The 288,358-nt window shown below is 42.3% G+C and overlaps 1 protein-coding gene across 3 annotated transcripts; it reads left to right on the forward strand.

Moving 5' to 3' along the window:
* The first annotated feature begins 19,566 nt into the window (after positions 1-19,566).
* On the forward strand, positions 19,567-219,602 carry TGFBR3 (transforming growth factor beta receptor 3). 3 transcript variants are annotated; one of them, XM_040408413.1, is made up of 17 exons: positions 19,567-19,691; positions 19,982-20,136; positions 83,558-83,742; positions 129,862-129,999; positions 156,893-157,076; positions 157,829-157,994; positions 160,489-160,636; positions 166,460-166,646; positions 167,604-167,830; positions 169,547-169,696; positions 172,915-173,061; positions 175,152-175,322; positions 178,191-178,490; positions 188,146-188,263; positions 189,938-189,976; positions 195,564-195,671; positions 219,268-219,602. In XM_040408413.1, exons 2-17 carry the CDS (start codon positions 20,076-20,078, stop codon positions 219,384-219,386), a joined length of 2,448 nt encoding a protein of 815 aa, XP_040264347.1. In that variant the 5' UTR covers positions 19,567-19,691; positions 19,982-20,075; the 3' UTR covers positions 219,387-219,602. The 3 variants fall into 3 exon arrangements, with proteins under 3 accessions (XP_040264347.1, XP_040264348.1, XP_040264349.1); XM_040408414.1 differs by lacking the exon at positions 172,915-173,061; XM_040408415.1 differs by lacking the exons at positions 169,547-169,696; positions 172,915-173,061.
* Positions 219,603-288,358: the final 68,756 nt, after the last annotated feature.

A 288,358-nucleotide genomic window follows, 5' to 3' on the forward strand; every position in this document is an offset into this window, starting at 1 on the left:
GATTTTTTCACAAATAAAGATGAAATATATTGACTTAAATGTATCACTATCATGAAGTACAATGTGTCACGAGAAAACAATCTCAGAATGGCTTGGATAAGTAAAAATGTTCCAAAGCTATTACCACATAAAATGACACATGTCAGATTTGCAAAAAATGGCCTGGGCAGAAGAGCGAAAACTGGCCCGGGGTAGAAGGGGTTAATAGTAATCTTAGGCCTCTTTCACACGGGTGTCATGTTTTATGGCCGGATAAGATGCGGGTGCATCGCGGGAAATTGCAAGATTTTTCTGTGCGAGTGCAAAACATTTTAATGCGTGGCATGTTTGGTACCCAAACCCGAACTTCTTCACAGTTTGGGATCGGTGTTGTGTAGATTGTATTATTTTCCCTTATAACATGTTTATAAGGGAAAATAATAGCATTCTTAATACAGAATGCATAGTAAATTAGGGCTGGAGGGGTTAAAAAAATATAAAAAATAATTTAACTCACCTTAATCCACTTGTTCGCGCAGCCCGCCTTCTCTTCTTTCTTATTTCTTCAGGAGCTGGGTAAAAGACCTTTGATGATGTCACTGCGCTCATCACATGGGCCGTCACATGATCCATCGCCATGGTGATGGATCATGTGACGGACCATGTGATGAGCGCAGTGACATCACCACAGGTCCTTTTCCTCACAGATGAAGACAGAAGAGAAGCCGGGCTGCGCAAACAAGTGGATTAAGGTGAGTTAAATTATTATTTATTTATTTTTAACCCCTCCAGCCCTATTTTACTAAGCATTCTGTTTTAAGAATGCTATTATTTTACCTGATAACTATGTTATAAGGGAAAATAATAATGATCGGGTCACCATTCCGATCGTCTTCTAGCAACCGTACGTGAAAATCGCACCGCATCCGCTTGCGGATGCTTGCGATTTTCACGCATTCCCATTCACTTCTATGGGGCCTGCGTTGCATGAAAAACGCACAAAATAGAGTGTGCTGCGATTTTCACGCAACGCACAAGTGATGCATGAAAATCACCGCTCGTGTGCACAGCCCCATAGAAATGAATGGGTCTGGATTCAGAGTCGGTGCAATGCGTTCACCTAACGCATTGCACCCTCGCGGAAAACTCGCCCGTGTGAAAGGGGCCTTAGTGTATGTAAACTTTTGACATTGCAGAAAGTAATAAAATGTCTTAAAACATTATCTCTCTCATTATTCTGGCATTTGGCAAATAATGATAATTATGGTAATCCTAATTGACCAAAAACAGGAAAGGTTTATTCTGATTTCATGTCATATATTGAGAAAAACATGCACGTGTCTTTTTATATAGTGTAAGTAAACTTCTGGTTTCAACTGTACATGCTCCCTATGGGCTGGGGGAGGCAGAGCAGGCTTCAGCATGCATTGAGTGGGCAGAGCAGTGCTGCTCCGGCGGCTGGGGCTGCTGGGAGGGAGCAGAAAGGTGCGGGCAACCGCTGAAGAGAGAGCAGGAGAAGACAGGTGAGAGCTTTGGCTGCCATCCCTAGCAGGGCTTACAATCTAAATTGTATGTCTTTGGAGTGTAAGAGGAAACCGGAGTACCCAGAGCAAACCCACAGAAACACGGGAGACCTACAGACCACTGAGCCACTATGCTGTCCAGAAAAAAGAGCCCCCTCATATATAAAACATGTAAAAATTAAAAAGTAAATGAACCCTTAAATGACCCTTTTATTTTCCATTTTTTTATTTTTGTTTTTTTTTTACCCCCAGCCCTCCCAAAGCCATAACTTTTTTTAAATTTTGCAATCACATAGCAATATGGGGGCTTGTTTTCTGTGGGACAAGATGCATGGCACCATATACAGTTGCATAAAATGTGTTGGGAAGCGGGGAAAAAATCCAAATGGGGTGGAATTAGAAAAAAACACCATTCTGCCACAGTTTTATGGGGGAGGGGGGGGGGTTTACACCATTTTCTGTGCAGTATAACTGACCTGTTACTTTTATTCTCCAGGTCAGTACAATTATGGCTATACCACTAGTTTTCTTGCGCTTTAATATTGGAACAAAAAAAATATATATAAACTTTGAAAAAATGTTTTTTTTTTTCCTTTTCATAGCCAAACTGACCCCTCTAACTTTTTTGCAGTTATGTGTATGGAGCTTTTTTTTTAGGAAAATTTTTTGCGGGGCAATCAGTACTTTTCAATTATACCATTTTGGGGTGTGTATGACTTTTTGATCACTTTTTATAATTTTTTTTTTTATCAGAGGTGAAAAAACCCAAAGAAACTGCAAATCGGCCATTTAGACTTTTTTTCTGTTTTGACGTTTACCATATGGGAAAAATATTTTTAGATTTTAATAGTATGGGCGTTTTCACACACGCCGATGCCGATCATGAGTTTTTTCTTTATTGTTTAATTATTTTTATTTACATTTCGGGGGTGATTTGAATTTTTATATTAAAATTTATTTATTTTTAAACCATTTTTTTTAACCATTTTTTTAAATAGTTCCCATAGAGAATTATAACAGATTGCTTGTGTCATAGGCTCCAATGCATGCATTAGCATTGGTGTCAATGAGAATTTTGCTATGTTCCTGTGGAGCCCTGCCACAGGCAGGAGCTCCATAGAAACTAATATTCAGCAGCCTCCTGTCACACAGGCAAGTAAGGACTGGGAACTTAAAGTGGCCCTGGAAAAAAAACTAAAAGTGGCCCCATTTTGTAGTTGGTTCCAAATTGACAGAAGGCAGGGCCAACACAAGTAGGCGGGGCCAGCAATACCATATTGCGGCACATTATACCACCTAAATAGAGCCAAATACCACAGTGCATCACAAAGTACTGCCCCAGTGGCGCAAAATGCATCCCCTAAAACAGGCACTGGCTGGCTGTGAGGAGGGCTCAGGTGGCCTCCTGGGCATTGGCCCACAGGGAAATTTCCCTGTAGGGTCTATGGCCAATCCACCCCTGCACACAAGAGAACAGGGGCTCCTGCATACACACTCCGGCTCCCCCAATCACTGCCAGGGGGAGCTGTAGCACACCCAGAAGTGCGCGCTTCCGATTTTTAGAGCGGCCGGATGCCATGGTCACATTTCACCACGGCATCTGCAGGGTTTAAAAGTCTGCGACCGGCATTACTGGACATAAGTGCCAGGTGTCTGCTGTTTAAAACAGCAGACACTTGCTGGCCATGGCGCCTGCTGCTCGTGCAAGCGGGGGCCATTTTTAAATGGCTTTTTTTTTTTAAAGCATTTTCTGCTGATGACTGACAGTCTTTTCCTTACTTTGCTTCCTAGAAGAGAACTGCCAGTCATCAGCAGATGGACGGGGAGAGCAGCAGCCTTTGAATAACTGACTCTTCTCAGGTATTGACTCTTTTCAAGCCCTGTGCTGCAATAATTATGAGGCTGGTTCTCAGCAACCACTTACTCTTAGCTCATGAGTGACGCACCCCTGAAATCAGCAGTGTCCTCGATGAGTTCAGCATAAAATTGATGACAGGTTCCCTTTAAGACAAATGTTGCTTATTATCGTAAAAGAATGTGTTTTTCTTCCTTCAAGTTGATGAAACTCAGCATAAATCACAAGACAACAGACTTGCAAGACAGCAGTAACTTTACATAAAGACATGGCATACATATGTACCTCATCTTAAAGGGGTCGTCTCACTTCACCAAATGGCATTTATCATGTAGACAAAGTTAATATACAATGTACCGGCTTGGTGAAGAATTACAAAATCTATTGGCAATTGCTGTAGAGCCTGAAATCAAGAATTTTTTTTAAATTAAATGTGGAAAAATTATAGTTTTTTAAGTTTAATGAGTTAAAGGGGTTGTCTCATTTCAGCAAATGGCATTCATCGTGTTAATACAAGGCACTTACTAATGTATTGTGATTGTCCATATTGCCTCTTTTGCTGGCTGGATTCATTCTTCCATCACATTCATGGGTGGATTGGCCATAGATCTTACAAGGAAATTTCCCTGTGGGCCGATGCCTAGGGGGCCTCCTGGGCCCTCCTCATGGCCGGCCAGTGGAAGTTTTTGGAGATGTATTTTGTGCTGCTGGCAGTATTTTATGATGGCCTGTAGTATTTGGCTCTGTTGGGGTGGTATAATGTGCCACAATATGGTATTGCTGGCTCTGCCTTCCATCAATTTGGACCCGACTACAAAACGGGGCCAGTTTTAGTATTTTTTTCAGGGCCACTTTAAGTTCCCGGTCCGCCCCTGCTCACATTACACACGGCTCATTTCCATCGGTTATGACCACCCTGCAATCTAGCAGCGGTGGCCGTGCTTGCACACCATAGGAAAAAGCCTGTGCACTGCAGTGATCTTCTCCTATAGTGTACCAGCACGACCACCTCTGCTGGATTACAGGGTGGTCATAACCGATGGAAATGAGCAGTGTACAATGTGATGGAAAAATGAATCAAGCCAGCAAAGGAGGCAATATGGACAATCACAATACATTAGTAAGTGCCTTGTATCTTTCCCCACTCAGCCCCTCTGACATGAGCATCGGAGCATTTCATGCTCCAGGTTTTTTCTAGAGATTCGGTGACGTACCAGGCTTGCCATGGGTAAAGCTAGGCAGAGACTTCAGCCTAGCAGTGAGCCCAAAAACATCACGGCACTAATGGGCAAGCTTTAGTGCTGCCCTAGCCTGTAAAATGGCTAGGGCAGCCTTAAAGCCCACCCATCAGTGCTGGTGAGGAAACCGGGAACTCAGCCCCTCTGACATGAGCATCGGAGCATTTCATGCTCCAGGTTTTTTCTAGAGATTCGGTGACGTACCAGGCTTGCCATGGGTAAAGCTAGGCAGAAGCCTCCGCCTAGCAGTGTAAAAATGTAAAGAAAAAAGCCCTTGCCCTGCACGATTCAGCGCAGGGCAAGAAAGAGCATTGGCACATGACGGGCTGAGTGGGGGAAGAAGGGGATATGTCCAGGTTCAGCTCTGAACCCGGACAACCCCTTTAACTTTATCTACATGATAAATGCCATTTGCTGAAGTGAGACAACCCCTAAACTGTGTTCTATTGATACTTTTAAAAAATAACTCATCTTTTTCCCCCATTTCATTTGAATATACACATTCTTCTTGATTTCAGACTCTACAGCGTTTGCCAGTAGATTTTGTAATTCTTCAGCAAGCCAGTACATTGTATATTAGCCAAAGTTCAAGGTAACAACACAGGCGTTATTAAACTTGTTATTCTAACAAGGGTAGTTACACATAAAATCCACTTCAGCCAGTAAGCTTCCACCCATCCAGCTTTTTTTATGTATTTATTTTCTTAATTCTTGAAGGACTTTTTTTAGGAGATGGATGTCATCTAATCCTATGCACAGTATGTAAACCATGTGAAGCCGGTTACAAGCCTCTAATGAGAAGACACTGCACTAGCTAGTTGTAGAAATATTACGACCAGTAATGTACATTTAGCGGAGAATCTGAAAAACACTAATAAAACATTCACAAAAAATAAGTGCAATACCATAGATTTATGTTAAAGGGGTTGTCTATCTTTTTAGACTTTTAATAACTTTCAACCCCAGCCTTTTGTTCCTGTTTAAAAACCATACCACTGCTCTGCTCCTGCTCCCTTCACCGGTTTTCCAGGCCCCATCCTGTGAACTTCTAGACAGACAGGGTCATGTGCACCACTGCTGCTAATGAATGGCCTCAGCAGCGACGTGTACCTAAGCGGCACGTCACTGCTATGTCACCTGCTGCTTGGGGACAAGTCACTGCTGAAGACAGTCATTGGCTGCAGCTGCGCACATGATTATGTCCGTGTCACGGATGTAGTAGGGGAGAACCCCAAAAGACAATCAAGAAGATAGGGGAAAGACACTAGGCCTCACCGCTAGGGAAGGAAAAGGGTCACCACCTATAAAACCCTGCTCCTGGCCCTAACTCCTATCCGTATGGGCACCTCTCGATGGTAGAGATACCCATACACGGGAACCTAGAAAACCCTGGTGACCCTCAGATGCCCTAAAGATAATGACAGGGCAGAGACTACCCGTTCCTTCCCTGGTGAAGGAACTAGCGTCTCACTGAGGCCTAGTAAACAACCCAAGGGGGGGGGGGGAATACAAAACACGACAAGCGGAACACTTAACTTCAGAGGATGAAGGATGAACAGGACTTCAACACGAACCACACTCCAGCTCTTCCAAGACCAAATGAAGCTATCCAAAGCAAGGAGTGATGAGAAAAGTCAGACTAAATAGGGCGAGGTAAAGGTCACATGATCCACACCTGAACAGGAGGTGTGGACATACCAGCAACACACAGACAAAGTGAAACCAAAAGAGGCTGTCAGATCACTAATGGGTATATAATCTTTCAGACCTTCTGAGAACTGTCACAGATGTGACAGTCCGTCCAGATATTTACAGGACAGGCCTGAAAGAATGCTAAAGGAACCTAAGGAACCGGAACAAAGCAGCAAGACGTAGATAAGTATGTATTTTTTTTTTAACTGGTACCACAGTCTGGGGTTTACAGTCAAAAAAGTCCACAAAGCTGGACAACCCTTTTAAGGTTTCTGGACATATGCAGATGGATCATATGTAGGAAGCATTAGGCGTGGTAAGGGAACGGTGCAGTGGTATGTCAATTTTCCAAGCTCACATACTTACCAACCACCCTTGTGAATGCCCTAACCCAAAGGTGAAGCCCGCTTATGGGTGGAGTTACTATTAGACCTGTCCGTTTTTGGCCCAGAAAAGCCCAAATATGAGGGAACTGCCTCAGTTGCCAACTATAAGCTCAACTGTTATTTTTATGACTTGTCTGGAATTAATATGATAACTGTAAGGCCACCTGCACATGTTGTGGAGGTCACATGGTTTTTCTGTGCAGATTTTTGTGCAGAAAAAACACAACGTGATGCAGTACCATTAAAGTGAATGGGATTTGACAAATCTCAATTACAGTTTGTGTATTTGTGTAAGTGCAGAAATTGACCTGCCGTGTCGATTATCAAATCCACAGCATGTCAATTGTCTGTGCGATTCCGCACCTTATGTAGAGTGGTTTTCCCCACAGACTTTAATGGGGTTGTTAATATAAACAAAAAATCCACAGCAAAAAACAGCCCACACCAAAAACAAAACACACCAAAACTGTGATAAATAGTGCAGATTTATGTGAGGTTTGTTTTGCTGTTTTGGTGCAGATTTGATGCAGATTTTCTGCACACAAATACGCAGCCTGTGCAGGTAGCCTGAAGGACTGGTCTTCAGCACGCCCGGCCCTGCAGGTGAGGGGATATCCTGCAGTGGTTAAAAATAAGGTGAGTCAATGGATGATGAAAGGTAGGGAGGAGAGTGGTTAGTGAATATAGGAAAGGACTCAATAGAGGACCACGATGGCCATTTCCTAAACTCGTTTGCTACTGGCCATGGTCATGGTAGAAGGGGGATGTCCTTTTCAAGGTTTGTTATAAAAAATCATGGATACTTGTTCCAACACTGTGACTGTGTTTGGTATTGCAGCTCATTCACATTCGAGTGACTGGAGCTAAACTGCAATAGTAGACACAATGAACAGTCGTGGTGCAGCTTCTGGCAAAAACAGCCGACCCCTTTACTCTAGTCCCTTTTATCGTCTATTCTGCAGAAGTACTGATAGTACAACAATGACCAGCACTGTGAGTCCTACACATATGCTATACCTGATGACTAGTAATGGTCTGAAATGAGCTGTAAACCTGCACTCCACTACAATAAAGTGCTACCAGTGATGTCCATCCTCCTGGAAGAAAGCAGCAAAAAAGTATACAGAGCATTATTATAAGTAATAAAAAAAAACATACATCTTAGGGTATGGCCAAAAGGAGCATCTATGATACAGTCGGGTTGTGGCTGTGCTGTGGTCAAGAACCGCGTGGCCAATTAGCTGCAGCAGCTGCCTTTCATTTAACTAATGAAGACCATACTGTATAGCGGACTATAGAGTGTGTCTTCATTAGTTAAATGAAAGGCAGCAGCGACTAATGGGCCGCACGGTTCTTGACCTCAGCATGGCTGCAACCTGACCGCATCACAGCCCATCTGTCTGGTCGTACCTTAAAAGGGGTTTTCGGGGAGTAAAATATTGATGACCTCTCTTTCGGATAAGCCATCAGTATCAGATCAACATCCCCACCGACACTCGGCACCTCCACTAATCAACTGTTTGAAGAGACACCTTGCTGTTGATCTTCGATCCCTCCAGGTCAGTGACATCACCTTCATTGGTCACTTGGCCTATGTGCAACGCAGTGTGTTTGATAAAGCAAATACTAATGAGCGCTTCCATTATGGAAGCACACATTAGTAAACAGTAGGAACAGGGAGTGGTGAATATAGCTCTCCTGCTGCTCGCCATTCCCACGTCTCCTTTCTGCCTTCGCTACGCTCTGCTATGTCCCAACTGCGTATAGCGTCAGGACAAAGTGCATGTAACCACGCACTATGACCTGACGCAGTGCGACGTCAGGTCACAGTGCAGCACTGCAGGAAGAGCGTTTGATCCTCCAAGCGGTGGTGCCGTCCAGAGCAGGAGAGGTGAGTTGATTTATAATTTTCTTTTTGTCTGATTAATATTAGGGGGGGGGAGGGTCTGATCTTAGGTCTGATGAAAAATTTATTTTTGTTTCCTCTAAAACCTAGGTGCATCTTATGCTTCAGTGTCTTATAAAGTGAAAAACATGGTAAATGGGCCTGGGCTGCAATACCTAGTACAACCACTACACAATGTATGGTGCTGTACTTGGTAAGCTGTAAGAAGGCTGCAGTGCGTGGTTGAGCACAGTGTCCCTTTAAGGGTTGCCGGGAGTTGGACATTGAAGGGATATTCATCAGTTAAGACAATCAAAGTGTGGCCAGCGGGGGTAGATTCTGTACTCCAGGACAGGTTTAAAGACACGGACTTGAGCATGTTTGCCTCTCAGGCCACCTGTGGTTCTCACACTAACATCGACTCTTACACGTACTCAATACTGGAGTACATCAACACCACAATTGACAATGTTACCACAGAAAAGCAGATTACAATGTACCCAAATCAGAAACCATGGATGAACAAGGAAGTGCGGCTTCTACTAAAGGCATGTAACATTGCCTGCAGATCAGGTGATGCTCAGGCCTATAGTATGTCCAGGGCAGGCCTGAAGAGGGGCATCAAGAAGGCCAAGCACAGCTACAAGCTGAAGGTGGAGGAACACTTTGTCAACTCTGACCCACGACGCATGTGGCTGGGCATTCAGGCCATCTCTGACTATAAGCCCAGCAATTCCACACAGACAGCCATGAATGTGTCCTCCCTCAATGAGCTAAATGACTTCTACGCTCATTTTGACAAGGACAACAAGGAAAGTTTTGTCAAAACCCTACCCTCTGATGACTGCCATACCTTCACTCTCACTATTACAGATGTCCATAATGCACTGAACAGCATCAACGCTCGCAAGGCTGCTGGCCCTGACGGCATTCCTGGACTTGTGCTTCGAGCATGTGTTGAGCAGCTTGCAGGGGTCTTTACTGACATCTTCAACCTGCCGCTTGCCCAGGCAGTAGTACTATCGTGTTTCAAGACCACCTCCATTGTGCCAATGCCAAAACACTCATCACCAGCGTGCCTGAATGACTACCGCCCTGTAGCACTCACGCTTATAGTTATGAAGTGCTTTGAGCGACTGGTCCTGGCACACCTCAAGTTATGCTTGCCCCCCAAACTAGATCCTCACCAATTTGCCTATGGAAGTAATAGGAGTACAGAGGATGCTGTATGTACAGCACTTCACTGTGTACTCTCACACCTGGACAACAAGAATACTTTTGCAAGAATGCTGTTTGTTGACTTCAGCTCAGCATTCAATACAGTCATTCCCTCCAAGTTGATCACTAAACTTGTGGATCTTAGAATCAGCAACCCTATCTGTAACTGGATCATGGACTTTCTGACCAACAAACCCCAGCATGTTAGGTCAGGAAATAACTGCTCCACCACCATCACACTCAACATTGGCACTCCACAGGGCTGTGTGCTGAGCCCGTTCCTCTACTCCCTTTTTGCCTATGATTGCAGGCATAGGTATGGATCCAACTCCATCATCAAGTTTGCAGATGACACCACGGGGATTGGTCTCATCAGTGACAACGATGAGTCTGACTATAGAGAAGAGGTAAAGCACCTAGCTGTGTGGTGCGCTGACAATAACCTGCTCCTGAATACCAACAAGACAAAAGAGCTCATTGTCGACTTCAGGAAGGAGCAGAGGAACACCCATGACTCCATCCACATAAGGCCTCATGCACACGGACGTTTTTTTTTGCGTTCCGCAAAAACGGTATCCGTTGTACCGTGATCCGTGTCCGTTTTTTCATCCGTGGGTCTTCCTTGATTTTTGGAGGATCCACAGACATGAAAAGTGAAAAAAAAAACTAAGTCAAGTTTGCATTGAAAATGATAGGAAAAATGGATCACGGACGCGGATGACTATCTTGTGTGCATCCGTGATTTTTCACGGACCCATTGACTTGAATGGGTCCGTGAACCGTTGTCCGTGAAAAAAATAGGACAGGTGATATTTTTTTCACGGACTGGAAAAACGGATCACGGACAAGGAGGCCAAACGGTGCATTTTCCAATTTTTCCACGGACCCATTGAAAGTCAATGGGTCCGCGAAAAAAAACTGAAAACGGAACAACGGCCGCGGATGCACACAACGGTCGTGTGCATGAGGCCTCAATGGCACGGCTGTTGAACGGGTTTCCAGCTTCAAGTTCCTGGGGACCCACATGTCTGAGAATCTGTCCTGGTTAACCAACATCTCCAGCCTGGTCAAGAAGGCACATCAGCGCCTCTTTTTCTTGAGGACACAGAAGAAAAACCACCTGTCTGCTGACATACTGGATAACTTCTATCGCTGTGCAATAGAGAACATCCTGACCAACTGTGTCACAGTTTGGTATGGGAATTGCTCTGTTGCTGACCGCAAGGCACTGTAGTGGGTGGTGAAAACCGCCCAACGCATCACAGGGACTCCACTTCCTGCCATTGAGTATATTCACAAGAAGAGATGTCTACGCCGGGCACGCATCATTCTCATCCTGCCAATAAACCTTTCCAGCTCCTCCCCTCCAGAAGGCGCTACAGGACCCTTCAGACTAAAACCAGCAGGTTTAGGAACAGCCTCTTCCTCACAACTGTCACCCTACTGAACTCAGTCCCCTGCTGAACCTTCCCATCCACACTCACTTAGCCCTCTACAGTCCTCCTCCCCTCCATCTCTCCATGATCACTGGACCATGATCATGACTGTCATTCATTCTCAACATTCACTGTAAGTTCACATTGGTTACTGCTATAGTTTGGGACACTTGCTATGGTTGGGATACTTGTTCATAGTACATCTGTATACTTGTTCATAGTACATCTGTATATTTGCCCATTTGTATAGCAATATAGAACAGTTCATCTGTATATACGTATACATCAGCACATCTGCATATCTGTATATATGTACGCATCAGCACATCTGTATATTTGTCCATAGTACATCTGTATATTTGCTCTCTGTATAGCAATATAGACACCTGTATATTTCACTTATTTGTACATAATCTGTACATGTGTAATGACAGTAAAGTTGAATCAATTAATCAAGATTCCAGTAATTGCAAGTAATAAATATCAATAAGAGATCTGATGTACTGTAGGTCATAATATCCGAGTTGGACCTGGCAGTGAAGAGTGGACCTGCATGTTTCTTTTAGGGTAAATTCACACGACCGTATGAATGGGTCCGCATCCGTTCCACAATTTTACGGAACGGGTATGGACCCATTCATTTCAATTGGACCACAAAAGATGCGGACAGAACACCGGGTGCTGTCCACATCTGTAGTTCCGCAGCCCCGCGAAAAATATAGAGCATGTCCTATTAGCCAATTCCGTTACACACATGGTCGACACCCGTGTTTTGCGGTTCCGCAATTTCCTGACCGCAAGACACCCTGCAGTTGTCCGAATACGCCTTTATACTGTGAAATAGTTACTGATTACAAACTAGAACTTTGCCTTCTTAAAGACAGTCATTTTATTGAAATACATAGATTGGGTATGTTATTATGACGCGCCATGTCTGAGAGTTACTTCTGGACAATTCCTTCATCATGCTTGGTCGTCTCAGGACCACTCGCCTACTCTGTTAGTTCCATATTCACATATGATCTATCAATGTTTTATTAAAACCTCTCCATTCCTCTACTTAGATATTGCACCGTGATGAGAGGAGCGCCTTCTTCATACATTATCACCAGATGTTATGTGGTTGAACTTCTGAAATAACCCACCTTGGTGCTTTGCCTTTATAAATACAGCTTGTCATAATATACTGTACCTCTCCCTGCCTCGTCATAAGAAATTGCAACCAGATCCGATTTAATGAGTAATCTCCCCCGAGAAATGACCACATGGGGTGAAGAAAAACGTATGCAGCACTGTCACAGATAACATGAAAACTACTGCATGCTAAGAAGACACAGCTCTGTCCACTTAACCTATTATGTGATTTTTCTATTCATTCATCCAGTAAACATGTGATGTTTGTATTGGATTGGTATTAGGAATTTGCAGATGCGTGTGAATCTATAAGACATCTTGATCTTTCTGAGGTGTGGTCCAGATCTGGAGAACATTTACATTCTGCGATGATGTGGAAGTGCACATATGTTATCCCAAGAACCACAAATTGCAGACTGGGGTGTTCCCTGCACCCACATTATCTAAGCATGGAGGACATGGCGTGTAAATCGAGGGGTACACCACAATGCATACATTGGGAAGAATAGAAGTACCCATCTACCCAATGTGCCCATCTAGGACTACTGTATGTAGGGGAATGGTGCTATTCAGGCAAAAAAATGATATATCTGAGGGTGAAAAAGTGTTATATTTTTTAGTCTTGAACCTTTGTCTTGATCAGTGCCTTCTTCTCCTCCCTAATGTTTTATGTTCTGTATTAGTGTTTTATAAGGCATTTTTCACACATTAACAAGTCACAGATATGTGCCGTCCGTGGTCTCCACAGACAACACACATATCCACTGATGTTAAAGGGGTTCTCTGGGCTTTTACTATTGATGACCTATCCTCAGGATAGGTCATCAATATCAGATCGGCGGGGGTCCGATACCCGGGACGTCGGCCGATCATGTGTATGAGGAGACGGCGCATGCAGTGTGCACGTGCCGTCTCCCTTTTCTCTTCCTGTCCTCTGCTGTCTATGGTCTTTGCCAAAGGCAACAGTGGTGAACGGGGAAAGATACGGAAGACGGCACGTGCGCACTGCACGCACCGTCTCCTCATACAGCTGATCGGCAGTGTTGCTGGGTGGCTGACCCCCGCCGATCTGATATTGATGACCTATTTTGAGGATAGATAATAGAAAAATCCACAGCACTGCTTAATTCAGGTGAAGAAAACGGTTACTTTACTAGTAACAGCAGCATACAGATAGCAACGTTTCAACCATCTCTGGTCTTTCTCAAGCTATGAAATCATATAGTGGAATGTGCCTTTAAATAGCGGGTCAGTGGGTGTGTCCCTTGTGGGACGTTACCCCACATGATCTAAATTCTACATCTGTAGTGACTTAAGTGAAGTTAATTACATCATTAATCCATTGCTTATACTTAAAATGGAATAATACTTACTGGAGGAGGGCACATGTGAAAACCAGCGCCACATTGAAACGTTGCTATCTGTATGCTGCTGTTACTAATAAAGTAACCGTTTTTTTCACCTGAATCGAAGAGTGCTGTGGATTTTTCTATTATCTGTTACTTGACGGGATCCCCATCCGCGGGCACCATCTCACCAATTTTTCTATTTGCATTTGTCCCCAAATCGGAACCTGGAGTGCTGCTTACCCCATTTTTTTTTGGTCTATTCTGAGGATACGTCATCAATAGTAAAAGCCCGGATAACCCATTTAAAGGGGTTCTGCAGTTTGTTTAAACTGATGATCTATCCTCTGGATAGATCATCAGCATCTGATCGGCAGAGGTCTGACACCCGGGACACCCGCCGATCAGCTGTTTGAGAAGGCAGCGGCGCTGGCAGTAGTGCCGCGGCCTTCTCACTGTTTACCGCAGGCCCAGTGACATCACGACTTGTATTACTGGCCTGGGCACGGATAAGCTCTGTTCACTTGAATGGAACTTAGCCCCGCCCAGGCCAGTTGATACTAGTCGTGACGTCACTGGGCCTGCGGTAAACAGTTTTTATAAGGATAGTCTATGGTGTCGCAGTGCGACATGCTGCGACTGCGACACGACAGTAGCAAAAAATCCATCCAAGATGGATTTTTCTGCGTCTGTCGTGTCGCAGTCTCAGCATGTCGCAGTGCGACACCATAGACTATCCTTATAAAAATTGTCGCTCGACATTGGTGCGACATCAATGTTGTGCGACACATGTTGCAGAGTAGTTGTGTCCTATGTGACGTGCGACTTATTGTCAAACGACACATGTCGTCGTGTAGCCCTAGCCTAAGGGCGCCTTTACTCATATGTTGTAGCTGTTGTTGTGTTTTTCTGCACTTTAGCATTTTTTTGTTTTGTGGTGGTTTTGGAACCTGTGATGTTTGGTGCTTTATGTAAAAACGCCAGCTCCAGATGTTAGCTGAAGGTCTATGGAAAATATGAAAAGCAGGACACACAAGTGTTAACGCAGCAATCTGTTTCACACGGGCGTCCCAGATTTCCTCTGGATGCGTCGTGTGTGCATTGCGGGAAACCCGCACGAGTAGGCACGCAATTGCAGTCAGTTTTCACTGCGATTGCGTTCTGATGTTCAGTTTTTTCCTCGCAAGAGCAATGCATTTTGCACGCGCGTGAAAAAAAACGGAATATGGTACCCAGACCCGAACCCGGATTTCTTCACTGAAGTTCGAGTTTGGGTTCGGTGTTCTATTGATTTTATTATTTTCCCTTCTAACATGGTTAGAAGGGAAAATAATGGCATTCTTAATACAGAATGCTTACTAAAATTTGGAATGAGGGGTTAAAAAATTAAATAAAAAATTAACTCACGTCATCCACTTGTTCGCTCAGCCAGCATCGTCTTCTTTCTTCTTCTTTCAGGACCTGCAAAAGGACCTTTGATGACTTAATCCTACTATCTTCATTCAGCAGGACCTGCGCTGACATCACTGCGCTCACCACGTGGTGAGCGCGATTACGTCATCAAAGGTCCTTTTGCAGGTCCTGAAAGAAGAAGAAATAAGACGATGCCGGGCTGCGCGAACAAGTGGATGAGGTGAGTTATGTTTTTATAATTTTTTAACCCCTCAAGGCACATTTTACTAAGCATTCTGTATTAAGAATGCTATTATTTTCCTTTATAACCATGTTATAAGGGAAAATAATACAGTAAATTGACATCAATTTACTAACATCATCTCCTAGCAACCATGCATGAAAATCGCACCGCATCCGCACTTGCTTGTGGATGCTTGCGATTTTCACGCAGTCCCATTCATTTCTATGGGGCCTGCGTTGTGTGAAAAATGCATAATATAGAACCTGCTGCGATTTTCACGCAACGCCAGGGCCGGACTGGCCTGCCGGGATACCGGAAAATTCCCCACTAGGCCGGCAGCCCTGAGTGCCGCAAGGCCGCAGCCCTGGTGCCAAGTGGGGGCCGCCGGCGGCAGGGCACAGCAGCAGGAAATGAGCGCTTCCATTGTGGAAGCGCTCATCTCCATAGTCATCTGTATCTCCGTCATCAGGACGGCGATACAGATGTCTATGCTGCGGCAGGGGAGGGAGAGGTGTGTCCCCTCCTGTTCCTCTGATAGGCTGCCAGCCTAGTGCTGGCAGCCTATCAGAGGCCGGTGCAGGCGGCGCGATGACGTCATCGCGCCGCCTGAGCCGTATAGCGAGGGACACAGCCTGGAAGAGGCCTGCATCGCATCGCCGGAGGTAAGTATAAGTGTCTTTTGCTTTTTTATATATAGGTACAATACTGGCACATAATAAGGGGGGACTACTGGGACATAAGAGGGGGTACTGGCACATAAGGGGGGCTACTGGCACATGATGGAGGGTACTGGCACACGATAAGGGGGACTACTGACACATAAGGGGGCTATTGGCACATAAGGGGGACTACTGGCACATGATAAAGGGGGCTACTGGCACATGATAAAGGGGGCTACTGACACATGATATGGGGGCTACTGGCACCTGATAAGGGGGATACTGGCACATGATAAGGGGGCTACTGGCAAATGATAAGGGGCGGCTACTGGCACATAAGGGGCGGCTACTGGCACATAAGGGGTGGCTACTGGCACATAAGGGGGACTACTGGCACATAAGGGGGGGCTACTGGCACATAAGGGGGGCTACTGGCACATGATAAGGGGGGGCTACTGGCACACGATAAGTGGGGGCTACTGGCACATGATAAGGGGGGCTACTGGCACATAAGGGGGGCTACTGGCACATAAGGGGGGGCTACTGGCACATAAGGGGGGCTACTGGCACATGCGGGGCGACTACTGGCACATGATAAGGGGCGGCTACTGGCACATAAGGGGGGTTACTGGCAGATGATAGGGGGGGCACTCTGGCAACTGGCACATGATATGGGGGGCTCTGGCTACTGGCACATGATGGTGGGGGGGCTCTTATTACTGGCACATGATTGGGGGCATCTATGGGGGCACATCTTACTGGCACATGATTGGGGGCATCTATTGGGGCACTTATTACTGGCAGATTATTGGGTGGCATTATAGGGGCATCTACTGAGGCTAAAAATAAGGGGTATTTTATATGGGGGGCTCTGTATAGGGGCATTTTATACTGGGACACATTATGGTGGGTACTATGGGGAAGGGGGGGGGGGGAGCACTATTGGGGTCATCCACGGGGGCACTGAGAAGGGGTATTTTATATTGGCACATTATGGGAACATTAGCTCAACTGGGGGCATTACAAAGGGGTATGTTTTGCACATTATAAGGAGAATTATTACTACTGGGGGGGGGGGCATTATGGTGGGCTTTAATACTCCCCCATGGTATGACCCCCTAGCACCAGCCTCAGCCTCTCCCTGCTCTGCTATCCCTCTGCCCCTTAATCCTTATTATGAAATCTTTCTCATTAGGATAAAACACAACATCAGCTCCGCCGAGCCCCCGGCCAAAGTGTGGAAGTGGTGTCCGAGATCCCCAAGGGCCAAGGCAAGTAATTGTAAGTTTTCATGTGAAATATGTTTATGTTTGTAGTTGATCTTTATTATCGATTTTACATTGCAGATTTTTTTTTGCAGCATATGGGTGAGATTTTATAAATATTTGTATTATTTGGTCAAAAGGCTCATGGGGGGGGGGGGAGGGGGATTGTAACAGGACTGCCGTAGAATATCTAAAATAGCTGGTCAAGTAAAATGTTGCATGCAACAATCATTAAATAGGTGGCCAACAAAAAAGGGGCGGCTCAAAGGGCGTGGTAAAACACTGTCTGAGCATGCTGAGAGTTGTAGTTTTGCAACAGTTGGAGGCATCCTGGTTGGGAAAACACTGTGATAATATGAACAATGGGGGTTCTACAAAAGAGCTATCGTGGGGCAAAGTTCATATTCGTGTTTACACACGTTTTAAAATGAATGTTTTCTCCTATTATAAACAAGTAAATAATGACGCAATGCTGTGGGGCTGGTGTGCAACTTTTTCCAGGGCTGGTTTTTATCCCCAGTCCGGCCCTGCGCAACGCACAAGTGATGCGTGAAAATCACCGCTCATCTGCACAGCCCCATAGAAATGAATGGGTCCGGATTCAGTGCTGGTGCAATGTCTTCAGTTCAGTAATTTTGACTGATCAGGCAAAAGAGAAAACCGTAGCATGCTACGGTTTTATCTCCGGCGAAATAAACTGAAGACTTGCCTGAATGCCGGATCCGGCATTTTTTTCCTTAGGAATGTATTAGTGCTGGATCCATCTTTCTGGTCTGCGCATGAGCAGATCGAAAAAAAGGTTAAAAAAATGCCGGATCCGTTTTGCCGGATGACACGAAAAGACGGATCCGGCATTTCAATGCATTTTTTTAAACTCTTTCACTATAAGAGAAAAAAGCCAGAAAATAACACAGTTCACACAGATATTTGGTATCCCGAAAAACACACAAACATATTCTTCAGTTTTAGGGCTCATGCACACAAACTTATTTCCTTTCCGTGTCCGTTCCGTTTTTTTTGTGGACCGTATGCGGAACTATTCACTTCAATGGGTCTGCAAAAAAAATGGAAGTTACTCCGTGTGCATGCCGTTTCCGTATGTCCGTATTTCCGTTCCGCAAAAAAATAGAACATGTCCTATTATTGTCCGCATTACGGACAAGGATAGTACTGTTCTATTAGGGGCCGGCTGTTCCGTTCCGCAAAATACGGAATGCACACAGACGTCATCTGTATTTTTTGCGGACCACAAAATACATACGGTCGTGTGCATGAGCCCTTAAATGGTAAAAAAGCACCATTGCCAAATTCAGTATATAAGGACCATAAATCTCCTATTTTTCAGGATTCATTCCAAGTTCTGTTCACATCTGCATTAGTATTTCTCTTTTTGTGTTCCTTCATAGGAAAATCGTGACAGACACATGACAGACATCACCTGAAGGACACCAGTGACTGAGGGTACGTTCACACTAGCGTTTTTCTTTTCTGGCACTGATTTCCGTCAAAAAGGCTCAATTCTGGAAAAGAACGGATCAGGTATATCCTCATGCATTCTGAATAGAGAGCAATCCGTTCAGGATGTCTTCAGTTCAGTCATTTTGACTGATCAGGCAAAAGAGAAAACCTGAATGCCATAGGAATGTATTAGTGCCGGATCCATCCCTCCGGTCTGCGCACGCGCAGATTGAAAAAAAGGTAAAAAAAAAAAAAAATGGCGGATTAGTTTTGTCGGATGACACCGGAAAGACGGATCCGGCATTCCAATGCATTTTTTTGACTGATCAGGCATTTTTAAGACTGATCAGGATCCTGTTCAGTCTTACTAATGCCATCAGTTGGCATCCGTTTTGCTGGCGATGGAACTGCTTGCCGGATCACTCTGCCGCACGTGTGAAAGTAGCCTAAAATGGCTATGTAGTCTGTTATTTAAGATCCTGCAATGGAGACTACAATGCCAGATGTGAACAGAGCAAAAAAAAAAAAGTAATGTTACACTGACCCTTGGCAAATCTCAGAATATCCTACATTAATTTCAGCGCAAGTTGTAAAATTAGCCAATTGTATTGTAATAATTCATTCACTTGAGTATATAAATGCAGTTAGTAAAATGCTTTCAAGTATGTATCATTATTACTGCAATAATCGCCTATAAAATCACAGCACTGTGTGTTTAGCGCAATATTCAATATGTCCACAAGATGGCGATACCGGTCCTGCAGCCATTCTTATGACAGCCAGCACATAAACAGCAGCTGTACAGTACAGGACAGTACTGGCTTCTCTTAGGCCACGCCCCCAGGAGAACTAGGACCCCGCCCCTTTCTTTTCTTCTCTGCAGCTTGGAGTGTCCCAGAGCCGGAGATGCCTGAAACTTCAGCCCAGTGGGAACTGACAAGAGGCAGCAGGAGCTGGACAGCCTGTGCCTGAGAGCTGAGGGTGAGTGTGCCCCTGGTGCAGTAGTGTCAGGGATCCCCCACCATCTGGCTGCTGCAGCTCACTCCCTCTGCGCTGCTGTGGATCCTGTTGCATGCTCCATAGGGTTTACAATCTGCAGATCCAAAGTTCTGTGTGATCCAAAGTGAATGTGGCGTGTGTCCAGTGTGTCCTCCTTGTAAGCGCTCCTATCCTATCCCCGCTCTGTCCTTCTAGGAACTGGGGGTGGAGGGATGTCAGCAGGATGTTTTCATCAAGTGCAGATTCAAAGTTTTCTTCTCTTTCCTTCCCAGGCTGCAGAAGGCTCTGGCGGATACAAATAAGATAACCAACTTGGGGTGGGGGGGAACTTATCCGCGGACTGCGAGAAAATCCCACCAGGACAAGATGAGGACTCTGGGGTTCCTACGTGTGTGTCTTCTCCTCTGCTGGCACTCCTCCTCTGCAGGTAAGGTCCCTTGCAAGGAATCAAAACCGGACGCTTTCAAGTTTTTCGCATGTAAACCACGTGCCGCAATCATGTCTACGAGTGCGTGCCCCGCGGAGATGTGAGCGACAGCTGACATTGTTATTAAACTGTGCCTTTTGTGCAGCGGTCATTTGGAACCTTCCATAACGTGTTGCAAAAGGATTGGACAAACTCAGCTCTGCTACATCAGTATACACATAGAAAAGAAGAGATTTTAAGGTGTTTGCATATAAAGTTACAAACGTTGTCATTTGACTAGATATGGATATTTCGTTCCCCAATGTGTCTCTCGGTAATCCCAGCTGCAGCGGGCACAGTACCTGTCCAGGTGCGCACATGGTATATGGATATACTGTGTGGGCGTGAGTGAGAAATGCATCCTGAGATCCATTCCTGGGGGACGCTGTTTTAACATATATTACCGTTAGTGCAATGTTGTCTGAGCAGGGATCGGCAACCTCCGACACTCCGGGTGCGGGGGAAACTACAACTCCCAGCATGCACACCTGCATGGCTGTTCTCAGGACTCCTATAGCAGAGAATGGAGCTTGCTGGGAGCGGAAGTGCCAGAGGTCGCTGATCCCTGACTTAGGGCTCATGCACACAACCGTATGTATTTTGCGGTCCACAAAAAATACGAATGACGTCCGTGTACATTCCGTATTTTGCGGAACGGAACAGCTGGCCCCTAATAGAAGAGTCCTATCCTTGTCCGTAATGCTGACAATAATTGGGCATGTTCTATTTTTTTGCGGAACGGACATAGGGAAACGGAGTGCACATGCAGTAACTTCCGTATACAAAACCTGAGAGGACACAGAAAGAAAATACGTTTGTGTGCATGAGCCCTTAGGACATTCCCTATACGGGCCGTTCTATGCGTTCTGCATACGGTCCATATACGGAACCATTCTTTTCAATGGGTCCGCAAAAGATGCAGACAGCACTCTGTGTGCTGTCCGCATCCGTTGCTCCGTTCCGTGGCCCTGCAAAAAAGTTATTTTTTGCGGACAAGAATAGGCATTTCTAAAATTGTCCCTTTTGGTCCGTTCCGCACACGGGCATCCGTTTTTTGCAGATCTGTAATTTGCCAACCGCAAAAAACGGCACGGTCGTGTGAATGAGCCCTTATAGAGATGACTGTATGGGGTTGTCCACACGGGGTATGGACGCTGCAGCTTTTCTGCTGCAGATTTGCAGGTGCAAAAACTGAACTGTTTTACAGTAGCAGGAAAAAGGACGAGATGCAAACAAATCTTATCTACAGTCTGTAAATCTGCGGAATTGGCAGTTGTGCAGATTGAAAATCCGCCGCATGTCAATTCATGTTGCAGATTTCCATTGCAGATTGCACCCTCTGCAGAGCATAGGAAGAAATGAAATCTGCAGCAGATCTTGACACGGATCGGCTGCAAAATCCTCGGCAGATATTTTCCCGGCAGTTTAAAGGGACATGTTCACACGCAGCAGATTTCCTGTGACTGCCTTTAGGCTAGGTCTACACGACGACATTTGTCGCGCGACAGATAGGGCACAACTACACTGCAACATTTGTAGCGCAACATTTTGTTGCACCGATGTCGCACAACAATTTTTATAATGGCAGTCTATGGTGTCGCACTGCAACATGCAACATGCTGCGACTGCGACGCAACAGTCGCAGAAAAATCCATCTCGAATGGATTTTCTGCGACTGTTACGTCGCAGTCGCAGCATGTTGCATGTTGCAGTGCGACACCATAGACTGCCATTATAAAAATTGTTGTGCGACATCGGTGCAACAAAATGTCGCGCGACAAATGTCGTCGTGTAGACCTAACCTTAGGCTACAGGGATACCCAACCTGCGTCCCTCCAGCTGTTAGAAAACTACAACTCCCACCATGCCCTGCAGTAGGCTGACTGGGCATTTGAGGAGTTGTAGTTTTACAACATCTGGAGGGGCTCAGGGTGGGCATCCCTGGGCTACCTCATTCAGATGAATAGGACAGTCGGAGAAATTTCTGTAACTGATGCGTGTGAATTCACTTTAATATCCCCTAGTGCAGGGATCAGCACTGCAGCTGTTGTGAAACTACAACTCCCAGCATGCATGCACTGCTCTTCTAAGGACTTTCATAGAAGTGTATAAAGCATGCTGGGAGTTGTAGTTTCACAACAGTTTGACTGCTGGAGGTTGCTGAACCCTGCGTTAGTTCAACACAAGTGATACCCAGCCAGCTAAACATGCGGCACAGATTGGCCATCTCTGGTCCTACCACATGTATGGGTGGCTGTCGGTACTTTCACACTAGCGTTTTTGTTTTCCGGTATTGAGTTCTGTCACAGGAGCTCAATACCAGAAAAAAACTGATCAGTTTTATCCCCATGCATTCTGAATGGAGAGCAATCCGTTCAGGATGCATCAGTTCAGTCCCTCTTACGTTTTTTGGACGGAGAAAATACCGCAGCATGCTGCAGTTTTCTCTCCGGCCAAAAATACTGAACCCTTGCCGGAATGCCGGATCCGGCATTAATTTAAACTAGTATTAGTACCGGATCCGGCATTAAGTGTTCCGGCAAAACGGATCCGGATTTCCGGTCTGCGCGTGCGCAGACCTTTAAAAATGCAAAAAAAAATAATACCGGATCTGTTTTTCCAGATGACACCTGAGAGACGGATCCGGCCTTTCAATGCGTTTGTCAAATGGATCCACATCCAGATCCGTCTGACAAATGCCATCAGTTTGCGTCCGGATTGCCGGAATCCTCTGCCGCAAGTGTGAAAGTAATAGGCTAGTGAATTGACTGGTGAAGCAGGTGTTCTTCTGGCAGGGCATGCTGGAACATGTGGTTCTGCTGAGTTTCTCACTGCTGGTGTAAAACAAGTTCACTTTAGCACTTTGAAAGTTTTGTGAAAAAAGGTACATGAGCGGCATTCAAGTGGTTAAATGGCCATATGGTGTGATGTAATGAAGGCTGCTTGGTTTATACTAATTACTGCACACCGCAATACATAGAACTGGCCCAATACCGCCCTGATGGGAATACCCGTGTGGTTGTGGTTGTGCCTTGCAGGCTAATAGTTGGTCTGTGAGGACGGTCTTCTGGTTTATTGCTTTATCCCAATAAAGTTATTGGAAAGTTGGATATAAATCTCACGTCATTTACAATCAAATAAATCCTCCTCCATGTATCACCTGTTTCACATAAAACGTGCGTTTCCTGCTACAGGCGGCGCGCACCGTCCCTCCTGTTCTCTGCCACGTTCCGCAGCTGTTCTCAATAGCACCGTCTCCCAGACATCACTTCTGCCTCGTATCTCACTGAAGTACAATGCAAGGTTTCCGTCTTGTAACAGTTCCCAAGAGACGCTCTGGACGCTGATCTCCAGGTTGTGGTCGGTGTAATTGGTGGGCTGCATGTGCCCCCCCAGTACTTTACCTGTGCGCCTGGAATAGCAAATCCAGATATAAATAAGGCTGCTGTCACACTCGCGTTTCGGCTTTCCGTTTGCGAGATCCGTTCAGGGCGCTCACAAGCGGTCCAAAACGGATCAGTTTTGCCCCAATGCATTCTGAATAGAAAAGGATCCGCTCAGAATGCATCAGTTTGGCTCCAATCCGCTCTGGAGGCGGACACCAAAACGCAGCTTGTAGCGTTTTCGTGTCCGCCTGACGAAGCGGAGCCAAACGGATCCCTCCTGGCACACAATGTAAGTCAATGGGGAGGGATTTGTTTTCTCTGACACAATAGAAAACGGATCCGGCCCCCATTGACTTTCAATGGTGTTCATGACGCATCCGTCATGACTATAGAAGACATAATACAACCGGATCCGTTCATGACGGATGCATGCGGTTGTATTATGGTCACAGAAGCGTTTTTGCAGATCTATGACGGTCGTGTGAAAGTAGCCACAGAGATCACTATTGTGCTTTATTATAAATATTTTGACAACTAATAACACAGGATTGGTAACAAAGCTTATATTTTATTACTACTCTTGCACACGACGATAACCTGTCCATTTTTAACAGACTTTTTTTCACTGATGCCTTTCTGAGAAACGGATAATTAAAAACGGACCCATGCAATTGTATGGGGGCAGTCTGTCAGTGAAAAACGGACAAGATAGAGCATGTTCTATATTTTGATGTCTCTTTTTCACTGACAGTCAAATAAACTGCCGTGTGACTAACCCCATGGACTACCATTGGTCTTAAAATGGACGTGTGATGGCCATTAAAAAAAATTGACATCCCATGTCCGTTTTTCACTGTCGTGTGCATGTAGCCTTACTAGTATTACTGCTATTATAGATCTGTATAAAGACTTTGGTGGACATTTATCATCGTCGGTGTGTTGGAGCTCGGTGTTTAGATTGGAGTTGCTGTGTCATTTATGCAGATGGCGCACGGTAATAATACATTTGGTGCCTGTGCCATGCGGTTGCACTTATTTCAGGAAAAGTACGCCTGGGAGTGTGGAGCTGCGACTTTTTTTTTTCCGTTCTTCATAGATGTTTAACAAAACTGATCTGCTCGTAAAGTCTGATAACATTTTTCACTCCAAATCTGTAGGTAGTGCTGGAAGGTGTAGACTCACCGTTTTTGTGCAAGAGACCCCAAAAAGTTGCAAAGTCCCTACTACCCCCTTTTGAACCTGCTTGCAGCACTTTGGAGGTTTGAGGGACGGTATGGGGCAGCTGAACCCTTTTCACTGTACGGTTTGGCTGTTTTTTTGGGGTCAGCACCGTTTAGCTTTCCGTTCTTCTGATCCTTTAGAAGAATAGAAAAAAGTAAAAAAAATTGATCCGTTATTTTGAGCATCAGTTATGATCATTTGGCATCCGTTTGTGTCACTTCCGTCAGAGATCCGTTATTTTTCACAGGAGAAACAGGACAAAAAACAGGATTCTGAACGGACTCCGTTGTATTCAATGGAGCCCGCTCAGTTCTGCTCCGTTATGTGTCCTAGCTCACACCTCTGTTATTTCCAATGTTTTGTCCTCCAACAAAGCAGAACAATGGAAAAAACAGCGGTGACATGAACCCGACCCAAAGCTTCTGTAGCGGCACAGGGGTGCGGGTCTCAAGGCAGAAAATCTGCAATGTTTTTACTGTGGATTTCTGTGCGTGTTACTTACGTTTTTTGGTGTGGATTGCAGAAAGAACTGACACGCTGCAGATTTCACAATCCACACGGCAGGACAATTTCTGCACAGAAAAAAAAGCGAAGTGTATGTGAGATTTGTCTAATCTCATACACTTTGGTGGTACTGTATTCCGCTGTGCTTTTTCTGCACATTAGGCCTCATGCACACGACCGTTCTGTGTTTTGTGGTCCGCAAACTGGGGATCCGTAAAACACGGATGGCGTCCGTGTGCATTCCGCAATTTGCGGAACAGCACGGACAGCCATTAATATAACTGCCTATTCTTGTCCGCAAAACGGACAAGAATAGGACAGGTTATATTTTTTTGGCGGACCACGGAATGGAGCAACGGATGCAGACAGCATACTGTGACCGGCAGGCGAAGCACTGGTCTTTAGTAAATGACCCCCTTAGTGCCCCTGAGTATAAGCAAGAACACATGACAGGTGACCGAGCTGAGATCTGTGTGGTGCTCACAGAGTAGCCGTTGACCTCTGGTCTAATGGGTGTCATTACCCTAATAATATCAGGCACATTAGTGCGGTGTTTATTTGTTGAATTGTTAGTGACGTCTCGTGGTGATCTGTCACTGCTGTCAAATGGAGCGTCCCTTCTCCAACAATAGGTTGTGCAAATGATATGCCATAGTAACATACTGCTTCGTATTGTATTTTGATAGGTCACATTGTGGGACTTTTTAGACCCTGTTTATGCTTTTGCTTTATTTAGCCTCAATCTTCATTCACTTTTTACTTAGAATGTATTCATATTAAAGCCTCCTGCACACGACTATATCCGTTTTTCCTGTCCACAAATTGCGAATCTGCAAAATACGGATGCAGTATGTGTGCATCTCGCAGTTTCCGCAGGACCCGCTGTAAAAAAGCCTATTCTAGCCCGCAAAATGGACATGAATAGGACAGGTTCTATAATTTGTGGACATCATCCATGCTCTGTTCGTTTTATTATAATTTTTTTGCAGACCCGTAGAAACTAATGGGTCGGTCTGTGATCTGCAAAAAAATGCGGAACGGATACAAACCAAAAATACGGTGGTGTGCATGGGGCCTTAAGGCCCCTTTCACACGGGCGAGTATTCCGCGCGGATGCGATGCGTGAGTTGAACGCATTGCACCCGCACTGAATACCGACCCATTGACTTCTATGGGGCTGTTCAGATGAGCGGTGATTTTCACGCATCACTTGTGCGTTGCGTGAAAATCGCAGCATGCTCTATATTCTGCGTTTTTCACGCAACGCAGGCCCCATAGAAGTGAATGGGGTTGCGTGAAAATCGCAAGCATCCGCAAGCAAGTGCGGATGCGGTGCGATTTTCACGCACGGTTGCTAGGAGACGATCGGGATGGAGACCCGATCATTATTTTTTTCCCTTATAACATGGTTAGAAGGGAAAATAATAGCATTCTGAATACAGAATGCATAGTACAATAGCGCTGGAGGGGTTAAAAAAAAAATAAAAAAATTTAACTCACCTTAGTCCACTTGATCGCGATGCCGGCATCTCCTTCTGTCTCCTTTACCAGGACCTGTGGTGAGCATTCATTACAGGTCAAGGACCTGTGGTGACGTCACTCCGGTCATCACATGATCCATCACATGATCTTTTACCATGGTGATGGATCATGTGATGACCGGAGTGACGTCACCACAGGTCCTTGACCTGTAATGAATGCTCACCACAGGTCCTGTTCAGTAAAGGAGACAGAAGGAGATGCCGGGCCGCGATCAAGTGGACTAAGGTGAGTTAAATTTTGTTTTATTTTTTTTAACCCCTCCAGCGCTATTTTACTATGTATTCTGTATTCAGAATGCTATTATTTTCCCTTATAACCATGTTATAAGGGAAAATAATACAATCTACAGAACACCGATCCCAAGCCCGAACTTCTGTGAAGAAGTTCGGGTTTGGGTACCAAACATGCGCGATTTTTCTCACGCGAGTGCAAAACGCATTACAATGGTTTGCACTCGCGCTGAAAAATCGCGGGTGTTCCCCACAACGCACCCGCACATTTTCCTGCAACGCCCGTGTGAAAGAGGCCTAAAGGGATTGTCTAATTGAACAACCTCCTATCTTTTAATTGGGGGGGGGGGGGGGAATAGCTAGCGGGTATTATACTTGAAATACTTTCCCTTTATCGTACTCCTGTTAGGGCTGTATTACACCAACAGATTATCTGACCAATATCTGTCCAATCAGACCAATAGTTGTCCATATTGCTTCCTTTGCTGGCTGGATTCATTTTTCCTTCTCATTATACACTGCTCGTTTCCAGGGGTTACGACCACCCTGAAATCCATCCAGTGGTGGTCATGCTTGCACACTATAGGAAAAAGCAATAGCTTATAGGCACTCCCACTGCCAGCCCTTTTCCTGTAGTGACCACCACTGATGGATTACAGTGTATAATGTGATGCAAAACTGAATCCAGCCAGCAAAGAAAACAATATGGACAATCACAATACATTAGTAAGTGCCTTGTATTGACTTTCTCTACATACTAAATGCCACTTGCTGAAGTTAGACAACCCCTTTAATTGACCATGAGTCAATTGTCGCTCTTATTTTTCTACTCTGTTGTATTCTATAAAATGACTAGTATTTCCTATATAGTATAGTATGTGAATAGTATTTCCTATATAGTATAGTATGTGAATAGTATTTCCTATATAGTATAGTATGTGAATAGTATTTCCTATATAGTATAGTATGTGAATAGTATTTCCTATATAGTATAGTATGTGAATAGTACTTCCTATATAGTATAGTATGTGAATAGTACTTCCTATATAGTATAGTATGTGAATAGTACTTCCTATATAGTATAGTATGTGAATAGTATTTCCTATATAGTATAGTATGTGAATAGTATTTCCTATATAGTATAGTATGTGAATAGTATTTCCTATATAGTATAGTATGTGACTAGTACTTCCTATATAGTATAGTATGTGACTAGTACTTCCTATATAGTATAGTATGTGAATAGTACTTCCTATATAGTATAGTATGTGAATAGTATTTCCTATATAGTATAGTATGTGAATAGTATTTCCTATATAGTATAGTATGTGAATAGTACTTCCTATATAGTATAGTATGTGACTAGTACTTCCTATATAGTATAGTATGTGACTAGTACTTCCTATATAGTATAGTATGTGACTAGTACTTCCTATATAGTATAGTATGTGAATAGTACTTCCTATATAGTATAGTATGTGAATATTACTTCCTATATAGTATAGTATGTGAATAGTACTTCCTATATAGTATAGTATGTAAATAGTACTTCCTATATAGTATAGTATGTGACTAGTACTTCCTATATAGTATAGTATGTGACTAGTACTTCCTATATAGTATATTATGTGACTAGTACTTCCTATATAGTATAGTATGTGACTAGTACTTCCTATATAGTATAGTATGTGAATAGTACTTCCTATATAGTATAGTATGTGACTAGTACTTCCTATATAGTATAGTATGTGACTAGTACTTCCTATATAGTATAGTATGTGACTAGTACTTCCTATATAGTATAGTATGTGACTAGTACTTCCTATATAGTATAGTATGTGACTAGTACTTCCTATATAGTATAGTATGTGACTAGTACTTCCTATATAGTATAGTATGTGACTAGTACTTCCTATATAGTATAGTATGTGACTAGTACTTCCTATATAGTATAGTATGTGACTAGTACTTCCTATATAGTATAGTATGTGACTAGTACTTCCTATATAGTATAGTATGTGAATAGTACTTCCTATATAGTATAGTATGTGAATATTACTTCCTATATAGTATAGTATGTGAATAGTACTTCCTATATAGTATAGTATGTAAATAGTACTTCCTATATAGTATAGTATGTGACTAGTACTTCCTATATAGTATAGTATGTGACTAGTACTTCCTATATAGTATAGTATGTGACTAGTATTTCCTATATAGTATAGTATGTGAATAGTACTTCCTATATAGTATAGTATGTGACTAGTACTTCCTATATAGTATAGTATGTGACTAGTACTTCCTATATAGTATATTATGTGACTAGTACTTCCTATATAGTATAGTATGTGACTAGTACTTCCTATATAGTATAGTATGTGAATAGTACTTCCTATATAGTATAGTATGTAAATAGTACTTCCTATATAGTATAGTATGTGAATAGTACTTCCTATATAGTATAGTATGTGACTAGTACTTCCTATATAGTATAGTATGTGACTAGTACTTCCTATATAGTATAGTATGTGACTAGTACTTCCTATATAGTATAGTATGTGACTAGTACTTCCTATATAGTATAGTATGTGACTAGTACTTCCTATATAGTATAGTATGTGAATAGTACTTCCTATATAGTATAGTATGTGAATATTACTTCCTATATAGTATAGTATGTGAATAGTACTTCCTATATAGTATAGTATGTAAATAGTACTTCCTATATAGTATAGTATGTGACTAGTACTTCCTATATAGTATAGTATGTGACTAGTACTTCCTATATAGTATATTATGTGACTAGTACTTCCTATATAGTATAGTATGTGACTAGTACTTCCTATATAGTATAGTATGTGAATAGTACTTCCTATATAGTATAGTATGTGACTAGTACTTCCTATATAGTATAGTATGTGACTAGTACTTCCTATATAGTATAGTATGTGACTAGTACTTCCTATATAGTATAGTATGTGACTAGTACTTCCTATATAGTATAGTATGTGACTAGTACTTCCTATATAGTATAGTATGTGACTAGTACTTCCTATATAGTATAGTATGTGACTAGTACTTCCTATATAGTATAGTATGTGACTAGTACTTCCTATATAGTATAGTATGTGACTAGTACTTCCTATATAGTATAGTATGTGACTAGTACTTCCTATATAGTATAGTATGTGACTAGTACTTCCTATATAGTATAGTATGTGATGCAGGGCGTTCTTTCGGACGTTATGTATATTGGTAGTCCGTTGGCCGCTTGGTCTTGTGACGGTGACATAGTGCGCCGCCGCCTATTACATCTGATTACATTGTAATAGACCCAGTCATTCAGCGCTGACATCAGGAGTAAAGTGAATCTTCTTCTCAATCACAGAAATTCCATGTTCAATGCCTTCAGCGTATTTTACGGATCGCGCTGCCTTTTAATGTATTCCATGGTTGTAAAGTTTTGGTTACGGTGCTTTTATTCTATCCAACTACTCAGTGCTTCAGGCGGTAGAAAATCTCACAGAATCAGTTTGATATATGACAAATCCGAGGCCTACAAGAGGTAGGTGAGGCTGATTCATACAGTGTGGTTAAAAGTAGGAAAGCAACTTAAAGGGGTTGTGCACCTTTGGGTGGGTGGGGGGCTGGCAAACACCCGCTCCTGGGCAGACCTGGGAGGGATACTTACCTACTTCCTGGGGCTAGCTCCCGTCCTAACATTCTGCCTGAAGATTGCATGGCATTTCGTGGTGACGGGTCCTCTTTAAAGGGGTATTCTAGGATTTTACTCTCCTGAGGATAGGCCGGGGTCCGATACCCCACACCTCCCAAAATCAGCTTTCAGTGTGTGTAGCACCGGAAATACACATTGTGTAGCGGATACAGCCGGTTACTGCAGCGCTGCTCCTATTGAAGTCTGCCCTGAATCAGCTTGTAAAGCAGGGGTGCCGGTTGTCTGACCCCCGCTATTCAGACATTGATGACCTATCCTGAGGATAGGCCATCGATAACGAAATCATTAAATACCGCTTTAATAAACAGTACCTGTCAGCAGGATCAACCTTATTAAAGCAGACATGCTGTCTGGTAGGGACGATCCTTCAGATTAAAATGATACCTGTCTTGTGAATATCGTTTGCTGCATTCCTGATAAAACAGACTTTTATTCTTTATGCAAATGAGGGCTTCAGTGCACCAAGGGGCGGGGCTAAGACTAGCAAGCCGAGGATCTTCAGTACACTGAAGGGATAGGCTCCACCCCTGCGCTGAAGTCTCAATTTGCATAAAGAATACGGTACTAGTATATTTTTTTCTCTCGCAAATGCTGCAACTGATTTACGTAAGACAGGTGTCATTTTATTTAGCAGGGTCAACCCTACTAGGAAATATCTCCGGGTTAATAGGGTTGATCCTGCTGACATATATATATATTTTTTTTATGCTTTAGTGTGAACAGGGCAATAGATGATTGGCCATAATAGAGAAAAGGAAAGAACAAGGTGGCGCCTGCTCTATGCTTTATCTGGGAGAACATGGCGTGCTGCGTAGTGATGTGGCAGGGCTGGTGAATTTCCAGGGGCCATTTACCAGTATGTTGGTGGCCAAATAATAATACGTCATAATCAGATTTCTGATTACCAGTATTAAGGCGCCTGCGCACATTACAGCACTTATTTCGTCTGGACCAGCCGACTAGTTTACAGGGGCGTGATGACTCCAGCAGCAGATGTAGGAGGGAAGCAGGATCGGGCATGTTGGAGTTCAACATGCGCCATCATGTCGGGCCTCATTTAGAGACTAGTCAGTCATGCCTGGCTGAGGATGGTAATCCTGAGTAAAGAATAAGGATCAGGAAAGGTTGCTGTTTGCAGACTTCATTCCATGTGGCACACTGCTGAGCAGCTGGCGCATACCCATGCCTTCAGACGTCGGGAACATCTTTGCAAATTTCATGCCTAGCTCTCAGTCTATCAGTGGAGTATTATATTCTGAAAGGTGGCAGACGGTGTGTATGTGTGTCAATAGGCTTTTTATTAAGAGCTTCCCGTCTGCCAATATGTATGCCTTATTCCTGGCAGCTGGCATTAGTACCCTGGCAGTGTAATGCATTCCTGTTTCTAATGTATTCTTTGGGAAAATAAAGGATTCTTGAGATCCATAGGCAATGCAGGAGCAGAAAGATAATGCTTTGGTTACGTGGAGCTGTCCCGTATAGACGTAGCACCTGTGATCCTGAAGGATGACAGCTCGAAGTGAGACAGAAATTACACAATAGACAACATTGCATTCCGGGCATCAGTTACTAAAGTGAGTCATACCGGAGTATGGGCCATAAGGTGCGGTAACCCAGGCTGCCAAAGGGTCCGACGGCAGATGACAACCAAATGCCCGTTTCTAAAGCCACAGACGGAGACATCGCGCCTGACGTTTCAGCTGTGTCTTTCCAAAACTTCTTCTAAACCGTTACACAATACTTGGCTGTTTCGGAAAACGTGATGTGCTTGGCACCATGCGCTTTACAAATATGTTACGTTTCCCAAAGAGCTCACATTCAGTACCCTTTATAATGGGCGTGCTGTTTTTTGCACTTGAGGACTTTATGTTTGGTACAGTAGTAGGCACACACAGTCTTGGCGGAAGTTTTTTTATTTTCTTCTTGTAGATGTTTAGTTCCGCCAAAAGGCTTTTTTTTGGTGCGGAAATCCCCACGATTTTGCAGCAGATTTGCCGAAATGTCACCCTTTGCATTGCAAGAATAAATAATAAATTTACATGCTGCGAATTTAAAGGTCTTGTCTAGGTTTAAAAAAAAAGAAAAAACACCTCTGTAGCCGAGCTGCAATACCAGACAGAAAGCAGCCGGTGTTGAACGAATCAAAGCCAAACAAATTGACTTTTATCTGAATTTCAGGAAAAATTTGGTTCAGTGAAGCCGAATTTCCTCGCTCTTTGTGGTAACGAATCTATTTTTCCTGAAATGGCGGCAAAAAAAACCCACCCAAAAACATACTCAACTCATCTATTTGATTGATCTCTAATTACTTCACCACAACCGGCCAGCATGATTTAACGTCATCACATTACTGCACAAAATTAAGATGGCCGCGACGGCCTGTCCGCGAGCAAATGGATAAGGTGAATATGTTTATTTTTTACTGGACTAACCCCTGAAAGGCCTTAACTTTAATCTCAGAACGTGGCATCTGAGGGGTTCAATGACGGCGGGCGGCGTGATCCCGTACCCCATCATAGCGCCCACTACATGAAAAGGAATGCTTTTTGTGACAAAGTAATTCATCGCAATTCTAATTTCTTTGTGAAATTCAGCGAAGCAGCCGAAACAAATTTTTCATTTTCTTTGCTCATTACAAAAAGCAGCCTCGTTTTTCCCAATCTTGGACAACCCCTTTAAAGGCTATGAACGCCTTCAGGGTATTTTTTTTTTTTGTCCCTGCATTTTACTCATTTTGGGCTAGAAATCATTGTTTTAATTGGTCTTTATTGAAAGTTTTCAACCATTTGCAGACTATTGCTTTCTGTAACTGCAGACTATTGCTTTCTGTTTTACTCTGATTTCATCAGGGAGCTGCTCTGATGGCTCAATGTGTAGCCCTCATCTCTGAAGTCCTGACAGCTCATACACAGTCACCATAGCTACATTTTTATCAAACTGATAAGCAATGGGCTTAATGAGTGTTTATCAGCTGTTCTCTGTCTGGATCCACTCTGATCCATGTCTAGCCTAGCAGTGCTCTAACTGCATCTGATAGCCTTGCAGTGCCTACTGCTTCTGATCTAGTCTGTTCAATCGGAAAATACAAATGTGATAGCACTCTGCATCCAGCATTCTGCCCTGCCTCCATGCTGGATGAGGCATTGGTGTACATTTTGGCCAAAGCGTAATAAGCCACTCACCACGTCAAGGTCGCCTCTATTGAGTGGTCTCTAACACTAGTTCCTACCTGTTTATGGGCCATGACAGCCACACAAAGTCCAGGGAATGCAGGTCAGCATGCAAGCCAAGCACACTCTGCTTTTAACCCCTGTCCGGTGCCATTACAGCTTTCATCGGATCCAGGGATGCAAGTACCAACATGCATGCTGAGCCCACTATATACTTCTCCTGGAGCCAAATGGCTACTGGTAGGTTCTATATAAGCAGACTCAGTTTTATACTGACTTTAAAACCAGCCTCCAGGACAGATTGACTGGTCAGGTGTGCATGACTCAAAGGAGATCGCCACGCCTTCAATATATACTACAAAGAAAAAATGTGGGGGATTGGGTCAGCACAACCTGTATGTAGGTGCACATCACTATGGCAAAATACATATACAAACGGAAAATGCAAATGTGATCGCACTCTACATCCAGCATTCTGCCCTGCCTCCATGCTGGATGAGACATTGGTGTACATTTTGGCCAAAGCGTAAGAAGCCACTCACCACGTCAAGGTCGCCTCATTTGAGTGGTCCCTAACACTAGTTCCTACCTGTTTATGGGCCATGACAGCCACACAAAGTCCAGGGAATGCAGGTCAGCGTGCACGCCAAGCACACTCTGCTTTTAACCCCGTCCGGTGCCATTACAGCTTTCATCGGATCCAGGGATGCAAGTATCAACATGCACGCTGAGCCCACCATATACTTCTCCTGGAGCCAAATGGCCACTGGTAGGCTCTATACAAGCAGACTCAGTTTTATACTGACTTTAAAACCAGCATTCCCTGGACTTTGTGTGGCTGTCATGGCCCATAAACAGGTAGGAACTAGTGTTAGGGACCACTCAAATGAGACGACCTTGACGTGGTGAGTGGCTTATTACGCTTTGGCCAAAATGTACACCAATGCCTCATCCAGCATGGAGGCAGGGCAGAATGCTGGATGCAGAGTGCTATCACATTTGTATTTTCTGTTTGTATATGTATTTCGCCATAGTGATGTGCACCTACATACAGGTTGTGCTGACTCAATCCCCCACATTTTTCTTTCTAGTCTGTTCCATGTCTGTCCTGCAGTGCCTACTGCTTCTGTTCCTGTGTTTGTCCTGCCTTCGTGAGAGGGTCCCTGTGTTCTGCAGAGGGAGGATCTCTAGTCTGTGTGCAGCTCTGGCTGAGACCGCCATGTTACCATTCTGCTTGGGGTCCAGGCATCTGCTTCTGTGCTGGTTCCCGTTTGTCTTGTTGTCTGTTCCATGTCCTTTGTTTGCTTGGGTTCCAGTTCTGTTGTCTGTTCCGCTGGTGGTTTCACCAGTGTGGTTCTCTGCAGGTAGGGGCCAAGTGTGCCGGAAGCTTCCTGGAGGTGTGACCAGTGAGACCTCGGCCCAGTTCATCCCCACCACCAGGGGCTCTGTGAAAAACGGGGCTCACTGGCTCTTCGCCCTCTGGGTTTTGCCTCTGGTCTGCCGGTGCACTTGGTCCTGTGGTAGTTCTACCATTATTGCCTAACCTGCATATCTTACTGTCATGTTTCTTTTATTACATTTGTAATAAAGTTGTCTGTTGGGCCTTGGTATGTCTTGCCTGTGTCCTGTTTGTAAGACGTCCCGTAGGTCTGCCTTGGACATCTGCCACGTGACAACAGGTATTGGATGGTGCCGTTGACCATGCGTTTTAATACAGTTGCGACTGGAGGGATCCCAGAATATCAAGGACAGATATATACAGTACCAGAAGGACATATACATTAACAGTATGCCACATGTGCTGTGAACTGTATTCCATGCAATGCCCTGATTGGGGGAGGGGGTGTATAAAAACGTGAGAAATCCTGGCTTCTACTCTAAGATCCACATAATATCCAACCCATGAAATTCCTCAGTATATCCCTTACTGCGTGCTGTGGCCTCATTGTCTCTACAGGGTTACTGTCCATCCATGAACATGATTTAAGTCCTCGGGGTTCACAGGGACATTGTCACTGACACAAGGACATGGGTGTGTCTTTGAGAAAAGGTGGATTTTGCTATACTTTCCCAGCTGGATTTAGATATTTTTCCATTGCTAATTAAGTGCACAGTTTTACATGTTGACCCCTTATTCTTAAAATAGGAATGCCAAATATATCTTAAGCATCGGAGTGACCCAGTACTGATTTTATGACTGTCATCCCGTGCTGAACATTGAGAGACTATCATATTTAATTGGAGCAAAAATTACTTTGTAGGCTTCTAGGTTGACTTGCACTCTTACGTAGAAATGGTACAAGATCTGAAAGAACTTCTCCAATGTCTCATATTCTAACAGTGCCTATAGGCATTAGCCAAAACGTGGCCGTACCCTCTAATTTTGGTATGATTGGTCGACGTTCTAATGTTTGTGGGGGTCTCCCAGCTGTAGATGGCAGGGGGAATAGGATGTTCTGTTTGCCCGATCCTTTCTTCCCACTGGAGATAAGCTACTACAAGGAGGTTCTGGCAGCAGCTTGGCCGATTGTGCGTGTTCATAGTGGAGACAGGAGGAACAGCTGTAGGCTTACTTTTTTCGTGGTGGAAAATTCTGCCAGAAAATCTGCAGGAATGTTGTGAAATTTTTGGTGTGAAGTATAGTGCAGATTTTTTGTTGTGGATTTTCTGGCAGAATTTTCCGCAACGTGTGAAGGCACCCTTAACCGAATGATCTTCCTTCCACAGGGCATTAGAAAGAACTGTTTTCATAAATAGTTCTGAGAACCCCTTCAAATATTAAAGACTTTTATGTGGGCCGATGATTGGGAAGAAACATTTGTTGGCTGATCATCAGTACATCTAAACGCTCCACTGAGCAGCCGAGAAACAAGCAAACTAATGTTATCGGCTGATTGGGTCTCTTATGCAGCCAGTAAAAAAATCGATCCTGGGTCTCGGACCCCCACCGATCAGATAATGATGACCTATCCAGAGGATCGGTCATCAGTAGGCTTGAGTGAATCAACCTTCAGATCATAGATCCAAAGTCGATTTGTTCAAAAACTTTGATGTTAAGCCCACTTCGAAATTCTATTTTAAATTGTTCTTAAATACGCATATATTACAGTAGTAATTCACCGAAGCCTCGCGAGATGAAATTTGGCTCCACGGAACCAATACATTTTAATGCTGTAAGGAAACAGCATTAACATCAAAGTTTTTGAACGAATCGACTTTGGATGTATGATCCGAAAGCCGATTCGCTCAAACCTAGTCATCAGTATAAAAATCTTGGAAAACCCTTGTAAGTATTTTCATTTTTATTAATTCCTGGAGAACCCCTGTAATGTTCACCCCCATGCAGTTTGCATCAGCCAATGTAAAAGCCAGTAAACTGAGTAAACCTAGACCTCAGTGGATGAGTAGAGATTAGAAATAAATGTAAATTTTTTTTCAAAGTTCAAATGCATGTTACGCCCAGACTGGAAATCACGTATAACTCAAATGAGACCTGGGCTGCTTGCTGTTAATTTTAGTGAAACCCATTGATATGCCACCAGAAGACGTTAATGATTGACCAGGGCACGGTAAAGCTCAGACATAATGAGCGGCCTGCAAACTCCACTTTGTTTAACCAACCAATTGACCAGCCCAGACTATCAGCAGCCAGATCTAGGAGAACATAGCATCAAAGGGCTTTATCAAAGCTAAGTGTTAACCATTAGAGTGTGAAAGCAATGTTGACCTGTCAGAGGAGAAGGGCATGCCTGGTGATGAATGGGCAGGTCCATCAATGGGCGGTTTTGTGGCTTGAAGGTTACAGAGAATTTTCAGACATCTGGGTGGTTGAGAGATTATTTGAAGAATCTGGGGAAGCTAGCACCGTGAAGCGGGAAACAGTCAGCATTTGTATTGCTTGTACACTGAAGAATCATTATTTATTACAGTAGAGCTTTCTATCTAGGTTTCAAAGTTGTTACAGACAGTACGGAAAGTAAAATATGAAATATAAGTAAGATATGTGCAGTGTTACTATATTATTATATCTTATAAAAAATATATTATATATAAACATCCCAAACCATAATAGAATGTGCAACCAGAATTTGGAAAAGGTAAAACATGATCAAAAATGTGAAGGATTTTTCCATGGGGGGTGGGGGAGGAAGAGAGATGTGGGGGAGGGATTGTGAGTTTTTTTCCTATTATTTTTAATCTGTATAAGGCTACTTTCACACTAGCGTTCGGAGCGGATCCGTCTGATGTTTCATCAGACGGATCCGCTCCGATAATGCAGACGTTTGCATCCGTTCAGAACGGATCCGTCTGCATTATAACTTAGAAAATTTTCTAAGTGTGAAAGTAGCCTGAGCGGATCCGTTCAGACTTTACATTGAAAGTCAATGGGGGACGGATCCGTTTGAAGATTGAGCCATATAGTGTCATCTTCAAGCGGATCCGTCCCCATTGACTTACATTGTAAGTGTGGACGGATCCGCTCGCCTCCGCACGGCCAGGCGGACACCCGAACGCTGCAAGCAGCGTTCAGGTGTCCGCTCACTGAGCGGAGCGGAGGCTGAGCGCTGGCAGGCGGATGCATTCTGAGCGGATCCGCCTCCACTGAGAATGCATTGGGGCCAGACGGATGCGTTCGGGGCCGCTCGTGAGCCCCTTCAAACGGTGCGCACGAGCGGACACCCGAACGCTAGTGTGAAAGTAGCCTTATACATAGCTAAATAAACCTGTCAAAATCCTCAGAAAAAAAAACCCTGTTTTAATTAGTGGTTTTTAATTTACTTTTAAGTTTAGAAATTGTGAATTGAGATCTTTATTTTGGTGGTCAGATCTGCATTGCGAACCTTTGCTGTCCCTGATAGGCTAGATTCAAATGTTGCAATTTCCTGTTCTGGGAATTGCCAGATCGGGCATATTATTATTATTATTATTATTATTATTATTATTATTATTATTATTATTAATATCGCTGTACATCCAGCCGGGGATACACAATTATAAAAATACAATAAACAAGAAACTATTAACAGACGGCTACAAAGGGGTAGAGGACCCTGCCCGCTAGAGCTTACAATCTATAAATGCCAGACACCACTGGCACCTGACGCATCCCAGTGACTGTAATAGGGTCCGTTGGGTTTCCGGCATGGATACAGGTAATTTGACGAACAAAGTACAGTTGCATGCTTTTTTTTTTCTGGAACCTCTGCTGCAGATATGAACCCAGTCTTACTCAGGTCTCCGCAGATGTTCTAGTATACCGGTAATCCACAGCAAAGATCCTGCAAGTCCTAAAAAAGTCTTAAGAAAAAAGATTGCTCTGAAATGTGTCCTTGTGTCGTCATCTGGGAAGCGTCTTCTGAAGACCTGTGCTTCTCATCTTCTGCAGTCAGATTGAGAGCGCTTAGTGCTAAGTGAATAAACACGAGTGTGAGGAAGGGGAAGCAGGTGGCATAGCAGGAGGTGGGTGGAAATTTTTTCTGCCAGTTCCCGCATGTGTGTTTCAGCAGAAACACGACCTAAACAAATATTTTTAGCAGACTGCGATAGGATGTTCTGAAATCTCTACCTAGATGTTATAACAGCTTTGTTTGCTGATAAAATAGATTGCAATTTTTGGGGCTCTTTGCTGACTCAAGTCACCGACTAGAGGTTGTGTGAGATGAAGGCCTCATGCCCACAGCTGTATCCGTTCTGCAGTACTCAAATTGTGGACCCACAAAATACGGATGCAGTCCATTCGCATTCTCGCACTTTTCACGGGCCCCCATTGTAGAAATGCCTATCCTTGTCTGCAAAACGGACAGGCAGAGGACGTGTTCTGTGATTTGCAGCTTGGTCGCAGCACACAGATTTGCATTTAGTAATGTCTGTCAGAAATCTGTCTCTTTTATTCCTAGTGATATCGTTCTCAGGTACGGCCGACACTGGGCCGATTTTCTGCAGCTAAATTTCCACTTCTGATTTTGTTGTGGATTTTGCAGAGGATTATAAGGGTTTATACACATAGAGTGTTTTCTGTGCAAAAAAAAATGTGGAATGTGCGTCAGTTTTTTTTGGATGCATTTTTTTTCTGATGCGTTTTTTAATGTAGTATTTGATGCGGTTTTAGCTAGGATTTCCATTCCTGCTCATTTTTCTATTTATTATCTATTTATCTATCTATCTATCTATTATACATCTATCATCTATCTCATATACACTCACCTAAAGAATTATTAGGAACACCATGCTAATACGGTGTTGGACCCCCTTTTGCCTTCAGAGCTGCCTTAATTCTACGTGGCATTGATTTCAACAAGGTGCTGATAGCATTCTTTAGAAATGTTGGCCCATATTGATAGGATAGCATCTTGCAGTTGATGGAGATTTGAGGGATGCACATCCAGGGCACGAAGCTCCCATTCCACCACATCCCAAAGATGCTCTATTGGGTTGAGATCTGGTGACTGTGGGGGCCATTTTAGTACAGTGAACTCATTGTCATGTTCAAGAAACCAATTTGAAATGATTCAAGCTTTGTGACATGGTGCTGGAAGTAGCCATCAGAGGATGGATACATGTTCTCATTCTGTTTACGCCAAATTCGGACTCTACCATTTGAATGTCTCAACAGAAATCGAGACTCATCAGACCAGGCAACATTTTTCCAGTCTTCAACAGTCCAATTTTGGTGAGCTCGTGCAAATTGTAGCCTCTTTTTCCTATTTGTAGTGGAGATGAGTGGTACCCGGTGGGGTCTTCTGATGTTGTAGCCCATCCGCCTTAAGGTTGTGCGTGTTGTGGCTTCACAAATGCTTTGCTGCATACCTCGGTTGTAACGAGTGGTTATTTCAGTCAACGTTGCTCTTCTATCAGCTTGAATCAGTCGGCCCATTCTCCTCTGACCTCTAGCATCCACAAGGCATTTTTGCCCACAGGACTGACGCATACTGGATGTTTTTCCCTTTTCACACCATTCTTTGTAAACCCTAGAAATGGTTGTGCGTGAAAATCCCAGTAACTGAGCAGATTGTGAAATACTCAGACCGGCCCGTCTGGCACCAACAACCATGCCACGCTCAAAATTGCTTAAATCACCTTTCTTTCCCATTCTGACATTCAGTTTGGAGTTCAGGAGATTGTCTTGACCAGGAGCACCCCCCTAAATACATTGAAGCAACTGCCATGTGATTGGTTGACTAGATAATTGCATTAATGAGAAATAGAACAGGTGTTCCTAATAATTCTTTAGGTGAGTGTATATATATCTATTTATTATCTATCATCTATCTAATCCAGGCATCCTCAAACTGCGGCCCTCCAGCTGTTGTAAAACTACAACTCCCACAATGCCCTGCTGTAGCCTGATACCTGTAGGTTGTTCGGGCATGCTGGGAGTTGTAGTTTTGCAACAGCTGGAGGGCCGCAGTTTGAGGATGCCGATCTAATCTATCTATCTAATTATCTTTTATCTATCTATCTATCTATCTATCTATCTATCTATCTATGTATTATCTATCTATCTATCTATGTATTATCTATCTATCTATCTATCTATCTAATTATCTATCTGTCTATCTATCTATCTGTCTGTCTGTCTGTCTGTCTGTCTGTCTATCTATCTATCTATCTATCTGTCTATCTATCTCTGTCCTTGATTCTCTCAGTCTGCTGTACTTCAGCTTGCCCTTAGAAGCATCTAAATCTAAAAAGTATATGGCATTTATCCACGTGAGGAAAAAATAAACCCAGTTGCCAAAATAAGTCAGTACATAGGAAGCAGCAAGGTTTGGTACTAAAATGCAGAATACAGGAAATCCTGAGACAACACAGGGATTTCAGCCGGAAATGTGTGCCTCAGAAGGGTAGCCTGAAGTGTAAGTGTGATCAGAGGTAAACGGATCGCTCTGCGTTCAGAGACTTTACTGGCGCTGACTGAGTACAGCACGATTCTGGGAACTAGAGAGCTAAGGAAGCAGTGCCTCATACCGGTCAGATGTCCCTCCCCAGCATATAGCGTCACTGGTGCAGTGATTTGGTCTGGCTGTGTGCATTTCCCCACCACAGTAGTCAGAGGGTTTCTCTAGCCGTTGTCTTATCCCCCAGTGCAATCAGCTTTGTGTTTAATCGATTTCGGCAGGATCAGGTTGACCAGATTCTATTGTATATGGCGGCCTCTCTTCTCTCCACCAATACCTGATGTCAAGGGGGAGATAAGGACCAGTTGTCTAATACTTTTTTTTTCTTGGGCTTTCTCTCCGCTCCCCATGTACTGTACTATACATGCATGCATGGCCAAGCTGAGCATGCATGTGTATGGGGGGATTAGGTGAGAAAGCTTTTGTCAGCAGCAGATCCCTTCCTGTAAGCAGGGGATTTATTTACAGACAATAATTGGAAGTGTATGAAAGGTGGGAATGAGCAAATGATCGTTGATATGAACCCCCCCCCCCCCCCCCCACCATGACTGCAATAAATGTAGCAAACAAGCGCTGATTAATTTGCAGTATCATTGGCTGGTGTTTACTACTGACAATTTATCTCCCTTAGGGTCCTCTTACATGGCCTAGTAACAGCCACTAATCATTGATATTCCGGGTGGTCTTAGAGGGCAGAGTCGGGGGTATTGGTGGAGGAAAGACATAAGTTAAGTTGTAAGACTCAGTGGAAACCAGTGGATAATCTCGCGATGCGCAGTGCCGGCATAGTGTTCCTTCTCTGTGCTGGCATCAGCCTCAGGGAAGGAACTGCGCATGCGCAAGCTTCGCATCGCGAGATTACGGCGATCTAACTTTGTAAGAAAGGAGGAGATTCGGAGGACGCAGGCGGTGCTGGGCTCCTTCACAGGGGGCGAGGCTGGGCACCAGGAAGGTTAGTGCAGCCCCTTGGGCTCCTTACCAGGCTCATTTACATATCTCTAAAATAATTTTTTAAACACAATAAAAGGACACAGCGCTATGGGACAGGTATATTGCGGGCATGCTAGCGGCGATCTAGCCGTGCATGTACGCAGCTCTATAGGCTAAAACAAGGTGACAGAATCCCTTTAAACATGCTTTTTGCCATCTAATCACGATCTGCTGCCGGCAGACAACTAATCAGTATGGAGAAGAGCGATGGCATAACGATTGCTCCTTCCCATACTGTGGAGGAGATCACTGTGTGTAATAGCAGTGGTCTCCTCCACTATCGAGCAGGCAATTGCCGGGAAGGATCACTTCCCTCCCGACAATCGTCAGTCGCATCTTTAATCTAATACAGCCCTTAGAGATGTGGATGAAATGGCCCTGAAATTTAGTGAAAGAACCGGGTCCATACATCCAACGTTGCTGACCATACTCTCCAGTACCCTTGAGGCAACCTAATGGTCAGGTGTCTCCAGCAGGTATGCAGATCAGGTCATCTCTGTCACATCTTCAACATGTGCATAGAATGTATGTACCATTTGGAAGGTTGTTTTTTTGGGCTTTTTGGATTTTCCATTGACTATTAATAGAGTAAGCAAAAATAAAAAAAAGTGTAATTTGCCCACACAAATCGTCATCATGTGGTCTGTGTGACATTTCCTGGCAGAACATCCATTCTGTAGGAATAAATTATTCTGTTTCATCTGTGTAGGAAGCGGTGCTTTGACATGTGCATTTTGCATGCTTTAGAAGTTGTGCCATGGAGTCGGTTTCTGAAGAACATCTTTTGTGTCAATGCTCTTGTTACATTGCATAAATTATATCTTCTGATTAATGAGCCTCTATAGAAACCCCATTACGGTTCCCTGTACTTGCTGTTATGGGCTCCGTTGTGACATGGATATCATGAACTGATCTCATTAATGTTAATGTGTTTTATTGTTTTATGGGCATTTTTGCCTCCAAAACTGCATGTAGAACTTTGACCAGGTGGCCGTACCCTAAATGGGTTCTTCATGATTGAACAACTGATTACCCATCCCTAAGAAAGTTCATCAATATCAGATAGGAGCAGGTCCAACACCCTGCCCATCAGCTTTTAGGAAGTAGGTCCATAATAGAAATGCTCTAGAACTCCACAGTTCAACCGATGACCCTGGAGAAACCCTAGAGAACACTTTTATTAGATTTTTCCAGGTCTTATACATTTTTGGCCTATACTAAGGATAGGTCATCAATATCTGATCAGTGGGGGTCCAACTCCCTACACCCCCACTGATCAGCTGTTTGAAGAGTAGTAGCACTCTGGTGAGCGCCACAACCTCTTCCTAAACCAGTGACGTCATGTTCATCGGTCACATGGCCTAAACACAGCTCAGTCCCATTCCAGTGGGACTGAGTTGCAATACCAAGGATAGCAGCTATATTTTTTATATAATGGATATCGCTGTGCTTGATATGCTGTAATGAGGCCTAAACATTCACTGGAGCGCTGTGGCCTCTTCAATCAGCTTGGCGGGGGTGCGAGAAGTTGGACCCCCACATATTGAGGACCTTTCCTGAGGATAGGTCATCAATCTAGAAGACCCGAAAAAAATCCTTCAGGTGGCCATACACATTAGACTTACATCGGCTGAACTCAGCGACCATCGGCTGATATTCATCATGCATAGAAGAACCCAGTCATAAGTGTAGATGCCTGTATTACATGGGTAATGCAAGTAGTTACCAAAGAAGCCATGACAGGAGAGGCTACAGGTCCTCTTTAAATCCACGGCATTTCATTTTATCCTGAGGGTTTCCACTGTGGATTTCACCTTTAGCAATGCATAAGGTGAAATCTTCAGCAAATTCACAGCAGAATCTGAAAAATCAATATGTAATTCGTTGGGACGTTGGTTAAGATTTGCTGCAGATTTTTCTGCAATTTTTTTTCATCTTATATGGTTGTGCCCTCAGAGAGTAAAACCAGGCAGAACTTACAATCCTAAAAGCGTGTGACGTGTGCTTTATTACCTCCTCCATTTCCATTGGTCTAATGTGGACATTTGACCTGCACTTGAGCTGGGATTTTCCTTAAACTGGCCTTAGGGACAGACAGAGTCTAAAATATGAGGGTACAAGCTTTTAGGGCTCAGGCATAAGGCTGAGCCAAGCACAGAGCCTTTACGGCGGCACACAGATGCCATAGGGCTTCTTTTTAGTCCAAATAAATGAACAAATGAACAAATCATTGGGGTTTTTTGGCCACTAAAAAAAGCCATAGAAATGCATGTATCTTTTCCTTGTCATATGTGGTCTTTTATGTGGAATTTATTTCTTCACATGCGTAAAATGCATTTATTTTTACGCTTTTTTTCCCTATAGAGAAGAGTATGGAAAAACAACCATTGCTTCAATATGTTGCGATTTTAAAAAAAGTCCAGAATAATTGCCATAACAAACATGCCTAAGGCTACTTTCACACTTGCGGCAGTGTGATCCGGCGGGCAGTTCCGTCGTCGAAACCGCCTGCCGGATCCGCCGATCTGGATGTGACTGAAAGCATTTGTGAGACGCATCCGGATGCGGATCCGTCTCACAAATGCATTGCAAGAACGGATCCGTCTCTCCGCTTGTCATGCGGACAGACGGATCCGTCTTGTATCTTTTTTCACATTTTTACCGGTCTGCGCATACGGATCCAGCATTCCGGTATTTTGAACACTAATACAATCCTATGGGGAAAAATGCTGGATCCGGCGTTCAGGCAAGTCTTCAGGTTTTTTTGCCCGGAGATAAAACCGTAGCATGCTACGGTTTTATCTTTTTTCCTGATCAGTCAAAATGACTGAACTGAAGACATCCTGATGCATCCTGAACGGATTACTCTCCATTCAGAATGCATGGGGATATGCCTGATCAGTTCTTTTCCGGTATAGAGCCCCTGTGACGGAACTCTATGCCGGAAAAGAAAAACGCTAGTGTGAAAGTACCCTAACAAAGTTGGTGTTTTTGTTTAAAAACACACTATAAAATGCATGTCCGAAATATGTAGCATCATTTGGCAAAAGCACCATAAAAAACTGTGTGAAGCCCAGTCTTACGGAGCTGCATGGCCTCCATATGCTGCCGTACAGACTCCCTAAGGTGCCTTCACACGTAGAAGATTTTGTTGCAGAAAGTTCTGAATGGGGCTTTCAAAAATCCAAGTGCTTCCAACCTAAACAACACTATTCAGACGGACCATAGCTATGCCTCATCTCTTTCCTTTTTCTGCATTTTAATATTTTTCGTCTGGCAGGTACAAATATCTACAAATTTACACTCTTTATTCCCTGACTTTACTTCATGATAAAAAAAAAGAAAAAAAATCCACCTCCCACCATCCGCAGCCAATGGGAAAGTGTCAGTATATTATGAGCGTTGTGGTCAAGCAGCAGCTGCTGTGTGGGTGGACGCCCTCCCCAGTCTGCAGACGCTGCCTTACGTGCTCTCGGCTGGAGGAATTGTCCCAAGAAAGGATTTAGCAGCCCTTAAAATGATGCGTCTTCTGAAATCAGGCAGGCGAATCGTAATTAGTTTTTGACAGGAACAAAATGTTTAATGACGATTGCTCCGTGTGCTCTGAGAGGCGGTATTTATCAGCTTGTAAAGTAAAAATAATCATGGATGACCTCATTATGGATGGCACTTTTCTCCATAGTAGACCTTTCCACTGATGTTCGGTTTCACAAATTTTCTGCCAAAACTGTTGTCTGTGCGCGACTCCTCAGGTGAATGCTCCTCTGAAGGGACTGTCTGGGATTTTGATATTGATGGCCTGTCCTCAGCATAGCCAACAAATATCTGATTGGAAGACTCCTGGCAATCATGCCAATAAGCTGTTTGAAGAGGCAACAGCGTTCCGGTCTCTTCCTAGGACAGTGACGTCATGTGCATTGGTCATTTGGCCTAGGTGCAGCTCCGTCCCATTCAAGTAAATGGGACTGAGCTGCAATACCAAGCACAGCCACTATCCAATGTACGGCACTGTGCTTGGTAAGCCGGGAGGAGGCTGTAGTACTCACAGAGTGCCGCGGTTGGGAGTTGGACCTCCATCAATCTGATATTGATGACCTATGCTGAGGATAGGTCATCATTATTATACTTTTGGAGAGTGCTAACTATAGTACATGGCAAATCGTTTTGCTTCAGATCAGTGACTTTGGACTATCTTCATTCGGCAGGACCTGCGCTGACGTCACCACGCTCACTACATGGTGAACGCGATTATGTCATCAAAGGTCCTTTGGCAGGTCCTGAAAGAAGAAGAAAGAAGACGATGCCGGCTGCGCGAACAAGTGGATGAGGAGAGTTAATTTTTAAAAAAATTTAACCCCTCAATCGACATTTTAGTAATCATTCTGTATTCAGAATGCTATTATTTCCCCTTATAACCATGTTATAAGGGAAAATAATAACATTTACAGAACACCGAACCCAAACCTGAACTTCAGTGAAAAAGTCCGGGTTCGGGTCTGGGTACCACATTGAGTTTTCTATCACGCGCGTCCAAAACGCATTGCACCTGCGCGATAAAAACTGCAGAACGCAATCGCAGTCAAAACTGACTGAAATTGAGTGCGCACTCGCGCTGGTTTCCCGCAATTCTCACGCGATGCATCCGGAGCAAATCCGGGACGCCCGTGTGAAAGAGGCCTTATAGTTAAATGCATCTCATAAGTGTCTTTTCGAGATTTTTTTTTTCCGTTAAGCAGTGTGAGCTCATCTTTGGGGTTGCTTTCCCAATTGCTACAATATTTCACTGACCTACTGTCAGAAATGGTTATTTCCTGTAATATAGAGATCTGATCACCTATCATTTATAAATAAAGAAATAATATATAAATTACAGAAATAAATACATAAATATGTAAATAAATAAATGTTTGTTTCTAGTAAATGCGCTTCTCGTTTCTTCCTGTGTGTTCTCTGAGCCGTCAGATTGCCTTCCCTGATCTTCCTTCTCCCCCTTCCCCTGATGCTGAAGTGAAACACTGAGAAACTGCAGCTGCATCCCCCTCTTTCCTGCCTTCTATTCACTGTCCTACACTGGACACATTTTTGGGGACTGGAATGCTTTTTGGACATGTTTAAGGAGGAAAGGAAACTAAAAATTGCTGGAAGATGCCAGGTTTTTACATGTACTACTGATGTAGGCAAAAAGTGACTGATATAGATATTGATTAGCATACCTCCAATAGAGACCATTGATTGTTAAGGAACTGAATTGCTTCTTTTCTTCCTGCCATGGAAACACTGCATTTTCATACAGCCACCACTAGGGGGAGCTTAATGAAAAGAGATTATTACAGCTCCCATGGGAATTGTGTAAATTCTTATGCACTCAGCTCCCCCTAGTGGTGGCTTCAGACAACCAGCTATGTAATAGAAGGGAAGCAGGAACTTTTTCAGTGTATAAATGCCAGTTTTTTAGTGTCAATACATTAAATGAGCTCCATATGCATGAAGTGCCTGTTCCACTTTTTCCAACACAAAAGTCAGATAAAATGGGTGAGGCGTAGGGCAACTTCTTCCTCTTAATAAAAAAAAATAAATCCCTCCGAAATCTAGAGCAGTGTTTCCCAACCAGTGTGCCTCCAGCTGTTGCAAAACTACAACTCCCAGCATGTCCGGACAGCCTTTGGCTGTGCGGGCATGCTGGGAGTTGTAGTTTTGCAACAGCTGGAGGCACACTGGTTGGGAAACACTGATCTAGAGCATTGCACTTTGCGTTCTGCATTTGCTTCAAGTGACTTTCGAAAATTATTATTTTTTCCATAAAAAAAAAAATCTCAGGTGGAAATGGATAAAACGGATGCCAAATGTGCATAACGGATGCTTTAAACACAGGATATTTTTTTTTCTTCTGACTGATCAGAAGAACGGAAAAATAAACGTTGATGTGAACCCGGTCTACATGCAGCATATTATTGATAGAGCCTTGTGTCTTGCCAGTGAATATACTTTAAGGCAGGGAAGACCTGTACACAGATCAGTGTAAGTGCATTTGCTGCCTTAGGGCTCGTTCACACGAACGTTTTTTGCGTTCCGTATACAGGCCGTTTTTTGAGTTCCGTATACGGTCCGTATACGGAACTATTCATTTCAATGGTTCTGCAAAAAAAATGGAATGTACTCTGTGTGCATTCCGTTTCCGTATTTCCTTTTTCCGTTCAAAGATAGAACATGTACTATTATTGCCCGAAAATCACGTTCCGTTGCATCCATTCAAGTCAACGGGTCCGAAAAAAAAACGGAACACATACGGAATGTACTCCGTATGTCTTCCGTATCTGTCAGTTTTTGCAGAACCATCTATTGAAAATGTTATGCCCAGCCCAATTTTTTCTTACTGTATACTGTATATGCCATGCGGAAAAACGGAACGGAACCGGAAACATTACTGAAACAAAAAACGGAAAAACGGATCCGTTAAAAACGGCCTGCAAAATACTGAAAAAGCCATACGGTCGTGTTAACAAGCCCTTAGGGTTTGACTTGCAGTTAGACAGCTTTTTATATCCTGAAGGCCTGCAAAGCATTTCGTGGCTTCAGCCCTTGCTGGCACTTAAGGATTTAAGTATATCCCTGCAACAACCTTTAGTGTCAAAGTGAGTTATTTCCTGTTACCCTCTTAGGCTTTGCTATTGACAGCTTGGTTTTCCAAGGCATTAGTATGCCCTCTCCTTTTTCCAGCAAGGTGAGCTGTAATTTATGCCGCTCTATTTGAGGCAGCAGTTAGAGGGGGGTAGTTGTGTTGCTTTTCACTCTCACTTGAAACTCTGGACCGCGTCTTTACAAAGTTAATTACGTTAATGTCCGTTAGCTTTCATCTTGGTGTAATTCATTCTAACCCAAATAAAAATATTTTTAAAAAAGCAAAAAAAAAAGTCTTTCCTCTGCTGTGTTCCATCAGTCAGTATTGCAGCTTAGGCTTCATGCACACTACCGTGTCCGTATTTCAGTCTGCAAAATACGAATCAGAAAATACGGATACCTTCCCTTTTCAGTGCAGATTTTTCTCACTCCCATCAATACAAAGGGCTATTGTCGTCCAGAATAAAGACAAGAATATCACATAATATGACTATAATTTGCAGAACAACCACCCAGATCTGCAAACAAAATTCAGTTGTGTACATGGCCTCGTAAAAATCACTGTGCGAAAAAATGCGAATAACACAGAGATGATACGGCTGTGTGCCTTAGGCTCCATTCACACGTCCGCAATTCTGTTCCGCATTTTGCTAAACGGAATTGTGGACCCATTCATTTGCGAATCCGCACTTCCGGGTCCGCAATTCCGTTCCCGAAAAAAATAGAACATGTCCTATTCTTGTCCGCAATTGCGGACAAGATTAGACATTTTCTATTAGGTGCCGGCGATGTGAGGTCCGCAAAATGCAGAACGCACATTGCCGTTGTCCGTGTTTTGCGCATCCGTGGATCCGCAAAACACACACAGACGTGTGAATAGAGCCTTAGGGCTCATGCACACGGCCGATCTATGCATTGGGGACCGCAATTTGCAGTCCTCGATGCACAGAGAACATCCGTGATGCAATGCAAAAACGGCCGGGGCACTACCTTTTTACGGTGCAGAGGCATGGACAGGAACGGAGTGCTTCTGTGGGGTTCAGTGCATTCATTCCGCACCAGATGTTCTGGATTGCGGACCCATTCAAGGGAACGGGTCCACATCTGTGATGAGGTGCAAAAACGTCCGGGGCCCATATATTGTGGACCCGCTGTTTGCGGGCGGCAATATGGGCCCGGCCGGCACAGAAGATGTCACCCAGCTTTCCTGTATGGCAAATCCTTCTAGATAGGGAGGGATGAACGCCTACTTAGTTGAATAACCCATTCTTGCACAACCCATTTAAGGGGAGACTGTGAAAAAAAATCTAATGCTGTTTGAATAGTAGTTGAGAAGAAAGTTATTTTAGTCTCCTGTATTCATGAGTCCTCCCGCCCCCCTCCAGCCTCTTGTGGACTTGTGCACATGGGCATCCATCAATCATGGCAGGGGGATGGATGGACTGTAAAGGTTAATGAATAAAGGAGACCCATGAACATAAGTCTTCTGCATTCTTTCTTTCTTGATTATTTTCACAATTGCAGAAAATATAAAAAATTGCCACTGTACATCGGCTGTGACATATTTGTTGCTCCTCAAAGCGTTACCTGCAGTTTGTTCATTTTTTAGGGATTAGTTTCTTGTTTATTTCAGAAGGTTAATTAAGTAGTAACCAGAGTCAACAATTAAATCCCGGCTTGCCAAAAGCGCAGTGCCAGGATAAGAAATTAAATTGAGCTTTAAATTGCTTGAGTGCAAAGCTGAACAGCTGAAGTATTGTGTTTTTGAGTGTATTGTCAGGAGCCCCGCACTGAGGCTTGGAGGGGGGCCAGGAGGAGGCTTGTTTTCCTACATCTCCCTGTGCCTGTGGCATATTGTGCAAACCTCCTTCCATAACTTCAGGCACCGCTGTTTGATCTTTTGGATACACGGCATCTCTTCTTGTTTTCATGAGCAAGAATCTTCTGTCCTTAAATTATTTCTTTTGCATTGATTATTTATAGTCTTTTTCTGACACAGATCCATCTAAAATAAAAAAATAAAAAATATATTTCTATTCAACACTTTTATTAATATAAAGAGATTCTTTCCCCAGGAAATTCACTGTTAAAGGAGTTATGTCACAAAACATTTTCTACACTTTTTAAACCAGCACCTGGATCTGAATACTTTCGTAGTTGCATGTTATTAAAAATGTAGTATAGCCAGTGAGTTATTCAATAAAATGTACCTGTATAGCGCCACCTGCTGTTTTTTCTTTTCCTTCTTTTTTGTCCATCTCACTGAGGTGGTCGCACATGCTCAGTTTAAATCTTCAACTGCCATCAGCCAAATGTTCTGTTAGAAGCTGTGTCAGTTACGAGGAGAGCTGCCAGGCTAAAGATAATCTAGCAGATCAATTGGAGCAGTGAATGGGGAGATCTCTGGATCCATCTGAGGCACAGGACTGGTTCTAGCTTTGTTAGAAAGAGATTGTCATGCACGATATGATGTCTGATTTTCATTTTGACATTAATGATGACATAACCCCTTTAAACCAGACACAATTGGGGAATTTTGAATCTCTCTGTTCCAGTTTTCTGGCATAAAATAGGTGTAAACACATTTTGCAACTTTTTAAATGCCATTTGCACAAAAAGTTTTGCGCAAGTGGCATTTCTCCGTTACCTTCCACACTTTCCCAAAGAGTTTGATGAGTGCAGGGAGGGGGTGGGACAGCGGCCCTGGCATGGTTATCTTCTCTTACGCCAGTTTTCTGATGTAAACGAAGACTGAAATCTACTCCAGCCTCTTGCTTTCAGTTTAGGTACATGGGCTGCCAGGGATGCACCTAGTTTATGACGAAGCTGGTCTATGATAAATTTTCCTCCAACGTCTTGTGGGGCTAGTTCAGCCTAATATATTGCTACCTTTTACTCCTCCATTTGTAACTTCACTCTGGAGAAAAAGTACTTTTAATCCATATGCAAATGAGCATTTAAGTGCACCGAGGGCGGGTCCAAACCACTCTGTGCACCTTTGCTTATCCACCTTCCTCTGCCTGCCCCTCCTTCTCCTTCTTACATGACGGGGCCAGGTTCCTTTACAGTCATCTCGCCTGGTCCTGTCAATCAGGAAGGAGAGGGAGGGGCTGGCAGAGGAAGTAGGAGGAGTAAGGATGCACAGAGTGGCCTGGGTGCAGTTAACTGCTCATTTACATATGGATTAAAAAGACTTTTTCTCTAGAATAAAGTAACGGATCGCTAAGTAAAAAGCGCCATTACATTTAGCTGAGATAGCTCTGCAAGACATTTTGCCTGGTTTAACAGTGAATTTCCTGGTGACAGACCCCTTTTGAATGGGGATTTTTTGCTTTTTTTTAATCCAGTGAACTACTAGTGAATTATATTTCAGATTGTGGGTGTAATATCATTCCCCTGTCTTGGTGGGAATATGGAACTGACAACTTGATTTTTCATTCTCTTGGAGAATGGTGGCTGCAAGGCGCCTTATCCCTCCCCTTTAAAAGAAAAAACTTCTGTGAGAAAGCCGGTAATGGAGAACTCTTGAGTTACAGCTGTCAGTAGACGATCATTCATTTGACCCATGTCTAACATCATTTGTGAGAATCTATAGACCATAAATCTTCATGCACTGCTCAATGTTTTACAGCAACTTGATTTGATTGCCAAATGTCTGCATCTAATCAGTGTACCAATCAATGTCTGTCTGGTCAAACTTGACAAAGATCCAGTTGTTTGACTATCAAAGTCTAGGGCTGAGTAGATGTCCAAAGAAAGAAAAACATTGCCGGCAGTTTTCTGCCTGCCAAGCCTAAAAATTTAAAATTAAGGCAACTTCAAACCTCTGTGTGATGCTTCAGCTTGTAGGTAATTCCTCTCACCTTTACACACAGTTGTACCCAAACAGTCCTCATTTTACATGTATATCTATACTTTTTTGACATCAGGGCTGTTTGTGAGTTGTAAACTATAGTTATGCTAGGTTAGGGGTAGGCAACCTTAGATAGTTGAAAATCTACTGTTGTAACTTAGGAGGGTCTTGAGATCTATGCAGTACTGAGCTGTGACAGGACCATGGGGGGGACTGGTGTATAAGTTATCAGGGACATTGCTGAGGTCTCAAAAGCCACTGTCCCAGGATTGATATCAGTTTTGCATTTAAAGAGGTCTTCCGGTACTTAGATATGTGTAAACTGTCCTCAGGATAGGTCATCAAAGGTCTAAAACCAGTAATGATTAGATGTTTTGGGCAGCCACTGGTACTGGAAACTTTACAGTGGATGGAAGGCCCGACCACTGTGTAGTTTCTGGCTGTGGCGTACTGCATCTACATAGTGGGCAGAGTCTTCTGCTTCTGGCTCCATTTATTGCAGAGTCTCCAGAGCTGGCGAGACTCATTTAAGTTCAGTACTACAGAAAATACAGGAGAATAAGCACTAAATAACATTTACAACCAGTGACTCAAAGGTGATGTGTCACGGATGTAGTAGGGGAGAACACCAAAACACAATCAAGAAGGAAGGGGAAAGACACTAGGCCTCATCGCTAGGGAAGGAAAAGGGTCACCACCTATAAAACCCTGCTCCTGGCCCTAACTCTTATCCGTATGGGCACCTCTCGATGGTAGAGATACCCATACACGGGAACCTAGAAAACCCTGGTGACCCTCAGATGCCCTAAAGATAATGACAGGGCAGAGACCACCTGTTCCTTCCCTGGTGAAGGAACTAGTGTCTCACTGAGGCCTAGTAAACAACCGGGGGGGGGGGGGGGGGGGGGAATACAAAACACGACAAGCGGAACACTTAACTTCAGAGGATGAAGGATGAACAGGACTTCAACACGAACCACACTCCAGCTCTTCCAAGACCAAATGAAGCTATCTCAAGCAAGGAGAGATGGGAAAAGTCAGACTAAATAGGGTGTAGTAGAGGTCACATGATCCACACCTGACCAGGAGGTGTGGACATACCAGCAACACACATACAAAGTAAAACCAAAAGAGGCTGTCAGATCACTAATGGGTAGATAATCTTTCAGACCTTCTGGGACCTGTCACAGATGTGACATGATGCCTTCTGTGATTGTAGATATTCTCTTTCTGCATCTTCCCCATATAGCCCAGACCACCATTATCAACCAATCTTCCAGTCACGACTCATCTGCAGATATTTTGCCCCTACAGCTTTCCTGTCTGACCCTCACAACAGTCTGTTTTTAGGTTCACAAGGTAACAAAGAGAAATTATCCCTACCTACCTGCCTATGATATCAAAATATTCCCAAAGGAAGTTCCCCCCCCCCCCATAATAGTAGTATATTGTGCAATTGTTTTTAAGTTATTGTTTGATATATATCCTTAGTTTCCCTATTCGTTTTGCATGCGTGCTTGTGTTTGCTTCCAGATCTGTGCGAAAGGAAGTACTTATGTGTGAGGAGGCCAGAAGGAGAACAAAGAGAGGGACAATTAGTACATTGATTTTGTCCATGAAAACAATATAGTTTAAACTGTGACCCGCTTTCACTGATCACTTCAAACATTGCGCCTGTGAACAGTCCAGTCCATGAAAAGTTAGGATTTTGAAAATATGTGCAGGTTGATGTCTATTTTTCCATTCTGGAAAAAAATCCATAACATAATAAAATGAATGATGTCCGTAGTAACAGTGATTGTTTGACTGTTGGTTTGGTTATGGTTTTACTAGAGTTTATTATTAGTATGTTAACTATTGTGTGTGCATCATTTCTGACATACCACGCATTTGCTTTGCCTCTGTCTGGAGTGAGCCTGGAACTTGGAACTGTTGTACGAGCGCTGCTTTGCGTAGGTGATTCAGAAGAAAGGAATTATAATGAAGCTGTTTTGTGTGTTGGCCTTTTCCTTGTTAAATATTTATGTGTATTGGAAGAACAGAGTAGAATGAGTAAGAAATGAGTACATTTTTGTTTTTCTGTTAAAACGTGACCGTTTTAGGGTTTAGGAAGGAGATTCGTATCATTTACAATTTGTGGCGTGCCTTGGCTTTCTGAATAAAGAATTGTAAACTTAGTGTGCTATTATGACTTAAATGTAAGGGCAGTGGTGTACTATAATTCATAGGGCCCCATAGCAATATACGATGGGGCCCCCACCACCTAGTGTAACCAAATTTAAACAGCAGCATAAGCAGCAATTATTAAAGGCTTTTAAAGCACCATATATCAGAAAACCCACATTATAGCAAAAAGCCGCTATGTTGTTATTCCACAAAAAAAGATACAATGTTCTTGCACCTGATTGGGCCCCCTCAGCCTCTGGGCCCCATAGAAAGTCCAATAATTGCGTTGGCTATAGTTACTCCTATGTGTAAGGGCTAGTTTAAAGGGGTTATCTGGTTGAGAAGACTCGTTTTAATGTTCCTTGTTCAGGATGGAGAGCAGCTAGTAAGAGCATCTCTCACTCTGGAGGAACCAATATATCCAAGCATTACAAGGCCTTTCAATTGATTCTTAATCACAACTGTGTCATTTTTAATTTCCTTGTCATGGTTGTATGGGATATTGAATGCTTGCTGCCTGGTTTCCCTACATATTACAGCTGGAGGCCCCATCTGGGCAGTATTATCATCTGCTTATCAATAAGTGACCTGACATAAAAACACTTTCCAATGTGGAAAATCCCTTTAATCTCCATTTCTGTTTACTTTTTACAATTGTTTGCTGCTACATCCACTTCTATTCTTGTCCCCATGGGCGTAGCTATAGGGGGTGCAGAGGTAGCAGTCGCTACCGGGCCCAGGAGCCTGAGGGGGTCCAAAGACCCTTGTGCCACATAAGAAGACACACAACGCACTTGGGGGGGGGGGGGCCCAAGCTAAACTCATGCACCAGGGCCCATGAGCCGTTAGCTACGCCCCTGCAAAGTTGTCCCCCATAGATTTTGAAGATTTTTCACTCTAGAGTTAGGCAGAAGCCACCGTTTAGGTTTTTGAGATGCCTCCCTGAGATCAACTCTTGCTGTTTGAACGTTAAGGAGGATATGTCACCAGATTTCCCAATACAAACTTTATACACTATCAAAGGGGTTTTCCAGGCTCCCGATATTGATGACCTATTTTCAGAATGGCTGGCTGTAATCCATTTTGAAAATGTTCTAGTTTATGCTAATTTTATTATCAGGTGGGAAAACTTTCAAAAAGTATTATACAGCCATTCTGACATACATTTTCATAGTAAGTACACCAGGCTCATCAGATGTCTATTTAAAGGGGTTTTCTAGGTTCCCATATTGATGACCTATCTTAAGGATAGGTCATTAATATCCAATAGGTGAGGGTCCGACACCCCACACCCTCACAGATCAGCTGTTTCCTGCAGCCTCCACAGTGCTAGAGGCTGTAGGAGACATTTGATCAGTGGGGGTGTTGGATTCTCACCAATTTGATATTAACGACCTATCCTGAACATAGGTCATCAATACAGATGTATCCGTTCTTAATCGGTCTCTGTGAGCCAGTGTAGTGCGTAGTCAACAAAAGCCATTGAAAAGCCTTGGAAAGAGGATGTTTAATGCACCACTGTTAGGCAGAAAGTCCATCAAGAGACCGAATATGAATGGATGCATCTGTATTGGGAGCCTTAAAAAACTCTTTTAAAGAATCACTTAGACCTGATGAGACTGAGACTGGTGTACTTACTATGAAAATATATATCAGAATGGCTGTATAATACTTTTTGAAAGTTTTCCCACCTGATAGTAAAATTTGCATTAGTTAGATGGAAACATGTTCAAAATGGCTAACACAATCAGCCATTCTGAAGTGGATTTTAAAGTAAGTACACTAGTCTCATCAGATCTAAGAGGGCTATGTAATAATGAATGCAATTTTATTGTGAAATCTGGTGACAGATCTTCTTCAAGTATAATTGTTGTTCAGTCCAGATATAGATGTTCTAGAAAAACATCTTTAATACATTTTTGGTAGAAACTGAACGCCTTGTTTCTGTATTTTTTTCTTCTGCTAACCTCTATACTATTTTCTTTCACAATTCATTATTAGTAGATAAAGATGTTGTGTTAGATCCTCAGGATGTTTCTCCATGTGGCATTGTCAGAACTTATCCGGTGACTAATTTCAAAATTCCTTCCTAAGTTGACGCCTATAGAAATCTGGCTGAAAGGGTTTTTCTTTTCTTCCCTTTCAGTGAAAGTTCATACATGACATCCTTAGGATTGCAACACTTTTTTGTGGTGTCTGATGGTGGCACACTTCCATCTCTTATTTCAGAAAGAATAAATCCTCCTGGAGTTGGCTAGAACTTTTCAACCCTTGGGGTGAGCAATGTCTGAGAATCTTGTTGCTTGGAACAACAGACAGTACAAGGCAAATCTATTAGTACATAGCCAACAGGCAATGCAGGGGTAAAACAGGTTGTGAAAATTTGTCCGAGAGCTGAAGAAAGTTGGCCTTGAGACTGCATTCAATTAACTGTCTGTATATTAAAAAAAAGTTGGCAGAAAAAAGGAAATAGATCACGTCGTGTACTCTGCTGTCACACATTAGACATGAACCAATCTTGTCTGTAGTTTCATGTAAAAGTATAAAAATGGCAATAGTGAGTAATACAAATGTGTTTCATGCTGAACATCTGCTAGCTCCACGCCAGCAATCATGTCTCTGTATTTGTAAAAACAATGTTTCTAGGCGGGGTGTTTTGTGATAATTCTGACATTGTACAGATTGTTGTTACTTTTTCTTAAATGTAATAGGCATTCATGGAGCCAGCATATTGTATTTTGACCTTATATCAAGAAAAGACAGGCGATTTATCCTCTACGGATTACAGTATTTCACATTGGGAGGAAACGTCTTGAAAGGGAATGTATAATCAGAAAACATCCTAATTTTTATTTGTTGAATTTTTTGGTGATTTTTGTTTTAATTTTCAATGTCACAATTTATATTTAAAAGATACCTAAATGTGTGCAGTTTCCAGACCTAAGAATAGGTTAAAGGGTTTCTATCACTTCGTTTCACCTATTTAGCTTTCAGACACTAGCGATCCGCTAGTGTCTGCTTTATCTAACCATCCTAATATAAGAGCTTATTGTCCTGCCGTTTAGCTAAAAAAATAACTTATATAGATATGCAAATGAGCCTCTAGGTGCTATGGGGGCGTGATTAGCACCTAGAGGCTCCGTCTACCTTAACAAACTGCCGCCGCCCAGCGCGTCCCTCCAGCCCGCCCATCTCCAGCTGAAGCGATCCTCTCCGTGCGCGTCTCTGTTTTGCGCATGCGCAGTGAATGTCTGATGCTTCCCTGCTCAGACATCTCCACTGCGCCTGTTCCTCGGAGCACTATGACGTCATCGGCGCAGGCGCAGTGGAGATGTCTGAGCAGGGAAGCGATCAGACATTCACTGCGCATGCGCCGAATACGAGGAGCATCGCATTCCGGAGGAGATGGGCGGGCTGGAGGGACGCGCTGGGCGGCGGCAGTTTGTTAAGGTAGACGGAGCCTCTAGGTGCTAATCACGCCCCCATAGCACCTAGAGGCTCATTTGCATATCTATATAAGTTATTTTTTTAGCTAAACGGCAGGACAATAAGCTCTTATATTAGGATGGTTAGATAAAGCAGACACTAGCGGATTGCTAGTGTCTGAAAGCTAAATAGGTGAAACAAAGTGATAGAAACCCTTTAAAGAGGATCTCCGATTATTACACTATGAACTAACTATACAGACATGTAGAGCGGCGCCCGGGGATCTCACTGCACTTACTATTATCCCTGGGTGCCGCTCCGTTCTCCTGCTATGTCCTCCGGTATCTCCGTTCCCTAAGTTATGGTAGGCGGAGTCTGCCCTTGTTCTTCTGTAGCACTGGCCAATCGCATTGCAGAGCTCACAGCTTGGGAGAAAATAACCTCCCAGGCTGTGAGCTCTGTGCTGCGATTGGCCAGCGCTAGAGCAGAACAAGGGCAGACTCCGCCTACCATTACTTAGTGACTGGAATCTCCGCCTACTATAACTTAGTGAGCGGAGATACCGGAGGGCATAGCGGCAGAACGGAGCGGCGCCCGGGGATAATAGTAAGTTCAGTGAGATCCCCGGGCGCCGCTTTACATGTCTGTATAGTTAGTTCATAGTGTAATAATCGGTGAAAGGTCCTCTTTAAGACTGCCTATTCTTTACAGTTATTTTTTTCAGTAGCTATCCCATTATCATCACAGGCAGGATTACAATTACAGTTATTATCTCTGTATAGATGACACAGGATTCATCATTCACAATAGGTGATATCACAGCTTATCTGCTCTCCTGCCTCAGGCACACGGCTGGGCCCATAAACAACGAGTCTGCAATATACGGGCCCTGGCCGCGTGCACACCGCATCATGGGTGTGGACTGATTCACTTGAATGGGTCTGCAATCCGGAAGGAGGCATGGAACCCCACCCACGTAAGCACTACAGAGTTCTTCCGTGGGCTTTCTCTCCATGCCTCTGTGCCACGAAAAAATAGAACCTGTTCTGTGGCAGCCGCACGGATGGTGCCCTTGCGTTATGGACCTTAAATTGTGGTCCCCAATGCACGGAACGGCTGATCCTAACTGTGGGGGAATGGGGGGCAGTGGGAAATTTAAAAATGGCGGTCTGGACTCATTATGTGTAGTACAGGACACTTTTAAGGAAAAATCTAATATTATGCGTGACTCGTTTTTCACCTCCTGTTTGGTATCCTCTCCCTTAATGGAACAATCAAGCCTTGAAGAGACTGTCGGCACAGAACCACCCCGTCTACTGTAAGCAGTGTATAGTGTAAAGGACACATTTATGATTCTGTCTTTTCTGTCTTTATACTTACTGGCATTCTGCCTCTGTGCTCCCACAAACAGCATCAGACTGAAGTTCCTTGGGCCCACCAGTGGAAATGATTCTGAGGGCCCATCTCTGGGTATACAGGACATATGCACGTCCACATAAATTTTCGTTATTGTTCTACATGCAGGACATATCATCAGTGAGATTTAATAGGATATTTGGTTCAGAGCTCAGTAAAACCTATGAAAATATTTAACAGAATTTTACATGCAATGAAATAGGAATTAGATGGTAGTGGGTCCCCTGTACCGTTGCACATACTGCCCATATGATATCTGCGGTCAGCTCATTATTGTATGGGCTTGGGCCCATCAGTGGATCCTTTGGTACTCTGGTGGGACAGTCTGACCCTGGCCACAAACCAGCCATGCAGTGCATAGCGAGGACTCCTCAGTGCATGGACATAATGGAGAGGACTCCAGGCCGCATCTGTGCCTTGCCTGCCCAATTTTGCAATACACAGACGCATCCAGTTCTCTCCATTATGTTAGAGAATTGTTGTCCTTTACACTGTACACTTCTTACTGAAAGTTGGGGGCTGTTTACGAGCAGACGCATTCCCTTTAAAGGGAATCTGTCTCCAGTGACTTCCCTATCCAGCTATTTCCATAGACACATAGTTGTGGTCCACCTGATTAAAATGCTGTTTTTCTTTTGTTGATCCGAGTCTAATATGCAAATTAGGGCTTTGGTGCAATGAGGGCACCACCTTTGCTCTCATTGCACCAAGATCAGCCCCTTCCTCACTGCTTTGCAACTATTTCATATGTACAGTGCTATGGAATGAATGGCGCTTCAATAATAAATAATAATAATAATAATAATAATCTGGCCCTGTCAGTCAAAGCAATGAGGGAAGGGCTTGCCACAGAAAGAATCAGCACTTAGGTGCAAAGCTCTGCAGTCAGCAGAACAAAGAAAAGGTGGAACTTGCTGGTAAAAGCTGGTATTTTCAGTATAATATTTTCGCCTCTGAAAGTATTAAAAAATAATAGTAATTTCCTGACAGCAAGCAGAGATCTTGGAAAGGGGAGAAATTGAAACAGCAAGGATATAAGAAAGTTGCAGAACATTTTAGTTAGTTTTAACAACAAATTTTTCAAGGTCTTGTCCAGTAATTGTTAAAAAAGGCAAGAATACTGTCAATAAATAAAACAGTTGATACCAATCTTCTGCCGCTCCTGTTCGACTGCTTTCTGCTCTCTATGTACTCCCATGGTTCCTCTCGACCACTCAGCCTATCACTGGCTGCTCCACTGACGCACCTCAGTCATTGGTTGGCTGAGCGGTTATTTCCTGTTGAGAGAGAGAGATAAGCGGGGATCACAAATGGCAGGGGATCCGTGAGATGTGTCTGACAACTACTTTAAGAAGTCACAAATAAGTACAGAATTGATATAAGTTGAAGCAAATTAGTCATTGGCATCCTCATAAATATGATATCCAACCCTTCTGAAGTCAATTTAAATAAGTTCTGCGTGTCTCTTACCCTGTGATCACGTTCTTTGTAACCAGGAACAATGAGCCTCATGTAGTTTTATAGCCAAACAGTTTTTAATGCTGTGGGTATTTTACAGGCCTCTTCCTTCTGAAATATAACATATTATAGGTTTTATGAGTACAGTCACTTATTTCATGTCCATTTTTGGTATTGTCTTTTTATGATGTGTTACTAGTATTTGAAATCTTGGCTTTTGCTGCGCATAGTCCAAATTATGTGGACAAAAAAGCCCATTATAAGACCTACTTTTACTACCGCATGTTTTAGCAGTTTCATATGTTTGCATGACATCACTTTCTATTGTCTATTGAGCCCGTGCTCGTTCTGTGTCATTGGAGTTGACCTTTGCCTTCCATGCTTCCCTTGTAACGGTCATACATTTTGCATTCATAATAAATTTCTGCCTTCCCTTTATGGACAAGCCAATGAAAAAAAATTCAAGCGAAACTTGCTAAGGGCAATTTTCCAGCATCAAACAAAGACATTTTCTCTTGTTCTGAGATGTAGTTCATTTGTTGAATCTGTGAAAAGATCTTTTCTCTTTTACATATTCTAGTTAATAAAATATAATTGTCCTCTTGGAATACAAGTTAGCTTTTTCCATTTTGGGTATGCCTGTTTTTACCCAGTACACTCTGAAGGCATTAAAGGTGACCATGCACATTAGATAGATGGTTGATGGTCAAACAGAAATTGAATAATCGATCATCTGCTGAACGATCATTTTGCATACGCGGCCATACACATTTTAGTCTATGTTGGCCCTTACATTTGTTAAAGTTATCCATACATGTTCAATGAAACAGGGTGATGGATGAAAGATCTTTCTGGGAATTTACTTTGAAAGAAAGATCTTTTGTCCAGTAATTGTCCGACTTCTTTTCAGGCAATTATTATCTAAAATGATTGTTCGTTTTAGTTGAAATCGTCCATTGAAATTGTCAACTTTAGACTAATGTGGGTGCCCACTTTTAGATATCATGAAGACCTTATCTACTCAATATGTTTAACTCATAATTCCCTCCCTTCTACCACTGTTCATACTTACTTTATAATCCTTGGTCTAGTGTTGGGGGCCGACATCCATCTTCAACTGCAATGTCAGTGGCAGAAGTACCGGTTAGACACTCAGTACTGGCAGATCTTCAACAGAGATGGGAGCCAAGTTAATCTCCCCAAATTGTGCTAATCCAGTGTGGTCACTTTGGCTTTTTTGTTGAGGGGGTTGGTTCATCTCAGACATTGATGGCATATCACTCGGATATACCATTATTGCCAGATAGGTGTGGGTCCCACCTCTGGGACCTGCTCCTATCTCCCAAATAGGGTCCCCAAAGTGAACGGAGAGCAGCCACGCATGCGCGGCCACCCTTTGTTCACAGCTACTGGTGTTCCCAAAAACAGCAGATGCTTGCACTGTGTTTTTCATCTACCGTTATGGGGTTTCCAAAAACAGCTGAGCCTGCTTGCTCGGCTATTTTCTGAACTCTCATAGCGACAAATGCAGAGCATGCCATGCTCGTCTTCACTTTAGGGGCCCAGTTTTGCCATCAATGTGAAGCATTCCCTTTAAGCAGCTGCCTAAATAAGTTAAGGCTCTGTTTAACCAGCCTTATTCATGCAGAGATGATTCCTTATGGAAAATGGAGGACTCCTCATTAAAGAGGTTGTCTCATCTCAGAAAATGGGGGAGTATTGCTAGGATATGCCGCCATTGTATGATAGATGCGGGTCCCACTGCTGGAACCCGCACCTATATTGAGAACATAGCCCTGCAAAGTTGTGGCTGGAGGACTCTGGTCCAGCCACCACCAAGCGCTCTCCCCATAGAAGAGAATGGAGGCACACCACACATGACCGGCCACCGCTCCCATTCACTTCTAAGCACGCAACGGAAATAGCCGAGCCAGTGCTCGGCTATTTTCAGTGGCCCCATAGAAATGAATGGAGGGCGGCTGCACATGTGCAGACCGCCTTCTCTACTTTGGGAGCTCCTTTTTCGATATAGGTGCGGGGACCAGCACCTATCAGACAATGGGGGCATATCTTAGCGATATGTCCCACATTGTCTGAGATGAGACTGTAAGTCATTACAGTAGGAGAATAGATTTATGCGTTAGAATGAAATATGGATAATCATTATTATCAGTATTTGTAAGCTGTCATATAAATGCTGTATTATCACCGTAGTAAATACAGAATTCTCTCATTGTCAGATATGTTAATATTGTGCATAATGTCAGTCATAGAATAATTGCCCCTCTGTTTGTATTCCCTTTGAAACTTGAGTCTGTATGCCAGGCCCGAGAGACAAGAAAATACCACACAATGCTTTACATATTGTATTCATTAAAAGCTAGTTAAGCCTTGTTTCTGATGACAGAATGCTACAGTAACTCTAGGGTTTCAGATGTCTTAGCAGGAATGTGCTTTCAATTAGAGGCTTGTCATACATTCAACTGGTATATCACCTTTGGCTAAAAAAGGTGGTAGGGACAGAGTATTAGGGTAGAGCTACAGGGCAGCTTATGCTAGACATAGCCCCAGGTGCTTTATCATCATGGGTGATAGTTTGCTCTTCAGGCAACTCTCAAAAAACATGTGGGTTGCGTTTTGACCAAAACGGCTATGTAGACATCCTGACAGGTTACAAAGACAGTAGACATGGTAGACTGTTTGTTATAACTGTAGTTCGAAGGCCCCAGTGCAAATCAAACCATGATTGGTGGAAAGACCGGCTAACATTATAATGTACATGGGGAGTTCCCAACTCTCCTACAATGGTGCTTGGGGAAGAGAAGGATTGGGCCTGATGAATTTCTATACTTGGTCCTTTTGGTCTTCCAGGAGAATGTGTCTGACTGCAGATTTCTCCTCTCTCCCCATTGAAATCACATACACGATTGGACTAACCGAGCATGTATGTGAATTGGTGAGTCAGGGGACAGCTATAGAAGATGAATGAGTACATTTAGCAATGACTAAATTGTCACCTTATGCTTTCAATGTTACTTTCTCCTTGGTTGGTTGAGTTGTGGACATTTTGTAGAGTTGCAGTAGAAACATGCAAAGTGCACTATATAAATGATAGTAATTATTGATCCCTGAAGAGGAGAAATGATTCTTGTTTTAGATAACCATTGTTACTCTGTTGGTCTGTGTCCACCATTCCTCTTGCTATGTATTTGCCTGGTGTGTGTGTGTGAACAGGAGCTTTGTTCAGTGTATCTCACCTCTCGTTCAGCACTGCAGAGGTTACACCTTTTTTACTCCTTGCTCTCTGCGTTGCTGTCCAGTTGCTGACTTCATCGGCTCTTCTATATACACCTGCTTGTCTCTCTCTTTACCTGATCAATACAGGTCCTGCTAGGTTTGCTAGTCTGCTTTACTTTGCTATAATCCATTTACCTGTCAGTATATTGGCAGTTGCCTTTTTTGACTTTGACCTCAGCCCGTTCCTGAGTTTCTCTGGTACTCCGCTCTGATATACCTGATCCCCATGGGTCAGCAGCCTACCACTCCTGGGTGGTTGGCACAGTGGATCCACCTCCGCAGATAATAACAATCACATTTATTGTTATACCTGGTTCTGGATTCATGTAATAAAATGTAATGTCTTTCCCAGCAGCAGCTAAGCCCTTGTAGGTAGGTGGAATGGCCGTCTGTATGTTATTATAATTGACATTTATTGCCATCTGCTAATGACATACTTACACCACATGTTACCCTCTTGGCGTTGAATGGAAACCTCTGCTTGATCTGCATAGAGCTTCTTCCATCAATCTTACTGTTTTTTTGTCTACTGGAGTCTAAGATACTTTAACAGTTACCTATGGAATTAGGCTTTTATTTTTCTCTCAGTGCTCATAGTCTGTCTGAGAAGCTTATTACATCCGACCTATCGTTCCTGATTACTGACCCTCTTCAGACAAGCCGCCTTGATCTTTTGTGCCGAGTGATTCCTTTGCGTAACAAACATTTTTGTGAAGTGATAATTCATTCAATTAGCAGCATGACACTTTGTATTAGATAAAGATATCTTCTCAACAAATGTAAAACCTGAACATTCCTTTTTAGGTCTTAAAATTGTTGATTGGAAAATAGTTTTTCAGCTTGTAGACACAAGTCCAAAGTATGTTCTTCTTAAGCCAAGTTTGTGCAATAATTTACCCAAAAAATGATATAGATTGTTAAAAGTTATGATGTAAGAGTAAAGATTTGCTATGTGTTGGAAGGGTTGTTTTCAGATCTGGTATTGGGTATTGCAAGTGGCATTGCCATGTTGGTCGATGGCATGGAGCAGAGATAGGCAAATCCAATTTGTATCTTTTCAGTCCATATTTTGAGGGTATTTAGCTTAGCATTGAGAATTCAGAGGGTAACTGGTTTAGGGCATGTTCACACCAATGCTAGTCATCTTCATTGTTCTGCTGCTTTACAGGAGCAGATAAAATAAAGGAATTGCTTGATTGGCACATAACTGAACAGATTAGATTTGGGAATCCACTTTTTCAGCAGAAAGAAAACTGCACGCAGGACTTTTTTTGTCTGCTCCTTTTAGCAAAATCTGAGACTAAGGAGCCAAATGGAGATATAAAAAAAAGCCCTGTCTGTACCAGACAAAATGGTCTGCTTGTGGAAGGAATCCTATGTGTCCTTTGGGTGGAACGGTATGTATAATCTGCATGTCTTTAAGAATCTTGGATCTGCATGTGGTTAACATATGCACATAAGCTACCACATCAAGTTCATGTGCATGTGGCTGAATATTTGTTTCCGTCTAGAAATGATAAAGAAATGTGAAAAATTTCCATTTTGCGTTAAAGACTCGGTTGAAAATACAAAATCTTTGATATTTCAGTAGAGTACATATTAATTAAAAAAAGCCATTGTTTGATGGGTGTTTCACCTTCAACTCCCCTGACAGCCAAGTGCATGAAGTTTCCGGGGACTGAGCTGCAGCACAATTATCGGGAACAAGATTTCTGATATTTGGCCCGATACTTGGCTTATGTAAAAGACCTTATTTTACCCCAAAACTCCAAAATCATACGACCTCCCAACACGGCTTGTCCAGACAGCTAGATTGCTGATACCTCTTCATTGGCTCAGTGTTATCCCTCCTTCTCTTGACCAATGGCGGGAGAGGTTGGATCAGATATCCCTCATGGAGGAACTGACTAGCTGGGCAAACAGATCTCATTCTAAGTTCCAGAGGCTATGGTCTCCATGGAAAGCCTTTAGAAACAATGTTATGAACACATAGGGGATTGTGTCACCCCACCACCACACATACAGACTTTGATCATTTGAAGAAATTCTCTGATGATTGCTTCCACTGTAACTGATCATGGGAGCAAAATGATACTTAACACTGAATACCAGAATTTCTAGATCCAGCATATGCTGAACACCATCGGCGCCAAATGGATCCCATTCACTGTACGCAGTATTTTGTCTGGCAGAATGCCAGCACTCATGCCCTAGACCCAGCGGACCCCATTACAGTGAATGGGATCTGACACCTAATGAACAGCTCAAAAGTACATAAGTGCCATGCACAATCACATACAATCAACCACACTAATTAAATGTGCACAGCATAGATAGTAAAATATTGTCTTTATTAGTGCAAATCAAAATCTTTACATAAAGGAACAGCGGATAAAATACACAGGAACAAACAGGACCATATAACTGGATCACAAGTAAAGGTTAACTACATTCCAAGGTGTATACTGATGATGGAACTATTTAGTAATACCAATATAAAACTCTGAGCTAGGATACAATATACCATAAGTATATACCAGCAAGTAAATATATATACAGTATATAAAGTGCATAGTGCCAAAACAATCAATAGACAACAAAGGAGACTAGGTAATAATAAATAATACAGACCAGTATGGTTCCCAAAAACCGTGACGCGCGTTTCGCGTGTAGCTTCCTCAGGGGATGGTGTGAGTGAATGGGATCTGTCGGGCCTATGCCAGAACAAAATGCCGGAATTTAAAATGGCAATTTGAACTTATCCTAAAGGTAGAATTAATACTTTATTTAGTTAAAATAATCTCATGCATTGGTGCGGTTTATCATATTTCCTGAACAGGATTGTTTTAGGGTTACCATCAAACAATCACTCAAAATGGCTGGGTAATAAGTATTTCTCTGACACCACCATAAACAAAAGGCCCTGTAGACCTCTTATCATGTCAGCCGTAATAAAAGGCAGGAGTTGGACATTGAGAAGATTTATGGTGGAAATAGCGATACTTTAGATGAGGGTAAAGACAGCTGATTTATGGATGATGTATCCTATCTTAGGAGACATTATCTGGGCAGAGATAAGAAAAATTCTGATCACATACACTCCAAATTAAAGAAAAACACAAAATCCATACATTGATAACATTTTATAGTCTGAGTAGAAAACTAAGTTTCAAGGGACTGTAAATTAATAGAGATGAGGAGTCCCTCGTTCAGGGCGTCCATTAAAGTTGTTTTCCACTTATCCCCTATTTACAGGATTTGTAATAAGAATCTGCTTGCGGGGGCTGATTGTTGGGACTCCCACCGATCATGGGTCCTGGGTCTCCTTGTGTGATTGAATTGGCAGCTGAGCATTTTATTCCATTCATCTCTATGCGCTGTATTTTGTTACTCTTTGGCAGTCCCATAACGATGAGTGGAGTGCCTGTTAACATGCTTGACTGCTGCTCCATTCATATAAGAGACCCAGAACCCGCATTCTCATGATCGGTGGGATTTTCAACGATTGGGGTCCCACTGATCAGACTTCTAACTCTTTCCTAAGAATAAAACTTGGCACAACCCCTTCAACTATCTCTCCTGGACCAAACACCTCCAGCAATATCAACTGCTCCCTGTTTTCTTTGGCCACCATTTAATACTTTTTATGCCCTGAGGTGGTGCTGCTAGGGAGTTGAGCATCCTGTGAACAGTTTTTATTTTGTACATTCTAATAAAAAACGGTTGTTCGATGTGAACACAAGTGTGATACGGATCAAGGAGTGTAAACTCACTATGCCAACTAACCAGTTTGGCTTTGGGCTAAATTGTAAGGACGTTATTCTGGCACTCCCCTTGTATTAACCCTTTATCCCTTATGCAGGGATCTGGACTTTGCTGCGGGGAAGTAACTGGACCTCTACCTCCTGGGATAGTCCCAGTGTAGTTAGCCGCAGACCCACTGGGGTCAAATATTCTGATGTAAGCACGAGAAGCTCAGGGTACAGAAAACAGACAAAATTTTTTGAAAAACCAAGACTAGAATGCTGGTTTTTACAGATCCAGGCAGCACCCAGTTAATACAGACACAAGCATGATTTGCGGGTGGAGTAATAATGAGGCAGACACAAGGCAGGCAGGCTGGGGACTAGACTGGAGCACAGACAGAATGGACAGACTGGGATAACTTAGACATGAACAAAAATTGGACTTGAAAGTGCAGGAACACACAGGCGAGATGGAAATAACCCAGGATAAACACAGGTAAATTGCAATAGCACTAGACTATCAAACACCTTTTCTGGTTACCTGGGAACCCGCCTGCTGGCGAGGGTGCCTTAAATACCCAGGGACCCTCAGCCATTGACTAGGGAAGAAGTGTTGCCCTAAGGGAGAATCAGGCAGAAGCATGGAGATGATGTCGGCGACCAGGATGCCGAATGGCATGGTATATGGAGCAGCATCTGTACCCGCAGGGGACAGCAGGAGGGCCTTTTGCATAGACCACAGACCTAAGAAAGTGCACATCAGGCCTTTATTCCAGTATTCTGTTAAAGCATAGGAACAGAAAACTGGAATCACCAGATCAAGTATATACCAGACACTGCCGGTGCCCTCAGATCCCAATCAATATAATGGGCTCCATCGGGTTTCCAGAGTAAATACTAGCATTTTATTCATTTTTTGCTGGAATAGGTGACAGTCTCCTGCCGGAACCTCGGCTGCACATGTGAACCTAGCCTTAGGTGGTCTTAGGCATAATTATCAGCTTTGATTTAAAGTACTTAAGATTCTCCATAACATGTATATAATATGTGTATAAACATTTCATTCTTGAGCCCAAAACTACTGTCTTTGCCATACAACTATATATTGTATTTGTGGTCATGTAAAAAGTTACTGTAACTAAAGAGTCTGATCAAGCGCACTAACATAGTGGCGGATAGTATATAAAATACAGCTGGTAATCATTATGTCTAATAGACACAATGGTTTCAGTGCCCTCTGAATGGGTACCTAGAACATTTGAATAGTCTCCAAGAATTAAAAGTGCCTTTAAAAAAATAAAATAAAAGATTTATCACTTGGGGAAATGTGTGTGAGCCTCGGAGTCCAGAATGTAAGATTTTCTACAACCCCCACCCTTAGCCCTTGCAGTTTCTCTCCTGCGGAATCTTTTGTTTATTACATTTGAGAGGCCTCTTCTGTTACTGCGAGCTGGAAAAACAGAGGTTTGATTAATGGGAGCCGCCTGCAAGTAAAGAAGATGACAGACGGCAAATGCTGATGTCACTTTACCCAAACAATTGTGTACGTGGTCACCGATGACCAAACTATAACGGCCATATTATTGGCTATTTATTGCAATTATAAAATCCGATGTCATTCTGAGTGGTGAGGTAAACCTCATGTCTCCATCTGGTCTTTCTTATGTTTTATGGTCTTGGAAGGAGGAATTTCAATACTGACTTGGTTCTGTTCGCAGTTTTCACATAGTAAGAGGCTTATATATACACAAATCACTGAATTGAAAACCCCCTATTAAAATATAACTTTTACTAATTATCTTTAAAAACCCAACATTATAAATATTTCTTATATTTTTTCACATATGTCTGGTATCAGTATTTAGATAAGTCACCTTTGGGATCAGAAAATTAGGTGGGCCATGGGTACCCATCCCATCATTACTCACGGTTTCACTTTATTTGATACCCTTAAGCCATCACAACAGTATCAGTATTGTCTGTGTTTAGCCTACTGTATCTAAAGTCCCTTGATAAACTAGACATCATAGGCACTGGAGAAACGTGTTGGGATCGGACAATGACATTGGAGGCCTGGTATCGAATTTAGGGTCATGATAAAGATCTCTAAGGGTTTAGCCACCAACAAGTTGGGCCGCCCCTTTCGGTCCGAGTGCTCCGCTTGTAGGTAGGGGTAGCTGGAGGGAGTAATTAGGGATAGATAACCTGGCTCCAAATGCAAGGATATAACCCAACTCTCGGGAGGCACCCTAAAAAGGATCATGGGATTTAGGATGGAGAAATAGGAATCCTATGAACATTGTTTATATCCTTTTTATCCCGGACCGTCACTGATACAGGAATATTGAGGAAGGTGAAACCGTGAGTAATGATGGGGTAGGTATAAGCCATACCCATGTCCTACCTAATTTTCTGAAACCAAAGGTGACTTATCTAAACACTGATACCAGACATATGTGAAAAAATATAAGAAATATTTATAATGTTGGGTTTTTAAAGTTAATTAGTGAAAGTTATTTTTTATTTACTGACTTGGTTCTGTTGAGTTGGGGGTAGAGTGGGAAACATACATATTAAAGGGGTTGTCTGAGATAATTAAAAAGGTTTTCCAGGAGGGAAATATTGACCAATTTATTGTTATTGATTTGTAAGTTTTAAGTTCTTTACTGGTGCCAGAGAAAGAGGTAAGTATAACATTATTTAAATTAGACCATTCGGGGGCTAGTCCAAGATTTTAAAAGAGGTTTTCCGGGAGTTTAATATTGATGGCCTATCCTCAGAATAGGTCATCAATATCTGATCGTGGGGTCCAACTCCCGACACCCCCAGCTATTCGAAAAGGCTGTGGCACTCCGGTGAGCACTGCAGCCCCCTCACAGCATAGTGCCATAAAATGTATAGTGGTTGTGCTTGGTATTGCAGCCCAGGCCTGTTCACTTGGATGGCACTGAGCTGCACATAGGCTATATGACTGATGAACGTGACCTTACTGGCCAAGAAAGAGGCCGCTGCACTCACCGGTGCACCGTGGCCTCTTCAAACCACTGATGCATGGGGGTGTCGGGAGTTGGACTCCCACCGATCAGATATTTATGACATCATAAGGATAGGCCATCAATATTAAACTTCTAAAAAAAATACTCTATTAAAAATCTTGGACGGGTGGTCGAATGGTCTAAAAAAATTAGGTTATACTTAACTCGTTCTCCAAAGCTGGTGGAGAACTTGAAACTTACAAATCAATAGCAGTAGGGAAATAAAGTGCAGAATAAGCAAAGTAATGTTATTAAAATCCCATTGCGTTGGCTTGTAATTCAATTCCTCCTTGCTGTAAAGCAAACAAAAGCCTATACGTTTGGCATGGACGTTTGTGCTTGAAACCGGAGCTGTCATTAGGGATCTAACACGCACGTTAGGCTTTAACTAGATGCTTTCCGTGTTTTTTTCTTAGCATGAGTGTTTCTGGTGGTGACACTTGCAATAATATAGAGACCCCGTTTTTTTGTTTGTAGACCCGTGTGTGGAATTTGTTGTGTCGATGGGTTTAATCAGACCTCATTATTGAGTGACACATATGTCTAAGTCACCCTCTCCTTTAGTGAAGTGTCTGTCAAGTATTCTTTAACATAAATGACATCTGCACTTACACCCATTGGCACTTACTCTGCGGTGTATCTTTGGTCACGTTCCCGGGGTGAGTGCTTCCAGCTCAGTTAGAAAATTTGTAAAAGTTTAGAAATGCTACTTGCAGATAAATTAGGGAGCTCTTATACTGCGTGAGATGCTCAAGAGCATGATGGTTTTACTAAAGGAATCTGGATACATAATTAGGGCTACTGTAAATTTTTAGTCCTAAGTATACCTGTCAAGCATTTTTTTAATTCTTAACATAGTCCAGACCTTGTAAAGTCAGGCATTTCATCTTTCTGGAAGAGATTTTTTTTTTTTTCTACAGGCTATTTGTAATTTGCTATCAAGTGTTTTTAACCAAGTAATGTAGAAAAATATATATATACAGTATTATTAAAACCTTGTAATTGTAGCCTATACACAGTCAAATCACATTATTATTATTATTATTATTATTATTATTAAAGCGCCATTCATTAATGGCGCTGTACATATGAAATTATTATAACCACCTCCTATTTTCGAGTCGACGTCGGCATCGTGTAGCTCATGAAGGAAGACAAGTGTGGAGAGCTGGCATGGTGGGTATATAAGGTGTGTGATAGGCTGTCTGCTCACATATCCCTCCTTGCTGTCATGGGTGGGGAAATTTATCAAACTTGAAAAAAGGGATGATTACTGGCAGTTTGTGAACTGTTCTTGTGCTGATGTGGTAAAAGTGTATCGTGAGCAGACAAATGGCACCATCATGAATAAGCGACTGTGGAGCACCATGTGCCACTGATGTGGGAGGTGAACGTCGGCTGCGAAGGGGCGCGAGGGTGGACCGACATGCTACATTGGAGCAGCTGACCACCAAAATAAACCAGGGGGTTACCAGGTGTGCCTAAAACAACAGTTCAGGGAACCCTACTGCATATGGAGCTCTGAAGCAGACGGATGGTTCCTACACCTCTGATATCGAAGCTGCTTCAGCAGAAAAGGCTTCAATTTTCACAGCAGTATCGGAATTGGACCTCTGCTGGCAAAGGGTTGTCTTCTCCGATGAGTTATGTTTTCTGCTTCATCGAATAGATAGAATTTGGCATGTCAGGCAATAAACATCAGAGAACAGACACCCTGGAACCATTGTTGGAAGAACACAAGCTGGTGGTGGCAGTCTTATGGGCTGGGGAATGTTTTGTGTGGAAGGCACTCCCAACCGATTTTGGGTATGAAAATTAAATACAAAATATTGTCCTTCTATATCATTCAGCCAAGAGAGAGAGAGATAAAGCTACTATATAAGTAGGTAATCTATTGTCAGTTTATCGCTGCTGTACGTGGAATATGGTATCTGCTAGTATAATAGTAAATGTAGAATTGGGATGGCAGTATGACGACTCCATTGTTCTCTTGATAGGCCTAGATAAAGTTGCCTACAGAAGAGCATTACGCTTATCAGTGTAATGTGTGATGCTCTAATCCACTTCCCTCTCTGGTCAGAGTGAATGGTCTAAGGCTCCATTCACACGTCCGTGGTGTATTGCGGATCCGCAATACACCCGGCCGGCACCCCCTTAGAAATGTCTATTCTTGTCCGCAGTTGCGGACAAGAATAGGACATGTTGTATTTTTTTCCGGAGCCGCGGACCAGAAGATCGGGGCTGCGCTCCGGAAATGCGGATGCGGAGAGCACATAGTGTGCTCTCCGCATCTCTTCCAGCCCCGTTGAAATTGAATGGGTCTGCACCCGTTCCGGATATTGTGGAACGGATGCGGACCCATCCCACGGATGTGTGAATGGACCCTTACTGAGGAAGGCAAGCAAAGGAGAAAGAAAGTCTAAACAAAGAAGAAAGTTAAAGAGATAGACAGGAAGTAAAATACATGGAGTGACTTCAAAAAATGATATCCAGAAAACTATCCACCTGTTTTTTGTTAATAAAATTGCATAGAATATCCACATATAGGTTGATAACATGTGATCAATGATTTGTGATTATAGTGTCTCTTTAAGGAAACTGTGGGTTTCCAATGCTTTGCTGAATTTGTAATTATCTGTAGATCTCTGTTTTTAAATGCATTCGCCACACCCTTGTTTCCGCGTGGACTATTTTATGTTGTGCATAACAGCTTTTTGCTAGATAAATGAAGATAATACTTACGGAAAAATGTAGTTTGGTTCCACTCTGTTTCCTTCAGGACATTTCATAATAAAACACTTGATGGACTAAAGTCAAACAAAATGTCACCTAACACATTTTTTATTATAAATGATGGACCTGGACCCTGTTCTCCATACGGTACAAACTTATTTTCCTTCCCTTAAGCAAACTGGGCTATTCCCTATGATATCAGTGTGGATTAAAATGCTCTCCTAAGCTGCATTAGTCATGCAGTAACTATACATTTACTCAATATTGACTTGGCATATATTTGAACAGAGAAAAAAAAAATCGAATTTTGGCATGGGAGATGCTAAATTGAAGTGAAGCAGCCAGGAATAAGGAAAGGTTCTGACACCATTTCTGGATGTACTATGAAATTTAAAGGGGGTGCTGCATCCCTTAGAAAACCCATTTCAGATAGCCTGTTTAGGAGGTACTAGATGGGGATTCCTAATCAGGACCTTGATTTATTAGTCACACGGTAGATTGGTAACTCAGAACACCCTTGGAGGACACAAGCTTGTCTGTGAATTACACACATCCCATGTAATGCTTTATTTCACCTGTGGAGGCACTGCAGAGAAATGTATTACTTTTGCTGGACTCTGCCACTGATTATCCCAGTTGGTTCCAGGAGCCTGTTATCAGCTTATTATCAGGAAACCCTTCTAATTAAAAGGCATTGTCCAAAGCAGGTAACCTTTTAAATATAAAGACTGAGTTCTCTAATTTTAAAAAGGTTGTGAAGGAACTTTGTCATGGGGACAAACATATACCTGCACTTTCTGGCAGTGCCCCTTTTAAAGTACAGTCAGGTTCCCAGTGACTGGAATGATTGCTTAATTGGATAAGCACTGCTACAAGGCTGATGTGCATCTGCTCTGTGACTTAAACAGATTTGGCTTGGGGCTACCACTAACGGTGTTATTTAAGTGGCCTCCCTGGTCTTCATCCGTAAAGGATGGAAAAGTTGGAGAGTTGCCTTTGAAGTGACTGCTGACCTGCGGGGGTCAAAAGACAATGGTGCAGAGCACCGAGGGAACAGGCAAAACTGTAGTCAGGGACAGGCCAAAGTAAGGGCAGGCAGGGTATGCGCAATCTGATAAACAGTCAGAGGTGACGGCAGGCAGCACAGAGCCAGTATGGAGAACAGGCAGAGGTGAGGTCAGGCAGCGAGAGGTCAGATCTGGAAATCAGGCAAACAAACTAACGGCACATCTTTGCAGAAACTAGAGCACTACTGGAGAAGGCGCCATAAATACCCCAGGGTGGTCAGCCATTGGCTAGGGAAGATTAGGGTGTGCATATGCTGGCCCTTTAAGTGTTGATGTTGTGCACGCATGTGCCCTACAGGCACAACATCAGCCTGTATGACAGTGGACGGAGCAGCGCTCCTCCAGTGGCTGTGTGGAAGGGAGATGCTGGTGGGTCTGGGCTGCTGGAGACCATGAGCTACAGAGCGGGTGAGCAGAGCAGCTGTTCTCAACAAAAGAGTGGAGCGGTGGTGGGCACGGACTGACCGCCATTACAAATACATTGCATTCAGCATGACGGTGCATGTAGACTGAGCCAGTACATGTCAATTAGTTGCACTTCAACTGCCCGATCCTTTTGTTCTGACTGCAGCTCTCTCACCTCTCTCCAAATTCAGGACACATGCATGCTCCGCCGAGCTGAGTCCGTATCTGTAGAGTTAGCTGTCGACTGAACAGGCATGTGTATGGCCGGCCTCACTTTTGCCTAATGTTTTGGTAAATGAGGCCAATCTGAGTTGGGGCGCCAACACCATTGAGGTGTGTATAGCCTTCCCTGGATACCTGTAGGGTTCAGTTACCTATTGAAATCAGTGAGGTAATCTTGTGCCTAGTTTTATCTCTGCGCTTAACGAAATATTGACACTTGTGTTTTCGGAGATCTGGTGAAAGGTTTTGTTGGAAGTCTGGAGACAGACTGGTTTTTTCATTGACCACTGTAGACTTACACAAATAAAACAAATCTCTTACCGAGAATGTAGAGTTGTAGTTTACTTTGGGCCTGATACAGGTATGCTATCAGTATAACAGATCACTGCTTAATGTGAAATAGACTTTATAAATAGGCTTTTTGTTTGCTCTTTGATAAGCTCGCACTTGCAGTAATTGGCCGTGTTGCAGGGCTTTAGATTTAAAGGGGTCGACTGCCATTCATTTCCACACATCCTGGAAACAGCACATAAAGCCACTTAGGCTAATTTTACATGTGCAAAAGAAATGCGGCAGGCTGTACCAGCAGACAATAGCCTGCCGGAGTTCTCTGGATCGGGCATAGCAAGATACTGCCGCATGCCCACCGGACCACATTTACTATAATGGGATGTGGCGGGGATCCGGCTTCTCCATCGCGTGTGTCCGGGGAGTGACCGGATCCCCGCTGCATCACATTACAGACAATGGGGTCCGGCAAACACATGGCACTATCCGGCTATGCCAGAATTGAAGAACTCCGGCAGGCTCTTCCGGCAGATATTTCTATGACGCTTGTGTGAAAGTAGCCTTACAGATATAGGGGGAGGTTATCATGAAAGGGATATTTGAAGTCAGTTTTGCAGTAGTCTGCGTTGGGGTACTTTATGCCACATTTATCAAACGTCTCTTGTTGTAACCTAACATTTCTGTCTAGAAAAGATACTCCACCCTACCCCACCCTTCTCCTGGAGTGAGATTTTAGTTTTTTCAGCGACTTAAAAAAAAAGTCTCATTGATAAATCTGGTGTGAAACTCATTAGCATAGCTAACAAAACCCAATTTTCCATACACATTACAAAACTGGAGTGGTGGCAGGATTCTAAAAGTTGCAACATTTGTGCGCAAAAGCTCTACTTTTTAAAGCCAGAATTCTGGAGTGAAGGCATGATAAATCAGCGCCATAATGTCTGTACATATCTGTGCCAGTGTCCTCATTAGCATAACCTTGTTTACTGCAACCTGCTCTGGTCCTGGTGGCCCGCATTGGATAATACTGCGCATGTACCGGGGAACTAGCGCATGCGTAGTCTGTCTGCAGTGTTATTCAAAGAAGGCCGCTAATAGGTGGGTGTACAAGTCCCATTGTTACATCTATTGTTAGGCCTAGTGACCAGTGTGAAAACCCCAGGACATTATGATTTTTTTTTTTAAATATAGATAAGGTAATGGAAAATAAAAATAAGTTTAACATAAAAAAACGTGATTTAAACAATTGGTCATTTTCTTCTGGCACATTCCCTTAAATATAACCAGACCTAAAGAAATTATTATATATATAAATATATATTATATATATTGTACCCTCTTACTGGGTCTGATTCGTTAAGTTGGGTGTAATAAATGAGACACAAGAGTGAAATTATAAAATACGTATAATGTACAGTGAGGAAATGTAATTACAATTATTATTATCGATGAGTAAATATGAAAGTATGAAGGAACAAAAATGAATATATATCACATACAGAGAGACTTGTACACAATAATAGTTACAAGACCGTTTGGTAACTAAACAACTAAGGCTACTTTCACACTCGCGTTTGGTGCGGATCCGTCTTGTATCTGCACAGAGGGATCCGCACCGATAATGCAAACGCTTGTATCCGCTCAGAACGGATCGGTTTGCATTATTCTTTCAAAAAAAAGTCTAAGTCAAAACGGATCCGTCCTGACTTACATTAAAAGTCAATGGGGGACGGATCTGTTTTCAATTGGACCATATTGTGTCAGTGAAAACATGCATTGGGGCTGAACTGATCCGTTTGGGGCCGCTTGTGAGATCCCTGAAACGGATCTCACAAGTGGACCCAGAAACGCCAGTGTTAAAGTAGCCTAAATCACTCTTACTCTACAGTAATAACCATACATGGGTCTGTCTAGGTCTCTCAATCATTCCTTCTTTTGCCCCTTCCAGTTTCTATGTCCTCCTTCTCTGTCTGTGCTTTCTTCTTTTCTTCTCTCTTCCTTCCTTGCTGTCCAGTCCCCGTCCTCCTTTCTGTCCAGTCTTCGTCCTCCTTGCTGTCCAGTCTCCGTCCTCCTTGCTGTCCAGTCCTCGTCCTCCTTGCTGTACAGTCCCCGTCCTCCTTGCTGTCCAGTCCCCTTCCTCCTTGCTGTCCAGTCCCCGTCCTCCTTGCTGTCCAGTCTCCGTCCTCCTTTATGTCCAGTCTCCGTCCTCCTTGCTGTCCAGTCCCCGTCCTCCTTGCTGTCCAGTCCCCGTCCTCCTTGCTGTCCAGTCCCCGTCCTCCTTGCTGTCCAGTCCCCGTCCTCCTTGCTGTCCAGTCCCCGTCCTCCTTGCTGTCCAGTCCCTGTCCTCCTTTGGGTCTCACCCTCTGGCCTTTTATTTGATTAACAGCCAGTTCTAGAATCTTCTAGAACATGGCCTGGACACATCTGATTGGTTGCTCCCTATGATTTTCTAGCACTTTCTGGTTAACTCTGGTTAAGATTAATAGAAGTAGCTGGGATGTTCAGCATTTTCCTTCCCCACTAGCCATTGTCCCACCTACAGGACAACTATCACACATTCGTTAGGCAGTTGACAACTTGCTGCTTTTGATATGTTAATGTTCCTTTGTCCAGATAGACAGTACCTGCTCATACGCGCTTTGAGAGGACACTAATTAACAGAAAGTTGCTGAAAACCTTACATACGTCCAGGGTGCCAATACAATATATGGCTTATATTATTTTCCTAAAAATTTATAAAAGTCTGTATTTCTTACAGATAAAAAGTGAAGGAAGAGAGTTTGGACAGCAGTTTAGATTACATTGGTTTACAATATGGTGACTTGATGGTATTAGACCTTTTACCTACATATCTGTTAATATTATTAAAGGGCTATGGACATAAAGTATAATTTATTTTTGTGGTTTTCCTTTTCTTAGTACATCTTGATTTTAAATTAGGATGTTGTTGAGCATTGATTGGCCAAAATTAACCACCGTATCCATAGCAGCCTAAAAAAAAAATCTGTTTTCTTTTTTTTTCTAATTCTGAATTAAAATGTAAAATAATTAATAAATGATGACGTTTTTGAATTGATATTTAGTATTTCCAGACCGTAAAATTTCTTACATGTCAATATGAATCTTAATAGTTTGGAAAACATTGTACAGGTTTTTGTTTTTTTTCATACATTTCCTGTAATTTTCCTGGAATATGTCTGTAGGGCCTTGTGATTTATCCATCTAGACATAGCGGTGGAAGAGAACTTGAGTATCCCCTATGCATTTTCTCTTGCACATACATCAGTCTTGTCCACATCTTTTCCTGTAATTTTGAGGCAGTCAGAGTCGCTGATGGATCTCCGCATGAGACCCATTCCTTCTCAAAACCAAAGAACATATTTTCCCAGATGACTGCTTAAGCAATGCGATCTGAATTTTTTTTTTCCTTACCCAATGTTAGGAATCTATGGTTAGTGACTGCCATTGCTCTAAACACAATGGAGTAGATTTAACAATGTGTGTATTCCCTTTTCATATTAAAACATTGAAAAACATGGAGACCTGCATTTCATAGGTCAGTCTTAATAAAAATGTGGTCGGAAAAACAAAGCACTCTGTGAAATCGGAGGTGTTGGCTCCCGATCCAGATTCATATGTAGTAAAAATCACCCAAGACTCTATAATCACAGTAAGGCCCACCTAAGATGAATAACCTCCATAATTCCTACCTCTCACTCCCGTCTTCAAGACTTTTCTTGAGCTGCACCTACTCTCTGGAATACTCTACCGCGGAATACTAGGTCAATTCACAACTTCTCCACCTTCAAACGTGCCTAAAAAACACATCTTTTCAGGCAGGCTTATCAAGCTACCTAAAAAGACTTTTCCCAGACTAAGCCTTTCCAACTCCTCCAGCCTAAACCCGATCCTCTAGTAGTCCCAAACCCGAAGCAGATCGACAGGCACCACTCCTGTCAGTTCAATAATGGCTCAAATCCTACTTATCACAGTCAACTACCTTATGTGTCACCCCCAATTCCTCATAGATTGTAAGCTCTTGCGAGCAGGGCCCTGACTCCTAGTCTTTCGGTTGCATATTAGCCAGTTACTTTTGTTTTGTACATGAACCCTATGAATTTGTAAAGCGTTGCGGAATATGGTGGCGCTATATAAATAAATTTTATTATTATTATTTCACATAGTCAGTGTATGTTCAGTGTTTGATCAGTGACTTCCATCAGTGATTGTGAGCCAGAACCAAGAGTGGAGCCTATATAGTGATTGGCTGCAGCGGCGTACATTACGTAACTCTTGCAGCCACAACAATATGTTGCTGCCTGTGAGAGGGCAGAGCAGCACCGCTGGATCATAGGGGCCTGGAAAGGTGTGTTTAAAGGAGGTTTCCCAGATTTAGATATTCATGATAGGATAGGCTGTCAGTATCAGCTCAGCGGGGGTTCACAACCTGGGGCTCTCGCTGATCAGCTGTGACGTCATGTTCCTTGTTTATGTGACCTTGATGGAGTCTAGTCCTATTCAAGTAAGTAGGGATAAGCTGCAATACCAACCACGGCCGCTATCCAATGGACAGCGCTGTGCTTGGTAAGCTGTGAGGAGGCCGCTGTGCTCACCGGAGGGCCGCATCCTCCTTAAAATGCTGATCAGTGGCGGTCCCAGGTGCCAGACCCCGCCATTCTGATATTGATTACCTATCCTGAGGATAGGTCATCAATATTTAAATCTTGGAAAAGCTGTTTACTTTTTCATTCTCTATGAACCATTAGGAAATGCATTGGGAGGATTTAGGGTTAATTAGAGCACTGTAAGGTACATTAGGCACAGTGAGGGTAGGTTCCTGTGCGGGATTCATCCACTATTAGGGTGTTTTCCTGCAGCTAGGGGTAGTCAGGGTCTGGTAGGGCCAGTCTCCCCTCCCCCACCACAGTGGGGTCTTAATAAATTCCCCTCACGGCATTTGGGCATGTGAAGCCCCTGTAGCAGATTGTACACTGGCACATTTTTTGTACCGTGCACCATCTCGCCTATACCTGTAAATTCTAGGCTCTGACGGTCACAATCTTCTCCTTTTATATCATTGATTTTACTTTAGAAAAAGAGGAACAAATTCCAGCTTCCCAATAAAAACAACGGTCTTTATTAAACAAGCCATAAAAACTCCTATAGAAAAAACACTTTTATCTATGCGTTTCAGATTAAAAGATTAGAATCCTTACTCATGACTTAGGATTCTAATGTTTTAATCCGAAACGAGTAGATGAAAGTGTTTTTTCTATAGGAGTTTTTATGCTTGTTTAATAAAGACCATCGTTTTTATTGGGAAGCTGGAATTTGTTCCTCTTTTTTGGATTTACCTTTGGCGCTGTGTTCCTAGCACCTCCGTGCCTTCCAAACGGTGAGCAGGTGAGCGCTGTGCCTATATTGTATATTGATTTTACTTTGTTTTCATCATTTTTATGTTTTTCCTGATTGTAGAGGCCTATGTTGGTGCTATGTAAATTATAGATGACTATATTGGTATATTATTCGTACTATGTATGCCACATGTAGTTTGTGTTTCCTACTGAAAAATGTTTTTAAATCACTGGTTGTTACAATGCATTAAAGGGTTGTGCCAAGTTTTGAAGTTATCCCCTAACCACAGGAGAGCTGATAACTTACTCATCAGTAGGGGTCCAATTGTTGGCACCCCCACCGACCCTGAGAATGGGGGTCCCGTTTCACTCATCTCCCTGTGGCTCCATTCTTTATCTACAGGACCTCAGGAAATTGCCAAGCTCAGCTCAGCAGTCCCATAGAGAATGAATAGAGCTGCAGGACACATGCTCTACCTGCCGCTCCATCAGATAGGAAAAACATGACCCCCTTATCAAGATCGTAGGAGTCCCAGAGGACGGATCCCAATGGATCAGTTACTTATCCACAGGATAGGGATTCATTTCAAACTTAGCACCATCCCATTAAGGGTTCAACATATTCTAACACATTTATTTTATCCATCATGGCACAAACGACACTTTTTTGCATATTTTGTGGCTCACCCACGATTTTCTTGGTAACTACTGAATACCTTCAGCCTTATAGCATTGGAGTCCAGGGCTCGAAACCCAGACTGGAAGAGGCTTAACCAGCTTTACTTCTGTTGCCTTCTTGCTCCTAGCAGTTCACAATAGCTGGTTGCAGCGGATGGGCTGCAGTGCATCTACAACTGAGTTTCAGTTCTTGTCCAGTTCAAGCTGAAATACTCTGTATTTAAAAGGGTTGTCCTACAAAAAAATATTCTACACTTTTTAAACCAGCTACTTTATTTGAATTTTTTTGTAATTACATTTAATGAAAAGTTTTGTATAGCCATTGAGTTATTCACTGAAAACCATCTGTATAGCGCCACCTGCTGTTTGCTTTTTTTTTAAAATTTCTGTCCTGCTCACTGAGGTTGACATACAGTAAATGCAGTGTCGGTCTGGGGTTCCTTGGGCCCACCAAAGTAAATTATTCTTGGGGCCCAGTCCCTATATCACCAATAACGTTGAATAGGTTTTGAATCAAAGAAATAGATCCTACTGGCAGGTGATTATCTCCAAAGGCAGTTCCAAATGTTTTTTTCTTTGGTCCTTTGGAGCCCACTATGGCATTAAAGCCTGGGCCCACTAGAGGATCCTCTGGTTATCTGGTGGGCCACTCCGACCCTACTTACATGCTCAGTGCCATCCTTCAACTGCCGCCGGCTGCAGCAAAAAGGACACGCTCCCTGAGCTGTCAGCTTGAAATAAATCTAGCACAGCAATTAGAATGAGGAGATCTCTGGATCCATGTGAGGAACAGGGCTGGTTCTAAGTTTGTTAGAAAGAGACTGTCACGTACTATATGATGTCTGATTTTTCCATTACTCATGGGATAACCCCTTTAAGTTATCAAATGATAAAATGTTATATAATCGCATTGTACTTAATGTTTCCTCTCTGTGTATAATAGGTCCTATCCCTAAAGCTACATGTCTGCTGTCACCTGTTACTGAAGATCACCCTGTCCAAGCTTTTCTGGAAAGCTACAATATTTTATCTGGCTGCGCAAGTAAAGGAACAATAAGTCAACCCCAAGAGATTCATATCGTAAATCTAAAATGTGTGGAGGAAGACCCCTGTCAAAGTGAACACGAGGTATGTATGATTTACAGTGCAGTGTAATCTGCCCGCCAGCGTTTCCTGGAAACACAATATTATACGCTTGTCTATTGTTTTACTGGGCCATTACTATCACTGCGGCTGATCCTGTTACCGATAGAACATCCTGCGGTGTTTACAGGGCGGCTCATTACAGAGAACAGTCCTCATGGAGTAGGGTCATAGGAACTGCTACTATTCCATGTCTTCAGTATTATTCCTAAGGCTACTTTCACGCTGGCGTTTTGGTTTTCCGTTTGTGAGATCCGTTCAGGGCTCTCACAAGCGGTCCAAAACGGATCCGTTTTTACCTAATGCATTCTGAATGGAAAATGATCCGCGCAGAATGCATCAGTTTGCCTCCGTTCCGTCTCCATTCCGCTTTGGAGGTGGACACCAAAATACTGCCTGCAGCGTTTTGGTGTCCGTCTGACGAAAATGAGCCAAACGGATCCGTTCTGATACACAATGTAAGTTAATGTTTTCTATGACACAATCTGGCACAATAGAAAACGGATCCGTCCTCCATTGACTTTCAATGGTGTTCAAGACGGATCCGTCTTGGCTATGTTAAAGATAATACAAACGGATCCATTCTGAATGGATGCAGACGGTTGTATTATCTGAACGGATCCGTCTGTGCAGATCCATGACGGATCCGCACGAAACGCAAGTGTGAAAGTAGCCTAATTTACATAGTTCTCATCTACTCATTATTTTTATATATATCTTGCTGGCATGTAAAATATACTATTTTCTTGCTTATGACTTTGTTGGAAACTTCCCTTTAAGGGGTTTTCCAGTTAGCATCAACAGCCTAAAAATAAAATACCGATTTATGAAGGTAGCTGTGATGTTGTAATGTATTTAACTTTTACCTTTATTACTCCTATTTACCGTTCTGGGCTGTGGTCACATGTCCAAGCAGCTCTTTCCATTTTCCAGTGATGTCATGTCCATGTGCATCACATCGGGTCACAGGGGAGTTTTGGTGGCTCGATGGAGGTTGGGAGTGGTCATGGTGGGTAGTCTTCAAGGTGGCCATACGTGCAGTGATAGGAGGGCATAGCCTTTATTCCCCTGGACTTTCTGGGGTTCCAGCATGGTGGTGGCTGGGGTGCCCTTGATGTTAGGTAGATGGGTGCAAGGCAGGAGGGCAGACAGAAGGGCTTCCATTGGGCACATTGTCTAGTGACAACAGTTGGAAAAATGTAATTTGGGACATAGGAGGACATTTATCATCCCCAGTGAACCAGAATACCGGTGCCAAAAAGTTGCCAGAGTTTGGCACATGCTGTACTTGTGCAAAAGTTTGCTACTTTTTAGGGGATTCAGACAAGGCTCTCCACTTTCAAAGTGGCGGGCTTTGTGGGGTGTCTTAGCTGGCGTTGTGGGGTGTCTTAGCTGGCGTTGTGTGATGTCTTAGCTGGTGTTGTGGGGTGTCTTAGCTGGCGTTGTGTGATGTCTTAGCTGGCGTTGTGTGATGTCTTAGCCGGTGTTGTGGGATGTCTTAGCTGGCGTTGTGTGATGTCTTAGCTGGCGTTGTGGGGAGTCTTAGCTGGCGTTGTGAGGTGTCTTAGCTGGTGTTGTGGGATGTCTTAGCTGGCGTAGTGTGATGTCTTAGCTGGCGTTGTGGGGTCTTAGCTGGTGTTGTGAGGTGTCTTAGCTGGCGTTGTGGAATGTCTTAGCTGGCGTTGTGTGATGTCTTAGCTGGCATTGTGGGGTCTTAGCTGGTGTTGTGAGGTGTCTTAGCTGGCATTGTGGGATGTCTTAGCTGGCGTTGTGAGGTGTCTTAGCTGGTGTTGTGGGATGTCTTAGCTGGCGTTGTGTGATGTCTTAGCTGGCGTTGTGGGGTCTTAGCTGGTGTTGTGAAGTGTCTTAGCTGGCGTTGTGGGATGTCTTAGCTGGTGTTGTGAGGTGTCTTAGCTGGCGTTGTGGGATGTCTTAGCTGGCGTTGTGAGGTGTCTTAGCTGGTGTTGTGGGATGTCTTAGCTGGCGTTGTGTGATGTCTTAGTTGGCGTTGTGGGGTCTTAGCTGGTGTTGTGAGGTGTCTTAGCTGGCGTTTTGGGATGTCTTAGCTGGCGTTGTGTGATGTCTTAGCTGGTGTTGTGGGATGTTTTAGCTGGCGTTGTGTGATGTTTTAGCTGGCATTGTGGGGTGTCTTAGCTGGTGTTGTGAGGTGTCTTAGCTGGCGTTGTGGGATGTCTTAGCTGGCCCATAACATTTATTATAATCTACGACAGGAACGTGGCATAGATTATAGGGTAAACTTGCACCAGCTTGCATGCTGGTTGATTATCAAGGCCAGGCAACGAGACTGTGCAAGAACCTGGCCTGTCGATAAAGGAGAGGGAGGGACTGGCAGAGGAAGCAGGAGGGGCAAAGGTTCACAGAGTGGCATGGACTTAAGGTGCACTTAACTGCTCATTTGCATATATATTAAAAGTACTTTTTATCCAGAATGAAGCAACGGATTACTAAGTGAAAGGTATCATTAAATTCAGCTGACCTAGCCCTACAAGGCACTATGTCTGGTGACAGATTTCCTATAAAAGATTTCTTTCTGCACTAACATATTTTGGGTGCTGGTCCTCTTTAAAGGGAACCTGTCACCGGGATTTTGTGTATAGAGCTGAGGACATGGGTTGCTAGATGGCCGCTAGCACATCCGCAATACCCAGTCCCCATAGCTGTGTGTGCTTTTATTGCGTAAAAAAACCCAGATTTAATACATATGCAAATTAACCTGAGATGAGTCCTGTCCCTGGCTCATCTCAGAGACAGGACATATCTCAGGTTAATTTGCATATGTATTAAATTAGTTTGTTTTTTTACACAATAAAAGCACACAGAGCTATGGGTACTGGGTATTGCAGATGTTCTAGCGGCCATCTAGCAACCCATGTCCTCAACTCTATACACAAAATCCCGGTGACAGGTTCCCTTTAAGAGGCCATGTTCATGTTCGAAGAATGGTTTAACTAAATGTGTTGCAGATTATGGTTTAATGCTCCAGGCTACATGCCATGATTGCTATAAACAAATATTTAAGTTCAAATTCTTTCACCCTTGTGAAGCATAGTCAGGTTATATCTTATGTAGGTTGCATTTTTGTCTCTGGTTCTTTTGCTGACTGCAGCGTTTTGTATGTGGAGAATAATTGCTCATTTGAACAGGGTTCACAGGGGGAGGGCAGTAAAGAATTTTATTATGACGGCCGCAGACTGTTGACTGCTAATTCTCCTCTTTCCCCTTTTAATCTTAATTGTCTTTACAAATGATCTGAATAACATTGTAAATCAGTTTAATATGTGTTAACATTGAAGTCCCGCAGATAAATGATCTCTATTGGTATAACCTTCATATAGGTGAGACCTCAAGGATATGCTGTGCAAGCACTTAGGATCCGTTTTCCATATTAGTCATTGAATCCATACATTTATTCCCTTAAAGGGGCTGTGACAAGACAGACATTGATGGCTGGTCTATCCCAATCCTTATATCTTGAAGGGGTTGTCTCACTTCAGCAAATGGCATTTATCATCTAGACAAAGCCAATACAAGGCACTTACTAATGTATTGTGATTGTCCATATTCCCTCCTTTGCTGGCGTAATTTTTTCCCCCACCGCATTATGCACTTATTTTTCCCATGGTTACGACCACCCTGCAATCCAGCAGCGGTGGACGTGCTCCCACACTATAGGAAAAAGCACCAGAGAGGCCGGTGTCTTTTTCTATAGTGTGAAGCACGGCCACCACTGCTGGATTTCATGGTGGTCATAACCCCTGGATAAGAGCAGTGTATACTGTGATGGAAAAATGAATCAAATCAGCATAAGAGCCCTGATGAGTGATAACACTTCCATCGGTGCTCGTTTGTACCAGCCTGATTACACAGTCCGATGCAAGCTGAATGTGGGAGGAACAAATATACTCCCACCCTCATTCCCTTCTGTAGATGATCCAATTTGCTTGCATTTAGTTGGTTTTCTTACTGGAAACCACATTAATAGTCGTCTCTTTAATTTTCAGACGAGGAGCATGGTTTACAAACCCTACAAGACTTTTGTTTTCTTATGCCTTTCTTGTATTGAACTCTCTCATCTGTCATTACACTCTCCCGTTTCCTGTTCAACAATCTACCTTTCCAGAAAGCCTTACAAGAATAGACTTTTGTTGCAAGAGGTTCGTGTCCAGAATTACCCCTTCCTGCGTTCATCTTTTTTTTTCTGCTGTATAGAAGCATTCATTAAGCACCATAAACCCCCAACCTCTTCCCTTTCCTTGTAATACAATACTCTGAAAAAGATTGCTAAATAGTCCAGGAAGCCCCAGAGATCTACTGGCGGCAGCAATGAAAAAAAAGATGACAAACAACCAGAGCAGGACCACAACTGTACTTTGGGGATAGGCCATTTTAAAGCAAATCCAAGGTTATCTTTCTAATCCTTGCTAAAGTTAGTGACCTCCATGACCTTTTGGCTTGGACAGAAATCAATCCCACTGCATGTTGAAAACAGATAAGTGGTTTCCTGATGTCTGCTGGCTCTAGCAACCTTGGACGTGCGTGTATTTACAGCAGAATACCTTGATCTGTTTGTAGACTGAAAATAGACTTGGTGTGTTCTGGTCACAGGATATTTTGCTTGTTTGCAAGGTGCCAGTTGACATAAAAATCCAATCTTGTTCAAACAAGATAAACTATTTTGAGTACTCAACATTTTCTTTATAGAGTTAGGTTTTTTCAGACTTTGTTCACCATGTCCAGTAGTGTTCAAAAATAGCAAGGAGCTTAAAAATACAAATGCATCAAAATCATTATAATTACTTTTATTTCCTTAAATTCAAATACACTGGAAATATTCCATGTTCAATTCCAAACCAAAACAGTAGCAACATTTATCCAGTTTGTGTTAATACTTTACAGAAAGTGAAGAAAAAGAAATATTAGGCTGCTCAAAAAATAGCTGCACCAGCATATATTTTTTTAAACTCAAAAATGTAATGTTTTAACTGAAAAAAAAAAAATCTTTTGAGATTACACTTTCCTATGAATTTCTGAAGCAATATTTAGAGGTATAACTATTGTTTCTGAGAACTGCAAGACATCTGTGTTGCATGGAGTCAATCAGCTTCTGGCACCTCTGTACAGGTATTCCAGTCCAGGACGATTGGACTATATCTCACAATTCTTCAGCATTTTTGGGTTTTGACTCATATACAGTATTTTTTATGTCACCCCATAAATTCCCTATGGGATTGAGGTCAGGGGATTGGGTGGCTGCTCCATTCCCTCCAGTCCTGTTTGTCTGTAACCAAGATGTTGTTCCCTTACTGCTGTGTTTCGGGTCATTGTCGTGTTAAAACGCCCATTGCAAGGGCATTTCTTCTTCAGCATAGGGCAACATGATCTTGTCAAGTATTTTGATATATTCAAACTGATCCATGATCCCTCGTATGCGATAAATAGGCCCAAAATAATGATATTAGAAACATCTCCATATCATTATTTTTGCGCCACTGTGCGTTACTGTCTTCACAGTGTACTGTGGCTTGAATTCAGTGTTTGGCGGTTGTCTAAAATACTGGCTGCGGCCACTAGATCCAAAAAGAACGATTTTGCTTTCTTCAGTCCACAAAATGTTGCATCTTTTCTCATTGGGACAGTCAATGTGTTCCTTGGCAAATTGTAACCGATTCAGGACTTTTTTTTTTTTTTTTGCAGGAAGTTCTTGCTGGTAGCTTAGCTTCTCTTAATCGTCTTCTGATTGTAGTAGAAGTCACTGATAACTTCATATCTTCTTTGATCTTCTTGGAGGGGATCATTGGCTGAGCTTTTGCCATTTTGGCTTTTCTTTGATCCATTCGAACAGTAGTTCCCTGCTTTCTTCCTCATCTTTCAGGTGTGGTTACCACTTCAAGGAATTTCAGATCATTTTAGCTGGCAGCCTATAATTTGCTGCATTTCTCTATATGTTTTCCCTCTCCAGTCAACTTTGTAATCAAAGTATGTTCTTTGTCCAAAACAATGTCTGGAATGACCCATTTTCCCCAGTATTTTAAAAGGAAATGCAGTATAACCAACATGTGCAACATGTGTAACATGTGCAAGTCAAGTGAATGACTTCACCAATTTAACGCCTCATTACTTATCTTGAGCATGCCCCTCTCAATCAATGATTGAGTTACTCAGAATAAGCAGCATGCATGTCCTAATTGTTGGATCTGTTTTTTTTTCTATTACTCTACTACAATTACAAGTAAATGATTTGCTGTGTAGAAATATCACTTCTTAAAAAAACTGTGATGTATCAAGTTAATGATGTTGACGACTATTTTTTGACACTACTGTAGTGAATAATTTGTCACATTCCAGAAATCAGTAAAGAAGTAGGATTGCTGGAGAATCTTTGTGGCCAACAGATGATAGGCAAAATTCTGCAACCTTTCAGATACAGGGGGAAATTGGTTTTAGTTAGGTTTAGTTTGCTTAGGTTTACAAATGCATTTTCAGGGTGATATCTGTATATTCCAGAATGAATTGATCCATGGTATTGGGACCGTCAGCCTGAAAAGCTGTTAGAAACTTAAAAGTTATAGTTATTTTGGAGGAGCACTGGTTCTCATTGAAGATATTGAGCTGATATATCGAATATTACATACAAGCAATAGTCCCCTCCAGATGGAAGAAAACTTTCATGACAAGCCAGTGACTCTTCCCAAAGAAAGAGACACTCATTTGTAGACAGCTGTTTCAGAGTTCTTACCCCTGGTCAGTGCAGGGCAGTTTACTGGTTGGCTGGATAGGATGCCATGCTTTGGGGAAGAAGGGGATTGGATTCTCATTGAAGAAATCAGTTTTGATTCTTTACCACATGCTGGGTCTTATGGGCCAGACCTAAGAGAAAACGGGTGTCTGTTGCACATAGTAGTTCACAATGGAGTTTAGATATTGCTATCTGATCTCTATGGGAAGCAAGATTAAAAAAAAAAATTTTCTAAAGGGATGCTTTCTTTTATGAAGCCCACTGTGAGTAGAGTTCATGTTTTTGTTATCCTTTATGTGCCCTTTATTCCACCTACTACCCCACCAATCTATCATTGCAGTATCCAAATAGTTTACATGCCACAGCAGCTGCTGTTTTATGGCCCATGGTGATGGGTCCAGCTCAGGTTCCACATGATGATGTGAACCTGAGTAGGATTCTTCTGCCCTTAATGCCCCAAAACAAGTGAGTAAGAAAATGGCCCAAAGGTTCAACCCGTTGATGGGAGTAAAGAAGGAGGAACCATCATGGCCTTGTGCTATCAGCCAGTGGCAGGAAAGTGCATACTTTCTCTATGCTGTCCTCATTTCTGAATAGTTGAATACAGATTTTGTAAGATGCTTAAAGAATCACTCTGGATTTTTTATTATTAGGCTCCCCATTTGTAACATCGGTAAGGGTTAGGGTAGTACTGTGAAAGCCTGTACTAGCCTCTTTATTCTGCATAAAAATACTCCGTTCCTGGTGCTGCATGATCATGTGACCTGCAGTCTGACCACCAGACTTACCATATACAGGATTTGTTTTGTCTGTGAAATGTAAGATTCTCCAGGTAGATCTATGAGAACACATAGAACACACATAGATACAGGGGAATCTGCTCCCTAACTCTCACTCAGAATCACCCAGAAGCACCATACAGGACATCATAGAGAATTTTGTCTCCACACTGCTTCTCCTCCCCATCCTCTCTCCATAGACTGAATACTAGAGTGAGCAGACCTCTTGCTTTTGTTTTAATAAAATATATTACATAGTTCCTTATAGTCACCTGTACTATTGATGTATGCAAAGTTGTGTAAACAATTAGTAACTATTTAATAAATGTGGTGTAAAGCATGCCCCCAGTTGTATTAATATTTTGATTAAGAAAGCTTTCATTTTGCCTTAGATGGGTGCACAGTGTTTATGTGGTAGCCGTTTTTAAAATTTTTGATTGACAAATTTTTTTGGTTTTGTTCCATAAAGAATAATTTGCTTAAAATATATTTTATGAGATGATGTGCCACTATTTTTTTTCTTTACCTTCTTCTAACTAAATGTTCTTTTGGCACATGACCATATCACTTCAGGGTTCTAGACACGTCCAAGAAAATTTGGTTTAGATTATTGCTATTGTTTAAATGAATACAATGCCATTATTATTCCAGCATGATGCAATACATTGATGCATACACAGCATGATGCAATACATTGATGCAGATATTGGGGTTATTTAAATTAGTAGATAATCGACAAGTGAGAAAATATACTTATACTTTTCCTTTTTTAGACTTTCTAAATAACTTGGATGCACTGTTTTTATCTGTTTTAACTTTGAAAGTATTGTAATGTTTAATTTGGAGTAAAGGTAAATTCAGATGTGGCAGTATTATCTCACTACAGATTTTTTTTGCAGATCCTTGTCATAATCCCCATGTGTAAAACCCAGTTCACTTGCGTTGTATTGTCATTTGATGTCAGTTTCGATGTGGAAGCTAAAAAATCCATTGCATCTCAACATACCGGAAACTTTAAAGATCAGTGGTCCCCATGACTTTGGGGTAAAGTTACACCTGTGGCAAGCTGCCTCCCATTTAGAAGTGAATCAGCCCAAGATACCCCCTTCACAGCTTTTGACACAAGATTTCACTAAAAGGGAATAGAAAAATAAAAACTTATGGTAAATACATAGAATATTAGAATGCTTTTGGGGGAATATCAAGAATGTGCAATATTTTTAGCGCAGACATTATTTTAACCGTTTTTGTAACAGTGAAAGTGGAAATTATTAGTAATTGCTAAGTAGTGGACTAGCTTAGATGACCTTAAATTGGAAATAAATACCACCTAATAAATATCACTAGTAAAGTAGTTCAATGAGCTGTAGTTCAGTTTTATGTAGTCTTTATTGGCTTTAACTGGAGCTGCTAGGAAAATGACCACGAAAGCTTTCAGTAGTCTTAATGATAAATCATTGCCTTCCATATAGTGCTAAAGAATATCAGTGTTCATAGTTGACTTGCTCTCCTGAAGGACCTTCCCAGATGCTCTGGAATGAATTTAATGTCCTATTATCACTCAGTGTAGAAACTTGTTTTTTAACTGCCTCGTGAACTTGATCTGTTTTTAATTTCACTGCATAGAGTGCGATAGGCGTCAACGTTGCATTTCCTGGTAATTCCATCTGGTTTGTATTGCCCTGATACTCAGCAGAACATACCTTTCCATATGGAGCCACTTGCATTGCCAAATCCTTGTTTCAAAAAACGTAGTTAGACCATTTAAACTTCCAATTGCCCCAAATGGTTGTGGTGACATTTACATAAGGTTGTATACCAAAAAGCTGTTCTTCGTCACAGATTTGTGTATGGTTCCTGAGGGCCCTTTTACATTAAAATGCTAATTCCCAATCATTGCCCAGTGTAAACACACCAACGATCAGCCGACAAAAGACCAAACAGATGTCTTACAGGCATAAAAATGCTTGTTGGTCATCAGGATTTGGGGAATTACTATTATCACCTAATGGAGAGCATCTAAACAGCTTCAGGAGTCTAATAGGCCAGGCAACGCTCCTCTGGAATTCTGGGAAGCAGGTATGCAAATGTGCTCTTAGTGAGCTTTGCATCTAATGCTACGAGATGTAAGATAGCTTTACTATAAGTTAATGTTAGACCTTTTAAAACGTGACTTGGACAATAATTTAGCCAGAACCTCACCTGCAGACAGCTGTTTCAGAGTGATTGCTCCTCATCATGCAGAGGCCTACTGGGTGAGAGGCCTAGATCAGGATTTAAGGGATACTATATCTCCTTATGGCGAGCGCCTAAACAGTGTGAGCGGCCTTATAGTCCAGGCAACACAGCTCTAGAATACTGGGAAGAAGGCCTTGAAATAATGACTTGGGTAGTAAATAAGCCAGCACTTTATCTGCAGATAGCTGTTTCGGGGTGATTGCCCCTCATCAGTTAAGCCAATACCCTCTGCTCTGCACTGATGAGGGGCAATCACCCTGAAACAGCTGTCTGCAGATGAGATGCTGGCTTAATTATTATCCAAGTCATGCTTCAAGGCCTTTTTTTAAGATTGAACATTGACTTATAGGATAGCCACCTTACATCTGGTAGCATTAGAGGCAGAGCTTTTTAAGAGTTCATTTGCATACAGTCTTCTGTTGGTCATTAGGACATCTCCCCGTTGCTTACAGTACGCAAACTAAATGGAGACAAACAATAGTACTAGACTTGTTATATTGTTGATCGGCACTAATTTCAGACTGGCCATCAGCCTATGTAAAAGCACCCTAAGTATCCAGTGAACAAGTCCTGCCAGATTATAAAAGCATTATTGTACATTCTCAACTTGTGAAAGAGATGTCGGAGAAGTTAAACCATGTGTAACTCTATATGGAATGCTCATGACACCCCTGACACTTGCTACTGGGGACAGCTGATCTGGTTAAAGGCTTCTCATAATGGTGAAACCTTAGACCATTGCAGAGCAGCACGTCTTCTCGCCATTAGGTCTTGTCATGAATCAAGTTAGAACAATTCCCTGATCATAGAGGACAGGTCTGGAATTTTGTTTTCCGTCTTGTCTGATCATGAATAAATCCCTTTGAATTGGTTCACCCTTCATCAGCTTCAATCTGTATCTCCGAGGCATTGACTTATGGACTTGGTTCACATCGAAGTGCTGCTCTGCAGAAATCAAGCTCCGAATGTGCTGACCAGACAGTGTTAAGATATTAATTGAAACAATTTCATGCAGCATAATGTGGTTTTGGCCAGATCGTTGAGATTCGTTGCTATGCAGATGTCCTGGTCCTTTAAAATTGATACAAGAAAACATTGCTACCATGTCATTTAATCATTTTCTCAAAGTTGACATTGACTTATGCTTGAGAAACTGCAAGCCATGAGTCTGTTAAAAGGAATAAACTGTAATTGCATAAAGCTCAGATCATTTGTCAAGTTCTGTCTAAGCAAAGTCGCTTAACAAATGAAATGGATATGATGACATCAGACGCTACATAAACATACTTTGTTCTTGCCTTTACGTTTTTATTTGCCTTTTTACTTTACTCGCAGCTGTAAAGTGTCCCAAGTGTCAATAATGTTGGGAAAAGTTAATCATGGTACCAAGTATGATTTAACGATGCACTCCTTATTTGGAAACACTAACGGGAAAGTCTTTCAGTAGGGAATTGACTCTCAAAATGGTAGACCTTGAAAACATTTGGAAAATGACGTCTTTCTTGGGGGCCTCTCTATAACCCTGACTGCAAAGGTTGTGTTTCCTTGAAGCGATTCAGCTGCTTGTGTAGTGCAGTTTTGTTTTCAGTCCAATTTTATTGTCAAACCGATGGAGGTCATTGAGGCCACACCTTGAGAATGAAGGTATTACACTTCATGGATTTTGTCTGAAGTCACGATTGTTTGTGAAAGTCGGAATTATTCAGAAAACTGCAAAAATAATGATGTCTTGGAAAGATCATATTTCATACTTTAATCTTTCTTTTGTGTCGTGAATGATAAAAGCAGGCACAACAACCATGGTCAGATACTGTATGAGGTGCAACTTTTTTAAAGTATGGAATGCAACAGAAATCTAGTCTAACTTCAGGATGTTAAAAAGGATCTGTCCCCTCTCCTGACATGTCTGTTTTACTAACTATTTGCATCCCTCATGTAATAACAATTCTGGAGCATCTATTCTTATGACTCTATGGTGTGACATTCATTTATTATTCCTACTAGAAGTTATGAATGAATTACTGGCAACATTAACAATATAGAGTCATAAGAATACATGCCCCAGAACATTTATTACAAGGGGGATGCAATAAGTTACTAAAGCAGACATGTCAGCAGAGGTGACAGGTCCTGTTTAAGGGGGTTGTCTTACTCTTTTAGAGTGAAGCTCTGGTTTCCCACACCCTCGGAAAACAGATGATTTTGCCAGGGGTTGCTGTTGGCTATACCTTGTAGTATTACATACAACTGAATCGCCTACCATGTAATACTGTACATTCAAAGAGCTAGAGCCAGAGCTAGAGTCGCTGTTTGCTAGTGACTCTCAACTCTGGCTCATAGAAGGTGGGCACGAATAAGGAAACCCCCTCCCCATTAGGGCATTTGCTTAGGAGATATGTCTGTGAGATGACCCCTTTAAAGGAAATGAGTCCTGATATTCATGAACTTCTGGCTTTCTCTGCCCGCCTGCAACCTATTAACAGCTTTTAGCCAACAGAATTAGCAGCAGGAGGTTGAGAAACTCAGGAGTTCATGAATAGTGTTGAGCGAAATTACGGAAAATTCGATTTGGCTGCTTCGCGGAATTTTACAAAAAAAATTTGCTTTGTGATGAATTACTATATCACGAAGCGCATTTCTTTGTAAATAGTGGGTGCCATAATAGGGAACAGCGATTGCACCGCTCCCCTCATTGTACACCTCAGATTCCGTGTTTATCGCTGATCGTGGCATCTGACTTTAATATTTAAGTCTGTAATGAATTTTTTTTTTAATCATACTTACCTCATCCATTTGAGCATGAAGAGCCCACAGCCGCCATTTTGATTAAAGATCCACCACAAAATCTTTCACGGCCCGTGATGACATCATCACGTCGGCCAACGTGGCGACGTCACACGTCATCGCGTACGGGATTTTGCGTGGGATCTTCAATCAAGATGGCATCAGCTTGTTCTTTGCGCTCAAATGGATGAGGTGAGTATGAATTTATTTATTTTTGTACCCCATTTCAGGGAAAATCGATAGGTTACAACGAAGCATGAGGAAATTCGGCTTCACAGCGAATCTAATTTTCCCTGAAATCTAGATTAAAGTCCACTTCGAACTTCGATTCGCTCAACACTACTCATAAAAATTCAGGACTCATCGGCATGCGCTGGAGCTGTTCAGTACAAGATTTTATCAAAATGACAATGAGTCAATTGAAGAAAGTGACCCAGTCGTTAGTTTATACTGCCCACAGTTAGGATATCATAAAACTGGTGACATATTCTATTTAGTATTCTGGGACAGTAGATGAATAAAGAACTGGAAGATCCTGTATTTTGTTGAGCAAGGACCTTGGCCAAACCCACATGAAAGACCTGGAAAAGTCCATGAGAAATCCTTTAGATTTTTTTATATGAAAAATATGTTCTATTGAATTATGAAATATTGACTTTATAAGACGCACCTGTTGATTAGACGCACCCCAGGTTTTAAAGGATGAAAATAAGATTTATTTTTTTCCATCAGACCCCCATATCAGAGCCTCAGATCAGATACCTATACCCCAAGACATTACATCAGACCCCCATATCAGGATATTACATCAGACCCCCATAACAGGATATGACATCAGACACTCATATCAGGATATTACATTAGACATGAGAACTTCATATCAGACCCTCATCAGAACCCCATCAGACCTTCATCAGACCTCATATCAGCCCTCTATTTCAGACCCCCATACTAGACCACCATCAGACCTTAAAATAAAAAAACTTCTGTTACCTCTCCTGCGCCGGGGCTCCGCTCCAGTTCCAGAGGTCTCTTTAGAAGTTGCGCTCACCTGTCTTCTCCGGCTCGCGCTGCACAGTCACCTGACTGCGTCCAGCGTCGTGTCATAGTGTGCGCACTACGTCCTGATGCTGTACGTGGTCAGGACTGTGCGCACACGGCCCCAGGAAGGAAGACCAGGGAGGGTGAGTACAGGAAGCGCTCGCAGCGCTTCACGCCCCTCTCCCAGCACCTAATACATACTATTGAGCGCTTCCATAATTGAAGCGCTCACTAGTATTCACTTTATAAAACGCACGCCCATTCCCCCCCACCACTTTTTTGGGAAAAATGTGCGTCTTATAAAGCGAAAAATACGGTACCTAAATACCATATTTACGACAACACCATGTGTATCTAATTCACTAAAGAGTACAGAAGCAGGAACATTTTCTACCCGTCTCTTCCAAATTGTATGTTGCTGTTAAGTTCTGTCCTGAAGAAACTTGACCCAGTTAATTCTAGACTAGTCAAAACCCAGGTCAAGAAGTGCTCACAGGTACCACATCCTCAGAATGAACCTTGGAGACTCAGCCCTGAAATCTGGAGTGTTATATAGTTGTTGTGGGCTGTTAGCAGACAGTGTGTCCCAGCCAGTTGGAACTCAACTTCAGACGTTTTATATGTTCTTCCAGAAAATGAAAAATAATTATGTGTGGGCGGGGCCTCGTCCTGTCTATGATACTCAGAAATATTCTAATAAAAAACACAAAGATTAAATAGTTTTCCAATTCTTCCTGCATAATTCACTTCACACGCAATGCATTTTAAGGACTGTTCATTTTTTATATGTCAGCTAGGGAAAAGTAACAGCCCTTCCAGGAAAGCCTGTATGCATGCGTGATGCTGAAAACAAACTCCAGACATGGACCCTGTGATGTTTTTATTGATAACATTTTACAGAGTATTATTACTGTCCGCCAAGTATAGTAATGTTTCTGCTCTGTTCCTGCAAACGTATTTAGAATCGAATAACATGTAACAAAAGTACATAACCAGCAGAGTAGCAGGGTATATATATGTACGTCCTAGGATGTTCATCCAGCTACCCAAATTTATGTCAGGTGTGTTGAGACTTCATTTCTCTCCAGTATTTCTCATTATTTTCTGCTTTAAAAAAAATATATAATTAATTCATTTATTAGTAAATTCTGAGTTAATAGAAAGCAGAAGCTGCACCCCCCCCCCCCCTCCTTTCCCATTCAGGGCCCTCATCTATTATCCAGTGTGAAGAACAGCTGCAAAGAGAATCTTTAGCTTTGGAGGACCCAGCAAGTCCATGCATTGTGTGGACGGACCAGTAATTTCAGTAGGCAGCATGTAATGCTTCATTTACCCCATGGTGGCGCTGCAGGGGAACTGAACAGTTGCCAGGTTCCCTGTTGAATACAGCACAATGTCTGACCAGCAGGACCATATCTGGCTGGCTTATCATTGGATGTACAGCACATAATTCACTGTGCATCTAATGATGGCCCACTTGGCCAGAACTTTTAAGGGAAGCCTTACTTACCTGTTTCCCAGCAATGGATCCTCACTCCTTCTCCTCCCAGCCTGGCATGCTGTGCTCCCTCGCTGAAAACATCCGGTTCGAGGCCGCCTACAGCCAATAGCCAATTACGTTTATGACGTGAGGGGAGCCGTTCACTGCCACGGCCAGCAATTGACTGCAGGCATCGTCAAATCGGATGTTTTCAGTTAGAGAGAGCAGTGAAGCAGGCCAGGCCAAGAGGAGAAGGAGTGGGGAGCCAGCGCCAGAGAGCAGGTAAGTAAGCTTCCCTTTACAGATCTAGCTAAGTAGGGGATTTGTCAAGTTCTTTCTTGCACAACCTCTTTAAAGCGAACCTTTCACCAGGATTTCACTTAATAAACTATTACCAGTACCTTATAGATTATCCTCATTGTGTTTCAATGCATTCTTGTCCCGCTTTCCTGGGATGTATATTAATGAAAAAAACAACTTATAAAGTCCTCGTTTCCAGCTACTGAAGTCACGCTAGAAGTCAAGGGGGTAGCCCTTCCCTCACTCCATGCTGTAACTCCCCTGCCCTAACTCCTCCTCTAAGCAGTGTAACTGACACCCGGCTCAGTCGCCGGGACCGCGCTTGTACAGGCGGCGCATGCGCCGTCGGACTCAAGCGCGATCCTGTAACTGAATCGCGCGTGAGGAAGAGAAGACAGGCAGGCACCGGGGACGGCGCATGCGCGATTCAGTTACAGGATCGCGCTCGAGTCCGACGGCGCATGCGCCGCCTGTACAAGCGCGGTCCCGGCGACTGAGCCGGGTGTCAGTTACACTGCTTAGAGGAGGGGTTAGGGCAGGGGAGTTACAGCCCGGAGTGAGGGAAGGGCTACCCCCTTGACTTTTAGCGTGACTTCAGGAGCTGGAGACGAGGACTTTATAAGTCGTTTTTTTCATTAATATACATCCCAGGAAAGCGGCACAAGAATGCATTGAAACACAATGAGGATAATCTATAAGGTACTGGTAATAGTTTATTAAGTGAAATCCTGGTGAAAGGTTCGCTTTAAGGTCTGCATGGCCTTCTCTTAGAGGTAACTTCGATTACATTGTTTCATCAACATCATGATTGCATAGTATTGTCTCAGCAAGCTGTCCATAGATAGGTTTCAATGAAGATGAGTTTTTGTTGGGTAGGTCACCTGAGGTAATTAAAATGGCACTTAATTAACTGAATCTGAATGTAAATCTTGTCTCCTAGTGGTCTCAGTGTGAATAAGGGGCATCTAGGCAAGCCTGTACCCATTTTCTGAAAGAGTAGTAGAAGTCCTTCAACAGACTTCAAATCTTTCATCTATATTGTTACAATACTCAGGATGTGACCATAAAAGAAGACAGTACATGCAAAGCTAATACGTAGAAATGTAATGGCTCATGTTATATCTGAAATGGAACAAATATTTAGACGTAAATTGACTTACAACAGCTGCCTCATAAAAAGCCAACTCATAACTTGGAAGCAGACATTTGAGATTCCAGAGTCCGCTCAGGCTTCTAGATACTGTGTCACATCTATATTTTTTTAAGACTAGCCTTCATGCATTTAGAGGTGATTTCCATGGGTTATTAAATGACTTAGAAGTACTCTGTGATTTGTGTAGCAGCCAGGCCAGATGAAGCACTACATGAAGTAAAACGCTTATTCAAGTGAAACAATTCATCTCATTCTTGAGCTCCACTTGCGTGCACTGTATTTCAGTATATTACGTTTGACATTTCATTCCCATGTACCTAAAAGCCAAGTTCATACAATCTGAAAAGACATCCAGAAACATTTTGAAATATGCTTTTTAGTGTTATTGTTTGTAGGTCTTAGGAAATGTTGCCTTGGTTGGCTGAGGGTTATCTTTACTAAACTTTATGCCTTCATAAAAGATCCCTCTGAACCTACATGTTAGTTTTTCATGAACATATGCACGGATAGAACAAAAGTCTGGTATGTAAAGAACAATGGGGGGAAAAACACAAATTCTTGATATCTTCTTGCTCACTCATTGATGTGAGATTTTAATATTTATGTTCGTTTATCTCTCAGAGTATAAGAAATAGTGGCTTCTCTGTCCAATTTAGCCTATACTTTTAACCTGCCACATACAAATTAGATATGCAATTATTGTATTTTAATGTCTTTTTAGTGTTCTTTTTATGCTCATGATTTGCACATATTTACCTTTTCAGGGTGTTTCTGTGACTTTTTAGACTCCTGTTCCAATGTATAGCTGCGGCTTCTTTTCTCCGCCTGTGGGAGGATCAGCTTTCTTGGCTGCCTGTGTCTAACCCTTGAGAACCCTGTGCAAGTTGTACTCTAAACATGAGCAGAATCTTCACTAGGAAATTCCCTTTTAGTGAAGCACAGCAGCAGCACCAATAACGTCCCTGTACACACTGACAGGTTAGAAACATAGAATGTGTCGGCAGATAAGAACCATTTGGCCCATCTAGTTCTAACAAGTTGTAGCTGTTGTAGAAGGACTTGGCCTGTATGGTTGCCCAGCTTATGAATATAATTAAGAATGTATCCATTCTAGGGATGAGCAAATCAATTGTAGCAAATTGATTTGTCCCATCAGCAAGAGTTCTTCACCTTAGACTCTGTCCCCGCAGATAAGGCTACTTTCACACTAGCGTTTTGGCTTTCCGTTTCTGAGATCCGTCATGGGCTCTCAAAAGCGGCCCAAAACGGATCTAATGCATAAGTTAAAAGAGGAAAGACAAGAAATGAATCGCACATCCAGCTGCTATGCATTGATCTCATCCCTGCTACTTTTGCAGAAAACAGCGCTGAGTAGCGCATGTGTACCGCCTCCTATGCTATATGCTAAATGAGGCATTAGTGTGCATTTTGATCAAAAGGCATAAGCCCACTCACCACGCCAAGGTTGCCTCTATGAGTGGGTCCTACTCTAAAATTGCACGGCGACCACCACACTGTGGCGCCAATCCGGCAGGCGGCAGAACCCAGCAGTCAAGCAGCACCCCTGCTGCCCGACTATGCCATACCTAGCACTGGGCCCCACCAACCCGCCAGAAAAACAGCACAGTGGCCCCCGTGCAGCACCGCACCATGTGAACAGTTGTCAAAGCTCACCTTACCTGAAGCTCTCAGGAACTCTAAGGGCTCTTTCACACTTGCGTTGTCCGGATCCGTCGTGTACTCCATTTGCCGGAGGTGCCCGCCGGATCCGGAAAAACGCAAGTGAACTGAAAGCATTTGAAGACTGATCCGTCTTCAAAATGCGTTCAGTGTTACTATGGCAGCCAGGATGCTATTAAAGTCCTGGTTGCCATAGTAGGAGCGGGGGAGCAGTATACTTACAGTCCGTGCGGCTCCCGGGGCGCTCCAGAATGACGTCAGAGCGCCCCATGCGCATGGATGACGTGATCCATGCGATCACGTCATCCATGCGCATGGGGCGCCCTGACGTCGGATCCGGTAATGCGCCGAAACGATGTTTAGCTTAAGGCCGGATCCGGATTAATGCCTTTCAATGGGCATTAATTCCGGATCCGGCCTTGCGGCAAGTGTTCAGGATTTTTGGCCGGAGCAAAAAGCGCAGCATGCTGCGGTATTTTCTCCGGCCAAAAAACGTTCCGGTCCGGAACTGAAGTCATCCTGATGCATCCTGAACGGATTTCTCTCCATTCAGAATGCATTGGGATAATCCTGATCAGGATTTTTCCGGCATAGAGCCCCGACGACGGAACTCTATGCCGGAAGAAAAGAACGCAGGTGTGAAAGAGCCCTTACTGAGAGCATGGTAGGTTAATTTAACCCCTCCTTCAAAATATCTTGCTAATTAAAATCACCTGGCTGAATGGAAGGAGTGCTGATTCAGGGACTCTATGTATAAGTTAAAGAGGCCCTAATGCATTCTCTATGGAAAAGGATCCGCTCAGAATGCTTCAGTTTGCCTCCGATCAGTCTCCATTCCGCTCTGGAGGACACCAAAACGCTGGTCCGCCTGACGAAGCGGAGCCAAACGGATCCGTTCTGGCACACAATGTAAATCAATGGGGATGGATCTGTTTTCTCTGACACAATATGGCACAATAGAAAACAGATCCGTCTCCCATTGACTTTTCTCAATCAGTTATAGAAATCCTTTAAAAAATGGTTTTAACAAATTGTTTCAAGACAGGTTTGGTTGCTTTCCTTATAAGTTAAAACAGTTTTTAATTAAAAGATACCAGTTCAATACTGATCTGTTCTAATTGTCCTTAAGGCTAGAGCTACAGACTAGGGCAGTGGTGGCGAACCTATGGCACGGGTGCCAGAGATGGCACTCAGAGCCCTCCCTGTAAGCACCCACGCCCTGGAAAAAGTCTAATATGCCTTAGACTTTTCCTGCCATTCATCAGAGCAGGGCGCACTATGAACAGCACAGGCAGCGCACTGAATGTAGCTATTATAGCTAAGTGATAAAGTACATGGAAGATGCACTATATTGGACTGTAGTATTCAGGGTAAATTGCCGTGTTGGCACCTTGTGATAAATAAGTGCGTTTTGGGTTGCAGTTTGGGCACTCGGTCTCTAAAAGGTTCGCTATCACTGGACTAGGGCATCTTTTGTCACATAACATCAACATGTATTTGTGATTTACCATCACATTGTAGTCGCACCACTATTTTAGGCTCTGCAAGTCATGTAGAACATAGGATTTGCAATACCCTTTTGGCCTCTTTCACACGGGCGTTGCGGAAAAATGTGCGGGTGCGTTGCGGGAACACGCGCGATTTTTCCGTGCGAGTGCAAAACATTGTAATGCGTTTTGCACTCGCGTGAGAAAAATCGCGCATGTTTGGTACCCAAACACGAACTTCTTCACAGAAGTTCGGGCTTGGGATCGGTGTTCTGTAGATTGTATTATTTTCCCTTATAACATGGTTATAAGGGAAAATAATAGCATTCTGAATACAGAATGCATAGTAAAATAGCGCTGGAGGGGTTAAAAAAAATATAATAATAATTTAACTCACCTTAATCCACTTGATCGCGGAGTCGGCATCTCCTTCTGTCTTCATCTTAGCTGTGTGGAGGAACAGGACCTGTGGTGACGTCACGGCGGTAATCACATGATCCATCACATGATCTTTTACCATGGTGATGGATCATGTGATGACCGGAGTGACGTCACCACAGGTCCTGTTCCTACAATCAGCAAAGGAGACAGAAGGAGATGCCGGGCTCCGCGATCAAGTGGATAAGGGGAGTTAAATAATTTTTTATTTTTTTTTAACCCCTCCAGAGCTATTTTACTATGCATTCTGTATTCAGAATGCTATTATTTTCCCTTATAACCATGTTATAAGGGAAAATAATAATGATCGGCTCTCAATCCCGATCGCCTCCTAGCAACCGTGTGTGAAAATCGCACCGCATCCGCACTTACTTGCGGATGCTTGCGATTTTCACGCAACCCCATTCACTTCTATGGGGCCTGCGTTGCGTGAAAAACGCAGAATATAGAGCATGCTGCGATTTTCACGCAACGCACAAGTGATGCGTGAAAATCACCGCTCATGTGAACAGCCCCATAGAAATTAATGGGTCGGGATTCAGTGCGGGTGCAATGCGTTCAACTCACGCATCGCATCTGCGCGGAATACTCGCCCGTGTGAAAGGGGCCTTAGACACACACAAAAAAAAATAATCTGACATGTGAGTCGCAGTCACATACAACCTACACGTCTATGCTGGACAAGTGACGTGTGACTTTCCATATGTGAACAAAAATCCAGCAGGCTTGGAATTTTTGTGACTGTGGCATTGCAAGGCAAACACATTCACAATCATTGCTTCGAATGCGGCCTTACGTCCTAGTGGTCTTGCGATCTTCCTGTGTAGCCTTAGCCTAAGGGTTAGGAAGAAACCTTTCTTGCTAGAGCCATAATATCTTTGTTATCTGTCTTTGGCTAAACCAGATGAATATGCATCTTTTCTTCAGAGAGCTATGTAATACCCTGTAATATATTCTCTATTATAGCTCAGGCCTCAGGCGTTGATGTTGGAGAACACAGCTGTGAGAAAGGGATGATGGTGGGGGAGAGGATAGTCCTTGCTTGTCAATGGATGAGACAATTTCTTTTTTATTTGAACTGTAAGCCTGTTGACTGCAGGACATAGGGCACATTAGGATTTTCTTCTTTGTGCGATCTGTAGGATAATATACTGTAGCACCGTATCAAGCTATGCTCAGATTATGATCATACTGGTCGTTTTATGCCTCCTGCGATGATAGATTATAATGTTGGTGTATATGCTTTGAGATCGAAATTCCTGGGGAAACTAACAAAGGGTCCCCTCTGGCCTGGAAACACGGAAAAGTTCATCTGATAAACCGGTATCCTGAAAATCCATGACAACTAACGGAATTCAGGATCAGTTCTCAGACCCTAAACAATTCCGAGGGAATTCTCCTTCCTGCTAAACCAAAACACAAGCAGGAAGTCCTTTAATCAGTCCTAATGGAGGAGGGTAAGAGGGTGCCATAGAAGGGAAGCAGCAAGCAGGTTCTGAATACATAAATGCCCGTAAACGGCATGGGTTAGATCTTCATAGTCTTTCATCTTGACATTTTACTGATGTCAAGCAAGTAATGGCTTTATTCATCTTAAAGGAGTAGCTATTAGATATGCAGAGAATGCGCGTCGTCAGTGTACTATCAGGGTATGTGGACAGTCTAATGGAAAAATATGTATTTATGTGTATGATATATGATACTTTTACTAAATGATCTTCTTTACTGTGAAGCACTATACATTAAAACTTTAAAGGGATTGGGCCAAAATGGTCTGATTTTTCAGTGGTAGTAAGGTAAAAAAAAAAGAAGAATACTGGGACAGATGTAGAAAAATGCTTATAGGGGTTATCCCATGATTAAAGGGGTTGCGATTAATGTAAAAAAATGAAAATCACACATCACATAGTACATGACAATCTCTTTCTAACAAAGCTAGAACCAGAGCTCTCCAAATTAATTGTTCCCGTTGCTCAGCTATATTTACATCAAACTGGAAGCTCAGGATTGTGTCCTTTTTGCTGCAGATCAGAGGGCATGTACTTTCTGCTGAAACTCTGCCCCTATCACACTTCAGGAGGCAGTTGAAGGATGGAACTGAGCATGTAAGACCACCTCATTGCGGTGGACAGAGAAATCAAAAAACGAACAAACAGCAGGTGGCGCTATACAGATACATGTTATTGAATAACTCAGTGGCTATGCTAAATTTTTAATTATTACATGCAATTGCAAAAGTATTCAGATCCAGGTGCTGTTTTGATCTACAGAATACTTTTTGTAGGACAACCAGTTTAAATAAAGATGACCTAAAGCTAGAGAAGCTAGGCTGAAGATGTCCCAAGTAGAGATGAGAAATCGTTAAAAAATCATCCTCCTTGTCTGTTCCTTCCACCTTGTTTGACAGGGCCAGTTAATCTCACTCCTGCACAGTTGCTCCAAGTAGCAGCGCAAGTGCAGAGGCTCTGGTGATACCTGAGCAGCGTAGATGCACCCAGATGTGAGCTGTGCATGCTCAGGTAGCATCAGAGCCTCTAATGTCTGGCTCTGTCAACTAAGGAGTCCCTTGAGCAGTGGGGCCAGACAAGATGTTTTTTTTAACAAATTCATGAAAAAATTGATTCATGCAAACCGATTCGCTCATCACTAGCCCCAAATCACAGAGGTACACGCTGTTTAATAGATTTGGTACATCTTTGGTGCATTTTAGAATCACTTTTCTTTTTATGCCCCGTTTTTGAGTTATATGCTTCAGACCGGCACCGAGAAACTGTCTCATGCAGTTGATAAATTTGGTGCATATTACAAAAAACATTCCCATATACTTCCAATACAACATAACATGCTGAGTGTGTCAAAAAAAATTACCGGTAGTCTTTTTGATTTGATAAATGCATAAAATACAAAATGTACTAAATTTTTTTTTAAAATCTATTCACTGTATTCTATGAGTGATAATTATCTAACTCCACATCCAAAAGTACAAGCTCCTGATACTACATTTGCTTGGAAATTTCAGTCCCTTAGCTGAGAGAGTTTACTTTATGCAGATCTTCCTATACAGACATGTATACTCAGACACAGAACTGTCTTGCAGTTGAGGTCCCAGATTTTTTAGCCAAGAGATCAAGTTTTCAAAATGTGTATCTTCTGCATTGTCCAGCCTTATACAGGGAGTGCAGAATTATTAGGCAAGTTGTATTTTTGATTAATTTTATTATTGAACAACAACCATGTTCTCAATGAACCCAAAAAACTCAATATCAAAGCTGAATATTTTTGGAAGTAGTTTTTAGTTTGTTTTTAGTTTTAGCTATTTTAGGGGGATATCTGTGTGTGCAGGTGACTATTACTGTGCATAATTATCAGGCAACTTAACAAAAAACAAATATATACCCATTTCAATTATTTATTTTTAGCAGTGAAACCAATATAACATCTCAACATTCACAAATATACATTTCTGACATTCAAAAACAAAACAAAAACAAATCAGTGACCAATATAGCCACCTTTCTTTGCAAGGACACTCAAAAGCCTGCCATCCATGGATTCTGTCAGTGTTTTGATCTGTTCACCATCAACATTGCGTGCAGCAGCAACCACAGCCTCCCAGACACTGTTCAGAGAGGTGTACTGTTTTCCCTCCTTGTAAATCTCACATTTGATGATTGACCACAGGTTCTCAATGGGGTTCAGATCAGGTGAACAAGGAGGCCATGTCATTAGATTTTCTTCTTTTATACCCTTTCTTGCCAGCCACGCTGTGGAGTACTTGGACGCGTGTGATGGAGCATTGTCCTGCATGAAAATCATGTTTTTCTTGAAGGATGCAGACTTCTTCCTGTACCACTGCTTGAAGAAGGTGTCTTCCAGAAACTGGCAGTAGGACTGGGAGTTGAGCTTGACTCCATCCTCAACCCGAAAAGGCCCCACAAGCTCATCTTTGATGATACCAGCCCAAACCAGTACTCCACCTCCACCTTGCTGGCGTCTGAGTCGGACTGGAGCTCTCTGCCCTTTACCAATCCAGCCACGGGCCCATCCATCTGGCCCATCAAGACTCACTCTCATTTCATCAGTCCATAAAACCTTAGAAAAATCAGTCTTGAGATATTTCTTGGCCCAGTCTTGACGTTTCAGCTTGTGTGTCTTGTTCAGTGGTGGTCGTCTTTCAGCCTTTCTTACCTTGGCCATGTCTCTGAGTATTGCACACCTTGTGCTTTTGGGCACTCCAGTGATGTTGCAGCTCTGAAATATGGCCAAACTGGTGGCAAGTGGCATCTTGGCAGCTGCACGCTTGACTTTTCTCAGTTCATGGGCAGTTATTTTGCGCCTTGGTTTTTCCACACGCTTCTTGCGACCCTGTTGACTATTTAGAATGAAACGCTTGATTGTTCGATGATCACGCTTCAGAAGCTTTGCAATTTTAAGAGTGCTGCATCCCTCTGCAAGATATCTCACTATTTTTGACTTTTCTGAGCCTGTCAAGTCCTTCTTTTGACCCATTTTGCCAAAGGAAAGGAAGTTGCCTAATAATTATGCACACCTAATATAGGGTGTTGATGTCATTAGACCACACCCCTTCTAATTACAGAGATGCACATCACCTAATATGCTTAATTGGTAGTAGGCTTTCAAGCCTATACAGCTTGGAGTAAGACAACATGCATACAGAGGATGATGTGGTCAAAATACTCATTTGCCTAATAATTCTGCACGCAGTGTATGTATATATATATATATATATATATATATATATATATACCTTTATCACTACATAATGAAAAGTGGTATAGTTTGCACTTTAATTTATTTATATTTTCAACATTTCAGCTTTTTGTCAGTAAACAAAAAACAAACAAAAAACCTATAGTTTACATCTAGATGCTGAGAATCTTCCAGACCTATAGTAGCAGGTAACTCGACTGCTACCGAGGGGTCCCTGCCCTGAGCTGCTTCTCCTGTTTCTGACATAGATTCACTGCATTTTGCAGCAGCCACCACTAGGAGAAGCTCAGTGCGAAGAAATTGTTTACAGCTTCGGTTTATATCAATAGTAACTGTATAACATTGTATGCACTAAGCTCCCCCTAGTGGTGGCTGCAGGCAGCCAGTCTTATAGTATACTGTTGGAATGGAATCTGGAGTTTTATCATTGTATTTATGCCAGTCATCTTGTGGAAATACATTGATAAATATGGCTCTCAGAGTGAGCATCTTATGTATGAAGCACCTGTTCCACTTTAAAAAAAATACAAGTCAGATAAAGTGGGATAGGTAGAGGGCAGCTTTTTTATTACATTTTTTAAATAAAATATCCTCCACTTAAGTTGTAAATTTGCCTGAAATCTGAGGAGTCGAGCTTTGTCTTGAATATTGAGAGTTTAACACACTGAGAAACTGGGTGGAGCAGCAAGGGTCAATGCTAAGTTTTGCTGTGGGGCCAGGGGCGTAGCTATAGGGGAAGCAGGGGAAGCGGCTGCTTTGGGGACCCAAACTCAGAAGGGGCCCAACCAGGAGGAGGACTAAAAGATTTTGTTGTCAGGGCCCTCTCAACAGTATTATACAATGCCATTATATAGAGTGACACTGTAGGAAATGGACAGAGCAGCTGCTGGGCCTTGTCTGAGAGAGTGATTTTGACTAGCCACAGGATTGGCGATTGCACGGGAGGAGGGGGTTGCAAAGAAGTTGCTTAGGGGGGCCCCATTCATAAATTCACTGTGGGGCCCAGTCATTTCTAGCTAAGCCATTGTGTGGGGCCCTATGAGATCTGTATGCACCCCTGCTGGAAGTTTTCTATAATATTGTAACAGCGACCTCTGTGTGGCGCTGTTCCCCAACTCGTCACCGTGGTCCCGGGCGCCGTTCTCCTCTGTGATTTCTACTTCCAGCCTTTGTTGCAGCTCTGGACTCTGCCTGTGCGGTTGGTATTACCTATGTGGATTCCGCTCCACAACTTCCTTTTAACCTGGACACTGCTTGTACTCAGCTTGTAGGGGGGGCCGTGGGCCCCTCTGGCCCCCCCTGGCGACGCCACTGCTCAGCTGCTGATGTGGCTGTACGCATCACTCCCTGGGCGGGGCTGAGTCATGTCATGTGATCTCGTTAACCTACCCTGCTTCTTCTGCAAGTATTTAAGTGGCTCAGCCCTTTACCCAGATGCCTCAGAGTCAAGGTCCTAATCTTGTGCTAAGAACTTGCTTAACACTCATGTTCCTGACTTCATACTTCATTCCTGGACTTCGTTTATCGTCTGATCCCTGCCTGCTCGCATCGCCTCTCCCATTGCCGACTCGGATTGTCTGACCTTGTTCCTGTGCCGCCTGCCCTTACCCATTGCTTGTTCTGACTACGTCTCTGCCTCTTCCTCCGGTTCCTGTCTTGTTGCTCCTGGTAACGACCCTTCCTGTCTGACCACATCTGTACTGTCGGTACCTTCGCAAGTACCTCCTGGTCTGCCTGGACCGGCTGCCACTGACTGGTTTACGCTCTGGAGTAGCCCCTGGCAATTACCGACGGTCAAGCCTATCCTCGCCATCTGAGGCTCTAGTGAAATCCGGGTAGTTGCTTAGTTACTCCCCTCCAGAGTATTGCTAGTCAGTGGCACAGTGGGTTCACATCCGCTGATCCGTGACAAATATATCCAGTCTTGGCTATCTTCCTTGACCTAAACATATTAACATTACACAACTCTATGCTGAGGGTTTGCGCAAATGTTTAGACCTACAACACCCCACAATAACAACACATCAGTCCTCAGAAAAAAGCAACATAAGGCAAACACCAAAAAATGAGGATACTGTTTTAATTTTATTACAGGGGAGGGAGGGGGGGTGGAAAGTAGGGGGGGCGGGGGGGAAGGGGAAAGGACAAGACATCATATCACGTATCCCAGGTACAGTCACCTGAGACCAACCAGGTTTGAAAACGAGAGGAGCTCCTAAATTGATTCCAAGGTTCCCAGGTTAGTGCAAATGTTTGGACTTGGTTACAGGCCTCAGCTTCCATTTCTTCCATCCTGAATAAGGCATCCAGGGCACGTATCCACGTAATTCTCTGCAAACTGTCTGAGGATCTCCACTGGCGTGGTATGATCTGTCTCATAGAAAGGACAAATGTTTTAAGTACTCCCTTTTTGACATGTTTGATCCTACCCGGGAATATAGAGAGCAGGGCAATCAAAGGGGAGGGAGATATAGTAGACCGGTAAAGTGCATTATACAGAGAAAAAACATCTTGCCACAAAGGGGCGACCCCAGGGCAGTCCCACCAGATATGTAGCATGGAACCAACCTCTGAATGGCACCGCCAACAGGTGTTGGGGACCGATGGATAAAAATGATGCAACTTAACCGGCGTCCTATACCAACGAGTAAGGATCTTATAGTTCAACTCCTGTAAACGACAGGACCTGGATGATTTATGCGTAAATAAGAGGGAACGATTCCATTGCTCAGAGGACAGGGAGAACGTCAGTTCACTCTCCCAACCAGAGGCAAACCCAACACCTCTCATCTGTTCAACGAGTGATAGGTCCCCATCTCCACCGGCACCCAGCAAGCCATATATCAAAGAAATACCATGATCTGGGCCTGTGTTGGCAACACAGAGCTTTTCAAAATTTGTCAGAGGGGCAGACAGCTGCGATCCGGGAGCCAGAGAGCCCAAGAAGCTACGAAGTTGAAAGTAGTGGAACCAGCGGCTCGGGGAGTTTTGGAATATGTGTGATAGATCCACGAGAGGTAGGAGCCCTGAGCTGTTAAAGATGTCCCTAATTAGGATCCGGGGCGGGGGAATTGTGCGGAAGAAGGGGAGATTCTTGATCTGTGAGGGGAGGCCAGGATGAGCCACAATATGCGTCAAAGGACCCGGTGCGGAGATTAACTTGATTTTGGAGGCAAATCTACTCCATAGTTTGATCAGGATCTGAAGTAGGGGAGAACAAAGAGTATGTAGAAGGCTATTTAGTGTTGCTATAGGGAGCCAAAATATCCCAGGTACCATATGGGGCTCGAGGGTGTGTTCTATGTCTACCCAAAGTTTCAGAGATCGTTTGTGTATAAGGTCTAGAACACAATTAGAAATGGAAGCTCTAAAATATGCCTGGAAGTCAGGAAGGCCAGCTCCCCCCACACTCTTCGCTCTGGATAAAACTCTGTAACTCACCCTGGCCTTAGTGCCATTCCAGATAAACCTAGAAGCTAATGACCGCAATTGGGCAAAAAAACTATTTGGTATAATACACGGGGCAGTCTGGAACAGGTAGAGGAATTTGGGTAAGATATCCATCTTTAGGGCATTTATTCTACCAAACCAAGAAATCTGCAGGGGGGACCACTTCTGGAGAGAAGCCTCTACCTTCCTAAATAAGGGTTTGTAGTTCATTTGAAAGAGGAGATTGGGGTTTGCTGGGAGGTTAATGCCTAAGTGGCGAATCGAGTCCGAGGCTACTTTAAACGAGAAGCTTTCTTTAACATGAGAAATTTCCCTGCGTGGTAACGAAATATTCAAGATTTCAGATTTCTGGATATTAACTTTGAAGTTACTAAGCCTCCCAAATCTCTCAAATTCCCGCAGGACCGAAGGAAGGCCTATTCTGGGGTCCGAGAGATAGAGAAGCAAATCATCGGCAAAAAGGGAAAGTTTATGCTCCTTAGTTCCAACTCTCACCCCCTTTATATCTTGATTATTGCGCAGCGCATTAGCTAAGGATTCCATGGTCAGAATATATAGGAAGGGGGATAAGGGGCAACCCTGGCGTGTACCATTCTTGATAGCAAAAGGTGTGGATAAAAGGCCATTAGCCCTTACCTGAGCTGAGGGAGAAGAGTAGAGAGCCATAATACGTTTAATCATTTTAGAACCGAGTCCTAAATGCTCCAGGGTTAAGGTTAAGAAGCCCCAATTGACCCTGTCAAAGGCCTTCTCTGCATCCACTGAAAGTAAACACAGAGGAGACCTAGTATTCCTAGCTCTAGCTATGATGCCCAAGGTCTTCAAGGTACTATCTCGAGCTTCCCTGCCCGGGACAAAGCCCACCTGTTCCTGATGGATATACTTCGGGATGAGGGGGTGTAATCGTAAGGCTAGTAATTTAGCGTACACCTTTAGGTCCACGTTTAAAAGAGAAATAGGCCTATAATTGGAGCAATAAGAGGGATCTTTATCAGGTTTAGGTATAACCGTTATATGGGCCTGTAAAGTTTGGGGAGGGAAGGGGGTTCCCACTGCTATGGAATTAAAAGATTCGAGTAATAAGGGGGATAGCTCATCTATAAGAAGCTTATAAAAGCGTGGGGTAAGGCCATCTGGGCCTGGGCTTTTCCCATTTTTGAGATCTCTTATAACTCCCGCAATTTCTGGGGATGAAAAGTCATCTTCCAGCGCCAAAGAATCTACGCTAGGAATCTTTTCAGGGCCGAATTGGTCTAGATAATCTTTAGTATCCTGTGTAAAGGAAGCAGACGCTGAGTCCCTCCCTGTGTTCAAGTCATAAAGAGAGCTATAATAGGTGCGGAATTCTGATGAGATTTCGGATGGAGCATAAACAATTCCCTTGTCGGATGTGTTAAGTGAGGATATCTGGGTCTGGGGTAACCTAGGATGTAGAGCTCTGGCAAGCCACTTCCCACTTTTATCGCCATATTCAAAAAATCCAAATTTTACCTTATCACGCAAACATAGTGATCTTTGGTCTAGAATTTGAATTACTTGTTGGCGGAGCAGCGAGATATCAGCTTTCAACTGATCAGAGGGGGTCAATTTATTTGAGGTCTCTTTCCCGTCGAGTTGTGAAAGTAGGGAGGAGAGTTTAGCGGACTTCTCCTTTTTGAGTCTAGCGCCATGAGATATGAAAATCCCCCTGAGCACACACTTAAGGGCTTCCCATTTAATCGGCGGGGGAGAGGGGTCTGTTTGGTGGTTAACTGTAAACTCAGAGATGGCCTTCCTAATGTCTGACATGCACACCAGGTCGTTAAGAAGATTGTCATTCAATCTCCACGTGAAGGGACGGGAAGGCGTCTGCTGAAATCTCAGTAGGCCATACACTGGAGTGTGGTCAGACCAAAGGAAGCCATCCATTGAGCTAAGTGGATCCTCCTCAAGCAAAGATTGTGAAATAAATAAATGGTCTAGTCTGGCATAGCTATTGTGGGCTAAAGAATGAAAACTGAAATCTCTGATTCCCGGATGCAGCACCCTCCAGAGATCTACAAGGCGGAGAGAGGACAGGATTTCCCTAAAGGAACGCTGGGATGTCGGAGAGATAGCTGACCTACCAGACGAAGAATCCAGATCCGGGTCCATCACCATATTCAGATCACCGCCCAGGATGATAGAGGATCCATCTGCAAAGCGAGCCAGTTTCCTGAGAATCTTGGAGCCATATGGAATCTGCCCCTGGTTGGGAAAATAGACATTAGCAACCGTGTATACACGTGGACCATCAGACAGCTTGAGGAATACATAGCGCCCCCTACTATCAATATCTGTAGCCAAAATCGTAGGCCGAAAAGATTTATGGAATGCAATAGATACACCTCCTGCTTTTTTGACGGGGTTGGGACTATGGAACCAAGTCGTGTAATACCCACGGTCACACCTGGGAACCGAGGCAAGCTTAAAGTGGGTCTCCTGGAACATAATAAGCATGACCCGCTTCCGGTGAAAGCGATATAGAATCTGGCTACGTTTTTCTGGTTTATTTAGGCCCCTGGCATTATACGTACAAAAAGAGAGAGGGGACATCTTACCGACCTCTGAGAGGAAACTGGATTAAGTGGGGGAGGGAACACGAGGATCCAAACAAAAGGAAAGAGACAAGGACTAACAAGCAACACGCAGATAAAACAACAAAGAAAAAGAAAAGAAAAAAAACAAAACAAAAGAAAAACCTCCTATAAGAGAGAGCCAAAAACTATGGCTCCGAGGTAGACTAGTAAGTGACTATAGTCACGTTCGACACCAGGTGTCGATACCCCTAACGAGGGGAGGAGAGGTCAAGGGCAAGGCAGCAGCCCCACTGACCCCCGGCATATAAAAAGGAATATCAAAGATATATAACATATAGCATAAAACATTAGAACATGAATACTATACACTGAACCAGCGCATTGGGATAATATGTGAAGTCCCACGAAAGCCAATTAGGCTCAAACAGGTGGTCTGGAATGGCGTCTGGGATGCCTCTGCGGTTTCGGGATCGCCTCTTGCCATTCTTCACGATCACTAACGGGCGGCACCATGAGGGGTCTGGGCCAGTCAGGCAGCTCCACCGCGGGGAGATCTAGTGTAGCCAGAAATCTGGGGAGGTCTTCAAGAGATTTGAACGTAGCAGACTTCCCGTTTCTCTTGGCCGAGAGCTGGAAGGGATACCCCCATCTATACAGGATCTCATTGTCCCTGAGTGTGGATAGAAGCGGTTTCAAGGCCTTCCTAAGTTGTAAGGTGCGGCGTGCTAGGTCCGGGAGGATCTGGATGGTATTCGGGCCCGATTCAGGGCCAGCCGCAGCTCGAGCAGCTTTGAGGATGGACTCCTTCTCCTTGTAAAAGTGAATACGGCAAATAATGTCCCTGGGACGTTTCAGGTCCGTTGATTTTGGGCCCAGCGCCCGATGGATCCGATCTATCTCAATGATCCTGTCCGGATTAATTTCCAAAAGTGAGGCAAAATGGCGTTGCGCCCAGGATGGCAGATCTTCTACAGATTCAGGGACCCCCCTTATTCGGAGGTTGTTTCTCCTATTGCGGTTTTCAATATCGTCCATGTGGGTTAGAATGTCCTGCATTTGAGCAGCGTGCTCATTAATGACTGCACGGTGACAATCCAGAGTATTAAAGATCTGCTCCTGTTTGTTCTCCACCTCCTCTACCCTCTGCCCCACATGCCTGATATCCTGATGCAAGGCCGCAATATCTTGCTTGTGGGAAGCTTCCATCCTGCTGAGCAAAGCATCTACCTCAGCAGTAGTGGGAAGGGATTTTAAATGGAGCTTCCAGTCCCAGTCATCCTCATGGGAGAGGGCAGTGGGCGATCTACTGGAGGCAGCCGACAAGGCAGGGGAGCTGTGGTGGGAGAGCTGTGGGCCTGAATAGGCCTCTGAACCCCTGGAGGCTGGCGATGAAGGGACGGACCCCAAGGTAGGACTCACCGCTGCTGCCACTGCTGCATATGAAACCGGAGGTCCTCCGGTGCTATGTTCCCCCTGGTTCCTGGAGGTGAGGGCCGCAGTTTTCCCTCTAGTCAGAGGAGTAGAGGCGCTCGTTTCCCGCGCCTGCTCCGCCATCCTGGAGGTTGTGGCGCCGGATCTCAGGTTATTAAATTACATCAGACAATAAATATCACTTATAGTCAAAAGGGATGGGATATAGAGAAACGAGCCTCTAAAAAATGGGCTCAACAATGCGGAGAATCGCACCGGAGGAAGATCGCACCTTGATGCAGCCACGGTTCACAAAATAGTAAAGATTCACCCGACTCTTTAGTATTTTGTGAACCGTGGCTGCATCAAGGTGCGATCTTCCTCCGATGCGATTCTCCGGTTTGCACAAATGTGTCAGTTTATGCTACAGCTGTTTAATGTAAGGTATGTTTTGAGTGTGCATGAGTCTTTTTAGGATATTATCATTGTTCTGATATCTGTGCTCATTAATTTTCTATTCCAAACATATAGTCTGGATTATTTTTCTTGCAATGGTAGGTTTATATAGTGGTCCATGTAGAAAACACATCTTTCAGCAGCATTTCATGTCTGCTATACGTTTGCTATATTCCCCATGGACAGATCTTTGGTTTTCCTAGAAGTACTGTGAACAGCTGCCTCATTCTGGGGAGCGTTCTCCAGTATCACATCTTGTTTTTTCACTGCTCGGCTTTAATATGTGGATAAACCTGAACAACTTCATACAGCGAAAACGTGTTTCACAACTGAACACATTCTGTCCTCTATTTTCTTTGCCGCAGCATAGTTGTTATTAATGACATCAAATCTTCATTCATTTTCATAGTCTTACATTCTCTGAAGGGCCTTGAAAGGGTTATTCTTCCACGTGTGAATTAGATCTGTCAATTCTTTCCTTAAGACCAGAAAACATGGACTTGTTGAACTTTACGGTATTGCCTAATTTACTATGCAAAATGCAAATAATTCTTGCAAATTTACAACTGAATCATACGACGGGGATGTCAAACTCGTGGCCCTCTAACTGTTGCAAAACTACAACTCCCCGCATGCCCAAAAATCAACATTGTAAAAATGAATGTCTGTTCTCTGTAGTTATCCAAACACCTGAATCTTTTGACCCCACATTTGGCACATAGGTAAATTGGGTGCCTAAAGGTCTCGACCTTACCGGACGTCATCGGGCTGCAGTAGGAGCAACAAAAGGGCTATCTCCAGTCACAGTTACAATGTCTCCATCTTCTAATATCTTTTCATAGGCAGCCAACCATATTTGATCAGGTACAGTTTATTCCTAGTACAGATATAGTCATCTTGAAAGGGGCTGTCTAATTATCTGATTTTCTATGCTCTTTCAGGACATGTTAAATTGATAGAGGGATTCAAATCCACCATTCCCTTTCAGTGAGCTGGACCATTGTCTGGGGTGATTTCCTGCTTTTGGTGTAATGCACCATTTTCTCATGATTTCGGGGGTCCTAAGTAATGCGGTCCGATGTGATCTAATGGTTTCGAGTAGATCTCCAAGAACTTTCATGTCTATTGTAGTGGCTTAGTGGTCCGCAGTGGTTCAAAGATCCATATTCTTTTTTCTTTGGGTGCAGTAATATATTAGTCAGTGGAATCAATCTTAAATTTTACCTTTAATTTTAAACATGGCCAACTTCTTTCGGGACGATAACAGTCTGTGATCAGTCCATCAAAATGATTGTTCTCTTACATTTCACCTGAAGAACAATTGATTAAAATTGTCTATTTTGATTAACTTTCAACTGCTAACCAAACGGAATAGTCTAGAAAGGGACAACCAGTCTTCTCAGCTGGAAGCAGGAGAGATGTCTCTTCCTCAACGCCTTCACCGGTCATAAACTCTGCTTCCTATACAAAGTGTAACTGACAGCTATGTTGCCTGATGCCTTCACAAACACAGGTTCTTGGGTCGACTGAGTGTACAGGTTTGTTTCCTTCTGAGAGAACAAAAGAGCAAATTAGTTTTTTCTTGAAGAGCTACATTGGGTGACTAGCAGGCTTTGCTCATACGCATTAGGCCTCATGCACACGACCGTTGTTGGGTTCCGTGTCCGTTGTTCCGTTTTCCGTGATTTTCTGCGGACCCATTGACTTTTAATGGGTCCGTTGAAAATACGGAAAATGCACCGTTTGTCATCCGCGTCCGTGATCCGTGTTTCCAGTCCGTCCAAAAAATAAGACCTGTCCTATTTTTTTCACGGACAACGGTTCGCGGACTCATTCAAGTCAATGGGTCCGTGAAAAAACACGGAGGCACACAAGATTGTCATCCGCGTCCGTGATCCGTGTCCGTTTTTTTCCTATCATTTTCAAGGCAAACTTGACTTAGATTTTTTTTTCACTTTTCATGTCTGGTGATCCTCCAAAAATCAAGGCAGACACACGGAAAAAAAAACGGACACGGATCACGGAACAACGGAACCCCGTTTTGCGGACCGTGAAAAAATACTATCGTGTGCATGAGGCCTTTGGCTACTAGCATTTTTTGCGGATCCGTCATGGATCTGCAAAAAATGCTTACGTTACAATAATACAACCGCCTGCATCCGTCATGAACAGATCCGATTGTATTATGTATTATATAGCCAAGACGGATCCGTCATGAACTCCATTAAAAGTCAATTGGGAACGGATCTGTTTTCTATTGTGTCAGAGGAAACGGATCCGTCCCTATTGACTTACATTGTGTGTCAGGACGTCTCGCTCCGCATCCCAGGACAGACAGAAAAACGCTGCAGGCAGTGTTTTGGTGTCCGCCTCCATAGCGGAATGGAGACGGAACGGAGGCAAACTGATGCATTCTGAGCGGATCCTTTTCCATTCAGAATGTATTAGGTCAAAACTGATCCGTTTTGGACCGCTTGTGAGAGCCCTGAACGGAGCTCACAAATGGAAAGCTAAAACACTAGTGTGAAAGTAGCCTTAGATTGTCTATGGATCTTGTTAAAACTGATGGATTCACTGAGAAATGTGTGAAAGGACATTAGGATTGAACTTCAGAGTAATAAGGGTCCATTCACACGTCAGTTTTTTCTTTCCTGATCTGTTCCGTTTTTTGCTGAACAGATCTGGACCAGATCTGGACCCATTCATTTTCAATGGGTCCTGATAAAAAACGGACAGCTCAATGTCTTATTTTTTTCAGGACCCATTGAAAATGAATGGGTCCAGATCTGGTCCAGATCTGTTCAGCAAAAAACGGAACAGATCAGGAGAGAAAAAACGGACGTGTGAATGGACCCTTAGGCTTGCTTCACACTAGCGCTTGAGGTCTGGCCAGCTGTTCCGGCAGATTCGTGGCATATTTGCATGAATGTGGCCGGATCTCTGCCGGCCATCATTATAGCTAATGGGGCCAGACTTACAAACTTCCATCAGGGAACAACCGGCCGTATCTCAAGCACTAGTGTGAAGCTAGCCTTAGATAAAGGTGTCTGGAAGTCTAGGTGAAGCCGTGAACTCTGTCACAGTACTAGGAGAGAATATATTATGAAGTTAGGACACTGCACAGGCTCCATGACCTAGTAATATTTATTCTCCTTCTAGTGGCAGGATTCACAGGTTTGCCAAATCTCTGTAGAAAAATACTTTCGACAAGTAGGTAGCCTTTTTACGTCAGGTCTTTTTATTGCAGCATCTGATTTCAGAGAAATGTCTGAAGATGTTTCCATCTCTTTCCCGCTGTTCTAAAGTAACCTTGAAGATATATGGCACTAGACTGTAACATTTCATAACAAGTCTTCCAGTGTATGCGTCTGTGCCTGGAAGTCCGCAAGTCAAAAAACGTACATAGGGAACAATGTTTATTTGGAAGACTTTTTATTTTTTTTTAACTCTGCCCAGATTTTTTGCCCTGTCTACAAATTACTTTCGCAGAGTAATGGAGCGGGAGTCCATTGATTGTTTGTCTGGTTACCATGGAATTATCCAGCCGTCCATGAACTGAGCTATCTCAAGGGACAGCACAAAAAACTCTGCAGCTGTTTTAACCCTGATGACATTAAAGGGTTGTAATTGCAGCTTCCAATATTTGGATACCATAAATGAAGCTACCATCTAGAAGTAAGGAAAAATAATAAAGTGGTGGTACTTCCTCTAGAATGAGATCACCCATCCACATCAGTTCTGTGGCTGCCAAAACTTTCATCTTCGTGATACATCCTTAATAACGCTGTGTCTTGTATTTCAATGTTATCACATTTTTAACATCACATCACATTATCTTGCTCTGCTAGTGAAATGCTATTTCTGTCCTGGTAGCACCATTTTCACCCCTGGGCTACTCTAAGCCCTTGTTCTTGAAGTGCAGTTTGGTGCAGTATTTCTTCGCTTTTTCTAAGGGTACTTTCACACTAGCGTTTTTCTTTTCCGGCACTGAGTTCCGTCAAAAGGGCTCAATGCATTTTTTTTCCATAGTTATGTATTAGTGCCAGATCCGTATTATGTATTAGTGCGCAGACCGAAAAAAAAAAGGTGAACAAAAAGAAATGCCGGATCCGTTTTGCCGGATGACACCAGAAAGACGGATCCGGCATTTCAATGCATTTTTCTGACTGATCAGGCATTTTTAAGACTGATCAGGATCCTGATCAGTCTTACAAATGCCATCAGTTGGCATACGTTTGGCCAGATCCGGCAGGCAGTTCCGGCGACGAAACTGCTTGTCGTATCACTCTGCCGCAAGTGTGAAAGTAGCCTAAAAGGCACTAAAATGGCACAATAGCTGCTATTGTGTAAACTAGGCCAAAAACATAACTTCTGAAGGATGTAACTAAATAGACCATGGGGCAGATTTACTAATCATGTCTAACGTGTAGACAGCCTAAACTTAGGCCAGCTGTGTTCTGTATGATAAATTTGAAGTCTACTCCATCTATGGTGCATGTGATTGCATTTTAAGACAAAACTAACATCCCTTTTCTTTTAAGACACTCGCTTTGGTTTTCAAGGCAGGAAAACGGGGCCAAGACTGGGTTCATGTCACGTTTTTGCCATCTGTTTAAGACTACTTTCACACTAGCGGCAGGACGGATCCGACAGGCTGTTCAACCTGTCGGATCCGTCCTGCCGCTATTTCACCGTGCCGCCGGACCACCGCTCCGTCCCCATTGACTATAATAGGGACGGGGCGGAGCTCCAGCGCAGCACGGCAGTTCGCAGTGAGAGGCCGCCGGACTAAAAAGTCGGACATGCAGTACTTTTAGTCCGGCGGCCTAAAAGCTCCGCCCCAGTCCCTATTGACTATAGCGGCGGTCCGGCGGCACAGCGAAATAGCGGCATGACGGATCCGACAGGGTGAACAGCCTGTCGGATCTGTCCTTCCACTAGTGTGAAAGTAGCCTAACGTATGCAAAAAAATGTATACTTACAGTGGCATCCGTCACCATAGAGTTCTATTATTAAAATAAGGAATACGTTAACATATATGTTTTTTCACCGGACTCTGCAGGATGGAAAAGCGTTGTGTGCTACATTTTTGCATCCTTTTTTCCCAACGTATACATTCAATGGATGGCAAAAACGTTATGTGAACCCAACTTAAAGCAAACTGACCATTTTTCCCCCTACTCCTGTTTACTGGAGTTGTATGGTCAGTCAAGTCTCGTTAAAGGGTCATCAATTTTTCTAAAAACTTTTGATATGTCATAGAGACATATCAAACGTTTTGACCGGTGGGGCCTGAGTGCTGAGACCCCCACTGATTTCTTAAAAAGAGACAAGCAAAATGCTTACATATCACGCTCTCTCTCCTCGCTGCAGAGGGTGGAATTGAGATCGGCCTATTGACTACTACTGAGCCTGTCTCCTGTTTTTGAACACTCAGTGACCCTTTAAGGGGCTAGAAATTTGCCCAGGTTATAGGACCCTTGGGTACCAATGTGTTATATTATTCTGCAGCAAAGATGGGCATCTTTTAGATCAGCCAAAAAAAAAGCTTGCTATTGTATTGGTTATGATTAAAGAGGACGTGTCACCAAAAAATGCAGTGCAAATCTGCAGACAGCATCTTATAGAGCAGGAAGAGCTGAGCAGATTGATATCTATTTTCTGTGGGAAAAGATTCCGTAAAAATGTCTAGAATATTTTTGACTTTAGTTTTACATGGGGGAGGTGTCTGTGAGTATTCTCCGCTCCTCCTGCTCTATAACATGCTGCCTGCAGATGACATTGCATTTCCTGGTGACAGGTCCTCTTAATGCTTTACATAGCATACAAAAGGAAACCAAATTAAGAACGGAGCAAGAAGAGCTTTTCAAACGTAATTAGCTGGAATTGGTGATGTGATTTTGATTTCGGTCTCTGGCCCTTTGGTTCTTGACTTAGGGCTGGGTTTCCCCATGAACATTGATGTAACCCACTGAACCTATGTCAAGGGTTGCATCCGCATTAAATCATTAATTAGGTGCAATTCCGACCAAGGACAACATCTGCATGGAGTTTGCATGTTCTCCCCGTGTTTGCGTGGGTTTCCTCCGGGTTCTCCGGTTTCTTCCCACACTCCAAAGACATACTGATAGGGACCTTAGATTGTGAGCCCCATTGGGGACAGCCTGATGCTAATGTCTGTAAAGCGTTGAGGAATATAGTAGCACTATATAAATGCATAAAATAAATTACATTAAATTAATAAATTTGCATTCTTAGAATACAGGACATACATGATCTACATTCAGTGAGGACCTGTCACCACAAAATGCAATGTGATCTGAATGCACCATGTAAGGCTGCTTTCACACCAGCGTTTTTGCTGGGTCCGTCATGGATCAGCAAAAACGCATCCGTCATAATAATAATACAACCGTCTGCATCAGTCCTGAATGGATCCGGTTGTATTTTCTCTAAAATAGCCAAGACGGATCCGTCTGTAAAACCATTGTAAGTCAATGGGGGACAGTTCCCTTTTTTTGTGTCCGAGAAAACGGATCCACCACTATTAACTTACACTGTGTATCATGACTGATCTGTCTTGCTCCACACCACATCGCGGACAGAAAAACACTTATACTGTCCGCGATGGGGATGCAGCCAAACGGAACGGAATGCTTTCTGGCGCACTCTGCTTCGTACAGTTTAGTTTTGTTCCCATTGACAATGAACAGGGACAAAACTGAAGCGTTTCCCTTTCCCCCTCAATGACAGATCTCAATAGCGGAAAAGGGAAAGCACAGATGTGAAAGTAGCCTTATACAGGTGAAACTCGAAACAATTTGAATATCGTGCAAAAGTCCATTTATTTCAGCAATGCAAATTAAAAGGAATTGCATTAATGTAACTTAAAATTTAAATTTTGTGAAAAGGTTCAATATTCTAGGCTCAAAGTGTCACACTCTAGTCAGCTAATTAATCCATACCCCCTGAGCAAAGGGTCCCTTAAAATTGTGACTTTGGGGTTTCATAAGCTGTAAGCCATAATCATCCAAATTATAACAAATAAAGGCTTGAAATATCTCGCTTTGCATGTAATGAGTCTCATGTGTTAGTTTCACCTTTTAAGTTGCATTACTGAAATAAATGAACTTTGCACAATATTCAAATTTTTTGAGTTTCACCTGTAGAGCAGGTGAATCCAAGCATATTAATATATATATATTTGTGGGCAAAGATTCAATAAAGCCTGTATTTTATACATTTATATCTTTACTTTTTCCACCTCCTGTGAACAGCTATCGGTACAGGGAAGAGGAGTTATCAGTGCATGCAGTGCTATCAATCACTGATAACACCTCCTCCCTGTACCGATAGCTGTGCACAGGAGGTGGACAAAGCAAAGATATAAATGTGTAAATTTCAGATTTTATTTAATCTTTTCCCTTGAAAATGTATCAATCTACTCAGCTCCTCCTGCTCAATAACATGGTTCTTTCAGATTGCATTGCATTTTGTCCTCTTTATCATGTGTTCTGCAACCGAATATGCGATAAAATAGTTTAATAGCAAGATATCTTGAGTTAACACAGCAGCACCTTCAAGACTGCTGTGATATATCTAAGAGCAACTGTGAAAAAATGATATTCCTTTATGGTATGCATGTTACGGTATAGTATACTGCACAATGTCAGTTCATGTAAATGATTAAAAAGTGAACGGAAAAAAATCTAATGTAAAACATCTAAGCATCATTTAATCTTTCTAAACTTGCTGATGCTTCAACCTTGTAAGAGGTAATGTGATGCTGTGTATATGAAAGATGTCATTCTTGCTAGCAGTGGTTTGCAGTCTCCCGAGGGCTAATGATAGTCCTCTTACTGTAGAGCGTAGGTCCTCAATGTATTTAGAGCGGAAGCTGGTGTGTCATGCTTGACACTCTCCAGTTCTCCACAATGGACCCATTCACTTGCCTTGACATTGTAACCCTCAATTATCCAAGCATTAAGTTTTATTGAATGAAAGCATTTTGAGGACTTGAAAAAGATGCATTAACATCTTCACAATTTTGTGGTTTATGTGCTAGCGCGTTCCAAGGCATGACCGCACACTGGTCAAAGAGGTCACTGATGGGTGGTGGAGCATTTCCGAGGGGCTATCTGAAATGTGCTGATGCTGTGTTTTGTTGAGATGTGTTGTTGTCAAAGTTCCGGCTTGAACATCCTGGACCTGGTGGAGCCATGTCATCACCGGGATGGTAATGTACCTCCATGCATGATGACGTCACATGATATATGATTTATCTATACTATCTGAGGTTTAATTAGACTCATTTCAAGCATTTATCCTTCTTTTGTATACATTTCCATGTTTGTAGAAACTTAGACGGGTTCAATATATGGTAAGGTTCAAATTCAACACAGACGTGAACGGTTGATATCAAACTAAAGGTTTTGAGAATAGGGCTGTAGGGCCATGTGAGGTCATGTCTTGGACCTAATCTTATCACATGACCTTGAAAGTAGACAGAACCAAGAACCAACAAGAATCTGAGGGATTGATGGATCAAGAATAAAGAGCAGGTTGCAGTTTTTAATTCTTATATTATCCCAGAAAAACCCTTTAAGTGGCATGGTGATAAAAATTTCAGACAAGCCTTTTCCTTAAAGGGGCTGTCTATTTTAGACAATCAGTTTTTGTTGAATGGATCTCCTGAAATTTAGTTGATAAATGGGGTACCCACTGCTGAGAACCCATTGATGACCTTTGTTCTGCGAGGATACCAGATAAGTGGTAATTCTGCTACATCACCACAAGCAAAATTTAAGAATGTAATGAAACCCAGTGGAACGCATGAACATGCTGTGTCCCCAACCTTTGTAGCCATTCTCCACTCTGGTTGATGAAAGCCTCAAAAAAGTGACTCCTTTCTATTAAAGGGGTTTCTTGGGAATTATTTCAAATGGCCGCAAAGCATCTTGTCCTTGAGTGTGAGTAGGGCACCACTTCCAGAGCTTCCTAGAGAGGTGAGGGGGTAGAACCTCACTACACACTACACTGCTCTATAATAGATGGCAATGATATGATCCTGTCTGTGATATGCAATAATGGCTGAGCAGCCTAACAGGAAAACGGACCAGTATGCAGAATATGCAAGTGCCAGAGCATCTCCTCACCTCCCTAGACAGTGGAGGAAACCAGTCCTGCTCAGGAGAACCCCTGTAACTCTGAATGCTCTATTAGACTATTTTCTAACCCAGATATCCCCTATTAAGATAGGATTCTGAAAGAGCTCTAGAGAGATTAAAGAGGGCCTGTCACCTCTTCTGACATATACGTTGCATTCCCCATGTAATAGCAATTCTGGAACATCTACTCTTATGACTCCATGATGTGTCATTGCTTTATTATTCCTCCAAGAAGTTATGAATGCAATGCAATGAAGGTCCAGATGGGTGTTTCCATTTAGGGGAGCGTCCCCGAACATTCTGACACTATCCATTCAGGGCTGCCAATGTCAGATTGTGCAGGGACACACTGCCAAATGGTAACACCCATCTGGACCTTCAGTGCAAATTGCTAGCAATTCATTCACAACTTCTAGCAGAAATAATAAAGGAGTCATAGAGTTATAAGAATAGATGAACCAGAATTGTTATTACATGGGAGATGCAAGTAGTTACTAAAACAGACATGAATTGGTACTGGAAATCTGACACAACATTTCGAGTGCACTGCTATTGATATAGAGTAGCTCTTAGGTTAGAAGGTTGCTTTCCATTTCCACACATCCATAATAGAAATTCTAGGTATTTTCTTATAACATTCTAGTTATATTCTAGATACCTTAAAGAGGACCTTTCATGGTTTTATATTACTGTAATTGAGATAAATACCTTTACTTGCGGGGTACCCCCAGCTGATGCTGCCACCCTGCCTGTTTTTCTTTTAAATATCGTTCCTGCGCCTCGCTGTGCCGTGATCCAATCACAGCGGAGAGCATCACACCCAGGGAGAAGGAGACGCCCATTGAGAAACCCTGGCGTCTCCTCCTCCCTGTACCAATGCTCAGTATTAGCATACTGAGCGCCAAAAATACAGGGGGGCACAGCGGGGTGCAAGAACGATATTTAAAAAAATCAGGCAGGGTGGCAGCAAGTAAAGGTATTTATCTCAATTAATATAAAACCATGAAAGGTCCTCTTTAAGTAATTTACTATGAATACTACTAGAGAATTCAAAGCCTTTAAATCTAAGACACAAGAAAAGGTTAAACCTGCTGGTGTAAAGGAAGCGAGTAATATTTGGTTGGTGCCTATACTCTTCCAAGTACATCCAGAGCAAAAAAACATATATTATTTTCAAATTCAGCCTTTAAACTGTGTAAATCTGTACTTAACTCTTATATATGAGGCTGCCCAAGACTCCCCATTCAGATTTCTTTTCATACTGTTTTATTGAGTTTTTTCCTATTTTGTATGGTATGGTATGAAAAACAGTATGACCTCTGCCAAGATTAACAGGAACGTGACTTGATTTATTGACAGTATTTCTTCATGTGCTCTTCTTGTGTCACCTAAACATAGTACAACTACATCCTTTAAGACGAGGGAAACCTTAGACCATTGAATGCCGATTGCCAGAACCACACTGGAAGTCCCACAATAGCACAGCTGTCTTTTTGATGTGCTCTTTCTGCTGCCTATGCCCACGCTTGGCATGTATCACGGAGCCACAGTTACACGCTGTCTACCGTTTGCCATGTGCCTCTAACATTTTTGAGAGTTGTACTGCTTAGCATGACAAGAATCTGCGGCAGCACCTTGATCTAACGGTGATGACTATTGCTGTAGGATCTGATGCTTCTGTGAACCCTGATGGTGGTTTTGTAATGGTTACTATTATTACTGAAATACAACTCCATGTGGAGCTTACCTCAGCATCCGCTATGGGAAACATAGGTCATAGCACATGGCTGTGTCATGGTATTTTCTTATATTTTTTTTTTCTATTTTTTTTTCTTTTTTGTTACCCTAAGGCCCCTTGCATCACTTAGCAATCATCTGTGAAAAATGCATCGCATCCGCACTTTCTTGCGGATGCGATGCGATTTTCACGCAGCCCCATTCACTTCTATGGGGCCAGCATTGCGTGAAAATCGCAGAATATAGAACGTGCTGCGATTTTCACGCAACACACAAGTGAAATGAATGGGTCCGGATTCCGTGCGGGCACATTGCGTTCGCATCACGCATTGCGCCCGCGCGGAATACTCGCTCGTGTGAAAGGGGCCTTAATGGAATGATCAGTTAAGTACTAGACTAAAGATCAGTTCTAGTCATTAGTGATTAGCATTGATAGCATCTGTCAGCAGATTTGTACCTATGACACTGGCTGACCTGTTACATGTGCGTTTGGCAGCTGAAGACCTCTGTGTTGGTCTCATGTTCATATGTGCCCGCACTGCTGAGAAAAATTAGGTTTTAGTATATGCAAATGAGCCACCACTAACAACGGGGGTGTTGCCATTACACCTAGAGGCTCTTCTCTCTCTACAATTGCCATGCCTTCTGCACTTTGACAGGGCCAGGCAGTGAAATTGTCATCACACCTGGCCCTGTCCATCAAAGTGCAGAGGGTGTGGCAGTTGCAGAGAAAGCAAAGCCTCTAGGTGTAACGGCAACACCCCCATTGCTCCTAAAGGATAATTTGCGTAAATTAAAACATATTATTTCTCAGCAATGCGGGCACACTTGAACATGGGACCTACACAGATGCCTTCAACTGCCAAGCGCACATGCAAAAGGTCATCCAGTTTCATAGGTACAAATCTGCTGATGCCCTTTAATTGTAGAGTCATAGCTACCAGAATAGAAGCATTGAAGTGGCTGCTACAAGATTTACTTTTTCTTATTAAAAGAGTGCTGAAACTGAGGTTCAATGACGTTTATGATCGAAGATGGCACACATCTTAACCAAATCACTCCCTTCCCCAATCACACATACACACAGACTGATTATCCCAAATGGTCTTCGTTCAGACCGGAAAGGACAATACTGTTTTGAAGGAACACCATTCAGAGCCTTAGGGCTGCAGGAGGGGGGCTGCTTCTGAGGACTATATCTTAGGCTGTGATTGGAATGCAGACACGGTCTTATGTTAAACCTGAAAATCAAAGCTGTAAAACAAGATGAAAATTGCATCACTAGCCACAATGCATGGTAAATTACACCCTTAAAAAAGGGTTCCAGTGATAGCTGCAACACTTGCAGGTTTCAATTCTGACCTGATTTCTAAAGGCTTTATCTCTCTATGTCACACAAAATATGTTTAAAAGCTTAGATTGTAAGCTTTCAAACAAGACCAGGATCAAATCTATAGCTAATACATAGCCCGAGATATGAAGGGTTAAATCAGCCTTCCCTTCCTTCAGCTGGCTGAGATGTTAGCGTGAAGGAGTAGAGGGGTGGCCAGTGGGGGAAGTGCTTACAAGCTGCACACAGGAGAGAAATGGAATGTTTCTCCCTGTGTAACTGTGCCTATTCTCAGGGGTAGGATAACATGGACTTCTGTGCATGTTATCTATCCGTGTCTCCAATCTCCCATCAATCAGAGAGCATACTTGCTTGATATATGGGTGTATTTCTTTTGTAGAAAAGCAGTGAGAAGATGAGCTCTTTTGCAAATCACTCTGGTTTGTTTCCATCCTGTATATAGCACTTCCTGCTGCTGTATTCAACCAAACCCATGGGGCACTTCTTCTTCCTCTACCATAGCTCCAGGACTGCCCCTAACAATGCCCAGCTAGTTTATAGCCCCTCCCACCCAGCTAGTTAGACACAGTCCACTGCTTTGACACGCCCTGGGATATGACATCACAGGAAATAAGAAAGAACTGCATGGACATGGTCATGTGACTACAGGCCAGAACGGAAAATAGGAACAATAATGGTAAAAGAAATACATTTCAAATGATAGCTACCTTCATAAATGATTATATTAAAGGATATTGATGCAAACTGGAAAGTTGTAATTTTGCTTAATAGCTCTACCAAATTATCTCTGGCACATCAGGTTCCGTATTCTCTTATTACATGGCCAATATTTTAATACTTTCTCTTTATCTCTATATCATAAGCATAATTAATGTATTACACAGAAACTTACAGTCTTTAATGAAAAGTGGTCTATAACATCATACGGAGGCATTTGTGGACCTATGTCACTTTCTTTCAGTAGATGACGAACCTACTTTATGTTGGGTTTGGTTGCTCACGCCAGCTATGTCCAGTGCTCTTTATTTTTTTGCAATATCAGCAGTACAATATGTGTAGGTCTTCATAGTGCATGTCTTAATCTGGTTTCCTTTTGTATATTTACAGGTCACTTTGCATTTGACCCCAATCTCAACAGTCTTGGTTCATAGCAAACCTCTGGTGTTCATCTTGAACTCCCCGCAGCCTGTGACGTGGGAGCTGAAGACTGAGAGACTAGAAGCAGACATTCCAAGATTTTTCTTTGTGAGTATATACTGTATGGGGTTGCGTAATTAACAGAGGTGCGGCTGCATACAGAATAAATATATTAGGTTATTTTGTCGTGTCGTTGTAGAGGCCTATGCACCCGTTTTAGTAAGAATACTCCACGCACTGGGTTTTAGGAAGAATCACGAAGATCATTTAGTTTTGGCAACAGTTTTGATAAAATAGATGTAGACTCTTTAATAAAAGAGTGCGCGTTTTCGGTTAAGACTGCAATTTCTTCCTTCACTGATGGTTTGCTGCATTAGTCATGTGATTAGTCAGACATTAGAAAGGGCGAGGCTTTTATACGTAGGTACTGAGAGATCATGTACTGCATTTCACATATTTCTGTAATGCTGCATCTTTAAAAGAGTTGGCCCATCAATAATATTTCTAAATCAGTGGTCAAAGAAAGTCCAAGAACCGGGGTCCCCAGGTCTGCTTTGAATGGAGCAGTAGTGTGAATGCATGATTACGGCTCCATTCACAGTCTGTGGAGCTTCTGAGTACTGCGCTAGGCCACCTCCAGCAATCCTGTAGAAATGGATGAAGTTGTGGTCACAAATGCCCACTGCTGCTTCATTCACACAGCCGATTTGGGGAGGATCTCATGATCAGTGGGGTCCCAACATTTGGGCTTCGAGCAATCAAACATTTATCACCTGTCTTGTTGGCCCTCCCTTTAAAAAAGACCTATCGGTTCTGAGAAATGTGACAGTGGATGAAAATACCTCAATCCAGGAGCCTAAACTTTTTACTTCATACACAATAATGTTATTTATAAGTCATTTGATAAGATTTCCCTGTGTATTATGCTGGCTAGCTAGGAGGATACAGCTGCATCTAAAGAATTCATCTGCTAGAGTAGGAGGATGCGTCTGCCTTTGAAGGGTTAATCAGCTAGAGGTGGTGATGTGTCCTCTATGCGTCATGTCACCGGGTGGTGTGATGCATGGAGAACACGTCGCGGCTGAGGCCAGGCATTGGCTTCAGCAGCCATGTGTCCCATGTCATAACGGATGTTAATAAAGGGAAATCCAAGATCTGCAGCAGTGACGGGAGAGTGAAGTAGCAGGAACCAAGTAAGTATGATTTCCTGAACAGATCCAGCCACGCTGGGGATTCTGCCTAAAAGCCCCCCCAGTGGTGAACAACCTCTTTAAAGGATCACCTAATTGTGGCAGTTATCTGCTGATCTGTTTTTTACCAGTGATGAAAGGTGTTTTCCATGACCTTAAAAAAATTGAGCTGAAGCCCGAGAATGTTCCAATGAAACAATAAAAGGACGCAATAGTCACCCTCTCAAGCCCCTGCCCTTCCAGTGTCTTTGCTCTGGTGGTTGCAGTTATTTTTGTTTTTATTTTAAAGTGCAGTATCTATGATGTGCCCGACTACTCCGCGTGACCACCACAGCCAGTCACTGGCCTCAGGGGTCTCATGGAGTGGTTGGCTTCATCTTAGCTGCAACCCCAGTCCGTGGGGCCATAGTACAGTGATATCCATTGTGCAACACTCTGTCCTGCAGGGTGCCATTTTATCCAGTTTCAGCTACATTCCTGTGGCCATAGTCAACAACCTCAATTGTTTGAATGTGTCCTGCATGGGTTACCTTACTACAACCCTCATCCTTATCATCAAACCTCCCCATTCTTGACAACAAACGGCTAGTGCTGCTGGGTTAACATAATGTGACCCAGAAGTATTGCATTAGCGTTAGCAATCATCAGTTTTATTAATTTAATGTAGTTATTGTGTTATTGATTGTAATACTTCCTAAAACGATTAATATGACTTTCCGTCTGTCATGGGAAGATTGGTCACCATTGTACCAGGTAACCTGAGCAGTATGTCACCCGTTTTTAGAGAACATAGGATTAGCACACAAGGTCTTGATCTTTCGGAAACTAAAGGCTTTTTAATTATAAGTTCAAGGTAAAGGGGATTTCATTGTGTGGACACTGGCGGCTGAGTGAAGGTTTTAATTAAATATCCATCGTAACTCCCTGGCGATGATAACTTGGAGTGAACTGGTCAGAGTAATGTGCATTTCACTCATAAACCTGTCAGTGCATTTATAACATTTAAGCAGGCCTGTTTTATTAAAAAAGGATTTTGTTCCAGCTTTTCAGCCGTTTGACATTATCTTGCGCCTTCTAACCTTGACGTATCTTTCAATCAACGTATGTGTAATACAATCTGCATAGAAGTACAGGTGAAACTCGAAAAAATAGAGTATCGTGCAAAGTTCATTTATTTCAGTAATGCAACTTAAAAGGTAAAACTAACACATGAGACTCATTACATGCAAAGCGAGATATTTCAAGCCTTTATTTGTTATAATTTGGATGATTATGGCTGACAGCTTATGAAAACCCCAAAGTCACAATTTTAAGATACCCTTTGCTCTGGGGGTATGGATTATTTAGCTGACTAGAGTGGGACACTTTGAGCCTAGAATATTGAACCTTTTCACAATATTCTAATTTCAAGTTGAATTAATGCAGCTCCTTTTAAGTTGCATTACTGAAATAAATGGAATTTTGCACGATATTCTAATTTTTCGAGTTTCACCTGTATATTCTGCTGAGATTAATTTATTATTACAGCTAGTTTTAGGAAAGCATGAGAGGGTGCAGGGATTATGGTTATCTGCTATCACTCAAGACACTGCGAGATGGTAAAAACTTCTTACGTTTCACACTCGTATTGTAATCACAGCTAAGAGAAACGTTGTGTTAGTGAATTAAAACTTCAATGTTTTATTAAATATGCACTGCCAACCTTGGAGGAAACATGTGCAAATCCCTCAGTGAACACATGCACACAAACACATATTAGGTCACTAAACCTCCAACAAGATACAGCTCAGACCCAGCACTAAATGCGGCTTCAAATATCTGGTGGGAGGACACAGACTGTATTCAGTAGTGACCCACAGTAAATACGCACAAAGTGCTATGTGTGAGATGGTATCCTGTAGCTAAATTATTGTAAATCTACCATCTCCATGTATATCTAGACTCAATTCAGCTAAGGGGATGGGACCTGGCCGCACAATATGGGTAACTGTCAAATCTCGCCCCCACTAATATATTGCTGTTCCCTGTATATCCCCTAGGTCACCAGCTAAATGGTCCAGATTCACATGTTGAACGGCTATCAGCCCTATCACAAAAACAATATGACAAACAGACATATAACGCCGTACACCTCAGGTGGTGAGGCGACGGCATCGGCTACCCCAGCTCCTGATGAGCCTCGTTTGTTGGCGAAACGTAGAGTGCATAATAGGGTCTCGAGTGCAGACTTAGCGCATCCTGATGATTTTGTGATAGGGCTGATATTCGTTCAACATGTGAATCTGGACTATTTAGCTGGTGACCTAGGGGATATACAGGGAACAGCAATATATTAGTGAGATTTGACAGTTACCCACATTGTGCGGCCAGGTCCCATCCCCTTAGCTGAATTGAGTCTAGATATACATGGAGATGGTAGATTTACAATCCCTATAGCGTAAAACCGTCCTGTTTATATATTGCGCTACAGCATTTCGTACAGGAAATAATTTAGCTACAAGGTGCACTTTGTGTGTATTTACTGTGGGTCACTACTGAATACAGTCTGTGTCCTCCCACCAGATATTTGAAGCCGCATTTAGTGGTGGGTCTGGGGTGTATCTTGTTGGAGGTTTAGTGACCTAATATGTGTTTGTGTGTATGTGTTCACTGAGGGATTTGCACATGTTTCCTCCCCGGTTTTTAGTGCATATTTAATAAAATATTGAAGTTTTAATTTACTAACACAACATTTCTCAGCTGTGATTATCTGCTATTACAATCCAGTTTTACAAATAGTTTCTTTAAAATATAAAATACATTTCCGGTAATTTCTCCAAATAAACTGCCATGTTTGTGTACATGAGGAGTAACACTATTTCTAGCCATTATCCAATTTATTTTGGCATTTTGTAGCATGTGTCCAGTGCGAAAAACATGCTCCGCGTGGGAACGTGATTTCTAGTTAGGGACACTGCTCGTATCACAGGACCGCTTGGCATTATAATGATTTCTAATGCTGTGTGTCTCTGCCTGTCCTTGCATCTAGTGAATGGGCCAAGGGCTATTCATAGTATTCAGTATATTGGGCAGACTAGATGGGCCAAATGGTTCTGGATAGGGCCAAGGGCTATTCATAGTATTCAGTATATTGGGCAGACTAGATGGGCCAAATGGTGCTTATCTGCCGACACATTCTATGTTTCTATGAATTATACTGACGTAATGGCGTCAGTGTAATTCAATAAATACAGGTCTAGCAGGGTCACAGCATTATAAATCCTTATAATGCCTTGTGGTTCTGTGAGCGTGTTTTCTGTCTTGGACATGCTCGTCTGAAAGAGGCCTAAGTCTTAACTTTTTTAGAACTGCTGGGTGGAGACTAGCAGATCATCATGTCGGCCTATACAGAGGACATGGATAAAGAGGAATACCTGCTCACTACCTCCCTGAAGTACACCCTCAGAAGAAGCAGCAGTGTAGAACATTACACAGCAGAACCTAGCAGTTTTGACGTGAATCCAGCAGTGAAAGAAGACAATAAATCACTCACAAGTCTCTCCTCAGTCTCCCTGCCTCTGCCTGTCTTCAGCAGCTCCTCCCTGCTCCTCCTCCCCTCTCCCTAGACTTCTGTGTAATCTGATCCTTTAGTGAGCTGGCAGCACTTTGTTGATGGTCTTCACTGAAGATTTATCTAAGCAGTGAATTGACATTTAGAGAAGAGGAAGGGGAGCAGGAGAGGAGTCTGATAAGGGGAAAAGGAACCATATTTCTCTGATGTGATATATTACAGTTTCTTGTACCGTATTTGCCTGTACTATACATTCCTGAATAAAAAGAAGAAGCAATAGCTAGTCTTTAGGTAAATTATATATTATTTTGGATACTCTGGATACTTTAATTCCTTCTAAAAGGCTCACATGAGGTTAGATCTTTTTATTTACTGAAACAGCACCACTCTTGCCTATTGGACTGTGATTGTTATTACAGTTCTTTGCCATTCACTTGAAGAGGCAAAATTGTAGTTTCAGACACAGCACATGGACAAGCGTAACACTGTAGATAAAATAAAGAGACTAAGGCCTTATGCCCATGGCCATATTTTTGTCTGCATCCGATCCATCATTTCTTTGCAGATCGGATGCAAACCTATTCTTTTTTGTGCAGTCGCAAGAGATGCGGACAGCACACCATGTGGATCGCGAAACAGATACGGTCATGTGCATGAGGCCTTATTTTATTTATGAAGGTTGATTGAATCCCATTGGCTATTACAATCTAATTTTCCATCCCCAAAAAATCCAAGACGATTTTTATATTTTTTGGATGAGAAACTACACAAGTCCAGAAAAACAAAAATGCATAACGGGAGATGAAAAAAGTATAAAACCCAAACTTGAAGCTGATTTCTTGTGTACCTCTATTTATATCTATCCTAAGTGAAAGAACTGATGGTTTTCAGTAACTTTGCTTGCAGATTCCTGTGGTATTTTAAAAGAATAGGATTCTTAAGTCGAGACGTTGAGCTCCACCCTCGCTCCCAAATGAATTAGAGTATAGTGTAGCGTAGGGAACTTAGCCATCCCAGGCTGGTCTGCTCATTGTGGCTTAAGCTTCTAATATGAGTTAATAAGGTTCACTCTATGGTATGAATTATGCCGTCTGCAGGCCACATGCAGATGATATACAAGGCACGCAGCAACAAGAATTAGCCAGTACATTTTGTGGGCTTAGCTCCAAAACACAACTGAATTTGGATCTTATTTGGAAGGTCTTTATAAACATTGCCGAAACTGCAGAAGGTTTTCATAGTTTTTGTTGATTTCCTTTTTTTTTTTTACCTTAAAGTTTTTTACTGTCTAAAAAAAACACGTTCAAGTTTCCTGATTCAGTCTTGGAAGCCAAAACAAGGAGTAAATTCAGAAAACAGGAGAAGTTGTTTCTGTCCTTAATCCTTTCTCTCCTTTTATGATCCACTCCCAGGAGAAGGTTAGCTGTAGACCCCACAGGGAATTCCTGGTGGGACGATGCCCCAGGTGGCCACTCAAGTCTTCCTCTCTGCTGCTGACTGGGTACATAATGAGCTCTCAACAGTAATGAACACATTGAGAATCAGGTACTCCTGTACCCAGCCAGCGGCTGCACATGCCCTCCTGAATTCAACTGCTGTGGCCCGCACCTCACCTCCTAAGCTCCCTGCTTCATAGACAACTAGAGGGGGACAGAAGATGGTAGCTATTGATGGCCACCAGAGAGGGACAGCTTTTGGGGCAGTATATAGTTGTACACTGTGTTTTTTTGATTCTGCTGGAATGGTATTTTGCGCTATGATATTGTTGACCCCGCCTACTTGTGTTGCCCTACCTTCTGTTAGTTTGGACCTGCCTACAGACTGGGGCCACTTTTAGTTTTTTTTTCCAGGGCCACTTTAAGTTCCCAGTCCACTCCTGCCCACTCCTGATTTTGGCTTCAAAAAATGTATCAAGAAACCTGAATGTCAGGTCAAACCACAGGTCAATTTCCACTGCAGAATTTTCCCTCAGTGTGTGTATTAGATTTGGTAAAATTTCATCTATTTTGCCAGCATTGTGACATTGAAGATTTTCCACAAACAAATCCGTGGTGGAAATTCGGAAGTGTATCCACCACATATGAACATACCCTAGGGGTGCTTTCAAACATAGGTTTCTGCTGCCATTTTTCTTAACTTTTTCATTTTTAGTGGTGTTTTTTTGCACCTGTGTTTTTTGCTGTAAAATTTCCAGCCAAAAGTCTATGGAAAATGTGAAAAGCAGAAAACATAAGTGTTTTTTTTGCTACTGCCATTTTTGTTAATTAGCTGGCGTTTTTGGCTTTCTTGCGTCTTTTCAAAAACATGGAGCAGCAAAAAACTCATGTGGATGCTGTTGTTCTGGCATTTTTTTAGTGGGCAAAATTTGTCTGTATAGGGACCTTAAACTACTTCTCTATGTTGTCCTAAATACCCATCTAGAATAGCATGAAAATATGTCCAATTGAGGTTGAGGTGAACAAAGCCAGGAGCAGCCTGGTTAATATATTCGCCACAAACTCTTCGTATTGTAGCAAAAACATCTATCTAGAATTGTTTAGTGCCTACATAATTCCTCCGGCAATGGATTGAATCACCCAACTCCTCATATCTTTTCCAGCAACAGTTAGGCTGTCCATACACATTCAATAGCTGTCCGATCGTTTGGCTGTCAGCGATCTCTCTTGACCAGTGGCGTACATAGAAAAGTAAGGGCCCCATAGCAATGATCAAACCAGGCCCCCCACACAGGACAGAAGGGTTTCCGCCTAAACACCTTTCAATGACCCTTGGGCCATTTTTTACACTGCCTCATTTGCTAAAAGTTGTTCCTTTAGAGGGTATAGTCCTGGCTAAGTTTCCCTTCCCCTCCTCAACAGTAGAAGAGGGGATGATCCCAACAGGGCCCGCTCTTGCCCTGGGCCCCATAGCAGTCGCAAGGTCTGCCGCTATGGTAGTTACGCTCCTGCTCCTGACTCCCTCTCGGCTTCCCTATACACGTACACTTTCGCCTTTTTGGTCTATGGGGAGAGCGGAGAAAGAGGCTGCCAAACATTTATATTGATTTTGCCCGATCCTTGTCTCATCATCTGTAGGGGGAGAGTTGAGTGCTCCTCACACACATTAGTGTGCCATCCAAACCCGGGTTCAGCTGACAAAAGACTAATGGGTATGGCCAGCTTTACATTGCTCTTCTAGTAGGATAGTGATGCCATCTTGATTTTGTTTTCCTTTTATCTTAATATGGTTAGTGCAGTATATATTTGTTTTTGGTGACTGCTGATCAGAACGCAGATAACACTTCCCTCCTAGAGAGTTTTGTGATTAATTAGTACAGATAACCCCAAGACATGGGAAAAAGTTCAGGCACAGGATTTAGAGTAACAAATATGTTCTTCTCTTTCTCAGTAAAGTTGGCTGAAAGTACACAGAATGTTCACCTTAAAGGCTTACCGTTATGACTTATGTAGTGACCCTAACTACGGTAAAAAGATTTGTCTCCTTCCTGATGACACTATTGTTACATAGTTGCCCTTCTGAATAACTTTCATACTTTGTATAAGATATCATATTATACAAAGAGAACCCAAGAAAACACAGTTTCTGAATTATTACACCACTTTAAATTAATCAGTCAACCGGCAGATTGAATTTAAAGTGAAACTCAAGAAAAATGTTCACAATCAGTATATATAGACTTGAGGCCCCTTTACGCTGCCCAAGCATTGGTCAGATCATTGCTAACAAGCGTTCGTACGGATGTTCATTGGCGATAATCTGCCGGTGTAAAGGTGCCACCAATTCTCTGATAAACAAGTTAAATGCTCATTGATTGGATATTAATATAGTTTGTGTAGACACCTAAATGTGCTGTGTAAACAGCGTCTGCTGCTGGCAAACAGCGATTATGTAAAGGGGCGAGCGATGGCATTAACGATCACTCCTCCCCATACTGTGGAGGAGATCGCTTGCATGTAAATACGGTGGTCTCCTTCACTGACGAGCAGGCGATTGCCGGGATGGAACTCCTTCTTCTCGACAATCGTCTTCTCAGTTGAGCAGTATAAAGGGGCCTTAAGGGTCCTTTTACATTGATTGATGATCTGGCAGATTATTGAGAGCGAAGCAGACGTTCCTGATAATTGCCTGATCTGCAGCAGAGATGGGGGCTGCATTTCCATGCAGCAATCTCCTCCACTGTATGGGGACAAGCAGTCTATACATAGAAAAGCATTGTTTCTGCGCAGCAGATCGATGTTTAGACAGCACAATCTGCTGCATAGGAACAATGATTTTTTTGTGCCGGCAGAAAAGATTACTTGATGAGCAAGCATTTAACTCATTGGGTGACCGCCGGCACCACAGGCTAATTATCGGGAACCAATATTCATACAAACCCTCCTCCCTGATAATCTGCCACATCATCCGTCTGTGGAAAGGACCTTTAGGCTAGGTCTACACGACGACATAATGATAGTCTATGGTGTCGCAATGCGACATACTGCGACACAACGAATGGATTTTTTGCGACTGTCACGTCGCAGTCGCAGCATGTCGCATGTTGCAGTGCAACACCATAGACTATCATTATAAAAACTGTCGCGTGACATTGGTGCGACAAAATGTCGCGCGACAAATATCGTCGCGTAGACCTAGCCTTAGGCTGCTTTCACACTTCAGGTGCGAGCCAAAACCACAGAACAGGTGCAGATCTTATCATTACACCTGATCTCTGTGTAGGCTTCACTTCTGGTTTTGGCTCAAAAATCACTGATGAAAATCACTGATCAAACACTGAAGTGTGAACAAGGCCTTAGTTATTTGGTCAGTTATTTCCATCAGCGATTTTGTGGAGTCTACACAGAAATAAAGTATAATAGAAAGATTTGTACCTGTTCTGTGTTTTGGACCCTTATCAGGTTTTGGCTCACAGTCACTGATGAAAATACCTGATCAAACACTGATTGTGTGACTGCGGCCTTACTAGGGTCGTGTAACATACCATGGATGTTAATTCTTTCAAGTGAAATTTTGCAAGGTGCAGTGTGTATTATAGGACACCAGCATGTTGCCAGGCTGTACAGCAGAAGTTGTCCTTATGACATTCTTTTCTTATATCATAGTAGAGGATGGAGCCAGGAAGTCATCAGGATTCTGAATATCGTGACCACTGCTAGATTACATCCTATGGATCTAGGGCATTATTTTCAATGTCATGATAGTGCCATTATAAAGTGATAGGCCCTAATTGTCATGTTGTTATGGACCAGTCATCTTATTGCGGGATAGCGGTGTGTATGAATCCAAGGGCATGCTCCTCCATCCAGCAATCACACACGCTGGAGAAGTTTTTACACCCCAGTACAGAGGATAGTAATTAGCTTTCCATTTTGTTGGCTCGCAGAAATATTTTGCAGTACTAGATTCGAAAAGTTTAGCTTTTGTAATCAAACTGGAAAAAAAACAAAAGGACACGTGAGTAAGACAATGTCAGCCCTTGCACACTCTTTGTCTTTTTCCTTGGCTTAGGATAAAACAATGGTCGACGCTGTTAATAAATATACAATCACAGGCATCTGCCTCCTGATATCTGGCGGTATGCTTGCAGCACTGACAGCAGGCACATCTTATTTTAAGAGGTTTTATTTTATTTTTTTACAGAAAAAAAAAAGAAAATAGCTGGCTCACAGTCAATTTGCATACAATTTACTAAATTAATACATATACGTTCTTTTAAAAATGATAAGAATGATAAGTATCTCCATTATGAAGTTATTCAAAACACATTCTCGGTTCCTTTAGGTATTTATAATGCGGAGCTCAAGCATAAAACCTTTAAATATTACAAAATGTGGCCTTATGATCTTTATAGTTCCTTGTCTCTATGTATCTAATGTGCACTTACTTGTATCTTAGTATCCACTTTTGAATGTTCGATAATCCAGCGCTTCTGCGCTCTGGCAGAGACTTGTTGTTCTAACAGGCTGTAAAGGAATTGTCCCACTTTTGAATAAATATTTAATAATCTAGCGCTCCTGCGCTCAAGCCGAGACCTGTATCACTAGCGGGCTGTATAAATAATGCCCTGCTATGTCCCCAAATGTCCGATCAATATATGAGTTGTATAGTGACTCGTTCTGTGTTAGTGCTGATTGATTACTCACGGGACCCACAGCGCTGTGGCCGTATTGCTGACTCGTCTCAGCTATGCGTTATTCTGTGTGCCGGCTCAGACGGTCTTCTCGCGCATGCGCCCTTGTATTGCAGGGACCCCGAAACCTCGTTGGATCTCCACGTGTGGATTAGTTTAAGCTGTTACGACTCGTATTGTTTCAGGCCGTGTATGCCAAAGTACCAGACGCGTTTCGGAACAGAGACGTTCCTTCCTCAGTGGTAACAAATAATGATCAATCATTATCGCCATGTGGTGCGGAGCAAGACTGATCCATCATGACACACAATGTAAGTCAATGGTGGCGGATCAGTTTTCTTTTGTGTCCCCCATTCAACGGTTTTAGAGATGGATCCGTCTTGGCTATTGTATTACAACCGGATCCGTTCAGAACGGATGCAGACGGTTGTAATTTTATGACGGAAACGGTTTTGCTGATCCATGACGGATCCAGCTAAGATGCTGGTGTGAAAGTCGCCTTATGTTGTCTTGGCATTAACAAGTTTGAAAGGGGTTGGATATAGTCTTAGGCCTTATTCACACGTCAGTGTTCGGTCAGTGATTTCTATCAGTTATTGTGAGCCAAAACCAGGTGCGGCTCTAAACACAGAACAGGGGCAGATCTTTCCCTTATACCTTATGTCTGCGGAGGCTCTAATTCTGGTTTTGGCTCACAATCACTGATGGAAATCACTGACCAAAACACTGAGCAATCTCAGGCACTTTTAATTTGGGTTAGATTTATTTGTACACAAATCAAATCTGCCCATCGATTCAGAATGGGACTGGCACCGGCTGACCTGTTGCATGTTGGCTTGGGAGCTGAAGACATCTGTGTTGGTCCCATGTTCATACAGTATGTGCCCGCACTGTAACACTAAATGCAATCTCTGCCAACCATGAATGCCCATGGAGAAAAAAAAATGTCGGCTGACTGCTCATCATGTAGATGACGTGCTTTGAAGGTGCTTCCGTAACTTGCAGTACCGCTTTTGGCCACTGCAGGCAGCAAATAGTTATTCTGGATACGAGTTCTACGCCGCCAGCTATTATCTGGCTGAGATCTGATTCCGTCAAAACACAGATAATTGAACTGCAGTAAATTGTTAGTATTTGTACTGGCAAGAACAGCACGGCACTCGATGTATTGTCTCTTCTAATATATTATATCTTGATTGGGCAACCTTTAAATCTAAGCATGGCTCGCTCCTCTACTCTGCTTATGTGAATGGCGCACAGCCATCACAACCACACCGTTAAACTATTTGGATGATACATCAGATCCGTCCTGTATTTTACCATCTGGAAATGGTTGCTATGTTTTGTTGTTTCTCTTTGCACACATGGTACGTGATTATTTTGCTCCTTTATGCTATTCAAGAAGGCACTTTTTGGCAAGGAACGCTCTGTTCTTCTGCTGCGCATCTGCTGGAAAATGGTTAACCTGATCCCTTTACCAGCCACTTCTAGTCAGGCAAATGGCCTGGTCTGCTTTTGGATCGCTGTCAAAACTGTCTGAAAAACAAGTGCCATTTGTTTTCCTGTGCGCAGCGTTTAACGGGAAGTCAGGAGGATATATTTCCAGAATCGTATTTTAAATAGAACCAGATGTGAGCCTCGAGCCCCACTAGGAATGGAGTGAGGCGTAAGAGGAAATGCTCGGCCAGTGTTAAAACTCATAGGAACTGCAGTTATTAATGTTTCCACACACACGGAGAGGTGGGCCGAATATGAACGTGCTGAAAGTGACTGGAAGACGTAGAGGTGCAAATTGCTTATAAAACAGGAACCAAGTCATTTAGAATCGCCGCCTTCATTGGCTACGACGCGGTGAAAGTGATAGATGTCCTAAGGAGCGGTAACAACAAATATCATTTTATAAGTAAGATGGATGGTTCTGAAAATGAGATTTATGTTGGGAGTTTAGTTAGTAACCACATGGGATTACTCAACTTATAATTGTGCTAACTCCTGCAACATCGTTTGCATTCATCGTTGATTGCTTGAGATATTGCACATTCAACGTGACAAAAGGAAACTAAATGTGCAGAACATAAATGTATTCATTTACCTACCCAGATGAAGTGTATATGTGTATATGTTATTTTATGCACTGATATAGCGCTGCTACAGTATATTCTGCAGCACTTTACAGACATTAGCATCAAGCTGTCCTCATTGGGTCTCACAATCAAAGTTCCTTATCAATATGTCTTTGAAGTGTGGGAGGAAACCGGAGAACCCGGAGGAAACCCACGCAAATACTGGTAGAACATACAAACTCCATGCAGATGTTGTCCTTGGTCAGATTCAAACCTAGAACCCAGTGCTAACCACTGAGCCACCATGCTGCTATAAGGGTTTTAAGAGATTGATCACCGGTGCAGCAAAGAAAAAAAGTGTTCTTGAATCCCAATAAAGACTTTAAAGTAGTTGTGCCAGAATGACGTTGGGGGGTTGGCAAATCCTCCCGGACCTGTAAAGGAAAGATTACTTACCTTAGCTCCCCGCTCCTTCGTCTCCCAGCCCGCGATGCTCCACTGGGCTCCCTCGCTGTAAACATCTGGTTTGACATTGACGCAGCCAATCACAGGCCACGGTGGTGACCGGCTCCCCTTACATCATGACAAATGGTCACATGACACAAGGGGATCCGGTCTCCGTCGCGGCCTGTGATTGTGCCAATATCAATCTGGATGTTGAGATAGAGGGAGCCCAGTGGAGCATTGCAGGCCCGGGGGAGGAAGAGAAGGAGCAGGGAGCCAGTCCAGGGAAGCAGATGTAATGTTTCCTTTACAGGTCTGGCCAAATAGGGGGAGGGGGGGGGGGTTGCCCGCCCCCCAACATTCTTTTACAAATCCTTTAAAGGTGTTTTACGAGATTCTGTTAACGATGACCATGGTCAATATCAAAATCAGATCAGCAGGGGTTCAACACTTAGGACGTCTGCCGATCAGCTTTTTGAGGAGGCCATGGCACTCGGGTAAGTGCGGCGGCCTGTTTGCAGCTTGCCAAGCTCAGTGCCATCCATTGGCTAGTGGCTGTGCTTGGTATGGGAGCTCAGGTCCATTCACTTGTAAGGGACTGAGCAGCGCCTAGTCCACGGGACCAATGAACATGGTGTCACTGATCAGTGGGGGTGTCAGTAGACAGACCCCTGTTTATCTGATTTGATGACTAATCCTGAGTGTAGGTCATCAATATCAAAAATCGCAATATTTAAAGGAGGTTTCCAGTGAGTAAATGTTTTTTTTTTTTAAAAAGGTCAGTGGGTTAAAACATAAAAATATAAATAAGTATTACTCACACACTACCCACTGCTGCCATTCCGAAGCACCCTTCTGCTCTCCACTTAGTTTCCAGGATTAACAAGCTAGAAAAGCCATGAAAGGCCCACACAGCCAATCATTGGCCTTAGTGGTGAGTGGTAACCCAACTCAGCCAACGATTGGCTGAGCCGGCATTTCTTGGCAGTTCTGGCGTGTTAAAACAGGACAGGAAGTGAAGAACATCAGGAGATCAGTGGAGTGATTATTTCTATGTTTTTCCAGTCTCATGCAACCCTTAAAGGGTTTTCTTATATTACTGAATGAAGGCATATCGCTAGGTTATCATTTATGGTCAGTGGGACCCATACCTCTTGGAACCCCACCAATCCTGAGATTGTAGGAGTTTCTCTTATGACTCCCTTAGGCCACATTCACACGACCGTTGGACAGGGGTGCCTGAGTTGTGGACCTCGAACCACGGCCATGTGCACACCACATCATTGTGTGAACCCATTGACTTGTTTCTGTGTTCTTCCGGGTCCGTGCCTCTGCGCCACAAAAGATAAGACACGTCCTATCTTCTGCAGCATCTCGCGGATTGTGGACTCATTGAAGTCAATGGGTCCGCACAGCGATGCAGAGTGCACACGACCGGTGTTCATGTTTTGCAAATCCACGGTTTGCAGTCTGCAGTCCAGTGGTAGTTGAATGCAGCTTTAGTCTTAGATCACAGTGACTGATAAATATGGAGTACCTTTAGACTGTCCAGCCTATCTTTACACCACCTACAGTATTTTTGGGCTTATTTTGCCCAAAAAAAATCACCAAATTTGGATGTTGCATCTGAGCCATGCGGCTTTTTACACACCACTTTCCGCTAAGCTGCACCCTCCTGCTGGGCGAGTTGTAAAATGTGTATGAAAAGAGTCTGAAACAGTTTCTAAATGTGGTGCAAAGCATGAATATCAGTTGGATATCAGGTGCAAATTGTGCCAGAATTCTGGTGCATATTGTACAGCAAACTACCCCTCATGCATTGTAAGCAATGCCTGCCCCCTCACTATGTCTGTAATGACTGGTGAACCCTACTACGTATTCAGAACACAAGACGCCTTCCTATTCTGTAACGGAGCATACGTGTTTCTTGGCACTATTACAGTACTGCATGCTATCGGTGATACCCTGGAGTCATATAAAATAAGGTGCAGCACATAAAGGTAGTAAAATCCATTCTACATACATTAATCCTACATTAATACCATGGCAAAGCAAATATTAGTATTTGACTTGATCTATGATTACAGCAAGTACTACAATGACAAGGCCACTTTATATTTCAAAGGGATTGTGTTGTCTTTATACAGTATTTCTGTTACCCATCCTACTTACTTTTTGCATAGCCTTTCTCAGCTGAACTACTTGACTGTGCCATGTAAGGACAAGCCGTGTTTGTATTGGCACTAGTTTAATACTAGGGATGTATATTTGGTTTAGGTTTTATGTCCAGTGCTTACATGTCTTCTGGAATATAAGCAAAGCATGACATGGACTACAGGACGCCGTAAGGTTCACGTAGTGCAGATTATGTGCTGCATAAAGGACATGGCTGTATAACATACATGGATCTGTACACTTACTCCTCATCCCCGGGCAGGCTGCATGCCAACCAATTCTGCAGCCTTGTTACCAGAGCCTAGTTTGTATATATACCATGGACTACATGATAGATTTTTAGCATATCCTATCCTTGTTATTTCAAGGGGTACTCTAGACAATGACGTTGATCACCCATCCACTGGGTAGATGATAAATGTTAAATCAGTGGGTGTCCAACCACCACTGAATGCTAGAATGTGGGCTGTATGAGTATCATGGAAGCATCCAACTACTCTTACCCCAGAACCATCCCTATAGCGTAGAGCGTATGCTCCACTCCATACACCTCGGCCTCACCTAGTTGGACCTGGAGGACCCTGTTCTAGCAGTTGGTGGAGACCCATTAGTAGGACCAACACTGATATATAATCAGGGGCAGATTTAACCTTTCTGGAGCCCCAAGCAAAGTTATGTCCGGTGCACCTCTAAGCTTCAACCCCACTGCACCATTATACCCCACCACAACACTAAGCATCGCCACTGTTGTCCTGCTAAGCCTCCCTCACATCTTAGCAGTGCAGCCTGTATATAATCTTTCCTTTGTAATGGCCTGCAAGGGATTTATTTTAATTTGATGAAAACGTATATGGATGGCCACATCAAGGGCTGCAGTTACCAGTTATTCGTTCTAGATCTAGGGCAGCATGGTGGCTCAGTGGTTAGCACTGGTGACTTGCAGCACTGTTATCCTAGGTTTGAATCCGACCAAGGGCAACATCTGCATGGAGTTTGTATGTTCTCCCTGTGTTTGTGTGGGCATACTCCAGTTCCTTCCAAAGACATAATGATAGGGAACTTTCATTGTGAGCCCTGTGTCAAAATTTGGTAGTTACATCTCTATTCATTCTGTCAAAATGTGACCAGCTAGCTCTAATATTATGGGTTTTCCAGGATGATACAGGTTCAATGTATGATTGGTGGGGTCTGACGACCACCTCAGAAACTGACAGTCCTTGCCTGTTTCTCTATGTCTCGTACTGGACCTCAGCTGAGCTGGTAGCACTTCAGCAAGCACTGTGCCCTAATCTTTTTGCTGGTCAGTCTGGATTTTGGAGCTCAAGCCCCTTTTGATCTCACCTTGATGACCTGTCGTAAGGATAAACTCTTCGATATTGCAGATCGGCTAGTTGTAGGGGATGCCATCAGCTATCATCAACGCTGTTAGCAACTTCTTTCCTGAAAGCAACATTTTTGGTAATTTCAGCCATTACCATCTGTTGAGAGATTTGTGGTCGCTGTGCTCTACAAGGATGCATGTAGTACACCTAACAAGAGCTCTCTGCTTTTTAGGCCGTTCTTTGGCTAGCCCCTTTAATGTCCATGAATTGAAGTACGATTTTTTTAGCCTTGTCTTTCTTCCACATCTTTCTTGCCATAATCCATTAATGTGTTGATCTTTTCATCATCTGTCGTATATTAGGGTGAAATGAAATTCAGCATTGGCAGCTCATATCACAAGGTTATCTTTACAACAAGTAGCTAAAGCTTTGCAATGAATAACACATGTGGGACATTGCTAAATGGCCACTTTTTCCACCAGTATCACTCACTCCTGATGTCTTGTAAAAAAAAAAGAAAAAGTTTCCAGGACGTTGAAAGTGATTGCAGATCGTAGGGACAGTCCAAGGTTCTCCTTGTTTCAGTTATTGAAAACAACTCTTTCTGTTCTTTCATCAAACTGAACACTATTAAATCCATGATGGATTCCATGCAGGAATGTAAGTGTCATTTGGAAAGAAGGACCAGATGTTGGTTCTTTAATAGGTGACATTCTCCGCAATTCCCAGTCCAGATTTAAAATTGCAACCTATGATTTGTGATTTTTGTGCACTTTGTTGACTGTAAAAGAATGCACATACTTATAATATACAGCTTGGCGTCACCTTTGACTGTTTTTAATCATCAGCGTGTGCAGTTTATGAAGACATTCCCTAAAATAAGAAAAGAAGGATAGGGTTAAAAGGAATTGCCTGGATTATGTGTACACTATACTGGTTTTCATCATTAGTTTAGGCTAAAAACTCCAGTATGTCACAAAATAGCTTTTTTTTTTACCAAAATATAGCAAGGCTATGGAAACATATATTGATAGTATTATAGCAGTTATCCCATTAGGCCTGTCCATCAAGCCCTCTTTGAGAGGAGCAGAGAGCTGGCTTCAAGGGGTTAGTTTTGCCTGGGTGGACTCAAGCTGTCCATGTCTTTCGTTCAGTAGTCACCATGTAAGGTAGACTATGGAGGTCACCGTCCGGAACCACAGTTTGCTAACTCAAACCTGCCACCAATCTTCCAACACCACTACAGTTAGTAGATCTATGGCTATCCCTAGGTGTTCACCAGAGCCCGCCACAAGGCTGGATAGGCTTGGCTGCCCATGTTATGTCTTCAGAGTAAGGTGACAGAAGACTAATGGCAGACCTTACCAGATGACCAAACAGGAAACCAGAAGAGTAGTCAGCTAGCCAAGTTCAAAACCAAGAGAGTCAGTAGACACCAAATCAGCAGATGAGGAGTTATCAGGATTCAAACCAAAGTCGGTACACAGAAGATCTCAATCAAAAATAGGGGATGAGCGCTAAGCACAGTTGGAGATAATAAATGGGTTCCTGAGGAAACACATCTGTCTAGACAACTGTAAGGAATTTATACCGTAAAACAAAATATCAGGAGCATATACCTTAGATTTCTAGCAGGATAATGGCCAGTAATGATTATTACAGTTGACAAATAGGTCAGATACAAATATGGCAGACATATTGGATTTTGTTGGTTATTATTTAGTTTTTTTGTGGGTTGCCACTGTTTCATTTTGGAACCAAATTGTTGTTTTTTTTCGATTTTTCATAAAATCGTATATATATATTTGTTGGGGTATTCCCATTTTACACATTTATGACATATCCACAGGATTTGGCATACATTGCAGATAGGTTTGGTCACCTCTGGAGCCCTCTCATTTAAGCAGAATCGGGGAGTCATGGGGCCCCAATATATCGCTGATCCTAGACGCCTAGTTTTCGCATCAATATCACTGGAGAGGTGGGGTTCCCACATGCACACAGCTCTCCCTTTATTTTTTCTGTGTTGACTTGCCGTGTAGATTTGGAAATCCTTAGCATGTCAACTCTTTGTGCGAATTTTGTGCGGATTTTACGCAAGTAACATATGCTGATATTGGTGCAGATTTGATGTGGAAATGCGCAGAAATCCACACAAAGTCCATGCGGAATGCGTGCGCGTGTACCCTTAGGGTATATTCACACTGTGGATTCTGATGATGGAACTGATCTGCAAGCAGTATCCCGCTGAGGTTTCCTGTGGTGTCCGCATAATAACTGCGCCAAGAATGTATATGTCCATTCTTGGTGTGCTCTGGAAAACCACACGTGGCATGGACTCCCACTAACAACAATGGGGGATGGTTTCATTGTGGATACTACATGGTTCCTGCTCGGAATTTGCTCTGAGATCCATTGAAAAATCTGCTGTATGAACATACCCTTCTATTAGTGCTCGTTCACACAAACTTTTTTTTCCGTTCTGTATGCGGGCTGTTTTTTGCGTTCCGTATACAGTCCGTATACAGAACCATTCATTTCAATGGTTCCGCAAAAAAAACGGAATGTACTCCCACGTATGCATTCTGTTTCCGTATTTCCGTTTTCCCTTAGGGCTCGTTCACACGACCGCATGGCTTTTTCAGTGTTTTGCGGGCCGTTTTCAACGGATCCGTTTTTTGTTTCAGTAGTGTTTCCGGTTCCCTTCCGTTTCTCCGTTCCGTTTTCCCGTATGGCATATACAGTATACATCAATTACATAGAAAAAATTGGGCTGGGCTTAAAATTTTCAATAGATGGTTCCGCAAAGACTGAACGGATATGCAAGACATACGGAGTACATTCCGTATGTGTTCCATTTTTTTTGCGGATGCATTGACTTGAATGGAGCCACGGAACGTGATTTGCGGGCAAAAATAGGACATGTTCTATCTTTGAACGGAAAAACGAAATTCATATGGAGTACATTACGTTTTTTTTTAGTGGAACCATTGAAATGAATGGTTCCGTATACGGACTGTATACGGAACTTAAAAAACGTCCCGTATACGGAAAGCAAAAAACGTTCGTGTAAGGGCTCATTCACACGAATGTGTGAAGCCCGTGCCCGTGCTGTGGACCGCAAATTGCGGTCTGCAATGCACCGTCCGTGGGGCAGCCGCATGGGGATCGTGGACCCTTTCACTTGAATGGGTCCGTGATCCCTCCATTCCGTAAAAAGATAGAGCAAGTTCTATCTTTTTGCGGTGCAGAGGCACGAAACAGAACCCCAGGAAGCACTCCGTAGTGCTTCCGTAGTGTTCTGTTCCGTGCTTCCGTTCCGCATCTCCGGATTTGCGGACCCATCGAAGTGAATGGGTCCGCATCCGTGATGCGGAATGCACATGGAACGGTGCCCGTGTACTGTGCAAATGCGGTCCACAATACGGCAACGGGTAGCATACGTTCGTGTGAACAAGCCCTGAACGAGGGGAAGATCACACAAAGGATTTTGAAAATGTGCTGAAAAAATCTGCTTCATATTTTTTCAGCTTCCCTTTCATTTTAATGGGAGAATCAGGGTGGATTTTGCTACAAGGTAGAGCATGCTGCTTCTTTTTTGCACACCGTTTTTTTCAGCGTGAAAAAAAAAGAAGCTGGTTCTACCTCCAATTGAAGTGAATGGGAGGCTTTTTAGAGGTGTTTTTCTGGCGTGGAAAACGCATGGAAAAAAATGTCAAAGAACGTTGTGTGAACGGGCCCTTAGGGTTTCCTCCCATGCAGCAGATTTTGTTGCAAAAAATTTCTGCAACCGAAAATCTGTTCTATTTATCTGAATGAGATGAGCTCGCCGCCAAAACAAGCCCAATTCAGGTGAATGGAACTGATTTTCATTCTCGGAAATTTCTGCAACAGAATCTGGTGAGTGGACCCTCGTTAATTTGGCACAGGATCTCTACCGGATCAGCAGAAATTCTAGACATTTAGCTGCAGCATCATTAGTTCACTTCTACCGCGCATACGGTATTGGGTATATTGTAACCCGCTTATCGGCTAGTATTAAGTATTCCTCAGTGGCAGGTGTGCTAGCAAAGTTGGCTTTTTCTTTTTTGTTGTTTTGGAGCCAGGTGGTTGACTCATATCCAGTAATAATAACAGGCCTTGGTCCCCTGCCATCACCGTAAGCTGCTGTAATAAAGTTTATAGAACTGACAGATGAGGCCTTACTTTTCTATTACCACTTACCAAAGCCAAGATTTCAAACTACGAAACGCAAATCTGGTCACAGATACTATGCAGCCCGTAAGCAGATCTCTACCACACTGCGTTTCAGGATGGCAGGCGTACAGTTTGGCCCAGCATCTGCTCACATCTGTTTTACTGGTTCCACTGGCCTGTATTATTGATATGCTAGAAAGGTCTTGGAGTCCTGTGGTCAAATCAGGTCATGTTCAGGCAAAGAGGAGAGGTTATATACTGAAGCTATACTGGAAACAAATGAATGTGTGCATAAATCGGGAACGTACAGATACGAGATCCAGGAAAGCATTACATAGAAAGTTATGGAAAGCAGAAAAGAAAAAACATAGGGAGAGATTTATCAAAACTGGTGTAAAGTAGAACTGGCTTAGTTGCCCATTGCAACCAATCAGACCGATCCTTTCATTTCCCAAAGGAGCTCTGAAAAATAAAAGGTGGAATCTGATTGGTTGCTATGGGCAAGTAAGCCAGTTTTCCTCAGCACCAATTTGAATAAATCACCCCCATTTTTTATTGAGAATTTTTAGGCATAGTTACCCAAGGCAAAGGGGAGATTTATCATCTCTTGCGCCCGAAAAATGGCTTGTAAAAGTTGCAAGCTGTGTGTTTTTTGACTTTTCTTTTTGAAAAAAAAGTCACAAGTGCATCTTTTTACCACTTCTCCAAAAAGGGGCGTGACAAGGATGGGAAAGGGGCGTGGCCAACATCCGAGACAAATTACCGTAATCTTCATTTACACCAGTTTTCTGGTGCCAATGAAGCCAGAAATCTACAGCAGCTCCGAGCTGTCGTAGATTTCTGTTTAGGTGCACAGTCTGCAGGAGGATGCACCCAATTTATGACGAGGCCTGCACCTTATCATAAATTAGGTGTTTCCTCCGGCGGCGCAGACGATATCAAGACTGGCGCAGAAAACCTCCCCATGGTGTTCATCTTTTGCAGCAGACTATAATCTGGGATTGCATAAATGGAGTCTGTCACTTCCAGATTGATTTCAGAGTAGGCATACCTCCATCTTCTTATCCTGGGAAATGCCTCTTTTTATTTTAATGCAGATAGGGTTTTCAGCGCACTGTGGGCAGGGACTCTCTGTTTGGTGCACCATTGCACCGCCAGTAATGCCACCCAGGATCTCGCCCACTTGTTTGATTGACAGCCCCTTAAATTTCAGAGCACGACATGGCTTAGGCTACTTTCACATCTGAGTTCTTGCTGGATCTGGTCATCATGGATCAGCAAAAACGCTTCCGTTAGGGTAATACAACCGGCTGCATCCGTTATGAACGAATCCGGTTGTATTATCTCTAAAAGGACCACGACAGTGTAAGTCAATGGTGCCAAATCCGTTTTCTCGGACACAAAAGAAAACGGTTTTGATGCCGGATCTGTCTTGGGCATTTTAGAGATAATAAAAACCGCATCCCACTCCCTTTTTTTTTGTCCTGCATGGGAACTCAACCATACGGAATGGAATGCATTCTGGTGCATTCCGTTCAGTTCAGTTTTGTCCCCATTCATTGTCAAACGAAAGCATTTTCCTCAATACCGGAAAGGAAGAACGCTGATGTGAATGTAACCTTATGCTCTAATATTGAGAGGTGTGGATAATGTCCCCGCCATGTGCACGTCATCCTCCTGTTGGGCACTGCCGTAGAGCCTCCCCTGTATGATTAAAGCGCTTCAGCGGAGAGCGGCGTTTAGTTTCAGGGATGGTTCAGATTTGTTGTTAGGCCCCATGCAGATGAGCGTGAGCGAATTAGGTCCGGATGCGTTGTGGATGCGTTCAGTGAAAAATGCGCAGTTTTGCAAGCAAGTTCATTCAGTTTAGTATGCGATCTCGTTCAGTTGTTCAGTTTTTATCGCAGGGGTGCAATGCGATTTATTTATCTATACAAACAACATCTCTTAGCAACCATCCGTGAAAAACGCATTGCATCCGCACTTGCTTGCGGATGCGATTTTCACGCAGCCCCATTCACTTCTATCGGGCCAGCGTTGCGGGAAAAACGCACAATATAGATCATGCTGCGATTTTCACGCAACACACAAGTAATGGGTGAAAACCAACGCTCATGTACACAGACCGATTGACATGAACGGGTCCGGATTCAGTGCGGGGCAATGCGTTTGCATCACGCATTGCACCCGCGGGGAATACTCGCTCGTCTGCAAGGGGCCTTATGGTTTCAGACTGTTTATTGCTTCGAGTCCAAAGACAAATCTTCTTCTGTATAAATACATTTCTGTTGATACAAGTTAATTTTTATGAAGATGTTTAATGAATGTGGTTGGGATCAGATCACATCTGCTTAGATGGTGTTTTGCATCACCAATGACTGTGTGATTAGATTGGGGAATCTACCAAGGCATCGGTGAACGCAGAACAGTGCAATTAGTTAGATGTAAACATGTTATCCCAGATTTACAGTGTATGTGCCTTACTGTCCTGTTAGGTTCTGCATGATGTCTGCCGTCTGCTCAGATTTCTGTCCATGTCTCTGGCACAACCGTCATGTCTTTCTCACCATTTAGATAAAGGACATATTAGGGCTCTTTATAGTCTCCGCTCAATGTACAGATGTAGGAGAGATGAGCAATAATTTGGCACAGGTCGTTGTGACCTCACTTTGCATCTGGTTTTCGGTTATCTAGAAAGCGCTCTTCCAGGCATCTTGTTGACGTGGGTCTTTTTTTTGGTGTAGGGGGTCTTAAAGACAATGCTCCCTGGGAAAAATATGCAAATTAGCTCTCCGCTAGTGCCACCTGCAGGTAGAAAAGAAAAAGAGACAGGCTCTTTATAGTGAGGAACGTCCTGACTTAGGCAAGCCTGGCCTGTGGTGGAGCTTCTCAACTTAGGGGGTTGCTCTAGGAGCGCAACACCCACCCCTGGCCTGTAGTGTAAACCCAGCACTCAGCCTATCGTCAGCATAGGGCATCACTAGCTATGACTTGGTAGAGGCTGGTCGACCCCTTTTAAAGACCATTGAAAGATGGTGAAAGATATTTGCCAAACCAGAGACATTCCTCTGTAGACAGCACTGTTTGAGAGTTTCAGAGGGTACTGGTTGGATGGGTGAGAGGCCTATCATGCAGATCTTGGGGTTCTCTTCTGCTTTGTATTGTGGAGAAGGAAGAACTGTGAAACGGCTTTCTACAGATGTCTATGGTTCAGAATAGATGATTTCCCTCGTTATGTTTCAAGGCACTTCAATGGACATCAACTTGCAGGGTATCTACATATAAGCAACACTGGAGAGACCATTTTCTTCCTTCTGAAGAAGAGCTAAATTGCGTGGGGTTTTTTGATCCATTGTGTTACTTTTTTTTTCAAATTCTAATACACCAGATACCATATAACTTGTACATTTTGGAAGGAGGAATCTAAGGTCCAAGCAAGCAGTTTAGCAGCACAGTCATGTTTAGCTTATGGTACGATTTAAGTATATGACGAATAATCACAGTACACATGGGTGTAACTAGGGTCCTGTGGGTCCCAAGACAAATTTTGGACCTGGGCCTCCTACCATGTTTCGTTGATTTGTGAGACCCAATGGTGTTGCTAGGGTTTTTAGCGATATATCTTAGGGTGGGTTCACATCACGTTTTATGCCTCTGCTTGACGTATACGTTACAAAAAAGAAAACAAAACCACAGCACACCACGTTCTTGTATCCTGCACAGTCCAGTAAAAAAATTTATACTTTTTTTTTACAATGGTAAAAAGAGTAAACTTTTTTTTTTTTTTTTTACAGTGGAACTCTATAGTGAAGTCTGAGGCATGTGTTTAACGTATACGTTTTTTGTATACAATCAAAGGATGGGAAAAACGTGATGTGAACCAACCCTTAGGAATGCAGATATAGTTGAAACTGGCGCTTGTTCAGGGATCTGGGTGGGCCTCTGGGCCCCCTTCCCCTCCGCACCTGGTCGCAGTAGCACCCAATGCATCCATAATGGTTATGCCACTGACCATGCACTGCACTTGTAGCCCCTAAGATTTACGCTCAGCACTGCTACATTTGAGCATATACTATATACAGTATGTGTTCATTTTCTATGTTTTTATCCATTTGTTTTTGTACAGTTTACGTTAATCGATATAATACCTATGATCTTCTAATGGCCCTTGAAAGATGTCTTTCTTTGTATTACAAGCGTCTTTTTATAGCAACCTTTGTTTAATTGGAATATGTCCGGAAATCTGCCAAGGTGTGTGCACCGGTCATTGTATATAGATGAAAGCCTGACAAAAGGGCATCATGCTGCCACCAAAGAAGTGTTTCTGCTGGCTCACTTGAGCGCTGGAAGTAGGGTTGACACATCTCTTGTTAGATATCTGTGTAGGTACATTTGAGAGTTGTCCATCTCACCTCTTCTTGGAGAGAAAACATGTAATCTGTTCCTGATGTGGTTTTCATCTTCATTCACTCTAGTGATGTGTTTTCAGAGGTATCTTAGCGGTCCACATCTGTTGAGCAGAAGTTCAGAAGCTTTGTATTCTTTGGGTAATGTACTATGTCCTTCGTACCCTTTTAGAGGAATCAGGCAGCCACAATTCTAGGCCCAGCTCTGTTGCTGTACTTTACACTACTGCTTAGATGTGTCTTCATGGTATAGGTATATTTAACTTTGCAGGTACCTTGCTTGGCTATTTATTTTATAACTGGAGTGGTCATCTATTTTATATTATTGTGCAAATATGTGAAGAAATATGATGTTCAAAATGGCCTTCACACAGCCCAGGTTTTGTTGCAGAAAGTTTCTGCAACTGAAAGTCAATTCAGGCTTGCAGAAATCCATGTGCTCGCCATTAAAACAGCCTCATTCACATAAATGAACTGATTTCAGCTGCAGAAATTTCTGCAACAAAATCTGCCGCGTGCGAAGGTGCCCATATAGTTTCAGCAAGTGCCGATTTGTTAAGAAGCATAACTAGACATAACCTAATTATATAATTAAAGGGGCTGTTTCACTTCAGATAATAGCATTTATTTTGTACAGGAATTTAATACAAGGCACTTACTAATGTATTGTTATTGTCCATATTGCTTCCTTTGCTGGCTGGATTCGTTTTTCCATCACATTATTCTCTGCTTGTTTCCATGGTTACGACCACCCTGCAATTCATTAGTGGTGGTCGTTCTTGCACACTATAGGAAAAAGCGGCGACCCCTCTGATGGCCAGGACTATGGCACTGCACATAGGCTAGTGCTTTTTCCTGTAGTATGCAAGCACGACCACCACTAATGGATTGCAGGGTGGTCGTAACCATGGAAATGAGCAGTTTATAATGTGATGGAAAAATGAGCGCTATACCATAGTATAAATATCAGGGCCGTATGTTGGTCTAATATGCCACCACCGCCATACATTGAAAGAATATTATACTGTATAGTTCGAAAGTATCAAATATCACCATATAGGGCTCAGATAATTCTGGCATACAGTCACCTAATAACAACTCCAGACATAATGTATACAGTGTCTAAATTGAAGTGTGCATGTTAATCGGTAGGTTGGCTATCTTATTGCTATGTCGAGCTATGCCAGTATAAGAGCTCTGTCAAGTTTATTGGTAACACATTTAAAGGGGTTTTCCGGCAGGAAAATGTTGATGACCTATTCTAAGAATCTAATTCTAATCTACTTCTGATTGGTTCGGGTCCGACTCTCAGCACCGCCGCCGATCCGGTGTTTGAATAGGACGCAGCACTCCTTTTCAAACAGCTGCTCGGTGGCACTGTCAGAAGTTGAAACCCCACTGATCAGATACTGAGGAACTATCCTGAGGATAAATCGTCAATATTTTACTCCCAGACCACCCCCTTTAGTTATGATCTGGTTGGAGCAGTCAGTTAAGAGATATGATGATCTATTGTCCCACTAGGTATCACAAGGCTCTACCGTTCATTATGATGAAAGAAGCCTCTCCATGAACACACACACAGAAGTACAGGTCCTTCCTCTCGAAAACGAACCCCTGCTACAATGGACCACGAAGAAATATGGGGCCGTTACGTCTTTTACAGAAATGAAAATGACCAATTATATTGACATCAGAGTGGGTGAAGGTATGATGCGTTATTATTATTTACTACTACTATATATAATTATTACTACTACTATTTATACGGTAATTATTACTACTACCAGGCTCGGTCTGACCCACAGGGGTACAAGTGAATCCTTTGGTGGGCCCCTGAGCAAGGTGGGCCCGTAGCCCCCCACCCCCTGCACAAGTGACACATAACACAGTAGACTTACTGCACTACATACATATATTCAGTGTTCAGCACCTCAAACAGCCCATGTTAATATAAAAAAGTTATAGATTATTATAGAAAGTCCCCAGTTTATTATAGACACGATCAGAGCTGAGATGACTTCTAGGTATAGAGGAAAGCTGCCAGTGTCCTCTTCTCCCCAGGACCGACCTTCTCAAAGTCGCTGCAGGAACCCCCACATTCAATCATCTGGTAGCATCTTGCTGCTGTGTGAGCAGGAAATATTTGAATGTATCTGTACAGTGGGCGCCAAAAATACATTTTACCGGTGGGCCCTAGGCACCCCAGTCCGACACTGACTACTACTATGCATTATCAGTCATAAGACATGAGCGATGTTCAATGGTGCCCATTGTCTATAATGTGCTCCACTGGGTTTCCCTCGGGAAGCCCAAAACTTTACCAGACACAATAGTGCAGCATGTTGTGTGCTTTTGTCCAGCTTTTTTATTTTTTTTATGGAATCTGCGACAGAGCCTCCAAAATGAACGAAGCCTAAAAAAAGCATTGTAAAGAGAAATCTAAATGTTCTCTTTTAGATTCCTCTTTTCCTGAAACGTGCAACATCCAAAAGAGTTTTCTGTCTCTGAACTATCTTGGACGTTACCTGGAACCTCAGTTTGCCGAAGGCTGTGTCTTAGGAGCAGAGGAAGAAAGATTGGTTTACATCATAGAGTTGGATTCTCCAAGTGCCAAACCGTACAGGTAAAATTAGCAGAACACTGTTTTAATTAAGGATTCTTTGGATGCACTTGACTGATTCAAGCAGTGCAGGTGACTTTTTTGTAAGCTCCATTTCTATGGAAACTGGAACTTTTTAAGCTATGGTACCTGAAGTCATGTGATGTCTTAGTGCACTTTAAGGTCTATATACTGGCTCCAACAGTGGTGTCATCCTACTGTAGGGCCTGACTAATCCCAGGAGCCATGTACAGTAGCTAATTCTCCTAGAAAATAGATTCTTGCAGCTGTTTGGTTTATTTCCAATTAATGTCTATGAAAGTTTTATTGCCTGGCCGCTAAAAATAATCAAAATGGCTTCTGGAGTGGTGAAAATGGTTACAGAATTCTATGCTACTTTGTCCATCCCTGTCCTACTAGTAAGAGATCAAATAGTTTTCACTCTGAATCTATGATTTGCCTACAGTATATAGCAGCATTAGGTTTGACATCGGAGGTGGATCTCCCTATACACATCCTGTAAGGGGCAACGGGCCCCAATCCTTCCTGACAAGGAAATAACTTAATAAAGCCCTATTCACTTAGCATTTTCCCTTTAAGTTCAGCATATACATGAGGAATGCTCCTGGCACACATATTAAACATATACATAGACCCTCATTCACCTGACAGAGGTCAAAAAGTGTCCTTTAAACCTCTTTCAGACTGGTAAAAGCTGGCATCACCTTTTCTTTGCTGTATTGGAAAGTGTACCACGTCAAAAAATGTATACTCATGGTATACATATGGCATACAGTGGCATATGTCAGGCCTATTCCTATTGCGCATGTTTGTGTATTACCTACATGTAAAAGGGAAAACACAATGGGGCATTTTCATTAAGATGTCCCCTTGAAACTGAAGATCGTCACATGAAATGTGCCTATTTTGTGCATCTTCTGGTGTCTTAAAGTGGTTGTTCGATTACGACAGCATCACTTATTTACAGGATAAGGAGTAAGTGTCTGATCAGCAGGGGCCTGGCTTCTGGGTTCTCCGGCAATCTTCTTGCATAGAGCAAGAGAAACATATGCTTTTCCACTACTCCATTCAACTCTATGGGACTGATGGAGACGGCCAAGTACAAGTGCTTGGCTATCACCGGCAGCCCCTTAGAGCTCACATGGGTGACTTCTGTTTCGTTCAAATTAGAGAGAACAGGCCTCCGTTCTCGTGATCGGAGGAGACCCCAGCAGTTGGACCTCTGAAAATCAGAAACTTACCGCCTTTTCTGTGGGTTGTTGATAAGTTGTGTTAATGGGGCAACCCCTTTAAAAGTTGGTAAATTTGTTGGACTGCTGTTGACTACATCACATCCCATCTGTCTTTTATTGACACTAAAAGAGGCTAGAAGATTGAAAAGTTACCAATGATAGCACAAATATGGCAGGTACTATATAATTTGTGACCTGTTAATGTCACAAAACTATCACAAAACAAGTAATAAAGACCCCCCTTTATGTGAACAGAACATAAATTGCATACGAGGAGCCCTCTACAGTCTTTGTCTGCATCTGATCCCCGTTTGTTGGAACATAATTAAATCATGTGCATAAAATGCCGGCCTTATAGTTTGTTAATGGGGACTGATATTAATAATGCACAAATTCTTTATTTTGTACTGTATACGTTTAAGTCAAGAATAATGGCATCAGGAGAGCCTGTGTGGAACATCTGTTTTCGATTTCCAGAACATATTACATTGCCAAACTGTAATTGCCATTGAATGTGAAATTGGAGGTACCAGGCAGCTGGCCGCCTTGGTACATGAAACACCCAGTATATTTTTAGTCTCTAGCATTATCATCTTTTGGTTTTTCTGTGCTTTGAATGAGATGCCCTCAATATTTTTTTAAGTTACCCTGGATTCAAACTTGGCTAACTCTGTGTTTAATGACAGTTCTGGGTGCCAAGTCGTCAGAGGTCCCCTAGAGCTGGACAGGATTTATTACCGTGATTTCAAAGAAAAACCCTTTGCCACCAGAACTTAGTAATTACCAATTATAATGATTATCAAATCTTATCTGTGACCATAAAGGAGGGGATGTTTTCCTATTCGCCAAATGATCTTTGTTAAAATTGGAGGATAAAGTCCACACCATCTGTAAGTTCTTACAGGCATGTAGCAAATTATATGTCTTGCGTTGTCTACTTATTGACTTAGACAACACCTCTTGACAGTTCTTTATACGTCTTTGAACTTCTAACTTTATTACTTATCACTCGCATTTCATCTCATCATTGAGCTTTTCAGGCCTTGGCTCAAACCATCTCTGATTATTGTTTAACCTAACTACATGTCAATCTGTTATCAGTCAGGAGATTCAATTTGTCCATGCTTTGTTAGAACGGTCTGGTTCGCACATGTTTGTTCTCTGGCGAGAATCTAAATGTTTAATTGGTTGAGGAGATGCTGGATCACAATGCATTCATCTGAGAAGCATTCCTCTTTCTATCTGACTTTATTTTGCTTATGTAGTTCATTTCAGGTCGACATAATCATTGACATCAGTCCACGCCATCCAGATGTCACTCTTGTCAAGAATCTTGTCCTTATCCTCAAGTGTAAAAAATCAGTCAACTGGGTTATCAGGGTGAACAATGTCAAGGGAAAAGTGGAAATCTTGGTATGTTTCTTCTTCTTTTTCTCTTTTCTCCAATATTGTATGTGTTTTGAATGAGAAAAGGGGGTAAATCGCTGCCAGACAGCTCCTCGAGAACAAAAGAATTGGGCATGTTGAAATCCAGCTGCCTAGTCCTTCTCGTTCCCGACTTCTGCCATTGGGGGGAGAGTTGGGAAGCTCCCATACACATGATGGTTGGCTGACCCTGACGAATTTGGAGATTTTGGCCAACAATAATCTAATGGGCATGACCAGTTTTAGTTACTCAGGACTGCACAGAATATACCAGGTAAAAATTCAGTGCGGTGCAGCCCCCCCTCTGGTACAAAAAGCATTTCCAATAAAAACATTAGTTGCTAGTTATACTGTTTCCTAATATAATCTGTAAGTTGCTCCAAATGTTGAATCTTGCCATGGTAATTCAGACATTAAAGTCCGACCACATTAGAACTTTATATTGGTCATACAGTCATTCTTCATGCATGCTCCTGAAAACAGGCAGGAAATTAAACCACCAAAGCTCAAATGTTCCATACATGATCTTCTCAGGAGAAGACCAGCTTCCCATTCTTGTTGAAAGATTGCTAACATTTCACTTACAATAACATACATTCTGTCACCTCCAAGGGCTCATCTTATCTAAAGTATGACCCTATCTGTAGATGAACTTATTTATAGTTTTCTAAATGTAGCCTATAAATCCTAGTTATTTATTGCTTTATCAGCGCTGCTAATTGATTTGATCCTACAAAAGTGTGAAGTTTCCATGTAATATGTAGATTGTCGAAGGACTCCTAATCCTCCGGTAATGCACCACAGATATTAGTCTACAGAAGATAACATGGCAGAGATAGTTGTCTACATAGAGGGCTACAAACAGTAATGTAGAATGTTGATCCTGGGTTCTACATCTGTTGGCCTAGAGGAGTCGGGAAGGAATCTATTAGTGATAGATAATGATTAGACTGTGCTTCTGTGACCTCCGCAATGCCTCACCATATAAATAATACTGTCAATGTGATTTTTTTTACATTCTTTCTGGATTACTTTTAGTTTTGTATATATAAAAGGTTGAACCAAGTATGGCTAAGTTCACATCTCCATTTGGTAAATCCAGTAGTCATTCGCAGCAGAGGCACCGGATCCCCATTTACAATAATGGGATGTGGCAGGTTTTCAGCATAAATGCCAGGTTTCTGCTGCAATAATACCACATTATTTCTCCAGCAGAAAGCCAGCCTCTATGCTGGAAACCCACCAGATCCCAATATAGTGAATGGGGATCCGGAAGTGCCCACCGGTGTCCAGCTGTGCCGTATACAGTAATTCTAATAGTTGGCTCCTCTGCCGAAACAGACTACCAGATTAACCAAACTGAGATGAAAACGAGGCCAAAGGTCTTAGTTCATTGTAAACCTTTTGTAAACCTCTAATGTAACTTTTCTTCAAGGTGTACAAATTAGGCTTTTTGGTAATTTTTGGCTCATAACACATAAAAGGCGCCTACAAATAATAAAATCCATAACAATAACAATAAATTAAACACTATTAGAATTAGAATATAGTCAATTGAGAAAACTTGTTTTGGTCAATCAAATTAAAATGTGGATGTGTCCGCTTTAGCTATATGTGTATCATGACAGCTCCCACTAGGTTGGTCACCCACCTTTGAAGACCTAAATGGCCAATCTGCCCAGTTTTGCAGTAATAAGGGAGTGGGAGATGTATAGGCAGATTAGACATGCATTCTTTGGGAAAAACAAATTGGTCATAGGTATAAAGGCAGATATTTTGGTGGCGACCCAGTTTTTTCTTGAAACTGATATAAGCACTTGTGACAAACAGAAGTGCTAACAACCTGGTAAATGAAAAATACTCAAGGATATTGATTTACAGGTGTTTTAGTTTTTTTTTGTTAAATGGAAGGTGACCTGCTCAGCAGTCTAGAGTAGACAGTCAGATTGGTTTATCTTCTTCCCCCAGTGGGCAGTAGTGTTTATTTCTTATGTGGCTTCATGTTATTTTTGGTCAGTGTGAACCATGGAGATCTGCTCTATTGCCGTCAGCTCTTGTGGGCTGTATCAGCACAGCATGAACTACGGCTGACCTTAGATGTTTCCACTCCAGATTTCTTTGACTTACATCTGGGTCTTCTCGACCTTGCAGCTTCGTGATTAGCTTTTACCATAAATATCTAAAAGTTTTAAAAAAATTATTATATATATATATCTTTGCCTTACCATGAGTTGGATTTTTTGTCATCTACCGTTAACCCTCTCAGATGCCTTAGTATTGCTCATTTTTCAGATATCATGTACTTCACAGCATGCAGTATCACTAGAGAGAGGAAATCCCCATCAGTTGTTTTTTTTCCAAGAAAACTACATTTTGATTTTATTAATTTTTTACTACACTTTTGGAAGCATTTGCACTCATTTATGTGATTCTCATCTTTTCTTCCTATGTGCGTGGTTATTAACATTCTCTAGTTCTTCAGAGGGAGTCATAGGGCAACTATAATTTGCAAGAACTACAGTACATGTTGCAACATATACTCTTCCAGTAAGAAGTGCGGTGACTGGTATTCCTACACCGGCTACAGATAAGCTCAGCCTGCTGTAAGACTTTGTTATCCATATCTACATTACCTTTTAACTTTTTTGAAAGTGAAAAACTGAGCATCCATCCAGTGCGTCATCCATGGAGCATAAAAATCTACTAGAAATAAAAATAAATGTAGAGTCGCTGGTATAAGTAAAATACATTTCCCACTTTTTTCATCCTAATCTATTACATATAACTATTAATAAGGTACATTAGTTCTGGCTGGAAAACGGTCAGTCTCAGCATGTTTCACTCTGCTTTCAGTACCTGATCTCTATATTTAGGCCAGGAGTAGTAATATATACATTCATATTGGCAAGAACTACCAGCCTTTCTTCTCTGTGTGAAGAGATAGAGTTCCCGTGAACATGTCAGGATATGTAATAACTCTATAAAGGTCTTGTTCCACCAGCTTTCACATATTTACATAGCTATTTTGCTTGTACTCAGTTTTTTGGGTAGATTGGCACAAAGGGGTTGTCCGAGATTCTGATATTGATGACTATGTTCAAGGGGTTGTCTAACTTCAGCTAATAACATTTATTATATGGAGGAAGTTAATACCAGGCACTTACTGATGTATTGTGATTGTCCATATTGCTTCTGTTGCTGGCTTGATTCATTTTTCCATCACATTATACGTTGCTCGTATCCATAGTTTATACACTATAGGAAAAAGCACCAGTCTATATGAGCTCCCATGGTCCCGGCCACCAGAGAGGCTGACGCTTTTTCCCCTATAGTGTGCAAACACGACCGCCACTGATGGATTCCAGGGTGGTTGTAAGTTGTAACTATGGAAATAAACTGTGTATAACTTGATGGAAAAATTAATCCAGCCAGCAAAGGAAGCAATATGGACAATCACAATACATAAGTAAGTGGCTTGTAATAACTTTCTCTACATGATAAATGCCACTTGCTGAAGTGAGACAACCCCTTTCAGGAACGGTTATTAATATCAGATCGGCGGGGATCTAACACTTCGGACCCCAGCTGCCCAGCTGTTTGAGGAGGCCCCGATGCTCCTTATCAAGATGCTGCTTATCGAGCACAGTGTCCTCCATTGGATAGCTACAGTGCTTGGGCTTTGTGACTGATGAATGTGACATCAGTGACCAAGGAAGAGGCTGTGGGGCATACTGGAACATCGCGGCCTCTTCAACAGCTGATTGATGAGGTCAGTCATGAGGATAGGTCATCAATATCAGAATGTCAGAGGAGTTTTAGAGGGTTTTTCCGGGATTTGGTCCTTTTTAAGTAGCATGTGGTACCAAATGAAAGAATCAAATAACCTCCTCCCCTCCTTCAGCAGTGATGTGTCCCCAGGTGGCACGTTACTGCTGGGTCACGTGCCACTTGGGGACACATTACCACGAAGGCCATTGATCAGCTGCATCAGTGCATGGGACCTCGTCTGTACCTCTGCTGAAAGTAAACAAGCCAGAGACCGAAATATTGCTGAACAGAGCCAGGGCGCCGGACCCCAGCTTGGGAAGCAGGCATGATTCTTTCATTAGGTACCACACACAGGGGCTATTTAAAAACGGTCCAAATTCTGGAAAAACCCCTTTAAAGACAAGTGATTATTGTACAAAAGATCTGAATGTCTTCAATGGTTCCTACCAGTGTCCGTACGTGTAAACTTGTTACTCCAAACTCCAGCAAAAGCTTTTAAAGCAAGGATCTATTAAACGCACAACCTTTTCTTCTAATCAGCAAAAATTTCACTTTTGTGAATGGAAACATTTTAATTTTAGCATGGACTTTAACTATTGGTGACGCCCATGCATTAACATGTTCTGTCTGGTGAGGGCCTAGAAGAAAACCATTGAGGAGCCCTAGTTTAGAGGACCTGTCTACCATGCTAAGGATATAGGGGAAATGTGCAGGCTATTTCCATTTCTTGAAAGTACTAATGTGAAGAATTGGAAAACACACAAAAATAGCCCAAAACATTCAGACAGCCTCTTATATCTTGGGGCCCGGAGTCCCCTTTAATAGCACTAGCTGCATTGCTCGCACTGATAAGCGATTGACAGAGGAACGCCTTTCATCCTATTTCATTATTTAGAGGTGATACATTGAAAAGGACAAATCATGTAAATTTTTGGAGAAATAAGGCATGCATGAAAATTCTTTCCATACCAGCTTGAAAATGTTCCATTTGCAAGAATACGATTAGGGGCCATGAAGCTCAAGCAGTTGTTGAGGAGGAGACGCATTTTAGTTGAGACGAAGGATGGAGTGGGCGTAGCATTTAAACTGGATATTTAGCGTACCTGATGATCCACTCTATACAGAACGAAGCTCCAACAGATGTGAAATATAAAACTTCCCTCTCTCCTCTAATCCGAAACAGAAAGAGTAAGGCCATAAATATTTTCACAGATGGTAGTCATTGAGTTAAGCAATGCAGATTTTATTTACACACAGAGCGGAGGACCGAATGGCATTATTTACATATCGAATGCTGGTCTGTTATTCAAGGAAATGGGGACCTTAGAAGCGGGTTCTATGTTAGGAGGTCTCAAGTGAGTTTGAGCTCACTGATTGTGGGAATTGAGAAGTTAAGAAGCCGTTCCATTAGTGATCAAACAGTCTGTTCCAGCATTAGCTTCTAAAATCCTCTTCCTTCTCAGCAATTTTTATGTACCCTAATTAGCACAACGGGGCCTCAAATGAAACTCGCAGTGGGGCCTCCACCATACCATGTGCGTGTGTCAGTGTATAGCTGGCTTTTAACCCAGCTGTAAAATGTACATGTAGTAATCAGAGGAGTTCCATAATTGGTGTTCTCTGCTCTGTCTGCTCTTGGACTTGAGATATTTCAGATTGTCTACAAATTCTGTGCCAAAAACGAGGACCAGATTATGTAAATTTATTGAGATGCCAGAGTTAGACCATCCCTTTATGTTAGATTTCCCTACAGATCTTACATTGGATGTGGAAGGATACTGGTAGCCTGCCTTCATAGGTCCTAAAATTGGAATGGGACCCATGGACCAGTCTTCTCAGGCATTGTACCATTGCCCAGTCAGCTACCTCTGTCTCTTCCCACCTGATTCAGTATTGACCTTTCCCCCAATTTTTACACAACTGTGCCCGCACCACTTGCAAATAATACATTTACTTGCACTCTTAGGTTATCTTTGGTTTTGTGAACAGATTTTCACTCTCATTGCTTTCCATATAATTTTATATCTACTTTCCTCCCTACAGACATCGAACAGTGTTACTTTCAGCAAAGATCCAGAAAGCACTCTTTTCACAAGCAAACAGGTGATCCAAAACATTCCCTCAACTCAGGAGCGTTTAATAAAGTGGGCTTCTGAACAAAATTACCCAGTGACATTCTACACATATGTACCAGTGGCAAACAAGTTTGACATTAAACTGGATGACATAGGTAAAGAGGAAATGGCTTTATTGGAAATATTTTAATTTATATTCATACTATTTATTATTAAAGCACTGTACATATGAAAAAGGGTGTACCAATATAAAAGAATTGCAATAAGCATGAACAAGACCAATTACAAACTGGCAGAAGTAGAAAGGACCCTGTCCATCATGGTTTGCAATCTACAAAGGATAGGGGAAGGATACAGTGAGGGTAAAGCTGGTCATGGTGGTATAATAGCACCAGGGCACAACTGTAGGTTGTAGGCTCGTCTGAAGAGGTGGGTTTTCAGGTTTCTTTTGAAGGTTTCCATGGTAGGTGAGAGTCTGATATGTTGGGGTAGAGAGTTCCAGAGTATGGGGGTACACATGAGAAATCTTGGAAGCGACTGTGGGAAGTGGAGATGAGAGGAGTAGAGAAGGAGGTGTCTTGAGGATTGGAGATTGCATGTGGGAAGATACCTGGAGATTAGGTCACAGATATATGGAGGGGACAGATTGTGGATGGCCTTGTATGTCATAGTGTTTTGTACTGGATTCTCTGGGCAGTGGGGATCCAGTGAAGGGATTGGCAAAGAGAAGAGACAGATGAGTAATAGGGGGAGAAGTGGAAAGATTGGAAGGGTGAACGAGTGCTAGATGGAAGGCCACAGTGGAGGATGTTACAGTAGTCTAGGCGGGAGATGATGAGGGCATGTACAATCATTTTTGCAGACTCCTGGTTGAGGAATGTATGGATCCGAGATATGTTTTTGAGCTGGAGGCAGCAGGAGGTGGAAACAACTTGGATGTGCAGTTTGAAGTATAGAGCAGAATCAAAGGCTACCCCAAGACAGTGGACTTGGTTCACCAGGGACCACCTAAATCAGATAGGGGAAAAATAATAAATTCCGTCTTTTCCATGTTAAGTAACTTTTCATGTTCCAGACTGCTGCCCAATGTCCTAACTAATCTTTCTTCTTAGAAATGAATGATGATGGGAACTTTACAAGTCCACCTGAACTCAACTTGTTACTCGTCGGCAATCAAGACCACACAGCACAAGACTTTTTGGATAAGATATTGGGTGGAGGTGATAGGCGTCATTTGCCCAAGGAGCCTGAGGAAGTACAGGGAAATATAAATGTGGCTGTGTCTGTGAAATGTGATAAGAACAAGATGGAGGTGTCTATAGAAAAGGACAGTTTACAGGTATATTATAAGCCTATATTATAAGCCTGGGCTAGTGATTGTATAACTGTATATGACATGACTGTAGATATTGAAGGTGGAAAAGTGGGAAGGAAGTCTTATGTAACCACTCTGTAAGGACCTTAAATAGTCTCTCTGGTCCTGTACCTAAAAAGCTTCTTTCAGCTAACCTGTGTAGAGAAGACAGTTTGAGCAGTGCTTACCCTCCATCACTCCTCCGATTCCGCAATCAAGCCTGGGATCATGTGACCACTGACTGGCTGCGGGCTCTTCCTCTGACTTGTGACTGGATGTGTTCCTCTTTCTTCCTGTTTAGCTACAGTAAATCTGCTTTATGTAGCTAAACAGGCAGAAAGAAGAGCACATCCGGTCAAAACATCAGAGGAAGAGCCCGCAGCCAGTTGGACGGTCAAGTGATCCCAGCTGGGAATGTGGAACCAGCATAGCAATGGAAGGGTTGGTACTGCTGAAAGTGTCGTCTCTCCACAGGCTAGCTGAAAGAGGTTTTTAGGTACAGTCCCAGAGAGCCCCGAGCACAGTGATAATATGTCCAACAGGTGACGACTAGGTTTCCAAGCTTGTGTTTTGTACAGGTTGTCCTAAGCCATATTCCAAACAAAGACCTTTGATCCAGCAGGGGAAGTAAGAAAGTCTTGTAATCTGTACTAGGTTTACTGCATTAAACATGGTTACAGCTCTAGATTATCACCCCTGCTTTACTGTATGTTAGCTGCTGTTGGAACTTCTGCATATGTACTGTCATATAGTGTCCAAATAACCGTGCCTAATTATAAGCGCCATGCTGTACTGTTAATATCAGGGCCATATGTTGGCCAAATAACAATTGTATGCATTGCTGCCAACACCACCATACTCTGCAAGATTAGTATACTGTGTAGTTCTAAATTAGCAAATACCACCATATAGTCCTCAGATAATACTAACCTATAGGGATCTAACAACAACTCTATACATAATGTAAAATCATTGCTATACAGTTTCTAAATCAGACTGTGACGTCTGCATGTTAATCAGGAGGTTGACCCTCTCATGTCTATGGTAAGCTTTGCCAGTAAAAGAGCTGGCATCTTGTCTTAGTAACAATTTTAAAGGGATTTTATATGGATTGCCTATCCTCAGGATAGGTCATTACCTAAATGGTTTGGGTCAGACTCCCATCACCCCCGACAATCAACTGTTGGAAGTGCTCCTCTTCAGACTCCTGATTAGTGGCAGCGCTGGGTGGCGGCCCCTACCCATCACATACTGACATCCTATCCTGAGGATAGGTCATCAGTATTAAACACTCAGACACACCCTTTAAGCTATAATTTGTAGGCTTGGAAAGGTGATCAGGAGATATGACTGAAGCTGGCTGTACACATGAGATATCTGTCGGCCAAACCCTTATTAGATATCTGTCATCCTCCCCATCAATATCAATGATGAGAGGGAGACAAGCCGCTGTCCCAATGACACATATCCCAGCAGAACAAGGCATCTAGGATGTTGAAATCCAACCTGCTGGATTGGGGTGGGGGTTCACCTATACATTAGATTGTCAGAAAGATCCACTGACATTCATCAAATGTGTATGATCAGAGCAAAAAACAGACTACAATGTGTTTGGAATGACCTGTTTGTTTTGACATTTGCACTTGTTTTCGAATGTAATAACTATAGTCGCATCCATTTACCTGTTGCATCCTTTTTAAGGCCTATGGATACGTAAGGGAAGAACTTTCTCTACTTGATCCACTTTGCAGAGCAAGAGAAAATGGCACTCATTTTATCTTAGAGTCTTCCCTGACGGAATGTGAGACACAGCACATTATTGATGACTCAAACATTGTATACTTCAATACTGTAAGTAGTTACATGAGCAGCTAGCTCTGTGCAAGGCATTTAACAGGATAGGAAGACTTTAGCTGAACGATAGTAATGCTTTAAATGTGCCTTACGGTGCCCTTAGACAGGGGATGTGTCGTACACCTTTAGACCAGAGATCTTTGTTACCAGACCCCGCCGGTTATCTCATTGCTGTAGACTCCCCTCCAGGATCCGGGGGAAAATAGACTGAGCAGGTTGGATTTTTTTTTTCTGTCCAGATCCATCGTATCCATTGCCCAGTCACATGTTGACCTATTTAGAACTATGTGCATGTTTTTCTAGTTTTCTGGTGAGCTCAGGATGTCCATGGAGGATCAGTAATGACTTATGCAGGCATAATAATATATAATTAGATGTGCAGCTTGAAATTATTATGTGCACTGTTTCAATATTTCAATGGGTCACATAATAGAGGGGGCACCAGTGCTTCATATTGGAGCACCTAAGTATATATATATATATATATATATATATATATATAAAATGTAACTTATTGAATAGATTGGTTTTGGCCTGAACTCTTGATTTTGATAACTACAGTTAGACAGTGCAGGATTATTATATTATAGTGTCATTTTAAGATTTATTATTTAGCAGAATCCTTAACAATTAAACCTGTCACCTCTCCTTACATGCCTGTTTTAATAGCTACTTGCAGCCCCCACGTAATAACAATTCTGGAGCCTCTATTCTTAAAGCTCTATGTTGTGTCGTTCCTTTAATATTTCTACTAGAAGTTACAGTACCAATGAATAGCCAGCAGTCTGCAGGAAGGGTACAGAGGAGTGGTAACCAGTTGGGCGTGTGTTCCTGCACAGACTCACTCTATCCAATCAGTGCTGCCTTTGTCAAACTATACAGGGACACTCCCCAACTGGTTAACACCCCTCTGTACCTTTATTGCAGACTGCTGGCAATTCATTGGTAACTTCTAGTAGAAATAATAAATGAGTCACACAACATAGAAACATAAGAACAGATGCTCCAGAATTCTTATTACATGGGAAATGCATGTAGCTATTAAAATCAACATGTCAGGAGCTGTGACAGGTCCTTTTTAAGGTGCCGATGCACCTTCAAATGATCATTCAGCTCTTCATGCTGACTCCCCCATACACATGCACATTCAGTTGACTGTGCATGTATTCTCAGTGGGGAAACGGGAGTAAGCCGCTGTCACGCCTGAGGCTTATCTCTTTTGAGAACAAAGGAATTGAACATTGAAATTCAAAGTGCCAAATAATCTTTTCCCTAACTTCATTCCGGGGAAAAATCTCCCCGCATCCCAGATAGTTTGCCAGTTCTGACAAAATTGCCTTCTTGGCTCTTGGCCTTTTATATGTGGTGTTAATAATGAGACCTAATTGAAATTCCACATGCCCAGTCCTCTTTTCTCCAACATCAGCTGTTGGGGGAGAGCCCACACATTACAGATAGTTTGCCGATCCGGCAGAAATCAGCGCACGTTTAGTCCTTGCATTCTGTGAGAGTCATAGGGCTGCTTTACTTTCTTGGCTGTTGGCCTTTTACATATGATGTTAATGATGTGATGTTGAGTCAAAAAAACAACTGACCGCTCACTCTATAATATATGTGCCCCATTTACCTATAATATATATATATATATATATATATATATATATACACACACGCAAATGCATCTCGTATCCATGTTCACATCTTAACTACCTGTGCGTGAGCAGACAATGTTTACCAAAGGGTTTAATAACCCTTATTTCCTGAATATTTTCAGATGAAAGCCTCAGCACATTGTATACTCTGGATACATCATCAGTGTCTGATTGGTGGGGGTCTGATACCCAGGAACCCCACCAATCAGCTGTTTTCAAGAAGGCAGCGGAGAAGTTCTTCTCCAGCTTAGGCCATGTGTTCATGTTCATCGGTCACATGTCCTAGGCGCAGTTTAGCCTCATTGAACTGAATGAGGATGGGCTGCCATACCAAGCACAGCTGCTATCCAATGTATGACGCTGCGCTTGCTGAGCTGAGGAAAGGCCACGGCGCTACTGCAAGCACCGCTGCCTTCTCAAACAGCTGATCGGCGGTTGTCCCGGGTGTTGGACCCCCACCGATCAGATACTGGTGACCTAGGTCATCAGTAAAAAACACTTGGTAAAACCCCTTTAACTTGAATCACATGCTGATATGCAGCTTGTACTTTAGGCCAATCTGTATAGTGCTCTATAAAACAAATCTCTATATTTGAGCCCACAATATAACCCTAAATCCTTCCTTCGACACAAACATTGTACACACAGTAGCACAACTTCCTCCCAAGGGCGTGATCTCTAGGTATAAAAAAAATGAGATGGCTGGATGAGATGTCTTAGATGCAGTTCAGGAGGAGCACTGTTTCTTATTGATCAGACACAGCGGTGAATTGAGAATTCTTTTTTAAGGCAGTGCTCCACAGGAAAGAGTATGCAAACTATCAGCCAAACCAGAGACACTCATCTGTAGACAGCACTGTGTCTGGGTTTTTGCACCTCATCAGCACAGAACAGGCTACCGGTTGGCTGCATGAGATGCCTTTGATGCAGTTATGTTTAAGGCATCTCATGCAGCCAACCAGTCCCCTACCCTGTGCTGATGAGGGGCAAGAAACCAGAAGCAACTGTCTACAACTGCATGCTTTTTCCCAAGAAGCATTGCCTAAAAATAAGACTCAGTACATGGCTGTCTCTCCTCATTTAGAAACAGCCCCCCAACTCCCCCATCCCCCTTTAATTTAGTAGAGAAAATCTTCATAATGAGCAGCCTGAATTCTGTTTAGGAATTTTTAAGGCAGCGACGACTAATAAGATTATAACAAATAATGATATTTCGGAATTGGCGTGCATGCATTCCCCTAATACAGAGATGCTCAAATTGCGGCCCTCCAGCTGTTGCAAAACTACAACTCCTAGCATGCCTGGACAGCCTACACCTGTCAGCCTACAGCAGGGCATGATGGGAGTTGTAATTTTGCAACAGCTGGAGGGCCGCAGGTTGAGCATCCCTGCCCTAATATATCAGCATATGTGACTGTACGTTTTCAGTCTCCAAGGAGAAGCAATGCATGTACTGTATAATTGCAGTTGTTTAGTCAGAAAGAACTTTTTGGTTTGGTTTTATTTTTTATTTTTATTTTTTAAAAAGCAGTCACACTGACAGCTTTTCCTGTGATGTTACAGATTGTTATACCGCTGTCACCACCCACTGAGGGAAGTGGCTGGCCTAGAGATTACGTGGATTTGGAATCTGGAGACAGCGGTTTTCCAGGAGACGCAGATGAAACAGAAATAGATCTTCCCTACTTGAAGCGGCATGAAATTGTTGTGGTATGTGCCTTTCAGGGAGATCAGGGGCTCCATATTCAGAATCTTTTTTTTTCCAGAACTTCCCTCCCCTCAGATATAAGGGTCTTGCTACTTTTTGTCTTTTTGGTGCCTGGGTGGTGTAGAATTAGGGGTGGATAAATAGACTTTAGGAGCCCATTAGATCATGATGGGACCCAACTGGATCACAGTTGGCTTCTGTCCTTACATAGATATCAGTAGAGAACCAAAAATATCCATAGTTATTTCTAGTATCTTTACAGGGCAAATGAAAACATTCTAAATATTATGATAATGGTTATATGAATATAATAGTATTATAAATAATAATGTACCTGCCATAGTTAAATTACTCTACTGTAGTTTGCCTTTTTAAAACTTAGAGAGGACCTGTCACATCTCCTCACATGTCTCTTTTACTAAATCATTGCATTCCCCATGAAATATAGATTCTGGATAATCTTTTCTTATAACTGTGTTTTGTGGTGTTCCTCTTCTATTCCTTAGAAGTTTATGAATAAATTAACAAGTGGGAGTTACCATGACCGCGTGTCAAAGGGGTGTGTCCCTGTACAGTCTGCCACTGTCAGCTCAGATTGGATAGTGTGATACTGTCCAAACTTGTGACATTCAGGGCTTGTTCACATCTGCTTTGGAAGCTCCACTTGGGGCCTCTGTCGCAAATTTCGTCAGACAGGCCAAACAAAAAAGTCCTGCATGCAGGACTTTAATGTCAGGTAAAAAACAAGTTCCTGAACAGGCTCCATTGTAGTCAATAGAATCTGTTCACCTCTGTTCACCTTATGTGCTGAATCCAGCACTTCCATTATTTTCATTGTTCTGCTCCTCTAATGGAGCAGAACAATGGAAATAGCTAGCGGTAGTGTGAACTCGTCCTCAGTTATTAAGACTCTTAAATAGTAATGTAGAGAAATGGCACCACACAGGGATCTAAAAAAAAGCTTGAGAATTGTTATACAGTTATCTACTGAAAAGATAAACCTGGAGAGATGACGGGTTCTCTTTAATAGGTCTTCTGTACTAATTAAATTTCCTGACTCAAAATTTAGGCTACTTGCAGCCACCACCAGGGAGCGCTTAGAAGCTTACTGAAGACAGGTTTACTTTTGGCAATTGTATAATCCATATTCATTGAAGGGGTTGTCTCACTTCAGCAAATGGCATTTATCATGTAGAGAAAGTTAATGCCAGTTTCTTACTAATGTATTGTAATTGCCCATATTGCCTCCTTTGCTGGCTTGATTTAATATTCCATCGCATTATACAGTGCTCGTATCCAAGGTTTATGGCCCCCACTGCCTGAGAGAGCCTGCCACATTGTACTATTAGGGGATCTGTATTGCGCCACCTGCTGTTCATTTTTTTTTCTTATTTCTTTGTCCTGCTTACTGAGAAGGCCGCACATGCTCAGTTGCATCCTTCAACTGCCTCCTGAGCTGTTATAGGCAGAAAGCTGCAGCAGAAAAGACACACCCCCTGAGCTGCAGCAGAAAAGACACTCCTCTGAGCTGTCAGCTTATATAAATCTAGCAGAGCAATGAAGGGGGAGATCTCCGGATCCATGTGGGGTACAGGGCTGATGCTGGAGTGAGTCAACCCCGTTAAGATTCCTCTACGAGTGCTGTAGGTAGTCAAGTTTTTATTATATTATCCTGTAGTTGTGGAGGCCGAAGGTCCTGAAGCTCTGTGTCAGAAAAACAGAGAAAGGCCCTTTAAAAGATGAATTATGAATTTGATCGAATTTTAGACCTATTCAGGTTTATAAAACAAAAAGAAAAAATGGGTACACTGTGATAGAAAATGGTGCTAGAGCGGAACTCAAGTTAAGATGTAAAAACTGTCTGGCCTGTTATCAGTCTTGTGCTGTGTGCTACATTCCGTTAGCCATCTGAATGCCCTGCGGTAATTAAAACAGGTAATGGAACTAATAGTTTTATTTCCAAGTCCTATGCAGCTTTCTTCACCAATGGATATCGTTTGGAAAGACCAACCAAGTAAAACCTGACAAATATTTGCATGTCATCTCCTAATAGTTTATATTCTTTACCTTTTTGTGTTGTTCCCTTTTATAGTTTAACTGCACCATTCCAAAAGACAGCACGGATCACTTCGACCCCATGTTTTCACCTGATACCACGATAAATAATGTCACGTTTAATATGGAGCTGTACAAGACTGATCTGTTTCTGACACCTGCTCCGGTCCCCTTCACTGTGGCTGAAAATGGACAGGTCTTTGTAGAGGTAAGGTCCTACTGATATCATTGTTATTCGGTTTAAACGCAACCCTTTTAAAAAAAAGATGTCCTAGCAATGTATCAGTGCAGTGTCAAGAGCCCCCGGTATAGGCTCCATATATCAGTATATCAATTTTTTTTTATAGGGTATATACAGTACAGACCAAAAGTTTGGACACACCTTCTCATTCAAAGAGTTTTCTTTATTTTCATGACTATGAAGGCATCAAAACTATGAATTAACACATGTGGAATTATATACATAACAAACAAGTGGGAAACAACTGAAAATATGTCATATTCTAGGTTCTTCAAAGTAGCCACCTTTTGCTTTGATTACTGCTTTTCACACTCTTGGCATTCTCTTGATGAGCTTCAAGAGGTAGTCCCCTTAAATGGTCTTCCAACAGTCTTGAAGGAGTTCCCAGAGATGCTTAACACTTGTTGGCCCTTTTGCCTTCACTCTGCGGTCCAGCTCACCCCAAACCATCTCGATTGGGTTCAGGTCCGGTGACTGTGGAGGCCAGGTCATCTGGCGCAGCACCCCATTACTCTCCTTCATGGTCAAATAGCCCTTACTTTCAAAGTTTTCCCAATTTTTTCGGCTGACTGACTGACCTTCATTTCTTAAAGTAATGATGGCCACTCGTTTTTCTTTACTTAGCTGCTTTTTTCTTGCCATAATATAAATTCTAACAGTCTATTCAGTAGGACTATCAGCTGTGTATCCACCTGACTTCTCCTCAACGCCACTGATGGTCCCAACCCCATTTATAAGGCAAGAAATCCCACTTATTAAACCTGACAGGGCACACCTGTGAAGTGAAAACCATTTCAGGGGACTACCTCTTGAAGCTCATCAAGAGAATGCCAAGAGTGTGCAAAGCAGTAATCAAAGCAAAAGGTGGCTACTTTGAAGAACCTAGAATATGACATATTTTCAGTTGTTTCACACTTGTTTGTTATGTATATAATTCCACATGTGTTAATTCATAGTTTTGATGCCTTCAGTGGGAATCTACAAATTTCATAGTCATGAAAATAAAGAAAATTCTTCAAATGAGAAGGTGTGTCCAAACTTTTGGTCTGTACTGTATGTTTTTGGAAGCCTGTAATAATCTTTTGGTACAGTATATACAGTTTATGGTAAAAATAGCACATATGGTGATGGGCTGTAGACAGGGGCATACTGGGAATGGGAACTTAAAGTGGCCCTGGAAAAAAACCTAAACGTGACCCCATGTTGTAGGCATGTCTAAATTGACAGAAGATGGGGCAACATAAGTAAGCGGGGTTAGCAATACCGTAGTGCAGAACAAAATACCATCCCAGCAGAACCAAGTACCACAGTGCAGCGCAAAAAACTGCCTCTACAGAACCAAATACCAAAGTGGGGCACAAAATACAATTTCTGCAAAACCAAGTACCACAGTGCAGTGCATAATACTGCCACCTGCTCCACAGTATGAAACTATATCATCCTGACGATGGCGATACAGTTGAATTCTGGTGGGCACCTGCGGACACTGGCCAAAGATTTCCTTAGAAGGCATCTAGCAACCCTTTTTTTAGAGTAGCCTTGACACAAATGAGATGTTCCTGAAGATGTTTAGGTCACCTTTTTCTTACATGTGTGTCTTCACTCCTAATTCTGCAATAACAAGCCATTGCAAACATTTATAGCATCTCTAATGGTGCAATAAAACCTGAGTGCATGTGCGGATTCCTGGCATACTTCACTGATAATCTTCTATTTTCCTGCTCTCCTGCATTCAGCTTGGGCCTGTATTGCCCATTCTTGGACCGTTTCACAGTTCCTCCAATTTTCTGAGAAATTCTGCAAGGCGTTCTCTGACCTAGACAGTGTTTTAGATTACTTTATCTACCGGTAGTATTTCCTCACAGCTGAGCAGTTTGTTACCGTTTCAGCCGTTAAATGGGCACCTTCATCAAATTTCTTTATCGCATATTAGCAGCCAATATGTGAATAGGTGGATGGTTTTTAGGATTTCATTTTTAGAAGTCACTTCATGAATTCTACTTACTGTCCTTTCTCTTTGTCTGGAATTTTAGCCCGGCAAACAGCCTCGCTTAACTTTGTCAGTCAGACCATCTCTGTGGCCAGAGAGGGAACGGGAATGATCGATTCACATTACACAGACAGTGATCTTTTGTGGGTATCTTTATCTAGGCCTATCAAGAGAAAGGACTCATTCACACAACCGTAGGCCGTCCATGCCTGTATTGCGGACCGCAAACCCATTGACTTGAATGGGTCCACAGTCCGCAAGATATGGATCGAAAGGATCGAAAGCCCACGGAAGCACTATGAAGCGCTTCTATGGGCTTTTGGGTATGTGCCTCCGCACCACAAAAGATAGGACATGTCCTATCTTTTGCTGTATATTGCGGATCGCAGACCCATTCAAGTCAAAGGGGTCCACGCCTCAATACGGGATTCACACGGTCGGTGCCTGTGCATTGCAGACCGCAATTTCCGGTTCGCAGTATGGGCACGGGACACACAGTTGTGTGAATGAGCCCAAACACAGAGCTGTCACACTGTTATCCCGATTCTCCACCTGCTATTTTCATGAAGATCATCCTTCAAATAAAATCTACCCCTCGGAGCAGCAATGAACTGATAATAGGATCTACATAAGAGGTTTTATAATTTGTCTTGATTGCTCCAGACATTTTTTATTTAATTTTCAATGTTATAGTAATGACAAAAGGAACAACATAAACAGCCAAAAAGTCTTCAAAATGTAGCTTTTAAAAAAAATACCTTTTTCTGGTGGAAGGGTCCCTATCAGCTATTTCAAGATCTGTTTTGAAAAACATTCCAATAATTTCCATTTTTTTTATTTTACAGGTCTCGGTTACCAAAGTCGAGAAAGAATTAAGCTTCATGATCCACAGTTGCTCTGTTTCTTCCTCCTCCAACGTGGACGCCTCCACCCAACATACGCTCATAGAAAACATATGCCCTACCGACGAATCCGTAAAGTTTTACAAAGTGAAGAATATGAACTATCCAACCTCGCAAGAGCAGACGGAGAAAAAGCGTTTCAGCTTCATGTTTAAATCCATGTTTGACACGTCGTTGGTCTTCCTCCACTGCGAGTTGACTCTGTGCACAAATCGCGTTGGAGCCGTGAAGGGCCTGCCCAAGGTGAGCGCTAGGCCCTTGTATTCCATTTGTCATCTTCTTTAAGGACTTGAGGTCACTGGTAAATGCGCAGCTACAAGGTCAGCTACCAATTAACAAGAAAAATGTGGCAGTGCAGTGAACTCCTACTCTCACCAGTCAAACACACAGATAACCTCATTTTCAAGAGAGTAAGTCTTACAGCTGCCAAGGCTGAGACAATTTTCTTTCTTCTTGTATTAAATTATTTTAGTCAAGACAAAACTTCACCAGATGCATAAACCAGACAACACGGTGGATCACCAACACGTGAAACACTCACATTTGTAAAAGCCAGAGCATAGGAAGCTGTGAGCTTGGCTTTTACTAGCAATCATATGTTTGCTATTATTTTCTAAAGAGGCCTAGAAAATACACAGAGGAGATATGTTGCTCTGGGTAATTTGTGGGAAAGTGGGCCTCGTTGATCAAAACTGCCCAATTTCTTCAGTACAGATTATTTAGACGGTGATACAGGCCCAGGGTTAGAGCAATGTTAAAGGGCATCTGTCAGCAGATTTGTACCTATGACACCGGCTGACCTGTTACATGTGCACTTGGCAGCTGAAGACATCTGTGTTGGTTCCATGTTCATATGTGCCCGCATTACTGAGAAAAATTATGTTTTAATATATGCAAAAAGGCCTCTAGGAGCAACGGGGGCGTCGCCATTACACCTAGAGGCTCAGCTCTCTCTGTAACTGCAGCACCCTCTGCACTTTGATTGACAGGACCAGGCAGTGAAAACGTGATAACACCTTGCCCTGTCCCCATTATAGTTAATGGAGCCGGATGGCGACGCTTTAGCTTCCGGGAATGCTGGAATGCAGAGAGATCCGCCAGGCTGTGGTGTGAAACTAGCCTGACTAGAAGGATTGTCAAGGATTGGAAAAATATGTCTGCTTCTTTACAAAAACAGCACCACCCTTGGGTCCATGGGTTGTGAAGGGTATTGCAGCTCAGCTCCATTGGAATCAGTTGGACAGAACTGCAATACCGCTCACAACCTGTGGACAGTGGCGGTGCTGTTTTTGGAAGAAAGCAGCCATGTTTTTCTAATCCAAGACAACTGTTGTTCTAACCGTTGTAACTCATTTGCAAATTTTACTTAGTTTCCTTTAGGCTGCATGCACACGACCGCGCTGTGTTTTGCAGTCTGCAAATTGCGGATCTGCAAAACACGGATGCCAGTTTGCGGCCCATGATAGAAATGCCTGTTCTTGTCCACAAAACGAACAAGAATAGGACATGTTCTAGTTTTTGGGCGGGGCCACGTAACAGAGCAACGGATGCGGACAGCCCACAGAGTGCTGTCCGCATCTTTTGCGGCCCCATTGGCCCCATCCTCAAAAAATGCAGCTCAGATGCGGACCAAAACAACTGTTGTGTGAATGAGGCCTTAGACTAATGACAGCTGAACCATTATGTTAAGCAGTTTTCTTTCCTTCTGTCATAACTTCACTTTTAAGCGGTTTACGTTGCGCTACATGACAGCGGAGTGAGATTAATGCTCGTACATCGACCTCCTACCACATAGTGCGTGGAAAACAGAACTCTGTCCCGGATTTAGGGTACTTTCACACCAGCGTTATTCTTTTCCACTACTGAAATCCGGTAAAGGGTCTCAATACCGTAAAAAAAACTCATCAGTTTTGTCCTAATGCATTATGAATAGAAAGCAATCTGTTCATTGTGCATCAGGATGTCTTCCGTTCTGTCCCTTGTACGGTACTTCACCGGACAAAATACCGCAGCATGCTGCGGTATTTTTTCCAGCCAAAATCCCGGAACAATACCACACTTGCCAGATCCGGCATTCATTTCCATAGAGATGTATTAATGCCGGAATCAAAATACGCTAGTGTGAAAGTACCCTTAACAGAGCAAAGGGCAAAAACTTGATCATTTTTAAAGCTGCAGATGTAAAAAAAAAAAACATATCCATCTGGTCTTCTGTCTGCTTTGCTTCTTAGAGGGAATACATGGAAATACACTTGCAGCTTTCGGTTCTGGCAAAAAATAACACTGACGATAAGCCTTCTATATTTCATGCTCGGGATGCCTTTGATGATCTGCAGACACTTAAAAGCTCGATGGGTCACTTCAGTGTACTCGCCCCTTGTGCCCACAGTGGATTGCTGTGTTTGCACACAGAGAAATTTACCAAAACCTTATGAATGTTAAAGGGGTTATCCCATGACTAATGTAAAAAATGAAAATCGTACATAGTAACCTGGGTTGCCGACCATCGACAAATTCCTGGATAGTCTATAAAAATAGGGGACTTTTTCCAGTGTCTGTGAAAAAAATCTCCATGATTTTTTTGAGTCTGATTGTAATTCTCGGCATTTAGAGCTCACCGTAAATACTGGCGATGTGTTAGGTATTAGTATCTCACCTATAGGCATGTATTACTTATCATTTTTATGGTTCATTATGGTTTTCCGATTTGTTCATAAAAAATGTTGGCTGTCAGTGATTTTTGCATAAATTGTCCAGAAAAAAAAAAAATTTAGCCTTGATAGTAACATAAGATATAAGGCTGAAAAAGACATCTGTCCATCTAGTTCAGCCTGTTATCCTGCAAGTTGATCCAGAGGAAGGCAAAAAAAAAAAAGCCCCTGTGAGGTAGAAGCCAATTTTTCTCATTTTAGAGGTCAAAATTCCTTCCTGACTCCAATCAGGCAATCAGACTCCCTGGATCAACGACCCCTCTCTAGTAGCTATAGCCTGTAATATTATTACACTTCAGAAATACATCCAGGCCCCTCTTGAACTCTTTTAGTGAACTCCCCATCACCACCTCCTCAGGCAGAGAGTTCCATAGTCTCACTGCTCTTACCGTAAAGAATCCTCTTCTATGTTTGTATAGAAACCTTTTTTCTGTTAGATGTGGAGGATGCCCCTCATCACATAATCTCGTACATGACAACCTCTTTCTAACAAAGCTAGAACCAGCCCTGTATGTACCTCCCATGGAATCAGAGATCTCCCCATTTATTGCTCCAGTAGTTCTGCCTTTCTGAGGGCGTCTCCTGACTGCTGCAGCTGGTAGCAGTTGAAGGATGGAACGGAGCATGTGCTTCCATCTCAGTGAGTAGGACAGAGAAATTCAGCAATATCATTTAGCTGCTTCTAAGGCCACCAGGATATTGTCATGCATTAAACGAGGCATGGACTCGCAGGGCAGGGATGTAATATTACCACTTTACAAAGCGTTGGTGCGGCCTCATCTGGAATATGCAGTTCAGTTCTGGGCACCAGTCCATAGGACGCACTGCAGCTGGAAAAAGTACAGAGGAGAGCGACTAAACTGATAAGGGGCAGGGAGGGTCTTAGTTATGAAGAAAGATAAAAATTATTAAATGTATTTAGTCTTAAGAAGAGATGTCTAAGGGGGGACATGATTAACCTATACAAAAATATAAATGGGCCATACAAAAAATATGGTGAAAAACTGTTCCATGTAAAATGCGCTCAAAAGACAAGGGGGCACTGCCTCCGACTGGAGAAGAAAAAGTTCAGTCTCTAGAAGCGCCAAAGCTTCTTTACTGTAAGAACTGTGAAGCTGTGGAATAGACTTCCTCAGGACGTGGTCACAGAAGGAACAGTGGGCAGTTTTAAAAAGGGTTTAGATGATTTCTTAAAATTAATCAACATTAATGCTTATGAAAACGTGTAGAAATCTGAGACTCACTTTCTTCTGGGATTCGCATCCCCACCTATCCCTTGGTTGAACTTGATGGACTTATGTCTTTTTTCAACCGTATCAACTATAAATTAGAAAAATAGCAAACAGCAGGTGGCGCTATACAGATATATTTAATTGAATAACTCAGTAGCGATATAAATGTTTAATTACATGCAATTACAAAAGTATTCAGATCCAGGTGTTGGTTGGAAAACTGTAGAATATTTTTTGTGGGACAACCCTTTTAAAGAGGACCTGTCACCTCTCCTGACATGTTGGTTTTGGTAATTCTTATATTCCCCATGAAATAACAGTTCTGGAGCCTCTGTTCTTATAATGCTGCCATTCCTCTATTATCCCTCCTAGAAAATGTATGAATAAATTGACAACCAGGTGTCACTTGTTGTCTTATACTGTCCGATCAGCCCTGAAAGACTATGTAGGGACATGCCCCTTTAAAAAGAAGATTGGTAACACCCAGTTGTCAGTTTATTCAAATTTTTTAAGTGGAATAATTAGTCCCATTCAATGGATTTCAAATCCGCACACACAAAAAAAAAAATCAGTGGGTGTATGAACAGCCTTGAAAGCAATGGGACGCTGTCATGATGTTGATTTTGTTGTGGAGTTCACACTGAAATGCATGTGATACTACCGCCATGCGTCCATGGGCTAGGTTCACACCAGCACGAGTCATTTCCGTTGTTCTACTCCGATAGAGGAAGATAGCAATGAAAATTTTGGAAATGATAAATTTGACACATAACCAAACCAAACGGTGCTTAGATGACTACAGTAGTGTCCAGGGGCGTAGCTAAAAGCTCATGGGCCCTGGTGCAAGAGTTCAGCTTGGGCCCCCGTCCCTCAGTGCTTGTTGGCAAGGGGCAGGGGAGCACATACCCTTCCTGCTGTCTGAGGCAAACATTGAAAGGGCACCCCCTTCATGCCAAATTCTTAACTTAACCCCTTCCCTCCAGCCAGAGGTGTAAATTGACCAGTATGCGCTTTCTATAATGCCAGTGTCTTATGTGCCACAAGGGTCTTTGGGCCCCCTCAGGCTCCTGGGCCCGGTAGCGACTGCTACCTCTGCACCCCCTATAGCTACGCCCCTGGTAGTGTCTATTCAATTCTCATTCAAGAAACCGAGCGGATGGACTCTGCAACAGAGGCCTCAAACATTTATCAGAACTGGTGTAAAGTAGAACTGGCTTAGTTGCCCATAGCAACCAATCAGGTTCCACCTTTAATTTTTCAGAGCACCTTTGGAACATGAAAGGTAGAATCTGATTGGTTGCTATGGGCCAGTTTCCTTGCTCAGATATCAGGACCTAGTTTCTTTACTTCTTAATGAATTCCTTATTTCTTAGCGCACAGCTAATGGCTCAGTGTGTCCTCATGTGGCCCTCCGCCTCGTGCAGGCTTGAGGTACAGTCTATTGCCAAGCTTTTCGCTTCCAGGATTTACTAGAGTCGTGTGATGTCCATTTATACGGCAACCGGCAAGAAAAGCCGTCTGTTGTGTAAAGGAAATCCAGAAAGGCCCGATGGGTCAGAATGGAGTTATCTTAAGTGTTTTTTCATGCTACTAAAGTCGAGTAGAGACCCTGGCGGGTATTTGTGTCAGGTTACTCGTCTTCAGAAGTGTGTTTTGCCTCATTTGAGTAACGAGGAACACAAGAGGGGATTATATTTCACAGCAGGCCGCACCCCAGGGACCTGTACTCAGAATGTAAGACATGACTGGCTATTATCAAGACGTTTCACCACCCTTCAACACGTTGAGTTGGCAAGTGTTTCTCGATACCTGACTGGTGTATTCAAGGTTCAGCGAGTAGAGCGACAACCAAATAAATCAATTAGATGTATGTTATGCAGCTACACTATGGATGCTGTACACTTTTATCCCTGGTTGCAAATTCAAGCATATTTCTAAAGCTGGCCATACATTTGAGATAACGATCGGCCAGTAGTCATCCGTGGGATCGTTCGTACGACCAGGGAGTCAGATTTTTATAAAAACATACTCCCTGGTGCTTGATCACAATGGCAAGTGATCATACCATCAACATGCAGTGTCGGCTATAAACGGCTTACGTTTTCCAGCACGTTTCCACGCGTTCGTTTTTTCAAATGAGTCGGCTGGAATGGCCGAAATCTGCCATTCCGGCCAACATTAATCTTATGTGTATGGCCACTATTAGAGCTTAAAGGGGTTGGGTAGGAGTGTTTGGTTTTTTGTTGTGTTTTTTTTTACAACCCCCCCCCCCCCCCCCCCCCCCCCCTTCCCGCACACACACAGACTTTATCAGACCTGTAAAGAGAAGATCACTTACCTGCTTCCTGACCCTGGCACGCCATTCCTCCTCCTACAGGTCTGTGATGCTCTGCTACGCTCCTTCAATGTAAACATCCGGTTTTACATTGCCTGCAGCCAATTACTGGCTACGTCTTAATGGGTACATGACGCAAGGAGATCTGGTCTCAACGTCGACCAGTGATTGGCTGCAGCAATGTGAAACCAGATGTTTACATCGAGGGAGCGCAATAGAGCACCGCAGACTGGGAGGAGAAGGAACGGGGATACAGAACTGGGAAGCAGGTAAGTAAGCTTCCTTTTATAGGTCAGGCCAAATTGCTGGGTTTGCCAAAAATCCCTCCATTCTTGCATAGCCCCTTTAAAGAGGACCTGTCACCTCTCCTGACATGTCAGTTTTATTAACTAATGCCAACTCTGGGGCATCTATTTTTATGACTCTGTGCTGGGCAGCCATTCCTGTATTATTCCTGTTAGAAGTTTACAAATAAATTGCCAGCAGTCTGCAGTAACGGTACTGCTGGGTGTTACCATTAGCAGATGTGTCTGACTCTGTCCAATCATTGCTGCTGGTGTCAGTGTGCAGAGACACACCCCCAACTGGTAATACCCATCTAGACCTTCACTGCAAATAGCTAGTAATTCATTCATAGTTTCTAGCAGGAATAATAAAGGAATGACACATCTTAGAGGCATAAGAATAAATGCTCCAGAATTGTTATTACATGATGAATGCAAGTAGCTACTACACCAGACATGTCAGGGGAGGCCTTCAAATTTTAACCTAAAAAATGCAGATCAGATGCTGCCCAAAAATACAGTCATGTGAATAGGGCCTTAGGTTGGCCACCCTTTTGGTTGCCTCTTAGCTTTTCAGGAAAATGAGTTTTGAGGTTACAGCTGAATTAAGGAATTGCATGTGCAACGGGCGGCCTCCCCCCAGGGCCCTCTATATAAATCGCGTCCCAGGTGTAGGAAATGCCGAGTGGTACAGTGCGGCCTAAATGTCTCTTTCTGTGTGTCATGGTGCTCCTACCTGGATACGATTGAACCCCAGACTTTGGCTCCGAAGCAACATACAAATAATTGAGGGATTTGAAGAAATAACTTGAGTCCAGACCTTGAGATGAAGTTCAATAGCAGCTTTACTTGAACAGACGTTTCTCCAAACAGTTTCAGGCTTTGTCTTCCAGCAGGCTTTAGCATTAAACTGGCAGGCAAACTCAACTCTGCTATATCTTTCTCTCACTCTGCTGTACTGACAAGCTGGTTGTATAACTCAGCTTCTTCTGTATGCTGCACTTCTTCGCTGTAGTCTGACTAGGTTATGCCAGGGAACTTTCCTCCTGGCTTTCACCTAAAATCACCATTATAGAACACTAACATCAGGATCTCCATTACCTTCCCCATATTAGAATGCTACCTTCCATATTGCTGTTCATCGCCAATTTTCTCAGAAAAACACTTTTATTCAATTTGTTAATTAGCTTCTGAAGGTGCCCAGGGGCAGCGTTCATGCGGCCGTTGCCCAGGCCCCTCGTCCCTTTTCATATGAAACCCCTCCCCTTTCACCCCTCTAGCCCGCCCTAGGTTCTTCTGATTACGTCCTCCTCTTAGTGAGAAATCCAGCGCCAGTGCCATTCAACAGATTTGCTGCGCCTGCGCACTTTATTCCCCATTATGGGCAGAGGCACAAGGCCGGCTAGATCGGGATGTAGGGGCCAGCACATGAGCATTAAACGCTATTGTGCCTCTGCCCATAATGGGGAATGAACTGCGAAGGTGCAGCAAATATGTTGAACGGCGCTGGATTTCTCACTAAGAGGAGGACATAATCAGAAGAACCTAGGGCAGGCCAGAGGGGTGAAAGGGGAGGGGTTTTGTATGAAAAGAGCTGAGGGGCCTGGGCCGCATGAACGCCACCCCTAGGCACCTTCAGAAGCTAATTAACATATTGAATAAAAGTGTTTTTCTGAGAAAATCGTCGAGGGACAAGCAATATGGAAGGTAGCATTCTAATATGGGGAATGTAATGGAGATCCTGATGTTAGTGTTCTATAATGGTGATTTTAGGTGAAAGACTCCCTTTAAGGTGCACTGGCTGGCGTGGGCACATCCAACAGAGACGTGTCTCTGCACACCCTTCCCCTAGCTGGGGATAAACTAGACTGAAGCTCACTGGTCCCCACCCTTCCTGCAGGAAGTAGGGCTGACCCACTCCCTTACAGAGGGGGGTTAGAATGGAATGGTAAACTCCATTCTATCTAAGCACAGCTCTGCCGTGTTTGCTGCCACCTGCTGGTGAACCAGGCATATTACATGAACATAACAGTTGCATAAAGATTATGAATGCACAGTGTGGAGGACCTAGAAAGACATACATAAGATGACATCATATTAGCTCATTAGAGATAGTAGCAGGGTGCAGTAGTGGTAGCACCACTCTGGGGTGTTACACATGTATTACAAATTTTTTCCTTGGGCCAGGTTCACATCACGTTCGTGGCCTCCATTCAGCATCAGATTGAAGTCCTTTGGTCCCACCATAGGAAATTATTCTAAAGGATCCACCCTCTGTGTACATACTTAAATGGATTATTCCATGAATAATGTAAACAATCAAAATCAGATATGATATAGTACATGACAATCTCTTTCTAACAAAGCTAGAACCAGCCCTGTACCTCCCATGGGTCCAGAGATCTCCACATTCATTGCTCTGCTAGATTTATATCATGCTGCAGCTCAGGGGGCGTGTCTCAGCTCTCCCTATCACAGCTCAGGAGACAGTTGAAGGATGAAACTGAGCATGTGCGGCCTTCTCAGTGAGCAGGACAAAGAAATAAGAAAAAAATCAAGCAGGTGGCGCTATATAGATACATTTTATCGAATAACTCGGGCTATGCAAAATGTTTAATTACAAGCAATTACAAAATACTTCAGATCCAGGTGCTGGTTTGAAAACTGTAGAATATTTTTTTGTGGGACAACCCCTTTAAGGGCCCTGTTTTTTTAGGGGTCCATTATTGTCAGGGCTTGGGCCCACCGGAGGATCATATGGTACTCTTGTGGGCTAGTCTGACCCTGCCTCCCTTGAATGTACTGTATGTGCCATGACATGTACATTTAACAGATGCCTCTGGTGGATGCCTATAAAAAAAAGTATACTTTTTTTTTTTTTTTTTACAATGTAGTATGTTCCATTTTTTTTTTTTTTGCAGTATAGTGACATATACCGGCCACAGGCTAAAAGGACACGTTTGGACACCATTGACTAATATAACGCTACGTCCTCCATTGGCTTGTATAACTCTACAGCATACACACTAAATGGACATCACAAGCATAATGTGAACATATCCTTATTCTAAGGGGCGTGCTATATAGAAATGAAGGATAGAAGTGTTCTTCCATAGACAGCACATAGGGAGGACATTCTGATACTTCTAGTACGTCAGCAGGTTTTGTCTTGGCTGTCACTGTTACTTTCAGTAATCTGTAACTAAATCTCTTTGGTCGCCCAGTTGGATAGTAATACGACCTGTTCCCTCCGTATTCCAGGTCAGTGTGACAATGCTGAAGATACCGAACTGTACATTATGAATACTTCCCTGACCTTTCATATTCTTCCTCCAGTGCATTCATCCGGATGAAGCCTGCATTTCTCTCGACTTAAACACCATCATGGTGATGATAGACAACAAGAAGACCCTCACAAAGCCCCTGGCCGTGGTCTCGACTGATAAGCCTATAGGTAATCCACCGCTTGCTTCACTTTCCTAGACGTTCTTCCCACTCTTAGAAATCTTTTTCATAGAGACAGTTTTATAATGGATAATTGTTTCCTCACCCAAGTGAGGTGCACGAGGCCAGTGTATACACCAGCAGTCTGCACAGACGTTAAAGGATGGTATAACATGCTTAAAATATTTGGTCCATAGGATTTAGCTGGATGTAAACATTTCAGTACCAAAGATATCCTTAAATGGGGATGTAATTGAATTTTGTGAGAAGGGTGCTCAAGGGCAGCAAGTTTATTCACTGTATAACGTAGTAATCCAAGGAGTGACAATTAATAATCATCATTCACTAATTCATATTATTTATAGGCTTTGCTTGTTGAACGCTACAGCAATCAGAATTGAAAGAGGGCCAAAAAAGCTTTGTAGACGGACCGCACAGATGGTTTATGGCAACCAGTGAATTAGTTCCTGTATTCCTTCAATTTATAGCAAAGTGATCAAAGTGAGGAATAGGATAGTAACGTCCTTTTGTTTAACGAATTCTGAGTTACTATGAAGCTATTTTCATTACTCGATAATGTGTGTATGTGTATATATATGTGTATATATATATATATATATAATATGTACTGTGCTCGCTATGGTTGTAACCAGATATTTCATTTCCAGGAATAAATCCTTGCAGACTACAATGGTGTACACAATTCTCCGCTGGTGGAGCAGATTAGTGGTGTTGCTGAGCAGAGTCACATTTAGTGATAACCCTGCTCAGGAAGGAATGTAGCAGTGTGAGATAGGGATATTATGAAATACAGATTCCTTCTTATTGCTAAAGGGTCAGAGAGTTTTCAGAAAACTTTTGATATATTATAGAGACATATCAAAAGTTTTGATCGGTGGGGGTCTAAGACCCCATCTCTAGAACGAGGAGAAAGAAATGCTCGCATATCGTTGCTGCAGGATAGGGGTAGGCAACCTCCGGCACTCCAGCTGTTGTGAAACTACAACTCCCAGCATGCATACTTTTTGTGTTCTTCTCAGAACTGAGTGGAGCATGCTAGGAATTGTAGTTTCACAACAGCTGGAGTGCTGACGGTTGCTAACCTCTGCTGCAGGAGATGGAATTGAGACAGGCCCATAGACTTTCTGTTGTGTCTGTCTCACTTTCTTCTCCTGCATGAAGGAGAGCGGAATCAGGGATCAGCAACCTCCAACAATCCAGCTGTCCTGAAACTACAACCCCCAGAATCCTTCTTTGACTTTTATAGGAGTTGCAAGTGTGTATGCTGTTGTAGTTTCACAGCAGCTGGAGTGCCGAAGGTTCCTGACCCCTGCTTTAAGATATTTATGGTAAGAATCCATCCCTGTCTTCCTGTGGCATCTCACATCTCGCAGATTGCTAATGGCTGTATAACAACTTCTCCCTTTTCGGGCGTGCAATGCTTGAAACTCCCAAAAAGTGTCTTCCCACTACAGACACCACTTTTTCAAGTGGTGTTGAAAAAGTCGCAAACATGTAGTTTGTGACTTTTTCATGCTAGAAAAACGAGCGTATCGTTTTGATAGATTTGCCTCTATGTTGTTTGCAGACTTCTCATAATTTTTAGAGTTATCATCGTTAATATATTCTATATTCTATATTTTGCTTATTTCATTCTTACGTGATTGGAATTCTTTGGTTACAGATACTTCAACCAGTAAAGTCCGTCCAAGCATACCTGACCGTAAGTTATAATTATGAAAATTATATATATATATATATATACAGTACAGACCAAAAGTTTGGACACACCTTCTCATTCAAAGAGTTTTCTTTATTTTCATGACTATGAAAATTGTAGATTCACACTGAAGGCATCAAAACTATGAATTAACACATGTGGAATTATATACATAACAAACAAGTGTGAAACAACTGAAAATATGTCATATTCTAGGTTCTTCAAAGTAGCCACCTTATGCTTTGATTACTGCTTTGCTCACTCTTGGCATTCTCTTGATGAGCTTCAAGAGGTAGTCCCCTGAAATGGTTTTCACTACACAGGTGTGCCCTGTCAGGTTAAATAAGTGGGATCTCTTGCCTTATAAATGGGGTTGGGATCATCAGTGGCGTTGAGGAGAAGTCAGGTGGATACACAGCTGATAGTCCTACAGAATAGACTGTTAGAATTTGTATTATGGCAAGAAAAAAGCAGCTAAGTAAAGAAAAACGAGTGGCCATCATTACTTTAGGAAATGAAGGTCAGTCAGTCAGCCGAAAAAATTGGGAAAACTTTGAAAGTAAGGGCTATTTGACCATGAAGGAGAGTAATGGGGTGCTGCGCCAGATGACCTGGCCTCCACAGTCACCGGACCTGAACCCAATCGAGATGGTTTGGGGTGAGCTGGACCGCAGAGTGAAGGCAAAAGGGCCAACAAGTGTTAAGCATCTCTGGGAACTCCTTCAAGACTGTTGGAAGACCATTTAAGGGGACTACCTCTTGAAGCTTATCAAGAGAATGCCAAGAGTGTGCAAAGCAGTAATCAAAGCAAAAGGTGGCTACTTTGAAGAACCTAAAATATGACATATTTTCAGTTGTTTCACACTTGTTTGTTATGTATATAATTCCACATGTGTTAATTCATAGTTGTGATGCCTTCATAGTCATGAAAATAAAGAAAACTCTTTGAATGAGAAGTTGTGTCCAAACTTTTGGTCTGTACTGTATATTGTGGGGATTCGCTCTGGTAGTTGGGATAAGCGGGTGTATTACAGGGGCAAAGTACAAGTTCGTAATTCAAATGTCTGTGTTTATTCACACAAAAGGTCAAACAAAAACATTCTTTGCAGGGTTGGTGTTTGTTCACACCGAGTAGAAAGTTCATGCATAACAAACGTCATCTTGTCGGCGGTTCTGCCTCCAGAAGTCTAAATGCAGGCTTTAGGTGGCCTGCTCTCCCAACACACGGGTCTCAGCTTTTCAGCCCAGCACAGGGCTTAGATCACAACACACAGGGTGTTCCCTGCTGCTGAGCCCAGCTGCCTTTTTTAAGGATAGCCAGGTGATGTCAAAATCTGGCCTGGAACGTGGGGAGTAGTCACCCACCCAGCACTTTGACTACTCCTAATAAGAGCCGTCCTGGATCAGGTATTTACAGCCATACTAAATAGCAAAAGTGTCAATCAGCATTAGCTGCTGCTGACACATGAAAATACCCGCTCTTACTTCACTGAGGCCAGGAACCTACCATCAATGACAACCCCTTGTACCTTCCTACAATATATATATGCACACAAACAGATGTTTATTTTCTTAAACTGGTTTTCTGGGAATCATTTATTAATGATCTATCCTCAAGATAGGTCATCAGTATCCGATCAGTGGTGGTCCTGGCACACCTGCCGATCAGATGTTTGAAGAGGTTGTGACACTCCAGTGAGCGCTGTGGCCTCTTCCTAGACTAGAGACATCATTGGTGCCTTGCAGGTGGATACACGGGCCCACATTTACTAATACTGTCTAAAAGTGAGACAGTATAAACTTGGACAAACCATCTTAAACTGCATCAGATTTATCAGTGTCCGATGCTGAATTATAAATCTAGCGCACCTATAGACTGTCTAGTCTAAGTTTACACCACCTATTAGTTGCCTAGTTTGCTTAAAGTCTTTCGCCAAATATGACCATTACAGACCACTCAGATCAGGTTCTCCATTACTTTCCCCAGATTACTATGGTACCTTTCATATTGCAGTCCATCGCCGATTTGCTCCAAAAAACACTTTTATACCATATGGTAATTAGGTTCTGAAGGTGCCCAGAGGCGGCGTTCATGCGGCCGGTGCCCACGCCCTTCTGCTCTTTGCTTACCAAACCCCTCCTCTTTCACCCCTCTGGCCTGCCCTTGTTTAACCTGATTACCTCCTCCTCTCTGTCTGAAATCCGGCTGGATCAGGTTGCGCAGGCTGGCGCACGCGCATTGAAAGTCCCTGTTCCTATGCCCATAATAGGCAATGCAGTGCGCACGTGCCAGGAATGTGTGGAGCGGAGGGGTATTTCAGATGGAGAGGAGGAGGCAATCAGATTAAACAAGGACGGGCCAGAGGGGTGAAAGAGGAGGGGTTTGGTAAGCAAAGCGCAGAGGGGCCTGGGCACCGGCCGCATGAACGCCACCCCTGGGCACCTTCAGAACCTAATTGCCATATGGTATAAAAGTGTTTTTGGAGCAAATCGGCGGTGGACTGCAATATGAAAGGTACCATAGTAATCTGGGGAAAGTAATGGAGAACCTGATCTGAGTGGTCTGTAATGGTCATATTTGGTGAAAGGCTCCCCTTAAAAAATGTGCCCACATTTTGTGCATTGTGCCACATAGACCACACTTTTTTTATGTCAAGCCAGGCCCCATTAGCTGTCACACCCCATCTCAAAAAGTGCCTAAATACTTAAAGGGGTTTTTCAAGACTTTTATACTGATGATCTATTCTCTGGATAGACCATCAGTATCTGATCGGTGAGGTCTGACACGCGGGACCTCCGCACATCAGCTGTTTGAGAAGGCACTGGCGCTGGCAGTAGTGCCGCGGCCTTCTTGCAGCTTTCCCTAGGCCATATGACGTCAGGTTCATGGGTTCATGGACTAGGCGCAGCTCAGCCCATTGAAGGGAATGGGGCTGGGCTGTGATAACAAGCATGGCCGCTACACAATGTACGGCACTGAGAGAAGGCCACGGCATTACTGGGACCGCCAGGCAGTGCCTTCTCAAACAGCTGATTGGCAGTGATCCCAGGTGTCGGATCCCCAATGATCAGATACTGATGACCTATCCAGTATAAAGTGGAAAACCCCTTTAATAAATGTAGTGCAAAGCCTTGCACCAGAATTCTGCCACATTTTGATTAGTAAATCTCACCCATTGTATTTTGACCATTAGGTGGGCTGATTACTGATTTTCTGCCCCTTCATCAGTTCATCAGGCCTAGAACCCACCAACCTGCAGTTCATAAGTCTGTGACCTTGGCAGAGCCTGGCCCATGAGTTTTCTGCCGAGCTGTTGACCTTACAGGGAGTGCAGAATTATTAGGCAAGTTGTATTTTTGAGGATTAATTTTATTATTGAACAACAACCATGTTCTCAATGAACCCAAAAAACTCATTAATATCAAAGCTGAATATTTTTGGAAGTAGTTTTTAGTTTGTTTTTAGTTTTAGCTATTTTAGGGGGATATCTGTGTGTGCAGGTGACTATTACTGTGCATAATTATTAGGCAACTTAACAAAAAACAAATATATACCCATTTCAATTATTTATTTTTACCAGTGAAACCAATATAACATCTCAACATTCACAAATATACATTTCTGACATTCAAAAACAAACAAAAACAAATCAGTGACCAACATAGCCACCTTTCTTTGCAAGGACACTCAAAAGCCTGCCATCCATGGATTCTGTCAGTGTTTTGATCTGTTCACCATCAACATTGCGTGCAGCAGCAACCACAGCCTCCCAGACACTGTTCAGAGAGGTATACTGTTTTCCCTCCTTGTAAATCTCACATTTCATGATGGACCACAGGTTCTCAATGGGGTTCAGATCAGGTGAACAAGGAGGCCATGTCATTAGATTTTCTTCTTTTATACCCTTTCTTGCCAGCCACGCTGTGGAGTACTTGGACGCGTGTGATGGAGCATTGTCCTACATGAAAATCATGTTTTTCTTGAAGGATGCAGACTTCTTCCTGTACCACTGCTTGAAGAAGGTGTCTTCCAGAAACTGGCAGTAGGACTGGGAGTTGAGCTTAACTCCATCCTCAACCCGAAAAGGCCCCACAAGCTCATCTTTGATGATACCAGCCCAAACCAGTACTCCACCTCCACCTTGCTGGCGTCTGAGTCGGACTGGAGCTCTCTGCCCTTTACCAATCCAGCCACGGGCCCATCCATCTGGCCCATCAAGACTCACTCTCATTTCATCAGTCCATAAAACCTTAGAAAAATCAGTCTTGAGATATTTCTTGGCCCAGTCTTGACGTTTCAGCTTGTGTGTCTTGTTCAGTGGTGGTCATCTTTCAGCCTTTCTTACCTTGGCCATGTCTCTGAGTATTGCACACCTTGTGCTTTTGGGCACTCCAGTGATGTTGCAGCTCTGAAATATGGCCAAACTGGTGGCAAGTGGCATCTTGGCAGCTGCACGCTTGACTTTTCTCAGTTCATGGGCAGTTATTTTGTGCCTTGGTTTTTCCACACGCTTCTTGCGACCCTGTTGACTATTTTGAATGAAACGCTTGATTGTTCGATGATCACGCTTCAGAAGCTTTGCAATTTTAAGAGTGCTGCATCCCTCTGCAAGATATCTCACTATTTTTGACTTTTCTGAGCCTGTCAAGTCCTTCTTTTGACCCATTTTGCCAAAGGAAAGGAAGTTGCCTAATAATTATGAACACCTAATATAGGGTGTTGATGTCATTAGACCACACCCCTTCTCATTACAGAGATGCACATCACCTAATATGCTTAATTGGTAGTAGGCTTTCGAGCCTATACAGCTTGGAGTAAGACAACATGCATAAAGAGGATGATGTGGTCAAAATACTCATTTGCCTAATAATTCTGCACGCAGTGTATTTGTCCACCCAGCCTTCGGATTTCAGTCCAGCTCCATTTACGCACCCTTTATTATTAGAATGGGACGGATGTGCCATTGAAAAAAAATGAATGCCTTCAGGATTTGAAAATAAAATAGAAACACACTTGGATATCAGTAGAGGGTGTCTCTGCGACTTTTCCAACTAAAGGAAGTGTTATATTTTTTGTCTGGAATTATTTCAAACACAGGCAGCATTGCCAATTTTTCAGAACAATAGATTCTATTTCAGTGATTTTGTGTCCTTTGCCTGACATCACTCATTTCACAAGCGGTTCCTCTCTCCACCTACAAATGGGAACCGGGCCAAGAAGGTTTCATAGGTTACAAAATAAAGTTGGCTGAAATGGCCGTACACATGTGGGAATAAGTGATATTTCCTTAAATCCTAATGATACTGTCAGTGCAACATGGAAAGGCCATGGAAGTTAAGTGCTTCTGCAAAAATCCATTTTTCTACATGGGAAGGACATTTCTACTCCAGAGTATGTTGAGTTCATCAGGAAAAACCCACAGGCTCGCTGGTATAGAAACTGATTTATTGTTTTGTGTAGGAAATGGCAATATATAGAATTGCTAGTTCACTGGGAACTTTTTAGATGTAGACGCTTATAGGAAATGTCTGTAATCTAAAAATTCTGTACAACTTGTTACTAATAATGTCTCCTCTCTCATTCATCTAGCAATCTTCTACGGGCTGGACACGCCAATAGTGGTCGGGATTGCATTTGCAGCCTTTATAATTGGCGCACTATTAACAGGAGCTTTGTGGTGCATTTATTCTCATACAGGTATGTCTGTTGTAGATTTTATTTTGTAAACCTTAGAGTCCATAAAACAATATCATTGTTAAAACAGCCTTTACACCGGCTGATTAAATCTGTGTGTCATAATAACAATCGGGATAGGCCAATTATCAGCCGAACATCCTTAGGAAACTTTCATTTCTGATCATTGGCCCATGTAAAAAGCTCTTAAAGTGTTACCTGTCGCTTAAACTTTTTTTTTAAAGAGCAGATACAGCACTGACAGTCAGTGTAAGGCCTATTGCACACAACCGTATGGCTATTTCAGTATTTTGCAGTCCGCAAAAAACGGATTCGCAAAGAAAAACGGATGACGTCCGTGTGCATTCAGTTTTTTGCAGAACGGAACAGCGAGCCCCTAATAGAACAGTGCTATCCTTGTCCGTTATGCGGACAATAATAGGACATGTTCTATCTTCGAACGGAACGGAAATACGAAAACGGAAGGCATACGGAGTACCTTCCGTTTTTTTTTGCGGATCCGTTGAAATGAATGGTTCTGTATACGGACCGCAAAAAATGGAATGTAAACGGAAAAGAAAAACCTTCATGTGCAAGAGGCCTAAAAGTCACAGAAACAGTGCAAAATACTTTTACATAGGGACAGTGATATGTATACAGGCAGCGTCAGGGAGAGAAGAGGCAGACTGAGGAGCCTGCACCTGCATGTAAGGGCTTGTTCACACGAACGCATGGGTTCTGTTGCCATATTGCGGACTGCATATGCGGATCCGCAATAAACGTGTGCATTCCGCATCACAGAATGGGTCCGCAAATCCGGAGATGCGGAGCGGTGCGGAACGGAAGCATGGAACGGAAACTCATGGAACGGAAACTCACGGAGTGCTTCTGTGGGGTTCCGTTCCATACTTCCATTCCGCACAAAGATTGAACATGTCCTATCTTTTTGCGGAACGGAGGGATGCGGACCCATTTAAGTTGAATGGGTCTGGATTCGTCACGGAGGCCTCACGAACATTCTCCGTGCATTGCGGACCGCAAATTGCGGCCCCAATGCACGGAACAGAACCCATACGTTCGTGTGAACAAGCCCTAACAGTGAGCCTCCTTCAGCATCAGGATTGCAAGTCCCTGGGAATTTTATTTCAACTTCCCTCTGTTGCACAAATGTCTCTTGCTCATAAAAGAAGGCACTCAAATAGCAGCCCTTGGGAATTTCTCTGCATTTGTCCCACAACCATAAAAAGCACATTTCTTGTACTTAACATGTGTTAACAAACAGATTAAAGTGACTTCAAAGGTAAAGCTTCATTCTAAAGGAAGGCTAAAGTTAAAAAAATATTATATATATATATAATTTGGGAATGCAAATTAGCTCTTTGAGTCAATGCTTGATCTTTTAAACAGACCTTAAATCATAATGAAGGCCTCTCACCCAGTTAAGCCAGTTCTGTCTGCAGTGATGAGGGGCAATCATCCTGAAACAGCTCTCTGCAGATGAGGTACTGGCTTAGCTATTATTTAAGTTATGCCTCCTTTTCTTTTTGGAAAGAGAGCTGATTTGCGTATCTTTTTCCCAGAGGAGCATCACCTGGCCTATAAGACTCCTTACACCAAGACTACTCCTACACTAGGCTTTCTCCATAAGTAAAACATAGTATCACCTAAATCTTATTTGGGAAATGAGACAGGCCTTATGTGACAGGAGCGACCACTCCCAATGTTCTGTTTGCACTGGAGACCATGTAATACTAAGCTCCGCAATGCCCACTTTCTGGACGATTAGGGCTTTTTCAAAAGGAGCATGTCCATTGCGGGAATCATCTGCAAGGGACACGCTCATGTGAAAGAGCCCTTTTGGAGAGAACTTGCTGGTGAAGGGCTATTTATCTTGACGGTTCCGAAAAGTAGCAACGTCAGCCCTTCTCACCTCCAGGGCGTATGCGCAGTGAATTTGGGTGTATAGCGCCTGGCGTCAGCGCTTCTCTGCGCCTGAGCCAGACAAGTGGGACAGGGCATGCCTGTACGGTTCGCATGCATCCTGAATGACCAGGAGTGCTCCATCACCGCTCACAGCCCTCAATCAGAGAAGTACTTAAGACAAGAGCTGTACACCCAGCCTTACTGTGCACCTGGGTGAGATGTGGAGTAGTGACGGGATGATGTTGCTTCTGCTGTAAAATATGAATCTAAGGACAGGAGGCAGGAAGAGGGCACCCGCGAACTTGACTTGAAGGATGCAAGAGCCAGACTCCTTGACTTCAAAGGCAGGAGTATAGAATAAAGATGATTTTCTCTGCATCCATGGGACACAAAAGCAGAAATAACTGCACCATGGGGGAAAACATGCTTGAAATAATAAGGTAATGCTCCTAATGAAATGTTGAATATCTGGATGTCAGGTTCCCTTTCATGTTCACAGTGCAGTACATTTTTATTTGCAAAGAAACATATTGGGACAAAAGCCATAGGCAGTCAGGTAGATTGTATATCTAACAAATGGTACATCACATACAGTTGGATGGAGACCAGTGCAATGGCCAGGAGGGGATTATTTTCTATGCAATTCCCAGATATAGTATGTTAAAGGGCATCTGTCAGCAAATTTGTCCCTATAACACTGGCTGACCTGTTACATGTGCGCTTGGCAGCTGAAGGCATCTGTGTTGGTACCATGTTCATATGTGCCCCCATTACTGAGAAAAGTGATATTTTAATATATGCAAATGAGCCTCTAGGAGCAACGGGGGCATTTCTGTTGCACCTAAGGGCTGCACTTCCTCTCTAACTGCTGCACTCTCTGCACTTTGATTGACAGGACCAGTTATATAATCACATTTTCACTGCCTGGCCCTATCCATCAAAGTGGAGATGGCGCGGCAGCTGCAGAGAGAACGGAGTCTCTAAGTGTAATAGTAACGCCCCCGTTGCTCCTAGAGGCTCATTTACATATATTAAAGCATAATTTTTCTCAGCAGTGCGGGCACATATGAACATGGAACCAACACAGATGTCTTCAGCTGCGAAGCGCACATGCAACAGGTCAGCCAGTGTCATAGGGACAAACCTGCTGACAGATGCCCTTTAAGGTATCTCAACACTCAAACTCCAGTTTAAATGACAAAATATATTGACCATCACTAATTTCTAGAGGCACAATGTTGAAGTTTTGGTGTCAGTCATGTGTCCTATTGCCTTACAGCTCTACAGTTGTCTACCAGTTTGTATAAAATACGGATTTTTGTATTCATCCATAATGGAAACAAGATAGATAAACATGTTTTTCATTAATCCTATTCCTCAAAATGTTATTTTCCAGAAACGCTTGAATCCAAAGTCATAATTTCACACTTCATTTCATGATTAAAATCCTGGGTGACATCACTTTATGGCGTGCTCTAAGCTAGAACGAACCAGATTTGTGTAGAGCACTAAAAAGAGCGCACAGAACAAATTATGTTTAGTGTTTTCCGAATGACTAGAAAAATGTATTTTCAGGGTTTTAGAACAGCACTAACATTACTGAAAGTAAAATGTACTTAAAAACTTCACTCGTGATATACAAACTTTATTGTAAAATAACCCGCACTATCTAATGTCACCATCTATTAGCCCATCTATTCTGGATTTTCTTAGCACAGTACATTGGCTAGTTAATGTATGAATAACTTACCATTGTATCTTATTTCCTGTTTGACTTTCTTGTTGTATTAAAGGGGTTTTCTAGGAGTTCGATATTTTTGGTTTATCCTCAGAATAGGTCATCAATATCTGATTGGTGGGGGTCCCACACCCAGCTCCCCTGCTGATCAGCAGTTTAAGGAGACTGTGGCGCTGGGGTGAGCACTGCCACAAGCAGAGCTTGATATTGCAGCACAGGCCTATTCTCTTGAATGGGACTGAGCAGCACCTAGGGCAGTGATGGTGAACCTTTTAGAGACCGAGTGCCCAAACTGCAACCCAAAACCCACTTAGTTATCACAAGGTGCTAACACGGCAATTTACCCTGAATACTACAGTCCAATATAGTGCATCTTCCATGTACTTTATCACTTAGCTATAATAGCTACATTCGGTGTGCTGCCTGTGCTGTTCATAGTGCGCCCTGCGCTGATGAATGGCAGGAAAAGTCTAAGGCATATTAGACTTTTTCCAGGGTGTGGGTGCCCACAGGGAGGGCTCTGAGTGCCACCTCTGGCACCCGTGCCATAGGTTCGCCACCACTGACCTAGGGCATATGACCAAAGAATGTGATGTCACTGGCCTAGGAAGAGGCTGCAGCTCTCAAAAGAACATCACAGCCTCTTCAAACAGCTGATTGTCAGAAGTGCCGGGACTCGGACCCCCGCCGATCTAATATTGATGACCTATTCTGATGACAGGTCATCAATATCTAACTCCCTAACTCTTTGTTAACTTAATACATATTGATAGTGGTAAGAGCTTAGTTTTGCTGACACAGAGTTACAAATCCCCTGCATAGGCATAGAGATAAAAAAAATAATAATAATTCTGGCAGCCTCCACTAGGGGAGCTTACTACATGCAGGCTTATTTCTAAATTTAATGTATAAACAGTATGTAGTAAGCTCCTAACTCCCCCTAGTGGCGGCAGCAGTCTTTCCGAATTTTGTCATTTGAAGGGGTTGTCCCACAGTACTCATTTTTTCTGTTTTCAGGATAGATAATAAATGTTTGATTGCTGAGGGTCCCACCACTGGAGCCCCCAGTGATGACTAGAACAGGGATCCTGTTCCTCATCAATGCATGACCTCCGTGAGGAGGTGTTTCAATAGAGCAGTAGTCATGCCTGCACGCTGTTCCTTTCAGTATCTATGAGGCTGATGTGCAGAATTCAGATTGTTGGGAATACTTGGAAAGACATTTGTACTGAATGACAGAAGTGCACCCCATGAGCAGAAGAAGTCCAGTCCAAGTCACAGATTTAGGCAGCGATCGATATGTTAGACAGTCTTCCCCTTATACTTCAAAGCCTCTCAACTCTCCCTGAAAAGCAGATGTTGGTTGAGAGAAGGGTGGGGCATGTTGGACTTGAACATACCTGATCCTTTCGTTCCCAGGGTAGCTAGGCCAACACCAGAGGAATCTGGCAGCGGCATTCTTCCCCTCTCCCGTTCACAACACATCCATTCTTGGCCGAGTTGAGCATGGAGTTGCTCATCTCATGTCAATATCCTCTGACATAAGGCTCACTCGCTTTTTCTAGCATTTGAGTTGCGAATGCAGAGAGTCTGACTGTTCCCCAGTCATCACTCAGCCAAGGAAACGTGCATAGGCCGACCGCCCACCACAAATTAATGTACAACACGTTCCCTTATACATTCCATATTTCAACAAATAAAGCCTTCTCCACCCCTGTGGTTTGGGGAATACATTCCTCGTGGAACAGCTGAATATTTTGCACCACAAATAGTGTGTCTCTGCAATCTGGGGGAAAAAAATATAAAAAAAGACTTTTCAGGCACATTTTATGGAGGAAATGCTGGAACCCATCATTATATTGCTACATGTACAATGATTGATTACCTGCCGGCAGAAAAATGCACTTTCACAAGGGAGTGGTGCAGAACGTCTTTCTGGGTTTTCAAATATTTGGTGAGAATATTAGCATTTGAGCATAATTACAGTCTTATGGAGGAGCCACAGATGTTAGGCAGTATCATGTAATACTTCTACTATGTGTCTTAGATTTTAGTAATACCAGTAAGGCTGCGTTCACATTACCGTTTTGTTTTCCGTTCTTCTGATCTATTAGAATAACAGGAAAATGAAATAAAAAATGGATCCTTTGTTTTGAGCATCTGTTGTGCTAATTTTGCATCCGTTTGTGTAAGTTCTGTCAGTGATCTGTTATTTTTGATGGGAGAAAAAGTCCTCCTCCCATAAGGGTTGGGTTTCCTTTGTTTTTCTGCTCCATTGAGGCAAGTTTGAGAATGCAGTTGCACCCCTAGCACAACTTTCGGCACTCCAGCATTTGCAGAATTACTATTCTCAGCATACTCCCTTCACTTCTACAGGAGTTCTGAAAACAGCCAAACAAGTGTACATGCTGGGAGTTGTAGTTTGACCACAGCTAGAGCTCCAGAGGTTGCTGATCCCTGCCCCAGTGCATAGTTTATAAGAAAGGTAGCTTATAGGGTCTCATTAGTTATGGTAAAATATCATTTAAATTTTTTGTATTTTTTTTTATTTGAGCCGTTTTGTTATTATCTACATACTTTATAGTCTTATACTATTTGCGCCATACACGTACCTACACATCAACCTATATAATGTGCATAGAAAACACTCTACGTAGTTACCCAGATCCTTAAAACACATAGGGGGGGTTTATCAAAACTGGTGTAAAGTAGAACTGGCCTAGTTGCCCATAGCAACCTGTCAGATGTCACCTTTCATTTTTCAGTGCTCCTTTGGAAAATGAAAGGTGGAATCTGATTGGTTGCTATGGGCAACTAGGCCAGTTTTCCTTTACACCCATTTTGACAAATCTCACCGATAATGTACGGTACAGGGACAGCTGTGAGTGAAGACGCTCCTCTTCCTGTGATATGACACTTGTTATTATTGCTGTTATAAAACTAAAAAAAGTAAATTGGTCAGTGACGTAAAACATTGGTAATATAGCGTTATATTGTGCTTATGGCTGAGCAATTTTGCTTTAACCATAATTGTGTCTGTGGAGCCCCCTAGCTGGTTGTTGGTATACTACAGTGCATGATGACACTCGTCAGCAGATGTACGGTACTGGGAGAAACTCTTTCAGGATATACAAGGCTTCCTAGTTAATTATAGCATATTTTGCGCTGTAAAATAAATGTTTTTGGATATTTTTTTCTGATCTAAGGTACAGGGGTATTATACAGTATACAGAAATCTTTTTTTCTTTTATGCGAGTGTCAAATAATGTGTTAATGCACTTCAGTGTATGCAACCGTCAGATGCTCCCCAGTTACACACTGGTGACTTATGGAATGTATGTGACATTAAAAATGTATCATTGGAAAGTCATTTCAACCACTAAGGGTCCATGGGTCATAAGAAGCTGTAATACCAAGAATGAGGGGTCTGCAGCTTTTACCCTTTTCTTCCAGGCACTGTGTAGAGAACTGCTGATGTAAAGGGTTGCGTCACATTTGCTGCAAAGCACCAGGTTGGACCACTGTGCTTTAACCCCTATTTTGTTTTTCACTCCCTGCCTTCCTGTAACCATAACTTTTTTATTTTTCCAATTCACATTGTTGTCCTTTGTAATGCACTTTCTAATGGCACATTTAACCCCTTCAAGACCAGGCCTATTTTCATTTTCACATTTTTGATTTTTCCTCCTCATTTTCCAAAAGCCATAACTTTTTTATTTTTCCGTTCACATAGCTATATGAGGGCTTATTTTTTGCGGGACAAGATGCATTTTGTTAATGCCACCATTTAATTTACCATGTCTTGTATTAGAAAGTGTAGTTTTCATTGATGCCATTTTTGTAGTATATACAACGTTTTGATCACCGTTATCAAAAAAATTTGGGGGACAAAATGACAAAAAAAAGGCAAATCGCGTGTTTTTCTTTTTTGTCTGTTACTGCGTTCACCGCACAATAATTTTTTAAAAATATTTTAATAGTTCAGACATTTTCGGATGCGGCGATACCCAATATGTTAACTTTTTTATTGTTTATGTATTTTTATATGTAAAATTGGGAAAGGGGGATGATTCAAACTTTTAATATATTGGTATTTTTTTAACTTTTTTTTTTTAACTTTATTTAACTTTTTTTTTTACAACAATTAGCCCCCATAGGGGCCTCGTACATGGTATCTTTTGATCCCCTCTGCTATTCACCATAATAGAGATCTATTATGGTGAATAGGATTTTTACACACTCCATTCTGCGCTATGCCTCGTGCATAGCTCAGTATGGAGAAAGCCATGGCAGTCCTGGATGGCTTCAGCAGCGTCCAGGCTGCCATGGCAACCGATCGGAGCTCCGTTATTTCACTGCGGGGGCTCCGATCATAAGGAAGATGGAGGCGCAACACGTCACAGGTGCCGCGATCAGCCTTGATCGCGGCACCTGAGGGGTTAAATGGTATGGAGCGGGCTCACTGCAGAGGCCCGCTACATACATCCCCTGTCACGCAATGACGTACCTGTACGTCAAAATGCGTGAAAGGGTTAATGTTGAATACAATGCAGTGGGGAGCTGGAAAAAATTCTAAATGAGATGGAATTGGAAAGAAACTAACAAAAAATGCAATTCGATGTATGGGTTTTGTTTGAAATTCCCTGTGTGTTAAAACTGACCTGTTACCTTCATTCTCTGGGTCAGTACTAACACAGCAGTATCACATTTCTACAGTTTTTTGTATGTGTTTTAATACTTTAAAAAAAGGTAAATAAAAACTTTGGGAGAATTGTATTTTTTCATTTCATCGCCATATTCTAACCCTGATAACTTTTTATAGTTATGTCTATGTAGCTGTGTGAGGGCTAATTTTTTGCGGCGCAATCTGTAATTTTCAGTCATACCATATTGGCGTGGGTATGACTTTTTGATCACTTTTAGGTAAATTTTTTGGGGAGAGGTGAAGTAACAAACAAACGGCGAATCAGCGATTAAGGCTACTTTCACACTAGCAATGTTAGAATCCGGCAGGCAGTTTCGGCAACGGAACTGCCTGCCGGATCCGGCAAACTGCATGCAAATGGATGTCTTTTTTTTTCCGGATACCGGAACCGTCTCATCCTGTTTCACACGGAATAACGGATCTGGCATTTAAATTTTTCAAAGATCAAAAGCGAAACTGGCCATGGGTGCTGCGTGACTACAGATGTAGTTACCTCTCCACTATTGCCTATGGCTGTAAGAAATGGATCATGCTCATTTCACGATAATTTTGGACAACCATTTGCTGTAATAATGCAGGAGGATGGCATTATAGCAGACCGCGCTTAGATTACACTCCTCGCTGTCATCTGTAGGAATTATTTTGGTTTTATGTCAGTCCATTCCAAACCTCATACAAGCCACAACAGCAGGGCAGGACACTTGTGGTTTGTGACGTCAGTGGAATGTGTAAGGTGGAGGAAATCAGAAGTTTCATGCTGCATTTTCAGTCTTCAGGAAAAAAGAACTTAAAAGCAAAACTAGAAGAGAGTAACTGACCTAATGTAGTTTGAGTCATTTGAGACGGATAACATGCCATCGTTTTTGTCAGATGTTTTTAGATGACGTACCATAACAACCCAAGGAACCAATTTGCCCACTTCAAAACTTCTTAAAGGGATTATGCTATAATTATTGTTAAAAAAATAAAAATCAGACATCATATAGTGCATGGCAATCTCTTTCTAACAAAGGTAGAACCAGTCTGGAACCTCACATGGATCCAGAGATCTCCCCATTCAATGCAACTCAGGTGGTGTGTCCTTTCTGCTGCATATCTCCCCTATCACAACTCAGGGGGCATGCCTTTTCAGCTGCAGCTCTCTCCCTGTAACTGTCACAGCTTCTAACAGAAGATATTGCTGGTGCCAGGTAAAGACTGGAACTGAGCATGTGCGTCCACCTCAGCAATATTACTGAGGTGGACAGAGAAATAAGGAAAAAAAAAACTGACAGCAGGTGATTCTATATACAGACACATTTTTTTAATAACTCCGTGACTATACTAACTATACTAACAAGAAGTGGTAAATTCCTTTACATCAATGTTTTTATTACTTTAGGCACCAGATTATTGGGTTTTCTATTGCAGGATGCCAGATTAAGAGAACTTTAGTGTATGTATAGATGTCTTGCTAAGAGAGAAAAATACTGCATTCAGCAGTATTTAATCATGCTCAACCCATTGTAATATTTAGTTATGATGATCATATATATAATTATATATTTATTTTTCTTTACAAATATTTTTTCTTTACAAATTTTTTCTTTACAATTATTTTTATTCTAATTTAACATTTTCATGGTAACAATGCAAGAGAGTGACATAAAGCCAACAACAAGTAACCGTCAGTTAGAGTTATGGGTCAATACACAGAAGCGGGGACCTCTGGATGGCTTACAAAAAAGAAAAAGTTGATTTGTCAAACTAAGGCTTGAAGGGTCCTTAGGGACAGTTGCCAATGGTCATAAAGCAGAAACAGAATAAATCAGTGCATGGTAGAACAAACATAATGTAGGTGCACATTGCTGTGTGAGATCTATATACACACTAATACCTCATCTAATATGCAGTAAGAGGTTCTTAGCAGATATATTTTTTGATCAAAAAGTATCTGGGCCCATCCACCAGCAGCAAGGTGACCTTGATACTGATGGGTAGCTAGCTCTAAACCTATTTTTATGCCGTTCATGAGCACCTACTTTCAAGGAAAGCGGGAAATTTGCACGGAATGGCCCTAATTTTCAGAGAGAGACCCTACAAATTTGAGCTGTTGAGTCATGAAAACAGATGGGGTTAAAGTTAACACCATAAATGGGTGGCCCTGCACTGCTTGGGGGCATTGCCAGGGTGGGGCCTGTTTGTTTCTGATTTACCAACTGCAAAGTTGTTCAAGCATGAACGGATGAAGTAGGATAGGAGAGGCCTCTTCAAACTGACATCAAATAGAGGAAAGGGGAAAAAAGACAGAAAAAAGGAGGGGAGTGTAGTAGTCTTTTGTGGGGTAGCAGATAAATGAGAAGGAACATTGGCGAACTTTTGTACCCTGTTATATTGAAAGTAAATTAATATTACTTTTACAAGGAAGGACAAATGTTTTTTGATGTAGGGCAATGGAAATTTTGTACAAAAATTAGGGACTTCTTTTGAAAGGATAGGCAGAACTGGCCATCCAAAAAGGTATGTGGCCACTTTGGGCCAACACATTTACAATAGTTTACACCAGAAAACTGATGCTCATAGCTGGCATGGATTTCACTTTGTGGCGGATAGACAGCACAAAATGCAGAAAGGAAATGGTGCCATGGAGACCTAGGAGTAGAGAGAGGAGCTTCAGGCTCGTGGCCTTCAATGTCAACCACATAACCAGGCAAAATGTTACCTTTCTACTAAAAAGTTGTTACGGTAATATGAAACAGCTGGTGCTTCTGCTTTACATTAAGTTCCTTTGCCACCTTAGAGGTTGATCAGTTTTACATTCATTGAAGTATGTAATGAAATTATGAACTTAGCAGGTTATTCCTGAGCTCATGAAGATACAATTGGTTTTTCATACACTGCTCTTTAGGACATTTTAGTGCCATAATAAGATTTCTAAGAAGTGAGGAATACAAAATAAATCAAAACAAGATCTGGAAATCCTCTTAACTTAAATAAACCTTTGCATCACCTTGGCCATGATCTAAAACGTATTTCCATCTGTGCTGAGGGACATACTTGAAACCGCTGCAAAAACTTGGGTAATAGGATTTGAGTCAACCTGGGCAATGCACTCTTGTCTCAAATTTCCACCCTTCATATGAAAACATTGGGATTTAGATAAGTAAAGAGTGTAATGACTGCAGAAGGGAATTCTGGTGCCTAATCATGAGCTGAGAATAGGGGGACTAGAGGGCAAAGTAAAAACAATATATACATTACCGAAGGTTGCTATACCAACCAATAAGGGCTAATCCATGTGGATTAATTGTATTATCCAGATGTTCATAGCGTATGTATTTGATAATGTGTAGCCATCTGTTTCTAAGAGGATATTTCCCCTCAACAATTTGTTAACTCTTTATACTTTGCAGAATGGATTTTACTATTGATCTACTGTATCTCTAGTCCTTTTGGCTATAGGTGTCACATCCTTTAGAAAAAAACCTGTATATTCTTGTATGGCCATTTTAATTATCTCACAAAGGTTTTGGGATACATCTCTTGGAAACCTTACCATAATGAAAATTTGAAAAGTAATACATAACTGTCCAGCCTCAACAGCTGTGATCAGAACTAACCCTAATCCTGGAAAGTTAACAGTCAATAGCGTCCGTAGGTGTTTGACATAGCAAGGAAGTTCCTGGTGGAATTACTATTTGGCAACTAGAAATGAGCATACCACTCAAAATTCAATCTGGGTTTGATTCAGTCTAATTGCTTCACCTATTCGATTCTGGTCAAAATGTATTCTACCCAAATTTATAGTGCTCCAATTGGCCTAATGTGTATGACACTCTATTTCATACTATGACAATATGTTTTCTCTCATTTATCAATTTTTTTTAAATGTATTTTTCTCAAATTTTTTCTCTCTCACTTTCTCCCTGTGGCTACAAAATTTGCCCTATTTGAATCACCAAAAATTCGGATTTGGATCCAACTTGAATTTTTACAAAATTGGGGTCAAATCCAGTTTAGAATCAATTCCCTCTTCTCTATTGGCAACTCATATGGACTCGTATTCAGGATTTCAGTGGTGCTTTTGTGCACTTTGGTGTTTTTTGCAGCATTTCTTGCTGTAAAAACTTCAACTCCAGATGTTTGCTAAAGGTTTATGGGATAAATAGAGGACAGAGAAGCTAATTTTATCTACTGGCATTCTGGTTAATCAGTTGGCTTATTGTGGCTGTACCTTTTTTGAAAAACAGTGTTTTGCCATTTTTTTCTGCCGTTTTCACAACAGAGTTGTTCACACAGTCATTTAGAAGAAAATGAGCATGCAAAATCATGTGCGTAAGGAACCTTACATAGTATTTTCATGGGATCAAAAAGTGAAATCTCACTTAAACATCTAATATACAGTATCTAAACCTCTAAATAAACTTGCAGAGATGCCTTCAATAGAGTTAAAGTGGAGTTTCATGCATTGGGCAGAATTAGAAAAGACTCCATATGTGGCTTACTTTTACAGTATTTTTCCATTTAGAGGGATGAGAAATCAGAGCTTTCTCAGAGGGCCTCAGCTTGCTTCCTCTGTCTCTAAGTAATAATACATGTGTGATCATCAAATAATGGAAGTAAACAAGATGGGATATCTTTCTGTACCAGACCTGTAGCTAATGTTTTCCAGAATGAAATAATAGCCTTAGTTCATTGACAAGAGCAGAACCATTGGAAAACAATGATGTCATCATACATGTTTACAGCGATGGGTGAGAGGATGACTTGAAGAACTGGAACATGGAGGACCTGTACATTTGTTCCCTTCCTTCCATGTGATGTCACAACTTTTGGTGTTTTTTGAGACTGTTGTAACAACTCCATCGCTACCCTTTAATGATGCAATTCGCACGATTTATTACTTCGTGTAGAATTACTTATTAATTCAGAAAAAGTCCATATTTTGAGTTTTATAATTGCCTGTTGTAATTCTGAGAATCTGAGCCAGCACATTGCTAGACTAATGTGTTTATGTGGACATCTGGATATTTCTGTCTGCATAGGTCCTTGGCAGTGGATACTTCCTATTTTAGCTGATTAGGCTTTGGGGTGGGCATGCTACATGCCATTCAATTATAGCCAGAATGCAGCTCATAATGTTGGCAGACTTTGCCTGTTACGGTAAATTATGAAATATTTGGACAGTGTAGATATCACTTCTATTTTCATTTATCAGTTTTTTTATACATTATAAGTTATGAAATAGCCTACATACATGTTTTCCAGTTGATTTTCCTCCTTCACCTTTTCTGCCCTTCTGACTCTTAACTGATATTAATTAGAAAAACACGCCACCTAGAGGTGTCTTATGTGGGGCTGTCTTCAAGTATGGTATATGAACAGAGCAGTGCATTGAAAAGTATAATGTTGTAAGCCCTAGTGTGTGCTCTAATTCAGTCACCACCCCTGACTCCTCCCTGGTCTGACTGATGGTCTGACCAAGGGTATTAAATGAGACTCTCTGCTGTGCTGAATTTCCAGACAGAGAACAACTCTGGACAAAAAATAGTATACGTGAGGAAAAAAAATTATATCCAGAAAACCAATTACCCATGTTTTTATTTATTTTTTATAAAAAAAACAACTGCGTAGCAAGTTCACATATTGGTTGATAATGTGATGAAAAAAAACTAATGGGTATCCCTTTGCAGGTAAAGCAATCATGTTAGGAACATTTTTTATTTTAAATCTATTGCGAGACATGACAAATCAAGCTTTAATACACGAAATATCCAAATAATCTCCAGGTCAAATTGACAATCAGGAAGCTAAGACATGGAGATCTGTTTGTAATAAGGTCAGAGTCCTCACAAGCTGGACAGACCATTTTTAACATGACTGACAAAAAAAGTTGACCACAAATTGACCACAAATGACCACAAGCTCAGTGTTAGGACCCTTCTAAACAAACCCCCATATCACAGCTTAAAGGGCTTCAGCCCACTAAACCGTTTTTGTTTTTTTTGTTTACTAATAATCCCTATACTGCGAGCTCTGCATACATAAGTTAAATAATCATTTTTGTTCAGTAGAATTAGCTAAAAAGCGATTTTTAAAATATGCAAATTACCTTGCTACCAGCAAGTAGGGCGGCTACTTGCTGGTAGCAGCCGCATCCTCCGACCCTAATGACGCCCCCTCCGCATTGTGATTGACAGGGCCAGGGAACGGAATCGTTTTCTGCTGGCCCTGCCTGTTAGCATTCAAAATCTGGCGCCTGCGCCGCGGCCGTACCTATCTTCAATCTGCGCAGGCGCACTGAGAGACGGCCACTCGCTCGGCCGCTCCATCCTCAATGCGTCTGCGCCGATGACGTCACATCTACACCCGGCGGAGGCGCATTGAGGAGAGAGCGGCCGCCTCTCAGTGCGCCTGCGCAGATTGAAGATACGTACGGCCGCAGCGCAGGCGCCAGATTTTGAATGCTAACAGGCAGGGCCAGCAGAGAACGATTCCGTTCCCTGGCCCTGTCAATCACAATGCGGAGGGGGCGTCATTAGGGTCGGAGGATGCGGCTGCTACCAGCAAGTAGCCGTCCTACTTGCTGGTAGCAAGGTAATTTGCATATTTTAAAAATCGCTTTTTAGCAAATTCTACTGAACAGAAATGATTATTTAACTTATGTATGCAGAGCTCGCAGTATAGGGATTATTAGTAAACAAAAAAAAATAAAACTGTTTAGTGGGCTGACAGAAGCCCTTTAAGGCCTCATGCACACGACCGTTGTTGTGGTCCGCATCCGAGCTGCATTTTTTGCGGCTCAGGTGCGGACCCATTCACTTCAATGGGGCCCCGTGTGCTGTCTGCATCCGTTTGCTCCGTTCCGTGGCCCCGCAAAAAAAATATAGCATGTCCTATTCTTATCCGTTTTGCGGACAACAATAGGCATTTCTACAATGGGCCGCCCGTTTTTTGCAGATCCGTGGTTTGCGGACCGCAAAAAATGGAACGGTCGTGTGCATGAAGCCTAAGGCAAATAGCGGATCCGTGTTCCTGTTTGTTTTACATCCACATCCGTTCCGTTTGTCCGCAAATTTTGTTGATTGTGTTTCCGTGTGTGTTCATTTTTTTTTTGCGGTCCGTAAAAAAAACTGAACGCTGTAATTATTGAAACTTTATATATACAGGTTTCCCAGCAACCATCCGCAAAAAAAAAAAAACGGATGCGGATGACATACGGATGGCTTCCCTTGGTCATCCACTTTTTTTGCAGACCCATTGACTTCAATGGGTCCGCAAAATGTTTATTGCGGACAAGAATAGGAGATGCAATACTTTTTTTGCGGACGGGAAACACGGACAGCGGACGTGGAAAAAAAATGGTTGACTACACCACAATTTTAACGGCTCCATAGAAATACATGGGTAACCATCCGATCAGCCAAAATAGATCCCTGGTATTTTGACATGGGTGGTCAGGAGTAGCATGTTTCAGTCAAGGGGTATTCCCATCCCATAAATTGATGGCGTGCAACTGAATCAGCGCTACTGCCCATTCACAGTGTTTCCCTGCACAGTGGTACCGTGGCCAAAAGCTCTGTGGCGAAACTTCAGCCCTGCTCCATTCAAATCAATTGGGTCAGCGGAAGATCTCTGCATAGATGGCTGGCAATGGTGGGGGACCCAGAGGTTGGACCTCTTCCATGTTTAAAGTGATGGCATACTGTAACAATATGCCGTCACTGCTTGAAATGGGAATGCTCTTATAAGTGGGCATAGATGTTTTAGGCATTCATGAAATATCCAGACGATTATGCTATAAATTTTTAATAGGTGCAAGTCCTGCACTTATATTGATAATGTCGCTCCACCCAGTGGTAGGACCTGTACAAGTCGGACATTTATGGCCTACCCTGTAGATATATTATAATGTAATGAGATGTCTATACTCCTTTGATCACCATCACTCTAGAAATTTCAGGTTTCGAATGGAGTTGAATTTTAGAGTGAAGATAATTTGTTTTATAGTATTAGATTTTTTTGGTAAAGAAGGACTGTAATTAGGATCAGTCAGGATCATCCTGTATACAGATGTTTCAACATAATTTTTCAGTGGAGGAACATTGCAGTGATATAGACTACATCTGTACCTTTTGAATCTTCAAAGCTTAGCCAAGAGACTAGACTTCCAGCCAGCTCAATGAGTCCTGCTGTTGATGGACTCCCTACGAATGTTAAAAGAGATAATGTCAGCTAGACTTCCAAAAGGAACATAGCCCATTTCCATACTTTTATTTCATCTTTGTTATCCAGACACTCGGCATGACCCGCAGTGTGAATGTGAAGTATTTCACTATGTCTGAAGTGCAAATGAATTGGATGTTCTACCCGAAAAGAAACATCAACATACGAATTACATCCAAGAGGCTGAAGGTTTGGAAGATAACAAAACAAATGACCTAATATGCTTTGGTTTGCATTGCCAATGGATACAATCAGCAAGCAGTACAATATTTACTCAGAGAAAAGACCATAGTGAAAGCATACAAGGAAAAAATCTTATTTTCATTTTTGCTACATTGTCCAGATTTACAGAGCCAGTGTCAGTCCCATTTCCATTACCCATTACAGTTTGGATCCCCTTTGAAAATGACAAAGACCATCTGTCTTTCGAAAGAACCTAGCATGTCCATGCATTATACAGATGGTCCATTCGTCGGAGGAAGTTGCATGTAATTCTTTATTTCACATGTGGTGGTGCAGGGAAATTGAACATTTCTTATCAGGTGAACAGCCTACTTTATAGAGGGCTCTTCTAACAAAAAAAAGGGTTGCAAAATTTGGTCAACTCCTTTAAAATTGCAACATTGTATCGGATGCGTGCAGTTTAATGTGTTTAAAATGATATAGTCTTTCAGTTTTGTAATCGATAGCTAAGTTAGTGTCATCTCTATAGGCTTCATTAGATCATATTACCAGTTCAGTAGACTGAGTGTTGAGTAGACAATGACCATTTCCTGTACAACTTGACTTCCATGGTCAGGTCTTTAAGGTTGTCGTGCTGAAATACATAAGAAATACATTAAGAAATTGCTGATCCACCTCTGTCTTGACCTGTGGCCTGGTCTTGGTTTCTTTTGATGGGTTACATGAGCGTTCTGTTTTTTTTTATGTATCTGTCTTTGCTTATACAGTTACAAAAATTCACAGCAGTTAACCAAAAAAATGGTCTAAATTGGTCTTTTCGCCCATCTACAATCTGTAGTGTATGGCCAGCTTTACTCTGTCACGAGTCACGTGTGAAAATAGCTGTTGAGAACATTTATCAAAGGAAAGGAGTAAATAGATTATTTCTACATTATGATTAATAGTTGAACGGTCTAGGCACTGACCCATACCGTGTACAGCCACTAGGTCATTGACCATTTTTATGGAGCTTCTTGAGGAAGAAGGAACTCGTTACAACTCAATGAAGATGCATTCCCTGTACAGATTATGATTTTCCCAATATACAGTTCCCATCTATGGACTGGTATAATCATGACATGATCAGAATAGACGTAGTTCTGCAACCTTTATTCTATACATATGCATTTATAAGCAATATGATAAAATAGCACTTGAGATGCAACCTTGTTTCCACAACTAGATGTTTCAGTATTTCACGTCATAAATCCCAGTTGCCAAAAAGTATGGTCAGAGTAGTATATTGACACAAAGGCAGTTATTTACCTAACGTGGTCAATGAATTCATTTTAATTGGCGTACACTTTGAATTTAAAGCTGGCCGGCAATCTAATGTTTATGTGGGTGTTCCGATCATTCTTAAGTGGCAGATGTCAGGGGAAAGAAGGATAGGGCATATTGGATTTCAACATACCTGACCCTTTATTCCCCTTGGAGATAAGCCTCTGAAGTTACAGTTTTGTTTTTTTTACCAACTATCATAATTTCAGGAGACATTTTTTGCAAGATACAGAGGTAGAAAGAAAAGCTACAAGTCTATGTATAAGTCATTGTGTGTCCTGGTGATCTACTAGTTGTTAGGCCCTATTCATACATCAGTGAATCATGGAGAATACAGACTAAACATGAACCCATTTACCTTTTATTTAATTTATTGTATATCATTTATTTTATTAACTTTGAATCCATGGAGGCATGCTGACCAAACACGCCCAGTGAAGTATATGGGTCTGTGAAAACCACTGACACAACGTGGATTCATTGGTTTCACAGTGGAAGGGACCGGTCTAGTCCTGAATGCATTGCTGACTTTTACACTACCAGTAAACGGATTGATGTTTTAACTACTCCTTTGAAGATCTATTCAGAAAGCAGTATATATGAGACATAATGGATGACATCCGTGTTCTGTCAGTGGTTTTCACGGACCATTGTTTGGGAAATTACTTTAAAGCTGAGCAGTGTCTGCGGAATAAAGATGACACATGGTAAAAAAACCAACACATGGATTCTTCATGGGCATCTTCACGGATGAACCACTGAGAATCTTCCAATGGATGTCATCATGGACGTGTGACTAAGGCCTTAGTCATGATTTGGCCATGTGGTGGTTGAACATGGTCTGCACAATGAAGACCATGGCTGGACAGCAGTAAGACTTTCGACTAAATAAGAGACTAATAATAAAATCTGGGGGAGGGGGTACTTATACCATATATATATAAAGGTACTGTTGGTTCTGGGGCAAGACAAAACTCATTACGCCACTTTTTGAAAAAATGGCATGACTACATATTGAACCCCATTTTCTATACTCAGCAATGGTAACTTAAATCATAGAAAGTGTCTTATTTTACAGAGCGCATACTGGCAGGGATTTAGATGTGCCGTATATTAGATGTTATAAGATGATGTTTAAAACTATAATAAAATATTAAAACGGTGTTTCTGGGATAAAAAAAAAAAAAAAGCCCCTATTTTCTAATGTCAGACAACCCATCCGCCATTCTTTACTATGTATAATCATCCGGTTTCCTGTAGAGTATTTCTTGTAGTGGAGCCTTATTTTTGGTTTCTGTGCGGAGAGGACCCCTTGAAGGAAATATTATCTTTTTGGTGTTATCTTGTAACAGTGCAGTACTTGATACTTCACTGACATTTCCAGAGGTCTGACATTACCCAGAAACTTTTATTAGACTCAATTAAAATAAAGAGGCATGGCAACAAACTCAATTTGGCAAAAGGGTAGAAAAGTAAACTTTGGAGATTTCCTGTACTGGGAGGAACATCCAGAATGTGCCAAAGTGTGATTAATAAAGGACGTGGTGTTGCATCCAGCCTGTTTACGGCTCTATAAGAGACAGGGGGAGGATAGTAACGGCCTGTTAAACAGTCCTGCCTTGTTATTGAGGCAGCTATGTACTGTATGACCACTATAAACTTATCAAAGTGTTGTTTTATTACTGTTCTGGGATTGATCTCAAATATGTTTTTTAACTACATTTACAAATATGACTTAATCCGGGTCTTGAATTTCTCAAATGGCTGAGGGGGATTTTAGAGACATTTGTGTCATGTATAAGAGACTGCTTCACTACAAGAGGTACTAGGACCTTAAAGAGGTGGTGCCACCATGAAACGTTATTTCAATATAAATCAGCATGAAAAATTAGTTACTTTTGTCATTTACTTTCTGTTACAAAAATGCTCCATTTGTGAGAGATTCTCTGTACTTCATTATAATGGCGCCCCCTGGTGTTTATTCTGCCTAGTAATGTGCACGTCCACCTACTGAAGTGGTTGCAAACTGCCTCCAGCTATATCTACTGTTAGAAGCTGTGAAATTTAGGAGAGAACTGTAGCAGAAAGGACATGCCCCGAGCTGTGAGAGGGAGAAAGATACAGTAAATGGGACACTCCACCTGAGCTGTGATAGGGAGAGAACTGCCGCAGAAAGGACATGTCCCGAGCTGTGAGAGGAAGAAAGATACAGCAAATAGGACACTCCACCTGAGCTGTGATAGGGGGAGAACTGCCACAGAAAGGACATGTCCCCTGAGCTATGATAGGGAGAGAGCTGCCTTCAAAAGGACATGACCTCTGAGCTCTGATAGGGAGAGAGCTGCCAAAGAAAGTAGATACCCACTGAGCTGTGATAGGGAGAGAACTGCCTCACAAAGGACATGTCCCATCAGCTATGGTAGCGAGAGAGCTGCCTGAGAAAGGACATGCCCTCTGAGCTGTGATAGGGAGAGAACTGTAGCACACAAGTTGAGCCATGATATGGGGAGTGCTGCCACAGAAAGAACACACCTGCGTAGCTGTGATAGGGAGAGAACTGCCACAGAAAGGACCCCCCCCCCGAGCTGTGATAGAGAGAGAGCTGCAGCAGTAAGGACGCGCCCCATGAGGTGCCAGCCGGAGGAGCATTCATCACAGCAATTGGAGCAATGAATGGGGATATCTTTGGATCCATGTGAGGAACTCACAATTTGCATGTCATAACAATTCTAACCACTGAGTGACCACCAAGATACCACTAAGGGGTTCCTTTTAATGAGTCATAAACCATCATTTTCTAATAATATTGCAGTGGTTAATGGTTATAATATTGCTGGTAAGTAGTGCCAATGTTTTCTAAGTTATTTCAGAAAGCAGAAAAGATATTGGAGGAAATATTGTAAGCCTATCTGCCGGTCTGGGTTACAGGTCATTATACTGCATGCATTGCGTAAACTAACACTGTATACTATGGCTGTTTAATCCAGCATTGCATAGAGCATTACTGCAGCCATAGCCTTGTTTATACAATGGGTGACAGCGATCCAGTAATCAGACCTTCCTGCTAAGACTCAGCTAGTTTTACATTCGGCTGTCTTCTTGGCACAGATGTTTCAGGGGCCTCAGATAGGGGAAAGAAACTCCTACAAGTTCCTGTATTTAGCTGGTAATTGTATGTTTTTTCTTCGGAGCGCTCTGGCGGTCATTTCCCCAAGTCTAACGGAGAAGGGCTTCTTTTGTTTTAAGCCATCCAGAGAGATCTCTAGACGGCCTCCTATCATAGCATTGTCACTCTGTGGTCTAAAATCCAAACTGTTGTCACAGGGTTAACAGAGGGTTTCTGATGACAATTAAAGGGAAAGTGCACAGCTCCTTCCACTTCTCTGCTGACAGGGTGTAAGCCATTTACTACGCCTTGGAACTGTAAAATGAGTATATACAGTACTTAATCCACAGCACATGTTGCTCTCTGACACCGTATACTCCCTTAGAAAGTGCGGTTTTGGGATTTGCTATTACTAGCGTTCACTTTGCCAGTGTCCAGTTATCAGAATACCAACTCCATGTTCTAATCTCTACTATCTCGTAATGCGGGGGAAATGTAGACAATATTATCGGATGTGTAATGTGAAGCTCCTGGAACAAAATGCAAAATTTGTATCGTGCCCTATGGCACTTATAATACTGGTGTTTATTATACTGGCAGAGGGGCTTTTGATTAGCATTTGATTTTCAGATGATCTCTAATTTGGTACAGATATCTTGATGTCATGTAAATTGCTTTATAAGTCAAAACATATGCGCCATGAACCACGTGTGTTTATATATAGATATGAATATAGATATATATATATATATATATATATATGTATTATATACATATGGTGTATATTTATATAATTATTTACAGTCATGTGATTTTGCTGTTGTAGCAAAATATTATTTTTAACAAATGAATGATTTTTTTTATACATGAATAAACAGTAACAGATTCTAAATTTCCCTCTATATTTCCCTCTGTGCAATAAAATATGCATGCCTTAAATTTTTACAAAGAAGGGAAACCAATTTCTGAATTGCTTTCTTACTGATTTTTGGCATCATTAAAATGCATATACATGAAATGCCTGAACAATGTACAACTTCGAAGAGGCAAAAGCAAAAAAAAAAAGGTTATTTGCCCCCAAGACCAAAATTGTCTCAGTACCTGAAGGGGTTCTCCAGTTTCATTTATTTTTTTTTGTATCTGACGACAGTACCACTGCATGTTTTTGCCGCATATGCATGTTTTTCATGTCAGCACTTCCCTTGCCCTTTTCTCAGCCTCAGTGCACCCGGGCAGGATGTTTACGTGCAGAGCTTCCTGTTTTCATCAGTTTCCTGCTTAGTTTTCTACCCAAATCCATCATGCTTTGCTCTGCAATGTTTCACGGGGCTTGCTCCGCATGCCACAAGTTTCACTCTGTAGTAGTCACAGCCCCTATATCTTACCCCTCTCCGTGTTAGCTAGACAGAGAAATCTGAGTGAAACATATTGGATTGCATTAGCAAACCTGGCAGGAAGCTGATAGGAGAACAAGAAGTTCTGCTTGTAAACATCTTGCCAGGATGCAGTGATGCTGAGAAAAGGGGAGGGAAAGTGCTGACATGCAAAACGGGTATATGGGGAAAAACTTTGCAGTGTTTGGGGTACTCTGGGTAAATAAAAAATTTCATTATGAAACTGAAGAATACCTTTAAGGGTTTAATATTTTACAATAAGATACAAACAATAATGATTATCTAATATACTTTCCTGTAAATGATTTTTTGCAACTGGTAATTACATAAAAAAAATGATTGGGGGGGAAGGGGGAATATACAGTATTAAGCACAGTGCACAAAAAATCTGGCCTGCAACGTGGTTTATTAGGAAACAGGATATGCTTAAGTTGCATCAAAATTGCACCAAAATTTTGGCACATAGTAAGCCAAAAACCAACCAATAGGCAGTAAAAGTTAGACAAAATTGTCTAAAGATGCACCAAATTTATCATCAAATGTGAGCCACTTTAGTAAATTTGCCCCATATTTAGATAGTTTACACTGAGTAAATATTAGGATTAGTAAATTTCCTCCATAATGCATGAGAGTCTACAATCTAAGGAGAAGATGTAAGCCTTTATGTAGGAACAGATCGACAAATGCAGATAGTCCCTGTGGATAAAGCGCCGTAACCATTTCATTAATGAGCCTTCATGCTTCCTCTCACTGAGAAGAAAGACAGTGGAGACCAGGTGTGAGTTTTAGCTGTAGGGAGAGAAAACATAGCAAATCTTTGATAAGTCTTTTCCCAGCCAAATATTTAACTGCGAGCACCATCAGGAATAAGGTAGCTGCTTGTTAGCTTTCCTTTGCACATATTTATTGGAAATATTACATGTCCAGTGGTTTGCCTTCCCGGGTTCCTTGTAAATGGACTGTTGTTCAATTGATGTCTGATTTATTCAGCCACAAAATTCAGCAGGCAAAAACTAATCAGAAATCTGTTTCCTTGGACATTTCAGGTGATACAGCAGGAAGACAGCAGGTTCCCACATCCCCACCAGCCTCGGAGAACAGCAGCGCAGCTCATAGCATCGGCAGCACACAAAGCACCCCCTGTTCTAGCAACAGCACCGCCTAACCCGAGGAGCAGCACAGGAAGGCTGAAGATCAGCTCCAGGGGCAGAGGTTCAAAGTCACTGCTGACGTTAATTCTCCAGGGCTGAAAGAAATCATTTTGGGTTCTTTCCGAAAAGGGATCTTGGTGTAATATCTGCCTGTTTTTTTTCTTTTCTGGATGAATGCAGCCTTTGGGTCCGTCCAAAGAGCATCTAGCCCAAAAAAAAAAGTGGTAATACTACTAATTATGCAGCGCGCAGAGCTGCAACATGGGTTTCCTTGGCTGTCAATGTGAAATGTGTGCCAGTTCTTATAAATGCTGCTTACATGCCATTTAAGCTGTATTTAAGCGCCATGGATCTGTACATAACAGAAGAGAAATATATATATACGAACAGTGTATATATAAAGTAATACGGATTCGAGTACCGTGGGCGCTGCAGTGCAGTGTACTTAGCCACTATTAAGCAGCACGTTGATGAATGTTAACTTTTCTATTCTCATTGGAGTGTGGATTGTGCAATGTTGGCTTGTATATCATCTGATCGGCTTTCTCAGTAAGGGAAGTGTGCAGTGGACCAGCCCGTCTCACAACCGTTCTCAGTTTCAGCATCGGTGACACATTGTGTTTTAACCCCGATGGTGAGACCGTTGTGTGGATGGTTGCCTCTTTGTTTAATGAGTCTGCCTGCTGCACATGGAAAAACACTTCCCTCTCCATGGCGGAGAAATGTCGCTCTTCTCTTTCATTGTAGTGATCTATCGGCAATGTGTCTTTCCCTTCCTTTCCTTTCCTCCTTTTCCCGTCCCTATCTTTTCCTTTTTCTTTCAGTTGATGTTGGGCACTTTGAGGGACATTTATCAAATCAGATACATCAGCTTTTTGGCTTAAAAATGTTGCAAGTCGTGTTGATTGAAGTGTTTTTGGCGACATTTAGTCAAATTTTGTAAAATTTGGGGAGCCTCGCCGCTTTTCAAAGTGGTCTATGTTTAAGGGACAAAAATATCAGATCTGACCCGGATTATAGCTCATTTACTATGTTCATCTTTTGCAAAAGTCGCATCTCCACGTCAGGCACCCCCTGCTGTAATTTTACACATATAGACATACACTACATTGCAATCACAGCAAATATATTATTAAGCTGCGCCATTTCATACATTTGGCGCAGATACACATACCAAAAACAGGTTTAAAAATTACACAAAAACAATGCAAATGATAAATGTCCCCCATTTTGCTCATTTCTTTTTGTTTTCTTCTTCGATATTGCTTTTGGATGACTGTGATATATTGCAGAGCAATGTTCAGCAGTCTTCGGATGCAATAGGCATACATTTAACGTATTAACCTTGTCGGAAGGATCATTTGAATGTATGTATATAAATGTCCTGAATGTTTGTCTATTTTTTTTTTTTTTTTGGGGGGGGGGGGGCGGAGTGCTTTTTAATACCTGCCAATTAACCTCTCTGTATTCTTATGTTGTAGACTTGCCTTAGCAGTAACATGTGCCGTCAGGTTTTAAACAGTGTCTTTAGGACACCTTTAAGGATATAAAAGGGTCATCTAAAGTTAGGGTTTGATAAGCATAACGTGAATAATGTCCCCAGGATCATGTAGATAGTAAAAAATATAAGTACGGTAATCATGTGCAGTATAAAAGGGAAATAAGTATTTACTTCCTCACTGACCGCATGGAATGTCTGGATTATGGGTGGGAAATCCTCCTTGGTTTTGTAGTTGATAAACTATGTGTAGTTTCTGTCGGTGCCAAGATGTAGGTTGACAATTACTTGTGGTTAGAGGTTCACCCATTACTTGCCTGGAGCAAGTTCCTGAACTCACAGGAGACCGGGAAGTAGTTGGTATGTATGGCGTAATGCTCTCCTGTATACATTTCTCAGACTATAGGCTTCATTTCCGTACATTTCTTGCAGTGATATGTCTCTCCATAAGGAATGATCCTGGTTGTCTGAGAGGATACATTTCTGTCTCCTATCATTTTAGGTATCTTTCCAGTTGGTTGCGTCTCTCCAGTCAGTTGTGTCTTCAGTTCAGCTATTGTTTCTTCATGGTCATATGGTCAGTGTCAGACTTGGGCTCATCAGAGGAAAATATTCTCAAGACCCAACCCCTTATATCATCAATAACTTCTAATAGGTTTGGAATCAAATAATTAGATCCTAGTGGCAGGTCATTGGCTCCAAAGGCAGCCAAATATTTTTTTCCTCCTTTACCTTTAGGACCCACCATGGTATCAGAGCCTGGGCCCACCGGGTACTCTGGTGGGCCAGTCCATCCCTGTTTATGGTGAAGGATTTTAAGGGTATTTAGGTTTGGCGACACTAGCACTTGCAGTATGTACATTTGATGGCCTTTTTCTTAGTCTTTCTTAGCTAGCTGACAGGGTGACATTTGAAATGTTTCCTCCTGGGGTTTGTCATATGAGTAGTTTCTGCCTTGTGAATGACCTGAGGCAAGCTGCAGGTTCTACAGTCATCCAACACAGTCATAACGTCAAGGACTAATAGGAGCAAAGTTTAGATGTATAGATGAGACAATCACAGGAAAGGGTATTCTGAACATGTACAACTGACCTATATTCTCCAAAAATGGTTTCATATAAAGTATAGAGCAACCTTATATAGAGAACCTTATGTAAAGACCTGAAAGAACATTATGGCTTATCTTAAAAGGGTTGTATGAGATTAAAACACCTACTTTCTTTCAGAAACAGCACTATTGTCCATCGGTTCACATCTGGTATTGCAGCTCATCCCCACTGAAGTGAATGTGCCTGAACTGCAGTACCAGACACAGCCAGTGGACAAGAGTGGTGTTGTTTCTGGAGGACAGCAGCCATGTTCTTTAAATGTCATACAACCTCCTTTATATTTTTAAAGGGGTTGTCCAAGTTAAAGGGGCTGTCCTGGTTCAGAGCTGAACCCAGACATACCCACATTTTCACCCAAGCAGGCCCTGTGATATGAGCATCGGAGCATTTCATGCTCCGATGCTCTCCCTTGCCCTGTGCTGTATTTTACACTGCTAGGTGGAGGCTTCCCCCCAGCAGTGTATTCGGTGATGTCACCGGCTCTGATGGGCGGGCTTTAGCGCTGCTATAGCCCTTTTACATGCCAGGGCAGCGCCAAAGCTCACCCATTAGTGTCGATGACATCACCATGCTAACTCCTGGGTGGAACCCTCCGCCTATCAGTCCCTATGGAGATCCCAGTACATTACCGGATCTCCATAAAAACCCTTTTCCCTGCGCGATTTAGCTCAGGGCAAAGAAGAGCATCATATTAGGGGGGCTGCCTGGGTGAAAATGTGGGTATGTCTGGGGTCAGCTCTGAACCCGGACAACCCCTTTAAAGAAAATAAATGTAGAGAAATGTAGAGAAAGTATTTTTTTTTAAAAAATGATACCATTCCGAACCCTCTCCGGTCCTGTTCTGCCACTCCCATTCTCCTGGTCAGGCTGTGTTTACATGACTGCAGCATATACCGTACCTGATTGCTTCAGCCAATCACCTGCCTCAGTGGTCCTGTGCTGAGGCCATTGATTGGCTGCATTGGTCACATGTGGTATAGGGGACATTATCGATGCAGCCAAATAGTGGTGGAGCTTGATCAGAAGGGGTTGACGACTATAGTTTTTTTTAAATTATTTTAATACTTTTTACCATGATTTTTTTTTAAACTTGAATAACCCCTTTAAAGACCATTATAGATTAGTTGCACTTTTTTCCTTGAAGTATCTGTCTAACTCACAGAAAGACAGTTTTAAGCTGGTAAGGAATTATATTTCGCAAAACTTCTCAAGTTGAAGTTTTCAAATTTTTGGACAAGTTAATACTTTTAGCAATTTCCAGTTTTAAACAACCTAGTCTACCTTGGGTACATTCTCTACTGATATGCCTGTACCCTGACTAGCAACTTGCCTACATCTCCACATTGCTTTCTGTAGAGTTACCAGATACATTCAAGAGAGACGAGGCTTTTTTTTTATCTCACTTTAAAGAGGTTTTCCGAGATTTTGATATTGATGACCTATCATCAGATCCCGACACCGGGAACTCCTGTGAGTGCCGTGGCCTCCTTGGAATGGACAGTGCTGTGCTTGGTATTGCAGCTCAGGCCCATTCACTTGAGTGGGACTGACCGGTGCTTAGGCCACGTGACCGATAAACATGATGTCAGTCACCAGAGTGCCGAAGACTCTTCAAACAACTTATCGATTGGGGTGCCAGAAGTTGGACCCCCACCAATCTGATATTGATGACATCAATATCAAAATCTAGGTCAAACCCTTTAAAGTATAGATTACCATTAATGTTAGCAGCAGCTAAAGATCATGTTATTTGCTTACAAAGGCCTTAAAAAGCAGCAAGGTTAGCACCATTTTGCTGTCCACCATGCTGCCATAGTACAGAGTTCAGTGGTTGTATCTAATGTAATATATCTCCTTAAGAGTTCTCAGAGAGCCCCGAAAATAAAGGGTCATTTTCATCCTATGTTGTGGGTTAAATTTACTTTGACGTCCATTAGGTCATTCCTACTGTTAAAAACCACTGCTGTAAAGTTTTCCTCTCTCAGCTTGTGCGATACGTTACTAAAAGAAAAAAGAAAAAAAAATACTTATTGTTGCCACTAGAGGCAGCATAAAGACCCATATAAGCTACCTGTGTTTTGGACAATCAAGCGCTTTGCCAAACCTAAAGCTGAATGTATTTTTAAAGCATAGTCTATATAAAAAAAATACAGTAACACTTTATAATGTCTTCAAAGAAGACAAAGGACTCTACTATTCCTATAGCTATATTTTACTACAGTATATAAAGAGTTTATATTTAAATGTTTTATGATAAATTTACTCTATAAAATGTGTTGTTGTTTTTTTTTTTTTGTGTATTATTCGAATTACTGTGAATTTTAATAACACCGCCCATTGTAAATCCCTTTACCCTAAACACACTCCATCTCATTGATTGGATACTTGGTTAATGTCAAGCGTCCGAGTTTGGGCTGGATACAATTTGTACACACTTTAAATGTATATTTTTGAGAGAGAAGAATTTGTACTATCAGTAATTTACTTTAATGATAAGATATATATCTACAAATGTATATTTACAGATACTGTAAGAAGCCATACATATTTTATCCAAATATATATTTGAAGTCACTTCCCTTTTATTGGCATTTACTGTGTATTTCTCCATGGAAGGCATCTGCCTTCATGAAAATCAAAGCAATATGTTCACCACTTCCAAAAACATCTCGTACAGTTTACCTGTTATCTTTAGGGCAGTTATTCTCCACAACTTTTTAACATTCTGGGGCCTATTTTGTACAATGAGTGGAAATTAAAGGGGTTATCCAACCCCTAAAATGCCTCCCCATACATCCGGGCCCCTCGCGGAGGTTGCACTTACCTCACTCCCTGGCACCCGTGACGCTTCATATCCCCGTTGCGTGGATGAAAACATCCGGCATGGGGGAGGTGTTAGTCAATAGCAGGCCGCGACGGAAACAACACCCGCGATGCTAGGTGGGCTCGTTTCCGGCACAGCCTGCTATTGGCTGCCCTCCCCCCGACGCCGGATGTTTTCCGTCCTCTAAGGCAGTATTAGAAATGGAAGCTGCAAAGTATTTGGAACATCATGACAACTACTGCTGGGAAACAACCCAGTTTAAGCCCTGCAGCTTTCTTCTCCCCTTCGAAGACAATAGTGTCGCACTACCCTCATGCAACATTGTTAATATCCATTTCTGGGGAGTTCAGGTGTCAGGTAACACAAAAGTTGCATTACAATGTTGCACACCATTCAGTGCATTGCTATGGCGCGTGACGGCACCCGATATCTTCATAGGTTGCTGTTTGCAGCAGTAGTTGTCATGCAGCCCTAGACTCTTAGGCTACGTCTACACGATGACATTTGTAGCCCGACATTTTGTTGCACTAATGTCGCGCGACAATTTTTATAATGGCAGTCTATGGTGTTGCACTGCAACATGCAACATGCTGCGACTGAGACGCAACAGTCGCAGAAAATCCATTCGAGATGGATTTTTCTGCGACTGTTGCGTCGCAGCATGTTGCATGTTGCAGTGCAACACCATAGACTGCCATTATAAAAATTGTCGCGCGACATTAGTGCAACAAAATGTTGTGCTACAAATGTTGCAGTGTAGTTGTGCCAATAAGTCGCGCGACAAATGTCGTCGTGTAGACATAGCCTTAGTCCACCTGCACACATTAGAGAATATGTGCGGTTTTTTTTTTCACGTGGATTCCTGTGTGGATAAACCGAAGCGTATTATAGTACCAGCAAAGTGTATTCTGTACTGCATTCTGTATCCTCATTACAGCTGAATAAAGGATTCTGTTCAGACTTGTATTTTTCACAGTTTTTCCTTATGACATAAAGGTTACAGTTGATGTAAAATGCATGTTAAGGAAATAAGGGCTTGTAAAAGAATTCTTTACCTTTGTTACTTCCTTTGACTGTTACTTTTGCCTTCGTCTCCTGCTTATCATTTTTCTGGACCCTACTATAAGGGTTTGTACAGGATAAATATGGAAAACCTTTGTGCTATTTTCCAGAAAGAGCGCCATAACTGCCCATGGGTTTTGTCTGGTTTTGCAGCATAACTCCACTCATGTGAATAGGGATAAAGCTGCAATGCTACACCTAACCTGTAGAAAGGTAAAGGCACTGTAACTGGAAGAAAGCAGCCATGTTTTTTTTTTTATCCTGTACATAAAATCAAAGTTCCCAATTCACTTTTATCCTAGTCTCAATCTGTTAGAATGATATAGTCTTCTGTAATATGCAATCTACCTCATTTATAAAGGTGTGTTAAGGGCTGCCCTTGAAGTTACATGTGATGCCCATCAGAGGGAATTTTGGTTTGCCTTAAACCAGGAACTATATGGTGATCTGGTATTTCAGTTAATGCCTGTCCATTCTAACAAATCATAATTTACAGTTCTTGCCATGTCACTATGAATGCCGTTGGCCTGAATAGAAAGGACCCAGTTCTCATTATCCCAGTCAATTGTTTCATTACTGTTTATATTTTGTACAAATGAGATATTTCGTTGTGTCACCTTCTACTTTTGTGCATAATAAAGATATATATATATATATATGAAAATATGTTATGTTTTTATTTGAAATTTTATCTTGTTGATGGGCAATTCTATGGGGAGAATGGGGTGTCATTGCCCTGTTTATCAATCCAGGTGGAATTGGTTGATGATAGTAGGAGAACATAGTTGATGTCTCCATTGTGGGCAGTAGAGTTTTTCAGGATTACTATAGTGTTTAACAGATATACTGATGCCGTTGCTTACCTTCGCACTCTCCTGACCCATTTTCACCACTCTGGTTTCTTTACATCCTGTATGTAACACTTCCTCTTCCTGCATCCAACAAATCCCATGAGGTCCTTCTTTCTCTGCCACAGCTCCAGCACCGCTCCTGTTTATAGCTCCTCCCACCCAGCCAGTTATATCGACACTCCCCTATCACAGCCCCCATTGCTGCTTTGAAACACCCATGGACATAACATCATGGGAAAAAAGAATGAGCTGCTTGAACAAGGTCATGGGACCACAGCCCAGAAGGGTAAAGCTATATTTATTGGTGATTTATTTTACAGGATGTTGAAACAAACCAGAAAACCCCTTTAATAGTGATCTTCAAAGATTGCATCAGGCAGAATTGCCAACCGTCAAGAAATTTCGTAAAAATAGCCAACTTTTTTCCTGTTTCAATAAAAATAAATTTGCTGTGTCTGTGATTTTTCTGAGGCTGGTGGTACTTTACTAGATTATTTCAGTGGTAATTCTCATCATTTTACAGCTCAGGTGATGAGTATATTGAGCTATAGACATGTATTACTTAGAATCTTTATCACGAGTTATGGTTTTCCATTTTGTCTGTAAAAAATGTTGGCTGTCCTTGATTTTGGGATAAGTTGTCAAAAAGAAAGAAAAATTCTGACTGGCAACCCTGGCAGCAGGTTCACCGCATGTGAACTAAGACACAAAAGAGGTGTACAGTAGTTTGAAATGCGCTTCCTGTCTTATCAGATGCTCAGACTGCGACTCTATTTCTCCCCATGCTTTACACTGAAGCCTTTAATGCTCAGATTTTGGCTGCTGTTTATAAGCAGAAGGCCTACACTAGTAGATGCTTAAATGATGATTTCCTTAAGAGTCGGCAAGAATATATATATTTTTTTATAAAAGTTTCTTTCTGTAATCTTGCACTTCCAAGTTAAGGGTCAGTTTGCAGCACCGTATTTGAAGGGCTTACTGTATAAGCTGAGGAAAGATGTGACCATTGCCTGTATAACTCTTGTCCTATCAGGACAATATAGAGTTTCTGTACTCTTCATTTATCAATATAGAATTATAATGCTCAGAACTCAGCTGTTCTGATACACAAGTCCAAATTTTCTTTATACCCAATATCTCCATGAGTCTAAATTATAATATTCTGACTGCCTTAAGCCACCTCTAGGGGGAGCTGGTAAGTTTACTGCATACTGCTTTATTATTGAGTGCAATATATACAAATATGCTTCTAATCACACTCTAGTGGCGGCTGCAGGCAATAATACCGCTTTTAGATAGAATTAAGAGGGGCACTCTCTGCAGAGGGGATCATACATAAACTGTGGAGTTGATTATCAATTTATCAATTTAATATCTTCACTGCAAGATAACAATCATGGGCAATCCCTAAAATGTTAACACACACAGTAAAACCACATCAATCAATGTCAAATAAATTCCTAAAATCAATTTTTCTATGAAGGAAATAATACCGCTTTTAATTAACATGGGCACATTTTTTATTCAGTGAGATTGGTCATTTACATTATGATAATAATATTCTAATAAAAAATCTAATCATATCCGAACACCATTTGCTTAGATCTGCATGTAAAATACTGTTTGCATAAATCTTAGTAATGCCTGATTATTGTGGTTTGTACCGCGGGTTTCTCTAGCAACATAATCTCGTTCTTTCATTCATTCTTAATGATAGGTTTAAGCACTGTGTCCCTTTACATAGCTTCATTCAGAAGGTACCATCCCCAGCAGTAAACCAGAACTCTTCCTGAAGGAAAGTTATGTTCTTGCCAAGTAAGCCCTTTATCCATATTAGAAATATAATTCTTCTACGGCTTTTTGAGGTTAAGACCCAAATCTTTGCAAGGAACTTTGGATTAGCTGTGTCTTCATAAGGAAAATAAATTATACTGTACTGCATTGTAAAATATATTATATAGCCACATGCTGGCTGTTTGTTTATAGCATAACCCATAGCTCAACTACATAGCGTATGACCTTAAAATGCTTCACATAAAGGATAAGTCTGGAGGAAAAATAATGTGCCTCTCTTTGTGAATAGACAACATTATAGGAAGTGGAAATCCACCTCTTGCCCCATTTCAGTTGTCGGGTTGCTTGTTCCTTACCTTACCCCCGTTCCCTACTATTTCCAGGATCATAATTATAATCCGAAAGTAGCCAAACAATGAAATACAATATTGGGTATTTGCTATCTATATATCCAGGACTTAGATACTGATCTCCTATCATTAGGATAGGTCATCAATATTGATTGGGGTCCGACATCTGGCATGCCACCGATCAGCTGTTCCTTTCAGCCACTAGCGCTAGAACTACTGCTTTGAACAGAGATGGAAGCACAGCTCCATTCTGTTTACAGCTCTGTACAGTTTGCGGCACAGGCTGCTGCCGCAAACACCTAATCGGTGTGGGTTTGCCGGATTTCAGACCCCCACTGATCTGATATTGATGGCCTGTCCTGAGGATAGGTCATCAATATCTAAGCCCTAAAAAAAACCTTTAAAAGGTTGTTCAGATCTTGGAGATTTATGCCATATACAGTACACATGATGCTATGTAAACCTCCAGGTGTTAGGCTGTTTCCACAACTCCCATTATTTTTTTTAAGGAGCAATGGAAACGTAGACCACTTGGGGTTGGAGGCATGGCATTGTAGGGATAGGTGCAAGTCCCAGTGATGGGAAAAAATCTATTACATATTGAAGGAATATCTTGTGGGTATGCCATCATTTACTAAGATGGGAACACCCCATTTAGAGCAGTAAGAAGTAATGATATCTCAACTATCCTTCATTCTACCACCACTCTTCTTCCAGACCCTTTAAGGAAGTGGCAGATTGAGGTCGGTGACTGAAATCACCAGCCATGTTCACCCATTCCGTTTGCTTGGACTACGATGGTGCCCATTAAATGACATTACAGACCACTGCTTTCCTCATATTGCCACTGGAGGGAAGCAGTAATCTGAAACTCCTGGCACTAGTCATAGTGGCCATTGTGGAAGCTGAAAACCTCCTATTGAATAAAAGGTAGTAGGGCTAAACAAACACTATGGGGGGAATTTATCAGGACGGCAATACATGGCCACCTTTGTTGACTCTGCATTGGCGTACTCTTCACCAAATTTATCAAATGTTGCATGTAGTTTGTTAAATTTGGAACATCTTTCAACGCAACACTTCGGTTGACAAATCCTACTCTCCTTTTACTTACACCACCCCCTACCGGAGTGAGTTTGTGATTTTGTTTTTTGCAGCCTGGTAAAAATGTCTCCACCCACTTTTCAAATATGGCAAGAACAGTGAAACGCCAAAAAGTCAAATTTTTTATTTTTTTTGCAAAAATAAAAATGTGGGCGCTAAAATATTTAACTTTTGATGCCACAATTCTGATGCAAATTGGATGATAAATTACCCCCTATATGTAAGTCTGCTGAGACAGTCATCAAAAATCGAGTGAGACTATTTAACCAAGCTAACCATGGCCCACTTTCCCCACACACTTTTCAAATGTAGCAAGAACAGTGTATAACACCAAAAAGTCACACAAAAAAGTGGGCACTGACATTTTTGACGTTTTAAGGCAAAATTCTGGGGATGATAAATTGCCCCTGGCCCCTAGATCTATATCTGATGAGACAGTCACTATAATTATTGTAATAAATGCAATAGAACAAAATGAGAAAAAAAGAAGAAGAGGGAGAAGAAAACGGAAAGAATGCCTGGAGTGCATAGAACTAATATTTCAATATTAATTAATATTAATTATGCAAGATATACATGGTATGTATCTATAGATTGTCAGCTGTGGTCCGGCTCCTGCTCTCAGAATTCCCAGCCAGTTAATGTACCAGAGAATCCTTGGCAAATAATCATGGGATTTATTGCTTCACAACAGCTGGAAAACCACAGGTTCCCGACTCTTGACCTAGCCACACTCAGAAGTAAAACAATAAAACTCTGTAGCATGTGCTGGTCTACATTAGATGGGTGCGGAAACGGCCACAATGATAAAAAAAAAAAGAAAATAAATGGGAAAATAAAATACAAGATGTTGTGCAGCAAAGAGAGAGATTTTATTCATGGTAACGGTAAATGATTTTGGCCCCAGCTGAACAGTCTTATGGGTGATAAATTATTAGTAGGTGGTCCATTCTCCCGTGGTATTAATTTAATTTGAAACATATGATATAATGGAAGTTAATTGCTGAAGATTTGTTTTTCTAGTGATCAGATCCAGTAAAGGCAGTCCTTATTTTACAAGACCTACTTTTATTTCAGTACTGGCAGGAATCCGCATACTGCAAGGAAATCCAAACCCACTAACTAACAAAAATAAAATGGAACAACCGCTAGCAATAGGGGTTGTTCTTCTATTTCCTGCCGGCCAAGTGAATATCAGCATTGTATCACTGACTTTTATAACGCTGACATATTCTGCAGCGCTTAACAGACATAACCATCCCTTTGTCCCCAATAGGGCTCACAATCTAAGTTCCCTACCAGTATGTCTTTGGAGTGTGGGAGAAAACAGGAGAACCCGGAGGAAACCCACGCAAACACAGGGAGAACATACTATCTAAATAGATCCAAAATTATGTGCTGATCAATTTCATAGTATATCTTTAAAATGGTTGGAGTATTGTTTCCCTGATACAGAACTCCAAATCCATTGCATAGTCTTAAATATAAATTATCAAATTCTGGTTACCTGCAGCTGCCACTAGAGGGAACATAGGAGCTAAATATACAGTTGCAAGGAAAAGTATGTGAACCCTTTGGAATGATATGGATTTCTGCACAAATTGGTCATAAAATGTGATCTGATCTTCATCTAAGTCACAAGAATAGACAATCACAGTTTGCTTAAACTAATAACACACAGAATTAAATGTTACCATGTTTTTATTGAACACACCATGTAAACATTCACAGTGCAGGTGGAAAAAGTATGTGAACCCTTGGATTTAATAACTGGTTGAACCTCCTTTGGCAGCAATAACTTCAACCAAACGTTTCCTGTAGTTGCAGATAAGCCGTGCACAACGGTCAGGAGTAATTCTTGACCATTCCTCTTTACAGAACTGTTTCAGTTCAGCAATATTCCTGGGATGTCTGGTGTGAATCACTTTCTTGAGGTCATGCCACAGCATCTCAATCGAGTTGAGGTCAGGACTCTGACTGGGCCACTCCAGAAGGCGTATTTTCTTCTGTTTAAGCCATTCTGTTGATTTACTTCTATGCTTTGGGTCGTTGTCCTGTTGCAACACCCATCTTCCGTTGAGCTTCAGCTGGTGGACAGATGGCCTTAAGTTCTCCTGCAAAATGTCTTGATAAACTTGGGAATTCATTTTTCCTTCGATGATAGCAATCCGTCCAGACCCTGATGCAGCAAAGCAGTCCCAAACCATGATGCCCCCACCACCATACTTCACAGTTGGGATGAGGTTTTGATGTTGGTGTGCTGTGCCTCTTTTTCTCCACACATAATGTTGTGTGTTTCTTCCAAACAACTCAACTTTGGTTTCATCTGCCCACAGAATATTTTGCCAGTACTGCTGTGGAACATCCAGGTGCTCTTGTGCAAACTGTAAACATGAAGCAATGTTTTTTTTGGACAGCAGTGGCTTCCTCTGTGGTATCCTCCCATGAAATCCATGCTTTTTTATTGTTTTACGTATCGTAGATTCGCTAACAGGGATGTTAGCATATGCCAGAGACTTTTGTAAGTCTTTAGCTGACACTCTAGGATTCTTCTTCACCTCATTGAGCAGTCTGCGCTGTGCTCTTGCAGTCATCTTTACAGGACGGTCACTCCTAGGGAGAGTAGCAGCAGTGCTGAACTTTCTGCATTTATAGACAATTTGTCTTACCGTGGACTGATGAACAGCAAGGATTTTGGAGATACTTTATAACCCTTTCCAGCTTTATGCAAGTCAACAATTCTTAATTGTAGGTCTTCTGAGAGCTCTTTTGTCAGCAATGCAATGCTTCTTGTGAAAAGCAAACCCAGAACTGGTGTGTGTTTTTTATAGGGCAGCTGTAACCAACACCTCCAATCTCATCTCATTGATTGGACTCCAGTTGGCTGACACCTCACTCCAATTAGCTCTTGGAGATGTCATTAGTCTAGGGCAGGGCTGGCCAACCCACCATGCCCTGCTGTAGGCTGATAGTTGTAGGCTGTCTGGGCATGCTGGGAGTTGTAGTTTTGCAACAGCTGGAGAGCCGCAGGTTGGCCAGCCCTGGTCTAGGGGTTCACATACTTTTTCCACCTGCACTGTGAATGTTTACATGGTGTGTTCAATAAAAGCATGGTAACATTTAATTCTTTGTGTGTTATTAGTTTAAGCCAGGCATTCTCAAACTGCAGCCCTCCAGCTGTTGCAAAACTACAACTCCCAGCATGCCCAAACAGCCTACAGGTATCAGCCTACAGCAGGGCATTGTGGGAGTTGTAGTTTTACAACAGCTGGAGGGTCGCAGTTTGAGGATGCCTGGTTTAAGCAGACTGTGATTGTCCATTGTTGTGACTTAGATGAAGATCAGATCACATTTTATGACCAACTTGTGCAGAAATCCATATCATTCCAAAGGGTTCACATACTTTTTCTTGCAACTGTATGATTTCATTTAAATGAATATAACTAGGTTCAAAATTCTGTGCTAAATAAAATCATAATATATGGTTCCATTGTCTCCCTTCATACAGCTATAGAATAAAACAATTTAAAGAGGACCTTTCACCTGGAAAAACATTGTGAACTAAGTATGCTGACATGGAGGTTTTTTTCTCCCAGGCTGTGAGCTGTGCGCTGCGATTGGCCAGCGCTACAGCCTAGGAGAAGGAGACGCCCACAGAACAAGGGCAGACACCACCTACTATAACTTAGTGAGCGAACATACCGGAGGACATAACGGGAGAACGGAGCGGCGCCCAGGGATAATAGTAAGTGCAGTGAGATCCCTGGGCGCCGCTCTCCATCACAGCATACTTAGTTCACAATGTTTTTCCAGGTGAAAGGTCCTCTTTAATTTAATATTTTTTTTAAAGTTCCCATTGAACTCAACACAAGCTGTATAAATCCATATGATAGGTCATCCCTCTAGTGGTGACTGCAGGCAGAATGTTATCATTTTAGGGTATATTGAGTCACTTCATCGCAAATCCATAGCAATTGACAGGGCAGTGCAAGTGGATATGGTCTTCAAAATGCCATCCACATGCAACGCAATGATTCTGCACAGATCTCAAAGCTTGCATGCACATTTTTGTGTGGAAAAGCTAGGATATTTTACAGCAGATTTGTATTAGATTTGCCATAAGATCAACAGTGGAACATACCTGCCTGAACATACCCGGACTCACCTGGCTGATTGTATTCTGGACATCTTAGCTAAACATCTTGGATGGACCATATTTTTGTGGTCACATTGGAAAACCAAAAACAAATGATAAAAAAGTATTTTATATCTTTTGTTCAGATACTAAATGCGCATCTGCGTAAGCCTACATACATATACATTAACAGCTGGTAATATACAGAGCCCTAACAAGACACTGTGAATATGGTGCAATGCAATCCTCCGGATATTACCCAGAAAATGAATACCCTTGACCTGGTGCAGGAACAGATGATGCATTTCACTATGTTCTATGTCCTGTACAGAGTGTATGAGGGATAAATGGAACAATAACTGTTTGTGGTCATTATTTCTATCACTTGATAGAGGCTCATTAAAAAACAGCTAATCACTGTCAAAATTGACAAATCCATACAGCAGATATAATGCAGGAAATCCCAGACTGTACTGATTTTCACCCCCATAAATTTCAGTATCCCATGCTTGTTTGGTTCTTAGCCATGATAATTAGTTCAAGAACTTTGAAGTCCAGCCATGTGCTATCAGCATGCTTCCAAACAGCTGGAAAATATACAGAGTCAAGAAAACAGGAAAAAGCATATGTATACATATAGATATGTTTACACATAGAGCTTCATTTATTAGTTTCCTCATATTCTTCTATTGCATTTGCATAAGGAGAACAGTATGGCACCATAGAGCAGTTGGCATTCTGGGAAAGGATTAGACAACTGGAAAGATCTCATATTCTGTCCAAGTTGTAAGAGATTGCTCTTACTGTCCAGGTCAGATCCTACTGACTGCCCCATTGCACTGTGATATGTTGCTGATCCTCCTGATGTTGGTGTAGATATTATAGCATGAGATATGGAAAATAACAGTGATGCTCAAGGATAGAAATCTTAGGAAACCTGTCCATGTTTTCCTGCCATGCTTAGGCAAAGGTAAAAAAAAGTGTCTTGGGAGTCAAGATCCTCCTTGTCCAGTAAGCAAGCCATAAACATCAGATACATGTTGGCCAAAACAGCCGATTTTGGTGGATCAGCCAACCATATAATGTGTACATTGATGGCGAATGTCAAGGGAGGTAAGAGTTGAGCTATTGGATTTCAACTGCCGATGCTTTAGTTCTTGGAGAGGTAAGCCTTCTCGGCAAGGGTACATGTGTATGGGGGATCAGGAGATAGCGGTCAGGTGACAGATAGCTCATGTCTATGGCCAGCCTTAGATAAGAGGGTGTCTAAAGTATATGAGGTCCTAATTTTTCTTCATTACTATCATGATGTTGGCTTAGCCTAGTAAATCCCAACTAGGGTTCTCTTAAACATTGTCATGACTGACTTCCCAAAGGTCCCTGTTGTGGGGGAAATCATAAAATCTGAGTCAGAACATAAAATAGGAGAATATCTACTAGCTCCTAAAAAGGCTTTTTTGAAGTTGAAATGTGGATACGATTTCCCTAAAAGCAGAAAAACGTTTCAGAGATTTGCCTATGGTAATGTAAGACCGTGAACTCTATCTTACAGTAATACGTTTGGAAATCAGTTGCGTAGCCTAACTTGCAACTTCAATCTTCCTATAGGTAAGAGGACCTTGAAAATATCTACATTACATGTGACACTCGTGTATAATGAGTTGGAACTGTGCATTGATGGAAGTGCAGAAATGAGAACAAAAGGCCAACTTCAAGGTTATCTTTATAATCCTATCTGGCATAATGACATTTTGATTTGTATTCGGGTTACTTTTAAATGCAAAGTGTGTATCTAATGTGCTCTCACTCAGCTGAACCCCGCCACCTCCGATATTGATGATCTATCCTCAATTGAATGGGAACTGAACTGCCTGGCAGGACAATTAGGCTTGTATTAAGGCGCATTTACACGAGTCAAGCAGCTGCAGATTATCTGTTTTTATTTTTGGATTGTAGATTTTTTTTAAATGCATTTCCTATACATGATTATAAGGAAAAACATCTTGCCTGAGCTATTAACAGCAGATAGCGATATGTTTTAGAATAGCCGCAAGGACCATAGACAGGAGATGTTCATTGACTTCTATGGGAGAGTTTTCTAGAATTCATTGTACAAGGAGGGAATAGAAAGCAGTGACATCACCTATTATATTGTAGGGATCCTGTACTCGCGGTGGGGTCGACAATGACAGACTCTCAGACTTCGGGGTAACACAATACAGGGTGTCCAACCCACAGCACATACAGCATAAAACAAAACATCAAACACCTGTCCGCATCCGTTGTTCCGTTCCGTGGCCCCGCCAAAAAAATATAACATGGCCTATTCTTGTCCGCGCTTTGCGGACAAGAATAGGCAGTTATATGTAAAGGCTGTCCGTGCCGCCCCGCAAATTGCGAAACGCGCACAGACACCATCCACGTTTTGCGGATCTGCGGCCTAAGGCTACATGCACACGACCGTTGTGTGTTTTGCGATCCGCAAACTGCGGATCCGCAAAACATGGATGGCGTCCGTGTGCGTTCCGCAATTTGCGGGACGGAACGGAAAGCCATTAATATAACTGCCTATTCTTGTTGGCAAAACGAACAAGAATAGGACAGGTTATATTTTTTTTGCGGACCACGGAACGGAGCAACGGATGCTGACAGCACACGGAGTGCTGTCCGCATCTTTTGCAGCCCCATTGAAGTGAATGGGTCCGCATCCAAGCCGCAAAAACTGCAGATCGGATGCGGACCAAAACAATGCTCGTGTGCATGAGGCCTAAGGCTACATTCACACGACCGTATGTGTTTTGCGGTCCGCAAATTGCTGATCCGCAAAAAAAAAAGGATGACGTCCGTATGGCATCCGTTTTTTTGGCGGATCCATTGTAACAATGTCTATCTTTAAAGAAAAAAATAAGGGGTTGGGTCAGCACAACCTGCCTGTAGGTGCAGATCACTATGGCGAAATACATATACAAACGGAAAATGCAAATGTGATCGCACACTACATCCAGCACTCTGCCCTCCATGCTGGATGAGACATTGGTTTATATTTTGGCCAAAGCATAGTAAGCCACTCACCGCGTCAAGGTCGTCTCATGAGTGGTCCCTAACTCTTGGTTCTACCTGTTCATGGGCCATGACAGCCACATAAAATCCAGGGAATGCAGGTCAGCATGCAAGCCAAGTACACTTTGCTTGTAACCCCGTCCGGTGCCATTACAGCTTTCATCGGATCCAAGGATGCAAGTACCAACATGCATGCTGAACCCACCATATACTTCTCCTGGAGCCAGATGGCTAATGGTAGGTACTATACAAGCAGACTCAGTTTTATACTGACTTTAAAACCAGCCTCAAGGACAGATTAACTGGTCAGGTGTGCAATGACTGTAAGGAGATCGCCACGCCTCCAATATATACTACAAAGAAAAAAATAAGGGGTTGGGTCAGCACAACCTGCCTGTAGGTGCAGATCACTATGGCGAAATACATATACAAACGGAAAATGCAAATGTGATCGCACACTACATCCAGCACTCTGCCCTCCATGCTGGATGAGACATTGGTTTATATTTTGGCCAAAGCATAGTAAGCCACTCACCGCGTCAAGGTCGTCTCATGAGTGTCTATCTTTGTCCGCAAAATGGACAAGAATAGGACATGTTCTATTTTTTTTGCGGGGCTACAGAACGGAAATGCGGATAGCACACGGTGTGCTGTCCGCATTTTTTGGAGACACATTCAAATGAATGGGTCTGCATCCTGTCCGCAATAAAAACGGAATGGACACGGAAACAAAATACGTTTGTGTAAATGTAGCATAAGGGCTCATTCAGACGGCCATATGCTGTCCGCAAAAATGTGGATCCGTTTTTTTTGCGGACAGTTCAACATGTCCGCAAAAAAACTGATTGAAATCCGTTTTTTTTGCTGATCCATAGACTTTAATAGGGCCATGTCCTGATTTTCACTGACAAGTTTAGGACAGGTTTCTTTTTTTGCTGAGCCGTGCAATGGAAGAAAAGGGCCCCATAGAAGTGAATGGGGCAGCATCTAATCCGCAAAAAAACGGATCCGCATTTTTTCAAGCAGCATACAGCCGTCTGAATGAGCCCTAAGTCTGTAAGGGGATCAAGCTTCACACAGCCTCACACTCAAACAGCCGCCATGCTTTAACTCTGACTAAGGCCTCTACTTATTCCCCAGTAATTATCCCAGTAGCTACAGCTGGGATCTCTTCAGACTGGGGGAATAGCCATTCTGGACTGGTAGGCCCCTCTACACACCCTACCTTCCAGTCCCAAAAAATCTAGCCTGCAACACTTTATCTTTCATGTAATCCTGCCTGTGGTGATAATGTGATGACTGCTGAAAAGTGATCTCTACAGAAGAAAAAGTCTTGACAGTAACCAGGGTGAAAACTGCAGGATTTTCTATTTTTGTTTTTAATAAATACACATTGTAAGAAAAAGTAAAACAAAATTTAAAAAAATATTTTATGTAAAAACTTACATTGGTAATTTTCTGATGCACATTCCCTTTAAACAAAACCTCTGTATAATTCCATATTGTTTCCCAGGTCCATTTATATACTTGAGAATTTTAATACAGATGTGGGACGAACAGACAGGAAAACAAGTCTTTATTTTGTGTATTTGTTTTGCGGGTGATATTCCAGACTCGCTCCTCCTTACTATCTGCTAATATAAACCGAACGGCTCAGACGCTCTAAATGTTTAAGTTAACTGTGCTTAAGGAGCGGTTTGCTTGATGAGTTGGATTTGTGCCTGTCAACTATTTATTACTTAAAGAGCTTAATATAAAACATCAATTCTTCATAGATACACAATTCTCATCTATTAAACACCTACAGTCGCTGCAAAGTATAGCACGTTGATGGCATTTTACACAAAGAACTTTGCTTTACTGATAAACAAAAAAATTCTTGGTGCCCATATTTACCAAGCCTTCAGCTTCAGTTTAATTGAAAATACATTGATTTACCTTTATATACAGTACTACAGACCAAAAGTTTGGACACACCTTCTCATTCAAAGAGTTTTCTTTATTTTCATGACTATGAAGGCATCAAAACTATGAATTAACACATGTGGAATTATATACATAACAAACAAGTGTGAAACAACTGAAAATATGTCATATTCCAGGTTCTTCAAAGTAGCCACCTTTTGCTTTGATTACTGCTTTGCACACTCTTGGCATTCTCTTGATGAGCTTCAAGAGGTAGTCCCCTGAAATGGTCTTCTAACATTCTTGAAGGAGTTCCCAGAGATGCTTAGCACTTGTTGGCCCTTTTGCCTTCACTCTGCGGTCCAGCTCACCCCAAACCATCTCGATTGGGTTCAGGTCCGGTGACTGTGGAGGCCAGGTCATCTGGCACAGCACCCCATCACTCTCCTTCATGGTCAAATAGCCCTTACTTTCAAAGTTTTCCCAATTTTTAGGCTGACTGACTGACCTTCATTTCTTAAAGTAATGATGGCCACTCGTTTTTCTTTACTTAGCTGCTTTTTTCTTGCCATAATACAAATTCTAACAGTCTATTCAGTAGGACTATCAGCTGTGTATCCACCTGACTTCTCCTCAACGCAACTGATGGTCCCAACCCCATTTATAAGGCAAGAAATGCCACTTATTAAACCTGACAGGGCACACCTGTGAAGTGAAAACCATTTCAGGGGACTACCTCTTGAAGCTCATCAAGAGAATGCCAAGAGTGTGCAAAGCAGTATTCAAAGCAAAAGGTGGTTACTTTGAAGAACCTAGAATATGACATATTTTCAGTTGTTTCACACTTGTTTGTTATGTATATAATTCCACATGTGTTAATTCATAGTTTTGATGCCTTCAGTGTGAATCTGCAATTTTCATAGTCATGAAAATAAAGAAAACTCTTTGAATGAGAAGGTGTGTCCAAACTTTTGGTCTGTACTGTATATTAATAGACAACATCTAGAATACATTGCACAATGTAGAGCTCTAGTGTAGTGTTACAAATTAATTCCTTACATTATCAAGAAAGATATAAACAATTGGAACAATTTAATTTGGAAAATACAGCAAACCGCCCTAATTAGTTTTTTTTTTGCCTATTTTGTCTATAATTATAGCAAATATCTTCTATAGTCGAAGAAAAAAACTCATTGACTTAAAGGAGTTGGCAACCCCTCTCCCTCTGGACAGACCTGCAAGGGGAAGCATACTTAGGCCAAGTTCACACTTCAGTTATTTGGTCAGTTATTTGCATCAGATATTATGAGCCAAAACATAAAGAGGTGCTATTTTTTGCATTATACTTTATCTCTGTGTAGGCTTCACTATTGGTTTTGGCTCACAATAACTGATGGAAATACCTCAAGAGTGAACTCAGCTTTATCTACTCCCCAGCAACTTCACGTCTCTCAGGTCCACCGCTGTCAACATCAGCTTTGACACTGCTGTAGCCAATCGCTAGCTGCAGCTGTGACTTGCTCCCCTTGCATCATGTCAATAGGTCACATGAAGCAAGGGGAGCAGGTTACTGGTACGGCCAGTGATTGACTGTAGCGGGGTCAAAGCAGATGTTGACAGCTGTGGACTGGGAAATGAAGGAGCTAGGACCAAGCTCTGGGGAGCAGGTAAGTATGCTTCCCTTTGTGGGTCTGCACAGGTGAGGTGGGGGATTTGCAACACCCCCCCACCCCCCCAAAGGTGATCAATCCCTTTAAAGAGGGTCTGGCTAAATTGCTGACAGCACTGGGTAGGGACTAGGGAGAGCTGAACAAAAATACCTTTGGTAGAGCTTTTCACATCAGGAGTAGTGTGAATATGAAGTTTCATGCTGCCCGTTTATGCTCTCTCATGTGCGCAGGGTGGAGCTTCACTAGGAAGTGCTCTATGCAGTGCTCCCCTCTCTGTTGTGAGTGCCACCACTCAGATCAGATGGTCCGCCCTAAACTTTTGCTGGAGCAAAATCTTGCTGAATAAAATGTTCACGTAAATCCTGATTTGAAAAGGTCCACGAAAGGTATGCTTGTGCTGCTCCTCCACCCCTACTTATTTCTGGCTACAGTTTAGCAGACAAATGGGAAACTGTTGTGAGCATGCTGTTTGTCATATGTCATCTCTCATGGGAGAGAGAAGGAGGATGGAGGAACTAAGTGTTCTCCTTCTCTTATTGTCAATGGAGCGGATTTTCTGATCCATAAAGATAGAATGCAATCAGGTCCCTGGTACCAAATGAACAACTCATACGCGGATCCATAAAAGGGTCAAAGATTTATTCTGATTCAGGAGGGAATTGTCTCTGTTTGTATTTGCCTTCCTGTGGATCAACTCGAGGACAATGATACAGTATCTTGAACTTCATGAACTTAGAAACTGTGCAAAAAAAAAAAAAGGATCATGAAAGGGCAACAATGTGTATTCATTTGACATTTAAAAGCTTAAAGGGGTTGTGCAGGAGTTTTATATTGATGACTAGAGATGAGCAAAGTTCTCAAAACTTTGATTCGACTGCTTCGCCGAATTTCACAAAGAAATTCGCTTTGTGACAAATTACTTCATCACAAAGTGCATTTCTTTGACACTATCAGGCACAATAATGGGGAACAGTGAATGCGCCGCCCGCATCATTGAACCCGTCAGATTCCGCGTTCATCGCTGATCACTGCATCTGAGATGACCATTGAGTGCTGTCAGGGGTTTTTTCTGTTAAAATTTTTTATTTATTTAAATACTCATCTTATCCATTTAATCGCGAAGAGTCTGCCGTAGCCATCTTGATTGAAAATTCAGCAAGAAATCTCATGCCGGCGTGGTGACATCATAAGTCACCTCTTAAAGATTTCATGGAGGATCTTTAACCAAGATGGCCGCGGTGGACTGTTTTTGCACGCAAATGGATGAGTATGAATATGAGTATGGTAAGTATGATTTATTTTTTACTGTCAGTCTAGGGAAGATTTATTTATTACAACGAAGCACAAGGAAATCTAGCTTTGCGGCAAATCAAAATTTTCCTGAAAGTCAGATCGAAGGCCAGTACGTGAACTTCAATTCGCTTAACACTATTGATGACCTATCCTCAGAATAGGTCATCAATATCAGATTGGCAGGGGTCCGACACCCGGCACCCCTGCCGATCAGTTGTGTGAAGAGGAGGCAGTGCTCCATGGGAGTGCTGCTTCCTTTTCATTACACTGTGTGTTGTCTTCCTTGTAGCGGCAGCATAGTGTAATTACACGTACTTGTTTTATTCAAGTGAATGAAGCGAGTACTTGTAATTAGATTCACGTCCGAGACTATGAGCAGTGTAATGAACAGGAAGCTGCACTCGCATGGAGCGCTGCCTGCTCTTCATACAACTGATTGGCGAGGGTGTCGGGTGTTGGACGTCCGCCGATCTGATATTGATGATCTATTCTAAGAATAGGTCATCAATATAAAACCCCTCTACAGCCCCTTTCAGGCCCTGTTTACATTGGTGTTAGGGGCTATTATTTATAATTATTATTTTTGCCATTAAAATGATGGGAACCTTGACAGAACTCTGAAGAACACCATTATAGGTAAATGGGGCACTTTGGTCAACATTTGGATCTGCCATACCACAGATTCCGCATGATTACCATTTGACCAGAAGCCATGAGGCAAGCGTGAACAAAAAAAAAAAAATCATACAAAAAAATGAATAGCAATGTTGAAGATCAGTGTCTCATTTGTGGACAGTAAACATAAAATATAACAACATACAAAACTGACACGATAGCTGCACACTCTTGTATGTACATGCCAAAAATATTTTAGATTTTAATTTATGATTGAAAACACCTACAGCAAATAAATATAAACATTTCTGCCAAATAACTCCACACAAGTATGTGACCAATGGAACTTATCTCATAAAAATGATTTCTTTTCTCGAGGCAGAATATAGAATTTAGCATAGTTTGTAGTTATATATTACTTTTCCATACCTTTGGCTACACTTGTGCTGCCAAATGTGGTTGGAAAATTGCGGGGCGAGAAAACTGAATAGCAGAACAATAAAATAGAGGTAAGAATTCAAAGTCAATACATAGAATATGAGGCTTCTGGGGACCGGTCCAATTTGGCGTGACGGCAAGTGGGAAGAGTTGAGAGCGCAGAACTAGAATTATGGAGTGCTATTTATTACATGTGGAAACTTGTTCATTTCTTATAGAATATTACCACAATTTTTACCATCTTACCACCATTTTTTTGTTTACTCCGTCGTGTTACCATGATATTGCTTCATTTCTTCTCAAATTAAAATGTTCGCATGTAAGAATCTTGGCAAAACTGTATATCTATTGATAATAGACAGTATAGAGACAGTGTAGAACATTTTTCTAAATACTAAAACCTTTCTAAAGACCACCTTTTTTTGAAAAGAAGACTCGATCTAAACTAGATGTTTCCATTATATTGTACGTATATTGGCCTCTTTTTTGAGAGGACTGCTCATCTATATGTCTATTTTTCACTGCACGTTTAACTGGTCATCTCAAAGAGGTTTCTCTATATTTCCAGTCCTAAAAAACATGTATCTGATGTGTCACTATAATAGAAAGAACAAAAACACATTACACATCAACCATATCTTCTACATACAGTATGATGTAAAATATAGCATTAATAATAAAATTAATATGAAAACAGGAGACAATCTTACAATCTGTAGAGTCAGGCACAGCAGTGTTTGGCACAATCTAAAGCAGTAACCATGGCCAGATTGGGGTCATTTATTAAGACCGGCATTTTAGACGCCACTCTTAACACTATGCACTGGTGGATCCGCCGAAATTATGAAGAGGCGTTGCCCTCTACATAACTTCTAAGCCTAAAATAGGAGTAGAAAATGATAAATGAGACGGGCCTGCTTACCTGTCCTGTTCCCCACGCACGCCACTCTCCCCTTTTTAGACCTGGAGTGAGCGGAGAAAAGTCACAGATTCCAGCACAAATCAACTTTGCGCCTCAATCTGCGCCAGATATGCATGGCGCACATCACTTAGTAAATGACCCCCAATTTCTATGTCTTTAATCAAAAACATGCAAAAATCTATGGCCTTCACTGTCAGTTATAAAAGCGCTCAGTGGATTCTGAAGGCAAAGGAGGCACAAGAGAGGAAAAGGTAGAGATGATAACAAGCTGGTCCTCAAAAAAAGATACAAGTTCAAGTGTTTCATATCTCTCCTTGCTCCAACGTTGCTTCTCCATACTAAATCACCAGGTAGATCATGTTGCCAGGTAGCCTATTTAAGCCAGGTAAAGGGCTCCTGATCTTTGCTTGAGTATCAGTTGGCATGTTTGGATTCTGCTTCTAGCCTGTGACTATATTCTTCAGCCCGTGCTTCTTCTTTGAACTTTGTCACTTTCTATGTTGTACCTCTGGTTTGGCCTTTAGTCTGGACTTCTAATGCTACCCCACATTACACCTTCTAGACTTGTTGTTTCTTTTTGACTTCTCAGTTCTTACCCATGGCTGCCACCTGCCTTTCGTTCTTTGTCTCACTGCTGACACTTCTCACTGCCAACCAGTAACTATTCCAGGGACCACAACCTGGGAATCTGACTGGTTAAGTTGAAACGTCCTTGCAGGGGTTCCTGCTGAAGAAAACAAGAATCCCTTAGACAGGACACCTCACTTTAGTCAGATTCTAGACCACTTGTAATACAAGGTTCCACTGTTCCAAGGTATGCCGACCTAACATCAAGCTTATGGTCAAGCTCACAAAGCCCAGTCCATCATTGTGGTAGCCCAGTCCATCATTCTGAATTATCAATGTAACTGTCACAATCGTAGACAGGGAAACGCACTCACACGGTGAGCCCCTACTTGCACCCAATACAACTTGCAGATCAAGCCCTAAATAGCTAGTCCCCAACTAGTTGACAGTCCCTATACTGATAAGTGCACGGAACCAAAACAAGCACCCGCACTAAAAACTGCAAGGACCTGTTCAAACTATTAGAACCCAACACACACAGAGAATAGCCGTACATAAATGGGTCAAAAGACGGGACATCAATACAGTAACAAATCACAGGACAGAGAGTGGACAACAATCTCCAAGCCAAGGGTCAAACAAAACGGGAAACTAAGTCACTAATCAGAGAGAGAAGTCCAAGTGAAGCCAAAGTCAAATCCAAATAGTACCAATCCAATAACACACAATAGCAACTGCAGCACAGCAAGGGAAAAACCTATAACTGGCAAAGGGTGTATATATAGAGCACCAAGTCCCTGGATCAGATTACAAGCAGTCCTGAGATAGGCAGGCTGAGCAGTCACTCTGCCTGCATCACAAACATTCACCTTACTAATGTCCCCAGCAAGCCTGTGCACTTGCATCACCAGGGCCGTGGCTTAGGCGTGCATCACCAGGGGGCAAGACCTAGGCGGCTGACACAGTGCTGCCGAGTCCGAGCCCCAGATCACGGCGCTGGAGCTCGGACAGGTAAGTTGGTGACAGTATCATAAAATCCTAAAATACCAGTTTCAGTAACTGAACCTCTATTTGATACGTCACTGGCTATCATGAAATCTTGACAGTATTATTTTTAATTTTTTAAAAGCCGTTTTTAATTGGTTGGAGCAAAAATATTTAATTGCTTTGCAGTTGCTTTGGGAATGTTATTATGCATAGTTTACTATTTTGGAAGACCTCTAGAATCCACTATAGCAAATATAATCATATTCTTTTTATTTTATACTGCAATGAATGTCAAAATAGTAACAGTAAAGATGTGTTAATAGACTGATACAGTCTGCAGAAAGAGCTGGAGTAGTGTCTCCTCTACTACAGACCATGGGGTAGCAGGGAGCTGCATATAGAGTCTTATCTGTGTGTATAGTGTAACTACTGCCTTAGCTGTACCTCTAGCCATTAGATCACCAATTCTCTAAAGAGAATGAGCTGACTCTGCTCAACCTGCCCCAGTCCACACTGCAAAGCTGAAGTTGTGCTGCTGAAAACCCATAATAAGTAAACCTAGTAAATATATAACGATTGTGAAATGCACAATTTCTATTTATTACCGCTTTATTAATGTGGAAGCTAATTATAATGAAAACTAGGACCTGGGTTTATCAAAATATGAATGTTATTAATGATTACATTTCACTGTTGCCTAGTACTTCTCCCATGTTTTGATGGCCAGTCATTTATTATTTTCCATTTTATCTGTATTGCATAGTACAATAGACTTTCACCTCTCTCCAAGCTATACCAACAGCATCAGGCCTTAAGCCTGTATTACGCCAGGGGATTGTATGGCCGATCATCGCTATCAAGTGTTAATAGGAACGCGCAATGATCTGACTGTATAATACTGCCCTCTGACTACCCTATGATTCATCGGGCAATTGGAATCTTTCAGCAGGTTTAAAAATCATTGTTTGCTGACGGCAGATTGTGCCGTCTTACCAAGATCTGCTGCCGGTAAACAATGATTCAGTATGGGGACGAGCGATGGCATTAGTGATCGCTTCTCCTCTAACTGTGGAGGAGATCACTTCCTTCCCCACAATCGTCTGGCTGATCACAAATTGTAATACAGCCTTTACTATGAGTGTATGCATGTGTCCTTGGGGTAAACTATTAACCAGTGGCATGTGCGGGAGATATGGCCCATTAAATATTTTTACGTATTTGGTATTAGTATAGCAAACTGAACAATGCTTGTTTTTCATGTTCCTCTTTCATCCTATAGTTTAAGATCACTCAATGGACTTCCCTGGTATAATCTGAAATGGATAAACGTTCTCAGGTCCCCAGCGAGAAGCTCGGCTTTCAGAAATAACTGCGGTTTGCCTTCTTGCCTAATTTGATTATCAGGAAGACTCAACTCTAATAAGTATTAGCAGGTCAGTTTATTTGTATGGAGTTCACATCCTTTTGTGGAGCTGTTTCTTCCAGTAAAGTCAGGCTGTTAACGATCCTGTCCGATTTTCCTCTGTAAAGGGATTTGTAATGTTGGCCTCCGAGATCTGAAAGTAAGAGGATTGAGCAGAATAATGTATAAATACCAAGTGAGCGAAGGAAACGGGACATGTCCATGCAATGCCTCCAGACTGCCGTAACCCAATCCTAATTCTTCAGTTATCAGGGATGCCAAGTGTTTCCTAATCCTCAGCACAATTACTGGTTGTTGCTGTTCCAGCAGTTGACTCACAGGGACAGGTAGTCACCATTTTAAAAGTTTTGCTGCAAACATAATGGGGTATTCTGGTTGTTAGAAGTTATCCTCTATCCACAGGATAGGGGATAACTATAAGATTGGTGGAGGTGCTACTGCTGGGACCCCCACCAATCATGAGAACGGGGAAATCATACCCCTTGTAGCCTCAGAAATGAATGGAGAGGCAGGCCGAGCATGCGCACTGTCACTCCTGCTGCTCCATTCATCTGTTCCGAATACAGCTGGAGTACAGTGCTTGACTATTTCCAGAACTCCCACAGAGATAAATGCTTCAAATGCCAAACCTGCCACTCCGTTCATTTTGGGGGTCTCAGAGGGGTATGATGTCCCCTTTCTTGTCATTGGTAGGACCCTCACCTATCAAATAGTTATTCCATATCCTGTGTATAGCGATTATCTAACAACTGGAATACCCCTTTAAAGCATGTCTCTGTTCATTCTCATGGATACCTCCTAACAAACCCCTTTTTTTCCACAAGACTGCTTTGCGAAAGGGGACACAAAGCAGGCTTGTTCCTATGTGAAATGGGCAGAGTGCAATTTTGGATTGCAATGGTTTGTAGTATGTTGCTTTTGGTTGGATTCAGTCCCAAGATGCCAGTGTTGGACGGCAACTAGTGATGAGCGAATTTTGAATAAATTCGATTCGGCCAGTTCGCTGAAAAATTCGCTTCGATACAAATTTATTCACGGTGAATCGCATAAAAAAAACGGCTATTTCCTGGCTGCTGAGAGCCTTTATAGTGATGTAGAACACTGTGCCTTGTAGTAAAACACATGGTTTCCACATAGATGTCTACAGAACCTGTTCTATTAAACGCTTATACAAGTAGAGCCCCCTGGACAGAGTGGAGAGGGTGTGAGCAGTAAGTTTGTGTTGATGTCACTGATTAATTGGCCCTTCCTCTGATCCGTCAGAACAATAAGCCACAAAAAAACAGATCTTGTCTGTGGAGCATCCGCCTTCACTCGGTCAGTATTTGGTCAGTAATCCATCAGTATTGCTAAAGGTAAAAAAAAAAACGGAGTGTATCTAAAACAGAGATGACACGTGTATGGAATATTTGCATGTCTTCTGTGTTTTGCACCCACTCCTGCTTTTGGCTACCAAATCATAAGCCAATTCTGATGTGACCATACAGGCCTTACAGCTGCTACACAGACAGGATCCGTTGTGCGTCTCTTTGACAGGCTGGCAGTGTCATTTACCTTTATTTGCCCCTAGGTGGTGCTGACACCACTTATATATATAGCTGGGGGGGTGTCAAGTCAGTGTGTGTGTTGAGGATGAGAATGAAGAGAGGAGGAAGTTAATGGAGGAGGTGGAAATTTGTTATTCCATTGAAATAATTCACAAAAGATTTTACCACATATAAGTGCAGCGCTGAACGCTGAATGAAATTTGTTTTTCCACCAAAATAATTCACAAAAGATTTTACCGCAAATAAGTGTAGCTCTTAACGCTGCATACAAATTTTTTTCCCACCAAAATAATTCACAAAAGATTTTACTGCTGATAAGTGCAGCATTTAACGCTAAATACAATTTTTTTCCCACCAAAATAAGTTACAAAAGATTTTACCACATATAACTGCAGCGCTGAACACTGCATGAAATTAGTTTTTACACCGAAATAATTCACAAAAGATTTTACCACATATAACGAAGCACGGAGATGGAAAGGGTCTTCGGATTCCCCCCGTACTATCTGGACGTCTCAGAAATGAACCGCTGCTCCCGACAGCAGATCCTGGGAAGGTCATAGAGCGTACCGGCCATCTGGCATCTATTCTCTCTGCTGATTTATCATGAAGACATCATGGAGATTTACCCGCATATAACTGCAGCGCTGACCGCTGAATGAATTTTGTTTTTTGACCAAAATACTTCAATAAAGATTTTACCACATATAACCGCCGCACTGACTGACTGCTATCGCCACTACTTCCGTGAACCCCTGCACCACTACTTCCCGGGTAGGTAGGCTGCTGCGAAGCAGGTGCTCTATCCTGGGCACATTTGGCTCCCGACCTCCCACTGCTGCCACCCTGCTGACTCCCATCCATGCTTTCAACACATATAACCGCCAACGTGAACTGAGAATGTATTTTTCTGTTTGTACTGAAATAGGCCACTAAAAGCTTTCAACACATATAACCGCCACTGACGTGAACTGAGAATGTACTTTTCTTTTTGTACTGAAATAGGCCATTAAACGCTTTCAACGCATATAACCACCGCCGACGTGAACTGAGAATGTATATTATTTTTTGTACTGAAATAGACCACTAAACGCTTTCAACACATATAACCACCGCTGACCTGAACTGAGAATGCATTTTTATTTTTGTACTGAAATAGGCCAGTAAATGCTTTCACCAGAAATAACTGCAACAGTACAGTGCGTATATATTTTTCTTGTTGTACTAAAATATACCCCATACGCTTTCAACAGAAATAACTGCAGAAGTGAAATGCGTATATATTTTTCTTGTCGTATTGAATAAGATACTAAGATATAAGCCACTAAAGGCTTTTCAACATAACACTTGCAGCCCAATAACAAAAAGCTGGAATGACAGAGCTGTATAACGGCTATTTGGATCCCCAAATAATCGTTCCCTGCACTTGTAAATTGCTTTCCTATCAATGTCACTAGCGCCTTCTGACATCTCTCCCTGCACTAAGATGCTTTGAACTGATTCCTCCCTATCCTTTCCCTGCACTTATAAATCATTTTTTCAGGGTTTTTTTTTTAAACATAGAGGTTTTTCCAATTGCTGTCCCTAGCGCCTTCACACGTCTGTCCCTGCACTCGGAATGCTGAAAAATGGCAGAATCTAAAATGGCTGCAGTATTTATAGGGGTGTGACATCACAGGGCTGGCTGCTGATTGGCTGCATGCATGGCATTATGGATGATCCCGCCTTCCTAGAGTTCCTTTCTCCATGTCCTCACACGTGTAGCAGCCATTTTAGGAAAAAATCAATTTGTTACCATGAAGTGCGAGGATATTCGGCTTCGGTGCGAATCAAATTTTTCCTGAAATTCGGATCGAATTCCACTTCATCAGCTTCGATTCGCTCATCTCTAACGGCAACTAATGAGATACTGTACTGTCCCTTATGGAGAACAAGTGGAAAATATTCATACATTGAGATAGAAAATCCCAGTTGACTACCCTTGTAAGCCCTCTAAGATCTACCTCTTTTTTAGGATTTCCAATAATTTTCAATAAAAGAAGCAGTCAGGCAGAGAATAACAAATAATATTGGATTAAAACATAATTTTGAAATACTTCATGAGTCCTCCTTCTATGGCTCATGCTGCCAGTCTACAAGCATGCATTGGTGCCAAACTAGTGATACTCTTCAGCAAAGTAAAGGAGGACCAGTATGGTGTAATCAGTGGTGTAGCTATAGTGGAAGCAGGGGAAGTGGCTGCTACAAGACCTGAACTTAGAAGGGGCCTGCCCGGGAGGAGGACTGAAAATGTTTATTGTCGGGGCCCCCCCAACAGTATTATACAATGACATTATATACTGTGGCATGACATACAGTATACAGTGCCTTGCAATAGTATTCACCCCCCTTGACTTTTTTCGTGTTTTGTTACATTACAGCCTTAAGTTCAATGTTTTGTTAATCTGAATTTTATGTGATGGATCAGAACACAATAGTATAAGTTGGTGAAGTGAAATGAGAAAAATATATAAATAAAACTATTTTTTAGAAATAGAAAACAGAAAATTGGCATGTGCGTATGTATTCACCCCTTTGTTAGGAAGCCCATAAAAGGCTCTGGTGCAACCAATTACCTTCAAAAGTCACATAATTCGTGAAATGATGTCCACCTGTGTGCAATCTAAGTGTCACATGATCTGTCATTACATATACACACCTTTTTTGAAAGGCCCCAGAGGCCGCAACACCTAAGCAAGAGGCATCACTAACCAAACACTGCCATGAAGACCAAGGAACTCTCCAAACAAGTAAGGGACAATGTTTTTGAGAAGTATAAGTCAGGGTTAGGTTATAAAAAAAATATCCAAATCTTTGATGATCTACAGGAGCACCATCAACCAAATCATAACCAAATGTAAAGAACATGGCACAACAGCAAACCTGCAAAGAGACGGCCGCCCACCAAAATTAACGGACCGGGCAAGGAGCGCATTAATCAGAGAGGCAGCACAGAGACCTAAGGTAACCCTATAGGAGCTACAGAGTTCCACAGCAGAGACTGGAGTATCTGTACATAGGACGACAATAAGCCATACGCTCCATAGAGTTGGGCTTTATGGCACTAAAATTGCACTTTTCGGCCATCAAAGAAAACGCTATGTCCGGCGCAAACCCATCACATCACCCAAAGAACACCATCCCCACAGTGAAACATGGTGGTGGCAGCATCATGCTGTGGGGATGTTTTTCAGCAGCCGGGACTGGGAAACTGGTCAGAGTTGAGGGAAAGATACAGGGATATTCTTGAGCAAAACCTGTACCACTCTGTGTGTGATTTGAGGCTAGGACGGAGGTTTACCTTCCAGCGGGACAATGACCCCAAACACACTGCTAAAGCAACACTTGACTGGTTTAAGGGGAAACATGTAAATGTGTTGGAATGGCCTAGTCAAAGCCCAGATCTCAATGCAATAGAAAATCTGTGATCAGACTTTAAGATTGCTGTTCACAAGCGCAAACCATCCAACTTGAAGGAGCTGGAGCAGTTTTGCAAGGAGGAATGGGCAAAAATACCAGTGGTAAGATGTGGTAAGCTCATAGAAACTTATCCAAAGCGACTTGGAGCTGTGATTTCCGCAAAAGGTGGCTCTACAAAGTATTGACTTTAGGAGGGGTGAATAGTTATGCACATTGACTTTTTCAGTTATTTTGTCCTATTTGTCTTTTGCTTCACAATAAAATAAATAAATATCTTCAAAGTTGTGGGCATGTTCTGTAAATTAAATAATGCAAATCCTCAAACAGTCCATGTTAATTCCAGGTTGTGAGGCACCAAAATACGAAAAAAGTCAAGGGGGGTGAATACTTTTGCAAGGCACTTGTATGTGTAAGAAACAGATAAAAGTTGCTGCCTGGCCTGGTCTGAGAGAGCTATCTTGAGTAGCCACAGGAGTGAGGGTTGTTCAGGAGAAAGGGGTTCCTGGGGGGCTGTTTCAAAAATTTACTGTGGGGCCCAGTCAGTTCTAGGTTTGTCCCTGGGTTTGCCCCTGGGTATGTTGCTCATACTTTACTTTTGCTCCTATGTAGAGAATGGGGCCTCTGAAGTGAAGGAGAGCACACTGCGCATGATCAGCATGCTCTCCGTGTATTGCTATGGTAGTTCCACAAATAGTGGAGCAAATGCACTTTTTTGGAACTCCCATAGCGGTGAACGGAAGGTGGTCGCACATGAGTTGTGTGCTCTCTGTTCACTTTGGGTGTGCCATTCTGGAGATAAGAGGTGGGACCCACATCTATCTGAAATTGATGGCATATCTTATATGCCATCTATGTGTCAGATGGGAATGCCCCTTTAATTTGGTCCTGTTAAACAACGTCTCTGGTCCTATAATGATGACAATAAGTTCTGTATTGTGTGGGAAGTACACCTTGTGTTGGGATTGTGAGTGAACAATTTCTATGCAGGAATTCTCTCACTGGTATGCTGGTATGCCCTGACTTGTGGCACAGTGAACAGTAGCACATTTTACTGAAAAGCATTTGATGGCAATGAATCAAATATTTGGGGAATCTCCCTTTAGGTATAAAGAGCTATCGATCATGAGGACACAAGTGGGAGAGGTGAGGTTTCCAGTAACTGTAGATATGGAGGATTTTCTTTCATGTCAAGTCGGGTGATCAGCGACACCTTTAAACAGGTCAATTATCATGAAGGAGCGTCATACAAATATTTGTCGCTGATAATTGTTCCAATCCTTGGCCCATGTAAAAGGGCCCTTATTCATCTAACATGAGGTATGAGTTCATGACATGACATAGTGTTCTATGACAAACATAGCATGGAAATTTATTCTCCCCTCAGCACCAGAAAACTAGCACCAAAAAGTCACAAAATGTGGCTCATGCTGTAGTTGAGCAAAATATTGCAACTTTTGGAGACTTTTAGACACCGCTTGCCACTTTCAAAGTAGCGAGTGGTGTGGGGCAGATTTAGGTGGCCCATCACGTTTATTATAGTTAGAGATGAGCAAATCAAAGCTGACGAAGTGGAATTCGATCCGAATTTCAGGAAAAATTCAATTTGCACCGAAGCCGAATATCCTCGCGCTTCATGGTAACGAATCACATTTTTTCCTAAAATGGCTGCTACACATGTGAGGACATGGTGAAAGGAACTCTAGGAAGGCGGGATCATCCATAACGCCATGCATGCAGCCAATCAGCAGCCAGACAGCCCTGTGATGTCACAGTCCTAAAAATAGCGTCAGCCATCTTGGATTCAGCTATTTACCAGGGTACTTAGGGCAAGGAGAGACATCTGCCGGTGCTAGGGACAATGTTTTAAAAAAACGATTTAATTGTGGTGAAAAAACAATTTATAAGTGCAGGGAAAGGACAGGGAGGAATCCTTCCACAGCATTTATGTAGAACAAGGTTCAGTAGGGGAGGTTACAGACTGGGTAATAGAAACAATCCTATTACACCTTGCTGCACTGACTGGTGACCCAAATTGCCATTATACAGCTCTGTAATTCCAGCAAACCGTTCTTGTTATTGGGGTGCAAGTGCTGTTTGATACAGCCATTAACAAGGTTTATTACAAGGAAGTATTTCTATAGTACGTCTTATTTGCCCTTGTGCGCTGCAGTCATATGTTGTAAAGCCCTTTTTGCCGTGTATTAGTGGCAAAAGAAAAATATACTTGCCCTTGTGCGGTGCAGTGATGTATTCTACAGCCCTGTTTGCCGTGTATTAGTTGCGAAATAAAAATATATTCGCTGTTCAGTGTTGCACTTATCTGTTAAAAAGACTCTTGTGTTGTGTAAATGCAGAAAAAAATTGGGGCCTAATTGCCGTTCATCGGTGCAGTGATATATTCTAAAGCCCAGTTTGCTGTGTATTAGTGGCGAAATAAAAATATTTGATCTAACATTTGATTATTTACATTTAATTATTTGATCTAACAGTATGTCAGACAGAGAAGTGCCAGGCCAAGTGCTCCTTCTTTCACCCACCATCTTCAGCTGGTACTCGTATTGCCACCCACCTCCACACTATGTCACTTGCGACTTTGTGGCCTCCTCATGCTGCTGCCATCTCCACACTATGTCACCTTACCACTCTGTGGCCTCCCCATGCTGCTGCCATCTCCACACTATGTCACCTTGCCACTCTGTGGTCTCCTCATGCCTCTGCCATCTCCAGACTATGTCACCTTACCACTCTGTGGTCTCCTGATGCTGCTGCCATCTCCACACTGTGTCACCTTGCCACTCAGTGGTCTCCTCTTGCTGCTGCCATCTCCACACTGTGTCACCTTGCCAATCTCTGGTCTCCTCATGCTGCTGCCCCCTCCACACTATGTCACCTTGCCATTCTGAGGTCTCCTCATGCTGCTGCCACCTCCACACTATGTCGCCTTGCCACTCTGTGGTCTCCTGATGCTGCTGCCATCTCCACACTGTCATTGTGCCTCTCTGTGGCCTCCTGATGCTGCCGACACCTCCACACTATGATTGTGCCTTTCTGTGGCCTCCTCCTGATGCTGCCGCCACCTCCAGACTCTGTCTTTTGGCCACTCTTTGGTCTCCTCATGCTGCTTCCACCTCACAACTATGCCACCGGGCCACTCTGTGGACATCTTATGCTGTTCCCACATTCCCAACTTCATGACTGGGCCACTATTTTGCCTTTTTGGCCTGGTTGACATCATCATTTATTTGACCCTTCTTCTGATCTGTTAGAAGGAAGTAAAAATGAGACTCACAACGGATCCTGTCTGTGTAGCAGCTGTAAGGCCTGTATGGTCACTTCAGAATTGGCTTGTGATTTGGTAGCCAAAAGCAGGAGTGGGTACAAAACACAGAAGAATATTCCATTCACGTGTCATCTCTGTTTTGGATCCATTCCTGTTTTTTTTGGCATTAGCAATACCGATGGATTATTGACCAAATGCTGACCGAGTGAAGGCAGATGCTCCACAGACAGGATCCGTTTTTTGTGGGTTATTGTTCTGACGGATCAGAGGAAGGACAAAATAATCAGTGACGTCAACACTATTGAGGGGCTCTACTTGTATAAGCGTTTAATAGAACAGGTTCTGTAGACATCTATCTGGAATCAGCTGATGACGGTGTAAAAGGAGTGTGTTTCTTCTTGACGCTAACATCGACCTGTAAGGCTGAGTTCATAGTTATTTGGTCAGTTTTGGCCCCGTGACTGCCCAAATAAGTGAAGTGTCCAGTGATTCTAAGAGTGACGCCTATCATCTGCATGTCATACGGACTAACAGTATTATTTAACTATCAAAGCAGGCTTCCTATGCGTGTTACTGCAAGGCACAGTGTTCTACACCATTATAAAGGATCTCTGCAGCCAGGAAATAGCAATTTTTTAATGAAATTTGCCGCAAATATATTCGGATGGAACCAAATTTTTTCTAAAATATTCGTGGCTCGGCAAATTGAATTTTTGAAAAATTCGCTCATCTCTAATTATAATCTATGGAATCGATTATAGAGAAAATCTACACCAGCTCCCTTGCTGAGATAGATCTCTGCTTTGGTGCAAGGACCGGCACAGATAGGCAAAAAAATTTAGCGCCATGCACATAAATAATTGTGGCACATCTGATGCAAGTGGGAAGAGATTAAAATAGGGTGTAAGATGCTGGTCTTGATAAATCTCCCTATAATTATATTTTATTACAATACCTTTTGTAAATCAGATTTTTGTGACACATAGTACATTTTTTAAACAATTTGTGACATATACTAGAATTTTGTGATTTAAAATATAATTGTGAAAATTGGGTTTAATATTATTATTATTATTTATTATTAAAGCGTTCATTCCATAGTGCTGTACATATGAAAAGGGGTATACATACATAATACAGACAATTGCACTAAGCATGAACAAGACGAGTTACAAAATGGTACAGAAGGAGAGAGGGCCCTGCCCATGAGGGCTTACAATCTACATATGACATTAATCTTGTGTTTCTAAAATAACTCTTTTTGACCCAAAAAATGCCAGTTACAAAGACTTTGCTCCTAAATTTCCTCTTTCCATCTTTCTTTTATTGTCCCCAGGTATAAAATATGATGAGGACATTGGGACATATTGACTGTATAATCCCTAAAGCCTGGATGGCCAACCTGTGGCTTTCCAATTGTTGTAAAACTACAATTCCCACCATGTCCTGCTGTAGGCTGATAGCTGTAGGCAGTCTGGGCATGCTGGGAGTTGTAGTTTTGCAACAGCTGGAGAGCCACAGTTGGCCATCCCTGAACTAAAGCTTAGAATAGACAGTTTAAAGATGCACCGATTTTAACAAAGTGGCTCATACTGGGTGATAGATTCAACACTGAATTTTACACAACCCATTGGCTGGCTTATTTTGCATAGACATTTTGGCATTGTTTTGGTGCTAGTTTGCAAATCCTAAATTATGTTCTTCTTGTTAAACAACAACCTGTCACGGATGAGAGTGGGGGAAACCCTCAACCGTGCGAAGTTAAAGGATAATGGAAGCTGCTAGGCCAGGACCACAGGATCAGGGAACAGGTCACCTCCTATTGCGTCCCTAATACTGACCATGACTCCTATCCGTATGAGCCAACCCAGATGGTAGGAGGGCTCATACTCCGGAACCTAGGGTCCCTACTAGCCCTAAGGAAATCCCTGGACTTAGGAGCAGGGTAAGACGACCTGTTCCTCCTAGACACGGACGAACAAGTGTCTAACTGGCCAAGCTGCAAGGAAGGGAGTACATATACAGCCTATAGATATGACAGGTGAGTGAAACCACTTCCACACCTACCTGCCACAGACACACAGACTGGAACCCGTGCTCAAATGCTGATGTCCACACAAAACATAAAAAGGACACGGCACACACACATAAACACACAGGAAACCAGATCCATAGCTGCAATAAGGATAGACACCACACAAACATAAACATAACATCACAACATGTCTTTTATGACCACAAGGGTGGCCCTCACTGGAAGATGGTTTAAGGATACCAGGAGGATGACTCCAGCATAACATGCCTGGAGTACCCCTCAGCTACAGGCTTCCAGCAGAGGCTAAATAGCCCAAGTAGCCCCACCCACACAGACACACACTGGGAAGGGTGTTAACCCTTCCAACACCAGACTAGGTAAGGTAACCACTTAAAGGGGAAGTGAACATACAACTAAATCCCGTGCACACCAAACAAACAAAGTGCACACATAAAACTACACATTGCCAGAGGCAAACGCATGCATAGACAGCGAGCCGCCTAGCCACCAGCTCCGGCTGCTCCACTGCCAAGAACCTTATGTTGCCAGCGGCAACCACACGTGAGGCAACATACTAGCAGCCCTCACCTGGTTGAGAACAATACCAGACCGCGGGCAACTGCAGGCGTCACAAGGAGTCACGACCATGACCATGGTCGTAATACAACCCTTCTCATAGATCTATGTTTGCTGTTAACCTCTTCAGGACACATGACGTACCAGTATGGCATGTTGTCCTAGTACTTAAGGACACATGACGTACCGGTACGTCATGTGTATTTCCCATCACCGCCGCCCCCGGCGGGCGGTGATCGGAACAAGGTCCCTGCTCAAATCAATGAGCAGGCACCTTGGCTAAATGCGCGGGGGAGTCCCGTGACCCCCCGTGTCGGCGATCGCCGAAAACCGCAGGTCAATTCAGACCTGCGGTTTGCGGCTTTTACCTGCGGTTGCGGCGGCTGGCGGCGGTGCCATCGGGTCCCCATGGGGCTGTAGGGGGGACCCGATGGCATGGAAGGCAGCTCGATGCCTTCCTGAGGCATCGCCGCTGCCTTCCTGTGACGTGCCTGTGAGATCCAGCCCCCTGGATCTCACAGGCCGGACGCTGTATGAGTAATACTCACTGTATTACTCATACAGCCAATGCATTCCAATACAGAAGTATTGTAATGCATTGTAAAGGGATTAGACCCCCAAAAGTTCAAGTCCCAAAGTGGGACAAAAATTAAAGTGAAAAAAAAGTTAATAAAATAAAGTTTTCCCCCAAAAAAATTTCAATTTTCAAGTAAAAATAAACAAAAACATAATTTTCCCCAAATAAAGTAAAAAAAAATTGGTAAAAAAGTAGGGGAAAAAAAAAGTATACATATTAGGTATCGCGGCGTCCGTATCGACCGGCTCTATAAACATATCACATGACCTAACCCCTCAGATGAACACCGTAAAAAATAAAAAATAAAAACTGTGCTAAATAAACCATTTTTTTGTCACCTTACATCACAAAAAGTACAACAGCAAGCAATCAAAAAGGCGTTTGCCCACCAAAATAGCACCAATCTAACCGTCACCTCATCCCGCAAAAAATGAGCCCCTACCCGAGACAATCGCTCAAAAAATAAAAAAACTATGGCTCAGAATTTGGAGACACTAAAACATTATTTTTTTTGTTGTAAAAAAGCTGTTATTGTGTAAAACTTACATAAATAAAAAAAATGTATACATTATAGGTATCGCCGCCTCCGTATCGACCTGCTCTATAAAAATATCACATAACCTAACCCCTCAGATGAACACCGTAAAAAATAAAAAATAAAAACTGTGCTAAATAAACCATTTTTTGTCACCCTTACATCGCAAAAAGTGTAATAGCAAGCGATCAAAAAGTCTCACGCACCCCAAAATAGTGCCAATAAAAACATCATCTCATCCTGCAAAAATCATACCCTACCCAAAGTAATAGCCCAAAAACTGAAAAAATTATGGCTCTCAGACTATGGAAACACTAAAATATGATTTTTTTGGGTTCAAAAATGAAATCATTGTGTAAAACTTACATAAATAAAAAATAAGTATACATATTAGGTATCGCAGCGTCCGTAATAACTTGCTCTATAAAAATATCACATGACCTAACCCCTCAGGTGAATACCGTAAAAAAATAAAAATAAAAACGGTGTAAAAAAAGCAATTTTTTGTCACCTTACATCACAAAAAGTGTAATAGCAAGCGATCAAAAAGTCTCACGCACCCCAAAATAGTGCCAATAAAACCATCATCTCATCCCGCAAAAATCATACCCTACCCAAGGTAATAGCCCAAAAACTGAAAAAATTATGTCTCTCAGACTATGGAAGCACTAAAACATGATTTGTTTTGTTTAAAAAAAAAAATCATTGTGTAAAACTTACATAAATAAATAAAAAGGATACATATTAGGTATCGCCGCGTCCGTGACAACCTGGTCTATAAAAATATCACATGATCTAACCTGTCAGATGAATGTTGTAAATAACAAAAAATAAAAACGGTGCCAAAACAGCTATTTCTTGTTACCTTGCCTCACAAAAAAGTGTAATATAGAGCAACCAAAAATCATATGTACCCTAAACTAGTACCAACAAAACTTCCACCCTATCCTGTAGTTTCTAAAATGGGGTCACTTTTTTGGAGTTTCTACTCTAGGGGTGCACCAGGGGGGATTCAAATGGGACATGGTGTAAAAAAAAACAGTCCAGCAAAATCTGCCTTCCAAAAACCGCAAGGCATTCCTTTCCTTCTGCGCCCTGCCGTGTGCCCGTACAGCAGTTTACAACCACATATGAGGTGTTTCTGTAAACTACAGTATCAGGGCCATAAATATTGAGTTTTGTTTGGCTGTTAACCCTTGCTTTGTTACTGGAAAAAATTTATTAAAATGGAAAATTTGCCCAAAAATTTTAATTCTGAAATTTCATCTCCATTTGCCAATAACTCTTGTGGAACACCTAAAGGGTTAACGACATTTGTAAAATCAGTTTTGAATACCTTGAGGGGTGTAGTTTCTTAGATGGGGTCACTTTTATGGAGTTTCTACTCTAGGGGTGCATCAGGGGGGTTTCAAATGGGACATGGTGTAAATAAAACCAGTCCAGCAAAATCTGCCTTCCAAAAACCGTAATGCACACCTAAAGGGTTAACAAAGTTTGTAAAATCAGTTTTGAATACCTTGAGGGGTGTAGTTTCCAAAATGGGGTCATTTTTGGGTGGTTTCTATTATGTAAGCCTCGCACAGTGAGTTCAGACCTGAACTGGTCCTTAAAAATTGGGTTTTTGAAAATTTCTGAAAAATTTCAAGATTTGCTTAGAAACTTCTAAGCCTTGTAACATCCCCAAAAAATGATTCCCAAAATGATCCAAGCATGAAGTAGACATATGGGGAATGTAAAGTAATAACTATTTTTGGAGGTATTACTATTTATTATAGAAGTAGAGAAATTGAAACTTGGAAATTTGCTATTTTTTTTACAAATTTTTGGTAAATTTTGTATTTTTTTAACTTCATTTTACCAGTGTCATGAAGTACAATATGTGACGAAAAAACTATCTCAGAATGGCCTGGATAAGTCAAAGCGTTTTAAAGTTATCTCCACTTAGGCTCCATTCACACGTCCGTGGTGTGTTGCGGACCCGCAAATTGCGGATCCGCAACACACCCGCCCGGCACCCCTATAGAAATGCCTATTCTTGTCCGCAAGCTGTAGACAAGAATAGGACATGTTCTATCTTTTGCGGAGCTGCGGACCTGAAGATCGGGGCCGTGCTCCGCAAATGCGGATGCTGACAGCACACTGTGTGCTGTCCGCATCCATTCCATCCCCATAGAAAATGAATGGGTCCGCACCCGTTCCGCAAAATTGCAGAACGGATGCGGACCCATTTGCGGACGTGTGAATGGAGCCTTAAAGTGACACTGGTCAAATTTGCAAAAAATGGCCTGGTCCTTAAGGTGAAATAAGGCTGTGTCCTAAAGGGGTTAAGCGAGATGCAAAAAGTGTCTAAATCATTATGATAAATATGGTGCAAATCATGTATACCAGATTTTGTACACCAATTAACGTGGTTATCCCATGAATAATGCAAAAAATGAACATCTATCATATAGTACATGGCAGTATCTGTATAACAAATGTAGAACCAGGGCTGTACCTCACATGAATCCAGAGATATTCTCATTCATTCATTGCTCCAATTGCTCTGCTAGATTTATTTCAAGAAGGCAACTTAGGGGGCATGCCCCTTCTCAGGGGGCATGTCCTTTCTACTGCAGCTGGTGGCAATTGAAGGATGGAGCTGAGCATGTGATTCCCTCTCAGTGAGCAGAACAGAGAAATTAGAAAAAGAACAGATCGATTTCAGTAAACAACTCTGTGGCTATACAAAAATTTTATGAAATTACAAAATAATTCAGATCCAGGTGCTGGTTTGAAAAATGTAGAATATTTTTCGTGGGACAACTCCTAGTCAGAATTATGGTGCATTCAGCTCTGTAAGTCTCCCTCATTTTGTGCAGATTCATCTTAGTTTGCCTTATAATTGACTGTCGATCATGATATCTTAATGTAACCCTGTATCCGTTAATTGTTTGTAATTCATTTGGGCTCCATTCACACGTCCGTGTGTGTTTTGCGGATCCACGGATCCGCAAAACACGGAGACTGGCGATGTGCGTTCCACATTTTGCGGACCGCACATCGCCGGCACTTAATAGAAAATGCCTTAATCTTGTCCGGATCCACAATTCCGGATCCACAATTCCAGAGCCACAATTCCGGATCCGGGCAGCACATCGTGCGGCCCCATAGAAATTAATAGGTCCACAATTCTGTTCCGCAAAATGCGTAACAGAATTGCGGACGTGTGAATGGACCCTTACAGCAACATAAACAGCAGTGCTTATATGCTTTCTTACGTTATCTGATTCTGCTTTACTTTTCCAGAATCAGAAAAGGAGTTGAATTATACTGCATTAAAATAGAAATGGAATTTATGATGTACATCATTTTTTAGTTTTTATTCATTAGATTTTAGTCTGTAAAAGATAAATAATCTGAGAGATTTACTAAGAAAAATGGAGTAATAACATGCAAAAGATTTATTTTTGATGCAAACTATTGGTGTAATGTAAACCAACCAAAAAGTGACATAAGACAGGGAATAGTTTTTAACAATAAACAAGCAAGATGCATGACAAATTACATACAGCATCCTCATTTCTACTCTGGTTTTATCTGTCACAGCGTATTTGTTTTTTAAATGCAGCAATTTTATTATATATTTTTTTATAAATATTTTTATTAGAATTGTATTAATTTTTTAAAACTTTTTTACTAAACCACACTTCATTCCCACATTTCATTCCTCTATTGCAGGGCTGGTGCAAGGATTTTTGCCAACGCAAGCGAAGCTACATTTTGGTGCCCCCCCCACCAGAACTCGGTGGGGGTGATGTAAAAAGGAGGGGGTGATGTGACAAGGAAGGGGGGGGGAATGTCACATGGAGGGGGTGATGTGACATGGGGTGGGATGAGAAATGTGACACGGAGGGGGTGATGTGACATGGAGCGGTGAGAAATGTGACATGGAGGGGGTTGAAATGGGACATGGAGGGGGAGAAATGTCACATTTATCCCCCTCCATGTCACTTCACCGCCTCCTTTTTACATCACCTCCTTTGTGTCACATTTCTCCCCATGTCACATTTCTCTCCCTCCATGTCACATTTCTCCCCCTCCATGTCACATTTCAACTCCTGCATGTCCCATTTCTCCCCCTCCATGTCAAATTTCTCCCCCTCCATGTCACATTTATCCCCCTCCATGTCACATCACCCCCATGTCACATTTCTCCCCCCATGTCACATCACCCCCCCTCCATGGCACTTTTCCCCCCTCCCATATCACCCCCCCCCCCCTCTATTAATGTGTATAAATAAACATTATGCTCACCTGGCCCTGGTCCCTTTCTCCTCTGTGTGGTCCTGGTGTCTTTTCTTTGGGCTTCCGACAAGACTTTGAGGACCTTTCTCACTCAGCCAATAAGTGGCCGCAGCTGTGTCACGTGTCAGGCCAGTGATTGGCTCAGCGGGAAATCACTGCCCTGACACGTGACACAGCTGTGGCCACTGATTGGCTGAGTGGGAAAAGTCCTCAAACAACTTGTCGGGACTCGGGAGCCCAGAGAGAAGATATCAGGACCACCACACAGAGGAGAACAGCCGCAGGCTATGCTCACCGAGCACAGCACCATATATTGCATAGCAGCCGTACTTGGTATCGCAGCGCAGCCCCATTCACTTCTATGGAGCTGAGCTCATTCATCATTTTTCATGCCAGTTTATGGTGTGGAAAATGGCCTTAAACTACGCCAGCAAGGGAGCTGGCATAGATTAAAGCATGTTGCACTACCGGCAGCAGCAAGCTCCAAAGTTATGTAGAGGTCAGACTGTGCCTCTAAATAACTTTGGAGCGTCCACTGGCAGCGCAGAGGGATTAAGACTGGCATCTAAATAGCCGGTCTTAATAAATGTCCCCCTAATTGTTTGCATGTGGATAGTCAAATAAAGAAAAAAAATTACAAAAATTGTTTAAAGGGGTTGGCCACTATATAAGTACTTTCCACTATATAGTGGGATGTAGGGTAAAAAAGAGTTTCCTAATATACTTTATTAAAGAAATCAGAATGGTAATGTTTTTATAATGAGCCCCGCCCCCTCAGCCCCGCTCTGCGTGCAGCCAGTTCATCCATGGCTGCACGCGATATGGAGGAGCTCTTACTTTTCTTCCCACTCCGAACTTTGACAGGAATAATAAGCCGGTTGTAGAGACAGAGTCGGAGCAGGTAGCGCGTCAGTGGCAGGGGCAGACTGGGCATGCGCTGCTCTTATTAGGAAAGGCAGCGCATGTGCAGTTAGAATAAAGCCGCGGACGAGCTTTCTCTAAAGCTCCTCTATGCAGGCAGAGCGGGGCTGAGGGGGCGGGGCTCATTATAAAAACATTACCATTCGGATTTTTTTAATAAAGTATATTAGGAAACTCTTTTTTACCCTACCTCCCACTATATAGTGGAAAGTACTTATATAGTGGCCAACCCCTTTAACATATTTATAATAAAAACTGATTTGAATAATATGTCAATTTCCATTAGCCATCTCATTGAATTATCTAGTGGGAGTAGTATTTTATTCTATCTCCTTAGAGGTGAATAGAGCTGTTAGAGAGCGTCCTATACACTACATTATTTTTTCCTCTAGTGCTTGCCAGCAGAAGGATTATTGTGCTGTAATGCAGTATAGTTACGGGAAGAAGTCTGGGAGTAAAGCTACTAAAATGAACCTTGCCAGCCAATCCGGCACTAATGCTGCGACTGTGTCCTTATTAATTAAACCACATTCTCTTGGAAAGATGTTGTTGCAAAATTACCATCTAATAAGTTATTCAGTCCAAAATATACAATGATTTCAGTGTTTCTGGCAGGACCCGTCACCATAAAAGTTTATCAGGGTGTGAGAAGTCTATTTGAGTTCTGATCAAAATCTGATGAAGAGTGTGAGCTTTTTTGATGCAGTTTTTGAAGCCAAAGCCAGTAGTGAATTGAAAAAAGTGGAGAAATTGTATCTGTTCTTTATAGGTGAAACTCCAAAAAAATATTGAATATTGTGCAAAGTTCATTTATTTCAGTAATGCAACTTAAAAGGTCAAACTAACATATGAGATAAACTCATTACATGCAAAGCGAGATATTTCAAGCCTTTATTTGTTATAATTTGGATGATTATGGCTTACAGCTTATGAAACCCCAAAGTCACAATTTTAAGGGACCCTTTGCTCAGGGGGTATGGATTAATTAGCTGACTAGAGTGGGACTCTTTGAGCCTAGAATATTGAACCTTTTCACAAAATTCTAATTTTAAACTGCATTAATGCAATTCCTTTTAATTTGCATTACTGAAATAAATTGACTTTTGCACGATATTTCACCTGTATATGTTCTCTCCTGAAATGATCCACTCCTGATTTTGGCTTTAAATGCTGCATCAAAAAAAGCCTGAACATGCGGCAGCACTCTTAGGATTGTAGTTAACACTCTCTTGCTTGAATGGATGATCACTTAGTCATTACTCACATATCACTTTCAGTAACATGGAAGGGATTGAACGGAAGGTTTCAATTACTGTAGGAACTCCGTGTATTGTACTCCCTGTGTATTGTCCTGCTTGTGTTGTAAAAATCAACCAGATTCTGTGCTGCAAAGTTATTATGGTAACTATTATGTTAACATTTATTTATATAAATATTTCATATTATGGTAACATTTATTTAGATCGATATTATATTTTGGTAACATTTATTTAGATAGATTTCCATTTCTCTGAACCTCCATGTGCTTACAATTGGTACAAAAAAAGTTTTCTCATTGAACATAATTTATTCTGTGGGTGTTATCTTGTCTACCTGCAGACATTTAAAGTGAATGTTCACCATTAAATTCTATTTTATTTTTTAAAACAACATTGGTTCCAAATGTGGTGCTGAGTAATTTTGCAATACATCTGTTTAGTGGTGGGGGCTCAAGTTATTCTAATACAAATAAGGTGCATAGCAGGGTTCAATAATACTATTCCAAAAGTTGCCATCACTAGAGGGAGTGTAGGAGATTACTGCATACTGTTTTATTATTGAGTTTAATTTAGTATGCAGTTAACTCCCTCTGGTGGTGACTGTAGGTAACCAGACTGTCATCATTTAAAGGGAGTCTGTCATCAATAAATTCACAGTTAAACCAGGAACAATGCCTTATAGGACTAGCTCAGTTGAATGTAATGATACCTTTCACTTAATGATTTGTTGCTTCGTCAAAAAAAGCCCTTAAAATCCATATGCAATTGTGCAGTTAAGTGCACTGAGGTTCGGTTCAAACCACTTTGTGCATCCTTACTCTTCCTGCATTCTCTGCCAACCTCTCCCTCTCCTTCTTCATTATCAGCAGGCTCAGACTGGCCCACAGGGGAGCAGGTGAATCCCCCATGGGCCCTAAAGCAAGATGGGCCCCTAGTTCCTTACCCTCTGCATAAGTGGCAAATTGCACTGACTGCAATAAGCAGCGTACAGCATCTCAATCAGCATATGTTCACATAAAAAATCAGGTAGATTATTTAACAAAGTACCTAGTTTATTAGTAAAGATGCATCTGGTGGCTGAGACAGGGTCGGGATGAGGTATTTCGGTGCCATAGGCACAGCAGGCAAATTGCAAATCCACCCCCAGCCAAGAAAAAGAAAAAATATTTTAAATTGACCTTACTTCCTAATAAAGATATTCAAACACATTTGAAAAGAAGCAGTCAGGGGCAGATCCAGTGACTTATAGGTGATGTCTTCATAGATTTGAGTTGTCCAATTTTCTTTTCTTCTCCATAAAATGCTCCTTCACCTTCCCCCACCTATAGTGCCAGTATATATATGCCCCCGTGGTGCACGGCATATATATATATATAGCTCTTCCTGTAATTCCAATAGATAATGATCCCCCCGGTAGTGGCAGTATATAATGCCCCTCCATGCCAACTGTAGTGTAAGTTATATATAATGCCTCACCCCTTGGTGCCCCCAGTAGATAATAACCCCCTTTTTAGTGCTAGTTTTATATAATGCTTCCCCACTTTGGTGCTTCTATTAGATAATGACCCCCTTTTTATTGCCAGTTGTATATAATGATCCCCCTTCTTGGTGCCTTCAATAGAAGATGCCCCCCTCTTTAGTGCCAGGTATATATAATGCTTCCCCCCTTGTTGCCCCCAGTAGATGATAGCCCCTCTTTAGTACCAGTTATATATAATGCCCCCTTTGGTGCCCCCAGTAAATAATGACCCCCTTTTTAGTGCTAGTTTTATATAATGCCCCCCCCCCCCCTCCTTGGTAACTCTAGTAGATGATGATCTCTTTTTAGTGAGAGTTGTATATTATGATCCCCCTCCTTGGTGTCCTCAGTAGATGATGCCCCCCTTTTTAGTGCCAAGTATATATAATGCTTTCCCCCTTGGTGCCAGTTATATATAATGCCCCGTGGTGCCCCCAGTAGATAATGACCCCCCTTTTTAGTGCCTGTTTTATATAAATCACCCCCTTGGTAACCCCAGTAGATGGTGACCCCCTCTTTAGTGCCTGTTTTATATAAATCACCCCCTTGGTTACCCCAGTAGATGGTGACCCCCTCTTTAGTGCCAGTAATATATAATGCTCCCCCCTGGTTCCCCTAGTAGATGAAGCCCCCTCTTTAGTGCAGGTATATATAATGCTTTCCCTCTTGGTGCCCCAGTAGATGATGACCCCTTCTTTAGTACCAATTATATATATAATGCCCCCTGTGGTGCACCCAGTAGATAATGACCCCCTCTGTAGTGCCAATAATATATAATGCTTCCCCTCCTTGGTGCCCTGCTCTGTAATGCCTTGTATATATAATGCTTCCCCCTCCCCTCTTTGAACATACTTACCTCACTCCCATTCCCAGCTGCCATCTGCGATGCGGGACGCAGCCTGAGCTGTAACCTGTGTTGCCATGTCCCAATGCAGGCGATCCCGATCACATCACCGCTTCTGCGTTGGGTCTCACGTGAGACCAGGAGCAGAAGGTTACAGTGACGTCATCACAACCTCTTGCGCCCATCTACTGCCTCAGAGGCTTCAGGCTTAGGCTGAGCAGCCGCAAAAGTGACGATGATTGCCCCCGATCCTGGGTAGGGAGGTGGCACCCCAGTGAAGAGCCTACCCTCGCCTAGCCGCCTTCCCGACCCTGGGCTGAGACGACTTCTATGCACAGTGGCAGGCAAGCCAGTATCCTCTTTCCCCAGGGACCTCTACTCTAAAAGTTAATATAGGGGCCCCTATAATCATCCCCTAGCATCTTGATGCTGCTGTGTGAGCAGGTAATATTTGTATGGAGCTTTACAGTGACCCCTCAGAAAGAATTTTAATGGTGGGCCCCAGGCACCCCAGTCTGACAGACATCTTACCTGACACTGTCATTTAAGAAGCTAATACTAAAGCAGGTATATCACTACATTCTGCTGAGCTATCACTAAAAAAAGCATTGGGACTGATTTACTATTGAAATGTACAGGTCTTGCACAGCATTTATGAAGTGTTTTAGACACTTTTCTAACCTTATACCTGACAAAGGGTTTGCCTTTTAAGAAAGGGGTGTGGTTAACGGAAAAGAGAGGGTTAAATGTACCTCCTTCTGCCAAGAAATGTGCAAAAACTTTGCCGCATTTTATAAGTAAAACTTAGCCAAGTGATAGGTGGAGTAAATTTAGTTCACTCCACTTTGTTTCCAACCTGCATAACGGAAACCAGACAGATCTGTTATGCTTGCCCATAGACTTCTATTATGACGGATCAAAACGGAACGCCTCTTAAAGGCTTCCGTTTTGATTTCCGTCTTATGAATTCCGTTATTTTCCGTTATCACCATGGTATAACGGAAAGCAATAACGGAATGCATAACGGTGATGTGAACCCGGCCTTGGCACAGCAAAATGGTGCTAGTGTGCATTCACACACTGCGGTGCAAAATTGTGGTAAAAATACAAAGGTGAGAACATCCTTATGGAAATCACTGATGTGCATACAAGATGTTTCAAATGACTATAGCAAGGATACACGTGGTTAAAACAAACACTCTCAACTGTCCGATCGGTGCTGAACATGTCAGAGTGTGCAGGGACATATCCCACTGACAAAGGGAAGGGAAATAACCAGTTGTCGATTTATTCAGGAGGAATAACAGAGAAAGGGCACAATGCAGAATTCTAAGATAAGATGCTCCAGTATTATTTCACAGGGAAAATAAGTATTTACTAAAGACACTTCAGAAAGCTGATGGTTCTCCTTAGGATTGTGTATCCTTGTTTTAGATGATTTATTTAACCCAATGGCTTCAAGCATCACCCAGTCCATGGCCCATGAGGCCAGACCACAGGGATTTTCATAATGGACTCTCATGAACTCAGTTGAGTACTTTGTGCTTTTGTTACATTACAAAGAATGTAAATGTTTTTGCCAGTTGCTTATTTGTACATCTTCTTGTTATAAAGCAAAAATAAATAAAATAGAAAATGTGATGGCGAAAAGCCATAAGAAATGCAGCAGGAGTTACTGGTATACAGCCTTGTAAAGATCGGAATTGATGATCCATCACTTCTGAAGAGGTACTGAAACACTATGGGGTGAGGGAAGGAAGGTAACGTATCACACCCTGTACTCCAGAATTTTGGCTTTAAAAAGTTACAAAATAGGGGTTTTATGAGTTTTTAGGGTCACTTGTAGGGATGAACGAGATCCAAAGTCGCTTTGCTCAAAACTTCAGTTTAATGCTGTACGGAGATCCGTCTCCGTACAGCAATAAAATGTATGGCCAACAATGAGGTGAAGTGAGTTATTCCCAAAGTGTTGTGAGACTTTAGTGAATAACTTCAGTATTTGATTTTTAAACTGGAAAACCATTTTTAAACTTGGATCGGAAGTCGGCTTGGGTAGCAACTGGTACCTCGGAACCATACAATTTAATGCTGTACGGAGACGGATCTCCTTACAGCATTAACCCAAAGTTTTGAGCAAAGCGACTTCGCATCTAGGATCGGAAACTCACTTCGCTCATGTCTAGTCACTTGCACAAATATTTTGTGACTGTTTGCAGTCTAGTTTTGAAATGTTGGTTGGAAAATGGGAATGCTTACCTATGTTAATTATTCTCACTCTAGATTTATCACTGCAACTTTTTGCAAAAAAAGTCGTAAACTCTCTCCAGTAGGGGGATGACGTAAGAAAACTAGCATAAGTGTTAGGTTTAAAGATGAGCCACATTTATCAAACAATGTGCAACATTTGATAAATGTGGCAAAATGTGCACCAATGCAGACTCAAGAAAAACTGACTTCAAATATTCCCCTCACTATAAAAATAGCTCCAGTCCCAACTTTTAAATATCCCAGGGAGGGACAATTTTAGCGGTGCATGTACGTAACATGCTACTGCAATTTTTTTTAACCCAAGCTCTGTTATTTATTTTACGCTTGATCAGAGGTCTGGTGAAGATTGGGGGTCTGATTTGAGGTCTGATGAAGATTGGAGATGTAATCTGACATCAAATAAAAACTATTTTTTTCTAATTTTACTCCTCTAAAAACGAGTGTGTTTTATAAAGCGAAAATACAGTACATTTATATATAACACATACTAACTATTACTCACCTGTCAAACCCAAACACCATCTGAGCTCTGACGCTCAGTTCGTCCCCGCTAGTCTTTGCTTACGTTTCTTGCAGCGATGACATTACAGCCGCAGCTGTAAGGATTGGGGGCCCTCCTGAAGAGATGAGTGGGGCTGTCACTTTGAGGCTTAGCAACACATGGCAAAATTCCAGACGCGGCCCTTTAATGGGAGGCAATGTTGTGTTTAAAGTGAACAACTGCAGCAGAAACCTGAGGGTACCGTACATTCACATGACGGATTTTGATTCTGTCAAAAGCCACCACTTCCTCTGTGGCAGAAACTGCAACATTTGCTACCGCGATTGTTCACTTTGAATGCCATGCACCCGCTCACAGCTTAGCTCCATGAATAGAGCTAAACCGCATGCAGACACCTGCTGCGGCTTCAAGTGGCATCCCACTGGTGACTCTGCTTGAAAAAGACTCATTGTAGTTGAAACGTCGCATTCTTGGTGAATCAATTAGGAATTGCATTGAAGACATCGAGTGTTGCAGTATTTCTCCCAAATCCTTGATTATCAGGGGCCTGTTGGGCTAACACTGCTGGCACCGCCACTTCATGGACTGTCCAACGGTAGTGCTGCTTAGTTTTGGATATTACCATGGACTGTAAAACGGACTGTGCCCTTCAAGAGACTGAGGATTTACAAATTGAGTACCCTCATATTGAGTGGTGTGACCGACAAGCCTGTGTACTTGTCAATTAGAGATGAGCGAATCGAATCCCACTAAGTGGAATTCAATCCGAATTTTAGGATAAATTCGATTCGCCTAGAAGCCGAATTTTCTCGTGCTTGGTGCCAGCGAATCGATTTAAACTTAAATAGTATAAAAAACAAAAAAATTCAAACTTACCTTCTCCATTTGCTCGCGACGGGCCACCAGCCTCCATGTTGCTTGAAGATCTCAGCCAAAATCCTGTGCGGCGCGAGATTACATCATCACGCCGGCCGGCGTGATGACGTCATATGTCACCACGCCAGCCGGCGTAATGACGTAATCTCGCGCCGCACAGGATTTCGGTCGAGATCTTTAAGAAAGATGGCGGCGGCCGGCTCATTGCGAGCAAATGGAGGCGGTAAGTTTGATTACATTTTTTTTTATTGTTAATTTTACACTCAGCTGTCACGATCATGTATGAATGCGGCATCTGAGGGGTACAATGATGAGGGCGGGGCTATCGCAGCTCCCTGTCATTGCACACGCTACTTACAAAAAAATGCACTTTGTGACAAAGTAATTCGTCACAAAGCTAATTTTTTTGTGACATTCGGTGAATCAGCTGAATCGAACTTTTAAGAAATTCGCTAATCTCTAATGTCAATGTGTTTGGAGGCAATGTTTAAGATGTGTTTTGCATTTGCGCCGCACCATGTTATTCTACGCTATCTAATGTTCCTGCAGGTATAGTGGGCCTAGCAAAAGTAAACAAGGACCACTGGAGCCTCTGCACTGAAAGAGTGTTATACTTGACATGTGACAGGTAAGTGGTGGTCGGTTTGTTATTTTAGAACATCTTATGCAGGTATTTCCATTTATTATTCTCTTGGACATCCCCTTTAATGAGCATACTGATATTTATTTCTGTGGCTGGCTCTGTGGAACACATGGGATGATGTCATGTACAGTAATTCTGCATTTCCCAGTACTATTGTGCAATGCTTCTATTTTCTTGAAATAATTATCTGGCAACTGATCGACATTACATAGAGCATTAAACATCCTTATTGATGCATCATTGAAATGACAGTGCCCTTTGTTCCCAGATGTTTAGAACAGATGCTGCACAGGAACTGACAGTATTTTTAGAGCGGGAAAGGTATTTTTTTTTTCTAGTAATATTCTGCACAGCCTTCTCTCACCCCATCTGCCATCAGCCCTGGGACTGTATACAGAAATTCCAGTCTAATTAGTTCTTATTTCACTGAAGAAATATACCTAAAGGGTAGTTGCAATAACAAATCTCTATCACTGAAGGCAACCACCTAAAACTTAACTTTTATTAAAGATCATTAAATATCGATTCCCATACAAGGAACTAATAGACACAGACAATTCAACAAAGACCTAAAAGAATTTAGGGAAAATAGAGCGTACCAGCTTGATAACAAATCCCATCCTCCCTCTGAAACGGATCTCTCTTCCTCTGAACAGGAGTTCTCGGATTCTGAGTTCTCCAACTTCAGAGGTAGAAATAACTATAGACGGGGTCAGAGAGGTGGGGGTAGAGGTCGCTATAACAATAGGAGATGGCCAAGATCAAGTGGTCAGAGAGGGAAAGGTGGCGAATATCCATCACCCTCTTCTTCCTCCTCCTCCTCCTCTGTTATTCCCAATTCTACACCAGTTACTCAGGGAGATTTTTTAGCCAGGGGCGGTCCATATCAGCTTCGGGACCGCACCAAAATAGGGGAGGACTAGAGGAAAATGAACAACTACAGATTATTAATCTTTCCTCTCGGACCCTCAATGAGGCTGAGCAGTCCCTCCTCAAAAAAGGACTCTCCTTTGTCCCCACAACAAAATTTTATTCGTTTATGTGGATTAAGGATCTTCATCTATTCTCAAGAAAATTAAAATGGCATAAGTTTATGAAAAATAATAATAGACTTACCTGTGAACAACCGGGTCTACAAGAAAGTGAGTTTGTTGACTTTAGAATCTTCATGGATTTATTGGATGAGGGTTCCCGTAGACCAGGAGCCGGTCCATTTATGGACCTTCGCCCTAAGAGTAAAAAATTGCCCCCACCAATGAACTATGATCACATAGATATTTTTTTACAAATGGTTACTGAGCATATTGAAAAACTACCTCACGCTACATCATATTTTCATAACCTATCAGGCCCTGAAACTGAGGCCCTTTTGAGCTTGGAAAGGGATACCTCAATAGTGGTTAAGCCAGCTGATAAGGGGGGGGGGGGGGGTATCTTGTAATTATGGGACATATGCAGTATAAACAAATGTGTGAACGCCTGTTAAATGATAGACAATGCTATCGGGTGTTGCCATCAGACCCCACTGACATCTTTTTAAGTGAACTTGTGTCCATACTTGATGATGGGCTAAGTAGAAATGTCATTAACGATACTAAATACCGCTTTCTGTTACCGAGTACACCCCAGACAGCCACCTTCTATGGATTGCATAAAATTCATAAGGGCCTATCCCCATTGAGAGGTCACCCTATTGTGTCTGGGGTGGACTCGGTTACTCAGAATAGCGGTATTTATATTGATCTGATTTTTAAGGGCTTTGTATCCGCCCTCCCTTCCTATACAAGGGATACTATGGATTTTTTACGGAAAATAGAGACCATTAATATTGAAACTTCATGTTCACTTGCGAGCATAGATGTCGAATCCCTGTATAGTTCCATCCCTCACTCAAAGGGTCTGATGGCAGCTGCTGAATTCCTTAAAACGAGGGCGGTATGTTATAATCTCCACAATGCCTTTGTGGTGACCCTTCTTGAGTTCGTCCTGAGTCATAATTTTTTTCTGTTCGATTCGCGGTTCTTCAATCAGCTCAGGGGGACCGCGATGGGGAGCCCCTGTGCCCCCACTTACGCTAATCTCCTCCTGGGCTGGTGGGAGGATAAGGTGGTCTTTCCGGATGTACAGACTTGGTGGGGTGACAAGATTGTCTTCTGGACACGTTATATTGACGATGTCTTTGTTATCTGGAATGGTGACGCTGAAGAATTTGAAACATTCGTTAAGACCCTTAATACAAATGAGCTGGATTTATCTTTCACCTTTGAGTTTCACCCAGATACACTAACTTTTCTGGATGTCAGGGTCACCAAAGTTAGAGACAGACTTGTTACGACCACATTTAGAAAGACCACCGCAACGAACAGCTTACTCCATTGGGACAGTCATCACCCTACGAATTTAAAAAGAGGTATTCCCCGGGGCCAGTATTTAAGGATGAGGAGGAACTGCTCAGATCCAGAAAGCTTTCATCACGAGTCCAAAAAAACTCCAGGACTGTTTTAGGAGGAGAGGCTATCCAAAAAAGGTTTTAAGAGGGGCATTTCAAAATACAGAAATATGTGAACGAAATTCCCTCTTGGTACCTAGGGAATCCAAGGCTAAAGGGGAAGAAATTGTTAGGATCATCTCCACCTTTGACGTGAAGAATCAAGAGGTTAGGGCCATTATTGAAAAATTCGGGCCCATTCTCCTTATGGACTCAGGTGTATCTGATGTACTCCCTCCCCGTCCAAGTATCACCTTTAGACGAGGCAGATGTTTACGTGATCGTTTAGTTCACAGCCACTACTCACGACCAATACTTGAGGGTACATGGTTAGATAGAAAACCGATTGGCACGTTCCGCTGTGGGTCATTTCTGGCATGTTGTCATTTAAAAAACACCAGGATCAACATCTGTTCAGTTACTAACAAGAGATATGACATCAGAGATTTTGTTAACTGTAGGAGTAAGGGGGTAGTATACCTTTGTCAATGTACGTGCCCCGAGGACTATGTGGGAAAGACTTTTAGGGAATTTCGCAGACGCATTCTTGAACACATTAATGATATTAAGAAAAAGAAAGATACCCCTGTAGCGAATCATATGTGGGAACATCATGGTGGGGATTAGAAGTTTGTGAAATTCTCAGCCCTGGAACTAGTGAGACCATCCCCCAGAAAGGGTGACTGGGACCGTAGAATTCTTCAAAAAGAGACTGAATGGATCTATAGATTCCGCTCCCAGTCACCGGGGGGATCAATGAGAAACTTACGTTCTCATGTTTTATTTAACCCCTAAATTGGTTAACTCCACCAATTCCAATATGGCTAGCTTCTTGCTGTATTAACTGCTTCTTCCTCTTTAGCTGATAGAAACTGTTATTGACACATGAAGTGTCAGATTGATTACTTAAGAGACAGCTCTTTCATCTGAGCATCTATTGTTGTACCTAGTGTATTGTTGTACCGGCAAGGACAGTATGTAGTCTCTGGCACAATTCACTAAGTGTATCTCTACACACTTTTACGCCGCTTTCAGAATGTGTAATCAAATTATTACTATACGCTCCTCTTATGCAAGCGTCACTGTGGGATACATCTATGGCAGCACTGGGGAGGTGTACCTCTTCAAGATCTGCCCAGCTTCGGTGTTAGCGCATGATTATCTGGGTGGAGCGTGCGGCCCTTCTCTCGTGTCACGTGATCCGGGTTTGCCATGTGGTCTGGAAACCCAGACGCTGAACGTGCATTCCACGTGCCGTATAGGTGGAACGCACGGCCATCTTTGATGGGACACGTGACCGGAACATCAAGGGAGCCGCATCTATAGGTATGGTGCAGCGGCATAGAGATATATCGGGGCAATTTATTTATGGACGTCTGTATGTAACCCCTTGTGTGGCATGACGGGGGATACCATATACCACCTGCCGACATGCATGTACTGGCAGTGGAGTTCGGCGTCTGATATTCACCATCATGTGACTGAGATGGGCGGAGCTACACTAGACCACGGGCCTGATCACATAATTATGTGAGTGAATTGTGATTGGCCGAGTCACGAGGCCCGCCCCTGTTTAGACTTTAAAAGTGAGTGTGTTTGGTTTGACTAATTGGAACAGTATCTTTTTGCCCCCTGGAGCCCCTCCAACTGGGCATGATCGGTCTGTGAGTGAAGGAACGTCGATTTAATTTATCAGATAAGTACCACATCTGTGGCTTGTATCTCTTGACGCTAGTTTCTGTATTTGTATCTGAATTTGCTGCATATATTATGTAGTCTATTACTCTTACAGACCTGTGCTGGTTTGGGGGTGCTCCAGCTTTTTTGTTTTTTGTCTTCTGTGTGTATTTTGATACACCTGATTTGGTATCTAATTGCTTATGTTTTTCGATGGGACTGTAAATTGAGTACTGTGTGTACTGTGTATCAAATTTTTTGTATTATGTATCATGTATGTAATTGTAATGAGGGCCTTCTAAGGACAGGCTAGCCAAGGTACGTGGACAGAGTACGCCTACCATTCAGGTGTATCTCTGGGCTGAGGATATCTTGTAGGGCAAAGTAGGGACAGACATTTGGTATATAGACGTGTTGTCCAACGCCCTATGCTTGCAGTATTGGCTGTCTGTCTAGGTCGTTATAGCTCTTTCTGTGGTTGTCTGTGTGTCTATTAGTTCCTTGTATGGGAATCGATATTTAATGATCTTTAATAAAAGTTAAGTTTTAGGTGGTTGCCTTCAGTGATAGAGCTAATTAGTTCTTATTCCGTTAAACTCATGCCTCCCAAGTGTCCCTCTTTTGGAGCCAGGGGTGGACTGGGAACTTACACTGGCACTGAAAAAAAAAAAAAAAAAAAAAAAAAAATGGTCCTACCTATGTTGTAGGCAAGTCTAAATTGACAGAAGGCAGGGCAACAGAAGTAGGCAAGTCCAGTACAAGCCACAAGTAGGCAATACCGTAGTGCAGCACAAAATACCATCCCAGCAAAACCAAAGTGCAGCATAATATATGGCCCCTTATGACCATACTGAGTACGATGATACAGTTGAATTCAGGAGAGCACCTGGCCGATTGCCAGGTTCATACCATAAGTACCTGATGCTTCTAGTATTAATTAATGCTGAGAGCATCAGATCATCATGTATCTGGCCAGCACCCATGAGTAGGGCTTGGGTGGCTCCCTGAGCATTGGCCCTCTGGGAAATTTCCTTGATCTATGGCCAGTCTGCCCCTGTTTGAAGGGACAGTCCCTCTTTCGACCCTAGTCCTTCTATCCCGCTTTGCTTGTTAAATTTCCCTCTTTTCGATCTGGGTAATAAATATATATTAAACTTACTAAATTGCTTCAGAAACAATTACATCTGAACTTATATACATATTGTTTCATTATTTGGGCAAAAATAGCCCAAATAAATAGCAGAACTTATACCCACCTTACCAATTCTTCGGTGATGCCGTTATGACAGTAACAGGTCCTTGATGTACCCCACTTCTTGTTATTGTCTCGACATGGCAGGAAATGGCTGTGAATTCTGCTCAGCCAATCATTGGCTGCAGCCATGACCGGCCTTGGGCAGTGAACTTTTACAAAGTGTCCCTCTTTGACTGGCCAAAAAGTTGAATGATATGCAAACTTATCATATCCATAAGGCAACAGTCAGCCAAAGCCACTGATCTGGACTGACCAACGATCCTACGTGTTTAGGAACCTATTGACTATTCTCAGGCGGCCGACGAGGTAATAGAGAAGGCTCTGACTTGTTGGATTTGAACATGGAGTAGTATATTCACCAGATATCCAGCCAAGGGATGTTGTAGGTGCACAGATTCCACTCCAGAAAGTGTACATAGGACCAAAACAGAAAGCAATCCAGCTCCATCGGAATGGAAATTAAAATCTCCTTCTTTATGTAGAACATTAGAATGTTCTAAATAAAGAAGACGATTTTAACTTTCATTTCGGTGGAGCCGGATTGCTTTCTGTTTTGGCTCTGAACATGCCTGTTCCTTTGGTCCTGCAAGAGCTAAGTCATGGCCAGACACCTTTTATTCCCCTGTTTCACACTGAAATAAACTTGCATGCTTTGATGTGTATGGCCAGCTTAGGTTACTTTCACACCTACGTTAGGTGCAGATTCGTTTGGTATCTGCACAGACGGATCCGCACGTTCAGAACGGATCCGTTTGCATTATTCTTTTTAAAAAAAAGTCTTAGTCAAAATGGATCCGTCCTGACTTACATTGAAAGTCAATGGGGGACGGATCCGTTTTCAATTGCACCATATTGTGTCAGTGAAAATGGATCCGTCCCCATTGACTTACATTGTAAGTCATGACGGATCCGTTTGGCTCCGCATCGCCAGGCGGACACCAAAACGCTGCAAGCATCCAGAGCGAAATGGAGGTGGAACGGAGCCAAACTGATGCATTCTGAACGGATCCTTATCCACTCAGAATGCATTGGGGCTGAACTGATCCGTTTTGAACCGTTTGTGAGATCCCTGAAACGGATCTCACAAATGGAATTCAAAATGCCAGTGTGAAAGTAGCCTTAATTCTCTATTTCTAAACGCCATTTTCTATTTTTCACCATACGCAGTACTGATACTAGGTACATTCCCTATTTAATAATGACACCGAAACAAGATATATACATATACTGTATATATACTACTCACAAAAAAGTTAGGGATATTTGGCACTGGTGATTTCCTCATCGCAAACAATTTATTGAAACAAAAGCCAACCCCAGTGGTGGGTATACCCCCACAAAGAATGTCAATGTCTTAAAAACTTGTCATGTGACCTTAAGCATCAATTACAGCTTGACAACGACGTCTCATGCTGTTAACAAGTCGACATTTTGTCTTTTGAGACATGGCATCCCACTCTTCTTGAAGTATGGCCCTTAGGTCCTTAGGTTTTTGAGGTTCTGGGGTACAGAGTTACAAGACTCTACACCGTGACTCAGCTGATCCCATAGGTTTTCAATGGGATTCAGGTCTGGAGAAAGTGCAGGCCACTCCATCTGAGGTAACCTAGTCTCCTGCAGCCGTACCCTAATGATGCAAGCTCGATGAACTGGTGCATTATTGTCCATGAAGGAGAAATTAGGCCTGTGTTGTTCATGCAGGGGCACAATGACTGGATTAATAATGTTATTCAGTAGTAGTATGGGCTTGTCACAGTACCATTCACAAAGTGTAGGGCAGTTCTGTATTGACTAGATACACCTGCCCACACTGTAACACCGCCACCTCCAAAGGCAAACAGTGGCTGATGCATAGCGCTCTCCTTACTTCTCCAAAATCGTTGGCGGCCATCATTTCTGCTCAGCCTGAATCAACTTTCATCAATGAACAGCACTGAGGCCCACTGGTCCCTCGTTCAGTGTAGATGCTTCCTGGCCCATGCAAGACAATGACACCTGTGATCAGGTACCCTTGCAGGTCATCTAGCACACAGACTATTATGATGTAATTGGTTTTAAATGGTCTAACGTGACACTTGGGTGCCTCTCACCTCCCTTAAATGGTCCTAAGTTGTGGGGCATTCATCATTTGGTTCTGCAGGGCATTGTACACAATGAATCGGTCATCAGTGTGGGATGTGGCCACAGGACATCCACTTCTATGCCTTTATGTGACTCTTCCAGTCTCTCTGTATCTCTATTGTAACCTGCTAATCAATTGTTAGGTGTCTTCTTCATCTCATGATGTCAAAATGTGAACAATTCTAATTGAACCAGGAAATTTATTGGGCGAATCACGGATCAAACACATGTTGTGAATTTTGCCGTTAAGCTCCTTGTTAGAGAACAGAAAGTTGTGCAAAAAGTACTTAAACATTGAACAGTTGGACATGTACATTCAAACGTTTAGAGAAGGTCACATTAAGTTCACCTGTAAAAGTTAGAGTGCATTTCAGGTTCATCCTGAAATTTCACCCACCAGCCAAATATCCCTAACTTTTTGCAGTAGTGTATATATGCAATATATATATATACACTGAACAAAAATATAAACGCAACACTTTCGGTTTTGCTCCCATTTTGCATGAGCTGAACTGAAAGATCTGAAACATTTTCTACATAAACAAAAGACCCAGTACTCTCAAATATTGTTCACAAGTCTGTCTAATCCATCCCACCTCACAGGTGTGGCATATCAAGGTGCTGATTAGACAGCATGAATATTGCACAGGTGTGCCTTAAACTGCCCACAAAAAAAGGCCACTCTGAAATGTGCACAGTTTTGCTTTACTGGGTGGGGTCAGAAAACAGTCAGTATCTGGTGTGGCCACCATTTTCCTCACGCAGTGCAACACATCTCCGTCGCATAGAGTTGATCACATTCTTGATTTTGGCCTGTGGAATGTGGATCCACTCCTCTTCAATAGCTGTGCGAAGTTGCAGAATATTGGCAGGAACTGGAACACGCTGTCGTATACGCCGATCCAGAGCATCCCAAACATGCTCAATGGGTGACATGTCCGGTGAGTGTGCTGGCCATGCAAGAACTGGAATGTTTTCAGCTTCCAGGAATTGCCCTAGATCCTTGCAATTTGGGGCCGTGCATTATCATGCTGCAACATGAGGTGATGGTCGTGGATGAATGGCACAATAATGGGCCTCAGGATCTCGTCACGTTATCTCTTTGCATTCAAAATGCCATCAATAAAATGCACCTGTGTTCGTTGTCCATAACATACGCCTGCCCATACCATAACCCCACCGCCACCATGGGCCACTCGATCCACAACATTGACGTCAGCAAACCGCTCACCTCCACGACGCCACACACACTGTCTGCCATATGCCCTGAACAGTGAAAACCAGGACTCATCCGTGAACAGAACGCCTCTCCAACGTGGCAGATGCCATCGAATATGAGCATTTGCCCACTCAAGTCAAGTTACGACGACAAACTGCAGTCAGGTCCAGACCCCTATGAGGACGACGAGCATGCAGATGGTTGCTGCAGCTGTCCGGGTGGCTGGTCTCAGGCGATCATGGAGGTGAACATGATAGATGTGGAGGTCCTGGACGGGTGTGGTTACATGTGGTCTGCGGTTGTGAGGCCGGTTGGATGTACTGCCAAATTCTCTGAAACACCTTTGGAGACGGCTTATGGTAGAGAAATGAACATTCATTGCACGGGCAACAGCTCTGGTAGACATTCCTGCAGTCAGCATGCCAATTGCATGCTCCCTCAAACGTTGCGACATCTGTGGCATTGTGCTGTGTGATCAAACTGCACATTTCAGAGTGGTCTTTTATTGTGGGCAGTCTAAGGCACACCTGTGCAATATTCATGCTGTCTAATCAGCACCTTGATATGCCACACCTATGAGGTGGGATGGATTATCTCGGCAAAGGAGAAGTGCTCACTAACACAGATTTAGACAGATTTGTGAACAATATTTGAGAGTAATGGGTCTTTTGTTTATGTAGAAAATGTTTCAGATCATGCAAAATGGGAGCAAAACCGAAAGTGTTGTGTTTATATTTTTGTTCAGTGTGTGTATGTGTGTATATATATATATATATATATATATATTTCCTGAGACATTGTGTTGTGTATATTTTAGGAAAAGTTAACCGCAGCTGTCCTGCCTATCTGAACATGATACTCTGCTCATGACCATCTCAACTCCTGTTCTTCATTACTTCACTGTTTGACCATTGACCTCCGCTCTTCCTTGAACTTGCTTGTTCTTCATAACCTTGGCTTATACCTGCTTAGTTACTTGATCTCCATATGGGCTATCCTTCTCTCTAATCTGTGTTCCTACAGCTCAGCAGTCTTCCAGTCCCCAGGGGGCCATGACCTAAGAATTCCATAAAGTAGAGTCCAAACCTCATTGTGGGTTTGCTGGTGAAGACCAAGAGACATGTTTAACACAGTGGATTAAGATCACCAACTATAATGTTTAAGCAACTTTTTTTTTATACCGTGATAACCAATATAAGCAAATAATGGGCTTTTCTTGGGAATGTGAAATTAAAATATTAGTGTCTGCCTTATTAGCAGCAACATTCAGAGACACAAAAAACATTTCACAGTTTATTAGGGGGATTTACCTAGACTGGTGTTTCATACAGAATTTGATCTGGAGAGAGATGTGCAAAATATATTACAAGGCACACGTCATTTAATAAATTTGGTGCATCTTTTGGCACTCTAAACAGAAATGTAAACTGGCATTTTTATTAATAATAAAAATAATTTCTACTATAATATGTGTCATTATATAAATTATATCCGATTTTGTTTAATGCACAATGGCGCTGCCCCCCCCCCCCCAGCTAAGCCCCGCCAACTTTTTGAAAAGTGGGCAACTCAATTTCTGTGATTTTCAGACACTATCTCTACTTTATAAAAAAGTAGGTGGAACTTATCAGAAGGCCACTGCTGGAATGCAGTCAATGATACATTTCCTCCCATGTGTTTGAATAATGAATCTATCAATCTGATATGACTTGGTTGCCCTTGTAAAGAATTTAAGATAGCAATCAATTTTATGTTCACTGAGATCTTAAATTAAAATATTCTGGAAAAAAAAAAAATATATACCCTTAACAACAAAAAAACATAACACCTCAAGAAGGCGCTGCTGGCATTTAGTGTGTGATTGTAATGATGATATATGTAAGTGATTACAATATTAGAGCAAAGGAATAAGTTTATTAGGTAAACTGTACAATTGAAAAGAGGACCTAGGACCCTGTTGGGCCGCCTGTAGTCTGGATACAAGACGAGATACGGTTGGGCATGGAGGTATACAGGTTTCGTACGGTATCCTGCGGCACATTTGCCCACAGATGATGCAGCTAGGCCTATAGATCCTGGGCACTTGTAGGTTGCTGAAGCTGGTGTCCCAGTTGGTGCCATAAATGCTCGATTGGCAATAAATATGGCGACTGGTCAGGTCAAGGAAGTGTTGCAATCAGGCAGAGACCTGGAAAAAATCTGCTTTGTGTGGGCGACATTATCCTGCTGAAAAATGGCAGTTGGAAGACCCGCCATGGAAGTGGCCGCAGGATGTCCTGCACATATCACTGAGCTGTTAGTGTCTTTCCTATTACTACTATGGGTGATCGACTATTAAATTTGATAGCTCCCCAAATCAATTACACTAGAAACTGGGGCAGTGTGTTGCTCCACATTAAAGGCAGGATTGAAGGACTCACAATGAGAACTTTATGGTTCAACTTAATCGGATCCCAAAAAGAACCCAGATTTGTTGCTAAAGACAATATAGCTGAATTGTCCAAGAAGAGAAGAGAAATACAGCAAGCCAAGGCCGCACCTCTTAAAAAGTATATAATTTATTGAAAACACACAAAGTCCAAGACATTTAAAATCAATTGTATACAATTATGCATCCATGTGTGGACCAAAAATATGTCCAACACACAAACCCACACAATTCTTAAATAGGATATCGACATCAAAGTGCCACATGAATATGATAAAATGTGTACATGATTATGGCATCAAAAAACATATATGTGCACTAGATACTTACAGTTGCAAGAAAAAATATGTGAACCCTTTGGAATGATATGGATTTCTGCACAAATTGGTCATAAAATGTGATATGATCTTCATCTAAGTCACAACAATAGACAATCACAGTCTGCTTAAAGTAATAACACACAAAGAATTAAATATTACCATGTTTTTATTGAACACACTATGTAAACATTCACAGTGCAGGTGGAAAAAGTATGTGAACCCTTGGATTTAATAACTGGTTGAACCTCCTTTGGCAGCAATAACTTCAACCAAACGTTTCCTGTAGTTGCAGATCAGACGTGCACAACGGTCAGGAGTAATTCTTGACCATTCCTCTTTACAGAACTGTTTCAGTTCAGCAATATTCCTGGGATGTCTGGTGTGAATTGCTTTCTTGAGGTCATGCCACAGCATCTCAATCGGGTTGAGGTCAGGACTTTGACTGGGCCACTCCAGAATGCGTATTTTCTTCTGTTTAAACCAACCATTCTGTTGTTGATTTACTTCTATGCTTTGGGTTGTTGTCCTGTTGCAACACCCATCTTCTGTTGAGCTTCAGCTGGTGGACAGATGGCCTTAAGTTCTCCTGCAAAATGTCTTGATAAACTTACAATGATAGCAATCCGTCCAGGCCCTGACGCAGCAAAGCATCCCCAAACCATGATGCCCCCACCACCATACTTCACAGTTGGGATGAGGTTTTGATGTTGGTATGCTGTGCCTCTTTTTCTCCACACATAGTGTTGTGTGTTTCTTCCAAACAACTCAACTTTGGTTTCATCTGTCCACAGAATATTTTGCCAGTACTGCTGTGGAACATCTAGGTGCTCTTGTGCAAACTGTAAACGTGCAGCAATGTTTTTTTGGACAGCAGTGGCTTCCTCTGTGGTATCCTCCCATGAAATCCATTCTTGTTTAGTGTTTTACGTATCGTAGATTCGCTAACAGGGATGTTAGCATATGCCAGAGACTTTTGTAAGTCTTTAGCTGACACTCTAGGATTCTTCTTTACCTCATAGAGCAGTCTGCGCTGTGCTCTTGCAGTCATCTTTACAGGACGGCCACTCCTAGGGAGAGTAGAAGCAGTGCTGAACTTTCTCCATTTATAGACAATTTGTCTTACCGTGGACTGATGAACAGCAAGGCTTTTGGAGATACTTTTATAACCCTTTCCAGCTTTATGCAAGTCAACAATTCTTAATTGTAGGTCTTCTGAGGGCTCTTTTGTGTGAGGCATCATTCACATCAGGCAATGCTTCTTGTGAAAAGCAAACCCAGAACTGCCGTGTGTTTTTTATAGGGCAGCTTTAACCAACACCTCCAATCTCATCTCATTGATTGGACTCCAGTTGGCTGACATCTCACTCTAATTAGCTCTTGGAGATGTCATTAGTCTAGGGGTTCACATACTTTTTCAACCTGCACTGTGAATGTTTACATGGTGTGTACAATAAAAAACATGGTAACATTTAATTCTTTGTGTGTTATTAGCAGACTGTGATTGTCTATTGTTGTGACTTAGATGAAGATCAGATCACATTTTATGACCGATTTGTGTAGAAATCCATATCATTCCAAAGGGTTCCCATACTTTTTCTTGCAACTGTATGTATATATATATATATACCTTATTTTTCACCCCATGAGACGAAATTTTTCCCCCAAAAAAGGGGAAAATACTGCGTCTTATGGGGAAAATACTAATAAAGCGCTTCCATTTTGGAAGCGCTCATTAGTACCAGAGAACCAGGAAGCAGTGAAGGCTCTGTACTCACCGCTTCCTGGTCTTTGGATGTCGGCTGTGAAGGCTGCGCACAGTGTGAGGGTGCGCTGTGACCTCGTGCTCTGGGTCACAGCGCAGCTAACAGCAGGAAGAAGACAGAGCGCACTGGAGGTTATTTGCTCTGTGGCACTGGGGCTCATACTGGGGGCATAATACATGGCACTGGAGGCCTAAGAAATGGCACTGGGGGCTCATAATGGGGGCTAATAAATGGCATGGGGGTTGATCTGAGGTCTTACTGGGGTCTTATTAACATTGGGCAGTGGTGTACCTACCATATAGGCAGACCACGCAGCTGCTATGGGGCCTGTGAGGAAGGGGGCCCACAGTGGAGGAAAGTCCCTGTTCCCGTCTATCTTCCTAACTGTCTCCTGTCTGCTAGCCCCACCTCCAACCTCTGCCTCCCGCCTGCTAGCTCTGCCTCCCGCCTGCTAGCTCCACCACGCCTGATTCCTCTGGGTTGCCACAACCCCACCAGTAAGGCTCCATTCACACGTCCGTAGTGTATTGCGTATCCCATAGAAATGCCTATTGTTGTCTGCAATTGCGGACAAGAATAGGACATGTTCTATTTGTTTCCGAAGCCGCAGACCGGACGATCGGCGGTGCGATACGGAAATGCAATTTGCGGAACGGATGCGGACCCATTATTACGAAATTGTAAATGGAACCTAATGAATTAAGTGACGAATTGTAGGTGAGGAGTCGGGACAGTGCAGGGGTGTATGTGTGTGGAGGAAGGGGGGTTACTCAGTTTTCCCAGGCTATTACTCTGCACATATGCCATTCAGAACAGGAGGAAAGCTGGTTGTCACTACATTATGTAATGTGACTCCGCTTTCCTGATGTCCTGCATGACACAAGTGCAGAGGCATGAAAAGATATGAGGGTAGGTAGGAGTTGTGTTACTCAGCTTTCTCAGACTATTCTCATGTCTCTCCACATGTGCCATTGAATTAATAAAATATTAGTTTTAGCAGCAAAATAGCGTTCCAAACGACAGTGATATAATTTAATAGGTGGAACGTATACCGTGTACCAATTTATTCCAGTGAAACTCTCCACATGTGCCATGCAGGACAGCAGAAAAGCTGGGTGCTATTACATCATATAATGTCACTCAGATTTCCGGCTAGGCATAAATGCAGATAATAAGAACATGGAAAGGCAGAGGGGAGGGGTTCACTCAGCTTTCCCAGAGACTCATGGCTCTGCACATGTGCCATGCAGGATAGCAAGTAATGTCAGTGTCTCCCAGCTGTCCTGCATGACACAGAGGATGGGGGGGAAGGGGGGCACTTACTTCCTCAAACTTTTCTGATGTCTCTGTGCATGTGCCATGCTGGACAGCAGGAAAGTTGGGTGGTATTATATCATGTAATGCCCCAGATCCCATTCACTATAATGGGTCTGTTGGGTTCCGGCATGAGTACTGCCTTTTTGTAGAACAAAATACTGCTGCATGAGGTGGGGCAGGGGAGAAGTTAGGGAGGGTAGTGAGAGGAGCCAGGGCGCATAGTGGGAGGGACTAGGAATGGGCATGGGGGCCCAATTTAAATTCTTGCAATGGGGGCCCAATGATTTCTATATACGCCCCTGACATCGGGGGTCTGATCTGAGGTCTGATTAAGGAGCTTATTAACATTGGGGGTCTGATTGCTGGCCTGATCTGAGATCTAATGAAAAAAAATTTTTCTTATTGTCCTCCTCTAAAACCTAGGTGCGTCTTATGGGCCGGTGCGCCTTAAAAATAAGGTAATACCCTCAATAAATTAAATGCATGCATAGAGGCTGAAAATCCCAAGGGCCTAAGTGGGGAAGAAGGAACAGGAGGTCTCTTGGGAATGTCCTCGTCCATTATCCAAAACCAGGAATTAAAAGTTAATCCTATGATGTGAGGAGCTCAGTGAAGTGCGAAGTGCTCAAGACGCATCCAGAAAACAAATAAATAAGTGTCACAGATGAAAACTGGTGACAGATCTAAAAAACGCAAAGAGACAACATAATTAACAAAGACAAAGAATTGAAACACCCATTTAGTATGTGTAATAACCAGTGAAAGAAAGTTCCTCATTAAGACCATGTGGTGTGAGTGACCCTAAATTAAAAATCCACCTACATTCTGATTTAAGTAACTGTTGTGTCACCCGTGCCCCAGTGCCATCTTAAGAGCATTATAGGCCCCCGGGCAATACAGTGCACTGGGGCCCTGTCTACACAATCACGCACTAGAATAGTATACACCCTATAGTATACAGCACCACACAGTATGCAGTATAGCACCCTATAGTATACAGCACCACACAGTATGCAGTATAGCACCCTATAGTATACAGCACCACACAGTATGCAGTATAGCACCCTATAGTATACAGCACCACACAGTATGCAGTATAGCACCCTATAGTATACAGCACCACACAGTATGCAGTATAGCACCCTATAGTATACAGCACCACACAGTATGCAGTATAGCACCCTATAGTATACAGCACCACACAGTATGCAGTATAGCACCCTATAGTATACAGCACCACACAGTATGCAGTATAGCACCCTATAGTATACAGCACCACACAGTATGCAGTATAGCACCCTATAGTATACAGCACCACACAGTATGCAGTATAGCACCCTATAGTATACAGCACCACACAGTATGCAGTATAGCACCCTATAGTATACAGCACCACACAGTATGCAGTATAGCACCCTATAGTATACAGCACCACACAGTATGCAGTATAGCACCCTATAGTATACAGCACCACACAGTATGCAGTATAGCACCCTATAGTATACAGCACCACACAGTATGCAGTATAGCACCCTATAGTATACAGCACCACACAGTATGCAGTATAGCACCCTATAGTATACAGCACCACACAGTATGCAGTATAGCACCCTATAGTATACAGCACCACACAGTATGCAGTATAGCACCCTATAGTATACAG

The sequence above is a fragment of the Bufo bufo genome, chromosome 9, assembly GCF_905171765.1.
Source record: "Bufo bufo chromosome 9, aBufBuf1.1, whole genome shotgun sequence".
NCBI lineage: Eukaryota > Metazoa > Chordata > Amphibia > Anura > Bufonidae > Bufo > Bufo bufo.

What these genes read in the sequence shown, in the direction of transcription:
- TGFBR3 (XM_040408413.1), top strand. Translation starts at nt 20,076, where the DNA reads ATGAGGACTCTGGGGTTCCTACGTGTGTGTCTTCTCCTCTGCTGGCAC. An exon ending in ACATTGTATACTTCAATACT is followed by an intron (nt 169,697 to 172,914) that starts GTAAGTAGTTAC and finishes GTGATGTTACAG; the next exon opens with ATTGTTATACCGCTGTCACC. An exon ending in CCGTGAAGGGCCTGCCCAAG is followed by an intron (nt 178,491 to 188,145) that starts GTGAGCGCTAGG and finishes TTCTTCCTCCAG; the next exon opens with TGCATTCATCCGGATGAAGC.